The 228,631-nt window shown below is 43.8% G+C and overlaps 5 protein-coding genes across 22 annotated transcripts; 2 read left to right on the top strand and 3 right to left on the bottom strand.

The window, feature by feature from the left end:
* Positions 1–1,171: 1,171 nt before the first annotated feature.
* PRKAR1A (protein kinase cAMP-dependent type I regulatory subunit alpha) lies at positions 1,172–25,888 on the bottom strand. 2 transcript variants are annotated; one of them, XM_080994844.1, is made up of 12 exons: positions 25,736–25,888; positions 23,455–23,528; positions 22,477–22,659; positions 15,314–15,487; positions 14,011–14,102; positions 12,943–13,004; positions 11,041–11,087; positions 8,740–8,898; positions 6,561–6,621; positions 6,164–6,285; positions 5,505–5,586; positions 1,172–3,666 (listed from the first exon to the last, which is right to left on the bottom strand). In XM_080994844.1, exons 3-12 carry the CDS (start codon positions 22,648–22,650, stop codon positions 3,494–3,496), a joined length of 1,146 nt encoding a protein of 381 aa, XP_080850970.1. In that variant the 5' UTR covers positions 22,651–22,659; positions 23,455–23,528; positions 25,736–25,888; the 3' UTR covers positions 1,172–3,493. The 2 variants fall into 2 exon arrangements, with proteins under 2 accessions (XP_080850970.1, XP_080850971.1); XM_080994845.1 differs by lacking the exon at positions 25,736–25,888 and adding an exon at positions 25,566–25,604.
* Positions 25,889–43,482: 17,594 nt separating this feature from the next.
* On the top strand, positions 43,483–95,988 carry WIPI1 (WD repeat domain, phosphoinositide interacting 1). 2 transcript variants are annotated; one of them, XR_013982691.1, is made up of 13 exons: positions 43,483–43,764; positions 53,800–53,882; positions 58,109–58,278; positions 62,802–62,898; positions 80,461–80,558; positions 82,322–82,414; positions 83,582–83,652; positions 84,439–84,546; positions 86,219–86,383; positions 87,252–87,359; positions 89,907–90,028; positions 91,106–92,486; positions 95,448–95,988. XR_013982691.1 is itself a non-coding variant. In XM_080994818.1 (13 exons), exons 1-13 carry the CDS (start codon positions 43,697–43,699, stop codon positions 95,487–95,489), a joined length of 1,326 nt encoding a protein of 441 aa, XP_080850944.1. In that variant the 5' UTR covers positions 43,483–43,696; the 3' UTR covers positions 95,490–95,988. The 2 variants fall into 2 exon arrangements, 1 of the variants encoding a protein (XP_080850944.1); XM_080994818.1 differs by having other exon boundaries at positions 91,106–91,206.
* ARSG (arylsulfatase G) lies at positions 90,485–205,325 on the bottom strand. Of its 12 annotated transcripts, XM_080994671.1 has the most exons (17): positions 204,785–205,316; positions 174,807–174,959; positions 172,765–172,851; positions 169,946–170,345; positions 168,361–168,471; positions 166,690–167,054; positions 163,886–164,073; positions 162,270–162,317; positions 161,046–161,157; positions 159,374–159,511; positions 143,567–143,763; positions 142,628–142,708; positions 134,679–134,787; positions 122,154–122,274; positions 104,167–104,257; positions 98,232–98,564; positions 90,485–96,214 (listed from the first exon to the last, which is right to left on the bottom strand). In XM_080994671.1, the coding sequence occupies exons 6-16, from the start codon at positions 166,917–166,919 to the stop codon at positions 98,266–98,268; spliced, it is 1,614 nt and encodes a 537-aa protein (XP_080850797.1). In that variant the 5' UTR covers positions 166,920–167,054; positions 168,361–168,471; positions 169,946–170,345; positions 172,765–172,851; positions 174,807–174,959; positions 204,785–205,316; the 3' UTR covers positions 90,485–96,214; positions 98,232–98,265. The 12 variants fall into 12 exon arrangements, 11 of the variants coding, with proteins under 11 accessions (XP_080850797.1, XP_080850800.1, XP_080850796.1 ...); XR_013982679.1 differs by lacking the exons at positions 169,946–170,345; positions 172,765–172,851 and having other exon boundaries at positions 90,485–92,032; positions 95,954–96,214; XM_080994674.1 differs by lacking the exon at positions 168,361–168,471.
* Positions 184,947–199,210, top strand: SLC16A6 (solute carrier family 16 member 6). Its single transcript, XM_080994691.1, has 6 exons — positions 184,947–185,471; positions 188,773–189,014; positions 190,398–190,541; positions 191,323–191,451; positions 192,951–193,778; positions 195,553–199,210. Exons 2-6 carry the CDS (start codon positions 188,780–188,782, stop codon positions 195,789–195,791), a joined length of 1,575 nt encoding a protein of 524 aa, XP_080850817.1. The 5' UTR covers positions 184,947–185,471; positions 188,773–188,779; the 3' UTR covers positions 195,792–199,210.
* A 2,460-nt stretch (positions 205,326–207,785) lies between the features above and the next one.
* AMZ2 (archaelysin family metallopeptidase 2) lies at positions 207,786–224,407 on the bottom strand. 5 transcript variants are annotated; one of them, XM_080994904.1, is made up of 8 exons: positions 224,051–224,404; positions 219,250–219,532; positions 216,740–216,913; positions 213,738–213,866; positions 211,211–211,374; positions 209,774–209,950; positions 208,470–208,605; positions 207,786–207,883 (listed from the first exon to the last, which is right to left on the bottom strand). In XM_080994904.1, the coding sequence occupies exons 2-8, from the start codon at positions 219,530–219,532 to the stop codon at positions 207,873–207,875; spliced, it is 1,074 nt and encodes a 357-aa protein (XP_080851030.1). In that variant the 5' UTR covers positions 224,051–224,404; the 3' UTR covers positions 207,786–207,872. The 5 variants fall into 5 exon arrangements, with proteins under 5 accessions (XP_080851030.1, XP_080851031.1, XP_080851029.1 ...); XM_080994905.1 differs by lacking the exon at positions 207,786–207,883 and adding an exon at positions 221,104–221,239 and having other exon boundaries at positions 208,447–208,605; positions 224,051–224,405; XM_080994903.1 differs by lacking the exon at positions 207,786–207,883 and having other exon boundaries at positions 208,447–208,605.
* Positions 224,408–228,631: the final 4,224 nt, after the last annotated feature.

Here is a 228,631-nt window from a genome sequence, read left to right as displayed (position 1 = left end):
GCTGCTTTGGCCAAGTCGCAGGAAGACCTTTTATCAGCCACCCTGGAAAACAGCCCAACACAATTGTTAATCTTTCATTTGAATTTTGCCTGGTCAGTGTTTTCCATTAAACATGTGATCTTATTTTCCATTTCCATTTGACCTTTAGAATTGGAATGCCTTTTCTCTTACACGGACTATGAAGTGGTATTAAATGGGTTATATTTTGTTACTTACTTTGGAAATCTTGTTGTCGAGCTCCCTCTGCTGATAGCTTCCATGTATTAACAGTTTAAGGCAAAGATTTTCCCATTCCTGAGGATCCAAGGAAGAAGGGCACTAATGCAGTCACTTTGTGGCTGAGACAGTAGAAAAGACTAGTTTAATCAATGTCCGTGATGTAGTCTCTATATCTTAACTAGGCTGGCATTTGGTCAGCCGTCCTAACAAAGCCCAGATTTAATGACTGCTTACCAGTTGGTCAGCAAGATGTGTGTGTATTTTTCATACAATAAGAGTAACTGCAACACGCACTTACAATTAGAAATTCAACTAACATGGATTCTATGTTGACATGGCTGCCACTTACAACAGGAGGCGACACTATTATTATTTATCTTATAACCTGCCCTTACATTGGGCTCTTTTAACTCACGAGCCAGATAAGCGTGGGCTGAGCCTCAGTAACACTGTGACATCAAGCACTCCCAGATCAATTTCACCTGGGACTAAAGTCCACTGTTAGCTGAACAAGTTGGAAAGATGTCGAGTACATGGAAAATCTGGAATAAACTGCAGAACTATTCAGAGTAAATTGCTGCATTTCTCTTTTGTCATGTACACATTGAGATACCTGCCAACGCTGGCTAGTTAAATAGAAAAGTAGAAAACACGACCTAAGAGTTGATGCTGCTCACAGAGCCACAGCAAACAATTCTACATAAACACCCACAAGTCTGGCACTTCGGAAAATAGCTCACACCTGCAGCCACCCATTAAGAAGACTGCATCCCATATCACATCTATTTAACCCACAAGTCATTCACATGAAAGGAAGGCATCTCATGTAGGAAGCAGCCTATGAAACTCACTTTCTGCCAAAGAAAGGCCTAGTGCTATTATGCAGCCCGTCCTTGCCTAGTCCGCACCAGCTTAGAAACTGCAGACCAGTATAATAAAAACGCTGATTACATTTAAGAATTTAAATCATTTTATTGCTTTACCTGCCATTAGGACAATCTATAACAAAAGGAATATATTAGCACATACAGTAAGTCAGACTTATAGTCAGGTAACAATACAAAAATGGTCCTCTGGTTGACTATAGCACTCTAGGGCAGTAGATTTTTTAAATTTTTTTATTTGCTAAGGTGTCCTAGCAAAAAAGATTACCTCTAAAGCCCTGAATGTTAGCTAAGGCAAACTATACCAACTGTGGATTCAAACATGTTTAAATTGCACACAAAGGTAAAGCTTTAACTGTGATTAATATTTAACTCAGACGTAGCTGGTTCATCTTAAAATCTTGTTGGTAAAACTACAAAAGGGAGTAAACAGCAAGCTAAAAAGACGCAGTAGTGAAACTTGATTAGAAAGCCTTATATAAAAAAATGTGCATTTTTGTGGCGCTCTAACTAGCTTACATAAGATTTAAAATCTTTTTGGTGCTTTAACAAGGATCAAATCAAGCTTCAAAAGTAAGAAAGGTATTGGGGGGAGGAATCCCTGGATAGATTCAAACTGAATGAAGTTTTGGAGGAAAATAGCATTAATGGACTCCCAAAGAGAGCACAGGTGGAAATTCCCAAAGGCATATCCTCATCAAAGTCTTCAGCACGGACAGAAAGAATTCACAATGTAGACTTTACATTTTCTATGCATCTAGAAATGAGGACATGTCAATACCCCCCTCCCCCTTTTATATATATATATACTAAGGCTCCTATTCCCCAGACATTGCTAATCATATTCAATTAAGCATTCTTTCCAGCAGCCAACAAGTCAGAATGGTACATACCAGGTCCAGTTTCTGGGGGGAAAGTAAGGAGGGAATGGCAGGGAGGTGGACTGGTAAGAAATAGTTGCACAACTAATGCAAAAAACTTGCTGTCACTCCCAAATAAAACCCTAGACTAGTTTTAGATAATTTACATGTTATAAGGAAACCAAATTGCCTACATTATCCACCTGCAACATTCCATATAGTAGGCAGCACAGGGTGCACACAAAATATTGTAACACAAACCTGGTAAATACTGAAAAACATTTCAGACTTGACAACAGGGTCAACTTTCCCAAAAGCTATTCTGTCAGATCGGTATGAGAATCTGGGACAAACCAAAGAGAACAAGACTCGAGACTGAACATCTGCTCAGACTGAATATCTGAGAAAGGTTAGAAGTTACTAAAACTTCTGATTGGACAAAAGAGATTCAGTAACAAGAGTTTACAGGACACTGATTTTCTGTTTCCAGTCTTCCACATGAGCCAGATTCTTGTCATCTAACAAGGAGTGTGTAGTCCGGTCCTGCACTGAATGCCAACAGAACCATTCAATATCTGGTGCTGAAGTTAACAGGGAAGGCAAAGCTTGAAAGGGTTAGACAGAAGACTGAACGCACAGGATGCACCCTTCAGTTTCCTGGTCTACATACACTGCATGTGGGGTATACTATTTGGCACTAGCTAAGGAGCAGTGCAATTATTTTGCCAACACCACCACCAATATATAGGTGTCTAATCCATTGGATGGGTATTGAGAAATTGCACAGGGGGGAAAATAGAAGGGGCAAATATGAATATTCACAACTGAGAACAGGCAAAGGGGAAGGGTAACTGTGGCAAGAATATCAGCAACACTGGCAGCAGGTGCCAGAACAAAAGCTTGTACACAAAAACCTGACAAACGATAACCAAGCCCGTCGTGAACCAACTGAAATGGATACTGATGCATCAAACTATCAAACTTCTAACTGTGGTTTTACTAAGGAGCTGATCTCAGTAAACCAAACGAAAGATAACCATATCCAGAACATTTATGCCAAGAAGTTGAGCTTAGAGGGTAAGTTCCTCTGCTAAGAGAAGTACTTACAGCAGAAAGTGACCACGCCCTGAAATAAATGTAGGAACTCACCAGTTGAGAAATGTGTGCCTCTTAATAATTTTCCACTGTTACATCCTTAACTCTATGGCAATAACCTTGGTACTAGGAAATTTTCCCAGCGAAAGGAATGGCAGTCACTGCCCGAGTTGGACACTGTACATTTCACAGAGAAAAGCAGTAACAGCAAAAAGACTCCATATAATTTTCTATTTATTTTAAATTGTATTGGGAGCACCAAAATAAATGCTCTAAAAATTAAAATGGTGCCATGAAAAGCAACTGATTTCTTTTTTTTCCTTTTCCCCTCCCTCAGACAGACAGGAAGCTGCAATAGCCAGTGGCCATGTGGCTCTGCACAAGAGTAATGAAGCAGTCTGCATTTGTGAAGCATGTATTTGAAGAAGGGAGACTTCAGACAGACAGAGACACAAAGCTGTTGTACTGCTGGATGTTCCGCTTGAGAATATCTGAGCATGGACCCAAGACACGCTCAAATCGGGGCCGGTCGAGCTTTACACATTTCAATGGGCCACGAGCAACAACCGTGGCAGCACGAGGACGGTTCATCAACAGGGCTATTTCACCTAAAAAACAAAATATTCATTTCAAAGAGAATAGGGTAAGGGGGGGGGAGGTGATTTGAAACAGATCAACAGACTTTCCCAAAATAGAGGACTGCTCTAAAATTATCCCAAAATATTGCATAGTATAAGAGAGTTAAGAATTATAGACAGAGATGTGGAGGGCCAGAAAGATTGTGGGAGAAGTGTGCTTAGAGGGCTTATCCACACTTACACTTTGTCCTGCTCTTTCCAGGCACAGGTCTGCCCTTTAAAGCTCCGTATCTGAGTGTGGTTTTGTTTTTTTGCCCTGGGGCTTTCCCTGCGAAAACCTGCTCTTCAGTGCTCAATTGGAGCAAACATCAATTTGGGGTTTCTGTGGATTGTTGTTTGCTTCGAATGAGTGCTAAAGAGCGGTTCTCGTGGGGAAACGCTGGAATAAAAAAAAGGAGGGGTGCCTGGACACAGAGCTTTAAAGTGTGGAGTGTGCTTGGAAAGAGCAGAGGAAAGGGAAGTGTCAAAGTCATTTGCGCAGTGCTTCCCAAGCAATCAGTAGCCAGCTGGTTGTCAAGACACTTGGAAATTACTGCGCAAGGGGCTTTTGCCACCCTATGCTTGGAAAAGCTGTTTTCTGCAGGGATTGGCTGTGCAGTCGGATTCCAGTTCTAACACTAGGTATCCTTGCAATTATTGTTTAAATAATACTCAGGAATTTATACTTCTAATATTTAAAAAAAGTACAATTCTATATGCTGTTATCCCTCATGTACTACATGATCTTCAAGAAGGAAGTAACATTTCCATAAATGTTACACTTAAAAGTATCTCCATAATTTGATGTAAGATTCATGACAAGGTTCAAGGTTCCCATTTCAGGTCTTTGGTAGTCTTTTCTGTTCAGAGTAGTACTATACTTAATCTTACAGCAAGTAATAAAAATAAATCCCCAGCTTATTTAATTAATAATCTGCAATAATGTTTCTATCGTCCCAAACTCAAGTTTTCCATTGCAGAAGTTGAATCCAAAGTTTTAGAAGCGTGTTAAAGTACAACTAAACTACTAAATGGCCCAATTCATATGATCATATTCTGGACTGATGAGAAAAGTTTTGCATGAGCTTAATATACCCACATGCAGCATCTCTTCATGTAAATAGGGAAACAAACCAGGAAGCAGTCATAAACCACAGCTTCTGGTACATACGAACCAGGAGCTTTAGTTCAACATCGCCAAACAAGCTAGGATGCAGATGCCAACCGTGGTTTAAAAACAGCTTCTGATCTCTAACCCATTGGTCTGGAAGCAATTAACAGTTGTTCTCAGATTGCATGACATGGGAACCTAAGGGTATTTGCAACTTGTTTCTCTGGTCTCATGAAGGGAGGAACAAAGGATACAACTGTGGGTGTATGAAGTTCATGTATATCCTGGCTTATTAAGCCAGAATCTGATCGTGCAAGTACAGTCTATGTCCAAAAAGCAATTAAGCAACTGCAGAGGCCAGCATCCAACTTGAAAAATTTCCCTGAAGTTTGCTTTACTTGTTACTAAATTACAAACAATTTTTTCTTCTGTAGCTTCCCATGGGTTAAAATCATATCAAGCCGATTTCAATGTTTTCTTACTTTACAATATGATCTCGTGGCTTATTCTCCATTCCAGGAAGGGTAGTATTATAGGAGTCTACGTGTTTTTGTGAACCTCATGAGATGGAAAGGAGCAAAGGGGAGGAGAGAAGCCAAGTCTCAGGGGACCAGGAAGGGGGCTGCTTTAAAAATATATACCATTATGCCATTTGCATTGGTCTTATGCCTTAAGTATTTAAACAACATTGTCAACTTAAAACAGCAAGAAAACTCACCAAAATAATCAGATGGTGCAAGCCTGCCCACTTCAACAAATTCTTCATGCTCTGACCTGCGCTGTAACACAGCAGCTGTACCCTTTAAATGAATTAAAGAGTTAATGACCAGATTTGTTTTAGCAATCCTATGCAAAAAGCAGCAACTTCATGACTTAAAGCAGAAACATCCCCATTAAATTACTTGTCTTAACCTATCCCATTTAATCCTAATATCTTTAAAAGGGGAGAGTATGATAAAATACCATTCAGAAGCACATTTCACAATTGAACTAAGCATTCCTACATGTATAATTCTGCCACCACAGGATTTGCTAAAGGGATTTATTGTCATCTATGATCAAATCTGTTATCACAGAAAATAATTTGCAAATACGTTTTATGTCCAAAGAACCAGTATTGATGCAAGCAGTCTCCAAATGACTTTTTAAAAACACAGAACCACCTTTCATCATATCCAGAACCATTCCTCAAACAGGTGTCCTCCAGATGTTGAACCACAACCCTAGCCAGCATAGCGAACGGTCAGAGATGGTAAGAGCTGTCGCTCAAAACATCTGGAAAGCGCCCGGTTGGGGAAGGTTGATGTAACTGAAATGTATGCGACAAATACAGCTGCTAGTAGCTAATTCCAAAACAACATTGTTATAAATACTCACCTCCAAAATAATGAAGAACTCGTCTCCTGGTTCTCCCTGCACCACAATCTTTTGTCCATCCTCAAATTGTACTGGCTCTAAAGCATCAGCTACTGTGAGACGCTCCCATTTGTCAAGGGATTCTAAATAAAAATAAAAGTTGGTTTATTTTGCTGTATCCCAAAGATTTAGAATTAGATCCCCAGTTCATCTCACATAAGGATACGCTCCTCCAGTTTTCCTACAGCAAACCCTTCTACCACACTTCTTCCCACTGCCATAAACAAATTAATCACCCATTCACAATTTGTGATTTAGCAGCTGTAGCTTCAAGCATTATATGCTCCCTCTGTGATGTTCACAGTAGGGCAAGACTCAAATATTCTAACAGCGATGCTAAGAAATTCTTCGCACTCACCCAGTATTGACACTTTACTAAGAAATTCTTCATACATCTTTCTCTTTCTCAATGTGCTACCCTGGAGGAGAAAAACACACACAAATGGATCTGAAAATTACTCTTCTGTTTAACAATTTAGAATACCAGGAAAAATGGAACAGGTCATAGAAATGTTTACAATGCAATCCTATTCATTTCTACTTATAACTAAGTCCTCTTCAGTTAAATGAAACTTACTCCCAGATAAGTGCACATAAGAGAGGTTTTCAACCTTTTTGAGTCTATGGCTCCCGTGACCAACTACATTCTTTCTGAGGTGCTCAGAAGCCCAGTTATGTCACTCCTTTTTTGAAAACCATCCCTTGTGGAGTGTTCCCTCAGCCTCCTCTCCTTGAGAGTCCTCTGGGCAGCGGCTGCTGCTGCCCTTGATCTCTGAGCTGACCCCCACCCCACCCCAAACAGAGGTGCCTCCTCACTCTGCCCCACAGGGGTCTGGGAAACACCCCCTGGCCAGCCCCAGTGGCACCATTCGCCTGGGGAGCTTGTAGCCAGGGCTGCTGCAACAAACAGCAATGCAAGCCTCTGGGAGGCAGAGTTATTACAAGGCATCAGAGGAGGGAGAGAAGAAGGGAAAGAGGGACAACGGCCAGTGTTGCCTGTGGCATTCTTGACTATCATTCAAGGCACCCCAGGGTGCCACAGCACACTGGTTGAAAACCACTGCATATAGAACTGCAAACTTAAATGGTTCAAGTCTTGTGTACGCTATTCTAATATAAGCCAAAAACTGCCTGTAAGCCCAGTTTTCCACCATAATTAGCTAATGATCATGAACAGCATATCCCCTTAAAATTTACGCTAAGGCTGGGTGGCTGAAGCAACCCAGTCAGATGGGCGGGGTATAAATTATTTTTTATCATCATCATATTTATTATACACTCACTTATCTGAGAGTAAGCCTTATCTGAAATCACTGAACTTAGTTCAAAGAATGGACCTATAGGCTTGCACTGTAAATAGGCAAATGGTGGACTGTATCCAATACTGTCAATGCACAAAGGCAAACTCGGCCCTCCAGATGTTTTGGGACTACAATTCCCATCATCCCTGACCACTCGTCCTGTTAGCTAGGGATGATGGGAATTGCAGTCCCAAAACATCTGGAGGGCCGTGTTTGCATATGCTTGCACAAAGAGAATGAACTTGGGCTCAAGCAATGGGAATTCACATTCCTTTCATGGTAGCAGCTTCTATGCTGTCCCAGTATCTCAGACAGTCCATAAATGCCACTCAGGTCTCTTTTGGCCTTTACAACAGAGTAAGCAGGAATATTCACTCTTACTGAAGTGTCCGTTTGCTCAACTTAATAGGCAAGACCTTTTGTCCATTAAAAGTTATTTAGTAAAAAAGAAAAGAAAAGCTTGGCTGGGATATAGTAAACTAGAAACCCACAAGTCCCATTATCAGTGTGTGAAGAAAAGATGTGTCTCCCCTTCCCATATTTAATACTCAATACAAACTCTCTGGCAGTAGTCTTCAGGAATCTAAGCCTTGGATATAAATATAGTTCTCTTGCGCTAATTTTAAATTCCAACACCCTTTCTCTGTCCTGAGTGTGTAAAAACCTCTTAGTAATCCCAGCAGAAGACTGGCTTTGTCTGGAAAAACAGCAGGGGTGTGTGTGTGTGTGTGTGTGTGTGTGGGTTTAAAAAAGAAGAATGCAAATAAGCTCAACTGAAAGCCCAGATTTACTGCTATTGAAAGTCTCAAGCTTCAAATTGCAATTGCATCCTGAAAATTGCATGCACGTAATTGCAAAATGCGTAACTACTTTTTGCTTAATTGCAAACACAAGTCTGCCGAGACATCCTCTCCTCTGCATGAAGATCAAGGCAGAGGAAGGAAATACAACTGTACACTTTACATGAAAAGCCCCTCCCCCCCAGCAGAGGATCAGATGAGTGGGTGCACCTAGAATCACAGAATTGTAGAGTTGGGATCGAACCCCCGACCCTGAAATTACTAAAAGTCTCATGCTCTACCGACTGAGCTGTATTCAGGAGTTCTCCAACGCTGCTGTTCAACTTTCCTATATGCTCATATTGATTTATACAAACTCAAGTCACAATACCTCAACACCAAAAAAGCCACTCTCTCTTTCAAATTCATTTATTTAAAAACATAAAAAATTACTTACCATAAGGATTCTTCTATAGCTGTCTCTATCAATGCCCCACAGTTTCACATTAGTTTTTGCTTTGACAGTTGCTGCTCGGGGTGTTCCATAGATCAGTGCGAGTTCACCAAAGCTGCCCCCTTCTCCAACACTGGTGGCCCATTCATTGTTAACATATACCTAAGGATGCAACACACAAAGTTGAGGACAGGAATTTTGCTGGAAATGTATCCCCTGAAACAATATGGTTCAAAAAATATGATACGGAACATTTCAAAACTGGTTAAATGTTCCAATTTGGATAATATTCTAATTCCTTTTCACAGCAATATTCCACAAAACACGTGTGCCAAGAGGTTTTCTGTTTTTGTTTTGAGAAAAGCTTATCACTGGGCACCATTTGTTCGGCCCTTGCATAATATTCAAATAAGTGATTTCATTCTGGGAAGGAGTATTAGCTGAAATAAGTAATATTACAAATCACAATGTACTGTATAATCCAAGTTTGGGTTTATTAAGAATTTTTATGATAGATCAACGTGCTTTATTATATAAAGATCTTAGGAATTTCTTGTTAATGCTGTGATTACTTACTTATGGCACAGAATTGGAAAGGGCTTGAACATTTGCATATGATGGAGACAGAATGCATGGACTACTGCCCTATCTGAAAAACTAGCCCAAAGGGTTCATGTATTGATGCAGACTATTTTATTGAAGTTTGGTACCCATTCGCAAACTACTCGAATGAATACCCTGATGACTGGCATCCACCAACCTTGCACATGGACTTACGGCAAAATGTTATACATTAATCTTCTGTTCCAGAGTGGGAAAAATTTCTTGTACTGTTATTACATTGTTGAAACATAAATTGTAAATAAGTGATTTATTTAACAGGGTGTACTACCTAATGTGCCAGCAACTTACGGCTTGATTTGATATCATAAGGCATAAATTTTATACCCATTTACCTGGGAGTAAGCTTGACTGAAGGGACGCGGGTGGCGCTGTGATCTAAACCACAGAGCCTAGGGCTTGCCGATCAGGTCGGCGGTTCGAATCCCCGTGACGGGGTGAGCACCCATTGTTCGGTCCCAGCTCCTGCCCACCTAGCAGTTTGAAAGCACGTCAAAGTGCAAGTAGATAAATAGGTACCGCTCCAGCGGGAAGGTAAATGCTGTTTCCGTGTGCTGCTCTGGTTCGCCAGAAGCAGCTTAGTCATGCTGGCCAAATGACCTGGAAGCTGTCTGCGGACAAACACCAGCTCCCTCGGCCTATAGAGTGAGATGGGCACCGCAACCCGAGTCATCCGCAACTGGACCTAACGGTCAGGGGTACCTTTACCTTTTTAAGCTTGACTGAACTCTGAATAAACATGTATAGTATAGACTTACAATGTTTTTAATTGCTTCTCCACCACTTTGAGAATTAGAAAAGCAGGTTAAAAACTGTAAATAAAAATGCAACCTAAAAACAAGGGCTTTTCAGTTTAATAGTTCTAAGACAGGCATCCCCAACCTGTGGCCCTCCAGATATTTTCGCCTACAACTCCCATGATCCCTAGCTAACAGGACCAGTGGTCAGAGATGGGAATTGTAGTCCAAAACATCTGGAGGTCCGAAGGTTGGAGATGCCTGTTCTAAGACATTACATTTCAGAGTCTCAGTTTAGCCTGATCACTGGTACATTTTTGTTATTGAATGTTATCGTAATTGACTTATTTTAAAATGGCTGTTGCATTATGATTTATACTGTATGTTTTTTTCTGTTTTTTTTAAACAAAATTGTATACCTGTTTTTAATATAAGCCATCTTAGGAAGACTAAAGTTTTGAAAGGCAGAACAGAAATATATGACATATGATGGGCTGCCACTCCTGCTCACCAACCCCTCCTCCCGTTACACCTAACCAAGCTGCTCTCTGAAGTGCCTTCACCTGCTCCTTTAAATGCCCCTCTGGTGGTATTTAATTCGGGAGGCGCTTCAGAAAGCACCTCTCTGCCTCCTTTAAATAGCTTGCCTGGGCTGCCTGCCACCCATGCTGCTTGCTTGCTGGTCTGCCTGTGGTTCTGTCATCACACTGGAGTTGCCCTGGCCTCCTATAGCTGACTACACAAATGGCAGTAAGAAATAAGCTTCAGACAAGGCTAGAGGAAAGGGAAACTGTGGTGAGGGAAAGATGGGAGATCCCTGATATTTATTTGTCTGAAATGCAAAAGCACGGACATAGACCATGTTCCCATTATTGCCCATGTGAAGCATTGTATGTGCTTAAAATATTCTGGAGCACTGCAGTAATATAGTTTAGAAAAGACTTACATCCATTTCTCCTTGATCAACAACATAGAAGTTATCCCCTTCATCACCTACAGAAAAAAATTGAAATAGAAGTTTGAGAAACAATTATAGGTTTAGAAGAGGCAGTTATCAACCTCTTCCATTCTAGAACCATCCAGCAAAAATGACATCCATACAAAAGCTCACATATGCTTTTTTTGCATTTGGAACAGCCATGCTTTCCTTTAGGCTTCATAGTCAAATATATTCATTATATTTATAATTCCCACTTCACTCCTACATGTAATTAAAATGAAGGAAGCTATTTACCCAGCTATCAGTATGACAGGGTAGATAAGACTAGTAACTAGTCTAGGTAAAGTGCTCTTTGATCAAAGCCCTATTGCAAAAGCCACTGCTGGCAGAGGATTTTCACCTGACCACTAAACTCCAATAGAACACTGACATGGTTACAATGTGGGGAAAACAAGTCTATGCTCAGTGACAGGGAACCTCCTTCCCTGCTGACCCACCTCAGGCTATGCCCCCGCCTCACAGGTATTCCCTTATTAACCTGGGTGGGGAGATTTTAACCTCACCACCCAACACTGTGATGGGGATAAAAACTGGCCCCTCCTGCCTTCTCAACTGATTTGTTGGGAAGGTGCAGTTTTCATCCCCATTACAGTGGGCAGGGTTGTTCTTGCTTTGTTGGCATCCGTCTGTCTTGAGAGACAATGGAATGCATGCCTGGGGGCAAAGTCAAACTGCTCCGTTAGCAGCACTGAAGTGACCCTTCCTGGGATGCAAGCCTGGGCAGTGTGTATGGAGCTCCTGGGATATCCCAGACGATAAGACCCACCCCCCACTCCTCTCATGGCACTGCTGGTGTGGTCCAGCTTGGCTGTCAGCCAGAGTTGCCAGAAGGAGGTGTACAAGACGTCATCCAACTGCCATTCCGCATTTCTGCAGGGTTTACTCCTTAGCTTTTTCTTCTTCTGAAGATATCCCGCAAGGCAGCAGAGGTGTAGGATCAGTTTTCCTTCTCATAGATGGGCTACCTTCCCAGGTTGACAAGCCCCATCTGCCCCTCCATGTGCAGAAACCGCCTTCTAGACCATTTAACGCACTATTGGTCTCATCCGCTCAATCTGCCAGAGCCTCTCTTTGCATACAGAGGAAGTCCCTAACTCACTGAGGGTTTTGACCCATTGGTTGCCCTCACCTGGTTTAGTCGGCCAGTAAAAGTCGTTTCCTGGGGTGTGGCTGCTGTTGCATGCTGATGGCTTCTAGGAGCCACAGGTGAGAGTTGCGTGCAGGGTGGGGACCAAAGGTGGACAAACTACCCCAGAACGAGCATAACATGTTCCCCAGCAGAGGTACTACCCTTCTCCTAACATCCCATAGAGATGTTTAATCCTCCTCACAGTACATGCTACAGTGGGAATGAAAATGCCCCCTTCTCAGCTGATCTACATGGATCATATGAGATGGGGAGTTGAGAAAGTGAAGAACAGGTGCATGCCTGTGTTAAGAAGTGTGTGACTGTGTGCACATCTGGCCCAGCCCACCACTGGAATGCAACCCCAAACAGCTACCACTGGGGCCAGAACATAGGAAGCTCCCTGATAACGAGTTGGACCATTGCTGCATCTAGTTCAGTATTGTTGACACTGACTGGCACCAGCTCTCAACTGTTTCAGGGGACACTTCCAGCTCTACCTAGAATTGAAAACACATGCCCTACTGTTAAGCCCTGGTCCCTTCTAAAAGGTAAGTGACCAAAAAATGTTTGCCCACCCACCTCTGAAAAACTAGCTGGAATTCTATACTTGGGATCTTTTTAGCGAACCTTGTGAATGAGATGAATAGAAAGCAATTGCCTATCTTCAATGCTTCAAACGCTAAGTAATTTTTCCACCAACATCACAATCAATCACTTGCCTTGCTGTATCACAGTCTCGCCAGCAATATAGGTGACAGGGAACATGGCATCAAAAATATCACTGAAAAAGATTTCAGAATTACTCAACAAAAGATCTAACATATTGCATGTGTGAGCTAATACAGACAAGCTTAGCATGCAGTTATTAGGGAGGCTGCATCTCTCAAAAGTCTAGACTAGAGTTGCTCAATGTGTTCTGGAGAGGGGACAAAACAGCAGTGCTCGCACAAGTTTTAGTTAGTTAGTTAGTATACCACCCTATACCCACAGATCTCAGGGCGGTTCACAGCATAAACATTAGGTTTGGTGAATTAAATTTAAGGTTATTCTTATCTCTTCCCATATTGACAGACAGAGGGGCAACATAAATAGGCTGACATCAACATGAACATTCCCCTCTTCTCCTTGCCCCAAACTAATCCAAATAATTGTATGAATGTAGAGCCCATTATATGGCATTTTGGCAATCTAAGCCACAACAATGTCTGAAAGTGGGGGCCCAAAAACCATTCGGTACAACTTAACTGGCCTGGCTAGGAAACTTATACTGCATTATTTTTATTTGTTAGCTAGCTGGTTTTTTGCCACCGTTCAAAGCAATTTACAATATTTTAAGCAAGCACACACACACAAACACATTTTTTAAAAAAATCCAAAAGACAATCCTATTTTTTAAAAAAACAAGATTAAAACAACCATTCTCTGCAAAAAGGACATAGGCATTTAAAAGCCAAAGGTCTGACCGGAAACAAAAAAAGAATAGCTTTGCCTTGTGTCTAAAAATATGTAGTGATGACGCCAGGCAAACCTCCCTGGGGAGAGCATTGCAGGAGCAGGGAGCCAACACTGAAACGGACCTCCCATGGAGGGAGCACACAAAGAAGGGCTTCAGATGGCAAGTGGAGGATCTGGTGCAGTTCATATGGGGAGAGGTGGTCCTTGAGGTATTGTATTTATAGTTAGCATTATGCATGGTTCCAAAACTTGGACCACAGTCAGCCTATTTATTCTTTCTACATGTTGCTCAATTCTGTTTATTTAACTATCCGGGTTCACAGATTTCCTACCTTCTTTCATTGTCATCAAGATGAGCAAAAAGCACATTCTTCTCTATGGCTTTTGCCAAAGCAGCCATAGTCTTGTAATCTTTTGGAATAACCTATGGAATGGAAACACCCAAACAATACCAATTAAAGACCTAAGAGGCAAATGTTCTTTAAGCAAACCCATTACCAACAATATTTGAGGAGTTCCTTTCTTGGAAGGGAGCTCTGTGCAGGAGTTTTCTCCTATGTGAAGAAGTCATTCAAGTGGTAAGGAAAGCTTCTCAAGACTTCTTTAAGAAGCATGTTCATGAAATTATACCTACATTCTAGATGCCCAGAAAAGGGAAAGTGTCCAGAATGAGATGTATCTTTCCTGGCTAAGTGCCGATTCAATGGCCGATCTACAAGTATCTTTTCAGATAAGACACAACTATCAGGAGCCTCGATATGTAGAAAATTATTTGACCACAGCCTTTGATAAGTTTATAGACCAAATTGCTAGACACACCAGTACCTCAAATGGTCATTCAGAACTCAAAATAATCTTACAGTGGTACCTCGGGTTAAGTACTTAATTCGTTATGAAGGTCCATTCTTAACCTGAAACTGTTCTTAACCTGAAGCACCACTTTAGCTAATGGGGCCTCCTGCTGCTGCCATGCCGCCGGAGCACGATTTCTGTTCTCATCCTGAAGCAAAGTTCTTAACCCGAGATACTATTTCTGGGTTAGCGGAGTCTGTAACCTGAAGCATATGTAACCCGAGGTACTAACTGTACTTGAAACTGATGCAGGTTTTAGGAGTCACATAACCTAATGGTGCTTTTACACAATGATTGGGAATCTTGAATAACTACCATCCTAGGATACTTCCCTCTTACTAACATCACACCTCTGAGGAGCTGTAATTATGATTACAGGTCCCCCAAGGGTCAACTCTCTAGTATCAGGCTTCCTGGAAACTACACAGAAGTCACAAGGATCACAAGAATGTCCTAGGAGACCTGGTTGCTCCTCTGGGAAAGTTATAGTCGATATTAATTGAGCAGACATTGCAGAGTCAGGGAGAAATGGTTTGTTTCCTCCAGCCAAGATTTTTCTAATAATTATTTCCTCCATATCTGTCAACTCCTCAACTTATGTCAATCCAACCAAGCAGAAATCCAGGCTTATGTGAGAGCAATATAAAGGCAAGTTAGGAAGGCATTAGCACAACTTATCTAGGGAAAGGCCTGATACAACCTTATTTGGGATAGGCAAAGAAGGAAATTGTGCATACAAGACACAAAATATGCCTTGCAGGAAGTAAGAACTGGATGCAGCACCTTTCTGACATAAGAGGCAGCATCCTCTTCTGTGTAAACCTCTGCACTGATGGCACCACGCCTTCTGCGGCCCTTTACCACCGGATTCATGGGTGGAGGGGGAGAAATCTCATCTTCACGCGAGTCTGCACGGGAGCTGGCTTTCTGCTGGCACATGATCTGTTTTGTTTCTTCCTGCAGTGAAATAAAACAGTTATATGTTAATAATCCACAAGGGTAGAAAGTTCACATCCATGCATATGCTCCTGGGAGAACTTGTTTCCTCCCTTGCACTTATCCTCATTTAAACACTGGCCATCAAGTTGCACTGTGCAATTTCAGATTATAACTTCCATGCTAAAATGTTTGTGCCCTCCATAAGCTTGTGAAAGGTAACACAGGGGTAAGGAAAGGGGAGAAAGCCCCACTGTACAAGCAGAAGCCTGAAAGGTGTTTATTAGGTGACCTCTTTCGGGCTAAGGTTCCAATGGCTTTTGAGCAAATTTCAGAAATGGGAGGGGCCAGACCACCACACAAAGCTGTTTTCCACAGCAACAGATCAATATCTTTAATTCTTAGCAACTCCACTCAAGCTAAAGGTCTCAAACACCCTTTATCTGTCCTGACTGTGCAGAAAGCAAAGAGAACTCAGTAATCCCAGAAGAATGCAAATAATGTCAATACAGAACTGAATGGCAAGTCCTGCCTTAAAGCTTTGCATAGTTTTAAACTTTGAAATACAATGGGAATTCCATGTATACAATTGCAAAAATGCATGGATTTTGCAAGGAACACACGTCTCCCTCTTTGCTAAGAGATTTTCACCTCTGCTGTGGTGTTGCAGAGAAAAGAGCTGCAATTATACACTTTGCACAACAGAACCCCTTTTTCCCTCAGCTGCTCCTCATTGAACAGCTGATGGATGTGAGGGGACCCAGGGAGCTAGATGAAATCTGCATGTGGGCATCTGGCTCACAGACCAGAGATTCCCTATCCCTGTCCTAAGGAGTTATAAGCAAGGAGGCAGAAAATATAGGATTTATGCTTTAACATTTCACTAATTTTAATCCCATCTGGCTGGCCTTGTGTTGGGGAAGAGGAATTTGATGTATTTCAAACATTTGTAATTAACAGAATATATTTTTTAAATTGGCACACTTTTAACAGCTACTTATACCTAGTACAAAAATCTGGATGAAGTTTCTAAATGCTTTTGATGCTTTAGCTATCATGTATCATACTAGTGTTGAGTCCAATACATGAAATTGAGGCCATTTGCTGGATATTTTGAATGTTAAATTATTGCATTCAAAAAAATGCACCAGGCATGCAACATACACAATATATTTTTGGTGATTCAGATGTTGCTCTGGCATATTGCTCTGAGGAGGGGTCTGTTATCATGAAGACGTTTATAAAATTTGAGTCTTGAAACTCAAAAAAAGATCCTATACCTCTACTTTCTCTCTCTCTCTCTCTGTCACATGTATTGTTCTTTACCATGTCAACTTTTGAATTTAATAGTTCATCTTTGTAATACAGCTCAGATACTGTTTACATAATGACATTACAGCTGCTCTTCGAAGATCATACAGTTCCTTTATCACAGCAACAGAATCCACAGAAAGCTTCATTATCTAAATGAATTATTCCAAATGCATAATGTATTTAAAATTCTATTTTCTTGAATTTCCGAAGGATACCAACAGAAACCAACAGGTCTCTAAGTATTCCTGAAACAATGTTACACAAAATCTGACTTGAATTAAACTGTCATAATTGAGAGATTCTTGTTTAACAATCCTAATATGTCTGTCTCAGACATGGGTGAGATCTGTTGATAAATGAGCACACAATCCAATTATTCACAATTTTCAATAAAGTGATGTGAAGGGGGGGAGGGAAACGCATTGAACATTAACACAAAGTCCAACTTATTATTCATCTGACAGCCTGATTACCCACACACTTCCTCTTGGCTAAGATTAATATGAACTCCTCTAAAAACTACTTTTTAATTCCTGTATTTATCAGCTTAATGTTGCTTAACCAAAAGGGCTCCTTGCTCAGTGCCACACAGGACACTCCTTGCCGGAAAAATGGTTTTTCATGGCACATTTCTAAATTTCCAAGTAGGCATAAACATAGCATTGTACTTGCCAATTCTGCCTGCTCCAATGAACTCCCAAGCCCTTTTCCATAAACCAAATTAAAAAACAGCGAGTTCCTTTACTCATAATGCCCTTGTATTTCATTCATTAATAAAAGGCATGAACATCTTTAAATTATATTTTAATATTTTAAAATATACACACTTTTTGCCCGCATTTCTACAACACATCATTTTGTTAAGGTAACAAAATAAAATATAAAACACTTCTTTTCTTTTTTTTGAGAGCCAGGCAGCGCCAACGGGTTTCAAACTGCTGTGGGCGATTGCAGGATCTAAGCTATGTGTTGGTTGTTGGAACTGCTGGGCTGAGCTGGCTCTAAAAAACACATTTTGTCAAAAACCCGGTTTGTAAACAGTGGAGTCTTTTTTCATATCCCAGAATGCAGACACGAAACAGTTAATAAAACTATATCCAGGAGAAAAATGTGAACTATTTTCAGCAGTCTAAAAACAAAAGACAGTACGGATCCTGCTCCTTTCCTTCCTGCCCATGCCCTCTGCTATCCCAGATCTGTTCTAGATGGTTGGGGGAACTGCCAGAACAGATTTAGGGGGTATGGGGAGTGCATTCCAGTGAACAAGGAGAAACCCTTGCACTAACAGAACGTTCACCTTAGCACTACACTGCATACAGCCAACTATATTTTTTTCCAGATTAACACAGCAGAACATTGTTTTGTCTTTTTTTAAAAAATATTTATTGAAGGATTTTTTTTTTAAGTTACAAAAGAAAACAAAGTAGAAAAAGAGAAAAACAAGCCACTTCCAACCATACAAATACACAAAATAAGAGAGAGAGAAAACAAAAATACACCACAAAAATGTAAAAACAATTAAAAACAAATCCATTATTTTCAACTCCTCAACTGTCATTACCCTCTCTCCTTGACCTCCTCCTCCTCCCCTTCCTTGTGTCCTGGTTGTTAATTGTCACAGCAAAACCTTTCCATATTTCATAATATTCTGTCATTACATTACCTTAAACTATTTTAATCTTATCTTACTATAAAAAACCTTGGAACTTAAAACTTAAATCTTATTTTCACCAACTTCTCATAACCATAATATTCTTACATAATTCTTTAAACATTTTTACTAAAGCCAAATAATTTCATTCCAACATTTTTCTAACATTCATCAATTTTATAAAACAGTCCTAGTGATGAAAAAAAAGAAATAAAAAACAAATCCAATCTTCATCCAGCGTCCCTTCCTCCCGGTCCCGGGTTTGTCAGTCCTTATTATCCCATCGATCTGGCGCATTAACCTGGTGACCTTATATCCGAGGCCCTTAAGTCTCTTCCATGTCCCTTCCGCAGCTCTTCTTCATATTTGTAACTGTATTTTCCCTTGTCTCCTGCTCGTTTCACTCGTGGGAACTCCAGCTTAGCAATATTTTTGACCCTTCTCGACAGATCAGCCCCTTTTCCATAATCGACACTAAATTCCATGTGGTATTTAAAAACATGTTTCAAAAACCCTCCAAAATTGAGAGCTCCCACAATCCCAAACATCTCACGGCCCATTGCCAGACTTGAAAAGTCCAAAAATCCCTGCATAGGAGGGTCTATTCAACCCCCCATTTCCAAACCAAACCAAACTTTTTCTTTCCAAATCTGGCTTTTTCCAAGTTCATTTGTCAAATCCGAAAGCTCATATTCCTGTTGGGCCTGTTCTGTCAGGGCACACTCCTGATTTAATTCCTGGGTGGGCTCCACATATTTTCCCACTGCCTGTTCAAAATTTCTAATCGAATCAGCCATCAAATTCGTCTTCTCATGTAGCTGTTCCAGTAGGGCATTTGTTTTATAGAAAGCACACAACAGAGCTTCTGAATAGATTGTCCTGCAAGGTCAGATGTCTATTCCCACGATTGTAATCTGTAACAGCTGCCAGCTCCCAGGAGTTGGTTACAGTTTCACAGTCTCCGTCTAGGGGGAAAACTTCTATTTGATCTTTCTTTTAAAGACAAGTCTAGCAACAGAGTTTCCTTTTTTCAGATATTTTGTCAATATTTGTTCCTTTAAGGTGCGAAAGGAAACAATGGAATCACTATGTTCCTCTTCTTTTAGCTATCTGTCAAAAGCGTTTGTCTCTGGTCAATGAGCTTCAAACGTCAGTCCTGACACCCCGCTCCAGCATCAGGACGGTGGAAAGTTACTTTACTTTAAACTCACTTCTGCAGGTTTAAACAGTCCAAAAAAGATTCCCCTTCTTCTCCTGCTGCCGAAGGGGGGTTCAACAATTTTAAATGATGAAAGCCAATCCTTTAGAGGCGATTTTCTGAGCTCTAGTTTACGTTGTCTTTGCTTTATTCTGTCTACAAAGAAACGGAAGGCTGACTTCCTGTTTAGACCTTCCCGTTTCAGTACCAAATTGAAGTAAAATTTTTAAGTCCAATTCCTTTCTGCTCGCAAGTCCTTATTTAAAGTCCAATTGTTCAAAGTTTAAGTACTCACGGGTGCTTATTTTAGAAGCCAAATTGTCCCAGGAAAAAGGCAGCGCTCTCCGGCAACGGCTGTGCGGCTTCGCTCCACGGAAATAGCAGTTGACTCACAGCACCGCGCCGCTTCCCCCTCTTCGCTTCGGAGCCCGTTAGTGGGTTCCTTTGCGGGTTGGGTGGGCGCTAAGGGTGCCCGCCGAGTCCCATGGTCACAGGCTTCATCTGCCTGTGATTTTTAAAAGGGTCCCCGCTTCGCCGTAGCGGAAAAGACCCGTTTCGCGCGGAGCTAGTCCCTCCAGTTCAGAGGGAGTCCGCCATTGCCGATGGCACCACCCCGGAAGTCCATTGTTTTTGTCTTTTTTATTCCTTCATACAGTTTACCTTACCGTTCTGTGAGCTCCACAGAGCACTGAAGTTACAGTGAAAGTGTGCAATATAAATTATCTTAAATAAAGCTCTTAAGCTTTGTGAGCCGACTTTCAATTAAATAAAAGCTACCACTCATTATTCAAAGGAAACCATATTTAATATACATACTCAATAAAAGATGACCAAAATAGTCTTAAAAGTTACCATGCATGACCCTAACCTTTCTGCCTCTATTATTCAATAGACCTGCAATGGTCAATTATAACAAAACTAGACTAAAACTGTAGCATTCCATCTAGAAGTGCAGTGGCTTAGATCCAGCTTTCCTTGCTCCTCTTCCCACTGTAGTTCCCTACACTTTCCCTCCCCCAAAAAACCACCCCTAAGTGTCAAAGGACCCTCTAAATGGTGTGGGACTGGGGATGGGGAATTGCAGCAGAACAGTGGAATTGTCAGAATACGTGGAAGCTTCTTTTCTGCTGGTGAAACACACTTTTGGATCCAAGCCAATAACGTATAAACTCAGAAAAATCACTTGCCTAGTTTTAGGGATCTGCATAACTTGGCATTTAGATCAAGCCAAAATGCTAGTTGGACAGAACACTTGAATCTCTGTGCATTCTTATGAATTATAAGTACTAGTGCATAATATACAAAAACTGGGGAGTTGAAAAAAATGATTCTTCTAAACAAAACAAAGTATGTTATTATCCCGACATTGTGCCTTAGGGAAAATGTATGAATTAATTTGTAACAATTAGCAGTGACTGCAGGAATCACTAAATATTGGTCTTATGATTTGCCTTTAAGTCGTCAGCTGCTATGGGATGAATGCTGCTGACCTTCTCTCTTTCCACAGAATGTTGACACAGTGATGGGAGAAGCTGTTAGTGACACAGCAGTCAAAGAACAAGAGGGGGAAATTGTTGGGTAGCTTTGCTGCACAGCCATCTAAATTTACTGGGTAGTCACATAGCTTGTAAAAAGTGCAAGACAATTAGTGGGCTACTCAGCTAAGGACTGTTTTGTGATTAGATTAATAAGAGTTTTATACAAAGTGTACTGAAAGCAAAATCAGAGCTGGGATGATCCAACTAAGGGCACAATCCAAACCTTCTGCCATTGCAGCTCAAATCGGGGGAATCCTGCGCCCTGTGTCAGCTCCAGGCTGGCACAGCATTCAGATCCAGATCAGGCCTGATGGCAGCTGGCAGTAATTAGGAATCTGACTCGGGATCCAGTCCCATCACTTCCCTCAGAACACACAGTTTCGCCTCTTTCTGCTGGACTCCACCACTGGGGAGCCTACCAGCGGGCTATCTACCCACAAACAAGTGACATCTATGTTACTCCACTGGCAGCAGCCCAGCAAGCAAAGTGGAGGGACATAATTGCTCCATCAACCTCCACTCCCAGCCATGGTCTAGTGTAAAGGCAGGTTGCATTGCTCTGCCAGTCACCACAAAAGCAGAGAGAGTTCTGCTCAAACAACAGAGCCACCTTTCCCTGCCATCTCTTAACCCTCCTGAGTAAATCTGGGGTCGGTGTCGGGAGAGGAGATAGAGAAGACCCGTTCACTATGTGACTGGAAGTTCTTCTGTTTGTGCAATGACTTATATGGGATGCTATGGGTTGAATCCAGCTAAGAAGACTACCATATTTAAATGGTCAAGTTTCATAAGAATGCCCAAGAGTTTATTTCTTGCAAAATACGTTCTACTCTAAAACCCTTTTTTTTTTCTTCCTAAAAGTAGAATTACCAGGTGTCTCTGTCTAGCTTCTGGATTTGCTGCTGCTTCTACTTAGACCAGAGAATTGTTGATGCCCAATTTGCATACCAGTAGCATTGTTTATCAGAGGGTTGTCCCATTTTATTGATATGAAATTCTACTCTGATTATATGTAAAACCTCTCAAAGATGCACAAGGGCAAAATTTGGCCATGCATGAGTCAAGAGTCCAGTATCTCACAAAGCAACACAATCTGACCTTGTACCCCTCATGAGACCTATTTATTTTTCAATTAATTTTATGAAAACATTGCACAATGCTTTTCTAGAAATCACATGGCAATAAACTCAAAAACACTGCTGCACTTTCCCCTTGGAACATTTAAACTGTTGATGTACTCTCGGCCAATATTCTAGAGAAGTTGCAAATGGTTTCCCTACTTGCACCCATTCCTGAAGCTTATTCTTACCTTCTCCAGTCTTTCAAAATATTCCCGGAGGAATGCCATGGGTCTCTCAGGTCGCACTGTACATAGCTGGACGATGCAATCCTTCAGGAGTTGTTGGATATTGTGTTTTTGGACATAGTGTTCACATTCACGGAGGCTGCGCTCCTCTTCACTGTTAGTGCTGCCAGTGGCCATTGCTGCTATCTGAAATTAAAACGTATTTTAAAAACCCCAAGAGATAGATGCCCTGCTATCACCATATTACATTAATGATATTCAATGATCATAGCTGCCAGCCACTCTTAATTGCAGAGATAGCTAATTAACAGAAATCAAAACATTATATGCTTCTAAACTGAAATGGTGCTCAGTGTATTTGTCTGCATTCTGGATGAACAGAATGTTAACAACAGAAATACAGTGGTGCCCCGCAAGACGAATGCCTTGCAAGACGGAAAACCAGCTAGACGAAAGGGTTTTCTGTTTTTGAGTTGCTTCGCAGGACGAATTTCCCTATGGGCTTGCTTCGCAAGACGAAAATGTCTTGCGAGTCTTGAGATTTTTTCCCCGCTTTCCCCCCCCTTTATCTAAGCCGCTAAGCCTTTAATAGCCTTTTAGCAGCTAATCCGCTAAGCCTTTAAGCCTTTAATAGCCGCTAAACCGCTAATAGCGCTAATCCGTTAAGCCACTAATAGGGTTGCTTCGCAAGACGAAAAAACCGCTAGACGAAGACACTCGCGGAACAGATTAATTTCGTCTTGCGAGGCACCACCGTAAGCAGAGGTCTATGCTACTTTAGGAGTTATGTCAAGCTAAGTTGCTCCCAATAAAGTAAAAATAAAATACTGCAATTAATGCCAGCTCCCAAGCAAAATCTTACTGGATGCAAGATTTCCACAACTGGCAAACAAACATATCCAGAACTGCATCTGTAATAGCATGTAAAAATAAAGTTTTATGGAAATAAAACACATTATTTCCCAACTGCCCAACACTTACTTGAGATGCAGCTAGCTGCAACCACTACAGGTATGCACAGAATTTACAGGAAGGGGTGCTGATCCCAGTATAGCCTTTCAAAAAGGAAGGAAGAAGAAAGTGAATAACTCCCAAGTGTTACTGTTCTATTAATACATACTTTTCTAGGTGAGATATTTAGATACATGACACGGATGGCAATATACTTGAGATAAACATATATAACCCTTCCCAACAGGAAACAGGCATGACAACAAAATATAATGTTGTGAAGTGCCCACACTACAAACACATGGCATCCTTGTCATCTGCAATGCTTGTAAAGAATCTAAAGATTACAATACACCTGTTCCATTTCAAAAAACATACACATACATATCTGGCATTTACATTAAGCTGCCTTGAAGTTCTACAGTTACTTCTTTTGTTTTGACAACTTGCATAATGAAGGTCAGTAATAAATGCCTTAATTAACTGTCCAAGAGTTAATGCCATGGCTCTGTGACAGCCTGCAAATAAGTCTGTGGAAAAAGCATTCACACTGCTGATAGACAGCATCAGACACCAGTGCTCAAACACAACTGCAAAAGAAGTAGCAGACATGAAGTTTCTATTTCAAATAAATATTCTTAATTGTCTGAAGCATGTTAAAGTCTTCATCATACAGAGCTTCAAAGAGCATTCATTTTAATAGAAAGAAGGCCAAACTAATTCTGTAGCTAGATACTCTCACCAACTGGCAATTAACAGCTGATAAAGGACTTTTATTTGCTATAGGTATTTGCAAAGTAGATATGTAGTAGCTTCAAGTAGCTTCCAGGTAAAATGCTTGGAATTTTAAGATCACTGCAGTAATTTTCAGGGGCTCCTTTTCTGGCCGAGAAAACTCTGTGTTTAGAATTCCTCATATAACTATTTAAGTTATCTTTAAACACTGAATAATGGAAAACAGCAACCTGAAGATGGTAACACAGGACATCAAAACAGCTCGTCAAAATTCTAAGTGGGGGTAGGGGTCCTCACATTTTATTGAAATATCAGGTGCAATTGATAGCACACATTTTCTAATCACAAAGAAGAGCCTCTCTATCACAAAAGGGCATTTGTAATTTATAGCAGCCTTGAATAACTTACCCTGATCATCTTTCAAGTTATCTCCCTGTGGCTTCCATAAATAAAAGCAACAGGAAAGCCCTAAGATGCTTCCTTCCTGTGAGAAGGGAGCACAGTTCATTGGGAGCTCATTTCCCCAGGATAGGAATACCCAGAAATTCAAGTACTGTACACAGCAATTATGGGCTACTTCAAAGGCAGCACTTGCTTGTTTTGTTCCTTGACTATGGGGAAAATGACACTCTCCCTATCCTGCAAAAGGTTATTCACTACACTGTAATGACTACAAAGCCAAGAGAATGACATGGGTCCCTTTCCTCCCTCCCCTCCATACATAACGTGAAATATTCTGGAGGGCCCTAAGAAGCTGCTTGTAAGATAAGAAGACCCAGCTAAACTCTGGCTTAGGCACGTTTCAGCAGTAACCTTTCCACTTCTTTAAAATAGATGAAGATCGGGTACCCCCCGCAAACCTATTATTCCCCCTTTAATCCTAACCTCCCCCCAGGTCTAAAAGTTCTCCCCCAAGATCACAAATCTGGTTTCTTTGTAAAAGGATCCTCCCTCCAAAAACCTACAGGCCTCTCTCTTAAATCGTCTACTAGAAGTAATCCCACAAAAAACCACACTTTCCTCATGGGCTTCTCCTTAAATAATAATTAAAAAAACAAAGGCGGCTTTATTCTACGCTCCTTCTCTGTGTCTACATGGCGTCATCTTCCACGGTGCACTTTCCTCCTAATCTTAGCCCCTCTACTTGCGTCTGGCCCCCTGGACCCTCTTCTGCCCCCCCCCGATATACACCTTGTAGCGTAAGAGCCCCCTTCCTCCCCGACACAGAAAAAAATAAAATAAAGCCACCACGCATGTGCTCTTCCTCTCAAGCTGCGCCCGTGGGCCCCGTCCAAGGCCCCCTTCGGGCAACCCGTTTCTCCCGCCGGGCTAGGGCTCTTCTCAGCAGGGCCGCCCTCACAACTCGGCGGAGGTTTATCCTCCTCCTTTCCCATCCTCCGCCTCACCTGAGGAGAAGGAAGAGGCCTCTGCCGCCTCCTCCTCCCGCAGCGCGCCTCAGGTAAGCGCGCCGCCCCTCGCTCTCCCGCCTCGCCGCCCCCGCGTCACTCCGCCGCCGCAGCTCCCGCTCTCGCCCCACCCGCCGGCGAGCGCCTTAGGCCCACCGGCTCCGACTTACCTCAGGGTCCTCCTCCTCCCTGCCTGGGCCTCTCCTCGCGGGCGGGCCCCCCTCCTCCTCCTCCCGCTGTCCCGAGTGGCGGCGGCCTCCTCCACCTCCCTTCTCCTCCTCCTCCTCTTTCGCCTCAGCGATCGCTCCCACCGGAAACCCAACTCCCTCCGCCAATCGCCGCCCGGCGTGACGTCAATGGGCCTCGCTCTCACTCGCCGAGCCGTCGCCCGGGCAACCTTAAAGGGGACGACGCGCTTGCTTTCCCGTCGACGCCCTCGCCACCGAGGGGAGAGAACGCGCGCTCGCGGGTGAGGGAGAAGACAAGGAGGGAGGGGGAGAAGAGCAGGCGCGCGCCAATACGTAAGCCTTCCCTCTACTTAAAACGTCCGCTGACGTCAGGGCGCTCGTTGAGAGGGAGACGTACCCTCTTCCCTCTCTCCTCCTCCCCCCCCCCAACTTTTCTCTCTCTCCTATGCGCGAAGTCGGAGGGAGGGAGAGAGTGTAATAAATGAAACAGAAAGAGGAGGAGGAAGAGGTAGAGGTGCATACCCTCCAATGTTTCCCCGATGAAAATCGGGACATCCTATTCCATAATCATCATAGAATCTTATAGAGTTGGAAGGGACCATGAGGGTCATCTAGTCCAACCCCCTGCAATGCAGGAATCTCAACTAAAGCATACGTGACAGAGGGCCAGCCAACCTCTGCTTAAAAACCTCCAAGGAAAGGATAGCCCACTGCCTCTCGCGGGAGTCTGTTACTGTCAGAAAGTTCTTCCAGATGTTTTCCAGATGTAGGCCGCAGGCCGGGTCGTATTCTTACATACCTGCTGGGATTGACAAGGCATCTGACCTTCACCTGAATCTCATAGCTCTCCTGACGAGTGCTTTGGTCTGCCCACCAGATACCAGGCACTCTACTATTCAAATTAGGCCCCAGTGTTTTTGTAACTACCCCCCCCCTTTTTAATTAAGTAATCAATTTTAATCTAGCATTTGAATTCTCAAAACTTACTTAATGGTTAATTTGAGCAAGTAAACTACTGCCCTCACTTCATTACAAACAGTATTTCTACCTGCAACACACTTGAGCAAACCTGCTCCTTTTCCTTTCACAGATATTTTGTTGACATTTGCAACTGTGGCTGCCTCTGATTAGCTATCATTTAACTCTTTTTTGGCAAGTAAATTTTTATTCAGAATTTGTACAAAAAAAAAGAAAAAGAAAAAAGAACTAACAAATACAAAAATAAACATTTTAACATAAATTATTCATCCTATTTTCATACTCTACAAAAAGGAAACATACAATCATACAAAAAATAATAATATAACCATTAGGCTCTCCTTAGCCTTTGACTTCCCTTCACCCTTTTGGTAAGTATCAAATAAATCTCGGATTGCGTAATTAGTTTATTAAAGTTTATAGTTATTAGCTGATAAAGTTTTTCTAATACCGCCAGTTCCTCCTATATATCCGTTCCAATATAATTCCAAAATTTACTCCAATTTTTTTGAAATTTCTGGTCGTCTTGGTCTCGTATTCTGCCTGTTAATCTATCTAGCTCGGCATAGTTGATCATTTTGACCTGCCAGTCACTTATGTTAGGAATAGTTTCTATTTTCCAGTTTTGTGCCAGCATAATTCTTGCGGCTGTGGTGGCATAGAGAAATATTTTTTTATCTTCATTTTTTATTTCCTTACCCATTATTCCCAGCAAAAAGGCCTCAGGTCTCTTGGGAAAAGTATATTTAAAAACTTTTTTAAGTTCATTATAAATTGCTTCCCAAAAAACCTTCACCTTGTTGCATTGCCACCACATATGGTAGAGGTCTCCCTCCACTTCACCACATTTCCAGCATGTCTTATTTTCTGATCTATAGATTTTAGCCAATTTTGCCGGCGTAAGATACCATCTATAGAGCATTTTCCAAACATTTTCTCTCAAACTCGTACAGGCCGTAAATTTAATATCTCTATTCCACAATTTCAACCACTTTTCAAACTCGATGTTATAACCGAAGTCAATTGCCCATTTAATCATTGCCTCTTTGACTTCCTCGTCTTTTGTATGCCATTCCAGTAATATGTCGTATAATTTAGACAATGTTTTGTTTTTGCCTTCTATTATTTCTATATTGAATTTTGATTTCTTGTCCTCAAAGCCCATTTTTCTTTTATCTTGTTTTAACATATCATTCACCTGATGATATTGTAGCCAACCGGTGAATTGATCCTTTATTTCCTCATACGGTTTAAGTTTAAGCCCTTGTTCTGATTTTCTTACCAAATCTTCGTAGGTGGCTGTCTTCCCTTCCATGTTGTTTTTTTTTATTGTTAAGACCTCTACTGGTGAAATCCACCATGGTGTTTTTCTTTCGAGAAGGTTCTTATTTCTTTCCCAGACCTGATATATTGGTCCCCTGAAAATATGGTTTAAGAAAGCCCTATGGACTTTCACCTTCTCGTACCAGAGATATGCGTGCCACCCATACCGATTATTGAAACCTTCTAAATCTAGTAGGTCTCTGTTCTCCAATTTTATCCAATCTTTTAGCCAAAGTAGGCACGCTGCTTCATAATATAGGCTCAGATCTGGGAGAGCAAAACCTCCTCTTTCCTTTTTATCAGTTAGTATTTTCAGTTTAATCCTTGGTCTTTTCCCCTGCCAGATGAATTTCATCAGGGTTCTCTGCCATTCTTTACATTGTTTTAAACCTTTAATAACTGGAAGAGTTTGAAATAAAAACAACATCCTCGGCAAAACGTTCATTTTAACCACTGCTATCTTCCCTAAAAAGGAAAATTTCATCCTCCCCCATATTTCCAGATCTTTCTTTATTTTTTTCCATGTAACTTCGTAATTATCTTTATATAGGTTTATGTTTTTTGCCGTGATCCACACTCCCAAATATTTCACTTTTTTCACCACCATGATTTCCACTTTTTGTTCTAGATCTTTCGTTTCTTCCTTAGTTAGATTTTTAACCAGCATTTTAGTTTTATTCTTGTTTACCTTAAAACCTGCCACCTCTCCAAATTCCTCAATTTTTTGTAATGCTTCTTTTACACTATCTTGTGGATCTTCCAAAGTCAGAACAATATCGTCGGCAAAGGCTTTAATTTTGAATTCCTTCTTTCCTACTCTAATTCCTTTCACTTCTGTTGCTTCCCTCAGTCTCTTATTAAGTACTTCCAAAATTACAATAAATAATAAGGGGGACAGGGGGCAACCTTGTCTGGTCCCTTTATAAATGTTAAAATATTCTGTTGTATTATTATTTATCACCAGCTTTGCTTTCTGTTCTTTGTATATTGCTTCTATGCCTCTTCTAAATTTTTCGCCAATTCCCATCCTTTCCAAAACCTTCTTTAGGAAGTTCCAGGAAACATTGTCAAATGCCTTTTCGGCGTCTATGAAAACCAGTGCGGCTTTTCTGTCTATTTTCATGTCCAGGTATTCAATAAGGTCAATCAAATTCCTTACATTATCCCGTAATTGTCTCCCTGGGAGAAATCCTGTTTGATCACCATGAATTTTATTAATCAAGACCTTCTTTAATCTTTCCGCCATTATGTCTGCAAATAGCTTATAATCATTATTTAATAATGAGATTGGCCTATAGTTCTTTACTTCCATAGTGTCCACCTCTTTTTTAGGGATCAATGTAACATAGGCTTCCTTCCAGGTATTAGGTATCTTTCCTTCTCTCAATATATTGTTCATAACCTCTCCCAGCACTGGTGATATTTGGTTAATTAATATTTTATAATATTTGGCCGGAAGGCCGTCCGGTCCCGGCGCCTTCTCAGCTTTCATCTTTTTAATAGCCTTTTTTATCTCTTCCTGTGTTATTTTCTCCTCTAGTGCTGCTCTTTCATCTTCTACAATTTGTTCCAGATGGTGTTTTTGCAGAAATTGATCTATTTCTTGTTCTGTTTCCTCTCCTCTTTTGTACAAATCCTTATAATATCTTTGGAATATTCTTTTTATTTCTTTTGGTTCTTCCATAATCATATCTCCTTCTTTTATTTTACTGATCGTACTCAACTTCTTCCTTTCTCTCAACTGCCACGCTAGATATTTCCCTATCTTATTTGCGGACTCAAAGTTCTTTTGATTCATCCTCTTAATTTTCCACTCTATCTCTTGGTTAATTATTGTAGCAAATTTAGCTTGTAGTATTTTTAAGTTCTGTTTTAAACTTTCTTCACTAGGGTTAACAGTTAATTTTCTTTCATTTTCCATAATCTGTGTTAAAATCTGCTCTTTCTTTTTTTCTTTTTCTTTTCTTAATTGGGTATTTTTCTGAATCAAAAAACCCCTCATGACCGCTTTTCCTGCGTCCCACACCGTCTCTATGGAAGTTTCTCCATTTAAATTCCACCTAAAGTATTCTTCAATTGTTTCTATAGCCTTATTTACTATCCTTTGATCATTAAATAAATATTCATTCATTCTCCATCTGGCTGTTTTAACCTCTCTACCTTTTAACTCCATGGAAACCGCACTATGATCAGATAAAGTTCGGGGCCAAATTTCAGACTTAATTAAGTTCTGTACCAATTCCCTCGAGACCCAAATACTGTCTATCCTCCCCCAGCTCTGATTCGGATTTGAAAAAAAAGTGAATTGTTTTGCAGTAGGGTTTTTAAACCTCCAGACATCCGTCAATCCCAAATTATTTACCATGTCGAAGAAAGATCGTGGTAGTTTACCTTCTTTCCCATCTTGTCTTTTTGTTAATCTATCCATATTCGGCGTCACCACCCCATTAAAATCTCCCATCAATATCATTTTCTGGTCCATCCATTCCATTAGTATATTATCTAATTCCAAAAAGAAAGCTGATTTTTTCTCATTCGGGGCGTATATTCCAACCACAACTATTTTTTCTCCATGAAACACCATCTGTACCACCACTATTCTCCCATGTTCATCTTTGTACAGTAATTGCGGGTCATATTTTTCCTTTATATAAATTACTACCCCTCTTTTCTTAACCTTGTCGGAGGTCACAAAGTCCAGTCCCAATCTCTTATTACTTAATACTCTCTTGTGTTTTCCTATAACATGCGTTTCTTGAAGACAAATTAAATCCCAATTCTTTTTCAACAATACATGTGCAATCTGGTTCCTCTTATTTTTATTATTCAAACCGTTTACATTCCAGGTTATTGTTTTTAAAGCCATCTATTAAACTATTCTAGCTAATTTAACTAGATTAAATAGGGACTACTGTTCCTTGCTTTCCTCCTCTTGTTCTTCTCCTTCTCCTGTTAAGCTCTCCTCTTTTTCTTCTTCTTCACTCCCTTCACCCTCCTCGTCTCTCTGTCGTTCCTCCCTTTCCACCTCCCCTTCAACTTTTCCCAGGTCCTTCTCGTATCTCCTCGCAAATTTTTGGAGTTCAATACTGGTGCTTAATTTAAACCTTTTTTCCTTAAAGTAGAATGAAACGCCTTCGGGAAACTCCCATCTATACAATATCCCATTCTTCTTCAATTGGTTTGTTAATTTTTTGTATGGCTCTCTCCTTCGAAGAAATCTCGAAGGAATTTCTCTAAAGATAATAATTGGGCTTCCTCCAATATATAACCTTTTTATGTGGTTCTGTTGCAGTATTTCATTTCTTATTTCCAAAGTGTTGAACATGACAATTACATCACCTGGCAACTTTTTCTTTCTGGCTCTGTCTAATTTTGGTCTTATTCGAAAAACATTTACTAAATGACAGTTTATCTCCTCCTCGCTCTTATTTAACCAAGTTGCCAGCTCTTTTATCATTTTAGATCTAATATTCTCATTTGGGGTCTCTGGTACACCCCTCAGTTTTAGGTTGGTTTGATTTTGTCTCATTTGCGTCATAGCCATATTGTCCAACAACTCTTCCTGCACTCTTTCTATCTCTTTAACTTCTACTCTAATTCTATCCACCTCCTTCTTACTAGTTTTCGTATCTTTTTGCACCTTTTTCATTGAATCTTCCAAAACCTTAGTTCTTACTGATAAATCTTTAACTTTTCCTGTCAATTCCCCCACCACTCCCTCCAATTTCTTATCCAAAGTGTCCTGTACCTCAAGTAATTTTCTCTCAATATATTGTTCATTATTTTTGAATTCTTTCCTTATTTCGGCCATCAGACTGCTATAGTCTTTAATTTCTTTACTTTCCTTAGCATCCTCTTGCCTCGACGACCTCCTTTCCGCTGGTGTTGCCACGCCTTTTTTTGCACCGTTTGTCATTTTGTAGGCTTGAAAGGTCTTGGGGTCCACCACACTAATGTTGTTCAAAAAGGGATGAGGCACAGGATCACCGATAGTCTCTAATAGGTTAATAAGTTACCGGGTCTGGCGTTGGGGTATAATAGCAGATATTAGTCATCACACATCAGGCTATACACAAAGTTTTACAGTCTTTACCTTTTACAGTCTTTGTCCTCTTAGAGGGTGGTATAATAGAGGTCTGGCGTCACCAAAAATTTTCCTTTACTGGAGACTTGGAGGTTCTTCAGGAAGTGTTCTTTATGCTGGTTTAAATTCTCCTATTTGGCTTTTGGCACATGTCCCTTTAAATCTCAAATACATGCAGAGGCGTAGTAGATCAAGGACAAGATGAAATGGCAGGTAACAAAGCCAAGTTAAGTCTCGAAATGGCTTCCTCCTCCCTTTTTTATACCCATAGGGAAGTCACTAACATAAAACCAGCATTAAGGTCTGGGGAAGACCCAGGCTTTCTTCCACCCACTTCAAACAAAAAAAGTTGTTGTTAACAATAACGTCCTCAAAAAACCTGTCAGTTAAAGCATCAACCAAATGCCCCAGAAACCTCCTTTCCTCCTCTCAAACCCGGTAAAGAGTCTCTCAATCAAAAAAAAGAAAACTCAATATTATCTTGCTTCCAACTCTTTGTACTTTGTACTTTGTAAAATGTACTTTATTACCGAGGATATTCCTTCCCCTCGCTAGCGGTTACTTTCTTGCTCTTTCATTCACGTCTGCCAGCTTTTCGCTTTACTCCTTTATCATTCTTACCGCCAGTAGTGAATTCCTCCTTCTTTTGTCTTTAATTACTTCTCCGCTGGGTACTTCATTCAACATTCCTTTTGCTTTTACTTTGATTGATTGTTTGTTTTCCAGTGTTCTCCCTCCTCTGCTTTCATCAAAGCTTTAGAACTATTTCCCAGCTTTTCCTCTGTTGTCGGAGGTCCGCCGCTTTCACTCGGAGCCTGAGGCTTCACAGCATGGAGTCTGATATTTCCCCTTCTCGCTGCGGCTCCAGCCTTGTTAAACGCCGGCAACACAGGCGAGCACACGCAGCCTTGCTGGGTGTTATGGCCAACAGGATATTCCACCTGTGGTTTAGGGGTTCACGGAGCCTTCGTGACCCCTCTAAGACCCCCACGCTGTTCGAGGCTCCTCAGACGAGTTGCCTCGCGCTCCTTCCCGTGGCCGCGGCGTCCCGGAAGTCAGCTATCATTTAACTCTTGAGGAAAATAATTGGCATCACACGTCATGTACATGGAAGTGGCCGAACCAATTAATCAACTAGAAGGATTATAATATAATAGTATAATAGTAATTACTATTAACAGCACCAGTTTTCCTGTAACTTGATATTGCTGGATAGTTTTGATGAACTGCAAAAGCATTTTTAGTTTGCTTTCTGTTGCCACCCTGGAACTTTACTCTATTAGTGCCGCTTTGTTTTGTATGATTCCTTGCAAATGAAAGAAAACAAATTTTCTGCTTGTATATGTTGATAATTTAATTTTGGTTACTGAGGACAAACAAGATTGTACATAAACAATATTGGGCCGCAGTCTCCCCTCTCCCAAAATAGGAAACCCAAGACTTCATGCGAGGGCAGGGCAACTCGGGCCTCTAAATCTAGGGGGCCTCACCAGACTGCCCTCTCCCCAGAGCCGCAGTCTCCCCTCTCCCAAAACTGCAAACCCAAGACTTCATGCAAGCGCAGGGCAACTCAGGCCTAGCAACTATGAGACTCAGGCCTAGCCAGTGGGCCCAATTTGAAGCAATGGGGCACAACTTGATATGTGTGTGTGTGTGTGTGTGTGTGTGTGTGTGGCCCCAGTTCACAGCCACAGTCTGCAAAATCTTATAAATAAAATCCATCTAGATTGCACCTTCTGAGCTTTTTTAATACAAGTTTCTCAATCTACCAGATTTGCGCAAAACAGCAGGTATGTTTATATGTGTGTGAGTGTGTGTGTTTTGCTCCAAGTCCAGAAACTTGAGATCCATGGGTATTTGTGGATAAATCTGTCCCTTGTCAAAATAGTCTCATATTTGTCAGAAATAATAAGTGGAGGGTCAAGTGCATTATTGTCAACTGTTCCATAACCTTTATGCTGACTACCTGAATTGTGTTTGTGAGGCACTAATGGCCGTAGACCACCCTTTGGGAACCTATTGCCTAAGCCAGTAAGGAATGGCAATGTTTAAAATGCACTAATATAAGATCAAAGCTATATAGAGAGGGTGGGATTCAAAATATTCACTCAAATCATATGAGGCATACAAGGGAAATGATCCATACATAAGGTTACCACAGCCCTTTATAGTTGTTGTTGTTGTTTGTTTCAGTCATTTTATACTGGGCAAATTAAATGAGAAAGCCATTCCATGGGGTGCTGTGAAACTCTGCCCTATTACATCATCTGTTTAAGTAAGTCTGAGATATATTGTATATTTGAGATAAAACATTTGTTTGAAAGATATTTGCACTGCAATCCTAAACATGTATATTGAAGCGTGCTTAGAACTGATAGTTGCTTAAAGGCCTAAGAATGCAGTAAACATGCTTAGGATCAGTCTAGGCAGGGCCAGCCCAGCCATGTTGTTCGGTTAGGATCCCCAGAGGCAGCAGATCATGATGTTGATCTTTCTTTCCCCCTTGTTCCTGATGTAGATCTTCACTCACCCCTTCTTCCCTGGCAGGGAGAGGGGTCATAATTTGGGGATTGACCTCAGGTGCCAAAATGTATTGGGCCGATTCTGCATCTAGGTAAGAGCTTAAGGCTTCACAGAAAAGATGGGCTTTGTGGAGACAATCAACTGCTATGGTTCTAGATTCCGGTAGGTAGCCGTGTTGGTCTGACACAGTCGTAATATATATAAAAAAATTGTCCAGTAGCACCTTAGAGACCAACTAAGTTTGTTCTTGGTATAATCAACTGCTATGTTGGGTGTTTCAGCAGCAAAGATAGGCACGGTGGAAGTAAGAAGAATTTAAAGATCCTGAGTTCTTTAAATACCTCCTAGCTATCCCTCCTGGGAATCACTGTGGTATTTTCTCACAGTTCCCACGCTTTCTACTTAAAGCACGATCCAAAACAGTTTTAACATGCCACTTTTTATAGTTTATCTTTTTTCAGTATCATGAAGTAATGGAAACAACATAAAAAGAAACACAAAACAGAGAGGTACAAGTCATTGCTTAGAGGCTTACACAGCAATAGTCGTAAATTCTGTATTAATGCTTGCTTCTCTCCTCATCCCAAAGTTACCATGCAGCACTTCTGTGCAGTTCATGTCTGCAGCGCACAGTTACTCTTCAAAATTGATTACCAACACTATCCATAGTTTAGTCTTCCATCCACAAATAAAGGCTTTAGAAAGGTGTAGACAGCCCTTCTTTAATTGTCTAGTGTTGTAAATAAAAATATGCCCTTTTCCCTTATGGGGTATCCAAGAGCCCATATAGAGTCCTTACATAGGTTCCCTATTGGTAGGAGAAAATAACAGAGGCCAACCAGAGAATATTGAGAAGCAAAGCAGCTAGTAAGCTCGATCTTTATTGATCTGTTGCAACAGGGTGCTCCCCTCACTCGCAGGAAAGGAGGAGGACCCACAAAAATGCTGTGCAAGGGCTTATAAAGACTTTTGAAATTCCCATCCTGTAGATCAAGACCACCCCCCAGAAACATCATACATACATCACAGGAGGGGTGTAACCTAAGACCACCCCTCAGATACATCACAGAAAAGGTGGTCTTAAAACAGAAATTTCAATATTGTTTTTCTCTTGTCCTTGTTTATTTCCTGTCTGGCAGGTTACTTGATTGGATTGCCTGAGGAGCCTGGCCAGTCTTTTGTAATGATAAGGCTCACACCCTTATTCAAACACAGACATACCCTTAAGACAGGATTTGTGAAGCAAAAGACAATGGGGAGGCTTTTCCATTTTGACCTTGCAGAGAAAACATTTGGTCAGTTTAGGAATCAAAATGGTTCCAGGTTGGTCTTCCTGTGCTGATCTATGTATGTGCGGTTATGAACATTACCATATATCTAAGACCATAAAATTCCTATCACATTAGTCATACCATACAGCAGGTGAGGGGAACTTGTGCCCTGCCAGCAGTTGCTGAACTACAACTCCCATCAACCCTGGCCATTGATCATGCTTGCTGGGGCTGGTGGGAGTTGTAGTTCAGCAGCTTCTGGAGGACCACAGGTTCCCCACCCCTGCACTCCCTTACCTGAACAAATATTGCATGACTGCACTTACAAAAATCTATGTGGCCTGTTTCTGAAGGCATACCTGGTAGCAGCAATTCCTGGGGCCTGGAGCAAACACTCGTCCCATGTTGGGAGTCTGAGCACTTCACAAGCGGGAGCTGGGAACTGGTGGTTGATGGCTAGGGTGAGATCTTGGCTCCTCAGTCGTAAACACTAACCCTGTGTGAATACGAACGTGTGGGTGAGTGGAACAAGGTTTTTATTTTGCTTGCTGGAGTCGGTTATTGTACATTCGGTTATTGCTTTGTAGGATGCCAGTACTGTCTATATAACATTCCAGCCCAAGTTACTGAATGTAAGTAAGCATATGTGGGGCATTAGTCTGGCTTTTTTATTTTCTTTTTTATTGTGTTTACTGTGTAGCAGGAAACCCCCCCCCCCATCATTCAGTTTGTACAAACTTCACACACACTCACACTCACACACTACATACGCTACGCTTCTGTTATAAATTCATAGAAAATCAACCATACATCGGATTTGCACTGTTCCACTTTTATTTTACTCCATGAAGGAAAGACTACAAAATGGGGAAGGTTTGATACAGGCCACCATAATCCCTTCACCATCCCAGCACATCCACAGGAGCCCTGCCCAGTTGCTATGCCAACCCTGATGGTCCTAGACAGAAGACCATCAAGATCACAAAGAACTTCCATATGGGAGTGGATTCAGCATGGACTGGAACAAAGGACAATGATCAGATCTTCCCTCAGGGGGCAGGAAACTGCGACTACCTTTTGTCTTCAAAAAATGACTCATGGGGAGGGGGAGAAGGGAACCAGCCAGGTGACAGGACACTCAGGTTACCACCGCAACTCCTCCCTCAACCCCTCCTTTCTGTAATGTATGCATGATGTTTCTGGGGGTGGGCTTGACCTAGAGGAGGGGAATTTCAAAGTTTTTATAAGGTCTTGCACACCATTTTTTTGTGTCTTTCCTCTCTCCTGCAAGTGAGGGGAACACCCTGTTGCAACAGTTCAATAAAGGCCAAGCCTACAGGCTGCTGTTTTGCTCCAAGTTATCCTGGTTGGTGTCTTTGTTTTTGTCCAAGGGAGCCCTCGGATTTTTCCGGTAACAGCTGCTAACACACGAACTGAGAAATTTTTTTAAAAAACACACACGTACACAGGAAGTCTTCTGTGCCTGTTTCCACCACCTCTGGGTAAGGCTTCAAACATCTGACGAGACACACAAAACTCTTCTGTTGTCCTGTAGCAGCAGGCTACAAAAATGAACCCCCTCCCCTTTTTATGGGTGTGTCTATTCTGCAGTAATTAACCCAGAATAATTGTGATTCCAGTTTAAATGCTACACTCTGCAATTAAATAAATGGGGAGAGCCATACCTTCCACCTCTACCTCCAGACCCTCCTACTGTTCCTATTTTCCAGGGATGATCCTGGATCAATAGAAGCCATCCCATTTTCCGAGTTTATCCCAGAATGTCCTGCATTTCCTTAGGATGTCCCTATTTTCATCAGAGAAATGTTGGAGGGTATGGAGTTATGCGGCCCCTGAGCCAATGAGATAAGACATCTGAAGGCAGCCCTGTCTAGGAAAGTTTTTTTTTAATGTTTAATTATATTTTTTAATATGTTGGAAGGCTCCCAGAGTGGCTGGGGCAACCCAGACAGCTAGGCTGGGTATAAATAATACAATTGTGGTGGACCATAAGCTTAATGTGAGTCAATGGGGTGATGCAGCAGCAAAAAAAAAAGGGGGGGGGACAAGATTGGCCCTGAGGAGAGGGCAGGCTGGTGAGGCTCCCTAGACTTAGAGGTCCAAGTTGCCCTGCCCTCACATGAAGTCTTGGGTTTGCAATTTTGGGAGAGGGGAGACTGCCCACTGGGGAGCAGGTGGGCTGGCGAGGCCCCCTAGATTTAGAGGCCCTAGGCTTCAGCCTACTTAGCCTATACATAAATCCTGCACTGACTGGCTGTTGCTGTGGTTGCTACAAAGGGCAGATCCACACCATATATTTAAAGGACATACAGTGCACATTTACAGGCACGCATCTTCCCCAAACAATCATGAGAGCTGAAGTTTCTGTGACAGAGCTATACAGTAATTCTCAGCACCCTTAATAAACTGCAGTTCCCAAGATTCTTTGGGAGAAGCCACGTGGTTTGAATGTGTGTGATCTTCATTTTGAGAGACGGCGGTTGTGAGGCCACATTGTCGCTAGATGGCAGCATTAATTACTTGTTATTTTTTAATGCAGCGACAGCTCTGTTTGATGGATCCACTGACAATTTATGATGCAAACTCAGATGAAGCTTTCCACATTACACGTCTTTAGGTTTACCCCTAAGAGTTTTAAGTATACAATGAAAAATATGAAGTGAAAATGTTACAAATGTGTAGAGCAGAGATTTTCAACCTTTTTGGGCCCACGGCTCCCTTGACCAACTACATTCTTTCTGCGGCACCCCTGTGGGGCTCAGGAGCCCAGTTACTTCACCCCTTGCCTGCAGAGCTGGCAGCCTCTCACCCTTTTTCGAACACCCTCCCTTGTGGAGTGTTCCTCAGTCTCCTCTCCCCTCTCCTCTCCTTGGAAGTCCACAGGCAGCCACTGCTGCCACCCGGGTCTCTGAGTTGCCCACCCTGCCCCACAGAGAGGTGCCTCTTCACACTGCCCCACAAGGGCCTGGGAAGCACCCACTGGCCAGCCCCAGAGGCACCATTTGCCTGGGAAGCTTGTAGCCAGGGTTGCTGCAACAAACAACTGTGCAAGCCTTTGGGAGGCAGAGATGGGAGAGGACATCAGATGAAGGGAGGAAAGGAAAGAAGGAAAGAGGCCAGTGTTGCACTCCGGACTATCATTCAAGGCACCCCAGGGTGCCATGGAACACTAGTTGAAAACCACTGGTGTATTTGCTAGTGTTGGGATTGGTTGTAGCTCTCGAAGAAGTGTATGATTGGTGGAAAATCTGGATTTCCTGGCGTTTTGGGTGGTATTCAACCAAAGTTTACTCATCGTAGACCCATTTCAATCCATGAACACGAGTAAGTTAAGTCCATTCACTTTGGTAGGTCTATCTATTCCAAGTCAAACTTAGTTGAATACCACCTATAATGTACCAGAAGTTCATATCACAGAATGGACGTTGTGCTGGATCTTCGGTCAGAGGTTCCATAATTTAAACACAAAGATACTTTGGGAATCCAGAATCTTGCTTCAACAGTGGGTAGTTGTGTGAATCTGGGGTCACTCCGTAGTAGCCCCTCAAACCTGGTTGCAACAAGAATGAGGCTTGACATTTGTTATGTCTGTTCAGGACTATACTACACCCCCATGTGGCAGCTGAGCGAATAAAATAAAAAACAACAACTCCTGTTTATTTTACAAATTCATGCTGCAGGAAGCTAAAATCAGGAGCAGGAAAGCAGGGGTGGTGGTCCTGGGGAAACTCAGCCAGATGGATGGGCGGGGTATAAATAATAAATTATTATTATTATTATTATTATTATTATTATTATTATTATCTGCTCCTGATTTCATCCCTACCTGCTGCTTTCAGTTAAATTTAAAATATATGGAGGAGTGATGGAATACAGTATAACGAATTGGCAGTCTTAACCATGAAAATTAGAGGTCAAGCAGAGGCGGTTTTTAAGCAGGATTGGAAATCTTTTGTAGAATATATCTAAAGAGTTATTGTAAAACATGTAAAAATGCAAGTAGGATTTGAATGAATAACAGCAGCAAAGCATGTATCTGGGAACAAGCGGAATAGATAGGGTATACTTATAATATGCAGCAATACTAGAAAATATGGGGAAATTACGGGGGGGGGGTGGAAGTTGAATGATAAATGAATCATAATTGGAAAATATATTGTGTATTAAATTTGTAAATTTTTGAACTTTATTATATGTGTGTGTGTGTGTGTGTGTGTGTGTGTGTGTGTGTATAGTGGTACCTCTGGTTACGAACTTAATTCGTTCTGGAGGTCCATTCTTAACCTGAAACTGTTCTTAACCTGAGGTACCACTTTAGCTAATGGGGCCTTCCACTGCCACCCCCGCGCAATTTCTGTTCTCATCCTGAGGTAAAGTTCTTAACCCAAATACTACTTCCGGGTTAGCGGCGTCCATAACCCAAAGTGTTTGTACCCTGAAGTGTTTGTAACCTGAGGTACTACCACTGTATATGGGGAGGAAAGCCACAATTGCCCATGGGGTGAGCACAAGACGATCTCCTCTAGGTCACTGCTTGCCAGCTCAGAGATGGCAAATGAACAATTTTCAACCGCAAGGTGGAGGAAGAGCACAGCCCAGAGCCCGGTGGGGGGTAAGCAGGTAGACCTCAGCAGGTGCCCAAGGATGCTATGCACTGGCACTGACCTTGAAACTGCACATCACATGTAGCATGGCCCCGGAGGTTGGCACAAAGGGCCTTATTTAGTTATTATGTAGAAGATGGAATTTCTGCAGGTGTAGTTTGCATGGCTCCTTTGCAACCCATTGCCTCCTGAATCTAACACCAAGTTCTCACAGGCAGCAGATGAAGTGATGAAACCTGTCGTTTGTGCCACTCTAGTCTACAAATGAGGACACAGGAAGTTGCCTTATATGGAGCCAGGTGACCGGTCCATTGAGTTATAGGATATGAAAAAACATTCCCACATTTTGAAAATTAGCACATCAGGAATAAGGCTGGGCAACACCCCTTCTCCTTGATACTAGTTTTCTGTGTGCAGGGATATATTTTTTATGGAATAAAATACGAATACCTGCTTGCCACCTGAGATGGTAAAGCCCAGGCACAAATTTACCATCTCATCAGCTGCTTTTCAGAACTTGGCCCCAGTCTACCCTTGGTCTTTGCCAAGTTTATGGCCAAAGAACAATTAGGAAATGGATTTCAAATTTTCCTTCCTCTTCTGCTTCCCCACACATTCACTCTGCAAATTTTTGTAGTTAAGGCATAGTAAACACATTAAACATTATGCCAGTTTGCAGACTTTATTCAGAATTATTTAAACAGCAGAGTTTGGTAGTTCACATTTCTTCGTCTTTACATGCTTCTACCTCTGATGTGGTCCAATTATGATAGCTAGATAGATGGATCTGTGGTCCTCTAGTTGTTGTTGAAGTCCATCTCCCTAAGCCCCAGACGGGATTCACTGTGAATCACTTAACTTCACTCATAAACATAACTCATGGGGGGCGGGGAAATCCCTGTTGCCAAAGCCAGGCTTTCAACCTCTGCTTTAATTCTCATTTACTATGTTTAGGTAGTGTGTAGTCTAAATTGATGCATGCTGGCTTAGAAGTAAGTTCTGCCAAGTTCAGTTGCTCCTAGATAAACACGCACAAAATTGCAGCTGCAACCCTGTTCACATTACCTGGAAGTAATCCCATCCTATGCACATTTGCCCTATGACTGCTCACTGGATGAACACAGACTCACTTTTTGTGAAGGTTAACAATGCAGTTCCATGTGTGTGTGTACTTGGAATCCATGTTCATTCCATGAGTGGGCCAGTCCACTTGAATCTCTGGCCACTGTTACTAAATAGCTGCTCTGAGCCTGGCTTTGGATGGGGAGGGCGGGATATAAATAGAATTTTATTATTATTATTAAATTCATCTATGTGTGCTGTGAAGCAGTGTTCCCACCTATTTTGGCACCTGCTGAACAATGACTGTTGTTTCTGTAGACAGTAAAATGAATGCCCTTTTTCGTAATACTACATAGTACATAACTTTACCCCCAGATCAAGGCTGCAGTCTTAACAATAGCTGTGCCAGTGCAGTGCAATCACTCCAGCTGGAGTAGCAAATGTGCAGGAAGGCTTGGAGGAGTCACTATATGTAAACCTGACATGGGTGGCCCTGTGGTCTAAACCACTGAGCCTCTTGGGCTTGCCGATCAGAAGGCCAGCAGTTCGAATCCGGAGTCGAGATGCAGGAAGATTACAATTTGTGCATCTTCATATCAATGAAAGCTTATGCCACTGTTGATGTATCTAAGGAGCCACAGGACTCTTTGCTTTACCATAACAGACCATTAATGCTAGCACCATTCTGTAATTTATCTATAGTGGTTTTATTTATGCCCACAGCAGTAGTATAAGTAAGTAAAGGTAAAAGGTAAATGACCCCTGGACAGTTAAGTCCAGTCAAAGGCGACTATGAGGTGTGTCACTCATCTTGCTTTTCAGGCCAAGAGAGCCTGCATTTGTCCACAGACAGCCTTCCGGGTCATGTGGCCAGCATGACTAAACCGCTTCTGGAGCAACGGAACACCGTGACGAGTGCCAGAGCATATGGAAACACAATTTACCTTTCAGTTGCAGTGGTACAGCTTGCACTGGTATGCTTTCGAACTGCTAGGTTGGCAGAAGCTGGGACAAAGCAACGGGAGCTCACCCCGTCACGCAGATTCGAACTGCCAACCTTCGGATCAGCAAAAGCCCAAGAGGCTCAGGGGCTTAGACCACAGCACCACCACTGTAAGGAACACTGAGTTGAACTGGATGCACTCCTAGGTAACGATGTACTGGATTATAGCCTTTGGTTGCAATTAATTGTTTTTAATTGTTTTAAAACAACAAAAGTTTTTAAAGTTCGTTGTCTCACTGTGTTTTGACTTGTTGGAAGCTTCCCAGAGCATCCGGATTATCCCAGTTAGAGGGTTGGCATATAAATAATAAATTATTTTTATTAATCATAAAAGTGCAAACGAAACGATGAGGGAGGAGAAAAATAGAAAACATAACGGAGAGAGAGAAAAAGGTAGAGAAACTAAAGCATAAAGCGTCGTTAGGTTGTAATGGTTAAATGATTTATTCTACAGTAGTCATTCCGCCCAAATCAATGAGGTAACGGGCTGCCCGTTTACAAAAACCCAGAGCCGTAATTAGAAATAATCCGTTTAAAGCAGAAACAAAAGAACGCAGCGTGGAAAGCTCAAGCAGGCCCCGGGAAAAGGGCGGCGATCCGCGGAGCCTGCAGCTGCAGCTGCCGCCAGCTCATCGCTCGGCGGCTCACCTGCCGCCCACTTCCGACACCCTTCCAGGCTGATGCAACCACCACAACACAACCACGTGGCCACCGTCAGCTGTTTCCACCTCGCCGGCCAATCGCTGCCGGCCCTGTTGGCGTCATGGGCGGGGCCTGAGAGCTCCGGAGCCCAGGCTTGCAACCGAGGGCTTCCCAACCCGTCCGAAGCGGGGGGCGGAGCTAAAGGCGGCCCTTCTGAACCTTCGCCGCCCAATAGGAAAGCTGGGCCGGGAAGATGGCGCCGCCCTCAGGCCGGCGGTCACTGCGAGGCTTGTTGTTGCTGCTGTCGCTTCTGCCGTGGAGCTGTGACTGCGGAGTGGGGGGCGGGAAGACTTAAGTCCGGCAGGGGAGATAGACGCCGAACCCCGGCGAGGGGCAGAAATCGAGGCCGGGGCTTCGGCGCGACCTCCGTCCATGGAGGCCGCCGGCGGAGAAGGGGAGCCGGAGGCGCTCAGCTGCTTCTCCTACAACCAGGACTGCACGTACGTGAGTGGGGAGAGGGCAGAGCGGGTCAGGCTCCCCTTCCCTGCCCGTCCCCTCGCTTCCACCCCGGGGAAAGAGGGAGCCCAGCCCAGGGAGCGAAGCCATCCTCTCCTCCAGGCTGCCCAAGGCGGGGAAGGGACGGCGGCCTTTGGGGAATGCGGGGACGCGGATAATAATAATAATAGTAACAACAGAAGAAAGGAAGGGAAGAAGGGGCGGGGTCGTGGAAACGGTGCCTACAGAATTAATGGATACCCGGTTTAGTTTGGAGATCTTGTTAACAGCATCTTTGGATTATTCCCGCTCTCTGAGGTGCGCTAAAATTAGGATAACGTGGGCAAAAAGTTAAGTCTGGTGTGTGATGGATAAGCTTTTCCCTATCGCCACACTTCCCCACGAGCTGTGTGGATCCCGATTTTTTTAAAAAGTCCCAACAAGTCGAAATTTACTGCGCATAGTGACCAGTTGATTTATTACTGCGTAAATTTTGGACTCTAGGTCTTCAGCACCCATCATTTTCATACATGTTTAACTGCATGTTTGCCTGTGTTATAACCATGACTTGAGGCATCAAGCAAATACATATATATGTGTGTGTGTGTGTGTGTGTCTATACATACATATATATATATATATATGTGTGTGTGTGTGTGTAAATGTGCGTATATATATATATACACACACACACACACACACCACATTTTCTATTATTTACAAAGTTATTAAGGGTTGTTGTTTTTAATGGAGATGTAAGAACACCAATCATCTGATTGCAGGGTATTGCTTCATAAGCTATTGCAAATTATTCTAAGAACATAGGGTTACACAAGCAGTGTTTAGATATAATCAACTGTGAATTGCTTGAATCGTTTTGTTCATGTTATAGTGTATCAGTATAGAGTATCAGTGGGATGGCTGAGCTTGTAGGTCATTGTGGAGTTTGATGGCTGTCAAATATAGTCTCAGGTCACTATTGATCTGATATTGCTGTATTTCATCTTCATAGGCATAATTGCTGAAAAGCCTGTCTCGCAAAATTATGTACCATCAAATGGCATCAGCACTTGTATTGCTTCACCAGCAAGCTCAGGATACTTGGTAATAACAGAGTAATTTTGGTAGCATGAATCCAAAATTCAGATAATCTCACTTCCAAATATTTTTCCTTTGAGGTTCCTATCGCATGATAATTCAGTGACGACTTTGTGATATCAGCTGCAAATGGGTTCCACACCCACTCAAACTTTTGTGTTTCTTCAGCAGAAAAGTAGTGGGAAAAGTTTAACTAAGCAAACTTGGTTATCCTTGGCTAAAAGATTAAGTCTCATGACAGATTCAGTGACAGCTCACCACAAGTGCCTGTGCATCAGAACTGAGCTGTAACACTCAGAATAACTCCCTATATAAGCATCTCTTGGCAAACTGTCACTGAATTTGCCACCAGAGAGTAGTTACCAAGTGCTAAAATGTAAGGATTGAGCCTTTCTGACATTCGGATACAAATGTAAACATCATTATAATATGCCAACAAAAGAAAAAGTTGTAATAGGTATCATCATACCAGTTTACAGGATTAAAAGCAATAATTATATTGGGTTTAGGTTTAAATCCACTTGCACAAGCTTTGTGACCCGCTTGCAGGTCACAGTCTACAGGTTAGGAAACACTGCTCTGGGGTATGAAGTTGAATATGGTTAGACTTTGGGTTGCTCAGCCTTATGATTCTATATAAGCTAGCTTTCCACCAGCTCAAGAATAGGTTAGAAATCCCAAAAGAACTGAAGCCAAGCCCCAAAGCCTGGCTTTCCCCTTTTATCACTCTCCAGCTCTTTGTGCAGTGGCTGTGATGATGCCTTTTCATTTTCTCCTCTTCTGTCCTGTACTTGCCTTTTGTAGCTTATCCCGTGAACCAAATGAAAAGGAAAGGCAATCTTGTTTAGCAGGAAGGGCAACAGGAAATGCCACAATGGTGTGTTCACAGTTTAAATCCCAAGTATGGTTTCAGTTGTCCCACTTCTTAAAAATCTAACTGAAACGATGTGCACTGATGACAGACAGTAACGGACTCCTCCTTGATGAAGGATGCTTTAAACTGGAGATGGGGAAGCTGTGGCCCTCCTATAACTTCCTGAACTGCAGCTACTATTGTACTTGACCATTGATGATACCGGCTGGGGCTGTTCGGCCCAATCGCCGTCTAAATTCGGCCCACCTTAGGTCCGGGAATCAGCGTGTTTTTACATGAGTAGGATGTGCCCTTTTATTAAAACACATCTCTGGGTTATTTATGGGGCATAGGAATTCGTTCATCCCCCCCCCCAAAAAAAAATATAGTCTGGCCCCCCACAAGGTCTGAGGGACAGTGGACTGGCCCCCAGCTGAAAAAGTTTGCTGACCCCTGATATAGAGAGCCGCAGGTCCCCTCCCCCCGGTTTTAAAGGAAAACTATTACAGTGGTACCTCGGGTTAAGTACTTAATTCGTTCCGGAGATCCGTACTTTACCTGAAACTGTTCTTAACCTGAAGCAACACTTTAGCTAATGGGGCCTCCTGCTGCTGCCGCGCCGCCGGAGCACGATTTCTGTTCTCATCCTGAAGCAAAGTTCTTAACCTGAAGCACTATTTCTGGGTTAGTGGAGTCTGTAACCTGAAGCGTATGTAACCTGAGGTACCACTGTATCCCTTTGGCAGGGCTTAAACTCTTGTGCCTGTTTCTATTGGGGTATATAATCCTGTAGGACCACATATTGCAATGCATTAAACGTTTAGCATATCTTTCTTTTTACTCTAGAATGTGTGAGGCACTTGTCCATCTTTTTACTGCTTGTATGCTTTGGAAACAAGATGTAGGGTTGGCCCAGATTTCTGAAGTGTGAATGCAGTGTAAAAGAAATGTAGCTACATTTGTACGTTTTCAGGATAGAAAGTGATACACACCGAAGTACTAAGGTATGCCTGCATCTACTGTAATATATGAAGCAGTTCTTGGTGTTGTTGAAACGGGAATTGGCACAGATTGGTGTTTGTTTTTATACATTCCTCTGATGCAGGGTGGCATGGTACTCGCAGCAGCGTAGCTAGCCACTCGGGCACCCAGGGCTATGTGCCTGGGACAGCTGCCCATGGGGGTGGGGCAAGCCACCCATTGGGCGAGGCGAGCTGGGGCAGGTGCCAGCCACCTCCCCTCAGCTGGAGGGTGGCTGCGGCCGGGAGAGAGGTGGCAACTGGGGCGCCCCTGCAAGCCGCGCACCACACATATCTCATTCCGCTGGAGGGCGCCCCGCAGCCCTAGCGCTGCCCATGGACTTCCTTCGCTACTGGGTATTCCCCTTGTGGCCCCCACAACCCCTGTGGTTCTATGAAAACAAGTTTCTTGTTTTCCTCATGGTTGCAGAGAGAAGGTTGATTCTTGGATGTCAAATAGTGCTCAAGAATGCAAACGAATGAGAACAAAACATCCTCTTTCTCATTCCCCCACCCAATCCCATCCATCCATCTATCTTATCTTTATATTAAAAAAATTTCTCTCTCTCCAGGGTCTTTCAAGGGTTGTAGCAGTTTCCAACTATGGAAGTTGTTGAACAGGCTCCAGCAACTGCCGTATTGCATTAAACAAGTTACAATGTGATTTTTCTGGTCACATTAATCACGTGCAATTAAGGTGCAGGATGAGTCTCCTGTCTTCACTGTGCTTCCATTGTGGTTGTTAGTGCTGTGCAATAAATCCTGAGGAACTGGTCATTGCCTTAAACAGGATGTGGAGAAAGGTGAACTTGAGGTCTGACATCTTATCACTTTATAATTTTGGGGGGGGGGGGGGGAGGGAAGCAACCTCTGAGCCAGAAATATATTACTGTGAACAGGAAATATCTTTGCTCTGAGCCAAAATGCGAGAAACAAAGGACATTGAAGGAAGTCATCAGGGAGCATGTTTCAAACAAACAAAAGGCAGAAGGCTTTTCATACTGGTTGCTGCCTAATTGGTCTATGAAACACTTTGCCATAGGGCACAGTGAATGAAAGTCAAATTAGTTTAACACATGATGTGACACATTCTAGGTTCAGATGTTAGGTGGATTGGGGGTGTTTCCTGATGTTTAGGGGATCTGGAAGTGAACACCAGTGGAGGGATCATTCCATACAATGCTGGAGATGGATTGACTATTAGTGTGAGCTCCTGTTGCAGTTATTTTGTTTTGATAATAAAACCATACTGATAAGAATATAAACTGTGGGCAAATTAAAGGGAGCACAGATGGATTAGATTCTTAAACTGAGGAAGGGAACTCCAAGAAAAGGCATTGCCTTGTTGGATCAGATTAAAGGTCCATTAATTCAGCAGTCTGTCTCCAATACTGCCCAGATCAGTGTCTCTGGAAGTTCAAACTATGTCATAGCTAACCCCTGTTTGTCTCCAGGCATTTGGTAATTAGAAGTTTATTTCCTGTGGTCACAGACGGTCAGAAAAGCCAGTCATGTGACATGGTATGTAAACCCTTTCTACAAACAAATCATAGGTTAAATAATTTTCGGGCAAAATGTGTAAAATCTTAGTGGAAGCACTGTCTTCTGAATGGGAAAGACTCCTTCTCTTTGGCATAGGGGCACCACAAATTAAAAGTCTCTTGTGTCTGCCCATCTGGCTTCCAGATGCGCCTGCTTCAGGACAAATTAAGGTTTCCAGGGTGAATTAGAGCTCAATAAACTAGGCTGGGCTTCTGCATGAGTACGCTCATCGTTAGATGGAACATCCCTGTGCAACATCTGCCATATTCGGACATCATTCTAAGCTTTCAGTCCTTCATGAGTCGGAATATGTGCAAGTGGCTTTCACCTGCATGCAGCCCCTTTTTGCCACTTTACTCTTCCCCTTTGTGCCAGTAGCAAAAAACCCCCACCAGGATTCTGAACATTAATAATAGATTATTGTTCAGTCTAAACCTGGAATTTAAGATTAAGAGCTTCCAAATGAGCCAACTTCAAAGCCCTAGTTTAAATCTTGCTTTTAATCCTGGCTTGTATGGAAGCGCTTAACCATAGTTCCCAGTCTGGACAAATCAACAAACTATGGTTAAGAGTCGAATTCTGACATGTTTTGCAAAGCAGCAGGAGAGGGGCTGCATTCAGGTTTACACTGTGCATATCCTGAGCTATGATTGAAAGCTTAGTGTGATATCCAGGCATGACCAAACTTTATCTTCCTTTTGATTCAGTTTTCTGGGCTCACTATTAGAAGAGACAGCCTTAGTCCTTCATCATAGATGTGGGAATTTGTGTGCATGTGTGTAGTATAAATCCCATCTTGATTTCCATAGTGCTTGCTGTCTCAGCAGTAATATAACCTGGCTCACTTTCATTCCCATTTAAAGATGGAGAACTGACTCTGACTTGACCAAAACCACCCAGTAAAGCCATAGCAAATGGGAGACTTAGAACCTAGACATAACACACTCCAAAGCTATGCCACAGCATCAATGTTACTACTGCTATTTGACTCTTACTTTGCATCTGCTGAGTGCTAGGTGCTGTATAGTAGTAGTCGTCGTCGTCTTCTTTGGCGATCACTCCTAGCCGAGTAAGATTATCTTCCATAAACACGGTTTTAACAGTGAGTCCGTAAGTGATTGTGGAGACCAATTCTGGATCCACACGCCCTTCCACAAAGGGGACATAGGTTTCCGGGCTGGAGTTGATTATAGTGAGGGTTTGCCAAATGTGCCTTCCTCTTAGCACGTTTCTCCCTTTCATCCTGGGTTCGAGTGTCTTCAAAGCCCATGGCACTTTTGGTAAAGTCTGTTCTCCAATTGGAGCGCTCGCAGGCCAGTGTTTCCCAGTTGTCGGTGTTTATACTACATTTTTTAAGATTTGCCTTGAGAGAGTCTTTAAACCGCTTTTGTTGACCACCAGCATAACGCTTTTCATTTTTAAGTTCGGAATAGAATACAGTGGTACCCCAGGCTACATACACTTCAGGTTACAGACACTTCAGGTTAAAGACTCCGCTAGCCCAGAAATAGTGCTTCAGGTTAAGAACTTTGCTTCAGGATGAGAACAGAAATCGGGCTCCGGCGGTGCGGCAGCAGCAGGAGGCCCCATTAGCTAAAGTGGTGCTTCAGGTTAAGAACAGTTTCAGGTTAAGTACGGACCTCCAGAACAAATTAAGTACTTAACCTGAGGTACCACTGTAGTTGCTTTGGAAGACGATAATCAGGCATCCGTATAGTATTGGGGCAGGGGAGCAACACAACCCCTAACCAAAAGCTTTAGAGTCTACATTGGATAGAGAAGATAAATGTATAGGAAGAAGAGGTCAGGACAGTTTACATTTTAGATGTGGGTGAGAAAGGAGAATCCGGTAACCGAAAAAGTGCATGTGAGGTAAGCCTAGAAGAGAGTCAAAAAAAGGCTTTGCTGAAGAAGTGGATTGTGAGGAGGAAATTAAAAGAAAAGAAGCAAGTGCTTCAAAAAATGTGAAAAAATTGTTCCAGGCATGAAATACCAGGGCAGAAGGTAAGAAGTTGGAAAATGAGACAGGGAGTGTCATCAGTAGCAGATGAATTTTGATCTTGTCTAAACGTTGATGGTCCTGCTCCCATATTTGGAGCGTCAGTAAATGAACGTGAGACATAGCTAGTCCCTATCTCCCACATAACGTTTTAAAGCTACGGATCCTTCTGTTACTGATTGCATTCTGTGCAATACCTAAGATCTACAGCTTCTAATAATAGAAGTAAAGCTACCTCTGCAGCCCTTCATGTGAGCCGACGTTTCAGAGGAAATTTGCATAAGATAGGAATAAGCATCCTGGGCTGTGCCATTTTAGACTGCAAGACAAAGGCTGTATGTTTGAATGGTCCCTAACATAAAATTTCCTGCACTTAAGGGCAGTAGTATTTTGAGGGGGTAGTTTTGGGGTCAGAAGGTTTTCCCCTGGCAGCTGGGTTTCCATGTGTAGCTTTTCTTGGATATTGGGGAAACATTCAGAAAAACAGCCCTCTCTACCTGCATGGTGGAATGGTTGTATGAAATTAGGTTTTTAATAGGTTGTGTCTAATCTTAGTACTCTTTGCCCTAACAAATGCTAAATAACAGAATGGGGCTGATAAAGACCTGAACTCAGAATATGCTCTGCCTTTCTGGGAAACAGAATGGTGGAGCAACATCCCTTCCCTTCCTGCTCAGATAATTCTGAGTGACAGCTTTCACAATATACCCAATGTCATCAGTATCTGGCAGCCTCCCTTCTTATGCCATTCTGTGTTTCTCTAGAACTACTTGAAAGGCCATTGCAGTGTTTTAATTCTCTCTTGTGTCACATTTCCTGCTTTACAGGTTTGCTTCTCTTATTTATATCTGATTCATGCCTGCCAGGTTGCAAATTGCTATATAATGGTGCCATTCAGATCCCAATGGAATTGTTTGTCCGAGGTTTGGGTTGCTGATGTGCTAAAGATCCAGTGCACATTTATTCTGAGAAGCGAAGTTGCATTTATTTTTGTGTCTACCTTTCACCCTATTGTGAGTGTAAAAAGGCTGAGGACTAGCATAGGTCAGTGGCAAGTCTCTATGGCCAAGTGGGGAAATGAGGATTATGGAAAAGATCAGCAGTACCTGCGTGTCACTTTATATGCACACACACAAAATCTCTATGTTTAGAAATGTAAAGCCTGGTAGATGAAGAAGTATCAGATAAATTATATTGGAAGTTAAATGTGGATTATTTGGAAAGAGACAGGAAGATGTCTCTTAACTAATATATAAATGTAATGCCTGTGTCTTATAGTTTGGGGTAGGGGAAGTAACAAGGAAGCGAGCTGCCAAACATTAGAGGATAACATTTTGCCTATTTTGCTTTCATTACTTACCTGGTTGGGTTGACTCTGAAGCCCAAATCTCGCCTTATTCCAGTAAGTATCTCTATCAGTTAAGGGAACAATCTGACTCACACTGGCTAGCCAGCTGAAGGGCCTCAGGAAGCTAAGTCCTGCTCTGCCAGCAGAGATGGAAGTAGGCTAGCAGGTCAACATCCCACTAGATGTCCTCTGGCCCACATGTGGAAAGCTCTGCTGGAATAAGAGTTCCCATTGGTGGAGTAGGGAGAAACAGTATGCATCTGTGGTGGGAAAAGAGATGTCACATCCTAAGCCTCTTTGTTCCCTTGATATACCTCTGGAACTAAGGTCCTAGGGTAGTTAATTCCCTGCCCACAGTGAGGTGGCTGGGAGAGGATGTGGCTGTTACTCTGCCAGCAGATCTTCTCCTTTCAGCTTAGTCGATGTAAGGTAGGATTTCTCTGTTCATTGGATCCCATTGCTATCACTACTGTGTATGAAATCTTCAGCCCAGGGATGGGGAAAATCTTGGTGGGATTGTAACCATGTCTACTTTAAAGTAGGTCCTACTGAGTTCAGTGGGGCTTACTCCTAGTTAGGCATGCTTAGGATTGCAGTCATAAACTCTCTGTTGACAGATTAACAGTGTAATCCTATGCATGTTTAGTTGGAAGTAAATCCCACTGTATTCATTTGGGTTTAGGATTGCACCTTCTTATGCATTTTATTATACCTTTCTTCTTCAGTCTCCTAATTGCCTACTCATTCACAACTTCAACCACTAGTCAGGAAAGGTAGGAAGATTAGCTTGCATATGTCAATATATCTGACAGGTGTGGGAGGCAAAGTAGAAAGCGTGTTAGTTAGCAAGTGTGTGTATATGTGTGAAAATTTGCTTGTTGAGCATTTGAACAAAGAGCGTTGGAAGAAAACTGATAGGGACGCTTGTATGTTATACACAAATGTGTCGTCTTCATTTTAGGATATTTTAAGGTAATCACAAATGAAAATTGACATGTACAACTGCTTAGATCAAGCAAGTCAGCATGACAGCAGTTAAATGTAATGCTTTGTACCTGCTGTGTGTACATTTGGCAGGGCAAGCCAACTGTTGCAGAACTGTCATCTGATAGTTTCATTGGTCACGTAACTACATAATGTGCAGGCACAGGGTTATTATGGTCTGATAGCACACGATTCTGCAAACTTTCTGAGGTTGAGCAAGCCACTGCCTTTTCAATTTCTGGATGGGATGCTGCCTATGAACTTAATACTTGAGAGCTCTGTGTACACTACCTTGAGCTCTGTGGAAGAAAGGTAGGATATAAATGTAATAAATACGTATAGGTTGAGCAAACTAGCCTTCTTCTCCCGGTGGAGAACAGGCACAGGGGCTCACCACCTGTGGTTCTCTAGTTGATGCTGCACTACATTACTGATGATTGGCCATGCTGTCTGGAACTTACGGGACCTAGAACCCTACAGGTGCCACAGCTGTGCTTCAGGTTTTTAATCCACAGCTAAAGCAAAGTCTTAAGTACCATTTGCTGCATCTGGTTCCATTCAGTGTCATTATCATTGTCTCTTCCAGCTACCCACCTGCAGTTTTAATTTAGATTGTATGCTCCTTGGATCAGAGACTTGTCGCTCCACTCTTTTACTGCTCCTTAAATTATGTATAGATGACTTACAAATCTATACAAATAATAATGGCTGTGATGTGTGTAATATTTGCACATCTGCTTGCTACCCTGTATCATCTTAAGTACAGATGTGCTTCTGCTTCCTCTCCCTAATACAAGCCCTTATTATCCCAGGTAAACTTCTAAAGTTTCTTAATTTTCACCCTTCCAGTTGGTTCTGCATGCTCATGGGTTAGTCTCTCGTCATAGTATCCCCGCTCCCTGTTCTGAGTACTTCCACATCTGGGTCCCTGTTGGCTTCTTAGGGCTTGGGCAGTGCTGTTCCTTTCTCTAAATCTTCCTTGGTTTTTGTAAGTAGCTTGTAACCTTTTAGCTGAGAGGTAAGATTTTTAGTCTTGTAACTGTAGGCACCTTTCTGAATGAGTTCCTTAACCCATAGGTCTCTTCCCTAATCTTGCCGTCAAACCCATCAGATCCAATTTTCCTATTGCCAAACAATCCTTCTGGTTCAGAATGTGCCAAGCTTTCACGTAATCAGTGCTTATATTATCTTTTGCAGTTCCCTGGCTATTGGAACCAGAACTGGGTACAGGCTTTTTTCCTTGAGTTCTGTGGAGCAGCTGGATCAGGTCCATGAAAGCAGTAAGTCCATTCTGTTTTGATACAACAAAATATTGGCTGATGACAGGCATTATCCTGCATTACAGCACTTTAATCTGCCTCAATGGAGCAATTCCATTTTATCATTCCTGCTAGAAAACAGATGGCATATCTTGGCTGCGGCCTTGCTTGTGTTCAAACTGCACTAGACGCAGCTGCGTTAAAGGGACAGTTGCCCACAAAGACAGCATAAAACAGTGGTGGAGATTCTTCCTTGTTTTGGACACCAGTATGAATCTAAAGCAGTCTTGAGCCTATTTGCATTAGTAGTTCAGTCCCAATCATTCTGCTGTGAGTTGGAGCAAATTAAATGCACAGCTGTGCAATCTTCACTGACTTGTGGGGATCGAGCCAACGTTTTCAAATATCCAGAGCTGTATCTCCAGAGTAAAAAGGCGTGATCACTACTGGGAAAACGCAGTTGTGCGTTGCAGTAAAGAGTCTGAGAATTTGGGGGGGGGAGGAGCTTCAATGTGAAACAATGACCTTTCTATTCCTAAAGGCAGCCCAGCTGGCCCGCAGTAACTTATGTGAAGTCCAGATAGCTCAGTTGGTTAGACCATGGTGCTGATAATGCCAAGGTTGCAAGTTTGCTCCCCATATGGGACAGCTGCATATTCTTGCTATTGCAGGGGGTTAGAATAGATGATCCTCAGGGCCCCTTCCAACTCTACAATTCTCTGATTCTATGTTACATGCAGATCCAGAATGTGATCTTTGTGGGTCTCTTGAAATGCTTCCCTAGCTCTTCCATAAGTGATGCTGTTGAGCTGCTTTTTTTAAAAAAATGATCAGTGTGATTTGAACTAATATTTCAGTGACCCAACCAAAAGTGCAGGGATCAATCACAGGGATATCCCGCATGGAATCTCCCCCGCTGCCACCCTGCAAATAGATTGCCATGCTCAGGGTATTCAGGGTTGACTTGCCCCTTCGCCCCGTTTGGTTCATCATAGGTGACAGCAGGGAACTGGCTACAAAACATGCCATTGAAGCTCAAGACCAGCCTTTTGTCAAGCATCCTCTCCTTGAAAGCCTTCAAATAAGAGACTCTTGTTGTCACCTCAACTCTGCCTCCGCCAACCCAATGTTGAGTGATATAGATGGGACAGTTTCCTTCTTTTTAACCCAAGCCTATCATTCTGTAGTTCAAACCCGTTGCCTTTTCTGCTGTCCTTTGGTGTATGGCTGGTTCCCCTCTTGCTGATGGTAGGCATGATCAAGTGGCTTTATCACTTTAATATCAATGGAAATTATATAAGTGCTGAAATGAATGACTTAAAAATGTTTACCCTTGGCTGGATCAGGTGTTTTCCTCCATATATTTCAAAATTGCCCACACGTTTTTGCTTAATCTCGCTGCCACACACCCCTGCCCCCCGCAACCTTCAAGCCTCCTTTGCTCACAGTTCAATATTTCCATGAGGTCATCGTAGAGAGGAGTAAAGCTGTGTTTTTAGGCACTTGGAATATTATGTTCCCATAAACAGCCTAAAGTGGCCTTTGCTTTGTATGCCACAGAACCACATTCTTTTTGAAGAGCTCGTAGTCTCGGGCATGGTTCGGGTTGCAAACGGGGAGGGGAAATGATTTTATAAAGCACACTTAGAAGTGCTTAAACAAGATTAGAAATTCAAAACAAAGCGGCAAAGATCAGCTTTCCATTTAAATGAAATACACATCCTGCGTTGTGGTTGCTGTCATTAGCGTTTCACTTTAAATATCTCTTTTTAAAAAGGCTTCCATTTGGCTGCATGCTCTCGTGCAACTTAGCAACACAAAGATACACATTTGTCAGCCAAGGTCTGCCCAGTTATTGCAGGTCAGTTTAAAACTATGCTGAACTGTGTCCTTGGGTAGCACTCTGTGGCCAGATTGTGACAATGTACTTCAGGGCAACCTGACCTGCCAGTTTTTTTGTGTGTTTTTTTGAGCCACAAGTAAATCGTTCAGCTGCACCTTCCACAACACTGCTGAAATCCCACCTCTCCTGTCCTTTCCTGCAGTCACAAATACGGTTGATGATAATTTTTCTCTTCAGCTGTTTTTTTTAAAAACTTTGCATATAGGAAGATCCGTATTTCTACCACTTTGTTATAGCCTGACCCTTTGCATACTTAAAGGTAAAGGTAAAGGGACCCCTGACCATTAGGTCCAGTCGCGGACGTCTCTGGGGTTGCAGCGCTCATCTCGCTCTATAGGCCAAGGGAGCTGGTGTTTGTCTGCAGACAGCTTCCGGGTCATGTGGCCAGCATGACTAAACCGCTTCTGGCGAATCAGAGCAGTGCACGGAAACGCCGTTTATCTTCCTGCCGGAAGATATTTATCTACTTGCACTTTGATGTGCTTTCGAACTGCTAGGTGGGCAGGAGATGGGACCGAGCAATGGGAGCTCACCCTGTCATGGGGATTTGAACCACTGACCTTCTGATCGGCAAGTCCTAGGCCCTTATGCATACTTACACAGATGTAAATCTCACTGTGTTCAGTGGATCCTACTCTCAATTACATTATTTAGATAATTAAATGGGTATAGATTGCATACATGTATTGTATGTCTCCATAATGGCTGCCTTTGGATGCCAAAGTAAATCATGGTTTAATGTTTTGAGAAAAAGCCTGTGTGACTCTTGGGTTCATGTACAAACGCCTTCCCCTTCTCTGGTGTGACTGTAAAGTAAATTTTAGATTTACTTCAATTAAATGTGTTGTCTGTGATTAGACTGGGTAAACTTAATTACTGCTAGCAGAATCAAGCCAGCTTCATAAACTATGGTTTGACGTTGACTTGTTTCCATTAACAATAGTTAAGGTTAATCTGTTCATGTGTAGGTTTGGACCATATAGCAAGCTGCAGTTAATCTAAAATGGAAGCAAAAGGGTTGTGGCCTTGGTGGAGAAGGAGAAGGAAGCGCATGAGCCTGAGGCTCACTGCACTTCATTTTTGTAATGCTAAACCATGGTTTAGCACTATGTCCAAAGCAGCCTATTGTTATTCCAGTGGAAGTGTAGGCAGGGAGATCTACAGAAATATCTAAATTTCCTTTTAAGGCCATCCAGGCCTTAATACAATACAAAAAAAAAGTAAACAGAATATTGTAAAAGGACAACATAAATTTCACACAAATAGAGCAGCAGCAATAAAAATCCAATTCAAAGTACCTCCGCCTTCCCCCAAAGCCTGAGCAAGGAGGCTACAAGTTGTGTGAAGATGTACTTTCTTTTATCTGTCCTGAATCTTCCATCATTCAGCTTCATTGGATTACCCCAAGTTCTATTATTATAAGGGATGGTGAAACCCCTCTATCTACTTCCTCCTTTCTGTCTAGTCTATCTCTGTATGGTGGGAAACTCCTGCTGCAAATACCACAGACAACCCAAGTAGATTACATTAGGGTCCGTGGCTGGGATCCCATTGTTTAAAACCGGAGATCTTTTTGCATTCTGAAATTCTTTTATGGTGTCCTGCAACATTTCTGTTGCATTAGCTGGCAAGCAGACATTTGAACTCACACAGTCTAAGATTGTAAAAAAACAAACAAACAAAAAACCCTGCTTGTTTGGCTCATGCGACTAAACAGCTGTTAGCAAAGATAGCTTGGGTGCAGGTTGACTTTGGGACTGGGGCCAGGAAGAGAACTTTATAATCTAATACTGTGTCCACTGGCCTAGAAACTTTCCCCTTTTCAGCCTTCCTTCAGGAAGGACGGGTCATCCCTTCCAACTGTGGCTGTCAAACAGGGAAGGGATGAGATTATGTACATCTTGTCCCTTCCGTCTGGAAACCCATTTTGTTTCCTCCCACTCGACAGAGCCTTGTATCTCCAGGGAGGTTGTCTTATTTTGTCAGCTTGCCTTGGGCAATTCACATTTCCCCTTTTTGTTGGGGTGCATGTCCCCTAAGCTAGGAGGGAGGAAAAAAAGTATTATTAGAGCTTATTATACCACACACCCCTCTCATAGTAGGAGAACTGGCTTCTCAAGTTAGCATCATACAGATACTGTAAAAGAAGCTGATTGTAAATTCCTTCTGGAGATGAGCCATTTGCCTCTGACTTCCCTATCCCTGAATGTGACCTATGCAAAGTTCCGACAGTGGAGGCGAATCTTTAGAAAACAGTTGATGACTCAGCATTTTGCCCTTTTGCGTGTATGATTCTCCTCCTCTTAGCAAGAGCTTTTCCATCTCTTTTCATTTCACCCCACAGATGAAATCCCGGATGTTTACATCGTAGAGCGCCTCTTCTCCAGCAGCCTGGTGGTGGTGGTGAGTCGCACAAAGCCTCGGCAGATGAATGTCTACCATTTCAAGAAAGGGACCGAAATCTGTAACTACAGTTACTCTAGCAATATCCTCTCTGTCCGGCTCAATCGGCAGGTAAGAGATTAGGGACTTTGCTCACTCTCAAGTCATAAAGATGCGTGATTTGAATTTTCTTGCTCGTACTGTTTGTGTCTTAGTCTTGCTACATCCCTTTCAGAAGAACTATTCCTCTTGGATTGCAAGTAGTTATCCATCCCCCCCCCCCCCAATAAAGTACTCCTTTTAACTCAGGGTCGGGGAACATTGCCGGACTCCAAGCCTCACCATCCCTTGCCATTTGCAGTCTACCCATCTTCTTTACATTGCAGCATCATTGCATGATTTAGGAAGCAGGAACTGCCTTAGCCCAGCCTGGCTCTGGTTCTTACTTTACAAAACCTTCATAAGAGCAAAGTTTGTTTCTCTGTGCGTGTGCTGTTATTTTTCTTGATTGGACTCCTTAGTGGAAAACCTTAGTTTTGAAAATGGAAGAATCGTTTTCAATGGAGCTGCTGGGTTCCAGCACAGTTATTAGTTGCACATGTTGGCAAAACTATGTTTTGGTTTCCAAGTGGTGAGAGGTTTTGACTGGTGGGAAGAACTAACCACCCCCCACCCCTGAAATGTGAATATAGCAGATTCCTTTGGAGCAGAGGTTCTGCTACTAATCCTTGTTGGGTTGCATCTTGGCCATTGGTTGTCAGCAGTGTAGCTCCTGGCTTTTGACAAAGTGTCTCAGGATTCATGAGTGAGGGATTGAGGCTTCTCTATTGCCCTGGCTAGAAGTGCAGAGTGATTCAGCTTACACCTGTATGTGCTGACATTGCATTCAGTGGTGGTTGTGCTGTAGAACATCAAGGAACTGTCTTGCTGTAAGGGACTGAAGGCTTACTTAAAACCAGTGTTTCAAACAGTGGCTAACCAGAAGCCTCTAGGAAGTTCGCAAGCAGGGCATAAAGATGGTGGTCTTTCACTGTTTGTCCTGAACATCTGGTAACCTCAGGTATACTTTGAACATGGAGGTTCCATTTATCAATCATGCTATTGATGGATCCAGCTTCAATGAGCTTTATCCTTTCTAAATCTAGCTTGTAGCCATCACCAAATTGGTTAATAATATGTTACATGTACTTCCTTCTGTCTGAATCTCCTGCCAAAGATGCTCACTCTGTGACTGTAAGAGGAAAATGTCTCTATTCACTCCCTCCATGCTACATTGAATTTTATGAATATTATGCCTTGCTCTCTCGGTTGTCTTCTCACCCACCCTGTCAGCCCTAAATTGAAAAGCCTCAAATTTATTAGCATTTCCTAACGGGAAAGGTACTCCACTACGTTGATTCCTATTGTCCAAAACAAACATCCTTACTTAAACATGCATATGTATGTGCAGGTCACAGTTCTGAAGTAATGGCTGGTTTCTTGTGAATTTGAATCAGAGCCTTACTTGAACCTGTTAATTAGCTTGCAGGTGTAAGAGCACCAGGGATCAGGGCCTCCTTCCACATCAGTGGTGTTGTGTCACCAGTAAAATAGATCCTGGGCTGGGTGTCAACACAGGAGATTTGTTTTGAACTCTTTGTGCTGTTCACAGCCCTCAGTGGTCACTGCACACTCTGTGCTATGTACACTTGTGTGTACATATTTGCTCAGCCCCCGCCCCCTTTAAAGAAAGGTACACTGCAATTGCAACAGGTGTGTGAAGGGTTCATGGCAGAGACAAAAAGAAAGGTTAAAGTGCTCATCCTGAAGAGGAAATGAATGTAAGATAAAGATTTGTTTTTAGGAGTTAACAGCAGGCTTTAAAAGACAAAACAGGTAGTTGAGGACTTTGCTTTTATAGGCAGTTGCAAAAGCTATGTAATTATAATTCTAAGTTAGAAAATTCAAAGCTGGCAGCTATCATTAAAGATGTCACGTTGGACTGCAGAAGAGGAAACTTTCCAAAAATGAAGGAGTTGGTGCAGAGGAAGCTGAAAGGGAAAGTCAAGAGTCAAATTTCTTCAAAACACTTAGGAGTGCTTTAAAAACTCAATGCTAGAAGCTCAGCTACCATGTATGCCACAGTTCATGAAAGTCGCCACCAGGTTTTCAGCTTCCATGGTCAGTAACAGTATGCACCTCTAAATAGCAGTTGTGCTCAGCTTCCGTTTGCAAGCTTTCCATGAGTATTTGGTTGGTCACTGTGAGAACAGAGTGCTGGACCAGATGGGCTTGATCCTACAGGGCTTATCTTACGATTGCCAGGGAATATCTTCAACTATAGGCATGATGCAAACTCTTCGGTTTTCCTAGTATTAAGTATGAGGTGCATGGAAATGCCAGGGATTTTCTGTCTGGAAGGCATTACCGAAATGACGCAGTGTGACCACTTGGCAATGCTATGCTTGGGATTCTGTAGCTAGAAAGGGCATAGCAGATTCTATATTCTCAAAAATCAGAGAAGCCTTGGCTTCAAGTAGCAAAGGCTATTCCTCAAGTTAAAAAAAGAAAGAAATCAAGGTAAGTTTTTAATTCTAAAATCCTGGTTTCAAATAAATGATCAACACCTGTGATGAAGTTCTTATTAGAAATATCACCTTTTTCAGTTTCTGGGGCCTCAGAGCTTCTGGTCATACACTGGCATTATTTTGGGTGCTCAATTTCCCCGTTTTTAAAATACCTGCGACATAAATAACCCCTTCAGAGCACAGGCACAGTTTTCATTGGCAAAAGCTGATTGGCCAACAACAGTCTAGACTCCATCTTTAATCTTGGTTGATGCCAGATACAGGAGCAGCTTGTCATTGATGAGGTCTTGCTGCTGTTTCCAAGGTCCAAGGCTGTTTCCTCAAAGAAACAAGACCTTTTTGTTTGCACTCTGGGAATACGTTATCATTGTCTTCTTCCCTCCTGTTCAGTGGCTGTGCGCTGCAACCTTATGCGTGGCCCATCAGATGTAGCTGCCGTTGAATCCCCAAGTAAGTGTAGGATTTCAAACTTAGTGTTGGTGGTTGCCGCTGCAAGAGGTGTGGATGGGAGCATAACTTTCCAGCCAGTCTGATAATGGTTAATGCTGTGCACATTATCTTGACACCTGGAAGAATATGACAGCTAAAGCACTTTGTGTCTCTACAAACGTAAGCCCAATTGACTTACTCTCCGGTAAGTGAGCATAGGATTGCAGCCTGAACCATCATCATCATTGATAAATGCTAGGTGCTGTATCCGGGTTATCTCAAGCTCATGTTTTGAAATACGAAATGCTTGTTTGGAGGTTCTAGCAGGGGAGCGCAGCTATCGTATACCCTTGACCGAAGAACGGTACACACCTTCTATCTGGGATGGTCGTCCTCTTCCACCGAGCGCGCAGCTTCGGGAGGGACGCACATGGAGCGGTGAGGGAGGAAGGGGACACCCGCCTAGCCAGCCAGATCAGCCGAATCAACCCTGGCGATCAGTGGGGTGACAGATGTCGCAGCCAGATCGCCCTCACATCCTCACAGATCTACCCACCCGGGAAGAATGGCAGATGAAGGTGATGGACTACATGGAACTGGCGGAAATGACTGGCAGAATCCGAGACCATGGAGAAGAGTCGGTGGAAGAAGATCGGAAGAAATTTAAAGTTTATTTACAGAAACATTGTAAAATTAAGGAATGGTAGAAGGATGTTGGAATGAAGTAATGTGGTTTTAGCAGAAATGCTATAAAGGATTAAGAAAAAACAGATTGTTAAATGGTGAAAGGAGGGAAAGTAAAGTTACATTATATTAAGATAAAATATAGGACAAAAACTGGAAAAGATGGAAAGGACTTGCTGAAATAGCTAACTGAACTAGAATACAAAAAAGGGAGGTGTGAGGAGGTCAAGGAAACAAGCAAATGAAAGATAAGTTATGGGAAGGTTCATTGTATTTTTTTTTCATTTTTTTATTTAACTGTTTTTATCTTTTTAGTCCTTTTTTTTCTTCTTCTTTTCCTTATTGTGATGTGATGTTCTGTTTTTGCTTAATATGCTGTTTTCTATTTTTTCTTTTTGTAACCTTTTAAATCTTAATAAATACTATTTTTTTAAAAAATGAAATACGAAATGCTATCTTTCAGCTTGTAGGACACACACTAAAAATGTAACGTTTAAATAAGCTCTGGTACCCTTACTGAAGTTTCTTCTAATTCCACCTTTTTGAGTGGATGTGATTTTAGGGGAATGCTATTTATTCCAGGTAGAGGGCCATTCAGGCAGATGTAATAGAGAGTTGTACCTTAGCTTTTGGAATACGCTACTGTTTTATTGCTGGAAGATTTGAAAAAAAAAGAGGTGAAATGTAATCTGTTTTAAGCTGACAGATCTCCCTCTGCCACTTCGCTTCTATATCTTCCTATAGTGCAAACAGTAGTTTATCTTAGTGATTAAGATAATTTTTCTTGACCAAACCAAGTTCAGCATAGATCATATCTCTTTCTGTTTGTTGTGAACACCTGATGCCTTTTCTCCCAAGTAGATAGTCCGAGCCGGTCTGTGAACCTTCCCAGTGCAACTGGCATGTACTGATGGAATGTTTTGAGGCCTATCTTATTCCTAAGCAACAACTTGTGCTTTTTTTTTGTATTTGCAGAGACTAATTGTTTGCTTGGAGGAATCTATTTATATCCATAACATTAAGGACATGAAGCTTCTGAAAACGATCTTGGACACCCCTCCAAACACAACAGGTAAGAGAATAAGCCTAGCTTTCTGTGGGTGGTGGACTTAGCACAGCTAGTCTGTAAACTCATTGCAGGTATCCCTATGTCACTGGTATGCTGTGTCAAAAAGCCCCATGGGGTGCATTCATTCAATGGAAAGACTTTCTCTCACCTTTCTAACACCCTAAGGAAAGTCCTTTTGTAGCTCTCTGCTTCTTGGGGGTAGCTTTGTTGCTTCATTCAGCAGTAGTAACTGATAACCAGTTTAAATTGGGGCAAAAGGACCTGTGGTTTTCCTTGTGCTGTGATGGTTGCAGGGTTAATAAAAAAAACAAGTACACGTTTCTGGGCGATTGTGAAATTATCCTTTCAAGTGAATATGCCCTTCTTTAAGCAGCCAAATGGAGAGTGACACTTCCTTCACTCCTCAGGGATTATGTAGGAAGGTTGTAAGTGAATGCTCAATTGGACTAAAAGAGCCCTGGGGCCAGACCGGTGCCTGCCAGGTGATTTAGACTGCAGCTGCCTTCGGTGCTGGAGTTGTAGTCCAGACCTGGGCTGTGATTTTGTTGCAGCATCTGAAGGAGATTCTTGTTTACAGCATCTGGAGTTGCTGTGCATCAGGCTGCTTGGTTGACCTTGGGAAAGGAATATCTTGACAGTGTTCAGTTCTCAGTTGGAGGCATTAGTTAGATTTGCACTGATCTAACAACATCAGGAGAGGGAGCTGGAATGGGTTTAAGCGAACAAAATGTTTAGTTTGGTTTAGTCCATGAATGGTAAGAAGAGTGAAGTACCTCTGGCGGATGCGGTTAATGGGATTTTTCCTACTCATCTACTTGGGTGTCTTGGTTATAGAGGCATGTGACTGTTAAAAAGAAGTGGCAGGGGTTGTACATACACTGTGCCCAAAAATAAAAATAAAATCCAATCCCCCCCCCCAACACATTAATTTCCTGTGAAGAAAATCCAGCTACTGCAATTGGAATAAATGAAAAACAATTTGCATGGCATACCTTTGCTTACCTTGGAGTATCTTGTTCTACTTTCAATATGAAACTTTTCAAAGAACTTGAATTGTGTGTTTAGCAAGGGAGGGCGCTATGGAGAAGACTTGGGAAAAGAGAGGACTGTTGGAGCAAGGGAAAAGTAACCAGTGATAGAGAAGAAACTTCCTGATACCAGGTCAGGCTAATTGTCCCACAAGACCAGTATTGTCTACTGTCTTTCCCATCATCTGATAAGTGTGGAGCAAAGAGCTCTTGGGGACACTGAAACTAACTTTCAGCCAGTGGAAGTTTTGCTGTTGGTTCCTCTTAATGCCACCAATTCGTGTCTAGATGCTGAGATTTCATTATGCATTCCTCACTCGGCGTGTTTCCCATACTCTTTCCTCACTCTCCTTGCACTGGGTAACAGAGCAAGAAACTTTGAATACTTAATTTGGGGGACATAATGCTGGTTCACACACTTGCCTAGCTGTAAACTACGTGAGACTCCATACAGAAAAGCCCCCTCCCCTGAGGCAATGCGTAATTCCTGCACAGTGCATATACAGCCATATGGTACATTCCTAATTTGTGCTGTTTCACTTCACCTTTTGTGAAGTCCAGTATGAATGGACACTGTGTGTAGTGCCACACTGCGTATTGTCTCACACCTATGGTGGTTGGGTGGGTGATGTGTACCTGCTTTTCCAGCACGTACACTGTATTTTCAGCTACCTGGCTGTGTGTGTGAACCAGACCGCGGGAAGCTGAGTTTTGCAGGAGATCGCGGCAGTATAACTGACGGCTGTCAAAGTCACTGCTGGCCATTCTGTATTCTGTTGCGATGGTTGTAGTCATCAACAAGCTCCTGGGCCTTCCAAGGCTTTGCAGCCCTCAAATTGCTGCAAAGCCTTAGAGTTAGGAAACCTGCCCTTTTGCTTCATCGCTTTCAGCAGCAGCCTTAGCCGGAACATTTCTGGAGAGGACTGACCACAATTTGAGCTGCAGCTGACTTTGACAAAAAGCCGCAAGGGAGAGGAAATGGCAACAGCACCGTCTCCTCCCCTCGACCTGCCACCGTGCCTTTTTGTTCCTGCTCATCTGCTTTGCTTTCGGCAGGAAGCAAGTTTGGCACTTGATCCCAGCGAATGACAATCTGTTTGACACCTTCCATGTACACAGCACACTTAAAGAACAAAAGAAGACTCCCATGGGAACTAGAATAGAAGATGGGTTATGCCCCTGCATCAATTGCCAGCAAACTAGATTTTTTTTCATTACTGTATCTTCCCCCACCCAAGGAATTCCATGGAGAATAGGTGGTTCTCTTCTGCCCCCCTCAGAATGAAGTCAGAATGTAAGAAGAGCCCTGCTAGATCAAACCAAAGCCAGAGACCCCTTTCCTAGGCTGTCCCTGCCAACTCTTATCCCATCAGCGTGCAGGTGAGGTTGGGGTTTTGTGCCCCAGAATAGGTCAATTTACATTTGCTTCCTATGAACCCCATCTTCCATTTTAATGTCCATTTCCCCAGCTTGGAGGAATCCTTTTTGAGCTCTGTGCTGTTCTTTTTTTTTTTTTTTGCTCCCCTAAATGTGTCATCAGCAAAGTTGACCAACTCACTGCTCACCCCTAAACTCCACATCATTTATGAACAAGTTATAAAGCACTGAAGTTGGTTAGGCTGAGGTATAGAGACGGGTCCAAGGTCACCAAGGGGAACATCATGGCTGAGAGGGGATTTGAAGTCCTATTGAAGAAACACGTGAGGAGGGAGTGTGCTTCCCGTTGGGCAGCATTGGTAGAGGAAGATCACGTTCTGGGTAACCCAGAATGAAGATGGTGTATTTTGGGGGCCCCTGCAAGGACAGCCAGACAGGTCATTTTGTTGGGCATCTGAGACGAGCTAGATAAAGTAGTGCCTTCCCCAATGCTTCCAGCCTTGACTCAGTGGATTTCCCCACTATTTTAGGGTGGGATTCAGTTGCAAACTGGCAAATTCAGGTTGCATAATTAATTTTGATTTGGTGCTCTTGCACAGCAAGCCTGTGTCTCCAGACAGGTTGGACTTCTGGAGATGATGGGGAATTGTGGGATAACAGTTTCTTGATGGAGTGTCGTATAACTTCCCTGCAATCAAAGGGGAATGAATGTTCAGTGAATAACTGGTGTTGCTGAGAAACAGGTCCTTAGGAAGCAACCAGTGATGCAGTTCACATGTAGCCAATAAATGCCTGGTTGGTTCCCTGGGAAGTCACTCTTGGACTCCAGATTGACCTCATTCTGGCTCTTAACAGATGGCCTCTCATGGAGATTAAACCCATTGAAAGCTTTGGATGTGATTATATTTTTAAAATCCTCCGCTACAGCTCCCAAAGGCATAAACATCCACTGGCCTGGGGCTTTGAAACAAGACAGCAGTTCATTTAAGGTTCAAAATTATTGAAAGAAGTTAATTATGCTTTGCCAAAGAGGCTCCAGCATGATCATGTTTGTTTTCATTGCTTTTTTTCTTTTACTGAAGTCTCTAAGTAAAATCTATAGGCCTTACTCCCAAATGCCTCTGTTCTGTTTGGCTTGTTCATGCCAGTCCTTGGTTTGACTTTGTGTTTCTTGCAAACCAGACCTCTATATGAGTTTTAGAAACACAATGAGGAAATTTGTTTACAGGACCTCTAACCTGTTTTTTTGAGAGCCAGGCCGGAGGTTTTGAGATATGTGGAGGTTCACATTTGTTGTCTTCGTTCTGGAGCAAAAAAATGATAAATTCTAAGTTTCCCATCTCTTCCTGTGAGTAACTTTAATGGTGGTAAGGCTGAGGGTTTGATTCTGTTCTGCTTGTGCTCTGTTGACACACTAGCAAGCCAACTCTGCTCTTGCAAAGGCGACTCTTCCAGTGGGTCTGTTTTTGGAGTAAATTCCGGTCGCTTCCGGATGACCTGCTTAATGAGCATTCAGCCTGATTTGTTTGCAGAGAGATTAGCCAAAGTTGCGTCAAGCAAGTGTTACCCCAGTCTTATCAGTGCATTTTCTCATCCCTTTTTAGAAAAAGTCCAATATTTTGGGGAAGCGTGTTTAATTTTGCCAGAGCTCTAAATCAGCTTACATGGCGCAGCCTGAATCTACGGAGATGTGATTGAATTCCACCCCTAAATAGTGACCACCTGGAAGAATCTCCATGTCTTGTTGTTAGGACTTCTTTAGTTTCCTCTAACTGGACACCTTATAAGAGCACCCTCTGGCGGTGTAGCTACTCTTTCTTATTCTGTAAAAGGCTCCATATGACAAATAATTTGCTTTCAAGCCTCCCACTAATGCCCTTTTCCAGTTTGCTGCTCCTAGGCCAACTGGGTTGGGTCCTGAAGCCTGTATCTCCCAGACTTTGGGGGCAGATTTGCAATCAGAATCTTCTGCTGTTACATGTTTGGCTGCTCCCTCTAGGGGAGAACATTCTGTATTTGTCCCAAGTACATCCTTACCACTCATACATGGGGACAGGACCACTGTGACATTTATAAACATCGGCGAGGGTATGCTTGCCAATAGACCTGAAGCTCTGTTCCAGGAAGGTAAAGAATTGTGTTCTCTCTTTTTTTTAGTGGAGAAATTGTGCGGTGCTGGACTAAACAGATCCCTTTGGAAAGCCCCCAGAGTAGTTTTAAGACAGTGTCTTTAGTGAGGAAGGACCATGGTTCAGTGGTAGTATATCTGCTTTGCATGCAGGAAGTTCCGGGTTCAATCCTCAGCATCTCCAGATAGGATGGGAAAAGTTCCTCTCTGAAACCCCGGAAAGCTTCTGCCAGTCCGTATAGACAATACTGTGTGACATGATACAAGGCAGTTTCCTATGTTCCTGTGTTCTATTAATCCCCCCCCCTTTTATCTACACAAAGTACAGCCCCTCCTCTGAGATCTCATGTACAGCAGGTCCTTTGTCTTAAACTGGGCTTGTTTTGCCTGGTGCAAAATCCCGCCACCCCCCATTAGCGGCTAGTGTGCAGAGATGACACCAAAATAGGCAGAGGGAGGCAACTGACTATGACCCTCAAACTTTCAAGTTAATTTAGGTTAGGGATGCACAAATACAGAATTCATGTTTGGGGTTTGCTGGCCTTTCAACAGCTCATGGCCCAGCCAGGTGGAGGAGATGGGCAGGGGGGGGGGCATTCTTTCTCTAGCGTTTGGGGTTCAAGCCCATGGCCTCTTTAGGGCGGCACATGCAGTTGATGCTCCCTCTCTAGAACAGAACATCTGGCTTAGCCCTGGTTTGGGAGAAGGATGCTCATATGAACTAGTCTCTCTTGTACTTATTCTGCACCTTTGAAATATTTTGCAAGGAAAGTCTGGAGGATTTTGTTTGTGCCGCTTGTGGAAACTAGTTCCTAGGACATCCTAGGAATAATAAAGAAGGCAGCCATTCATCTTTCTTTTTTGCAGCCTTGCACTTAGTCCCTTCATGAAGTCAACTCTGTAGACCTGAGCTCTTTCCCAGGCCCTTCACAGCTTGTTTTCCTGCTCGGCTGTCCTGGACAAAACCTCTAGCTGGGCCTGCTGACTCACAGCGCTGCTGAGTTTGTTTAGCTTCGGAATTCTCTCGATCCTCAGTCATCTCCAAAGGGCTTCAGGAAATAGGCTCTGCTGAATGTTCTTTCTACAGACCACAAGCCCAGAGACTTCCTTTTCAAGATTTTCCCTGGCAGTTGTCTGGCTTGCATGCTACAAAAGCCAGTTTCTTTGTGATGTGGCGCATCCAGCTCTCTTAAAATGCATGCCTTGCAAATGTGGCACTTATCTCAGATGTTCCTTGTTTGGTGTTGGAATTGTTCTTCATGATCTTAGTCATATATACCGACAGATGCATTCACCTTAAGCTGCTGCAGTGCTGCAGTAGTATAGCTGGAGAGGGATAGCCTACCTAGTGTTATCTACTCCTTGGAAACCTCTAGATTGGATTCCTGCAGTGTGTTGTACGTGGGGCTGCCCTTGAAAACCTGTTTGGAAAATGCAGAATTCTCACACTACTCTGTTGCATATAGCACCAATTTTGGCACAGCTGCACTGGCTACCAGTTAGTTTCTGGGATACAGTCATACCTCATGTTATGTTTGCTTCATGTTACGTTTTTTCAGGTTGCTTCCAGCGGCGACCTGGAAGTACCGGAAAGGGTTACCTCCGGGTTTCGCTTCTTGCATGTGCGCAGTAGCGCTAAATTGCGCTTCGAGCAGTAGCACCAAATCACGTGGCACACCTGCGCAGATATGGCACTTCAGGTTGCGGGCTTTTCATGTTGCGAACGGGCCTCCAGAATGGATCCCGTTCGCAACCAGAGGTACCACTGTAAATTTAAAGTGCTGGTTTGGAACCTAGGAAGCCTAACGTGGCTCAGGACCCCAATACCTGTCTCTTTCTACATGAACTAACCCAGACCCTGCATTTGTCTTCGGAGGCTCTTCTCCATGTGCCCCTGCAAGGGAGGAGTAGAGGGTGGAGGTTTGAGACCAGGCCTTTTGCATGGTGGCTCCCCACTTGCAAAACACTGTCTCCCAGGAGACACACCTGGCATTGTCTGCTTTTAAGTGCCAGACAGAAGCTTTTTTGGAGAGTAATTAGGTGAGTTTTGAGCTTTTTTTGTGTGCTCCCCGTTTTAGTGTGTGGGGGGGGGGAGTGGATTTGTATTTTTGCATCCATATTTATGGACAAGTGTTATCAGGTGGTTCTTTTACAGTGGTACCTTGGGTTACATACGCTTCAGGTTACATACGCTTCAGGTTACAGACTCCGCTAACCCAGAAATAGTACTTCGGGTTAAGAACTTTACTTCAGGATAAGAACAGAAATCGTGCTCCGGTTGTGTGGCAGCAGCAGGAGGCCCCATTAGCTAAAGTGCTGCTTCAGGTTAAGAACAGTTTCAGGTTAAGAACAGACCTCCGGAACGAATTAAGTACTTAACCCGAGGTACCACTGTACTCTTGTTCCTCTGTTTGGTTTTAATGTTTCTCATTTCTCTTCTTTCATTAAATGCTGAGATAACTTGGTGTAAAACGCTGCAGGTAAACATAGGGTGAAATTCAGCGTTGTGTTCTTCCAGTTGTTTAATCTGCACAAGTATTCTAGCTTACCAGACATAACGAGAATGCCTCTCCTTCTCTGTGCGCTGTTCTGGGGCTTCGTCCGAGCCAGTTTCAGTGGGAAGGGATGGGGGAGGGGGTAGAGAAAGCTCCATTATACAAGTGGAAGTCCTTGTCCAGGCCTCCCTCTGACAGGGCTGGTTAGATGAATCCCACCCATAATAAATCATAAATATATGTCTGATGCAACTGTTACGCTTTTGCTTGCTATTTCTCTGTCTGGGGAAAACATGGCAACTCTGAGTCATTCTGAACGTCAGGTAACAGCTCGGCTGCTCAGCGATGCCTCCATTCCCCACTCTGACGAAACTCAAAACCAGGGCGGGTTCACCTTTGGCCCTCCAGATGTTTTCGGACCACAGCTTCCATCATTCCTGATCATTGGCCATGCAGCCTGGGGCATGATGGGAGTTGGAGTCTGAAAGGTCCCGGGTTCCCAGTCCCCCTTCAAGATTTCCTCCGCCATTTCTTTTCTGCCTTGCGTTCTTTTTCTTTCTTTTTTTGCAGCAGAAGAGAATCAGGTGGCTGGTGGATGACAAGGGCCAGATAAATATCGCTGTTAGGAGATGCTGCCAGAGCTCTCGGTGGTCATGATGTCAGATAATAGCTGTGCCGAGCAGAGGCTTTGCTGCTCTTGGGGTCTTGCCAAGGCAGCATAGCCTGGCACCAGTGTTTGTCTGAAAAACACACATGGTCCTATTTCCTGTCCAAGAGTTGTACACACCATCTCTTTGGGATGCCTACAGGCTTTTTAATAACTCTGAAAAGGCCATCAAAGGAGGTTCCTGGCGTTTCTTGTATGTACCTGCTTACAGATCGTCTCTTCTTGTTGCTGTGATATGTCAACAGTGGCTGCAGCAGGCTTAATAAGGGGCTTCTTGGACCCAGTGATTCTCAGTGCTTTCGTTACCACATAGAATCCTATTTTGGCATTGAGCTGTTTTGAATTAATAGATAATATTAGACTTCACATAAAATTCATTTTAAAAAAGGAGTATTGTTCTTTGAAATGAAGAGCTGGTGGTAAGCCTACTCATGTCTCCTGATCTTTCCTTTGTTATTCCCAAAGTTTTTAGAGCACTTCGAAATCTCTGTGATGGAACAAGCAGTACATAATGTCATTTGGGCCTTGTTCTCACTGAGGTGTTAAATTGCACGTGGCCTGTACCATTGACTTCAAGATGAACTGTTTAATAACAATAATAATGACAACAACCATTTTATTTATAGGCCACCCATCTGACTGGGTTGCCCCAGCCACTCTGGGAGGCTCTCAGCAAAATATTAAAAACACAAGAAAGCATCAACCTTTAGAAACTTCCCTGAACAGGGCTGCTTTCAGATGTCTTCTGAAAGTCAAATGGTTGTTTATCTGCTCTCTGTGGGGAGGAAAAGAGACTCCTAAGAATAGCCAGCCTGAAGCACTACTCCCAGACACCCTAGTTAGTTAGATCTGTCTGCTGGGAAATTATTTTCCGCAATAGATCTTTCTATCCTGTGACACACACACACGTAATACAGTTTGAAGTGGGACATTCATTCCAGATGTGGGCTTATTCACTTGAATGAGAGCCCGGCCTTTTGCCACTTGCCCTTTCCGAATATCGTGACGTGGTGCCTGCCAAGGAGAGGAAGCGGGCTGTGCCACAAGAAAGAGGGCCAGTATTCCAAGGGGTCGCTTTCCTGACTTCCAGCTTTACATGCAGAGTTCACTTGAGGACTCTGGGAAGCAGTGTCTGTGGGCTTTTTCTCTCATCATTGTAGAAGAAATGTTTTATGCTGCGTATGCGTCTTTCTGCCCTTCTCTGAACCCATGCTTTCCCAAAGTGGAATCCCTGGCACCGCCATGGTGTGTGTGTGTGTTTGTGTCTCTGGTTTGGGATCCCTTCCCATTCCTTACAGGCATTTAAGACTGCAACTCTGTGCTGTTGGCTTTCCTCCACCAGCATAAAGTGGTTTGGATGAAAGAAAATCAGGGTCACCAGTGCCCACGCATGTGCCTGCGGAGGATGCATTTCCTGGTACCCTCAAAGTCACCCCCCTACTAAAAGAAGCATTCTGTTGCAGACTGTTGAATAGGGGTGTGTGTATGATGGCCGCAACAGTTTATCAACCAATTTATGAAGGCACATTTGTCAGCCACTGAAGTATAATGTCTCCAGCTGGCCATTAGTGGTCAGTTTGTCTCCCCCTCTGGTTTTTCAGGGAGGGAAACCCCTGGGGGAACTTTTGAAAAGGGACTTGCATTGTATCATCCCTAATCTGAACCCAATTTGGGCAGAAGAGAGCCAGTTTGTTTGTTTGCAACCTTTTCCAAAAATAAAAAATGACTAGGCAGATTAAAAAATGTAGTGAAGATGCAATGATGATAAGGAAAGACATTTTCTCTTCTTCTTTACAAGAAAATGGCAGCCCCTTGGAAAAGCTTGCTGGGGGATGGCCAGGGCTGTACAGTGGTACCTCGGGTTAAGAACTTAATTCGTTCTGGAGGTCCGTGCTTAACCTGAAACTGTTCTTAACCTGAAGCACCACTTTAGCTAATGGGGCCTCCTCCTGCTGCCGCCATGCTGCCGGCGCACGATTTCTGTTCTCATCCTGAAGCAAAGTTCTTAACCTGAGGTACTATTTCTGGGTTAAGAACTCTGGAGTCTGGGTTAATGAAGGGGCTTGAGATGAAGAAGGAAAGCCTGTGAATTCACCAGTGTTTACCAGAAGGGGTGAGCTGAAGCCTACCAAGAACTCAAGAGAAGACATGCTGGGATTTGGGTAGAAAATTCTGAACTGGACCTCCGGTGCAGCGCGATCTCGTTACAAGCGGGGGTTTTACCGAGAGGGAAACCCCGGGCTATTTTGGAGGATTAGGGGGGCTTTAGGGCGCGGAAGCCCCCCGAAAACATCTCTGGAGGGTGTCCAGAGAACCTGGTTCCCGTAGCGACTGGAAGCGACCAGCTCTGCTGTCAGGTAGCTTCAAACGAAGCGAAGAGAACGGCGGTGTTGCTCAGCGGGTCGAGGGAAGCCATTGCCGACCTCCATATAGCGAAGCCCCGGGCTTGTTGTGAAAGCGCTGCGCTCTCATACCTAAGAACTCCGACTTCAAAAACGCCTAATTTTGTGGTAATACCAACAAGGAAGTCGGGGAGTGAAATAAAGGTGTAAACGGAGTTCAGCTTGAAAACGGAATCTGCAAGACGCAATACGACTCCAGTGCTGGGAAAGTGAAAGTGAGTTGCCTTGGCGGATACTTTGTTTTCTTCTTATTTATCTCCCTCTTAAAAGTAACTTTTGTGCAGAGACTCAATATTAAAAGGCTTGTGGGAGAAAAGGGGAGACCAGGGACAAATTGTTGCAGCTGAGAGTCCTTGAGGAAACGGAGGCTTGAAATAGACGAAAGGGGTACTTCTCCCTATTTTGAATTTAAAAGCGCAAAGAGAAGGGAAACCGGAAGAGAAGGCTCCGTCGCCATTAAAAATCTCTGAGCGTGGTGGATTGAGGGAAAGCACAAGGAGAAAGGAAGAAAAAGAAAAAGACTATAACTACATCTATTTCTGTGGCGGGGAAAATAGAGACGCCTCGGATTTACTGCAAACACATCTCGGACTTATTGTAGATATACTATCCCCCTGCTCTTCGGGATTTTTGATATGTAGGAGAGATTGAATGTTTGTGAATCAAGATATTGTGATATTTCAAGAAACAGCGTTACTTTGAAGAGACTTGGTGACCTCTAGTGGCGAGACTAAGATTAACTGATTTACAACTTTTTGCTTCCACCCGCTTTTCTCTTTCCTCCTTTCTTTCATCTTACCTCACTCCTCTCCCTACCAACTTTACTTCTCTCTCTATTAACTCCAGCCTGTGTGTCTATTTGACTGGAGGAGTATTCTGAGTGGTTAAAAAGCTCCGCTGGGAGAGAACCATATATTGAATGAACGGTAAATATTTGGGTGGGAGATAGCAATTTCATGCAGTTTAAACAGTAAAAAAAAAAGAGAGGGGGGAATTGGAGGAGGGAAATATAAGTGAAGGTGTTATATGAAACAGGGGGAACAAGGAAAATATAAGAATACAAGATGTCATATACGGTGAAGAAAGGTACGAATGGGGGGACTCCCGGAGAAAGGAGGGGGTCTAAGCAAGAAACAGATTCTAAGGCGGATATTGTGAAGATGCTAGTGGAGATTAAACAGAGTCAAAATAATTTAGAGCATAAGTTAGAACAAGTGGATAACAAAATTGGAAATATGGATAAAAAGATTGATGAAACTGTTAGTGAACTCAAAGGCCAGATAAAAGAAGTATTTAGGAGAACGCAAAATGTAGAGGAAGGGATAAAGAAGACAAGATTGGAATTAAAGGATATCAAACGGGACAAGGAAAGGATTAAAGCCGAAATGTTGGATTTAAATAAAGCACAAGAGGAGATAAAAGATGTTATAGCAATGAATGAACTCCGGCAGAGAGAGGCGAATCTCAGGTTGAGAGCAGTTCCGGAGATACAAGGTGAAAATATTAAAGAAAGATTGATAAAAGAATTAGCAGATTGGATGGACATACCAGTAGAAGAAATGGCTAATAATGTGCAGAATGCATTTAGAATGCGTGCTAAAACAATAAGAGCGAAAAAATTTATAGGTGATTGTTTGATTACATTTAGGGATAAGGAAGTGAGAAATAGGATTCTACAAAAAAACAGGGAAAAGAGGCTGAACATAGGGGGAAACTACATAATCATCTTTAAAGATATCCCAATTAGATTACTTAAACGAAGAGACTTTTATAAACCACTAGCACAGACATTGAAGAAGAATAGAATTGAATTTAGGTGGGAGTTCCCCGAAGGAGTATCATTTGAGTACAGAGGCAAAAGACATAGGCTGGTAAACTCAGAAGAAACTGGGAAATTTTTGAGGAAGTATAAGGAGCTGAAATCTGAGGAGGGTGGAGCAAAAGAAGCAGAGGGTGGATCACCAAGAGATATAAGAACAGAGGACGAACAGGAAGCGAGCGGAAGTAGATCGAACGAAGAAGAAGAAGGGGAGGAAGAAAACACAGAAAACTTATAAGGGAAAAAAGAGAGGAAAAGAAGGGAGAAAAAAAAGAAAAGTCAGGTGAATGCCAGGCATTATGGGGTTAAAAATTTTGAGTTGGAATATTAATGGAATGAATGAGAAAAAAAAAAGGAATAAAATTGAACAATTCTTGAAAAAGAAAAACCTGGATATCATGTGTCTTCAAGAGACGCATGTGGCTAAAAGACATAAAAAACTGTTAATTAATAAAAGATTAGGAATTGAATTCGAATCTTCTGATAGAGAAAAGAAGAGAGGGGTGGTGCTGTACATTAAAAATAAGATTGAAGCCAAACAAATATTCAAAGATGAGGAGGGGAGAATGGTAGCGGTTCGAATTAATTGGCAAGGAGAGAATTTGGTTGTGATTGGAATATATGCGCCAAACGGCAATAAGACTGATTTCTTTAAAAATCTCGAAGGGAAAATCTCGGAATATATGGATCAGAAAATTATTTTAATGGGGGACATGAACGGTGTGGTTTCCCTAGATGCGGATAAACTTAGGGAAGGAGTAAGCAAAGAAGGGAAACTACCAAAATCCTTTTTCTCAATGGTGAAAAATTGTAATTTGATAGATATTTGGCGTCTTAGACATCCATTAGGCAAACAGTATACCTTTCACTCTGAGCCACACCAGTCGATGTCACGGATAGATCAGGTTTGGGTATCGAGTGAATTGTGCCCTAGGATCAAACAAGTAGAAATAAAACCGAGAGTAATTTCTGATCACAGTCCGATAGAATATGAATTGGAGAATTTCGAGAGAAGAACCTTCAGATGGAGATTAAAGGAATACCTCCTAGATGACCAGGAAATTGTAGAGAATGCGCAAAAAAAGCTAACAGATTACTTTGCGGATAATTGTGACAAAGGTACAAGCATTAATACAGTTTGGGATGCAAGTAAAGCTGTAATAAGAGGATATTTTATTCAACAGAATGTGATTAAAAATAAGAATAGAGAGAAAGGAAAAGAGATAATCTTAAAGCAGATTATGGACAGTGAACAAAAATTAATTCGGAAACCTAACTGTCAGGAAACAAAAGAAAATATCAAAATTTTGCAAGCCCAATTTGCCACAATAATAAACAGAGAAGTAGAGTGGAATATAAAAAGACTAAGACAAAAGAATTTCGAATTTTCAAATAAATCTGGTAAGTGGCTTGCATGGCAAATTAAGAAAAGGAAAGAACAAGGTACAATAAATAGAATTATAAGAGAGGGAGAAGAAGTAACTGACCCAAAAGGAATTAGGAATGAGTTCCTGAATTACTATAGAAGCCTTTACAAAAATAAAGAGAGAAATAATTTAAGGAGGATAGAGAGATTTTTGAAAAATAAAATGGTGCAGAAAATCCCAACGGATAAGAAACAACGACTAAACGAGCCAATCGAAATAGAAGAGATAGAGGAGGTAATCAAAGATCTAAAGAGAGGGAAGGCTCCGGGACCTGATGGATTTACAGCGGGCTATTATAAAGAGATGAAATCTGTTTTGATGAATCCCTTGAAGGAGACTATGAATAACATCTTAAGAAAAGGGGAGATTCCGGAGACCTGGAAAGAGGCATATATTACCTTTATCCCAAAACAGGACGCAGATCTAACCCAGGTTAAAAACTATAGGCCGATTTCGCTGCTAAATACGGACTATAAAATCTTTGCAGGAATTCTGGCAAGAAGACTGAAGTCTCTACTGGTAGAAACTATCCACAAAGATCAAGCTGGTTTCCTTCCCGGCAGGTATATGAGAGACAATATAAGAAATATAATTAATATGTTAGAATTCTTATCTGTCAGGATTGATAAACAAGCAATAATGATGTTCGTGGATGCAGAAAAAGCGTTTGATAATGTAGTGTGGGACTTCATGCTGAAGAATTTGGAACATATGGAAGTGGGCAAAGATTTTTTCAATGGTGTAAAAGCGATATACACAGAGCAAAAAGCTAAATTGATCATAAATAACATCGTGACAGAAGAAATAAAGATACAGAAAGGTACAAGACAGGGATGTCCACTCTCCCCGCTGCTATTCATAATGGTATTAGAAGTACTTCTGAATTCAATTAGGCAAAACGGGAAAATTAAAGGAGTAACAATTGGACAAAATGCCTATAAGATCAAAGCATTTGCAGACGATCTAGTAATAATGACGGAAGACCCAATAACTACAATAGAAGAAATTTTAAAGGAGATAGACCAATTTGGGGAAATGGCAGGCTTCAAATTAAACAAGAGGAAAACGAAGATGATGGCTAAGAACGTCGATCAAAGTGTAATAGAGACAATCCAACACCAATCACAGATAGAAGTGGTTAGGAAAGTGAAATATCTTGGGATTTGGCTTACGCCCAAAAATATAGATCTATTTAAAAATAATTATGAGTCGGTGTGGAGAGAAATAAGAAAAGATTTGGAAGTTTGGGGAGGACTGAGACTGTCCTTTTGGGGAAGGATTAATACTATTAAGATGAATATATTACCGAGGGTACTATTCCTATTTCAGACTATCCCCATAATTAAAGGGAGCCGAACATTTAAAGAATGGCAAAGAGTGCTTTCAAGATATATCTGGCAGGGCAAAAAACCTCGGATAAAATTTAAATTGTTGACAGATAGAAGGGAAAGGGGAGGATTTGCCCTGCCAGATTTGAGACTGTATTACGAGGCATCATGCCTCTGTTGGATAAAAGACTGGGTCAAACTAGTGAATAAGGAGCTACTCGATTTAGAGGGCTTCGACAATAGGTTCGGCTGGCATGCCTACCTATGGTGTGGCAAGAGGAAAGTGCATAAGGGGTTTGAGAATCATATTTTTAGAGGTCCACTTATTGAAACATGGGAAAGGTATAAAAACATACTAGAACCTAAAATACCGCACTGGCTCTCACCCCTTGAAATGATGAGTGTCAAGAAAATCAATATGAGAAGTGATTGGGCAACATATGGTCAACTGTTAATGAAAGATGATGGGAAATGGAAACTAAAGCCATATGAGCAGGTTAAGGAGTATGTGTATGATTGGCTCCATCACTTCCAAGTTAATGAGATGTTTAGAAAAGAGATCAAAGATAGAGGGTATGCAGATAAAGAATCAAAATTTCAGATGGAAATCATAAACAACGATGTGAAAATAATATCTAAAATGTATAAGATATTGCTGGATTGGAACTTGGGAGATGAGGAAGTTAAAACAGTGATGATTGGATGGGCTAGAGATGTGGGTCACAACATACAATTTGAGGATTGGGAGAATCTATGGAAGGAAGGTTTGGACTTTACGGCGTGTATAACGGTGAAAGAGAACGTTATGAAGGTGTTTTACAGGTGGTATATAACACCTGCGAAACTATCGAAAATGTATAAAGTAGATAGCAAATGCTGGAAATGTGAAGAGAAGGAGGGCTCCTTTTACCACATGTGGTGGGAGTGTGGGAGAGTGAGAGAATTTTGGGAAAAAGTATACAATGAACTAAAGAAGGTGTTAAAGTATACGTTTATAAAAAAACCTGAAATTTTCCTGTTGGGGATATTAGGGAACGAAATAAAAAAGAAAGATCATAAATTTGTATATTATGCAGTTACAGCAGCAAGGATAACCCTCGCCAAGAAGTGGAAAAAACAGGAAATACCAACAATAGAGGAGTGGAGATTAAAGTTACTAGACTACGCGGACTTAGATAGATTGACGGGAAAGATTAGATATCTAAGAGACCAAAAGTTTATCAAGGAATGGGGAAAATATGTAGATTACCTGGAACATATTAGCAAAGGACAAATAACGTTAAGGGGATTCAGAGAAGTACTGTGAAAGACTAAGAGTTATTGTTTAATGAAAATAGAGGAAGAGAAATGTATAACGACAATACAAACCAGGTAATGCGTAATTTTGATTTCTACTACGGAAGATTTACGGACGAGCTGAAGGAAGCCCAGAAAGAAATGACAATGTAAAATTGTAGGTGAAAACTTCTTTATTGTGTATATTGTTTATTGGTTTTGTGTTTTGTTGTTGTTTTTCTTTTTGTCTGTTGTATGTGGTTTTCCTTTTCTGTTTTTTTTTCTCTTTGAAAAATCAATAAATATTTATCTGCAAAAAGAAAAAAAAAAGAACTCTGGAGTCTGTAAGCTGAAGTGTCTGTAACCCGAGGTACCACTGTATAGAGAAGTGTCTGCCTGTCATCTCTAATGATGGGGGAGGTTTAGCATTGCTAGCCTCCATTCAGAAATCTGTGGAGGCAGGGGCAATAATGGCAAGGCTGTTCTCACTGTGTGTTAGTGGCAAGTTCTCCATGTCATTCCAGGTGCATGCAAGATGCTTAGAAGCGGCTGCCTTAGGGGTCTTGGTTATCTGTTTCCACCTGCAAGAGTCAAAGGAAAACCACTTGCGTCTTCCCTGCACAGCAACAAATGCTCTCCCTGTCCTCCACATCCAAAGGAACTCATTGTTTTCCCATTTTGCACACCACACCATGAAAATCGCCCTTACCAACAGCTTTCTGAAGGATTCCGGGGCTATCTCTCTGGTGATCTCCAAAACAGAAAGGCTGCGCCGTTTTTAAGGGCATAATATGAAGCAAGGGGCTGGTTTGTGTAAAAAAAAAAAAAGGAGACGGGGAGCGATTGAGAATGGGGTGTTTTATTGACAAAATAGTCTTTTTGTATTGTGCATGGAGCTGTGCCCTCACTTGCCTGCAGGTGTCGCCAGAGTCAGAGAGATTTCCTGTTGCAGGTGAGGAGTCACCTCAGCCTGCATCTACAACAGGGGGTCAGCAAACTTTTTCAGCAGGGGGCCAGTCCGCTGTCCCTCAGACCTTGTGGGGGGCCAGACTATATTTTGAAAAAAAATATATGAACGAATTCCTATGCCCACAAGTAACCCAGAGATGCATTTTAAATAAAAGCACACATTTTACTCATCTAAAAACACGCTGATTCCCAGACCGTCTGCGGGCCAGATCCGGCCCTTGGGCCTTAGTTTACCTACCCATGTTCTAGGCCGTGGGTAGGCAAACTAAGGCCCGGGGGCCGGATCTGGCCCAATCGCCTTCTAAATCCGGCCCACGGACGGTCCGCTAATCAGCATGTTTTTACATGAGTAGAATGTGTCCTTTTATTTAAAATGCATCTCTGGGTTATTTGTGGGGCATAGGAATTCGTTCATTTTTTTCTTCTTCAAAATATAATCCGCCCCCCCCGACAAGGTCTGAGGGACAGTAGACAGGCCCCCTGCTGAAAAAGTTTGCTGACCCCTGATCTAGAAGTGCCAGCAATGGGACCAGTTGCATTTTTCCAAGCAGGAAGCTCACTCCTTCTGCCGCTGTCCATAAAACACCCTGCTCATACCAGGAGCTCAGCATCTCTGCCTGACAATGCAATTTGTTTCCCTCCACCTCTAGGTTTGTGTGCACTTTCTATCAACCATTCCAATTCCTACTTGGCATACCCCGGCAGCACGACCGTCGGCGAGATTGTGCTGTACGACGGAAATAATTTGGTAGGTAGAAAGGAATCTCTCAATCTGAGCTCTGGGGGCCCATGTTCTCTGGAACTGTTTCACTTCAACAGGCCCTAAATATTCTTTTAAATCAGGCTCCTGGAGCATGGGAAACCTACCTTATACCAAGTCAGACCAAGGGTTTGTGTAGCTCAGGCTTGTCTGCAATAGCTGGCAGTGTCTTCCCTTTTTTGCCATTTTTTTTCCTTTTCAGTTTAAATTAAATCAAATTAATTCAGATTTAAAAGTTGACTTCCTGTCCCACCCATATTTGCCGCTCAATGTTACAAGTATTTCCAAATTGCATTTTAAAAAAACGTATGTTTTTATTTTGAAATTCATTTGTAATTTTCACTTTTACAAATTTTTCAAATTCACCAAAAAAACTGCATTAATCATTGACTTCCCCTCCCCCTTTTCATGGTTTGTTCTAGTTATCCTCTGCTGCTGCGTATTCTAGTTACTCCGTATTATTTCTTTCCCATTTTATCTCAGCTTAATTTATACTGCTAGATTTACTCTAATCCTGCTAACGTTTTAATTTGTTTACAGTGATTCTTCAAATATTCTACAAACAATTTCCAGTCTTCCTTAAATTCTCTTTCTTCCTGATCTCTTCTTCTGCTGGTTAGGCTTGCCGTTTCTACATATTCCATCAATTTTGTATGCCATTCCTTCTTCTTTGGTATCCTTCCCTCCCTCTATTTAAAAAATCTAACATATTGTAGCATTTACCCCCTCCTCTTCATTTCCCCATGGTTGCTCTTTTTCACTTCCTGCTAGACCTTTACTTAACTACAGCATACTCCCAAATACCAATGAGAGTTACTCTTCACTTTGTCAGCCCTCATAAATCCTTAGTTATCAAGAATTGCCCACTGTTTTTCATGTACAAACGTCTGACTGGTTCCAAGGCAGTGCCTTCGTAGCATTTCAGATGGGGCCCTTGGCCAGCTTTTCTTGGTGATTCTAGTGGTCGAACAATGCCCATGGTTGAACCTGCAACCTTCTGCATGCAGAGTAGATGTTCTGGTACTGAGCTCATCAGAGCTGCATGTATGTGCATAATTGAAGTAAAAATAAAACAAGGGAGACTGACGTCTTGGAGGGCGCTGCCAGACTGATGCTATTCTCAGGTGGGGTTGAGTCTCATCCCAGCAAATCCAGGTCACACAGCTGTAGTCGACTGGGCGTTCTTGCGCAACGAACCCACTTCCGCCAAAGTCTGGACTTTTTGCAGTAAGGAAAGTGATGGGGAGATAGGTGTGACGCTTGCTTTGATGCAACGCCATCTGACCTCCATGCAAACACATACGGATGAAAGCTCAACAAGCAGCTTGTCAGGGAGCACCCTGATTCTCTGTGCCTTGACTATTCAAGTGCTATCATTGGGGGCATTCTGCGCCCTTAGCCGATGAAGCCTTAATTTTGCCATAGCTAAGGAAGGAGCATGGAGCTGATGCTCATTGGGTAACCTTCCATCAATCACCAGCTCTTAGGCTAGCCTACCTCACAGGGCTGTTGTAGGGATGAATTTAGGAGGGGGAGAACCAAATATGCAACATTGAGCTCCTTGGGAGGGAAAATGGGGATATAAATGCAATAAATTATGCAATTAATGCAATTAATAAAATACTTTTGCTTACAACACTACTAATCTGTTTACACATTTTTGAAGAAAAACTGGAAATCCTACCCTTCTCCCAGGCCTTTTTTTTTTTTTTTTTGGCTCACACTTAAACTGTTTACCTTCCCATTAACAGAGAGACGTCTGTTCAATTTCTGCCCACGATGGGCCCCTCGCTGCCCTGGCCTTCAACTCCACAGGGTCAAAACTAGCAAGTGCTTCTGAAAAGGTAAGTGAGCAAAATGTCTACCACTGGAGAGAATTACAATTGGCACTTGTGTTTTCCCTGAGGAGCAAAAACGAGTGTTGTGTTTAACATTTGAATCATTTGGCAAATTAGTTACTCACCCAAGGCAAAAGTTTCTGGTATTTCGCTTAGGGTTTTTTTTCCTCTTCCATTTTAAGCTTATGCCCGCTTGCCTTGTCGTTAGCACAGAGAAATGTATTCAAAAGTTTGCATGTTTTCTAAGTCCGTTTTGAGGAGGAGCCATTGGCGTTAAAATACTAATTTAAAGAGAAAGCTGGCAAAGGAGTAACCATCTTGCATGTGGCTACATGTACCAGAAGAACTGGCATTGAGTACTGTTCCTAGAAACTGCTGCAGACTAAGCCTGCTTGCTTTCAAGTAAGTTCCACTGAAATCAGTGGGGCTTGCTTCTAGGTCATAATTGAGGTGTAAGCCCCCAAATTTAAGCAAACTTGTAAATTAATCCAAAGTATGTTTACTCGGATGTAAATCCTGCTGAGGTCAGTGGTGCTTGCTGCCAAGTCATTTGTGCTTAGAACTTCAGCCTTAGTTGTAAGTTCCAATGAAAGCAGTGGCTTCTATGTAGTCTTTCTTAGGATCACAGTACCTATCCTAACACTGTTTGTGAGTGCTAGGTAAAGGTAAAGGGATCCCTGACCATTAGGTCCAGTCGTGACCGACTCTGGGGTTGTGCCGCTCATCTCGCTTTATTGGCAGAGGGAGCCGGCGTACAGCTTCCGGGTCACATGGCCAGCATGACTAAGCCACTTCTGGCGAACCAGAGCAGTGCACGAAAACGCCATTTACCTTCCCGCTGGAGCAGTACCTATTTATCTACTTGCACTTTGACGTGCTTTCGAACTGCTAGGTTGGCAGGAGCAGGGACCGAGCAACGGGAGCTCACCCCGTCGCGGGGATTCAAACCACCGACCTTCTGATCGGCAAGTGGTTTAACCCACAGTGCCACCTGCGTCCCTCGTTTGTGAGTGCTAGGAAATACTTAATTTATTCGTGTGTGTGTGTGTGTGTGTGTGTGTACATGTACTGAATGTCCATGCCGGAATAATTGTAGCATCTCTTCTGTGAAGGCAGCTGGTCCTTGCAACCTGATGGCTATGTGACTTTCATGCCTTACCTGTTTTCCTTCAGGGGACCGTCATTCGGGTGTTTTCCATCCCTGAGGGGCAAAAGGTCTATGAATTCAGAAGAGGAATGAAGAGGTCAGTGCTACACTCATCAGTGGCTCTTTTTCTTCTTCTTTTTTGACCCCATATGAAATGCACGCCCTGCTACCTAGGAGGGTCCTTACCTAGGAAATGTTTCGGGAACACTCTCCAAAACACATGGGAGGGCCTGTTGCCTTTCCTTGCTTTCACAGCCATTGAACGCAACACATTTGAGAAACAGTATGATTGGTGTGGGAGTTTCTGGTATCACGCCTGGCTGGTCCAATACCATTGAGGTTTTCACTGGTACACAGCGAGTGCCTTCATTGGGCGTAACTGGGAAAATCGCTGCTTAGGTACGCAAGTACAGGAGAGGTATAATATAGGGTGAAGTACTTTAGGGATCTTTTTCCCCCACTGTGCTTTTTAAAACACCGGTCCATTCTTGCAAGGTGTGCCAATGGTCAGAGGCTATTTGAAAACCTAGTACGGGAGCCAGAATAATATGCAGTATTATCCCCATGTAACAGGTTTGCAGGGGCTGAGGCATTGTGGCTTACAGTAAATGAATTAATGGCTGAGCTGAGATTTTGAAATGAGGGCTACAGCCCATTCTCTTTTCCAGTGCTACACCACATTCACTCATTGTTGGATCCCTAGCTGTAGGACACACAGACCAGCAGCAGGATATGATTTGATCATATCACGTTCATTTCCACCACTCCCTCCACCCTGCAGATCTCTCAGATCTGCTTATTTTGGCCACGGCCTAGCACGGCCTGACCTCCTTTTTGTTTTTGTGTCAGCTGCAGCAATCCTCTTTCCTTCCCTTGGGCTTAGGTACGTGAACATCAGCTCCCTGGTGTTCAGTATGGACTCGCAATTCTTGTGTGCGTCAAGCAACACCGAGACCGTTCACATCTTTAAGCTGGAACATCTCACAGACAGGTGGGTATCCAAACAGTGCCGCGTGGGCTGCGGGGAATCTTTGCTACAGTGAGATTCAGCACTGGCCCAGCAAAGCTATGGGAAGAATGGGAAAACGTGGCTCATACATATCTAAGCCATCACTGTCAGTTGGCCCCAGGATATGGGATCTGGGTATGTGCTTGTCGTTTCCAGCAAGTTACTGGCTGTTATCGTCCTTTTTTTAAAATGGGCCCATGTTGTTTAGACAAAGTTGTGATGCCACACAGTGGGATGAACCTGTGGCTGAGAATTGGGATTGTTAGGACAGGAGACAGGAATCAAGAGCATGCCTGATGGTTGTGGCAGCACTCCAGGAGCCAGGAAGAGCAGAACTGAAGGAGCCTGGGACCGGAATTGATGGTGAAGGTGGATCTGGGGTGTGCTAGACCCAGGAAACTGCTCCAGCATCCAGCCCAAGGTCCAGCTTCCAGGCCACAGTATTTATTCCAGACGTTTGTTGGAGAGAGGCAATGTCGTTGCAGCTCTGTGACCAGCACAAGTCTGCAAAGCGCTTGCGTCTGTTTCTGCCTTCAGTTGTTTCTGGGCCAAGTGTCTGTTTGCAAAACCAGTAACTTCAGTTCAAGAATTGCTGTTTGTAGCAGGGGCAGCTATCTTTGGCTGTATATGGACATTGTGCATCACCCAATGGTAGCCTGGGTGCAGCTTTGGTATCTGTGAAAAAGATAGCTGCCATCTTTGTCTCTGGATAACTTCAAGTCTGTTTTGAAGCAATGACTATTAGAGTAGCCATCCACAGTGCTGGTGTCCTCCACACATTTTGAACTACAGCTCCCATAATTCCTGACCATTGGCCATGCTGACTGAGGCTGATGGGAATGGAGTGCAAGGTCATCAGAGGGCGCTAGGTTGGGGGAGGCTAGGCCAAAGATTACTAGGGAGGAAAACTGGAATTGGCTTGGGTGGAACTGAGCCTCTTTAACATAATGCACATTATCCAGGATAAATGTTGAAAATAGATAACGTATGCAGAAGCCCTGAGAAATGATTGGCTATCACTGATAACTGCTTCCCGTGGTAGATTTAAAGTTAGAACACAACCCTTTGCTTAGTACAGACTTGTTTTTAGCTATTCATTAGTGTTTGGGTAAGAAGGTACATTCATAATGGCTTTCTGTGAAATGGGGTTTTAATTGTACAGGCTGTATCTTAACAGATCACTGCATTCACTTCCCAGCATAGGAGTGTTTTGCCCAGTTATCATTGGGACACACAGTGACTTATAGCATTGTTGCCTAAATATACTCGTTCTTGTTGGAGCAGACAAGTTAGCTCAAGCAAGCACAGCTGTGCCGGCATTATAGATGACGAAACTTCACACACAGTTGGACAGCTGATACAATTTTAACTTGCATGTAGATTTATGGTTTGACTTTATTGGCAATTATATCATGCCACGTTGCACTTTAATAAGTTGTAGATTCGTGTATGCCCCGAGGTTCTTATACTCTTAAAATGCTGACACTGAGGGAAACTCCCAAGGGGGAAAGAAGAATTAGCAAAGGATGAATAGGAGCCAGGGAAGTTGCATGTATGTAGCCTTGAGGGGTTTAGGACCACACTATTGCATTGATGCTGCCTGGTCTAGATACTAGACTAAGAATCTCAGTGCCTGCTGCTTTGTTTTTCTTAGCCGGCCGGAAGAACCCCCGTCCTGGAGCGGCTACATGGGCAAGATGTTCATGGCCGCCACCAACTACCTCCCTTCTCAAGTGTCAGGCATGATGAGCCAGGACCGGGCCTTTGCCACCGTGCGCTTGAACTTCTCTGGACAAAGGAACATCTGTGTGCTCTCCACGTACGTAAGCTGTGGCTATAGCAACCGAGCAGCAGCTCCTTCTGTGTATATATACATAGGCATCTCTCAGAGCAGCATATATATATGCGCGCACACACACACACACACACACCCTGAGTTGAGGCAAGCTGGAAGTTGGTTAGAAATGTCTTGACTGCGTGGCAAGATGCAACGTGTGGAAATGTTCTGTATCTTGCTTCTTCTGCACTGGACCACTGCCATCTGCATCTGCTCCAGGGAAGCTGCTGGGTGCACAATACAGGCAGTTCAGAATTTTAATCTGTTTTGTGCCCCAGGTCTGAAAGAGAGTAGATTGCAGTGGTCTCTTTAGGGGCTTTCTGCCTACAAGAAGATAGGCTGAGGATGTCTTTGGCCCAGGAGTAGTAAATGTGATGTTCTGTGGACTACAACTCCCATTAGTCCTGTCTGTTGGCCGTGCTGGCTGGGGCTGATGGGGCTTGTAGTCCAACATTACCTGGAGAGCATCATGTTGACTACCTCTGCTTGGCAGAAATCAGATTGATGGATTTTTTTTGCCCTATTCCAAGTTGTGGCGAAGGCTCACGGTAGTGGTGGTGGTGCTCATAGTGACTGCATTCGGGAAGGTCTCATGTAGGAGAAGATCTCCACTGATGTGTTAAGCAGAGCAAGGCCAATATCTGTACATTTGTACCATCAGGATGTGGTGTGTGCATCCACTTTTCGTCTGCTTAATGAGAAAATAGCATAGTAATTGCACCAGAGGAGAACTTACTCATCCAGTAACAGGTAAAATTCACTGCTAAATACCACCTGACAGGGCAAGCAAATGGATGGAGAGACCTTTTGTGAGTTCCTTTCAACTCTCCTCTTGCACATTTCTTGTTAGAATCCAGAAGTTGCCTCGGCTCTTGGTTACGACGTCTGATGGACACCTTTACCTCTACAACCTGGACCCTCAAGATGGAGGAGAGTGTGTTCTAATCAAGAAACACAGGTAAATGATACAGCTGAGCTGTTTGAGCACTGCAAGGGGAAATGTCTAGCGGTGGGTTTTTAGCATATGCAAAGGGAAGCCACAGGCTATAATAAAATCATGCCCTGTAGTGCTATAATTTGTTGATGGTTAAATTTATATGCATGACTTCCTGAACTATGCGAGGTATTCCAAAGCTGCCCCACCTTCTAGCAGAAACTCCAAATGTCTCCTGATGGATGATTCAGGGCAGGCACCCACACTCTGGCTGTATATACTAGTTTTCTGTAGGTAGGCATCTTCTCCCCCCACCCCTGCCACCAAGGGGAGCATCTCACAAAATTACACCAGATGGACAAGGACCTCTTGGGTGAAAACCATCAGACGGTTTGGCCTGAAGCACAAAATCTGAAGGCCATTTTATCTCAGAAAGACAGAATTGTCTGCACACAAAAGCCCCAACCAGATTGTGCAGACCTGGGGAGTAGGATGGATCCAGGGAGCACAACAAGGATGCATGTCACGTGTGGAATTGATGTAGCAAAACGGATATGTGAGAAAAATTAAGCTCCCTTGTTGGAAGGGAAAAGTCATAAAGCAACACTTCAAAGGTTGGAGGCAAGCAGACACATAACTGGAGGAAGGTTTGCTCTGTGGCAAAGATATGGAAGTCCTTATGGCAGTGGTAGCCAACCTGGTGCCCTCCGGATGCTGTTGGACTTCAACTCCCATCAGCCCCACCAGCCTGCTTGAATAATGGGAGTTGTAGTCCAACAGCATTTGAGGATGAACGCATTGGCTGCCTCTGCCATACAGTTTTCCCAAAAGGATGAGGTGATGCATGAGCAGCCTCTGATTGCTTTTTAGAGAACTGTTTCAGCTGTTGTGGGTTGTTTTTGTACATTACCGTGGTACTTGATGTTTTGCAGTTTATAGATATTCCGGAAAGATAAGATTTGGAGGGCAAGTAACACAGCCCAAGTAACTGAGCCACAAGGGAAACATGTAGGTTTTATTCCTAGTTTGAGGTGCTTATATTTGCACTGGAAATAGCGGAAGATGACAGTGAAGGTGTTTCGCTCGTCAGGGTGTAGATAATGCCAGGCCTTTGTAGTTGGATCTAAACACCCACCTAGGTATTAATTTGGCTGTCAGCTTTTGAAGTGCTATTCAGCTCACACACCAGCATGCTTCAGATGCAGAGGCTGTGACTAAAAGGCCCGCTACCCTGGGCCGCCCATCTCATTCAGACATCGCCAGCACTCTTGTGTCTTGGCCTGGAGCCTATGTGTGTTCTGGTCACCCATAAAACTTAGGTCACCTCAAGTGAGGGTTTTTTTCTTGGGTGTTGCCTGTGGCTCAGAATCATGGCTGTGTCCTCCTCCTCATCTGGACAGCTGCAGTGGAATTTCTCTACAAGCCCGTCCTTGCTGTCTAGCGTAACAAACAGAATGACTGCCCGTCTCTTTGCAAAGAGAGAAGTGAGCACTTGTATGTAGCCTGGTGGAGTGTAACGTCTGTGCGTGCTACTGCCCAGCCCTTTGGGCTGGCAAGGGCAAGAGGACTGGGTGGCACCAGGGACTTGCAGGAGGCGCCCACAAGCAGCTGGTGGTGGGGTGGGGGGCTTGCTTGCAACTGGTCTATTCTGTGAATGAAAATCTGCAATGAGTGGGTGAACCCAGTAGCAGAGGGCCGCCATGAACTTCTGTGGTGGAGTATGCTTACTGCCATAAGGGATACGCTTTAATATGATAGTTGTTGTTGTTTAAATAGGGGTATCGCTTAATGTCTAAAGAACTGTCAGAGATACTATACTTCTGAATGCCAGTTGCTGGAAATTGCGCTCAGATCCTGCTTGTTGGCCACTGTGAGAGCAGGCTACTGGACTAGGTCGGCTGCTTATGTTAAATGAGAGCCCTGCCGTCTTCTCTGTAAGGGAGAAGTGTGGGACGACACTGTGGTTGCTCGGTGGTGATGGAAAGGCAATTGGGCTTGCTTTGAGGTCCTGCATAACATTATGTTGCATGCATATGGGTATGCATATGTATGTCTACAAATTTGGATAAGTAGCTTGAGCAAAGATGGGGAAAAGGAGACAGATAGTTGAAAGGACGGTGGTGCAAGATTAGGATAACAGTGCACGGGAGACTATTTCCCTTACCTGCTGCACTACTGAAGAAAAGGGGTCTGAAGGATCTGGTGTGGTCCGAGGTCCCTTTCCCCACCTCCACAGCAACATTACACCTGCGTCCCAGCACTCTCCTCCCTTTCTTCCAAATGCCAACATAGTCCTTTTTGGAGAGGTTGTGCTGTCTACATCTGCATAGAGAGGTTTTGCCGTTGTGCATTTGTGTTGGGAAACCAATGCAACATATGGGTCAGAGATGGATGAGACCACGGCACAAGACCCACATGCACCAGCCGTCCAGCTTATACTTTGCTACCCATCACAGTGAAATATGGACATGCATTGTTGATGTTACTGGGTTGATACATTGTTGATGTTACTAGCTTGGGAGGTAGTAACTAATTTTATTCTCTTTTTTCCCTGCCTCAACATACAATCAGCTTGCTTGACCTGGGAAAGGCAGAAGAGAACAAAGAAAACGATCTCCGCCCCCCAGTACCTCAGACTTATGCTGCAACGGTAGCCCGGCAGAGTTCGGTGCCTTCACCTTCGATGGTGCCAGGTGAGTGTCAAGTTGTCATTCAAGATCTTCAGGCTCTTGGTTTAGCCAGACCAGAACTGTTCATGGCTAAGTATCTATACATCCCCCTTGATGTTCTTAGGGAAACAAGGTTCTTTTTCTTATCTGTCACATCTTCAGATGCCCTGTACCTGGGAGAAGGGGTCTGGCCATAGGCAGAAGGCCAGGTGTTTCCTCACGCTATTAATTTCACATTGCCTCAGAACCAAACAAAAGAAACTGAAGCAGCTCAGCACCCTTTGCTCTTTGTCACAACATAAATCTACGTGGCCAGCGTTGCCAGGCCAAGCCACACGTGTTGTATGATATAAAACCATCAAGGCTGGGTGCATTATGTAGAAGTTTAGAAGAAGAACAAAGTCTGATAATGCGCACAGAATTCAACTTCCCAAGAATCTCAGCAACCATAAAGCAAAAAATAATAATAGATCACCCTGATGCAAATCTTTACCTCTCCTTTATTTTTGTAATGCAGAGAAACAGCAACAAATGTCTTCTGGACATCTTGTTTTGCTCTGTGTTGCTTATAACTGCAAAGTAAATGTAATTATAGGAAACATACCCATTGTGCTGTCTTAACAGACAACGCAGACTCCCTTGCTTGCATGTTGGTGATGCGCTTTGCTCATGTCATCCCAAGCAAAGCCACTAGAAATCTGAACCGACTCGCATGACTACTCTCCTCTCCCCTAAGTAAGACTCTTTCCTCTATCCTGTCTGTGCAAACAAGTTAGAATGTGTTTCTGTCCGTCCTTTATGAAAAGCCTTGGGCGCCACTAATGCTTATTGAAGATCCCACATGAATCAAAACTCTGCATGTCTGATTCACAGTGGAAAGCCTGAGGCTTTCATTAGAATGGAAACTTCTCCCCGCCACAGTCTGGCAATTGCAGTATTGGTGCAGCTCTCACAAGTCCCTTCACTTCTCTCTGTTTTGCCAAACCTTGCAGAAGGAGGGGGGAAAGCACTCAGTAAAATCACCAAATGCCGCCCCTGTTTGCCCAGCCTTTGGGCTTTTCAGCTGTACTGATCTCCAGTATTTTGTTCCTTCTTAAATAGGTTACTCAGAAGATGGAGGAGCCCTTCGAGGAGAGGTTATACCGGAGCACGAATTCGCCACTGGGCCAGTGTGTCTGGATGATGAAAATGAGTTTCCACCTGTGAGCATTAGGAGTACTTAAGAGAGCACTATGGGCCTCATGCTGCGAAGAAAGCGTTTAACCTCTTCTTCCAGAAGGGCTGTCCCTTCCTCTCCTTTCTGTAGCCCGCGGCAACTAAATCAGTTATGCTCTTACAAATGGGTAGATAAACTCCCACTGTGCTGGGAGAGGGGCTTGGGAACAAAAATCTTATTTATAATCCTGATATCCTACTGTTGCATTGGTGTCCCAGGCCCAGGGAACTGACTGAGCAGGTCCATTCTTGCGGAGGTTCAGCAGTGCTACAGCTGCAGATGCTTCCAGACCATTTAATTGATTCCCACCCAAACCCTCGTCTTCCCAAGAGGAGGGCACGCTCAGAGTTCAAGTCTGGATTTCTGCAGAAAGCATCTGAGATGGAAATGGTGGGAGGAATCCTTCAAATGTCAGAAAGAGGCATGTTTAAGGGCACCCGTTTGGTCCTTTGAATGTGTGTTTGGATTAAGTGACCAAAACAATGATAAAACTGACTGGTGGCTCGTTGGCTTTGGCTTTTTGTGGGTTCTGGGCAACTGCAGCCCATGCCCCCATTCCTTCCCAACCCAATCCTATTGCTGGTAGCTTTACCATACCAGCAAGATGCTCAGCCCACCAGCTTTGCTATTTGCATGTGGGGCTGGGGGGAGGAAAAGACCTGCAGGGCAGGCAGCAGTATAAAATGGTAGTGCAGGTAGAAGCATTACTTAAGGGGAAATGGGCAGGTGCAGTGAGCAAGTGCTGGCTGGGCAGCAGTCGTGCTAGTGATGGAGCTGCTCTTCCATCGCTGGGCTCTCGAGGTAGGACCAGCCTGTGGTGGGAGAGAAAAAAGAGAGAGCGATCAGCAGCCCAAGCCTACTTACTGCTGCATACACAGACCAAACCTGTCTTTAGCAAGGAAGGTTGGAAACTGGAAAACTTAAGGACATTTATTTGTGTTCCCGCTATCTTTCTCCCCTCTCTGTAATAGAAGTCTGCTACCTCCCAGTGTCTCTTTAATCAATGCTATTTATTTTCTAAGAAGTAACAAGCGATGTATTATGTTCCTTCTAAAGGGTCCCATCCCTCTTGCATGGTCTTGTATTGAGTCATGGGGAAGTGACTTCCATGCTGTGTCGTAACAGCATCAAGTGATCCAAGCATTATTGCAGAGCTAAGCATCTACCTGCCCAACCGCTTGTCTGCCTTGCTCCTGTTGCCGCTTCTCACGCCTGCTGCTTCCCCTTTCCTGCCGCTGCCAAAACTCTTGCCCCGGGCTGTTAAAGGTGAGAGGAACCGTCCCAGATAGCCTTACGCTGTTGTTTAGAGGCTGGAAGAGGACTGGCTTGATCTAGGGCTAGGGAAGCCTTCCAGATGGTGTGGAACTACAACTCCCACAATCCCCGTCTTCTGACCATGTTGCCTGGGGCTGATGGGAGTCCAGCAACACTGGAAGACTCACACGTCAGCCACCTGTTATGTATGGCACCTGCAAGCTCGCTCTCCCCTAACCTTCAAGGCTGCCTCTCATCTTCTCTTTGTGTCTGAGGGGGGAGGAATGCCATGGTGGGTGTGAGAGACAGGATGGAGCTGGGGGTGTTACTTGCCATAGACAGCCAGGCAAGCGGCACATTGCACCTCTGACTGAGGATATAATGGGTTTAGTTTTGGCATTTGTTACTAGTTGTGTGGGCTGGTGAAAAAGCCAAGGCTGAGCAATCACAATGTTCCCTGCTTGCTAGGCCCCCGTAGGAGCTTTTGGGTTTGTTTGTTTTTGCGATAATTAAACTGTTCCCTCCGCATATGGCCATGAACACTTAGGCAGTATCCAACCCACAAAGACTAGTGTTCTATTTTAAAAGTGTAAAGTGTTGGCAATTTGGATTAATGGTTGTGTTAGTCGTGCATGCATATGTACGATTACTGACCTTCTGGGGTTTGGTCACAACTCGGCTGCGCGCTGCGCTCAGCATCCTGTTTGAGAAGCTACTGCACTTAAGAGTTGTTTCTTTTTACCTTTGGCTGCCTTAATAGAGGAGGGTGGATGGCGATCTCTTAGTATTTCGTCATCTCTCTAGGATCAGAAACTTGGGATTATTTTTCTCTCCTTTGTACCAACCTCCCAGGTTGTTATGGGGATTTCCACTTGCCATATTACTTTAGGAATCCTCCTCAGTGCTCTGTGAAACTCTTGGTGTGATGATGTGCCTTATTCATAGGGAAATTGCCTCTCCATGGATATTGTAGCAAGCATTTGGTTTCTTAACAGTGCAGGCGGGGATGGGGGCAGTTCGACTGCTGGGCTCAAGCTGGCAGGGCAGAATGTCATTTTTCCAGGGGGTCTGTGTGTAATGGACACACATATCCATCTGTTTTATCATCCCATTAGAAACAATGGGAGGGGAGGTGGAGATTTAGTGATCTCTGTTTCAGGAGCTTGACTGAATAATTCTCTAGTATGGGGGATGTCCAAGCCACTTCCCAGCATACCCTCTTTTTTCTGGCCCTTCTGACAGTACTTTTAAGGTCAGTTGGACTGGCCCTTTTTGGAGCTAGCAGAGGTGGGAAGGGAAGCTCCGACACGGGACCTCCCTTTCTGATTTTGAAGCTCTATGTCTGACATAGAGGGTAGGTCCATTCTAGTCCATGGCTTGTAAGGGTGGCCCTCCTTGGCAAGGACGGTACCTTGAAATGCTAATATACTGGCATAAAAAGAGGTTTTTCAAAGGGTATGTCTACACTGTCTTCTGCACAGGAGGAAGTATCTACACACATCAGAAACTGCTAAATTAGCCCCATTCCAATTTGGACAAAGTGAACTAGCCACACCAGACCCAAGTGCTAGAAGTTTTTTCCGATGTCTGGGTCGTATTGCAACCTTCACATCACTAAATTGGGCATTCCACTACCATTCCTCCATATTACTTACAGGAGGTAGAGGGGAGAGTTAGGAGGGGAAAGCTAGGAGATCTAATTTACAGCACCAAGAGTACAAGCTCTCTTGTCCAGGCAAGCATAAAAATGTAACTGCCACAATGTGAAATGAGCGTTCTGCATGCGGTGCAGGTGACGATGGTGTGCATACTTTCTCCTCCTTTAAGATGTTCTTCCTGTGGAAAGCATCATTGTATGTGAAGCTGTGGATGGGTATGCCTGTGGAATCCAAGCAACTTGGGATCAAGTGCCACTAAAAACATGATTGCCGTGCGCCAGCTGCATCACTTATGCTCTTGGAAGAGCAATTTCCATACAGGAGCCCAAGGAACTCCAGCTGTTGTTAGGGTTGGGCGATACATCGCAGTGTTGAAAACCAGGTATCAGCAGCTAAATATCAGCATATGCTGATATATCACAATGGCTGAAATGTGTATCAGCTGCTGCTTTCTCCCCTAAGTGGGGAGGAAGAAGCAGTAGAGATACATCGCCCAACCCCATACTGCTGTGGCTTCTGCAAGCAAGAGCAGTAGGAGGGTTTGATCAGCTATGGGGTGGGCAGCTTCCCACCCACCCTGCAGCTGATCAAACCCTTCCCTTCCAGCTCACATGAGCAAGCTCAAAGGCGCCGGCCTGCTTTGCCCGAGTGGGCAAGCTGCGTCTTTCCTCGTGGGGTGGTTGGTCGCTCTGGGATGAAAGACACAGCCCACCTTCCTGGGCAAAGGCAGGCAGGCAGCAACCAAGCACACAGAGCCTGAGAAGCATGTTCAGGCTCTGTGAATCTGTCTGCCTTTGCCTTCATCCAGTCGGGCAGCCTGACTCTTTCCTCCCAGAGCGACCAAGGACCCCATGAGGAAAGACGCAGCCCGCCCAGACGCCTTTGCCTTTTGCAGACAATTTCAGCTGCTGATTCACTGTGGCTCTCTGGTTGCTGCTAGCACAGCACAGGGGAGACAGGAGGTGCGCTGTGCTGGTGGTGGCTGGGGAACCACGATGTATCAGGTGACCCAGCACATGCTGTGTTTACAACCAAGACAAGGGGTCATTGTTTAAAACAGAAAACACAATTCTCAGTCTTCAGTTCCCCCTAAGATGGGCATTGGGGTCCGTTCCCAGCCTAGATAATTCCTTTGAATTAAGGACACGCAAAAAAACTAAGTGACCCACAGATTTTGCGGAAAGCAAAACAGTTGCATGGCAAGCTGCCTCCCTGCTGCTTCCTCTGCATGTTCGCAAAGTCCGGCTACAGCACACTCCCTGCTCAACGGCACGCTGCTGGGAAAAGTAAGGCCCTTCTGTTTTGATTTTGGTAGATAAACTTGTGCCGTGGAAGCCAGACGAACAAGAGGTCATGAGGAGTGGCAAACAGCAGAGCACGGAGCGACGGATGGGAGGTAGTTTGGAGAAACAAAAAATGGGAAAGTGGAAGATCCCACAAGTGAGGGGGGAAGCCAGAGGTGCTCCAGTGCTTTTAACACAGTATGTTTCTTCTTAGCCCAACCCTTTCTGGCCCTTTGTGTGTATTCTCTTAAAAGTGCTGCGTGGGTTTGGTATCAATGTACTGTATATGCACATTGCTCTATACTCGAGTGTAAATGTAACCACCACCCCCAAGAACCTGAATTTTATACACATGCCTGCCCTTTTCTAATTTATGTCGTGTATAAATGTACTTAACAGAAGTCTATTGATCTATGTCCTTTGTACAGTATATATACATAATATTTTACCCAGGCAGAATATTTTTGCAGTGACCTATTAGGGAGACAGGAAAAAAAAGAGAACTCCAACTTACTGTGTTGGCACTCTGTTTAAATACCTGTTAATAAAGTCACCATCGTGTCAGCAGCAGCAGCAGCTGTCGCCTTGCGTTCTGTCTTGTTGTTTTGAACGGAGCCCTAAAGATGTCAGCCTTGATTAAGTTTTACCAGTGGAACTGCTGCATCTGCTTGCAAATAGAATCCCTTTTTCTTTCTACTGTACACCATGCCTCAGTTACTATTTTCAGAGAATCGTGTCAGGAGATCCACAATGAGAATTGCCTCCCTTATTTTCCTTCGTATGTTGTGGACCATCCTGCCTGCAAAGAAAGAGAGATACTGTATTTTTCTGTGTATAAGACAATATTTTCCCCCAAATTTTTAAAGTTTAAAATTGGGGGTAGTCTTATACACAGAATGTTGGAATTATTTAATTTTGGGCTCAAAAAATACAGGTTGTCTTATACATGGGGGCGTCTTACACACACAAAAATACGGTAATTATGTCTATAGCATAGTAAGGACCCGAGTCACTATTATCATTTAAATAATAATTCTTTAGATTTTCAGATCCTTGTAATTGGCTCTACCCGATCTTGCAGTGACTCCATATGCCTAAGACCTACTTTAAAGACCCCCTCAAATGTCTTGGGCCATGGCTCCTACTTAAAATAAAAATGACAACCGTCTGTCTGGTTCTCGTGTCCCTGTTTGTAACACCTTACGCAACTAACTCGTCTCATCCTGATGTCAAGATGCAGCAAGCCCTGCCAGTCCGTGATGCAGAGATGGAGACAGGGAAATGCATAATCAGGTCACAGGTAAGTGATGCCAGACATGATGGAGGGGGGCAAACCAGACATGTTGCCATTTTGGGTGGCCGTCACTCAAGTGTGACTGCTTCCAGCACTGGATTGAGGTGACTTTTGCAGAGAGCAGTAATTGCTTAAGGAGTTAAATGCCACCGATGCTGAGATGAAATGTCCCCATTTACAAAAAAAAAAAAAAGCGGTAAGTCTACAGTCTTATAGGTGGGCGGGTCCCCTAGAAAGTTGCATATACACTGCTCTTCTAACAGGATAGCATGTGCATCCTCAGAGGAGCTCCAAGTACACCTGCAGAAAGCTTTTTTTTTGCAGGGAGAGACGTATGTTGGGGTGGGCCTTGGATCCAAAAGCCCCTTTTTTCTCCAAAGCACTAAGAACTACACCAGTCTTTAGGGTGGCATATAGTTCATTTTCCCTCAAGTAGTAAAGGTAAAGGGACCCCTGACCATTAGGTCCAGTCGTGGCCGACTCTGGGGTTGCGGGGCTCATCTCGCTTTATTGGCCGAGGGAGCCGGCGTACATGTGGTCATGTGGCCAGCATGACTAAGCCGCTTCTGGCAAGCCAGAGCAGTGCATTGAAATGCCATTTACCTTCCTGCCGGAGCGCTACCTATTTTATCTACTTGCACTTCGACGTGCTTTCAAACTGCTAGATTGGCAGGAGCAGGGACCGAGCAACAGGCGCTCACCCCGTTGCGGGGATTTGAACCGCCGACCTTCTGATCAGCAAGCCCTAGTCTCTGTGGTTCAACCCACAGCGCCACCCGCGTCCCTCAAGTATTATGCATTAAATCAGCAGGACTGAGGATGTGGCAATAGTTCTCTACCATGAATGCTTCTGTGTCCCACCTACTCCACCAACAATAGGATTGCTCTGGTTTAAACAAAATACAGTTATTTACTTGATTGTTTCCTTACAATAATAAGAACAAATTCTCTGGGCGCTTTACAGACAAAGTCGAAAGTAAAAAAACAAGAACAACATACATACATACAAACGTGCAACAGAACAAAGCAAAAGTATAAACAAGGGCTAACAATATAGTGGGTGCTCGGGTTGCGAACATGATCCGTGTGGCACGTTCCCAACCCGCAGCATTCGCAACCCACAGCGCTGCATCTGAGCATACGCAGGTTGCAATTTGGCGCTTCTGCGCAAAGCATGATTTAGTGCTTCTGCACATGTGCGAGCACCAAAACCTGGAAGTAACCCATTCGGGTAATTCCAAGTTTCGGCGCGTCCATAACCCGAAAACGCGCAACCCAAAGCGTCTGTAACCCGAGGTATGACTGTAGTGCCAAAGTTGTAAAAAGCAGATCCAAAATTAGGGAGCCTGGCTTGTGTGCATAAAGACTTAGAGCCATGTTAGAAATCTAGTCTGATTATAAAAGAAACAGCAGATGGAAGCTGCCCCAAATGGCACTGATTCAAAATATTTACATACCACCTTTCAACCCAAAATTATCAGAATGGTTTAGGATGTAACAAAGTTTCCCCTGCTATTCTAACCTTGAGTCTTGTAGGCTTCACTTTCCGTATCAGCTCAGCATCTCTGGGATGAGTTGGAATAAGCCAACTGGCACCGGCAGACCAAATGCCATGGGTTGCAGCAGGGTGTCACAGCTGGGTCATGAGAGTAGTCCGCTGTAGAGACATTGTCTGTTGCAATATTCCACAGAATGTCCAGGAGAGCCTTGTTCACCACTGGCAGGACAGCACGGTACTCTGCAGTCTCAATGTCCAGCGGTGCCGCCTCCTGGATGTCATGCTGTAAGTTAAAAATGAGAGGTGGCTGATGGCGCCGTTCCTTCCCAATGCTCCCATCACAGGCCTTGGCACCACCTGGAAACAGATGAGGCATGCAAGATGTTAGGGCTGCCATCTTTTAACAGGTATTCCTGTTGCAGAAGTCATGCAGTTAAAAGGAAAAACACCCAGAGCTCATTAGTGTAGCTTAAGCATGATACAATCTAGCCAACGGTAAACACTTTTACCCATTGATTTTGTGGAGGGGAACTAAGCACAGGCCCATTACAAGAATGGACCGGTTGCAGGAGCAATGGGTGGTCCAATGTCTGAAATAGGTATCTGTAACATGTTTGCAGTTGGTTGCTTCTCTGTTTATTGTTTAAATACAAAACTTGGAAGTATGGAAGACATTCCTTGGAAATAATGCAAGATAGGTTCAGGAGGACCTGATACCAGCATCGCATGACGGCAACATTGGTTTCCCACTTTAAAAGTTTGTGAAATGCCATGAGAAAAATGGAATTCTGCTGTTACACAAAATACTACAGCCATCAATGAAAAACAGGAGCATCAAACAGAGGAATAGCCAAGGCGGGCAAGAGTGGGCTCCTATGTTTAACCCTTTGACAAGGACTTGTTTACTTCACTGGCTGTCTCACAACCAACAGATCACACAAGGAAAGCCTTGCTGGACCAAAGAAAATGCCCATCTATTCCGCATCATCTATCTCACAGTGGCCAGTTGGACGCGTACAGGAATTCCACAAGCAGAACCTGAGAGCCACTGCAGACTCCTTGCAACTGGTATTTTAAAGGGATAAAGGTCTCTTAACAATGGAGGTAGAACACCATCATTGTGGTAATCCTACATCTGGGCTGTACCACTTGTTCTCCAGCTCCCTGTTCTGGCTAGCACTGGAGGCAATGCCTGTTACTTATATATTTGGGTGTCACCAGTGCCAGACCCTCGAGCCCCCAAAATAAAAAGACAATTTAAAAATACCTAGGTACAAGGACACCTCATCTGAAACATCCTCATTAACCACAGCTATACAGACCAAAACTTCCCCTTACAAAAATGCAGATGGCAACACCAATGAACCATATTAAAGCCATTGAGGAGAAGGAGATGGTTGGTGCAACCCTTAAGAAGGTGCCCCTGTTGAAAACAATTAACTCCTTGGCTGCTTTTGCTTCACCGTGTGAGGGGTTGGGCTCCTGCCCACACCACAGAGGAAGCAAACCTTCAGGTACACGGACTGTCCTTATTAACAGGAGGCAAACCTGACCTTGCTACCCAGGAGGAGCAGGAGCACAAAATGTTCTGCCCACACAAGCATGCACTTCTATTTGCCTGGTAATAATTAGCCCTGGCGACAGAGCAAAAGCATCCTCCTAATGATCCAGCAAACTAATTTAACAGTTGTTTACATCCCTTAAGGACAGGTTCCCTGCACCACGATTCTGCACTCTTGTTCTGCACTTGGCACTCAAGGCCAAGTATAGCCTGGACTTGGGAGGCCTCTTCAGACCAGATCACAACCCTTTTCCTTTGCTCCCTCAAACTGCCCTGTCCATCCTATGGCGGGAACCTTGTAGCATCATATACCTCCGATGGTTCAGCATGCCCGCCTATTGCTCCAGGAACCCCTTCCTCCTCCAAAGGGACGCGGGTGGCGCTGTGGTCTAAACCACTGAGCCTTGGGCTTGCCGGTCGGAAAGTCGGCGGTTCAAATCCCCACAACAGGGTGAGCTCCCATTGCTCGGTCCCAGCTCCTGCCCACCTAGCAGTTTGAAAGCACGTCAAAGTGCAAGTAGATAAATAGGTACCGATCTGGTGGGAAGGTAAACAATGTTTCTGTGCACTGCTCTGGTTTCGCGGCTTAGTCATGCTGGCCACATGACCCGGAAAAAACTGTCTGCGGACAAACGTCGGCTCCCTCGGCCAGTAAAGCAAGATGAGCGCCGCAACCCCAGAGTTGTTTGCGACTGAACTTAACTGCCAGGGATCCTTTACTTTTACCCTTCCTCCTCTAGCCTCAGCCTCAACGTCCCTCACCTTTTGTTCTTAGGTAACCTCTTCCCTCAGGAAACCCGATTTTGGGAGTGTGTTCAAGATCTGTTACTTGGAAAGGACATTGTGAGTGCAACCTAGTAGTGACTAGCTCAGTGAGGCAGCATGTGCCTTGAGGATGGCTCTAGCTCAGGGGAAGAGCACACACTTTGCATGCACACTTCCAGGCGACTTGAGGTAGGGCAAGATGTGAGGTGGAGAGATCAGCAGTACTGAGCTAGGTGGACACGTTGGTCTGACCAAGTATAAAAGCAGCTTCCTAAGTGATTCAAACCATGCATTATAGACCTTGATTACATTGTTTTAATGGAGGATAGGGCTGGGCGATAATCTGGTTTTCAACATCACAATAAATCAACAGCTAAACTTCATGATACAGTGGTGCCCCGCAAGACGAATGCCTCGCAAGACGGAAAACCCGCTAGACGAAAGGGTTTTCCGTTTTGGAGGTGCTTCGCAAAACGAATTTCCTATGTGCTTGCTTCGCAAGACGAAAATGTCTTGCGAGTTCCTGCGGGTTTTTTTTCCTTTCCCCCCCCTTTTTCCCAAGCCGCTAAAACGCTTATCAGCTGATGGCTAAGCCGCTTAACAGCTGATCGCTAAGCCGCTTATCAGCTGATCGTTAAGCCGCTTATCAGCTGATCTTTAAACCGCTTAACAGCTGATCGCTAAGCCGCTTATCAGCTGATCCGCTAAGCCGCTAATACTGTAGCGCTAATCCGCTAATGGGCTTGCTTCGCAAGACGAAAAAACCCGCAAGACGAAGAGACTCGCGGAACGGATTCTTTTCGTCTTGCGAGGCACCACTGTATACCGATATATCACGATGTCTGAAATAAGGATGGCGCTATGTAGAGGCATTGGCTGGCTTCAGTTTTCCCCGCCTCATGATTTTTGCATAGCGCACCCCCAATATCATGACATGCAATATATTGCTAGGTCACAAAATTATGAAATCGGTATCACGACATGAACTTCAAATGTGTTTTGGAGAATATATCACCCAGCCCTAACGCACATCACAATTTGCGATATAATTGCCAGGTCAAAAAGAATGAAATGGATAGCATGATATGGACTTCAAAACCTGTTTTGAATGATGTATCAATATGTTGCTCAGCCCTATTTGTGGGATGAGGATAAAATGTACCCAGATTTTAACTGGAAGGCAGGGTGGAGAAAGAAGGGAATAACTAACTACTGATCTGATAAAAGGGCTCTTCCAATCCTTCACAGCTGCAAGTGCTGTATATGAGCAATTGCATCAGTGGAAGCTAAGATTGTGTGTGTGTATAAAAACTTGCAGGAGGACTAAATCAGGCAAGGAGTCTCTGGGGAGAACGACAACGGAGGAAGGGAAGAGAGGGACACACATTACGTGCAGTGACAGCCCATGCTGCTTAGCAGAGATGATAAGAAAGCAGCCCTTTGGTAATTATAGCTCAAGAAGCCTGAGTCGCAGCTGCCTCTGCAGGTTTCTGTAGGTCTGGCCCATGTTGACCCCATTCCAGAATGCCGGCTTAAAGGCCCAGGATGGGTGAGTAAGCCATCACCAGTGTCTATTTTCATTTTGCTAGAAAAAGAAGAACGCGCAGATATAAAAATAGCTGCGAGGTCGCACGGTGTGGCATGAAAGCTGAAAAGGTAGATCTTGAAAAGGAATGCTAACAAGTGCAAGCATTTTGAGGGCAGTGCTCCCCTCTTGCTGCTGACAGGCGCACTTTTCTAATTAGGAAAGGGAGAAAGAAGTGCCTTAACACTGGGCCTTTCTCTCCGCTATTTGTGGGGAGAAAGAATGGAAGTGAGAAGGCTTTTGAAAGCAGCAAGACTGGTCTGTAAACTACTAAAGTCAAGGCTGGGGAGAGGAGGGAAGAAGTGTGGGGAATAGGTACCCCACAAAACTGCCCAGTGTCTTCATCCACACTGCAGACAGAAGTGCATTCTGGTACAGTGGTACCTCAGGTTAAGAACTTAATTCGTTCTGGAGGTCTGTTCTTAACCTGAAACTGTTCTTAACCTGAGGTACCACTTTAGCCAATGGGGCCTCCCACTGCCCTGCCGCGCGATTTCTGTTCTTATCCTGAAGCAAAGTTCTTAACCCGAGGTACTATTTCTGGGTTAGCGGAGTCTGTGACCTGAAGCGTCTGTAAGCCGAGGTACCATTGTATAGCTGAATGCAGGTGGGCTAAGAGTTGGTCTCTAGCTGAGTTTCCTCTCCTTTTATTCTTTTTTAAAGTGCGCCCTCTTAGCCATACCTGCGCAAATGCACAATGTGTTTTGGCAAAGTGGGAAACTGAGGAAACTGCCTCAGGTGGTGGATGCAAGATGGTGGCCTCCCCTGTGCCTACTGCTTCCTTCCACTGGTCCTGCTGCTACTACCACATTCTGCTCTCTGCCTCCTCCTTTTCCTTCCTCCCTAATTCCACATCCTCGGAAGGGCCGAGAAATGATGGGCAGGGTGTGTAGATGCTGCCGCTAAATAATTTTAAAGTTTAGGCAGCATTTTTAGCCGCTGCCGCAAACTACAGGCATGTACCCAGCACACCCAAAAAGCTTTGCTCTGCTAGTCAGATGCAGATGCAGAGAAGCACCAGCCTGGAAAGATACACAGAGAGTCTGGGGACTCAGCCAACTGCAGGGACTCTTAACCCCCTTCAAAATCTGCTTGGATCTCCTGGTGTTCCTCTAAACAAACCTAGGGGATACAACAGCCACTCTAGAAGATCTGAGTGGATTTTGGGTGGGTGGCTGTTCTGCTCTCCCAGCCAGATTCTACTCAAGTGTCACGTAGTACCACAGCAGACCACGAAACGCACACCCGCCAAGACATCTCTGCTCACTTGGCAGAGGACTGTTCCACCTTTGGGCCTAAATTCTCATTCTCTGTATGGGTGTCCATCTTTACAAAACTAGGGCTGCCATATGTCTGGATTTTCCCAGACATGCCTGGGAATCGGGCAGCATTTTGGCATCCAGGTGGATTTCCCCAAAATCAGCAAAATGTCCAGGAAAACCTAGACGTATGGCAAGGGGAGTAATTTTATTTTTTTAAAATCCCCCCAAAATGAAGAAAAAGCCCCATAACTTATTTTTAATGTGGGGGGGGGGAGATGTCCCCCCAAAAGCTGAACAGATTTTCAGTTTTGGGAACCCTAACAAAAAAAAATGATTAAAAATTAAAAACAATCTATTCAGCTTGGGGTGGGTTTTGTTTTTGGTAGAGTGAAGGGGGATGGATAACTGCCTTAGAGATACAGCTAAATAACATAAGAAATATTGTAAAAAAGGAAAATAGAAGTGGGGGGTAGGCATAAAGGCAATAGCAAAAATTGGAAATGTGTAATTAAAGAAAATATAATTCGGATGATTGGCAGAGAGGTTGAAGGAAGTAAAAAAATGGAAAAATAGAAGTTGTAATGCAGTGTGATTTGTATTTTCTTTCGATGGAAAATTAATAAAATATAATTGTAAAAAAAAAATAGAGATACAGCTAAATATTGGATTTGGTTCTGGGGGAAGATTACTGGTTTTATTCAGAAATGCTTCAGAAGGGGAGAGGGAACATCCCACAGGGTTTTTTTTTTTAAAAAAGCACCTCACAAATCCAAGTAAGCAACATACCTGTGAGATAAAATGCCTTGTACTGGTCCACCCGAAGAGCTTGTATCTCTCCATATTTTCCAGCGGCCCCACTGTTGGGATGGAACAACGTCTAGGGGAAAGAAAGCGCCAGAAGCTTAGAAAGTCATCCCTTTTTAATGGAATACTGAATGGTTTGGTTTATATAAAATATGCAGGGATTTATGCTATGCAAAATGAACCATGGAAAGAGAAGAAGGGAAGTCACTGATATTTTAAGGTTGTATAAATGAGTATTCTAAATTGTAAAACGGAAAATTTAATAAAAATTATAAAAAGGGAGAAAAGAAAATGAGAATCACTCTGTTTCACTTGGTAAAGCTTAGGGAGGAAATGCATGAATTTAACAGCATGAAAAATAGACACGTTTGCTGCTCAAAATAGCAGCTATGCATATAGCACACTTCTGTATCTCCTGATAACGAAACTGGACGTGCTGTTTAAATGCGTATTTGCATTTAACTTTTTTAAAAGTGTGAATAGCATCTGCTGAGCAGGTGGGCATAACTTAAAAGGTGCTTTGAAAGAGGGATAGTTGCTTTTCACCTACACTCTGGTAATCAGGTTTCGTAGGTATTGTGTTTAAATAAAACCTGCAAAACCTTGTTTCGCCAGAGCAGTAGTGAGACGATGGGAAGCCATGCGTCTGTCAAATATATCCAGCTCTCTTAAGTTGTTTTCCTGTACTCGTCTATCAGAGAAGGCGCATGCACCACACAGGAATTAGTTCTGGGTGGCTGTGTCTGAGGATCATGCTGTTAAGTATTACTGTTGGTCTCAGTGTCAGCAAACCTTGAAGTGCCACTTACAGAAATCAGGCAGATTTACTCCTCCGGTTCTTAGCGTCTATCTTATTTGAGCGACAGCTTTGTAATGCTCACATGCATGAGTCAATACAAGACGGCCACGAATCTGTCTCTGCAGAATACAAATCCTTGATTCTCAATGACCTAATGAACAACAACAACAAAAAGGGTCTCCTTTTCCCTTTCACAGAGGTGTGACCCAAGTCATTCATACATTCCTCCTCCCATGCAAAAACCGGTTTGGTGACTGCGCTTAACAAGTTTCTCTTTTGATCCCTCCTGGGCACTTAATCCCTCTGGGTCTCAATTTCCCACATATACAATGACCGTAACAGCATTCCTAGTGCTCCACAAGACTTTAGTATGGAAAATAAATACATTCACATGGCCGTTTCATACACTAATGAATGGGAGCCATGTGCTACATTCAAAGCAGGGGGGGAGGGGGGAATCTTGGGCAATAAGTAAGAACTGCAGGAACAAATTTATCCATATGTCTAAGTCCATGGTTCTCCTTACCCAACACAGGTTGGGAATAAGTTTGCAATTATGTATTTATTTTTTGTCATGTTGTAAGCCACCTTTAGCATGGTTTGAACAATGGAAAGGTAGCATACAATAAAAGGAAGTATGTACGTATTGTTACACGACACCCCTGTCTCCAGGAGGCGTGAGATTCCCAAGGCATGCTTTGTAACCTTGTGTTTCACTTTGGACAATTCGGCATGGCAGAGACTGTGGTGTCTTTATGATCTATGGTTTCCACATCCTGAAGCCTCCTATGGAGGAAGTTCAGCACATCAATATTCCAAGAGGTTTCTATCCCTCTCCTAAGCACAGCACTGCTTGCAAGAAGAGACATCAACATCTCTCTCTAGTACAGTTGTTTCCGCACCTTTGCAAATGAGAGTTGCCCTTTTCATCCCTTTGTTGTTGCCTAAATGGCTCATCCTAATGCCTCTCAAGGAAATTATTTGAGTTCATCAGCTTTTACACTTGTCTTAATTAGAGGATAAACAAAGTCTGGCAGAGGCTTAAATAAACACTGACACTGGCTCGAATACACATGTGAGTCTAACTCAGGGCGTTTCAACACACAGCCTGGGGGTCACAGGTGCTTGAAGCCCCCCACAACAGCCCTTGAGAGCTAGGCAAGTGAGGTGCTGGGCTTTGGGAAAGGGGCGTGAGGGCTGGGAGCCATCAAATTGTAGCCTCAAGCTCTCTGCCCCCCCATGCAACAAGGCAGTGCGTGGCCCATGGGTTCCGTGTCACAGTACCCTTGTGGAACAGTTATGAAAAGTTGGACCATCCTGATTTCCCAGTTCCAACACCCAAGCCTTAATTAAATTCTGGCACTAACTTGATCCGGAATTTAGGGTTTCTTGCACCCCCAGATTCATAACACTATATACATACATATACAATATGTATATTGTCTCAGAAAACACAGAGGTTGGAGGAGGGGTTGTTGGGGGAAGGTGCCTTCAAAAGAAGAAAAAAAATACCCTGTTGTTTCTTTCTCCTGGATTTTGTTTGTCTTCTCATTTCATAAGGCTGAGAGATGCATACAGTATATTTATATAGAGACTAAACCCGAACACGACAGATGAAAACTGCAAACCAGGAAGACAGGTGTAATACCCCTGATATTCCTATACAGTGAGTCTTATACACTCAGCCTCACACCATTGATACATCACTAGGGATGCAATCCTGTGTCTCCTGAGTGTTATCACAGCAAACACAGGACAGAGCAGTGCTCCAAATCAGAAAGGAAGATCTGATGTCAGATGCCCCATTCCTCACCCCACCACAGCAATTTCTGCAGCCCTGGCCCAACCAGTGTCAAAATCCTCAAGTCCAGAAAGGGGGTGCAGGAGTCAGGGTGGACTGGGAAACAACTTAGATCTGGTGCCCCAACATGCCTCTAAATCAGGGATAGATTTATACTGGCATCCTGGATAGCTCAGTTGGTTGGAGTGTGGTGCTGACAAGGCCAAGGTCGCAGGTTTGATCCCTGTATGGGACAGCTGCATTGCAAGGGGTTGGACTAGATGATCCTCAGGGTCCCTTTCAACTCTACAATTCCATGATTCTATGATCTTGCATCTTTCCCTCCCAATGTTTCAGACGGGAGGGAAACAAGGGCAAGAGAAGGGCAAGAGTGGTGCTCCCTTAGGATTGCACCCTAAATGATGTGTGACTATAATCCAACAGCATGAATGCACAGGGCTTTTTTTTCAGTTGAAACTCACCAGAACTCATTTCCGGCACGTCTCAGGTGGTCGCCATGGCCATTATGAAAGAACAAGAGAGGCACTTCTCCCCCCAGAAAAGCAGCACTGCTGATGCATATGATGTAGAAGCTCTGCTCACATCTGTGAACAGGGGGAAGAGTGCCATTTTAAATGAGGGATGTGGTTAACGCTTTACACCGCACTCCCTAATTTGTCCCGTCTGTGTCCTGCGGTACCACGAGGATGACAACAAGACAAGCTGTCCCCTCCTGCCGCAACGCCGCTCTGTCTAGCAGCGCCAACATCAGAGAGCCTAGGCTGGGTCAGCTGCCGAAGCAAAGGGGCTTGCACAATGGCTGTGCCTGTGAAGCATAAACTGGCTTTCTGCTCTCGTTTCCCGGAACAGCAGCGCAGCTCTCCTCTGCTGACTCAGTGTGGCACATTCAGCTTACTCTCTGGAGCTGGGAGTCCCAGATTCCCAAATTACAGCAACAAGGGATAGGAGCAGAGAGTTGGCAGCTCATGTAAGAAGTCCAAGCTTCTCAGTTTCCTGGCTACACACAAGAGATGCTCCTCTCCAGGTAAAAAGAAAATATAAAGGCTCATTGTCAAATATCTATTTCAAACAGCAATCTCGCCACAGGGGGAAGGTAAAAAGGAAATTTACCGCGAGTTCCTGTTCTCCAGGCTTCTCAGAGGGTACCCCCTGACCATTAGGTCCAGTCGTGACCGACTCTGAGGTTGTGGTGCTCATCTCGCTTTACTGGCCGAGGGAGCCAGCGTACAGCTTCTGGGTCATATGGCCAACATGACTAAGCCACTGCTGGCGAACCAGAGCAGCCGAAGCGGTACCTATTTATCAACTTGCACTTTGACGTGCTTTTGAACTGCTAGGTTGGCAGGAGCTGGGACCGAGGAAGGGACTCTGCTTCCTGATGGAACAGGCCGCTCTCCCCTGTGCTGTTCCAGGTGTTTTGCTGACCTACCCCTCAGAGTCAATTGCGGGGGGAGGCATGCCCCATTGCAATGGCAGAAGTCCTTGTGCAGGCTTCCGCAGGCGGCGCTCTATTAGGTGAGTCCCACCCAATTTCTCTACTTTTTGTGAAATATAATAATAATAATAATAATAATAATAATAATAATTTATTTGTACCCCGCCCATCTGGCTGGGTTTCCCCAGCCACTCTGGGCGGCTTCCATAGAAACAAAAAATACAGTAAAATATCACAGATTAAAAGCTTCCCTGAACAGGGCTGCCTTAAGATGTCTTCTAAATGTCAGGTAGTTATTTATCGCTTTGACATCTGATGGGAGGGCGTTCCACAGGGCGGGCGCCACTACCGAGAAGGCCCTCTGCTTGGTTCCCTGTAGCTTTGCTTCTCGCAATGAGGGAACTGCCAGAAGGCCCTCAGAGCTGGACCTCAGTGTCCGTCCGGGCTGAATGATGGGTTGGAGGCGCTCCTTCATGTATACTGGGCTGAGGCCATTTAGGGCTTTAAAGGTCAGTATGAACACTTTGAATTGTGCCCGGAAACGTACTGGGAGCCAATAAGCATAATGAAGGTGTTCAAAACACACAACACACACTCCTGCTTAAATCTGCATCCAGTAGGCTCTCAGCACTGGTCTGGGAAGCGGTGTGTACACGTTGGCCACAATCCTTACTTTTCCTATCCTGATGTTTCTTACAAAATACCATGTTTTCTCCCAAACCAGCTATTCTCCAAATAGAGAAAAGGGATGACCTAGCTGTGTTTCAAGTCGGCAATGTGTACACAGCTTTACTGGAACTGCTGTGTGTTGTGATGTATTTCCTTTGTTTCATCATGCCTGCTACCCGCTCAGAGCAGCTTTTCACAATGTAAATGAGTTTGTTGCCCAACAGCTGTCACTATTCATTCCTTACCCAGCTTTAATTGGCCACGGAACTGGAGGCAGAAAATTGTTACCAAGGTATGTTGGTTTAGGGTTTAGAGAAATGAGCTGGGACCTCTGGCTTTCCCTTTTTGTGCTCATCCAGCTTCAGACATGCTTAGGGCTAAAGACACAGTGGCTTGGCTGGTGTTGCAGCACCAAGTCAGAAGCAGCCTAGAAGTTTGGGGATAGGCTCCACCTTGGATTCTTTGAAATGGCCTCTGATCCAAACAGGTAAGTAAGTCTCGCACGCTGCTTGGGGCCGTCAACCAAGCTGAGCGATAAAGAAAGACAGGCGCCTACATCGCGCCACATTTTGCTATTCTAAAATGTTATTTATCATAAGAAGTAAGTATACTTAACAAGAGTTCTTTCTAAGAACATTGTTTTGCATGCATGCTTTTAAGAAGCCTGCCTTGGCTGCTGGCAACTGACTTTCCCCGAAAGGGTTCTGTGCCTGGATAAACAAATAGACAGGCTGAACTTAAGAACACTCCTTCCCCCAAGCTGGTTTTTGTTTGGGGCATCCAGAGTTCTGCAATTCTCTGTGGGTAGCAGTTTTGAAGGAAGCACCCTTCCAACATGACAGGAGGCTCTTAGGCTATATTTAACATCTGAAACATGTCAAGGAAAAGGGCAACAAGAAACAAAGCTAGATTTGGTTTTGTGAAATACTGGTCTGCATCTAATACAGTGGTACCTCGGGTTACAGATGCTTCAGGTTACAGACTCCACTAACCCAGAAATAGTACCTTGGGTTAAGAACTTTGCTTCGGGATGAGAACAGAAATCGTGTGGCGGTGGCACAGCAGCCCCATTAGCTAAAGTGGTACCTCAGGTTAAGAACAGTTTCAGGTTAAGAACGGACCTCCAGAACAAATTAAGTTCTTAACCAGAGGTTCCATTGTACTGTACGGAAGGGGGGGAAATCACAATTATTTTCCTCCCGCCCAGCCATGTAGAGGTACAGCTAAACTCAAATCATCCATCAGTGGGAGACTCCCTTGCGAGAAACTGTCAGCTCTTCTAAAGTGTTCCGGAATTAACCGATATTTTATTGGTCTTCGGTTTTGAAGGTTTGGGGTTTCTATTATAGCAGTCCTCAACAGCTTCAGAGAACTGCTTGTTTTCAGGTCTGCTGTGAAACTGCTGCTCCAAATCCCCAGTTGGCACATGTAGCCAAAAAACAAATGCCTCCTTGTAACTGTGGGAAGTTAGGGAAAGTGCCCTGGAATTTGGAGACACCAAAGCTAACAAGCAGGTTTTTCTGCCCAGCACAGAATCTAAGTGGAAAGCTTCCTTTGTTTCATCAGGTCATCCATTGGCTTCTCTCTTCTTAGCCAGAGACCTGATGGGTACAAGATGCTGAATATTTCTTACTGGGTGTGGGGACTGCACATCTGTTACTCTCAATGAGCATCAAGGGATATCGAACATCATGACCATCTTCAACAACAATGCAAACAGCTGTCTTTCTGTAGTCTCCTCGCATAGCAACAAAAAGCTACTGAAGCACTAGATAGGAAGAGGAACGGATATTCGACCCCTGCCTGAGCAGCCCCAGGGCAACAGCATAAAAGGAAGATGAAGAATACCATCTTCCACCAGTTGCTCAAAAGGCTTCATATTCATGTTGTTAAGGAGGATACATACTGTACTTTTCCGTGTATAAGACTAGGTTTCTTATTAGAAAATAATGTTTAAAATTGGGGGTCATCTTATACACAGTTATAGCCTCCCCCCATTTTCTTAACTTGGAGTCCCCCAAAATAGGGGGCGTCTTATACACAGGGGCATCTTATACACGAAAAAATACAGTACGTGCAACAACAAAAGAGAAGTCATTGTTTTTCCCATAGAGGTTCAGATGTAGCAGGAAACCATTGAGTTTGATATACCACTATAATAATGGATGGTTGTATCATTTTTGCCATTGAAATGTTCACTCTTGAACCTCTGTCATCTCATTCTATCCCTGGGTAGCTACTGGAGGCAGGAATATCTGAATTGTTGGGTTAAAACAAAAACAGACCAATGCTTACAGGTTCTGGTCTCTCAAGTGGTCACTGACTGCCCAAATGTGAAACCATTGTAATGAATAATGTCCCAAAACTGGACATATTGTACTTGGGATAATTATCCAGAATTTATGCCTAGCTGAAAATATCCTTGGGGGGCAAACACTGATATTATAATCCAAGTGAAAGTAAATCTGAAAAGCTCCAATGAACAGCTGAGTATGATCATGACAATGCAGTGAAGGGATGTTCTGCCATTTTGATGTAAGGCAATAACAATAATAATCTGAAAATAAAAGCAAGCATTCTCTCTCAGATATTCATATTGTCCAAACAGCCTCAAGATCCAGTGTTTACATGGCCTATTTACTTCCCTCTCCTGCTCTGGCTGATGCAATTGTGGTCTCCAGCCTGGGAAGGAACCCTCCTGAAATCTTTTCAAGTAGAAATACTTGGAACAAATTCTGACAGATGCTTACATTCATAGGGGCCTGGAACTGGGCTCCCTCCACTTGTGCTAATCACCCCCTGGGAATGTTGTTGCCAAGAGCATTTTAGGATTCAGATCTTGGAATGCAAATTTGTCCCGGGCCTTTTAACAGGCCACAACTTGTCTGGAAAATAGAGTTCTGGGGAAGGGAAGGGATAGGAGGGCAAAGGTAGAATTTAAAATAAAATCAATGCAGCTTTTAACAGTGTCTGGTTTTTTAAATATATATGTGTGTATATTTTATTCTGCAATGAAAAAGTAATAAATAATCTAATTTCCAACAAAGGCTCCAAGTCAGATGTTGTTCCTCAAGGAAAGGAGGTTCACTGAAATAAACATCTTGTTTTCCATCTAAGTTGCCTTGTTTTCCTAAAAACCTGTAATCCTCTTCTGTACTCCAACCACCTCTGCTGCTGCGGGGAGGTACGGCAGGACCCTCTGCCACCGCAGGGAGGCCTGATAAGGCCCTCCGCCACTGTAGATATATATCGTGATATATCAAGGTATTGTGATATTTAGGTGGTGATATATCTGTCAGGAGTTCAGCCTACACTCAAGTAGGACTCTGGCAGAGACACCTGCCCGACTGACATGTTCGCTCCCTCCTGGTCGATCGTTCAGGAACTTCATAAGCTTTCTTCAGCCCAAACATCACAGCGACCGATGCCAACCGACACCGGCACACTTAGGTATCCGCAGAGTTTGTGCAACTTGCGTGACAGACAGCAACTCAGCATTTTGGCTAATCTACGTTAAGCATCAAGAGAAAATGAAATTTCAACAGTGGAGACTGTCGACTTAGTGAAAATGGCACCCTTCAGATGTTCTTGGACTCTTGCCCCAGCCAATATGGCCAATGCTGAGGGATAATGGGTGTTTTAGTTAGGCAGTATGTGGAGTATACACCTTTAGTTACCCCTGGAGTAGGGGGACACAAAAGTTCACATTAAACTGTAATCAGCAAGTGAATTACAGCACAATCCTATGCATGTCTTCTCAGAAGTAAATCCCATTGAATTGAAGGGGAGTTACTCTAATTGCCACTATCATTTGCACCAAGATACACAGTGTGGCCATTGGAGGTGTGGCTGGCATTGGCACTGCAATGCTTTGGGCATCAGGTTATGCTGATAAAAGGTTAAAATTGCTAAATATGTTTTAAAAAATGCTTTTTAAAAAATTACTCAAGCATAATGTTATAATGGTTATGCTGTTAGTCTGCTCTGGTTTTATTAAACTGGTACAAACCTGATTATTTTTTTACAATGTGATTGCATTTCCTATTGATACGATTGGTTTAGTCGTGCCCACTGGTATCCATAGGGATGGGGGTGGTTTAAAATTATTTCAATTAATAAATGCAAATAATGGTCCCAAATGCCTTAAAAATTCCTGCTGTAATGCCGACTCCAAACTAAGCCTACTTTCAAAAAGGAAAAGAAAGGAAAGAAACACAGTGATAGTTCATTAGGTGGTGTTGCCTTTGTTCAATTTGTGCCATATTTACAGAACACAAATAGGGGGAAGATTACAATAATGCACCTGTTTTCAAGTTGGCTCGCCTTGGCAAAATCTGTGCAGCTCACTGCGTCAGGGTCACAATGAGCAAATCAAACTCTATGCATCTCAAAGGGAAACTAGCTGTGGCCATTCCTCACCTCAAGGCCTAATCTCAAGGACAGCATGTGCTCCCAATGTTCAAAAACAACACTGCGCAAGTCTTCAAGAAAGATTGTTAACAGAACTTTGGCACTGAAGCACTTCATCTTGTTGACGCTGCTACAATAATGAGTCATGACATGCTGCTTATGAAGAATTATATTTCTAAGTGAATTAAACTACAACCCGCCCTATGAACCGAAGCTTGTTCCATATTCCCCTTTCAGCCACTGGACGTACAATTTTGCAAAAAAACCACCATGTGCCATAAGAACATGATGTCCCTTGCCATTCAACACGGAGCTTTTCATAACTTATTTTATGCAACAGCTTGAATAACAGAAAAAAGGACAGAGACACATAGCAACCAAAGGATGTTCATCATAGCAGAGGTGGAAAGACACTAGTGGCAATAAAGCTAACCCTAAAAACAAACTTCACAAGTAGAATTATGAATTGATTGACTCAATGTATCATTTTGGTCCCTTGTACTATGTTATGACCACGTGCTAATCCATCACCACGTTGGCAGATCTCACTAAAACGCCTCTTCTTTACATTACCAACACACAAGGTGAAGTTCTTCACAAAAAGGGATTTTGACAACCACAGCAGAGGTCATTTAACTTATTTATTTCTACCCAAAATGTTGACTAAAAATTAGACCCAGGGTGACATTACAATGGCTTTAACCCAAGTTAAGCAGAAGAACAGATAAACAAACCACTGATGAAAAACTTCAGTGGCAGCTAGAATGGTGACTGGGAGTGGCTGCCAAGACCATATAACACCGGTCCTGAAAGACCCACATTGGCTCCCAGTACGTTTCCGGGCACAATTCAAAGTGTTCATACTGACCTTTAAAGCCCTAAATGGCCTCAGCCCAGTATACATGAAGGAGCGCCTCCAACCCATCATTCAGCCCGGACGGACACTGAGGTCCAGCTCTGAGGGTATTCTGGCGGTTCCCTCCCTGTGGGAAGTTAGGTTGCAGGGAAACAGGCAGAGGGCCTTCTCGGTAGTGGCGCCCGCCCTGTGGAACGCCCTCCCATCAGATGTCAAGGAAATAAACACCTGACTTTTAGAAGACATCTGAAGGCAGCCCTGTTGACTTCCGGGTCAGCGCCATTGGTGAATGGCGGAGTTCCTCCAACCGGAGGAACGGGCTCCGTGGAAACTGGGTCTTCCCGCCGCGGCGAAGGTGGGGACCCGCTAGAAATCCCAGGCAGAGGAAGCCTGGGAATGTGGGGTTTGGCAGGGCACCAGAAGCACCCCCCTACTCGTGGGGAATCCCATTTAGGGGCTCCGGAGCGAAGTGGGGTGAGAAGCGCGGTGCTGCGAACTGACTGCTACTTTCACGGAGTGAAGCCGCACAGCCATTGCCAGAGAGCGCTGACTTTTTCCTGTGGACAATTGGACTTAAAACAAGTCCGCTGCTTGCCCACCAGGTTTCTCTTACGCACAGCAACCCAGGTCATGTGGGCGGGGAGGGGGGGTTGCAGTGATTTTTAGGAAGTCACTAGCTTGCACCAGGCGTCCTACTGGGAAGATCCAGTTCTCTGAGTGCATGTTCTGGAAGTTGGGCAATAGGGGCAGTACAGGATTCCTTTTGGTGTACCGACCTCCCCGCTGCACCAAGGATTCCCTGTCCGAGCTGCTTCAGGTCGTGGCGGATTTTCTCCTGGAGACACCTAGTTTGGTTGTCCTAGGGGATTTTAACATCCATGCCGACACGACCTTACAAGGGGCCGCTCGGGACTTCGTGGAAAGCATGGCCTCCATGGGGCTGTCCCTGAATAAGTTTGGCCCAACTCATAGTCATGGACATGCCTTAGACCTGGTGTTCACCTCTAGTGACGTGGGTGATCTGACACTAAGTAAAAGTGAAACAAAAGAAGTGCCATGGTCAGATCACTTCCTGGTGCAACTGGACTTCTCCGCGACCCTTCCCCTCTGCAGGGAGGTGGGACCAATTCGGATGGTCCGCCCCCGCCACTTAATGGATCCAAATGGTTTCCAGACAGTGGTAGGGGATGCTTTAGCCCATGTTGATGGCCTTTCAGCTGATTCCCTGGTGGTCCGCTGGAATGCGGAGTTAACCAGGGCTATCAACTGTCTGGCTCCGAAGCGCCCTCTCCGATTGCATGGAGCCCGGACAGCCCCGTGGTTTTCTTCGGAGCTGAGGGCGATGAAACAATCGCTGAGACGGCTAGAGCGTCGGTGGCAGAAAACTCACTCCGAATCTGACCGGACACAGGTTAGAGCTCAACGTCGAGCCTACCAAGTGGCGATAGCGACGGCGAAGAAGACTTTCTTCACCGCCTCTATTGCATCTGCAGAAAATAGTAGCAGGAGACTCTTTCAGGTGGTTCGCAATTTAACGGAACCACCTTTACCACCGGGGCATTGTAAAGACCCCAAGATCTCCTGCAACGATTTTGCAAAGTTTTTTGCAGATAAAATCACTCATATTCGGAAGGAGCTAGACACCACCGTGGGAGCAGGGCCAGGGCGGGAGAGTGCTAGAGCTCTGTCTGGTCAAGTTGCATGGAATCAATTTCAATCCGTTACCCCCAAGGATGTGGACAGGCTGCTTGGACGCGTGAAAGCAACCACCTGTCTCCTTGATCCTTGCCCATCCTGGCTAATAAAAGCAAGCCGGGAAGGGCTGGGCGATGGGCTCTGCGGGGTGGTGAATGCTTCCCTCTGTGAGGGAACATTCCCAGATCCCCTGAAAGAGGCGGTCATTAAACCGCTTCTTAAAAAACCATCTTTAGACGCGGCCAGTATGGCCAACTATCGCCCAGTCTCAAATCTTCCATTCTTGGGCAAGTTGATTGAGCGTGTGGTTGCTGAACAACTCCAGGCACGCCTGGAGGATGCGGACCATTTGGATCCCTTCCAATTGGGATTCAGGCCTCACCATGGGACTGAAACTGCCTTGGTCGCGCTAGTTGATGATCTCCGGCGAGCTAGGGACAAAGGTGACAGTTGTTTCCTGGTTCTGCTGGATCTCTCAGCGGCCTTTGATACAATCGACCATAACATCCTTCTGGACCGTCTAGAGGGGCTGGGAGCTGGGGGCACTGTTATACAATGGTTTCGCTCCTTCCTCCTGGGCCGTGTTCAGAAAGTGGTGGTGGGGGATGAGTGTTCAGACCCCTGGGCCCTCACTTGTGGGGTGCCTCAGGGTTCCGTCCTCTCCCCCATGCTTTTTAACATCTATATGAAGCCGCTGGGAGAGATCATCAGGGGATTTGGACTGGGTGTCCATCAATATGCAGATGATACCCAGCTCTACCTCTCTTTCAAATCAGAACCAGTGAAGGCGGTGAAGGTCCTGTGTGAGTGCCTGGAGGCGGTTGGAGGATGGATGGCGGCTAATGGATTGAAGTTGAATCCTGACAAGACAGAAGTATTGTTTTTGGGGGACAGGGGGAGGGCTGGTGTGGAGGACTCCCTGGTCCTGAATAGGGTAACTGTGCCCCTGAAGGACCAGGTGTGCAGCCTGGGAGTCATTTTGGACTCACAGCTGTCCATGGAGGCGCAGGTCAATTCTGTATCCAGGGCAGCTGTCTACCAACTCCACCTGGTACGCAGGCTGAGACCCTACCTGCCCGCGGACTGTCTCGCCAGAGTGGTGCATGCTCTGGTTATCTCCCGCTTGGACTACTGCAATGCGCTCTACGTGGGGCTACCTTTGAAGGTGACCCAGAAACTACAATTAATCCAGAATGCGGCAGCTAGACTGGTGACTGGGGGCAGCCGCCGAGACCACATAACACCGGTCTTGAAAGACCTACATTGGCTCCCAGTACATTTCCGAGCACAATTCAAAGTGTTGGTGTTGACCTTTAAAGCCCTAAACGGCCTCGGCCCAGTATACCTGAAGGAGCGTCTCCACCCCCATCGTTCTGCCCGGACGCTGAGGTCCAGCGCCGAGGGCCTTCTGGCGGTTCCCTCATTGCGAGAAGCAAAGCTACAGGGAACCAGGCAGAGGGCCTTCTCGGTAGTGGCGCCCGCCCTGTGGAACGCCCTCCCATCAGATGTCAAAGCAATAAATAACTACCTGACATTTAGAAGGCATCTTAAGGCAGCCCTGTTCAGGGAAGCTTTTAATCTGTGATATTTTACTGTATTTTTTGTTTCTATGGAAGCCGCCCAGAGTGGCTGGGGAAACCCAGCCAGATGGGCGGGGTACAAATAATAAATTATTATTATTATTATTATTATTATTATTATTATTATTATTATTATAAGTACCCGTGAGTAGAAACGGAAAATTGGATCAAGAAATTGCTTAATTTGGTATCGAAGTGGGAAGGTGCAAACAGGAAGTCCGCCTTCTGCTTTTTGTATATAGTCTAAAGCAAAAATTTTGTAAGCTAAAGCTGTCAAAAAAGCCTAAATTTCCTTCATTCAGAATCACTGAAACCCCCCTTGGAAGCAGGAGAAAAGGGGGGGGGGACTCTGTTTAACCCTAGCAGGAGAGGGAGTGAAGAAGGATAAGTTTCCACCGTCTCTAACCTGGGAACGGGGTGTCAGAGACAGAAACTGTTGGAGTGGCTCATTGACTGTGAATGGAATACTTTGACAGATAGCTAATGAAGAGAGACAAGTTGATTCTAATGTTGCCTTTTGCATTTTAAAGAAACAAAATATCTGAAAAACATCGGAAATATCTGGAAAATGAAAGTAACTTTCCTTTGCCTTTTAAAAAAAAATGGATACAAAGAGAAATTGTCTCCTCTAGAGGGAGCCTGTTAAATTGTTGCTGCAGTATACTTGAGGATCCAACATCTGTGAGATTAAGATCGTGGGAACAGTCTTTTCTGACCTTGACCAAAGATGAGCTGGGAGGAAGACTGGGTGCTTGCTTTATGCAAAACAAATGCCTTGCTGGAACAGATGCACAAGAAGATGGACTTGATGAATGAGAAAATGGATTTGACTGTTGTGGTTAATAACTGTGGACAAACAGGGAACATTGATACAGAAATCATCCAGGGACCAACCTATGATTCTCTACTGACTGGGCAAGTGCAGATGACGATGAAGGAAGATGCGGTTGCACCTCAAATAATTCAAATGGAGAGACCCGAGGCCCTACAGGAGCTGTCATTGAAGACTGAAGTTGAAGTGGGCCAGGGGGAGTTTGGAGATGAGGAGGTTCCTAACTTTGGAGAGACCTTGAAATATGATATTAAATACTTTTTGGATTATATCGAGGACTGTGGGGAGTGGGACTGTGGGGAATGGGCGGGCTGGATGAAGGGAAATGGAGACAATTTTGGGTTGGAATCCCCCAGAGACCTACTCCTCAATGAGAAAGGAAAGAAATTAAGAAAGAGACCAACAAAAGACAAGGAAAAGGGCAAATATAAACAAGAAGAAGAAGAACTGCAGAAGGGACATGGAAGAGACTTAAGGGCCTCGGACATAAGGCTTCCAGGTTGATGGACTAGATGGAATGGATAGTAAGGACTGACACGATCCGAGACCAGGAAGAAGAGACGCTGGATGACGATTGGAAGAAAACTTATAAAGGAAACTTTTTATTTAGAATTAGCTTAATGAATATTAGGGAAAATGTTGGAATGAAACTATATGACTCTAGCAGAAATGATATCAGGAGCTATGTATATTTGAAAACTAAGATTTAAGCTTTAAGGTATTTTGGGGTAAGATAAGGTTAAATAAATTAAGGTAATTTGAATAACAGAATATGGGGAAAGATGGAAAGGACTTGTTGAGTTAATTATTAGGTTAAATTGTTAAGACATATTTTTTAACAAAAATTGAGAAAGATGGAAAGAATTTGCTGAAATAATTAATTAAACTAGAATACAAAAAGGGAGGTGTGAGGAGGTCAATGAAACAAGCAAATGGAAATTATAGATATGCAATTTGGGATTTGTGTCTTTTTTTTTTTCTTCTTTTTTTTATTTTGCTGTATTGTTGTATTGGTTTTTATGTTCTGTGTTTTTCTCTTTTTTATATATTGTAGTGTTGTTCTTTATTTTGTCTTTTTTTGGGGGTAATTTTGAAATTATTAATAAATATTATTTTTTAAAAAATGAAGGCAGCCCTGTTTAGGGAAATTTTTTAATGTTTGATGTTTTGTTCTGTTTTTGATATTCTGTTGGGGGGAAATCCAGCCAGACCAATGGGGTATAAATAAATAAATATTATTACTACTACTACTATTCAGCAGCAAGCATATGACAGTGGACACAGCAGTATCAACAGGGAAAACCTGCTGTATACTGCTGAATTGGAGGACCCTATCATTTGCAGGACTTTGCAAGCAAGTGAACTAAAGACTTGGCTGCGGACTTAAACACAGCAAGCACTTTGAAGGAAAGGACCCTCTCAGGGCTCAAAGAGAGAGAAGACTAATGTAACATCTGTAAATAGTGTGTGCATGCATAGTGGTGTTTGTTGTTGCTGGTCTAGTAAAGACAACTCTCCTAAATGGCTGTTTTCTGTGGTGAGCTTAACCGCTTGGTTGAGCTTTGGAGACGCTACACCCAACAAAACTCCAACAGTGATTAGGAGACAAAATCAGAAAATGTGGATGCATCTGGGCCAATTACTGCCAAAGACACCCCAGCTTTCCATCAGGGCTCAGCACTCCTGTTGGGAGAACCAAGATCTTGCACACGCCCTCATCAAGGCAATTTTTTAAATTTTTTACCTTCTCTTTGAACTTGTCTCAAAACATTCATTTGATGCCATGAAGATGTCTCTTAAAATGGTTCATCTGAGTCTTGCTGCCTAGATACGGCACAACCTTTGCCAATCCAATCATTTCACCATGAACCCTTCATGTCATGCCCTGTCTTTACCGTCATAATTGGACCATTGCAAAAGAGAACATTCTGTCTTATGGGGATGCTTCTTTTCCTTCTTAACTGCTTGCCCCCAGGGTTAAGCTACAGCACCCACAATTTTTTCACTAAACTGAATACACAAAAAACCACAGTGAAATCTGAAATGCCCAGTGGGAGCTAGTGTGCAGGAGCTTGCAGTAGGGGCAGGCTTTCAAAACAACATACAGGATTTCATCTTTAGTTTGTGGCTGGGAGAGGCAAGAGGGTAGTGTTTAGAAAATGTGCCCTCTGATAACTGCCCTGCAAACTGCTGTTCTCATGCTTACGCTTGCAGCTCTCGCATTATCATATGAACAGAAAATGACAGAGTGTAGACGAGTTGGGGGTGGGGGTTTGCCCTACTTACAAATTGATAATGGACACAGTTGCCAGAGCCAGGACTCCAGGCTGAATGAGAACTTAATGATGTCCCTGTTTGTTCAGGCAAAGACTAGCACCAAGCACCCTGGGACCCATTTTTGTTGTTTCTCTTACTTGGTTTCAGAATCCAAAGCAATTAAGAAAAGAAATCTGTTGTGATGTAGGGAACAAAAACCGGTTTTGCCTTGAAAAGCAAAGGAAATGGGAGTCACCTGGCCATCAACGAGAGAGAAAGAAAATGACAGGAGGCAGGCAAAGCTAAATTGGGGGAAGGAGATTTCATCAGCCTACCAGTTCCAGCAAGACTTGAGGCAAAGACCTCCTATGCACACCAATTTTAGTACAGTCATACCTTGGAAGCCGAATGCCTTGGGAGTCAAACGTTTTGGCTCCTGAACCCTGCAAACCCGGAAGTGAGTGTTCCAGTTTGCAAACATTCTTTGGAACCCGAACGTCCGACACGGCTTCCGATTGGCTGCAGGAGCTTCCTGCAGCCGATCGGAAGCCATGCCTTGGTTTCTGAATGTTTGGGAAGTTGAATGGACTTCCGGAACAGATTCCACTCGACTTTCGAGGTACCACTGTAATAATACTATTGGTCCATTACATATTTTGGATGCACATATACTCCACACTCTGTGGGTGTGTTATTTCACTAGTAGTGAAAGAACAGCACCATAAACAGCTCCAAATATTTCTGGAATTATACAACCTTTTCTACTAAATATTTGAGGAAGAATATATTATGCCAGTGCTGCAACCTTTAATAATAATAATAATAATAATATCATGAATTAGATGGCATTCTAATTTCTCTAATTTACAGCTCTGGCTGTATACAGTAAAGAATTCCCTACATGCATAGGACAGCCTGAATTCCCTGAATGCTCTCCCACTCCTCACTAGATCTTATGCAGTTGTCGTCGCAAGCGGCTAATATTATATAGGGCTTTTCAAAATTTAACATGCATGTAGAGCAAGTTCTACATCTTGGAAATACTAAGAACATAAATTGTAGAATTCACTTGGTGCATGTGATAAGTTCTGAGAAGCCACACATGATGTCAAACTGATGCCTTGCTCAGGTTTTGGAGGTTTCCCTCAGCAGACTAGCATCTTGTTCATGAAAAAAAAGTATTTTTCAATACTCCTTTGAGTTTGAGGCTAGTTTCAAACTCCAAGGGCCAAATTAGAAAAACTTCAGAGTGCGCGAGAGTTCAGAACTCCTCACTTCTTCCTCAACACAGTCTTGTGAAATTATATAACCAAGGACTGTGCCCCTCCTGCTCAGGAAACCCAAGGTAAGCAAGCAAAAAATTATGTGCCCCACCCACCACACCCTCAATTAAAGGAACGCTTTAAATAAGAACACCATGGAGAGTGCTGCTTAGATTTTTCACTTCAAGCAACGAAATATCTCAGGCCGTTCCATCTGGAATGTTGATAAATTAGGATGCAAAAAGCTGATTTGGACTATGGACTGCATCCCGTTGTTGCCACCAAGGGCAAAAAGAAACACACCGTACCACTGTAATAAAGGCCACACTATTTCCACAGAAAAATTCAGCTAAATATTAAGGTTAATTCCATACCTGGTGTCCTTTATTTGACCGCCCGAAGAGGACCTCAGACACATCCATACCATCAAACTGTCTGTTGGGAGGGAGGCTTGCGTTTGCCAGAGACACCAAGGTAGGGAATATATCTAAAGTGCTGCAGGAGAGAAGAGACTGTGATCAGAAGAACACAGGACAGGAACAGTGTTCAAGAAGCATGAGCTACTTCACCATGAAGGAGAGCTTTGGAGCGAATAAAATTAACACTTCCCCCCCTCGGTCGTAACACATTCTATACCAAAAGTACAGAATTCAGATGAGTACCTCACTTACGCAAAAAAGCAACAACCCTATATCGACCAGACTGGGCCTCCTCTTTTTCAGGTTGGTACATGTGTGTTTTAAGAAACAAAGAAATTCAATTCCCAAACACAAATCCAATTACAAAATATAGCATTTGCACATACTGACTATTTTGCCTTAAGGGTTGGATTCATAGACAGGACATTTCCTCAAGGATTAGATTTGGGGAAGGATGTGGGGGTGGGGGAAGGTCACAAAAATAGTGGGGAGAAGAAAGATATATTGATTTGAGATTGAGGGCAGCAATTGTACAGAAAAAGGAGCTTTGTGCAGGACACTCAAACCCAACTTCTCAAATGCTAATCTGCCAAGTAATATGCTCCCAAAGCATATTACTAAAGCCTCGCATTAAACTGAAATTATTTACATCCATATTTGCTGGGAAGTTTTTGCCTCTGCGCATGGGTCTGGGAATGTTCTGATCAGTTCACACTGAGTTCAGTACCCTGACCTGTTCTTAACGCATTGTTGACCACATCTACGGAACACGATTGTTATGTTCTTTCATGTCATGCAATATCAATCATTGGTAATAGTTTAAGTCTTGATACTCAATCACTAGTTAATAGTTTAATAAGGAGGTTTCACGCCTGTCCAATTCTGTGTTCCCTTTCCCAACCTTTAATCTCTTGATGATTAATACCTATATTCAACCTTTGCATTGTATTCATGTTAACCAATCAGCAACAAGCACATATGTGGTAATGCTGTAATATTGCTGTAATATTCAATAAAAGGGACTCTCCGAGACATGCTCGAGAGATGCCTCCCGTATGACACCTTGCCATTCGTCTGTCGCTTATTTCAACCCAACACATATTAATTAGCACATTTTAATGAGCGAACACCCCCTTTTACAAATGTTAATTTGCTAGGAGGAAGCTGGCTATATCGCTGAGTCACTCAAGAGAAGGGTGGTCCAGTGCCTGCAGTTCTTGATGGAAAATTAATGAATGCCTAGTGGACACAAATACCATGTGGAAAATTTCTAATGCCTCAAGTGCAGAATGGGTTCCCAAATTACGGAGCAGCATTATGTTGTCATTTCCACTTATCGTCTCCAGCTCTCGATCATGAAGACAGTGGCCTCACTGAGGTTTGTTCCGCGGTAAACACAATGGGAGGGATGCTAGCATATAATGAACGAGGTTTCCTTATGCTGCGTCAGGCAGACGCCCAACGGTGTTGTATCTGGGGAAGAACTGGGCCCAGGTGTTTGATGATGAGTGACATCCTTGTTCTGCTGGCTCCTCTCCTCTCTGTCCAAGGCCAGATGCCCAGAATAAGGAGACACACCCCTTATATTTGCACCTGCTTCCCCCTTACCACTGGGCCTTCCTTTCCTGCTGTCCCTATGCCTTTGGAGTGCCATAGGGCAGCTCAGCAAGGCCAGAGGGAGCTAGCAACTCCTTCAGAAAACACAGAAAGGTGGGCTCAGTTGTGATGGCGCATAGTCTCTGAACCACTTGATGCACATGAGTTCCAGAAGAGACCCAAGCAAGAACCCAGACATGTATGGAACCATACAAAGCACCCAAAGAAATACCAAAATTTGAGCTCCAAGTTCCATAAAACCTCAAGGCCACATAGCTTCCTGTCATACTGGTGGGGAGCCAGGGTGGGTCACTATAAACTTCTATTGTGCGCTGCCAGGTCCAGCTGCACAGAAACACTACAATGATGCAGTCCTTGGCGATAAAACCACAGTGGCAGGGTTAAATAAGCAGGGTAAATACATCCAAATGATGCCATGCTAAGCACATCAATTCACTTTCTAGGAAAATATGGTTTCACTTATGTACAGCACAGCAGCTTCCATAGGAAGCCAGGATGGAAAATGAGAGTGGCATTGGGTTCTGCAGTTGCCACCAATAACCCTGTCAACATTTCCACTGCAGTCTTCTTATTTCAGGAACTTAACCCTGAGCCACAAAACACATTATTCCATAATCATATACTTGATAACACAGCACATGGAGTGTGGTACTGAAATAATACACACACAGTCAGGTGGGTGATCTGACATCCAGCAACCAGCACAATATGGGAAATGGATTACTGAAGCAACTCAATAGAAGATGGTCAAGCTTTTAATTGGTCCTAATCACCTGGAGATTGAACCAATTCAGCTGGTTTCTTCAAATTAGTATGCAAGTAGGCTAAATGTCTGATGCTTCTTGTATATCACAGACACAAGGGATGTCTTCAAGCAAGGGATTTCCCGTGGATTCCTGGGAGAGGAAGAGCTAACACACCTCACATCTTCTACATCAGTCGTGGTTTTATTAATATCATTTTATTTTCTTATGGTTGTCTCTTTAAATAAGCCAGGCAGTATTAGGGATGCTCGAGGAATTCATTCTTTGACCATTTTAATAAAAAGAGACCAGATTAATGTTAGATCATAATGCAGTCATCCTTCAGATTTCACATCTCTTGAATGCTATGGTGTTGTTCTTGGCTCAAACAAACAAACAAGCAGAAATACCCCCCAAAAAAGCTGTGGTTTTTTTTATATAAAACAAGTTTTGAAGTGCTTACTCTGAGACAAAACACATTGAGAAATTCTTATTTTGTGCAAAAATATGTATTTAAATGTATTACTTATTTATATCTTAAGATTAATATCCTTCAGAGCAGTTTGTGTTGTTGTGCTGCAATGTAATGCATTTTTAAAATCTCTGAATGTTAGTTAACATTGTTTTGGTGGAACACAATTTGGGAGAGTTCCCCTAAAAGGCAGATAATGTCCATTATGAGGAATCATAGCCAAGATTGCAGAGTGAATATGGAATCTTGAGGTTCCAGGGACTTCCGCTTTGCTGGCTGTACTGAGCAAACTAGTAAACCCATTTTTAAAAGCAATTTTCAGGCTTGGAAAACTTGGCACAACACACCTAACTTCTCGGATATTGCCACTCCATTCCCTTCCTGGAACACCCAGATTTTGCTGTGGGAAGCATGAATACGCAGGTTATAAGAGGCCTTTTTGAGAATGGCAAGCCAATTAGCAGAGAAAACATTGTCACAATGATGCAGCGGTACAGAAGAAATTGGTTGCATGCGGTCCAAGTACAAAGCTTTTCTAGCACACTGGAGAAAATACCGTGAATTCACAAAAGTTTGAAAGTGTTTGTAAGTATGTGCCTCCAGCAAGCTTACCAGGAAAAAAGAGAACAGTTTCACTAATTAATAACCTATTTGTTGAGGGGTTTTTGTTTGTTTTGTTTTTTTCAATCTAGGGGATTAGAAATGGTGTGGGAGACAGACCAGGGTCTGTTATTTGAGATTCAGCTTGGGAGGTTGTATAGAGAGGAACAGCACCCTTCAAAACAGCTTCAACGTTAACAAGGAAGTTCTTAATTAAACTGATGCATCGGTGCATAGCTGTCAACCGTCCCTTATTTGGCAGGAAAGTCCCTTATCTCAGCGCATGTCCCGCTGCTGTCCCTTAAATTTCCCGGGTTTCAAAGGAAGCAGCTCCTCTCCCTTCCTGCCTGCCGGCCAGGGAGGAGGGAGGCTCCAACTGTGTTGCTTGGCTGCGTTGCTCACCCAAAAAGGAGTCTAAGAACGACTGGGGTGGGGGAGATTGCATGCCTTGTGCCGATCAAATCGGCTGCGTTGCCTGGGGACTCGCCTTTGCTCAGCGCTTCCCAGCGGAGAGGTGACGGTGGTTTTCCTTGCTGCATCCCCTTTGCCGGGTTGCTGCGCTGTGGGAACCACCGCTTGAGGCTTCATTTGGCTGCTGGCTGGGCTTTCTGTCTTTGGTACGGAGGGGCTCAGAAGTTGAACATGCCTGTGCTTGCAAAATCCCTTATTTTGGCTGCTGATCCCTTATTTTCGAGGCTGTTGGTCCCTTATTTTCAAATCTGTAAGTTGACAGCTATGCATCGGTGACACCTTACCGTAGTTAAATTAATGCATTTTTCGCACAATCAACCAAGTGAAAGGGCAAGTGAAAGCAAGTATCTTGGATGACGCCATGATAGTTAAAGCCTGCTTTCTGCTTCTCTTCTAGCTACATAATCTGATGATGCACCTTCCCAAAAAGTCACATGCAGCGAACCAGAACTCTTAGATAAGGCACCTACGCACACAACAAACAGCCACTGCTCAATCTATAGAGCTCTGCCAAAGCCCTTCGCCGCAAAACGATGGCACAATTTCTTCCTTATTCATTTGGGCGACCTACTTTACTGACCTACTTTTTAATGAGCAGGAAAATCATAAAGTCATTGCGGGCACCCGTCATCAAATGCCGTTAAGCGAAGCAGTTTGGCACGGCAGATTTTGGTGGAAAGGCACTAGCTCCACCCCTTGAGGCATGGGAAATTGATAAGCATTTTCCGCTCAATGGAAGAGAAAATGAGCGCCTGCTCCCTAGCTAGAGGTCTAGGAAAAAGAGTTGGCTCTGCACAGGTTGAGAACCCAGGTGTGTAAATGCAGAGGAACTACAGACAGAAAAAGAAGGACGAGTTTTAAGATTTGCAGTGACACAGAGAAGGAAAAGCATAGCAGTGAATGCTGGGAACATCAGCTGCTTTCTCTATGACTCTGCACTTGCCATATATATATATGAGACAAGTAGAGACAAACAGAAATGAAACACCAATTAGGAAATCAAAAGTGCCTTAGAAAATAAAAGAGACAACGAATGGACAGCTAAAAGCACCAGGTGAGCCTCCCTGGGTAGGGAAGGAATTCCAAAGGAACAGTCCTCTGCAACTTAACCCTCCATAAGTAATCCTGAAAGCGGCTTTGAACCCTCAGTTGTGGGGGCAACCTTTGTTCACAGAGCAGCTTCTCAGCTAAGTCCATATATCCTGATTTCCGCCTGCTCATTACTCACCACTTCTAGTGGGCCCCATATTCTCAAAGGCCATGCATGCAAAACCTCTGACATCAACTATTCATGCACGGCAGTTCGTCATTTATCAATATGCTTCCTTCCTTCCTTTCTCAGACATCCAGGTGCACTGAAGGAGGCTCCCGCCCACAAGCGTTTGTGCCACAATGATTTTGCTAGCCGCTGGGGAGCCAAAGGATTCACCTCTCCTTCCTGTCCACCCTACCCAACCCTGCAGTTCTTGCTGGTCTTTAAAAGCACCAATTGCCCACGATTCCAAAGAAATAATTGGTATCGTAGTGTTAAATATGCACAGTTGAGATAAAGTCTTTCCCAACAGATGCTTAGCGACTGTTCTATGAAAATGCTGGAGCCCAGCCAGCAATGCCACCCTTTTCACAATACAGCCAGCTGGGTTCTCCTCCTTTCCCCAGGGCAATTAGCTTCATGTGGGAGGTACATGCTGTCAGCCGAGATGATGGGAGCAAAAGATAGAAAGAATCTCTCCCACCCACCACCCCCGTAAATCCTCCTATATCTTCGCACTGGGATAATCATATATGTAACCAAGAGCTGCTACACACAGTACTGAAATTTAGCATCACCTCAGTGCAGTGAAGAAATATTCATCTTGCATGGAATATGGATCAGGAAAACCATTGGGTTTAGTGCCAGGGAGGCAGTTGCTGCTAATCTAAGTTTAATGTAAATAATAATAATAATAATAATAATAATAATAATAATATACCCTGTCCATCTGGCTGGGTTTCCCCAACCACTCTGGGTGGCTCACAACAGAGGACTTGGAGGTGAGTCTCTGCCTGTTTGTTTAAGTTTTAATTAATAAACATAACAGGAAAAAGGGGAGATAAATTTAAAAAAATTAATAAAAATAGCAATAAAGCAAAATTAATTCAAAAACAAACAAAACCCATTACCTGCAATAAGATTATTCAATCAATCCTACTTAAACATATACATTAATATAGGCAGCCCAAACAGGTATCTAAATGAAACTGATGATTCTATGCTGTGTGTTCAAATGCAGAATTGGCAAAGAGAACTTCAAACTACTAAAGTTTGAAGTAGAGGTTTGGCCATCCAACCAAGGGTCACCTTGTACAACCCTCTGCAATGCAAGAATCTCAAACGTTAGCAGTTTTATTACTGTGCCACTTGTTTTAAGACTCTTCGCCACCGTAAACACTCACAGAAAACCTACTTTTGTTGTCCATCCATTAGTCCCTCAAACTACAGGAGTGCTCCAAAATCCACAAATAACAAGTATTTCTCAGAAACAAAGTAGATATAAATAAACATTTCTGAGCATAAAGAAAATACCACAGGACTTGCCCCCACATTAGAGACAAACGTCACATGTAACTTGGCCCCAAGTTTCCAACACACTGTGTGTACTAGGATTTCAGCAACCCCAATTTGACACGGACAATCTCTGAGTTTCACAGTAAGACTTAAAACGCATCCTAGAATTGCACCAAACGCTTAGAGAGGAAGGCATTTCATTTCTGGGGAAAGGCACCCGATTCCACTGGATAGTTCACCAGAACAATCCATTATCAGAGCACCACGCTCTTGTCTGCATACTTGTTGATGCAAAAAATACTCAAGAATGCTTTGTTCCAGTGAAACACTAGGCATGAGCTTTTGACACACAAATACCTTGGTTACCATTCTACATTTTTGCTCTATCTCTCAATAGCTATCTTCCTTGCTATCAAAGACCTGTTACAATCACTAGATCATAACATGTCACTCATTATCATCTGTTTTATTGAGGCTCGGATTCTGCAATTATGGCTGACTGATTGTAATAGATGTACTACTGCTGCTAAGTAAGCAACAACAGCTGCCAATCTTTCTGTTGAATAACAACTCCAAAATATATAGCTTATGAAAACCATACAGTATCCGTGACACACCAGCACTGATGCACCTTTTCTAAACTTTAGCATAAGGAGGCAGCGGAGAAAGAAAGCGTTTAGCCTCAAGGCTTCGCATAAGTGGTCAGATTGTGACAGCATTATGGCCTAACTCCTTGCAAACAGCCTGCAGAAGACTGAAATGTCACAGCAATTAATGGCATTAGTAATAACTTTTGTGGTGCACGGAAAGACATTTCCGTGGCCAAAGGAGCTTACATAATGCCAATTAATAAGGAAATCACACCCAAGGAACTCATTTACAACTACTAATAAAAGCCCAATTATCACTGCTATTATTCCAGTGGATTTACCCTTGCAATCCCAAAGAGATTTATGTCCACTGTTGAAAGCAACAACAAGAAGGATCTAGTGGTCCTTATTTACTCTAAGTATTGTTATTATTTGGGGACTTGGGGTCCAAAAAGCTGGGATCAGGGATGTTATCGTTTAGTCGTGTCTGACTCTTCGTGACCCCATGGACCAGAGCACACCAGGCACTCCTGTCTTCCACTGCCTCCCGCAGTTTGGTCAAACTCATGTTCGTAGCTTCGAGAACACTGTCCAACCATCTCGTCCTCTGTCGTCCCCTTCTCCTTGCGCCCTCAATCTTTCCCAACATCAGGGTCTTTTCCAGGGAGTCTTCTCTTCTCATAAGGTGGCCAAAGTATTGGAGCCTCAGCTTCAGGATCTGTTCTTCCAGTGAGAACTCAAGGCTGATTTCCTTCAGAATGGATAGGTTTGATCTTCTTGCAGTCCATGGGACTCTCAAGAGTCTCCTCCAGCATCATAATTCAAAAGCATCAATTCTTTGGCGATCAGCCTTCCTTATGGTCCAACTCTCACTTCCATACATCACTACTGGGGAAACCATAGCTTTAACTATAAGGACCTTTGTCAGCAGGGATCAGGGATAGCAGATCCTAAAATCAGAAAAGCCCACTCCCAATGGCAATGGCCAGAGGCACCGTCAAGAGCATCATCACCGCAAGTCTAAGCCAGGTACACAGTGGATGGTAAGCAAAGGTGATGTGCAGACAGGAGTTGAGAGCAGGGAAGTAGATAAGATGCATGCAGCATAAAGAGGTCAGCAGCAGCTTGGTCCTGCCCGGATGACTTAATATCCAGAGCAGAAGGTGGTGAAATTGTATTGGTTCCCTAGGCTCCTGCGTTCAAATCCCTACACAGCCAGGAAATACACATCAGTTGGCCATGGACAAATAATGGTCTCAGTTCACAGAGTTGTTTTGAGGATTCTGTCCTGAGCCCGCGAGATAAGCCAGGGAAAGGGCATAAATAACAAGAATTGATGTGAGCATGTTTCTACCAGCAGGTCGAGGCCAGATTACAATCCCAAAGTAAAGATCCTGGGGTTATATAATAATAATAATAATACAATTTATTTATACCCCACCCTCCCCAGCCAAGACAGGGCTCAGGGCAGCTAACACCAGGTATAAAACAATTGATTAAAATACAGCTTAAAAACAAGATTAAAATGCAGTCTCATTTCAGTAGAAACTCAAATCAAAAACTTTTGGGGGATGAAAACGTCAAATCTTCACCAAGGCCAACTATCCAGACTGGTCCTACGTGGGCCAGAAAAAAAGACAAGGAAGTCCCCAAATAGGAGTTCCATCACAGGAGGAGAAAGGAAAAAGGAAAGAAGGGGAGGGGATCAAGTTGATTCCAAGCCAAAGGCCAGGCAGAACAACTCTGTCTTACAGGCCCTGCGGCAAGAAATCAGATCCTGCAGGGCCCTGGTCTCATGAGACAGAGCGTTCCACCAGGCCGGAGCCAGTATTGAAAAGGCCCTGACACAATACACCTCTTTTTGCCCTTGCATGCCTGATTTTTTTCAAAAGAAATCACTGGTGCTGTCGGAGAAGGCAACGTTGGGGCAAGGCAACCCCTGACTGTCACCTGCTGGAACCTGTGACACAAGCAGAACGGTTTTTAAACACTCACACCTACTTCAGGCTGTGCTTTATCTTTTGGTTTTCAAGCAAGTGTTAGCTGTGCCGTAGCTTCCTGAGATCTTGTCTCCCAGGAGTGGTGCCAAGGAGATGACGCCCCAGGGAGAATCTCACACTGTTGCTATCTGGCCTTGGAAGCACCTGGTTCCCAAGCATAGACAGTGACAGCCTTGATTGCTCCCTGGGTTGCTTTCCCCTCCTCATGGGAGATGCAGAACTATGTGCTCCTGGCTGCTGGTGACTTGGAGGAGAGCAACCACCAGGGGATGTTTAGGGGAAGGGATAGTGGCCATGATCCCTTTTGAACACCTCACACGATGCACCTGCGCTAGGGTTGCCCCCGTCCCTTTGAAACTGGCCCTTTGAGAGCCAGTGTGGTGTAGTGGTTAAGAGCAGTGCACTCGTAATCTGGGGAACCGGGTTTGCTTCCCCGCTCCTCCACGTGCAGCTGCTGGGTGACCTTGGGCCAGTCACGCTTCTTTGAAGTCTCTCAGCCCCACTCACCTCACAGAGTGTTTGTTGTGGGGGAGGAAGGGAAAGGAGAATGTTAGCCACTTTGAGACTCCTTAAAGGGAGTGAAAGGCGGGATATCAAATAATAATAATAATAAAAACCCCACAGGATCGCCCTGTTTTGAATAGCAGCATCCCCTGTGCCGTTTGGGATGCCTTTTGCCCCATTTTCAAAGTCATGGAAAGTATAAAATGGGCATTAAAAGTTTCCTCCTTTGTGCACTCACCCCAACATGCTTGTCTTGTGCAGCCTAGCTTGCTAGGCACCTCAGAAGTTAAGCCAGATGATTGATGCTCCAGGTTAGCCAATAGAGCTCAGCAGCCTGCAGCAGGCTCTTCTGCATTGGGCCGAGCTCTTGCCGATGGCTCTAAGAGGGAAGAGCAAAACGTTCCCCGGAGCAGCAGCCTCAGCCCCTTCAAAGCTAAGAATTTGTCGTTATCTCTCCCCCTCGTTCCTCTTTTGGCTGGGTTTCTACATTTCTCATCTTTCTGGCAGGCAGAAATCCAGCAGGTGGGAAAGATTTCCTTTCCCTATTGTTCTTGGATGGCTTGCAGTGACTGACAGATTCATTTGGTCATTGCAGTGGATTGCTTTGAACTCATTTCTGCACCAGGTAAAAGTAAAATTTACACCCACAAATTCCCCTCTATTTTGCCTGACCTGTCCCATATTTTGCCCAAACAAAAGTGGCGACCTTGCACCTGCACCCTCCCCTCTTTGCCCCATCTCCTACTCCTCTCTCTTGAAGGCACTTTGCAAAGCGTCGCCACCAACAGCAGGAAGCAAAATAGATCCCACAGCTCCTGTCGCCATTTGTGACTGCTTAGATGTTTGCCTATGAAAGCAAAGCTCTGTACCACTTTAGGAAAACAAGAGGGCATGCCTGCACTCTCCACATCTACACTTAAGACCCAGTAACCACAGTTTTCAGTGCTGAGGACCACATGCCAGGCTGTGGGTCAGAGGCAAAAGGAGGAGGAGCAATAGATAGCATTTCTACCTCTGTATAGTGAAATAGTTTTACACTCACACACAGCCTTCTGAGGCATTATCAGACTATTCCAGCCAGGCAAACACACTCAGTAATGGTGTAAATAATAATAATAATAATAATAATAATAATAATAATAATAATAGTGTATTTTGTGTTTTTATATTGTGATTTTATCTTGTGAGACCTGCAGGTATAGGGTGGTATATAAATTTCAACAACAACAACAATATTAATTAACAACAACAACAACAACAGCAACAATAATAATGTTGTTGAAATTTATATACTACCGTATACCCGCAGGTCTCCAGACAAAATCACAATATAAAAACACAAAATACAAAATAAAAACAAAAGCAAAAGCAACCCAATCACCCCATCCCAACACATTTTAAAGACATTGGATTATTTCATGTATTTTTAATTTTTTGTTGGAAGCCGCCCAGAGTGGCTGGGGAAACCCAGCCAGATGGGCAGGGTATAAATTAATAAAGTGTTGTTGTTGTTGTTAGATGTCTATCAGTCAAAGGCCTAGATAAAGAGGAACGTTTTTGCCTGGCGCCTAAAGATGTATAATGAAGGCGCCAGGCAAAACTCCCTGGGGAGAGCATTCCACAGAAGGGGAGCCACTGCAGAGAAGGCCCGTTCTCGTGTTGCCACCCTCCGCACCTCTCGTGGAGGAAGTGGGGCACACGAAGAAGGGATGATCTCAGGGTCTGGGTACTATCTTCCAGGACCATCTCAGCAGTCCTAACAACAGTACTGTAAGACAGACTCCACATTAAGAATCCTATCTTATGTATGGGGGAAACTGAGGATGAGAGGCAGAAGTTTGCCAAAAGCAAAGTTAATGACAGAGGTGAGATCTGAACAGTCAGCTTCCCACTCACAGCTTGTTAACACGTTTTGGCCAAGCTCATCCACGGAAATACCATGCAGGGTAACAATACAGAAGCAAGCATCCTTGACTCCTTCAAAGCAGTGTCCCCAGCAAGCCATCTGGATTAATGTGGGCGCTCTCTATAGGTTTTTGTCTGTGTGCGGTAAGCTGTTTTTGATTCATGATACCAATGCAGTTACCGATTACAACAAAAAGCATTGCACCGCCTTACAGCAACTGTTCTCTGTCTTGAGTCCCTAGATGTTGTTGGACTACAATTCCCATCATTCCTAGCCAGCATGGCCAGTGGACAAGGATGATAGGAGTTGTAGTTCAGTAGCATCCGAGGACCCAAGTTTGAGAAAGGCTGCCTTAGGGACAAACACATTTATTATGGCACAAGCTTTCAGGAACCAGTTGAGTTGATCAGAAGCATGAAGTACTAGAGAGTTGGAAGCAATGAGGTCAGAAGGAAGTGAAGTTACGTAAGGTTATTAGTGGGGAATAATTTTTACTCCTGTTCTCATGAGACAGGGATTTTGAAATCTTTATCTGAGTAAACATCTCAAAAGTTAACTTTTGGCCACTTTCAAACCCAGCGTTCTCCAGGAGGAAAACAACCCCCTTGGAAGAACTCAGTTGTTGACTCAGTGGCCAGCATCTCTGAACCCCTTCACCCTAAACAGCCACATGTTTTTTTTGTCCCCTCCCCCCCCCCAAAGCCTTCTTCTTAATCCTTATTAAGGTCTGAGAAAGGGGCTAAAGGGTGCAGAGGGTTGCATAAATCTGTGGGCGCTTAACAGAGTTTATTACTGGTTAACTCAGGACAACACCTCCATTTTTGTTGTTCTGTTTATCCCTCTGGAAATGGCAGGTTCCTCCACTTCCCAGGAATGTATGTTCTCAGCAGTTCCGGTTCATGCCAGAGCAGTTCAGCTGTTCCCCACATGAAGCCTGCGCCAGTTTTGGGTTTGGCCATCAACGCCCCTCTCCAGGCGGATCTTGAAAATGATCCCAGAAGAACAGCAGGCACTGTTACGTTCTCTTACCTCAACATCACAGGACTCGTGGCATTTGCCGGGATCTTCCCTGCCCAGTAGGCAAGCGTGGGAACCCGGTGACCCCCTTCCCAGGTCGTTTGCTTTGCTGAGCTCCCGCCTGCAAAATTTAAACAGAGAAAATGTATTTGCGGAGGCCTGCCTGCCAGGAGAGTTCCCAAAGAGCCAAGATCGCAAAACAAAAGCTAAATAGTTAAGAGACAGGGGGACAAGTTCTCTCCTTTTAAAAAATGAGACAAACAATCCAATAACGGGGATGTGAAATTGTGCTAGCCCAAAACAGGGCATAACATAAATGATACAGCAATCCTAATGATCTCATCAATTCCTTCCTCTACGATGCTTCAGTTTATTCAGCACTGGCAACAGCAGAATGCAAGGCCTATTCAAGGTTGAATCTGGGATATTTTTAGCTTTTTCAACATGCACAGGGTGGGGACAGGGGAGACACTCCTGAAGATTATAAATGTTTACAAAGTACTGGCGCAGCACATAGCATGCTAAGCTTGAGCTCCATCCCAGCTAGATTGGCCGAATTTGGGTTAAGTCATCATGGTCTCGCAGCCACATTAACCTTCCCTCAGGACTAGCTGTGAATGCGCACAAGGCAAAGACTTGGCATGGACAAAAAGTGCGATGTCAAATCATCTACATAAAAGCCCAGTACAGTTGTACCTTGGAAGTCGAACGGAATCTGTTCCGGAAGTCCATTCTGACTTCTAAAATGTTCAGAACCCAAAGCGCAGCTTCTGATTGGCTGCAGGAAGCTCCTGCAGCCAATCAGAAGCTGTGGAAGCCCTGTCGGATGTTCGGCTTCCAAAAATAGTTCGCAAACTGGAACACTCACTTCCGAGTTTGTGGCGTTCAGGAACCAAAACGTTTGAGAACTAAGCTGTTCAAAAACCAAGGAACGACTGATAGATGGGGCGTAGGGAATCAAGTGCAAATCCTGCTGTGGAGTCTGGAGTCACTGCCAGGACGAGGGGCAGAGCAGGGAGGGAATGACAGCTGTGGCTGAGAGGAGGAAGCGAGGACAGGCTTGTCGGGGAGTGGGCTTGGACCGCTCTGCCTTAACACAAAGGAACACAGGAAGCTGCCTTAGACCAAGTCAAAAGTTCATCTGGTTTTGCATTGTCCACCTTGGCATTTCAGTGGCTTCCCCAAGATTTCAGAGAGAGGTTTCTCCCAGTCCTACTTGGAGACGACGGGGGCTGCAACTGGGACTTTCTGCATGCAAGGAAGATGTTCTAACACTTAGCTATGGCCTCTAACGCGTACACTTGCAGCAGCAGCAAAAACATGGCTTGAGAGACAGTGCACCTGACAAAGGGTCAGGATGAAGAGAGGTGGGTGGGAAGGCTGACCTCTGATCCAAGAGATGCAAAGGTTCTCCGCTGACAACAAAAAGAACTCATGAGAACAGGTGCCCCGCTTTAAAAACTTTTTATTCCACTTTCAAGATTTAGGAAGAACACCTTCGCCTTCCATTGTACTTTTTATAAATAGTTTCAAAAGTCGCACAGCTGTTTTCAACCACTGGAACATCCACATTTTTTCTCATTGCCTAAGTCAGATAGGAGGCATACAGGAAACACTTTAATTGATTCCGATTCAGTTCTGCTTGTACATCTAGTCCTCAGGGGCTAGACAGAGATGGGCTTGTCTGTGCTTTGTTTGCCCAACAAGATTTTGAAATGTTTGGTACGTGGAGCTGTTACATCCAGACTGCATAAACATTTATATAACCATGTCAGACCGTGCTGCTTTGTTTAAAAATGATCTCTCCTTCTGCTGCTGGCAAATTGTTTTTATTTAACAAAATATATAAGTTGCTTGATTGCAGCAAAAATCTCTGAAACGGTTTACAAGAAGTTTCAAAATTACCTGTACAGTTTTAAATATTGAAAAACAATTATTTTAGGACACATTAGCCCCTACACATTTGCACAAAAATGTTCTAAGCAGGCCATGAAAACAGTACAGGGAAGGTGTCTGTCTCATGTCAACAGGCAGGTGCTGCCCTACTAAAAGACTGATTTCTTAAAATTGTAAGCAACATCTGAAAGCAGCCCTGTTTAGGGAAGTTTTCAATGTTTGATCTTTTACTGTATTTTAAATATTCTGCTGGGAGCCACCCAGAGTGGATGGGGAAACCCAGCCAGATGGGCGGAGTAGAATTAAATTTATTATGATGATTAATTGCGGAAGAGGAATTATGCGGTCCCTGTAACGGTGCCAGTTCCGCAGATCAGAATAGTGGAATGGGCACAAAAGGGCTTCAGGTACCAACTGTGACACCTTGAATTTGGCCTGGTAACAAGCGGGTAACCGGTGCCATTCTCGAAGCAGAGGTATTACATGCAGACAATCACTCACTCCTGTCAGCAACCGTGCTGCAGCATTCTGAATTAACTGCGGCTTCTGCATCGCAAACCTCTGACTTTGTTTGGGTTATGTAGGCTGCTTGACCAATGAAGGCTCTCCCTATCCCGATGTGGAACCCTGATTGTCACATGATAGGCTCCACTCTACAGATGTGCCACTCAATGCATGAATGGTGGGAGTATAGTATGGGAACCAGTCATATTAGAAAAACTAACCAATAAACTGAAACTGACGGGGGACAAATGGAAGATGACGCCTCCACCCCGTTATGGCTCCCCTTTATCACATACACAGCCCAACAGGAGAATGACAAGTATCCACCAACAGCATATGAATCAATATGGCTAACCTGATTCAAAAACACCCACCCACCCCACTCACACATGAAAATGAAGTTCACCACAGCCAACCACAAACAAACAACTACACCCTAGGCCAGGCTTCCTCAACCCTGGCCCTCCAGATGTTTTGAGACTACAGTTCCCATCACCCCTGACCACTGGTCCTGCCAGCTAGGGGTCATGGGAATTGTAGGCCAAAAACATCGGGAGGGCCGAGGTTGAGGAAGCCTGTCCTAGGCCAACCCCAATCTCTCTCACCACCAAAGGAACACAAGCGAATAGTAAAAGAGAACCTGCACAAGCGACGCTGACACAAAACCCCACACATACATTAAGTAAAATAGAAACATGGCCACCCAACTCCACCCCCACTCACCATGGCCCCCTCCACCTCTTTCCCCCTTTTCTTTCTGATGTAACACTAATGTCTCAACAAATGAAATGGATGTGTAGAAAATGTAACTTGAAAAAAGAGACATTGCACATACTTCTGTAAACCAAGAAATCTTAATAAAAAATACGGGGGGGGGGGGGAATGAATGGTGGAAGTAGGTAGAGCTGCCCCAAATGCAATCATGGTTGAGGCCCTGATCTCCACCTCACAAAACTGATAAGCTCTGGGGAAGGGAGAGAGGAGGTCAAATAGGATTAGAACACTTTCAACTCAATTTTTCCTCTGGACCCACTGTCTAACACAGTGTTTTCCAAACTTGGGTCTCCGGCAGTTGATGGACTACAACTCCCATCATCCCTGGCTAGCAGGACCAGTGGTGAGGGATCATGGGAATTGTAGTCCAAAAACAGCAGGAGACTCGATTTTGGGAAACTCTGGCAACACCCAGCCTCTATGTACAAGCTGGAAAACTACACCTTCCCGGCCTAGGTTTGGATATGGCTGCCTAAAACCCCAGCAACGCTCCTCACATTCAAGCTGAAGAAAGAAAAAAGAGATCTTTGCTGCTTTCTGTTGTGGCTGCATTGGCTAATTGTTGTTGTTTTTTTAATGGAAAGGCTCTGCTTTACAAATAGGCTAAATGAAACAAACTCAATTCAAGTGACTTCCTCCCCCTCCCCTTCCAAAATCAAAAACGACGAGTGCTTGTTGACAAGCGCATTCACCTCCCTTCCCCAAAGCACAGTGTCTGTAAACACAAAGGGTACAAATTGCACCGCCCTAATAAGGGGCTTTTTCTGGACCAACTCTGTGCTGAAGTGCCCATCCACGCAAAATAACACAGGCCTGTGGCATTTATTTCAATAATCAAATGTTATGCAAGCATCCTGTTGCATTAAATTACAAAGGCCAAGGCTTCTGGGGGAAATCTGACGGAGGAGAGAAAACAGAATGTTTCCTTGTAAGGAAGAGGGGATGGGGATGGACAAACCCAAATACACCCCCTGGAAAGGCCCAAAATGGAAAATTACCAGGGCATGGGATGTCACTTGATTTATTGCACGCATAACTTTTTGCCAGGGAACATATTGAGATGCTTTCTGGAGGACTTTGGGGCTTGTCTATAGCTCATGCAAACATTGTAAGACTCGCCCCCAAAGCTCAAGTTCAGTCCTGCTGTTGGCAAGTTTGCCGTTTTAGAGGGGTGGTTTTCAACCAATTCCGAACAGGGCTGCACTACTTCTGAAGAATGAGGTTCACAGGCTAGGCAAGGGGCCCTGGTGGTTTGGAGCAGAGCTTAGTGCACCTGCTGTGGCCACTTACGGATAGAGATCACCTGGCTATGTCTCTTATATTCTGGTAGCCTTCAGATTAGACCACTGCCACATGCAGTACATGCTGCTTCCTTTGAAGTCTGTGGTTAGTTCAAAATGCAGGTGGTGACACAGGCGCAGAAGACCAGGCGTTGGGATTATATTTATACTGCTGGTGTTGAAAACACTGTCTCCCAATCTGTTTCCAAGATCAAGTCAAAGTGGCTGGTTCACCACTTCGGCACCAGAGTACTAGCTGACCATCTTCACCCTTAGCTAATCACCATGGCTGTCCTCAGATATTTTCTCCTCTGCTTCCGAAGGAAAGGCAGGCGATTATAACTCCCACCATCCCTGGCCATTTGCCACACTGGCTGGGGCTAATGGGATTTGCAGCCCAAAACACCTTTCCTCCACTCTCCAGAATTTCAGCTTTTCCCAATTTTACCTGGAGGTGTTAGGGATTGAACCTTGAGCATGCCAAGAAAGTGTTCTACCACTCAGCTATAGTCCTTCCCATGGTTCTGGGAAGCAGGACAGGAAGACTACAGACATCTCGTTGTTGGTTCCAGACTTCCAACATCAGGCTTTCAGTAGTATGCTTCCTTTGAATCTGGAGCTTCCATCTAGCCATTATGACTAACAACCATTAAAAGCATAATCCGCTGTAAATTCAATCTACTTCAAAGGCCTCTGAGCTCTTGGCCGTCACATCTTGTGGCAGCACATGCCTAATTTGAAGATGTGATTTGTTTTATACTGTGTAAACAAGGAATAACTAATGTTGCCGGACTACAACTCCCATCATTCCTTGGCCACTGTACAGCATGGGGTGGGGCTGATGGGAACTGGGATCCAATAACATGCAGAGGACCACAGGTTCTTTACCCTTGTGATATAGTGAGATGCTGGGTTGAAATATGGCACTTAGAGATGTGAACTGGTTAACTAATTTCCAGAAATAAATGAGAAGTTAAGTCGTATGGCCAGAGAGGAAGTTTTAGAAGCGGGGAAGGGATTTTAACTGAAGACAGCAAAGCCCTGGGACTGTAAGTTCTGCGGCAGCTTTTTATTATAAATGTCAGACCATTCCTTTCTATATTTGGAAACGGACAGGAAACATATGTGGAAATAGCTGCTGCTTCTGCTCTCAAAGAGCAACTGGGGAAATATGACTTTACACAAACACACACACACACACAGAGAGAGAGAGAGAGAGAGAGAGAGAGAGAGAGAGAGTACTAGAAGCAGGAATCAAATACTTCACAGTGTGGCCTCTTGCCTACCTCAACATAAATAATCCCACCAATGCAAAAGAGACACACAGATGCAGATCTGATCAGAGTTATCTTTACAATGAGAGAGATGTTTTCAAAGGCATGAAAAACAAAGGGAGCCTCTTGGGTAACTTGGCACCTCTTAGAAAAAAACTAACGTTTCAGTGAAACCAAATACCGATAAATGGAACTAACAGGCAGAATTATGCCAAAGTGAACACCTTGGAGTCTCTGTATTCTGTCAGAGAGCATAAATTCCACCACTCGGACTCGGTCAGCACTGCAGCTGCTAGTTTGTTTTGGGGCATTTTTGATGAGCTTACAGCACAGTTGCAATGATCCCAGTAAAAATCCCGATTTCCCAAAGCTGCTGTCGGAGGGAAATCACTACTGTTACTAATTAGAGATTAGCAACTTCTTAAGAGAGATTTTTGGCCTATTAAGCAACACATAAAAAAGCTTTTAAACCAATAAAGAAGGGCCAGATTCAACCAAGTTGTTGCACTTGGAGAGCCAGCACAATAAGACCTGCTAGGACAGCAAGGCTTTCATCCTCCTCTCACCCCCCATGGCTGTGCACTCTGCATCCCTCTCTAATCCTTTTGGGAAGGGCAGGAGAAACACCAGAACAGTATATGGGGAAAGGAGAGGGGACATCACTCCAGTAAAGGTAAAGGGACCCCTGACCATTAGGTCCAGTTGTGACCGACTCTGGGGTTGCGGCGCTCATCTCGCTCTATAGGCCGAGGGAGCCGGCGTACAGTTTCCGGGTCATGTGGCCAGCATGACTAAGCCGCTTCTGGCGAACCAGAGCAGCGCACGGAAACACTGTTTACCTTCCCACCGGAGCGGTGCCTATTTATCTACTTGCACTTTGACATGCTTTCGAACTGCTAGGTTGGCAGGAGCAGGGACCGAGCAACGGGAGCTCACCCCGTCGTGGGGATTCGAACTGCCGACTTTCTGATTGGCAAGCCCTAGGCTCTGTGGTTTAACCCACAGCGTCACCCACGTCCCATCACTCCAGTAGACAAGCAGAAATGCTTATGCTGACGGAGTGATCTACTCAGCACGACACTGAATTCCAATTTGTAGGAATCCAATTTGTGTGTGCTCTCCTCTTCCAACCGGTCTCATAATTTCCAGAATAGGAACAAGATGCCTACACTGATTCCCAGATGTTTCCAATATGGGTGACACAGTACAGAGGTATCTTGTATGTGCCTCATTCAGCACTGACTCATTGAAATCTCCTCCCCGGCAGAAAAGGCCATGGCACTGCATCGCTGTCATTTCAGGGCAAAGCAAGACTTGGATCCTATTCTCCTGATGAAATCAAAATGATGGCAGGAGATCGCTTTTCATCAGCATTTCTTACATATAACAAGGAGGTCCCAATATCTGCTCACTACACAGCATCAAAGGGGTAAGGAAAGAAGGAAGGAAACCAAGCTCCACAATGAATTAACAAACTTTGAGCCCATGAGAAAAATCAGGCCACTTCAAAATAATCCAGATCACAACTCCAGCGCTTTGCGGGGAATGAGAGACAGTCTGTCAGTATCTCTCCTAGTGAATTACAAACTGATAATAAACATCTTTGGGTATTATCTCTCTGTAAACATGTGGTGCTATTTTTAAGATAATCCCCGCTAAGAGGGCACTGCCCATCAAAATTTGAACTTTGGCTAGTACATCAAAGTTAAAACTGGGAACACTGAAATTATTATCGAGTCCAAGGACTCCCTCTCAAGTGGAAACTATCCCCAGTAACCACAGCGACAGTGAGAATACAAGAAAATTTCCTCTTCTATGAATCCAAATCTGAAAGTCCAAGACAGCTAAAACACGCATATAAGTATAAGACATTTTCTGATGTTCCAGTTGGTTGTTTAGGGTGGAGGAGCTCTTCGTTTTGTTTGGCTTTGGGTGTGTACATTTTGATATTTGAGCATCATCAGCAGACTTTATTTTTCCAACCCAAAAATGCCCCAACCCCAAAATGTTGGGCCTCCCTGATCTAAGTCTTCCATGGCAAGGGTGCTACAACCAGTGAAGGAGGAAGAGGTCAGTGCTATTGGACTGAAACAGAGGATACATCCTAACTTCCCTTCCAGCTTTTTGCCTGAATTTTGATAAGGGAGCTTATAGAAAACAAGATCCTGATTTCTGCACACGTGCTGCGAAAGAGCCGAACAAGCCTTAGAAACGAATGAGTGCCAGCAGTTACCGCTTCTTGTTTGCCATCTCCCCGTGTAGGGACCGACACTGCCCGCATAGTCACACTTCTCAGCCCAAGGCCCGTTATCTCCTAGGAGGGAAAGAAAACTCCTTGTTGAAAACAGAACGGGAAAGTCCTTTTAATCCAAAACAAGGAGAACTAGCAAGAAAGTTAATAGAGAATGCTTCTGTTCCCCATCAAACCCCTTCAAATGAACCTTAATACGTTAAGAAAGCTACAGTGGTACCTCAGGTTACATACGCTTCAGGTTACATACACTTCATGTTACATACGCTTCAGGTTACAGACTCCGCTAACCCAGATATAGTGCTTCAGGTTAAGAACTTTGCTTCAGGATGAGAACAGAAATCGTGCTCCGGCGGTGCGGCGGCAGCGGGAGGCCCCATTAGCTAAAGTGGTGCTTCAGGTTAAGAACAGTTTCAGGTTAAGTACAGACCTCCGGAACGAATTAAGTACTTAACCTGAGGTACTACTGTATTTAAAAGTTCGCCCCTCTTTTTACAAGACCCTGAAGTTCTTTTCCTGGGTTCCGAGAACTGCCGTGGCACCCTCACTGAAATCTGCCCTATCCAAATGTTGCTTTTCTTCTTTTTTAATGATTATTTTTTTGTCAGATTCTTTCCCCTCCCCCTGTTTTTCTGTAAGACTACTGTGTGAGGTAAATAAGGCTCAGGGATAATAACTAGCTCAAGGTCCCCTTTGAGCTTAACGGCTGAGGGAGGATTTGAATCCAAGGCCAACACGCCACAACTAAGCCATTTAACATTCTGCTGGAACAAGGCACTGTGTTGTACATTCGTATTTATTAAGTTATTCAGGCTGCTTTGTGTTAGCGCAGCTGAAGCCAAAGAAAGCCTTATAACAAACCCCATAAAACCAGCCGCCTAAGCAACCTTTGTTACAGTGACTGGGTTTGTATCGCTTCACCTGTGAACCAGAGGAGTGTGTTTTCCTTCGCTGTGCTGTCAACTTCGTCTTTTATCCGTCCCACCAGGGCATCCATCTCCCTCAGGTTTGCTCCGTATGGATCTTGTCCAGGCAGGTCCCATGTTGGCTCAGCCAACGTCAAAGGCACATGCATATGAGCCAAGGCGATATATAGGAAGAATGGGTGTCCACTCCGGCTAGAGAGAAAACACAGAAATGCACACTGGTTAATTAAATGGAGGAAGGCATGGCTTGGTCAGAATGGAGGCCGCATGGCTGCCCAACAGTCTATTACTACGGCCATGATAATATAACATCTTTCCACTCAGCTGGCCTGAAATTGTAAGAGATTCTTTCTCCAAAATTGCAGTGGTTCTGCTTATTTAAGTCTGTGTTTTTCAAACCAAACAGGGGACCTCATCATGTCCACCATAGATGTCCCCAGACTGCTTGTTGCAGAGGAAGCTAAGCCACGTTCTAAGAACCACTGTCAGTTCATGCAGAACATTAGCTGGGCCTGTTGCGCCTCACCATTGTCCCCAAGTAAACTAAGAGTGCTGTTCAGAATGTAACCAATCCTTTTCTGTAACTGTGCATTGCAAGGGAAGTGCTGGTCAGGAAAACATGTCAGCCACTACTGATATTCTCACTGAGGCATACTTCTGAGGAACCCAAACCACGAGTTTGAAAATCACCAATTTAGGCAACGCCTGCACTGTTGTTGGGCAAAAGAAGCTGAGGAGTGGGCAGTGTATCCCTTGATTCAGGAATCACAAAACACCAGAGATTAATGCAACAACGCGGCTTCAGTAACAACACAAACAGCGATTGAGGTGGTGTCAGTACAGTGATACCTTGGTTTACGAACTTAATCCGTTCCAGAAATCCTTTCTTAAACTGAAGTGTTCTTAAACCAAGGCGTGCTTTCCCATAGCAGCGGGGGACTCAATTTACAAAGGGAACACACTCAACAGGAAGCAGTACATGTTCTGCTTCCAAGGCAAAGTTCACAAACCAAAACACCTACTTCCAGGTTTGCAGCATTCTTAATCCACGCTGTTCATAAACTAAGCTGTTCTTAAACCAAGGTACTACTGTATAATGAAGACGACTGCAACCTACATGGTGCAAATTCTTGGATGTACATTCAGTATACAGCTGCAAATCTGGAAACGAAAAGTATTCCTTCCTTCCTATTTCCCATATGGAGATTTTTTTATTTATTTTTGCTAAATCAGATTTAACAGGAAGATGCTCCAAGGACAGGTCTGACATCAACACATGGCGCTCTCAGGCAAATCATGCAGGCATCCTTTTCATTCAAAGAAGAAGAATTACAGGCCTGGCACCATGTGGACACAAGCACTGGGTTGGAGAAATACTCTCAGTGGTAGGATGCAGTGAAAGAAGCATTGGGTGGATTGAACCTCCAGTGCCTGCAAAGTCCCTGGGAAGCGGCTCTTCCAGAGACCAGGGCTCCCTTAAACTGGCATAGGTTGGTGTTGCCAAAAAGCCTGGCCACTGAAGCCAGTGAAGCACACCACCCCCTCCCCTTTAAATTAAAACAGGACGCACAATTCACTCTCTAATAACAACAACAACAACAATAATAATACCTTTATTGTCATTATACAACCTGTGTACAATGAAATTAAAGCTCTTGAAGTAGGCACACTCAGAGCAGGGACTCAGGCAGAGATGCAATGGGTGACCTCCTTTAAGGACAGGTCATTTTGGCATCACGTACGACGCCGTCAATCACTCCCAGTGCCAAGGAACAGAAGAACTGCTTAGCAGCAGAGGTTAAATGAAAGGAGGCACTCCCAGAGCCTCTTGGGATCCTTTGTTCTATTAGGTAATTCTGCATGACACGCTGGTGATTCTCTCTCTCTCTCCCCCACCCACCCACACCCTGGCAAGTGTACTCAGTTTGGGAATGACAGTTGCAGATGGCTCCATGGTTGAGAATACCAATGTCTGTTTTCACCCACAGAAACAGTTGCCGAGTGCCCCTTTATCAAGCATAGCATATATCCTTAGCAAGGGAAAAGGGGATAGTAGTTATTCCTGGCAAGAAGTACAGGAGGAAGGAGATTAAGGTGAAAGGAGGAGAAATTACATCAGGAACTGGAGTCTGCTGTCTTCCACCACCGGAAATAAACTGATGGACCTGGGAGTGGGGGAGATGAAGAGAAGACACACCCCGCAACCAGGAAATCAGCCTGGAAGCATCATTGTGCAAGAGGTAAACCTGGAGCAGAAGAATAGCAATTCCATAAGAGGACAAATCATGTCGTATTAAGACTTGACTTTGTGCGACTTTGGTTTAAATGCTTACTTTTCTGGGTGAAAGGACAACATGGGAAAGTGATTCTTTGCAGACCAACCCAAGTCCAACCCTCATGCTGCAAAGAAACCAAACTGCACTGAACTGCCATAGATACTACAGGCAAAAGAGGTTCCCCTGTGTTTCACAGATGCAACCAAGGCTCATGCCTAGGGCTAGGCGATATATCAACATATCGTTCAAAACCAGTTTGAAGTTCATATCATGATACAGTATCGGTTTCATAGCTTCTGACCTGGCAATATATTGCAAATCATGATGTGTGTGTGCTATGCAAAAATCACAATGTGGGAACAAAAGCGAAGCCAGCCAATGACTCTACATAGCCTATTTAATAAATAATAATAAATAATAAATTTTATTTATACCCCGCCCTCTCCAACCAAGACCAGGCTCAGGGCGGCTAACAACCGATATAAAAACAAATTGATTGAAATACAACTTAAAAAAACAAGATTAAAATACAACATTAAAACATTAAAATGCAGCCTCATTTCAATGCAAATTCAAATTAAAAACTTTTTGGGGGATGAAAACGTCAAGTCTTCACAAAGGCTAACTATCCAGACTGGTCCTACATGGGCCAGAAAAAAGCCAGGGAAGTCTCCCATCACAGGAGGAGAATGGAAAAAAGAAAGAGGGGGAGGGAATCAAATTGATTCCAAGCCAAAGGCCAGGCGGAACAACTCTTGTTTTACAGGCCCTGAGGAAAGAAATCAGATCCTGCAGGGCCCTGGTCTCATGAGACAGAGCATTCCACCAGGCCGGAGCCAGTATTGAAAAGGGACTGGCTCTGGTTGAGGCTAATCTAACTTCCTTAGGGCCCAGGACCTCTAGGGTGTTGCTATTTATGGACCTTAAGGTCCTCCGTGGGGCATACCGGGAGAGGCGGTCCTGTAGGTACGAAGGTCCTAGGCCGTGAATTTCAGACATTGTGATATATCGGTATATCGTGATGTTTAGCTGGTGATATATCACAATGTTGAAAACCAGATAGCGCTCAGCCCTACTCATGCGAGGTAGCAACTTCTTTCTGTAGCTACCTTGAGTATACTTCTGTGTAGAAAGGTGAGAGGTGTATCACAGGTTAAACAAGCAAACAAAAAGTTGAGTTGAATGACACACAAGCCCTCTCCAGGTGTTCTGCAAGCATGCTAAAAAATACATCACACTTATCGCCCTCGGCAAGTTGGAGGGTGACCGTCAGAAGTAGGGAACCTCCAAACTCATGTGGCTCCCTGCACATTTTAGAATCTTGGCATAAGTTCTAGAACCCTGATAAGGTTCTAGCTCCACAGCCTTTATCGTTCTCCAGGAGCTCAGAAGGCTCCCCATTTCAGAAAGTCGCCCTCCAACTTAACAGAGGGTGATGAGAACAAAGACCAGATCATGGATGTTTAGTTAACACACTTACGGAACACCTGAAGAGGGTTACATATCCTTGGCTTCTCCCTTTCCCTCTGGTCCAGGAGCCATTCTTTAAGGCACGTTTTATAAATCACAGGAGTTGTTTGATCCCTTTAGTTTAACAGCCTCATAAACATGCCCAGGGCAGCTAATCAGAGCAAGTTTAAACATCAATAAAGATGCAAGTCAGTTGAAATTATGTGATAAGGATAAGGTGGAATGGGTTCAAAGAGAGGGTTCAAAGAGTCCAAATCAAGACTCCGTGAGCAGTAGATGCGTCCAAAGGAGCAAAAATCAAAGTACACCAGCTCTCAGCCCCTAAGAAAAGGTACTTAACGGCAATGTAATCTCTGGAAGAATCGCTGTACCTGCCTCAAGTACTGACCTTTGGAGCTATCTGTAGGAGCAAAGCTGTCTTTCGCTTTCGTACCTTAAGAATGGTTCTGTGGCGTATTAGTGCAGTCCACAAGGCAGGTGCACCCTGGATGTGAACCAGGAAAACAACTGGCCTACATATTCTGTGCTGCAAACCATTTTTGCAAAGCATCAATTTAGGATAGAAAAATATAAAATGATCATTAGCCCTTCTTCCTGCTGGAACCAAAAGGCAGTCAGTGTAGCAGTCCTTTCAGAACCCTGCTCTTATTAGTGCAGGCGACACCCCTGCGAGGAAGTCTTAATGGTTTAAAATGGCCTGTATCTGGGTAATGGAGATGGCGGAGAGAGGGAGGTATAATGCCTCCATCTAAGCCAGTCAAATGAGCAAAAAAAAATTGAGCTCAGCGATTCCCAAGCACCACATCAATGTGATCAAACTCCCACCCCAATCTCTCACCTAATTGTCCATTCTCAAAACCTCCAGTTTCTTTAAACAGCAGCCTCATCCACCATTTCAGTACGAATTTCTGAAGAGCGCAACGAATGTATGGTTGGCTTCTGCATTTGCAGACTAAGATATGGGATGCAAAGCAGTCAGTGAATTTACTCAAAAGGTGGCTCTGACCAGCCCAACCACTGCACTTCGATTCTAGAATCTGCAGAAAATTGGGGTAGGGGGAAGAACCCCAGGCTTTGGCAGTGGCGTTGCTCTTTCCTGTTATGAGCAGATAATCAAATTTTCTGTTGACACATCCTAGGTTTCTTCTGTTTACTTTCTTCTCCCCTGTTGCTAAGTGCCTCTTTGGAGATTTGAGGCCTATGTGCACAGCACAAGGCTCCGCCCTGAGTGACTGGCTTCAAAAAAGCTGACAGCAGTCATTTCCTCTCCCACAACCTAGTTCCTAATTGCATTAGCTTTTTATTTCCCTGAAGTGATATGCAGACAACGACTTCTCTCGACACCGCCAACTGTTTTGTTGCAACAGGATGAAGCAGAGCTTGGGCGCTATCCGCCTTCCGTTGCAATTTCCTTCTCAAAACGGCCTTGACCCCAACGCTGCATTGCTAATGAACTTCTTCGCACATCAGTTCTCAACAAACCTGTTCATACCATTTAAAGTATAGTCGATATTTTTAAACCCATACATGCATCTTTGCAGGTGCAAATCTCTCTCTTTTTCCAATGTGTTTAAGTTGGCTCTTCCACATAATTGAAGTGTGTGGGGGTTTTTTGGGGGGGTAATTATTGTGTAGGTGTAAACAATAGATGAGTTCAAACTTATGTCATGTGGTATGGCTCCCCCCCCCCCCAAGTAAGATGTATGGAGTCAATCTTGTCTGGAAACAGGGTGGATAAAAATCAATTTATTTATTTTTAAATTAAAAATCAGATTTATTTTTTTTTAAATAAGATTTTTAAAATAAAATGTTTTTGGAGGAAAATTCTTTCTAAAGATAGTTTTCTATTTAAGTTACATTATAGTCCAAAGGCTATTCATTAGGAAATAAGGATTTGTTTTAAGTTTTTCATGTGTGCTAAAACTCAGTCTAAGGTGTTTTTGGTTTTTTTAAGTTTAACCACATCAGTTAACAAACATGGGTACATATGCTATAATGTTACTGCTTTAGTTAAAAAAATTGTTTAAATTGTTATTAAGGAAATGATTATTTTTCTCCTTCCAATAAAGAACAGCAGAAAAGTTGTCCAAATATAAACAGTTAACCTCACAATCATTTCATAATTATCTATGTATTTCAGACTCAAAACGAGGTACCACTGTATAAGAACACAACGAGAAAAGTAACATTTAAAAGGAAAAGTCACATACGGGTGGAGGGAAGTCGTTTTTACTCTCTTTATGTCATCTTAATTTGTATTGATTATTCAATCTGATATGTTGATATTTGAAACTTGTTTTTGCAAAAAACCCCTCAAAAACCCGCTTTGGTGAGCTGGGGGGACACACTGGAGCCGATTCTGGGTATGCACGGATGCTGGATCCACGGCGTTCCATGCCGCGCACTTCCAGGCAAGTGTGTACAGGATTGCAGCTTTAACTACATAAAAGGAAATCGCTTTGCAAATTCCAGGTGGCTTCAACATTCCCACGCAGAATTTGGGGGAAGCCTGGGCAATTATAACCTAGGCTAGGTTATTTTTAAATTGCCAGAGAACATGTCCTGTTTTCTTGTTTACAGCTATATTTGTCTCCTCTAACAAGGCCTGCTCTTCCTCAGGGCCCTCCGAAGGGAAAAGGGCGGGATGACAAATGGTGAAGAGGAACAAGATTACGGCAAGTGCGTGTACATTTGCGTATTTGTGCGTGTATAAACTCTTGGATGTTGGGAACAAACAAACTCACAGTTCCCAAACGGGCACGCGGTGCCCTACATGAAATGTATCTTTACCATCATTTCCATCTTGCATTGTATCAAGTCTTTCACCGCATATATGACAAATACTGTATGTTCCGGCGTATAAAACGAGTTTTTAACCCCAAAAAATCACCCCAAAAGTCGGGGGTCGTCTTATACGCCAGGTATATGGGGAGCCACCTGTTGGGAAGGAGGAGAGGGAGCTGGTGAGCAGAGGCGCCCCTTCTGCCATCGCTCCTCCTCCCTCCCCACGGAAGGGGACACAGCCTCCTGTGACACAGCGCAAGGCCCCGCCTCTTCCGTACCAGCACAGCATGGAAAGTCCTTCCGAGCGCGGTGCTCACCCACCCGCCCACCTGCTGCTGCCATTGTAGGAGCCGGATCTGGCCTCCGCCGTGGCCGCACGGGGCTTCGCTTGGCTCATGAGCGCCATGAAGAGTCTGCTGCAGCGAGGTGGTGAGCAGCTTCGGCCGGGGCTCCAAGGAGGAGGGCAACCCCACAGGTGAGGGCAGCGGAGGCCGAGGCGGCCGCTCGCGGCCTTTTCCTGGACAGAGGGAGGGAGCCAGGCCGGGCCGGGCCGGGCCTCCCTCCCTCCAGGTGGTGGGTTTCAGTTTCGTTCCAACCACCAAACGCCTCACCTCGGGCTGCTGCTGCAATGGCAGAGACAGCGGAGGGGTGCGCACTCTGTCCATGGCGGCACTTGGTGGGCGGCCAAATTTAACAGCAAAAGTTGGGGGGGGGGGTCGTCTTATATGCCCAGTTGCCTAATACGCCGGAACATACGGTACATGCCATGAATATTTACAAGTCACAGCACATATTAAAATTTAAAAAATAAAATAAAATTGCCCATTTCTAAGCAGTCGTTTATACCCTGTAGCCTGAATTTCCTTCCATTTCCTATACCCAAATTCAAAACTTAGTTGTTCCTAGCACTTCCTACAATATTTCCCTGATTTCATGAACAAGGGAGACAGGCTGCCAGCCAGTTAGCCATGAGAGATCCACAGACTTCACTTTGTTGCCATATTCCCCCAATGCGTAACTTAAAAAAAAACCCCTAATATTACCCCTGAACAGTCAACATTCATAAACAGTCTATCACCCTTTCCTTAAAAAATAATTCATTTTTCATTCAAAGGCATCCCACTTTAAAAAGAACAATAAACAAACAAACTGCAAGTTCCTCTCTTCAATCACAATGACCTGAAAAATGAAAGGGAAAGACTATTTATGTATGCGAGCATGGCTGCGCGGATGTTACTGGCCCAGAGATGGAAAGAAGATAAAGTCCCTACAAGAGAAGAATGGCAGATTAAGTTGATGGATTATGCCGAAACGGCTACAATGACCGGAAGAATCAGAAATCAAGAAGACCAGAATTTTAATAAGGAATGGGGGAAATTTATAATTTACCTTAAAAACAATTGTTAACAGTTAAAACTGTTAGTAGGACTGGAATAAAACAAATTTTTAAAAAGAAAAGAAAGAAAAAGGAAGGGGAAAAGAAAGCTGGAGTATTTTACTATATGAGTTCCCAACCTTTGGGGCGATACAGACACATTTTCAAACTACGGAAACTGTTGTGGTTACCACACACTAACTCTAACTCATTCTACTGCTACAACAGAATGCTTCTTTCCTGCCTAATTACAATGGAGAGGGAGAAGGGGATCCTCTGCAATACTGCAAACAAAATAGGTAAAGGTAAAGGTACCCCGACCGTTAGGTCCAGTTGCGGATGACTCTGGGGTTGAGCCGCTCATCTCGCTCTATAGGCCGAGGGAGCTGGCGTTCGTCCGCAGACAGCTTCCGGGTCATGTGGCCAGCATGACTAAACCACTTCTGGTGAACCAGAGCAGCACACAGAAACGTCGTTTACCTTCCCACCGGAGCGGTATCTATTTATCTACTTGCACTTTGATGTGCTTTCGAACTGCTATGTGGGCAGGAGCTGGGACCGAACTACGGGAGCTCACCCCGTCGTGGGGATCTGAACCGCCAACCTTCTGATCGGCAAGCCCTAGGCTCTGTGGTTTAGACCACAGCGCCAATGATCGCAAAAACCAAGATTGGCTCTCCTATACAAACAGACTAAGCAGCTGCCTGGTGTGGCATACAAATCAACAGACTCACCTGGAACTGCAGAAACTGGTCCCTGCCAGTATTGCTGGACCATTTATAGCCTGGATTTTTTTAACAATCAATCCCTCTTCAAGGGGAATTCTGGGAATTTAGAGCTCTGTGAGGCCTCCTAATAGCTCTCAGCACCTTTTAACAAACTACAGCTCCCAGAATTCCTTGGGGGAAGCCATGACAGTTTGAAGTGGCATCATAGCACTTTAAATGTACTTCAGCTGCTCACGGAACAATGTCTCTGACACAGCCAAGGTCACTTTCCCTAAGCAGTTGTGCTCCTGATGTTATTGGACTCCACCTCCCATCAGCCCAAGCAAGACCGGTGGTCAAGGCCAATGGGAGCTGTATTCCAAAAACATCTGGAAGGTCAACAGGTTGGGAGGAGACTTTGCTGGGACAACAATTACAGAGCCTTGCACAATGAGGCCTGTGATCATATTGGCTCACCGCAAGAAGAGAAACTGAACCATAGAGTAGCTATGGGCAGGTCTTCAGCATTTAGACATCAGGAGACTTGTGTCTTCTCTTTTCACTGGGCTGGGCTCAGAATCTACTCAAGGGAATAAGCTAACTTGGACCAGAAAACCAGTTACTATAATCGTCAAGTTCATGCACAAACATGGGCAAGATTAGCAGCCCGGTGACTGCCAAATATCCCGAGGGCTGTATCCAACGCTAGTCCTACTCAAAGTAAACCCACTGAAATTAAAGACCAGGATCAACTAAAGACTATTAATTTAAATGGATCTATTCTGAGCAGGGCTAGCACCCTGAGGTTCCAGAGACATATTCAAGAACCAGCAAGCAGTTTCAGACATATCTATTCGGTTTAAATTTTCTTCAGAGTGTAAGAACTTAAGAAGAGCTTGCTGAATCAGGCCAGTGGTCCATCTACTGTAGCGGTTTTTTTCTCACAGTGGCCAACCAGATGCCTGTTCGAAACCCTCAAGCAGAACATGAGAGCAAGGGAACAAACAGCAGCTTTGTTTGGAATATTTGTGAAAGGACAGTCATTAGGGTTTGGCCCATTTATTTACCATGCAGTAAGGACAAAGTTTCTCCTAGGTGGAGTGAAACCCTGACAGGATTTGTTTCAGTTCCGTCCAGCCTTGAGCCCTCCTGGTTCCTTGAAGGAACAGCACACAGGGAAAAAGGAGGCAGACAATTCCATTAATTTTGAAGATTTAGTAAACAATTCCAGCGCGGGGCACTCATGATAGCTGGCTTCACCTTCTTGCTGTCTCTGCCCCAGAACTGTCCGTTCTCCTGAGGATTAGGCTCACTATCTATCATGAGGTAGTCATCAACTTATTTAATTATAAAGCACACGGGGACAATTAACCCAGGTTTTTACTTGGGAGTCTTAAGAACAAAACCAGATCAGGCAAGTTGAAAATTAATATTTAATAATATTAATTATTATTAACTGCTCAAGACAGCAAAAGGCCCAAGAGAACTGTTTCCTGGATCAGCTTCACTGACTTATGTAAGAGATTAACCGGATCTATCCGGTTCTTGATACCCAATTAAAGAGAATCCCTGCAATTAGTTAAAAAGCTTCTTCATTAACCCAACACCCAGTAGCCTGTACCTTGATCTAACTTGGGTACAAGTAGTTCTGAAATAGTAACAGTAAAATCAGCTATATCACTTCAGGTCACAAACATTTGTCCTGGTGCTCAAAACCATGTAACAATGTTTTGATTAAAAAAAAAAACAAAACACTAGTTAGATCCAGTTCAAGCATAGGTTTGTATGTGTGGCTTGACTTTTGCTTCTTGTGACAATTCAGATGCAGAACTTTGTCAATCACATCAACAACCCCCCAGGCAGGTAAGAGTTTTAAAAGGCTACTTTGAAATCTCTGTGTGCCTACTCAGAAGTAAACCAAAATGAACTCAGTGGGTCTTGTTCCCAGGTAACTGAGTCTTAAGTATATTCACAGCCCAGAATTTCACATTTCAAAAATCAAAATATCTGATTCCATACAATGAGGGGAGGAACATTTAAAGAAGACAACAGAGTGCGCTAGGTACACATTTTTTTTTAATCTAATTAAACATTTATCAAGCTTAGGACAAAATCAAAGCAATCACTGCCGCTTCAGAAGTCACTGAATATTTTACAGCTTGCAATATAAAACTTGCAACTGATTCAGTTACATAAGGTTACAGGTAAACCTTATAATTTGCCTGCGCCAGTATCACACACCTTCATTTCTACAAAGTAACAGTGCAAAGTCGGTGGCAAAATCTGCTGATTTGATCTTGATGGCATGGATATAGGAAGGATCAATGCCACCAACATTGGTTCAGCCTTCATTGGTTCTGTTTACATAGCACACCCAGGGAACTGGAAGAGATCTCACTTTGTTCATGCTACTCTTTTGACAAAGGCAAAATCATAAAGGATTACATCAGAATGAGGGTGAGCTATGCTTGCATCTGAAGGTGATATACAGTGGTACCTCGGGTAACATACGCTTCAGGTTACAGACTCCGCTAACCCAGAAATAGTACCTCGGGTTAAGAACTTTGCTTCAGGATGAGAACAGAAATCGCACGGCGGTGGCACGGCAGCAGTGGGAGGCCCCATTAGCTAAAGTGGTGCTTCAGGTTAAGAACAGTTTCAGGTTAAGAACGGACCTCCAGAACGAATTAAGTACGTAACCAGCGGTACCACGGTACAAGACACTATTGAGAGATAAGGACTGGGCTATTTGCCCAAAGTGATAATTAACGGAAGTCAATCAGAGGTGCTTAATTCTACAGAATTAAAGGAATAGTGAAAAAATAAGCAGAAGCCAGCATTTAACATGCACAGTAAGGCAATTATATCAGTCCTCCTTTACTGTCCCAGCTGATTGTTCAACTGGTGAATTATGGGTTAGTGCTTACAGAGGGACGCAGGTGGTGATGGGAAGGTCGGCAGTTCGAATCCCCATGATGGGGTAAGCTCCCGTTGCTCTGTCCCAGCTCCTGCCAACCTAGCAGTTCGAAAGCATGCCAGTGCGAGTAGATAAATAGGTACCGCTGTGGTGGGAAGGTAAACAGTGTTTCTGTGCGCTCTGGCTTCTGTCAAAGTGTTCCATTGCGCCAGAAGTGGTTTAGTCATGCTGGCCACATGACCCGGAAAACTGTCTGTGGACAAATGTCGACTCCCTTGGCCTGAAAGTGAGATGAGCCCCGCAACCCCATAGTCGCCTTTGACTTGACTTAACGTCCAGGGGTCCTTTCCCTTTCCCTAATACTTATAGATCATTGTGTAATACTTGGCCATACTTAGTGGATACAAGGGCTTTGTTTTATTCTTCTTGTCAACAATGAACTTTAAAAAGCCCATCTATTAGTGTTTTATATACCCTATATTGTTCTTGACTTATCTCACATTATCATACTGTAATTAATTGTGGAACATATCCTGTAATGTTGGATGCTAATCTGTACTTCTTGCATGGTTTATTTCTATGGATGACGGCATCACTGCGGCTGCCGTAAGGTTAATATAAAATATTATGAATTATCTGTGACCCTGATATAAGCTCCTATCTCAGATGTGATCTGGTAGGAATAATTAACATCCTGATCCTAATTGTTGCAGAAAAAAATAAGCAAACCCTTGTGCTTCTCAGTAAAACTTAATTATCACCCTCCTGTAAGCAGGAACCAGACTCCACAGACTGCTGAATCTCTTTTAAGGTGAATTTATTATTCAGGAACTAAAGATAGAAAGATACAGTGTTCCCAAAATTAAGATCCTGTCCACTTCAAAACACAACAGTAAACGAGGAGGAACAAACACTTCTAGACTTTTGCTGCTTTGCGGGCAGGATTCAATTATCTACTGGCAAATTCAGGTTTGACAATTAAAGCAGATTTGGCACTCATGTGCAACCAACCTGCTGGTGGTAGAGTGGGGCAGGACCAGTCTTTTCGTAGTAAGGAAAGTATCCAGAAAAAGCACTAGAAACTGTGGGACAGTAACACAACATTACATAACCTCCTTGCAAACAAATAATAATGCATGATCAATTTCACAAACTTTGTGAAATCATGATGAATGCCCAATAGAGAGATCTGGAAGAGCCCACAGATAATCCCAAAGCTCACCCAAGAAATTTTTGAGTGTCCAGGGCTCAAAGCAATTTAGAAGACGTCTAAAGACTTTTAGGCTCTTCTTATATCCCAGCATTCTAACTTTCTCTTCCCATGAGGATTTGCGATTTACTAAGCTACTTTGATTAATAAAATTATCCAGGTCCATTTTGTTGTTCCCCATTGTATCCTGCACACTACTACATAGATACAGCTTCCTGTGTGTTTCTCGGCACCTTAAGTATTAGGTATTGTTCTTTAAAATGTTGTGTGTTTTTTTTTAAAAAAGTCAGTGAACTGCCCACAGGACTTGGGTGAGAGGAAGAATAGAAATGTCATAAATAAAACAGCTGTGCTGGTTTCCTTAAAAACCAACAAAAAAACCCCAACAAAACGCTGAAGCTCTCTTTTCTTGAGAAACGCAGCTACTGTATTTTTCGCCCCATAGGACGCACCAAGTTTTTTGGGGGGGAAATAAAGAAAAAAAAATTTATTTCCCTCCCAGGCGCTTGTGGGGCCGGCAGCGGGGAGAAGCGCTCTTCTCCCCGCCGCCCACCTGCAGACCAGGTCCGGGGACAGCGGGAAGACACCTCCCAGCTGTCCCCGGAGCTTGCGGGGCTGGCGGCGGGGAGAAGCACGCGTCTCCCCGCCGTCAGCCTCCAAACCACATCGGGAGACAGCGGGATGGCGGCGTTCCGCCTCCCCACTGTCCCCAGACCTTGTGGGGCTGGCGCTGCGGCTCTCCTGAAGCCTGGAGAGCGAGAGGGTCGGTGCGCACCGACCCCTCTCGCTTTCCAGGCTTCAGCGAAAGCCTGCATTCGCCCCATAGGACGCACACACATTTCCCCTTCATTTTTGGAGGGGAAAAAGTGCGTCCTATAGGGCGAAAAATACGCTAAATAACTTTATTGAAATAATACCACAAAATCACAGAACCACAACAGAACCATTGGCTTCTCCCTGCCCCCCACCCACCCACCCACACAATTTTCAGACTCTGATTAATTCAGAGACTCATTTCATTTCAATTATCATCCTTTCCCTTTGGTGCAGGAAGGCTTTTCTTTCCTGCTACGCCTTTTGTTTCCTGTTACGCTACGGTGCACCTGCACTCAAAATGCTATGAACCGTTGGAGCCACCTTGCCGCAAAAAGGATACTGTAGAGATGAAGAACCATCAGAAAAGTAGAACTCTCTTTACACAACACTTGGGGCTTTTTGGTTTAGAAATAAACAAGAGAGGAAGAAGGAAATGATTTTACATATATATATAAAATATATATATAATATTATATATATATATATATATATATATATATATATATATATATATATATAATGCAAGGGGTGGAGAAAGTCAATAATAATAATAATAATAATAATAATAGTATTTTTTAATTTATATCCCGCCCTCCCCAGCCGAAGCGGGGCTCAGAGCGGCTAACAACAGTAAAATGATAAAACATTCTAAAATCAGAGAAGGAAGCTGTATCTAATGAAGGTGAATGTTCAAGACAGACAAAAAGGATGTCCTCTTTCACAAAATGCAGAATTAAACTAAAGAATTTGCTCCCATAGGACGTAGTGAGGGTCACCAGTTTGGATGGCTTAAAAACGGGATTTTTAAGGAGGAGAAGGCTGTCAATAACTATTATCCATAATGGCCATTTTATATGGTTTCAGTGGTAGTATGCTTCTGAACACTAGTTGCTGAGGAATCACAAATAAGGAGAAACCTGTTATATTCAGGTTCCGCTTACATGCTTTCCAGAGGCATCTGGTCAGCCATGGGAAGAACAGGATAATGTTTTTATGTCCTCTAGCTGCCTCGTTTTAATACACCTCACCTGAAAAGTCTCCAGCTGCTCAGTCAGCTTGTGAACAAAGAAAGTCATCTATTTATTGAATTTCTATACCGCCCTATACTCGCAGGTCTCAGTTCAGAGAGATTTTTATAGCACAGTGGTACCTCAGGTTAAGAACTTAATTCATTCTGGAGGTCCGTTCTTAACCTGAAAGTGTTCTTAATCTGAGGTACCACTTTAGCTAATGGGGCCTCCCGCTGCCACCACACGATTTCTGTTCTCCTCCTGAGGTAAAGTTCTTAACCCAAGGTACTATTTCTGGGTTAGCAGAGTCTGTAAGCTGAAGCGTCTGTAACCTAAAGTGTCTGTCACCCGAGGTACCACTGCACAAGATGACAACGCTGACCTGTTGAGATGTTCAACTCTGAGCAACGTTACTTAGAACAAACCTGGCTGTACTACCAAAGCAGTGGAGAACCATGGCACCTCAAATTTCAGTAGCGCCCTGTGTTGGTGTATTGCCAACTTGGAAACAAGTCTTGAAGCACATCCTTGAGGCACGCCTAAAACATCTGCTTAGCAATGAGAATTTCCCCCAGCAACAGGTGTCTTTTTCAGGGCATGGCTGGAGAGAGGCAACTTCTTCAGGTCGGCTGATTAGCCTTTTCAAAAAAAAGAGCAATGTGTCATTCTAAGGTTGGAGCTGATTTATTTAGTGGAGCATTGAATTGCTGTTGTATAGTTCCTTTTCAGGCAGACCAGAAGAAGATTCACAAAACAGAGACTGAAATCCGGGTACCTTGTTGTCAGAGCTCTGTTGGGATTGCACCAGCACAAGTACACAAATAGAAAGTTGTTCTCATGGATATATTTCAGGAATATTTGGGCTGTTTGGCTTTGAGTTGCACATGTCATTATTATTTTAGCATTGTATATATTAATTAAGATTTCATGAATTAGAAATTGTTGAAATGTCATACATTACTGTTAATGATTTTTTTTGGTAAACTACAGAGTTGTTAAGTTAGTGAAATTAGACAGCATTAACCGTGGCTGGAAGGCTTGTTTCAGTCAGTCATAATGAGGCATAATGCAAAACTGCAGTTAGCAAAAGCTCCCAATCTTCTCCTCACTGCTGTACTGCACGAGGAGAAGAAAGTGTGCAAGCCTTAGGGTTAGGCAGGCCCATTCATGTAATGCAGCTAAATCATAATTTAGTGTTACATCCAAATAAGATAATTGACTACTGAGATGTCCTCACCTTGCATACTGAATGAACTGAATCGCCTTCTCTGTGTATTTTGCAGCCAGGCTGGTTAGGTCCACGGGCTGTTGGACAATTGTGAGGTTTTCAAAAAGAGGTAGTGCTATTTCAGGATAACAGTCTTTCTGATGTTTCCTGGGTGGGGAAAGATTTATTATTATTATTATTATTATTATTATTATTATTGGAAAGGTGTGGTTAAGCAATGATAGGGTACAAGAGAATCTATTTTTAAAATCTAGTTAGTTTTTCTTTCATTGATATCTATTATGAAACAGAGGTTTATAAAATTATGAACAGAGGGGGAAGAGTAAATAAAGAGAATTCTCTCTCTCACCCACCCACCCACCCATCCACAGATACTACTAGAACTCAGGGTCATTCAACAAAGCTTAATGGCAGAAAATTCAGGGCAGGAAAAAGGAAGTACTTGTTCACTCAGCAAATAATTAATATATGAAAATCACTGTCACATGATGTGGTGAAGGTTGCTGCCTTAGATGGTGCTCTGCAAACCTCGTAGGACTACAACTCCCATCAGCCCCACCCATCATGGTCAATGGTCAGGGATGATGGGAGTTGTAGACTATCAAAACATGTGACGGTCACCAGCTTGGGGAAAGCTGCTTACATATCCGACAGCAAACTCATTCTTCCAATGTGGGTTCTTACATGTCAGTTTGCATTTCTTAGTACTTAGATCTGATGTGTAGAGCTATTTCCTATTCTAATTAATTCAAGAAGGTTCTGCAAGCTTCTCTGTTTGAAAGAAACAAGCAGAAGGTTCCTGATGTTTGGGTTATTCCTTCAGAGAAGCTGAGTACAGCTGGTTTTAAACAGGTTCTGTTACCTCTTTCTGACAAGGTTATGCTATCTATAGTAATAGTTACAACATGACATTCCGGGGACCTTTCCTTAATCATTCAAGGACTGTATAACACAAGAATGTATTAAGAAGGAAGAAATATATCTGCGTTGGATTTAATTAAATAGGTTATATACCTTAAGGATCGTATATGGTGTACATCCTAGACTTGATTCACATGTTAGGATGTAACCAGTAAAGAAATTTGTTTCAAACATTATCATTCAGCCTGTTGTGCTCTATATGTTGCAACTATTGCATCTGCGTAACAAGGTATTGTATTTGTTTTGAGTCTATAATAATAGTCCAGAAGAAGCCTGGTTTTCACTTTCTTTTTCTACCTCTTTGTTCTGGCGCAGTGTTCTGTGTGCTTAGTGTTAAAGTTTAGTATTATAAGTTATTGTACGTTTAAGTTAAGTCTGCTGCAACTGGATTTCTTATGGACAGGGCCAATCCTGAATGCATTGGATTTGAGACCATTATGCTCATTTGCCTTCAGCAGCAGTAAAGCTCTGCCTCTGAGAATCCTGCAATATAAGTTTTTACTCTGCTAACTATACGTTGGAGTTCTGCTCCAGATCAATACTGAGTAGAATTTCATGACATGATTTGGCCAAAATGACCCTGTCCATACACAAAAGGCAGATTTACAAGAGCCTTTGGCAGGCACCTCTGATTACCTAACATGGGGGACAAACAAGAGGGGATGGCTCTCTCTGTCATGCCCCAGTTGTGAATTTCCCAGCAGAATCTGGCTCCTACTGAGTTCCGGAAGCCTGTCTGCAAGGACACCAGGAATCATACCTCATCGCTGCAGAGTGCCGGGGGCAAGCTGGGCAAGGAGGGAGGTTATAGCCCGGTGTGTCAGTGCAGCCCATATCATGGCTATAGGGTATCCCCAGGTAGTAATCAAAACCTGGAATTAAAGCCACAGTATTAGAATATGCAAGGCCACTTGTTGTGACCAGAAAACAATTTTGGGTTGTTTCTAAGGAAACAGGTTTATACTGTTGGTTGTATAAAGTCCATCTGCAACCACTGCAGTCACAAGAAGTGTTGCCACCAGGCAAAACAGCTGTCCCAAGTTCCACTGCTGACAATTCAACCCATGCAGGCAAATATCTGAACTTCCCCCGCAAAAATCCGCTCTTTAAAGCTGAATCGGAACAAACATCAATTCGTGTTTTCCGTGGATTGGCGTTTGCTCCGAATGAGCTTTAAAGAGCAGGTTTTCACAGGGAAAGCTCTGGAGCGAAAAGAAAAAGGAATTTAAAAAGAAGGAAGGGGCCTATTAAGCCTTAACTGCAGATAGCATCAGTACAGAGAAGGGAGTTTGCTCCAGGAAGGGATCATGCAACCTAGTCTTGATGTCTTCACTGTGATTGGGAGATTAGACTCCAAGGGTTTGTTCTTACTGAGGCAGTAAATCTGAGTCATGATTTAAGGGCAGGGGCTCACCTAATCAAATCCTTCTCTATACAAAACCTCACCCTAGCCATAGAAAACTAGCATTTCAAGAAGAGAGTTTTCATCTTGACACGTTACAATAGTTTATTATTTATACCCTGCCTGTCTGGCTGGGTTTCCCCAGCCACTCTGGGTGGCTTCCAACTGAATATTAAAAACAATACAGCGTCAGACATTAAAAACTTCCCTAAATAGGGCTGCCTTCAGTTGTCTTTTAAAAGTAAAATAGTTGTTTATTGCCTTGACATCTGCTGGGAGGCCGTTCCACAGGGCAGGCGCCACTACCGAGAAGGCCCTCTGCCTGGTTCCCTGTAACCTCACTTCTCACAGTGAGGAAACCACCAGAAGGCCCTCGGCGCTGGACCTCAGTGTCTGGGCTGGATGAGATTTAATAATAATTTAGGAGGGCTTGATACTGAGGGCATGCACTGGTACAAAGAAACACCCAAGCATGTGAGCTCACATCTAAAGTTTCAGGTCTTGAGTAAGAACCAGGCCTAAATCTGCAGTGGACGTTCGGATTTCAAGATGGGGGGGGGGGATATAGCATGGTATCCTTACCACGAAAGTTGGGATGATAAGGGCCGTTGTGTCCCAAGTGCCATTTCCCTGCAAGGAAGCAATTGCCGGAAGAACAATATTAGCAACTCATATGTACCAGTGACTGGAGAGAGTACTTAATGCTTTTTATCTGAGGTGTGGTGAACAGGGCTGTGCCAAGAGATGACCAGTGGGATTAGGCCATCAAACTCGAGGAGCCTTCAGGTAGCAGCTTCTATGAACACCAATATCTTAAAAGATGCAAAACAACCCATCCTTAGCGGACACAGTGATCTCTTAAAAGTTAAGTTATTTCTTTCTGGCCAAGTGATAGCATCCCTCAAGGAAGAGGACAGAAGGATCTAGTCAGGAAATTTCCGGCCATCATTCTTGCATGCCAAAGAGGTAGAGGGGAATTTCCTGCACATTCAGTTGCCAGTGTATGACCCAGATCTGTGATTATTATGCCTCCCTTTCAAGGTAGAGTGGAAAGCAAAATGTATGTTTCTCTTCCACCAGTGATGCATGATTAATATGATAGCAGCAGCATCCCAGATGCTCCCCCACAGTCTCACGCAAGGGGTGCCTGAAATTCACATGCCATTATTTGTTCGTGGAGTTTATATTTCACCTTCTCTTGCAAAGGGCCTCACCGCAGCTTACCATAATCATCAAAACAAATGCAACGTAATAAAAGTAAAAAAACCAACAACCCTCAAACCAGCAATAAAACACAAAGATTAAAAGCAGAACAAAACATCATTGTGTGGTATTCAACTAAATAAATGTGTGAGCCAAATGTCTTGCACATGGGCAACAGGACTTTCCCATGTCTTTCCCCCCATGTGTGCCGACCCCCAAAATCTGCTCTGAAGGATTGGGGGGGGGCGACCCAGATTCAGGGCGTGGGGAGTCCCATTGTGCAAGTCAAAGTTGTTCCACCCACACAATAAACTACTTTGCGCTACTTTAAATAAAACCCATTATGTGGCTTTTAAAATACCCATTGAAACAGAGAACAGATGGGGTTTGGCTGACACGCTCAAAAGGCAATAGAGATTTACCAGGCAAACATTTTTAACAAGCAGACATTTTTAGATAGTTCCATAGGTTGGATGTCCCCGCAGAAAAGGCCCTCTTTCTGGCAAAAGGTGGGGGAACCCAAAGAACAGCCTCTGAAGATCACAATTTCGCCCATGGTGAACCCTAACAATATAACCAGAAATGCTGCTTTTATTGACAATGCAAGATACTACACCAATGGTGTTTAGTATCAGCCTAATGTGGAATTGATGCGGCCAACAGACTGTGAGCAAGGAAACCCCTGGTTCACATCTCACCGCTGCCATGAACTTCAGAGGTAGCTTTGGACAACTCTATCCCTCTCTCTCTCTGCCTGAGTCTCACATCTACATTATTGATGCACTTCTGCTAATCTCTTTACAGGATTTTTGTACAGAGATGATTTGTGGGAAGGACTTTGAACACTCAAAAAGCATGGGGAAATATGCAGAGTTGTGCTACTGATAATATAATTTAGCAGAAATATAGATATAGATACACAGATATGTAGGTACATATAAAAATAACAACCAGCAAAACCCAGTTAATTTTCTATTGGAGGTCGGTTAAATTACCTATCACAGCAGTGAGGTAGCCAGCTTCCTTCAGAACATCTCCCAAGGTTGTCTCATTCAACGGGAGGCCAGCCACCGAGGTGACAGCAAAATTGTGGGTCACTCCATTGCGAAGGCCAAGGCGGCCTGTAAGCAGAGAGGCTCGTGATGGGGAACAGGTGGATGCCGCTGAATGGAAATCGAGAAATCTAGAGGAGGTAAAAAAAAGAAGTGAGGTTCCAACTATTATTTAGCATTTATTGTGCTTCCTTTTTCTTGAAAGAATTCACTCTGATCGAGTCAAGTTTAATGCAGGTTTTCTTAATGGTAGCCTCAATGACATTGCAATCCTAATCTCTGTGTGTCCCCCACCCCCTTCTTGGTCCTCTTTCCTCTTTATAAAACACTTTGAACTCTCAGATCCATTTGTGACACAGCAAATGGTGACACAGCAAATTCTAGTTAAAGTGTTCTTTCTGGTGGAAAGCAATGCCTCTCTCCCTGGCTACTCTGGTTACATGCTCAGGTCTCTGCCCCTCCAAGTCCATTGCTAAGAGGTCTGGTCTTTATCCCCACATCCTTTGCCACGGTTATGTTATGGGGAAAATAAAGCCCTTTCTGACTGCCTAGAAGCAACAAGCTCAGCTCCCAACCCCATCTTGGGTGTCCTCTATAGGTGGGTAAGGAAAAGGTCCAGCAGTTGTTACAAACACATGAAAGCATTTGTGCCCACAGAATTAGCAAAACTACTAACTTGGCAGGAAGGACACTAGAGAGCAAACAGAATTTGTTGATGATACGAATGCTGATGCTATCACAAAAGGAGAGATCTATAAAATTGTCCCAATGCTCTGACATCTCCAGTCAGGCTGGAGTTATCTAACCTCTCCCAGGAACATCATTCCCTAAGCAGGCTGGATCAAAATGTAGTTGCTTTTCTTTCGGAGCATCATGCTCTTAACTATGGACTGAGATGCGCACTGTCCAAAAACCAGCATACATGTCATGGGGGTTTAGGATTGGAGATGTGGCTTTTAATCCAGCTAAGGCAGGGGTCAGCAACCTTTTTCAGCCGTGGGCCGGTCCACCATCCCTCAGACCATGTGGTGGGCCGGACTATATTTGGGGGGGGGGGAAATGAATGAATTCCTATACCCCACAAATAACCCAGAGATGCATTTTAAATAAAAACACACATTCTACTCATGTAAAAACACCAGGCAGGCCCCACAAATAACCCAGAGATGAATTTTAAATAAAAGGACACATTCTGCTTATGTAAAAACACGCTGATTCCCGGACCGTCCGAGGGCCGGATTGAGAAGGCGATTGGGCCACATCCGGCCCACAGCCTTAGGTTGCCTACCCCTGAGCTAAGGGGTAATTGATACCAATGAGAGCTTTTGAAGAATTTGACAGTGTTAGAGGCCTGAGGAGTCTAAAAGGACCAAAACATAGGCCTGATGTTCCTGGAGGCTAGAATCAAGTCATGGGCGGGCAAGTCATTGGCAACACCTGAAGATTTTATGTTATGTTCACGTTCAGCTCTGAGGCAAGAATTTATCAGCCGGTGTGGCGTTTTAAAAACCCAAACAGAACAAGAGTGGTATGAATCAATCACCTCCAAGATGGATGCCGTGGTATAAAAACGGAACAGCAAACAGAGGTTCTAATCACTTTTGTTATCTTAGCTCCCTGGACTGACAATTTGCCTGGGCAGGTTTTATAAGTCAGTGCTGACGTCTGTTGAGGAAGTTTTTATGAACTTTGCCCATCCCGAAGAAGACGCAACCTTTCATTATCAGGGAGAATCTTTGTACTAATCTTTGTTTTACAGGCCCTGAGATTACAGAGGCACATTTTGAAAACATGACAGGGAAAGGTAGAAATGAAAAGTGGGTTCTCTAGGTTTTAGAAAGCTTTTTGCGATTAGCGTTAATATTACAAGGACATTCCTCCAAGGAGCTCAAGGTGGTATACGTGGTTCTTCCCCCTTGTCATTTAATCCCCGCAACAACCCTGTGAGGTAGGTTAGGCTGAGAGGCAGTGACTGGGCCCAAGGTCACTCGCTGAGCTTCATGGCTGAGTGGGGATTTGAACTCTGGTCTCCCAAATCCTAGTCTGACACTCAAACCACGATGCCATATAGACTGCGAGTTTACATAGACAACAGCATGGATAACCGAGGGTTCTGGGGTGCTGGGGGAGCTAATACATTGTTGAAAGTCATCCTTCGTACAGAAGGACTGGAAAATGATGGTGATTATGTTGGCTGGCCTCACGGAAATAAGCAGAAATGTTAATAGTGAATAGCACAACCTGTCCCACCAAAACTGGTTGCTCCGTTCTGCTTTATGTACCGTATATTTCCACAATGTTTTTTGCAAAAAAAAAAGAAGTCAAAAATTGGGGGTTGTCTTATACACAGATGGTGAATGCACAGGGGTTGGGGCTCTGGTGTGGGCGGCGCGGGCTTGGGTTCTGGTGTGAGTAGCCTGGGCTTGGGTTCAAGCTCTGGCGTCGGCAGCCCAGGCTTGGGTTTGGGTTCTGGCCAGATTTCTTAATTTTGGGTTAAAAAAAATAGGGGTTGTCTTATACATGGTGGCATCATCTACACAAAAAATATGGTAATTTGATTGTGTTGATATCTGAATTGGCTTGTTGTCCTCTTCCCTCACCATCCCTTTTTCATCACATTTTTAAAAGTGCAGGTCTGAGGATAGGGTCCGCATGACTTTTTAATCTTTGTGCAGTGCCTAGGGTAGCTTCCACCCTTTTTACGAACAGCAACAATAGTGGATGCTAAGCGTTGGTTTGAACCTTACCTCATGCCTTCCGTTGCTACCTTATCCAAGTGAGGCGTGTCTTTTCTCAGGTTCCAGTTGGACCCAAGATCTCCCCATCCAATATCATCTGCTAAAATTATTATGAAATTGGGTTTTTTGTAGCCTGATCTTTTCCCACTCGCAGAGACAAGTGGGTGTTGATAGTAGAAGAGCCCCAGGAAGCAGCTGGCCAGCACCAAGAATAGTCCCTTCAGAAGCAGAATCTCCATTGTATCAGAAATGTTCCACTAGGAAATGTCTCATGGATGCTAGCAAGTTAGCTAAAAATATGCTCTTATAACTCCGTTCGTGCTTTCTTCACAGGCGATGTAAGAATTTCACATCATCAGAAACATATGCACCATCTGCAAAAAAAAGAGGAAATTATAAATAAAGATGAGAGGGAGGAAAACCCAGAGGCAATAGCAGCACACATAATATTTATATGGAGTGGGCCTCGGCCTATACCAAGCCTCTAGATGATGGCCTGACTTGATGACGGTGGAAAACTCTGACAACATGGAGGGGAAGTTGCTGGAACCCACCAGAATTTTGCTAAAGCTTCCAGGAAAATCCAGCCCCACATCTATGGGAAGCAGAATCCCAAATTCATTAACAGACTCCAGTTTTCAGACAATTCTACAGCAAGCCTGCTTCAACCGTCTTTGCAAGGTAGAGATAAGTATGAGGACTCTTTGGACACTGAAGTCCAACGCCAGAAAAAAATTAGGACATGCTATATTTTTCCGAGTACAAGACTATACTTTCCCCCAAGGGGAAAAGTATAAGGGGGTAGTCTTATACACAGAATGTTTAAAATATTTATTTCTTAATTTTGGGCTCAAAAATAGGGGTTGTCTTATATATGGGGGCATCTTATACACAGAAAAATACAGTACTTAAGCCATATTGAAATCAACGGGTAGGTTGGTCACACAACTAACAAGTTTGCTCCTTCTATGAATGCTTCCTTGAAGAAAACTCTCTGTGTTCAAGGGGCATGTTCAGAAGCAAGTGTTCAGGATAGCACTCTGAAGGTCCCTAGATTCCACACAACTGAAGTACAACTGTCTCTAGAGCAGACCCAGCTGCCAGAACATTATTCACCTACTTATTTCGCCCCCGGTAGTCTCAGTAGATGAGGGTTCAGGTTTGGGTGAGGCGAGGGGCATCATTGGCACTCTTGACAGCTTCATGCAGAACAGAGTTCAGGCCTCCACCACAAGAGCAGATCTCAAATTTTGCTTCAGGCATAATCATCCTCACACTGAGCCTTAACCAGAAGTTGCACCTCCATCTGAGTAGCTAGCTCGGCTTTCCTTGAGCTAAGCCTCCTTGTTTAAAAGGAGCCCAGCTTGCTATATCAGTCATCAATTCTGAAGGAGGTGGTGGTGGTGGTGGTGAGACGCTGGCACGATGGGGTCCTTCAGCCCAGGTACTTCTGGTTTAGTATAAATACCCTGATAGTTATTCTTTCTGTCACTCCAAACCTCCAGTGATATCCCTTTAAATCAGGCATAGGCAAACTCGGCCCTCCAGATGTTTTGAGACTACAATTCCCATCATCCCTGACCACTGGTCCTGTTAGCTAGGGATGATGGGAGTTGTAGTCCCAAAACATCTGGAGGGCCGAGTTTGCCTATGCCTGCTTTAAATCCACAAAATTCTCACCTTGGCATCTTAAATTGATGTCTGTTTTTCTTCTTCTGTGTATCTCAACCCGCATTAGATGACTTCTGAATTTGATCTGAGAAGGGAGAACTTCTGACATACCTAGTTTGCCTGTACCAGAAGACAAAATTAAATAAAAACAAATTTTCCATTGGAGCGGGGGTGGGGTGTGGAAGACACATTTTTGCTTTGGCAGAAATCAGAATTGTCATTTTCAAATGCACAGCTGAATTAATTTTATGAGTGTTTTCACACATATGTAAGGCAAGGTTAAAAGAAGACAACAGTATGCTTGCACACAGACACAAAAACACAAGAAGAGCAGCATCTGTTCTTCCTAACCACCACCATGCATAGATCTTTTAAAAATAAAAATATAGTTTTATTAATTTCCAATATACAGACACCCCCCATTTATGCATTCAGTATGTACGCAACTGTGTATATATGCATTGTGCCGAACCTGGAAGTGAATTAAGAATCGCTAAAACAGCCCCAGAAGAGGCGTGAAGCTGTCAGAAAAGTTGCAAAAACAGAACCTTGCAATCCCACAGGCCTTCACAATTGTAATCCCAAGAGCCCTCGCACCAACCATTGAGGCTTGTGGAGAGTTGGAGTTTGAAAGAGGAGGTTGAGAGAGAGGAATTGTGCTGGAGTTTGGAGGTTCTGGAGGTGTTTTTTGAGTTGTTCTTTGAGATGGCACCTAAAAGCACAGCCTCATCACCTTCCTCAGGTGATGGCAAACCCAAGAGGCAGTGAGTGGTACCCACGCTGGAGGAGGAATTGGAAGCGCTAGATTGCTGACAGGATGGCTTGAGTGTGTGTGTTGTGGCACACAAGTTTGGCAGGAATTGTTAGTATATCAGTCCTCCATTGCTGGGTGTGTGATGGTTACATCACACGCCCATGTTTACTTTCTAGGCTTGGAAAAGCCTGAGAACGGAAGGTAGCCTTATCTCTTCCGCTCTGTTGTGTTTTTGTACTTTTTACTTTCTGTTCTCTCTCGGAGCTGAAGGGAGAGGACGCCATGATCGTTTTCCTGTAAATATTGCTGAATAAAAGATTAGAATGAGCACAGAATTCTCCAATTCGTTTCTGCTGATCTCTGCTGAGTGTGCGTGCACATAGGCATCTGCTATGTGATGCTGGAGCATCCCGGGACTGTTGATTTATGGACGTCCCGGAGCTGTGCAACACCAGGAAGACACCCAGAGAGGTTTCGTCTCATCTTGGGGGCTGCAAGGCCCCCCCTCCCGGTGTATCCTGACAGGAATGAGTCCAGCATATGTGCCGTTAAAGTACAAGAGAAGAAAATCCGGGCATTGGAGGCAGCGAGTGCCTGTACACCCACAACTGCCAAGGTCCCCAACCACGTGCAGGATGAGGCCCTGTTGAAGTCACGCGAGGCACTGAACCAATGGCTAGAAGACATGAACTGCCAGCATATCCCCACTGATGGCAGCACCTTGCGCAAGAAGAATCTCAGGCTGTATGTGCACTTCAGGCAGCCTGAGAAGGAGTTCTGAGCCAGTTCTGGCTGGCTGACCCGCTTCAAACAATGCTTTGATTTGAAGAACATTGGCGCCTGTGTTGAAGCTGCATCCATGGACCATGAGGCTGCCCAAAAATGTCCCAGCCAAATGAAGAGACAGAAGCGCCAGCTGCCCATCATCATGTTCCTCCTCAAGACACCATCAGCTCCACCAAGTGAGTCTCACCCACAGCCAAGCACTTTGGGGGTACCAGTCTACCTTGTTTGTCATTGTTTGCAAATCATCCTTCAGCAATGAGGAAGACTGAGTGCCTCCATTGCCACCATTCCTACCCGTCCGGTAGGGCTGCTGGTTTGTAAAAGGGTCTTTTTTTCTGGGGTTCCCAGAGGTTTTAGTCTGCAGGGTTTTTCAACGGGTGCTTCAATTAAACACAATTTCACCTATGCGCACAGTGCCTTGGAAGGTAACCCCCACCTATATGGGTGGGTGATGCTGTAGAAGAGAAAAAGATACAAAAACAAAATCCTAATTTGCCACCCACACGTAGAAATCCTTACTGTAAAAACACATTCATGCCTGAACTCTCAATTATACTTACTAGGTTTTGAAGGTTACCAGAATAGCAATTTTGTCTAGATCTGCAATATGATCAAGATAGGACATGCAAAGGACAGGTCATAAAGGAGTCAGGCTTCTCTGTGCAGACAAGCGCAGAAGGCAGGCAAGCGCAAGGATTTAAGAGGATTAAATGTACAAGGACATATTAAGGGGTCTTCGCTGCAAATAGTAGCTTGCTCCTGCTTGCTTGTGGGATCCCAACTTAACCATCGCTCGATTTGGGCAGGCTCTGAAGTGAGCTGCAATATATTACTGGTGCCATAAGGTATGGCAGCTGGCCTTTGCAGAGAAGGTCAACTACAAAATGAAAGGCACACAAGCGCATTCGAAAAAGATTACTTTATTGGGGAGCATTATGATTTTACTATATGTGTTAATAAACAAAAACCTAACCTATCCTCTCCTTCCCATCATGTAAGACTTTGTAACATGATAATTCTATGCTGGTGTGCATTGTTCGGGCTACTTTCTTCTAATTTTGCTAACTTGAACAAAAATTATGAATGACCTCAAAGGAAATTTTTTATTTGTTATGATCTTCTTTTCTCTTGTCCTGTCATAGCTCAGCAAATGATGTTCAGCTTTCGTTTGTCACATAAATGTATTGTGAAACTCAGGGAATGTTGTTTGGATAGGGACAGTCTTTCTTTTTCTCCTCTGTGCCTTTTTTGTTGTAATGTCTGTTTCACATGTATATGTATATGTGTTTGTGTGTGTGTACTGCAGTGAAAAAAAGAGTGTTAGAAATCGGGACAGAAGTGCTTGGATTGTAACCTGTAAAACTCGTTCAATAAACCAAGCATCTGAATGCCGCTTCTGTGCAGTATGGGCTGAAAAAGAACTTGCAGATTGTTTTAAGAATTTTAAGGTCTCAAGTGTAGAATAAATATTCATAAATGCACAAATATCTAAATATATGAACCATGCGTCTGAAATAGTATGTGAGAGCAATCCTGAAGCCATTTTGACTCTCCCAATGAACTCAAATATTCCTCTGCACTAAGGGAGGCAAACAGGGAAAGCCTTCCCATTGCCTTTTTGCTTGCAAATCCTGTCTTAAGGGCGTATTTGTGTATGAATAGGGTGAGCCCCTGACCTGGATTCAGGAACTAAAGTATTAACCATCACAAAAGAATGGCCAGACTGCCCAGGTAATGCAATCAGTGACCATTGCCAGGTATCCGGGCAGGCAGGATTTCTGCTGTAGACTGCCTTCTTTTGTGATGTATGTATGTATGTTTTGAGATGGTGGTCTTGGGCTACAGGGTGGGCAATTTCAAAAGTCTATAAAAGGGCTTGCACACCATCGTTTAGGGTTCTCCCTCCTGAGTGTGGTGAGTGGGGACCTTGTTGCAACAGTTCCTTTAATAAAGATCAGGCTTACTAGCCGTTTTGCTTCTCAATATTCAGTCATACCTCGGGTTAAACGTGCTTCAGGTTGAGTGTTTTCAGATTACGCTCTGTGGCGACCTGGAAGTAATGAAGCGCGTTACTTCCGGGTTTCGCCGCTCGCGCAGATGCTCAAAATGACGTCACACACATGCGCGGAAGCGGCAAATTGCGAGCCACGCAGACGCGGGTTGTGTTTGCTTCAGGATGCGAACAGGGCTCCGGAATGGATCCCGTTCGCATCCAGAGGTACCACTGTACTCTGGTTGGCCTCTGTTATTTTCTCCTACTGCTAGGAATCTATACGGGCTCTGGAATACCCCATAAGGGAAAGGGAGCAGTTTCTCTTATAACACAGATCAAAAACAGTACCCACAGTTAGAACTGTCAAGAAGTATAAACAAAACAAAATAAAAATTCATTCCAGTAGCACCTTAGAGACCAACTAAGTTTGTTATTGGTATGAGCTTTCGTGTACATGAAGTGTGCATGCACACAAAAGCTCATACCAATAACAAACTTAGTTGGTCTCTAAGGTGCTACTGGAAGGAATTTTTTTGTTTGTTTGTTTCAGCTATGGCAGACCAACACAGCTACCTACCTGCGCCAAGAAGTATGCTACTTGTACCCCTGGCCATTTTGGCTTTTGTCACAAAGGGTTCTGCCATCCTATCAAAACCATGGAACAGTAAATTGTATCCCCGGGATGCAATCATAGAATCAAAGAATCATAGAATTGTAGGGCTGGAAGGGTCCCCAAAGGTCATCCAGCCCAACCCCCTGCATTGTGGGAAATTATACTGGGACCAGCAGATCAGCCAGTTTTATAACTAAATGAGCATACACAGGGCATGAAAAAGCTGACGACTACAAAGTCAGAGCTGAATTTTTACAAGATGCCAACCTTCTGATTTTCTGAGAAACTGGACAAAACTGACTCAGTTTCCAGGTCTGAAAGCTAGTTGTTCGCAGTCATCAGCACCAGCCTAATCTGAAATGGCAGAATGAATGTTATCAGGGGAGGGCACTTGAAAAGTAGAAAGAACCAGCTTGAATAGCAAGGAGTACGAGACATTGTCAGTATAAGCAGTCACTAGAGGTGGGTGGAATGGGCTGGTTGAGTCCTGCTAAGACCAGTATTATGACAGATGTTTCCAGTTGTGTATCAATGACCTTGGGGAAAGAATGTGCAGCTGAAGATACAAAATTGGTAGGTCATTCCATGCGACCAAGGGGTGGGGGGGGGGCAGAAAAAGAGTGACCTAGTTAAATGAGGGGCATGAGTAAATACTTGAATAAACAAAACAAAACAAAGCCCTGTGATAGCAAGAGGGGGGTAAGGAAGAAAACCCAAGAAGCACCCGCTGCAAGCCAAGAATTCAGAGGCGGACTGTTCTCAAACCTCCCAGACTCAAGTTCACTGTCAAAGGCCAAACTTAATGAATGAATGTGTGTGTGTAACGATTGGAGATAACAACTGTGGTTAAATGAAAGACAGAAAGGGCATCTGTACATGAGATTCCCCCTGTCATTCAATATTTTAGTAAAACACAATAACTGGTTATTCAATTTGATAATGGTTAATATATTAAACTTATCTCCAAGCAGTGTACGGAAAACTGAACCAACAACAGACAACTTAAACAAAATATTACAAAAATACACAGTTGCATATAAAAACGCTACATTAATACCAAGTTACACACACATATATAGATATATCAAGCAATGTCAGTTCATTTTCCTTCTGACACATCCTCAGCGTTATCAAAAGGCCCCCAAAACAGATTGCTTGGCAGGCTCTCTTCTCTTTGACTGATGAGCCTAAGTCAGTCTGAACTTCTGGCAAAGGGCTCTGTTTACTCATAGAAAGCAAGCATTTCTCACGTGGCTTGCAAAACAGCAAACACTTCTCTCTCTTTTTGAAGGGGACACTGTGCTCTACCTATTTTAAAGGGCAAGCAAGACGCCTGGCCTGAACTTCTCGTTTAATGTTTGAGAAAGCTAAAACAAAGGTTGTGACGTCTTTGGAAGTACCTTGGAACAGGTAGCCTGAGAGCCCTATCTGCGTCAGAAATGATTACTTTAAAGCAGGGGTCAGCAAACTTTTTCAGCAGGGGGCTGGTCCACTGTCCCTCAGACTTTGTGGGGGGCTGGACTATATTTTGAAAAAAAGAAGAACAAATTCCTAGGCCCCACAAATAACCCAGAGATGCATTTTAAATAAAAGGACACATTCTACTCATGTAAAAACACGCTGATTCCCGGACTGGATTTAAAGGCGATTGGGCCGGATCCGGCCCCCGGGCCTTAGTTTGCCTACCCATGCTTTAAAAGTCTTCCTCTTCTTCCATCCTGTCCAGGAATCATTGAATTGTAGAGTTGGAAGGGACCGATCTAGTCCAACTCCCTGCAATGCAGGAATCTCGGCTAAAGCATCCATGACAGATGGCCAGCCAAGCTTTGCTTAAATACTTCTAATGAAGGAGAGACCACTACCTTTCAAGGGAGTACATTCTGCTGTCAACTGAACAGCTTGACCCCCTTTTCACCAATCCTTTCTCTTCTTCTTCTTCTTCTTCTTCTTCTTCTTCTTCTTCTTCTCTTCCTTCACATCTTTGGCTTAAAAAACAAAACACGCTGCGTCTTACCAATTTACAAATTCTAGTTGGAAAAAAATCCAGTGTCCGGCCTACAATTGTATCCCAATCATTGCTGTCCTAGACAGCATCTTAAAAAGAAGCAGAGACATCACCTTGCCAACAAAGGTCCGTATAGTTAAAACTGTGGTGTTCCCAGTAGTGGTGTATGGAAGTGAGAGCTGGATTAGACTTGGTATACTTATTTGTACAACATTATTCTTGCTTATAAAACCCAATTTAAAAAATAAAAAATAACCAGGATTAGAATACTGCTGTGTTAAGAGAAGTATGCTTACGGCATTACCTTCAAAGGAAGACCGGCTGATGGAAATCTTGGAAGACGCAGAGATGGCAAAACTGACGGCACTGATAAGAGACAGAAGTTTAGAATCTTTCAAGGACTGGAAAACCCTTCTGGTAACTTTCCATAGGCTAAGTTCACAGCAGGGCTTGAAGTCTAAGAAGAAGAAAAATAGCAGAACATAGTAAGAAATCTGTTAAAAAGAATGAAACCGGGTAAGATGGAATTCTTAAAATACAACTGCGATTATAAACGTTGAGTGTGGGTGAGTCATTAGTATTGTAGAATAGGATTATAACCGCTGAGTGGCATGGTGTAACTTTGAATATTGAAATAAAATAAAGTAATAAAAGGGAATGGAACGCGGGTGGCGCTGTGGGTTAAACCAGAGCCTAGGACTTGCCGATCAGAAGGTCGGCGGTTCAAATCCCCGAGACAGGGTGAGCTCCTGTTGTTCGGTCCCAGCTCCTGCCAACCTAGCAGTTTGAAAGCACGTCAAAGTGCAAGTAGATAAATAGGTACCGCTCCGGCGGGAAGGTAAACGGCGTTTCTGTGCACTGCTCTGGTTCACCAGAAGCAGCGTAGTCATGCTGGCCACATGACCCGGAAGCTGTACACCGGCTCCCTCGGCCTATAGAGCGAGATGAGCGCCGCAACCCCAGAGTCGGTCACAACTGGACCTAATGGTCAGGGGTCCCTTTACCTTTAATAAAAGGGAAAGAAAGACAGCAAAGACTTAAAGAGGATGTGGGAAATGCTTGGTAAAATATCAAATGCTCAGTAGTTGGGGGGAAACAAGGAGCATGAGCAGTTTCCTGTAATCAGGGAAAGGGCTTCAGTGGAAGCAGAGAACAGTAGCAGAGTGTTTACAGATCACAGAATTCCACTATTCAGGGCGATTTGTGTTTCTTTTGTGTAGGAGTTTGCTTTCCAGCCTTGACGCAGTATATATGGTCCTGTCTGCAGCACTGGCAAGTGTCTCTCTTAAGACTGTATGAATGGGTGGGTTGATTCATTAAGAAGTTGTGAATCAGTTGCCCAAGGAAAATAAACAGTAAAGAATGGAAATTAGCTCAGCACTGTAGAGGTGGTGATAAGTTTATCATCTTCTTTTCCATGAGCTTCCGTGGGTGAAAGCTACTTTCATGACTCACGAAGGGGGCAGATACTCTCTCTTTTCCAAACTAGTTCCCAGGCATGGATGCAAACCTTAACTTGCCGAGTAAGCGTTGAGTCATCATGTAATCCAATTTGCTTGGTATAGCTACGTGTATGAGTCACCGACCAGCCAAAACTGGGATTTCTTGGAATCGCAACACTAAAACACACATGTAACACTGCTACCTTATCTTCTGATACACTTGATTGGTGCCTCTTACAGACACACAAACGCTCCCTCTAAAGGAACAATGTGCCTCAGGTCATCTTTGGAGGAAGGTCTAGAGACAGACCTGCCAACTGCCAGACCTGTTCTCTGCAATTCATGGAGAACTCATGAGGACTTGCACATAAACTTTAATTCCTAGCCAACTGTATCAATGGCCAGTCTTACACGGTGCCACTTCTTAGGAAATTCTAGCACAGCAGACTGGAAATGTCTACTGTAAATCAACTACGTACAGTCATACCTCGGGTTACAGACACTTCAGGTTGCATTTTTTCGGGTTATGGACCCGCCGAAACCCGGAAGTACTGGAACGGGTTACTTCTGGGTTCCGGGGGTTGTGCATGCGCAGACTCGCCGCTGCGGGTTGCGAACGTGCATCCCGCACGGATCACGTTCGCAACCCAAGTGTCCACTGTAGAGTGGTACCTCGGGTTAAGAACTTAATTCGTTCCAGAGGTCCGTTCTTAACCTGAAACTGTTCTTAACCTGAAGCACCACTTTAGCTTAATGGGGCCTCCCGCTGCTGCCACGCTGCGATTTCTGTTCTCATCCTGAAGCAAAGTTTTTAACCCGAGGTACTATTTCTGGGTTAGCAAAATCTGTAACCTGACGCGTCTGTAACCCGAAGTACCACTGTATTGGAAATGTTGCAACATCACTCACACTGTTGCTTTCTGCAGAACCGAACTGCAAGGAGATAATGTTGGAACTGCCCTGTTGTCTGGAAGAAAGTGGTGATATATGGACTTGCTGAACATTAACCAGCAGGGAACATCTTTAGTTAAACAAAACAAAGGAATAACATTCAATTTCCTAACCTTTAATCCATTACAAGGGCAAACTGCACACTAGAAAACAGACACGAAGGGTAATAAAATGGCTTTTTATAGAATTGTGCTTTTTTAACATTATTATTTATAGGGGAGGATAACAGCCTTGTGAAAGTTGACAGCCAGCTGCAGAGATACCATATTTCTCTGTGTATAACACGACCCCATGTATAAGATGACCCCTACTTTTGGGAGCCCAAAATTTAGAAATTGTTATTGTTGTGGAGGTTTATGGGGGCGATCCCCTGCTCGGTCCCCCACGTCTCAGCACAGCCTTGCCTTGCCAGCCATTTCCCGGCCCTGAGTGCCTTGCCAACTCACCCAATACTTACCATATAAATCTGTGTATAAGACAACCTCCAATCTTTGCCTTAAAAATTGGGGGGAATTCATTGTCTTGTATACGGAAAGAATACGGTATTTAAAATCTTTGGTGCTCTTGTAAATATCAAAGACAGCACTAGCACCGACTTCAATAGAACATAAAATTGGGAGAAGTCTGGATTACAGTGACTTGGCTGAGGACTTTACTTCCAAGAAGGAAGTTCATTTCATTGAATAGGATGGACTCTTGTCTATACTGCTACAGTGGTACCTCGCAAGACGAAAAACTCACAAGACGAAAGAGTTTTTCGTTTTTTGAGTTGCTTCGCAAGACGAATTTCCCTATGGGCTTGCTTCGCAAGACGAAAACGTCTTGCAAGTTTGTTTCCTTTTGGATTTTCAATGCATTCCTATGGGAAACCGTGCTTCGCAAGACGAAAAATTTGCAAGACGAAAAAACTCGCAGAACGAATTAATTTCGTCTTGCGAGGCACCACTGTATTTATCAGTAAACTGACTGTCACCAATTTACCATATGTCATACAATATGCTTTTTAAGGAGGGTTTCTTCTTTTCTGTTTCTGTTTCCATAAGAGCATCACATATGAAGACAATGCCTTTTTTCCCTTCTGCTGTGATCTGTATTCATGTATTTACAGTGTGGTGTTGATAATGTGTATTAAGTAATATTCTCCGCTCCAATTGTAATAAACACTGACCGCAATGATGCATTTATTCACACATTCATTGCAGCTTTACGTACAGAATTAAGTGAAATTACGGTATATGTGCTTCCATACATTTAAGGGACCCCAAATGACTATTTTGCCCAAGAGCCCCCAAACCCAAATCCCCCCCCCCCCCAAAAAAACTCTGCCTGCGCTATAAGGCAGGTCTCTGTCTGGATCCTCCTTTTCTGGAAGCAGATATAAAGATAATAGCCAAGAGAAAATTTATCATTATATGGATAAGACAATTAAAAAAAAATACATTCAAATATAAATATAAATAAATATAAATAGTTAAAGGCCTGATTACAAGAACAGCAAAAGAAATGTGCCTGTTTCTAAAATCCTAACAGCTTCTCTTGTTTTACAATTACTTCCTAATTATTTGCCCCCGTGTATCATCAGAAAGAAGGCACGTTATGCTTAAGCAGTACTTTTCATCTCGTAGAATTATTGTATTTTAAATTACATTTTTATTCCAGGGGATCAAGGTTGAGAAAGATTTGCCGCCCCAGGAAAACCGAAATTTTCTGCTGCACTCCGCCCCCAGTTTCTCACCCTGCCCTGAACTATGCAACAAATGCACATTAAACGTTCGCAATTGCCTGGAATACTTCCTTCCGCCTGTTGGTTCTGATATTATTTTCATCCTGCACTTTGCAACTATGCCTATGCCCTGGGTGGGCAGCCAATGGGAGACCAAGTGCCCCACATTATATCTCCAGGAATGCAAGGGGTATCACCCAATGAACCGCCAAGCTGCTTCTGGGCTTCCCCTCCAAGAATTTGGGCAGCAGCTGTTTCACCAAGACATTTTTACATAGCTTGAAGGAAGCTGCCCGGATCTTTTTGGAAACCAGAGCGTTTCCCTACTTAGCCTCAATGGCCGGTGAAATCTAAGGTTATATACTGCAGCTTGGTAAAGTTAGTTATTAGCTTATGCTGGAAAAATATAAGACAGCACCTTAGCAGGGGGGATGAGCAACTTCTCCAAAGTTATTCCTCTGGGGGAGGAGTTTAAGCCCTTATAAATATCCAAGCTTATTTGCCTAAAAAGAGTTGGGTATAGAGGCATCTTCCTTGTTCTCCCCTCATCACCCTCCTTGAAACTGTGGAGCCGAAGAGCCATCCACTGTCATTTTCTCTGTAGAGGCATTTAACTGGTCCTCCAGCCCTAAGGACAGCGGTTTCTACAACACTGGCAACGGGGTAAGCCTACTATCATTTTGCTTTTCATTTAAAAGCCAAGGGAGAAATCTGGTTTGTACAGAGTATTTCAAGGAGGACGTGTCTCCCAGAGTGAAGCTCTGCATGATGCTCCTTGGATTCTGGTCTGATCTGTTTTAAAACAAGAGACCCAAGAAACTCAGCTTCCATTAGAAGAACAACAGTAGGTACCTATCTGTGCGCAGATAAATATATGTGGAGATAAGGTGGCAATTTTAGGATTCGTATCTACAAAAGGGAGTTATAGAACTGGGAGAATTCAACTGCTGTTCCAGTTCCTCTTTGGGGACATTTCAGCGGCAAACAATGCACTTTTGGTCTCGCCAGAGTGGTGCATGTTCTAGTTATCTCCCGCTTGGACTACTGCAATGCGCTATACTTGGGCCTATCTTTGAAGGTGACTCAGAAACGACAACTAATCCAGAATGCAGCAGCTAGATTGGTGACTGGGAGTGGCCTCCAATACCATATAACACCAGTCCTAAAGGATCTTCACTGGCTCCCAGTACATTTCCAAACACATTTCAAAGTGTTGGTACTGACCTTTAAAGCCCTCCAGATATGGTTCAACTTCAACTCTGACCGCTGGCCATGTTGGCTGGGGGCTGATGGGAGTTGGGATTGTGATAATGTTTGGTGCGTCAAGATTCTGAGATAACTGAGCAAGTAAGAGAGGGGTGGCTGCATTCTACCTCCCCGTTCCTCTCTCAACTTTGGTGCTGGGAACCCCTTTGAGCAGCTGGATCAAATAACAGAATTTAGCTGAGTTGGAAGGGATTGAGGACTGAGGAACACTCCAAGCTCCCTACACCAGCCTTCCTGTTGAGAGTTGAAATAAGTAGTGAAGTGCTATCCTTCCCAACAGACTGCTGTGCCAATATTTGAGAGGTAGAGGCCAAAGACAAATGAAGTAAGACTGAAATACAGCTTCAAAATGAACCAGGAAGTCTCACCTACATTGTGACGAGAAGGGATTACTTGGGCTATTTTGAAGCCATTTTTGGGTCCTCCCTGATGCCCATGTAACTCTTAAAAGTTCTCTATAGCTGGGGTGGGGAACCTCAGACCCTTGGGTCAGGCTACCAACCAAAGTCAAATGGAGTTTCTTGCAAGGTGAAATTAGTAGTAGGCTTATCTCATGTCCTGTGAAATCATAATTCCTACACCTCAGTAGGGCTTCAGGGACAGATCTTAAAGTACAGACAGATTAGTAAGGATGCAGGCAGTTCTTCAAGTAACATAGCAGAAACAGAAGGGACCAAGAGGATCATCTAGTCCACAATATTACTTGTGTGATATTTGCACAATTTATTCTGCTCTTAGCAAATTTGGTGAGAATGAAATTTTCTGGGCTGCAGAAGTTTTCTCGTCAAAGGCATCCTTACAAAAAAAAATTTTTTAAGTTCTCCCTTGATTAAGCAAAGCAAAAGTTTGCTTTGCAATGTGTTTGATCAGCATGGCAGCATGGCAAGTTTCCACCAATAGGGTTTAATTTTACCATTCAAGGATGAATGAAGTTATTATCCCTTACTACAGGAGGGCACAAAGTCAAGAGTTCAAATACGAAAAAAGCAGCAATGATTAAAACTACAGGGCTTGGGAATCCAGTGCTTTAAATGGCAATGGGATTATGTTCACGCATATGAACATGTACATTTGTGTGTGTTTGTGTAAGGGGAGAGCAGAAACTGGTAAAATAAAAACAAGCCTGACCAGAGCTTGCTCTTCAAGCAGCCCAGCTGCACATGCTTCAGAGAAGGACGTTAAGAAATTCAGTGAACGCAGGAACAAAAAAACATATACAGCGTCATCCTTTTTGTTTGAAATGTAAATAACTTATCAGGCCAAAAGGTGTTCTCTTCCAGAGGCTGAATAAACATCAGAAATCAGCCTTTATTTTTTTATTATTTTTTTATGTAGCCCTGGGAGAGCCAGGAGTTGAGGAAATGAAATCAATTTTCTGTACAGCCAGAGTCTCCATTGTGACAGGTCATAGCCTTTCAAAAGCTGGCATCTTGCAGACGCAGATTACTCACAACACTATTTCTCAGTGAGGCTGCAGGCAAGGTAGGAAAGCACCAATATCAGCATCTCTTAGGAGCCAGGTCAAAACATTTTGCCCCCACTAGGATTTTTAATTAGGAGTGCAATTTAACTGATTAATTGTGCACTAGTGGGACTTGTGTTGGCTCCCGCTAGTGCAACGATTTAGTTGACTCAAGGTCTAAGTTTATCGTCTTCAGAGGTCCCTTCTCTATATTGTCCTCTACATCTGAGTAGTAGACAGGCAAGCAGTGACCAAACAAAGCCTTTTTAGTAATTGTGGCACACCCACTAAAAACAACAACAAAAAACACCTCCCACACCCATGGAGGCTTGCCTGAAGCCAAGTTTGTGGGCATTTTATAACTTTTAATCACTTTGTTTTTATGGTAACTGCTGCTGCCCTGCTGTGTTTTAACTGTATATTATACTGATAGTTGTATTCTTTTAGCATATTTATAAGCAACTCTGGAAGGGCAATGCCTATTTATTGTTAAGTTTGTTTTGTTTTGTTTTGGTATTGGTAAGGTTTTCAGCTGTGCGAGAACAGAGCATAGATATTCTGGTTGACCACCTTGCTTTTTTAAGCTAAGGATGGTCCAGAATGGTATTAGTTCCTTTCAATTACTTAATAGTTAAAAGGCATTTGTAACAATTGGAAATACAGTTTTAACACCGAAAACAAGCTAATCCTCCAGAGCTGCGACCCCCTACTCACATCCTATTGCAAGCCCCACTGAGTTACTCCAGTCTGTGGAAATATAACTGCAGCCTTATGTTTTGCTACAGAAATTGCAATGAAAATACTGGTTTGCTGTTTAACATCCCAATAGGTACAGTGTAACTATTGATTTCAATTGAATATTTCACAGACCTTTAGCCTTATGTGTTTCACTGCAAGTAAGCCCCTTTGCTATAAGAAGGATTTGCTTCCAAAGGCCCCTTGAACAAACATATCAGAGCTCATTTCATAGAACTATGCTACCTTTGTTTTTTAATGTGCAGCTAACAGAACGTCATTATGAATATTGCTTTGTTTTCTGCATGGGATTTTACATACTGGTGTAAAAAAAATAATTCAGTATAAACCAAATTATGGGGGGTGGGGTGGGGGAAAAACCTTAACAAAAATCACTCCAGCAATCACCTTTTTAAAATCCACTGAAAAAATGTCACTTTTTAAAAATAGAGCTGAGATCTATGGGCCATTGAAAAAAACCACACTAATCATTTGAATGTTTCTTGCTCTAAAGAAACCCCTGAAATTATTTTAAACAAAGGCAGATTTACCTGCACACTGCTTTTTAAAAAGGGGCTAGTTTTCAACTGGATTTAACATAACGCTAAATAAAAGTTAACCCTCTCCTGCTGCAGTTCTACATCCATTACAAAAATAAGAAAAATCAATACTGTGATTAATCTGGGCCATTAGTCTAGTTTTGACTTACATCTTAACCCTTTCCACAGTAAAGACAAGTAAGTTAGGAGCTGGTATTAGGAATTTAACTTCATTGTAAAAAAAACCCACAAAAACCTCACAGGGGTCATTCATGAGCAGAGATGGCAAATATTTCTGAAAATCCTGCTAAAGCTTTATTTGTTCCAAAGCCATAAAAGAAAATGAATTAAAAACAAAACAAAAACATTCCTACATTCAAAAGACTTTGCTGGCAGAACCGAAGGTTCAAAGTGAAGACTGCAAAACTGCTGACTCCAAGGGTGTAGGCGCACACACGCAAAGGACACCGTGCCAGGAAGGATGCCCCCCGGCTTTGCCCAGAGCTTTGCAAAGCACCGCCAGCCACCCCAACTGAGTCACCAGCATTCCCCAATGCAACAAGGAGAGCTCAGCTTCCGGGAGATTACGAGTCTCTAGTGTGTGCACACACAGCAACAGCCAGACACACACCCAAACTGGCAGAAACCTGTTCTGCCCGGATCGGCTCGAGCAGCAGCAGCTGCAGCGGCACGAGCTCGAACCTGGGAAAGTGGAACGCGCTCGCGCCGCCGCCGCCAAGCTCGTGCCCGACAGAGCGCCGCCGGGCAATGCAGCCGCTAGGAGGCGCTCGCCGGGTCCCGCGCGTAATACAGTTGTCATTGATGGGGGCAGATTTTTTTTAAAAAAAAAAACAAAAAATTGCTGGGAGAAAGGGGGGCGCGCGCACACACAAAAAGTTCATTATGCACTACATAAGTCCTGTAGCCCCTTGGGGTAGCAATCTAGCAATTGGTTTCCTTTGAAGCCCCACCCCAAGGAAGCTGTGGGTTTGCAATTCCTTTATACAGGACTTGCTCGGCACTGGAGTCGGAAACGTCTTGCGGAGCTGCAAGAAAACCCATTATGAAATTCTCCCCATAGATTTGAAACTGCGGGGGATCAGAACTGCGTTTTGTTGTCACTTAAGCAGCGAGCGACTCCGCATTAATTCCTTAGGGAAGCGCTCACGTCGGGGCTCCGGCACGGGCAGCATCCGTCGGGGATGCTTGGCGGATCTAACTCTCATCCAGGGCTTGCTCTCAATAGGGAAGCATAGGGATGAACGTGAAGCACATCCTTGCTCTCCCTAGTGCCAATAAGGAGCGCACGGAGCGGCTCCCAAGTCCCGACCCTCCAGATACAAGATGTACACGCGCGCACATTCTTAGGGAAATGCAGAACACGCGGTGTGTGGGGGGGGGGGGAGAGAGAACAAGAAATCCGTGCAGATAACGGGGAAGAAGACGATTCCAGGCGGCTTGCAGCGAGCAGAAAGCTGCTCGCCTTGCGTGCCTGCGGCGCAGTTCACCTTAAGGGACCTTACAGCGCAGACTTGGCCAACCGGGCGCGCTCCTCTTGGCTGAAGGAGTGGCTCTCCTTCCTGCCAACGATCCCTGCAATACTCGAACTGGACACCTCACTCCAGAGACCCAGCAGGGCGAAGTTAGGGAGCCGATTCCCCTCTTTCCCCCCAAAGGCTCCAATAAAGGAGGACGTTAACAGGAAAGCAGCCTTTACAGGGCACAGCAAAGAGGGCAAATGTTAGTTCGTATTATGGGCGAGAGAGGAGGCGACACATGATGGTGTCCATTCCCCAGAGGGTGGCAGGGATGCCCAGTCTCACTTCGAGAAAAGACATAAAGGTGGCTCTAGTGAGGGACTCTGGCCAGGCGAGCTCTCCAGCCGTTGCCCCCAACCTTCTCCAGGATACTCGGCTGAAGACGCGGCCGACTATCATGTCTCCGCTTTTGGGGGGAAGAGGGAATAGAGGCAGTGGCAGGAAAAGCCTTCATTCAGGCAGCGGCACTGCCTCGTGGAGAGGGGCTACTTGGACGAGGAGCCTCAAACGCCCGCGGCGCAAATTAAAAATAAGATTATTCCGCCAGCTCTGAGGGAAAGCGGCGCGACATAAAAGCGGACGTGGCAGAGGCCCGCGCGCTATCTGAAGCGTCTCTCGCCCTCACCCCCATGCCGCCGCCCGGCGCGCGCCCCTGCCTCTGCGCCGCCCCGCCTTCCCCTCGGAGCACGCGGGAGCAGCAGCCCGCCCCTCCTCCGCTGCAATTGCAAAGCCGGGTCCGGCGCGCACATGGCGCTGCTGAGCTGTTGCTGCCGCGCGCGCCGGGTCCGCCGGCGGAGACCGGCTCGAGCCGGTATAAAAAGCTTGAGCTCGAGCACAGCGGCAGCACTGCCGCAGTTACAAGAGGGACCGGGCGGAGGAGAGTCAGGTGGGGGGTGCGAAGAGGGAGCCCGCCTGGCTAGCTAGCTGGCAGGAAGGGGAGGAGCGGCGCCCCACAGGGACCCCTCTTCTCGAAAAGCTAGGCGCGGACGGTGCACCCCGCTGGGCATGGGGCAGCCTTGGCACCGGCGGAGAGAGCCTTGCGTCGGGTAACGGGGGGTGGGGGAGCAGCGACCTGCTCCTCTCTTCCCCGCCGAAGCGAAGAGGGTCTGCCCGAGGCGCAGGCTCCACCCTCTCCAAAAGGGGTCTCGAAGCTGAGGCGGCAGAAAGGGTTGCGTGTTCCTCCCAGGCCACCTCAGCATGTTACTGACCGGGTCATAGGCCAAAGCTGCACTGCTCTGCAGCTCGGGGAGGAATCTTTTTTTCCTTCCTCCGTTTCCTCTGCCCAAGTTGCAGCTGCAGCATCTACCGACTCGGTAAGTGGCTTTTCTTCTGGACACTGAAGTTTGGTTGTCTTGCTGCTGTAGCTTTTTTTGTTTTCTTTTTAAACGTTATTTGCTGCCACATACTTTTTTTTTTAAGGGGGGGAGAGACTATGTGGCCCCTTCTGAAGGAGCCAGCTAAATTGTGATGTGCAAAGTGATGCAGACATATGGAGGGCTTAGCTTTCCTGCATCACAAGGAAAGTAGATGGGCTCTTTTCTCATCCATATCCCTTCAGGCTGGAGGGGGCTGGGGTTTTTCCCCCCCTTCAGAAGAAGGCATTTTCCCCACTCCCAGAGGAACCTCTTTGCACACAATAGTATGGTCTCTTGTCATTGGGCACCCCTCCTTTAAGAAACTTAGCTTGGGGTCATTTATGCGACGCTATAGACCTGGACAACTCTGCATTCCAACAATGTATCAAGGCGCTTTAAACCGGATTAAGGATAACCGCATGGCGCAACGTGGGCGCCAAAAGTGTCTCCCTCGCTTCTCTGACTGCAAATTCTGCAGGCATCATCCTATCCTGATTCAGCCTAGCATGCTGCTTAAGTTCTGTTACCCAGGCTGTAGTCTGGTCTTTGCTTGAGCAGCAGCAGGAGGCTGGAATGCCCTCAATGGGACTCCTCAGAAGCGGATCAAACTGGTATCTAAGCCTGTCCTGCACAGCAGAGATGAGAGAGTGTATTTTCTCAAAACCAGACCTGCCTTGCAGATGCAATGGAGTGTATTGCCTTTAACTTCTGTATAGCCAAGCAAGTTACACAGTCACAGCGAAAATGCAGTCCATGAATGTAGTTTTCCTTCTGCCCCACATGATGAAAAATTCATCTGCAAGTCAGTATTTCAGAGGATTTGTTGCAATGCTAACATTACTTGATATGGTTTATCGGACTGATATTTTTAGCCAGTTTGCATCAAGACTGCAATTTGAAAAGAGTTCTTGCTCTTATTTTACACAGAGTGGTTGAAAAAATAGGCTTCAGATTCCTTCAAACATGAGATCATTGGGGCATAGACTGTCCTGTCCTGTGATTTCATAAGCACCTGCGCACTGCAGGCTTTACTAGAGATAGCAACTGCTGTTCCTAGCTAGTTAATTCTTTGCATATTACTAAGCATTCTATACCTTTATTGGCTTGCATCTAATGATGTACTACAGGGTGGCATTGAAATATATTTAGATTTGATGAATGGATAAAAGATAATCTTCCTTTAATTTGGTTCTTGCAAACTCAAGTTCAAAAACTGCCTCCAATCTACAGCCCAGTTATAGTCTCCAGGTGAAAGAAGTACAATGTCAGTGGGATTCATTTAAAGGCTAATATTATTCATTCTTAAGTTACTAGAAAATAACCTTTCAGATAGTTGCTGACCATGTTTTAATGCATTTAAAATTCTCTCCATAAGCAATTCTGAAAATAACCTACTAGATATTTCAGTACTACCACTAAAAGAATCAACAGAGCCCAATCCTAGGCAAATGAAGGTATGTCTAACTAAACCCACTGAAGATACTCTCAATGGTTTAGACACACCGTACTCTGCATACATTACAATTAGACTAACTAGAAGATAAAATATATATAAACAATTACATATTATATGCAGTTAAACTTGAAACAGTTATAATTGTATAGCAGAACTTGCCGTACAATGGGGGCATTTGGATATTGTTTTCAAAACTCATGTACAGACTTTTCTAAGTAATTAAAATGAGTAAAACTGATAAGAACAAAAGCTAGCTGTTCAGGTGAGGCAAGATGAAGGTTTGCTGAAGGACATCTTCCACCCCCCTCCCCAATATTTCATAACGCAAACCAGACCTTGCCTCTAGGAAACTACAGCTTAAGGGCACTCAGAGGAAAGGTAAATTACTGAAGAATCCCAAATCAGTGAACCAGCCCCCCCCTTCAATTATGACTACCTGACCAGACGCAGAAAGTTAATTGTAGGGTTGTTTATTCTATGGCGAGTGTCTCTGCAGATCATTCTGAAAATATATTTACTACCCTGAAAACAGTTTTGGTTGCATGGTATCCTGGGAGCAAGATGATCACATAATGGGTTACATTTGTCCACAAAACTGGCCCAGAATCACCCACTGAGCTTCATGACTGAGTGGGGATTTGAAAACTGATCTCCCAGGTCCTAATCGGATGCTGTAACCACTATAGCACACTGGCTTCCTAGAGTACTTCTGCTATGGGGCAGCTATATAAATTAAGAAGGTAAATAAATATGGGGGAAAGCAAAGTGCTACTTAAGATTCTTCTCTTAACTGCTTTGAGATTATTTCTTTAAAATATAAAGTCATATAGAAATGAAATTATTAATAATAAAGAAGCCCATTGGAGGAAAATGGCGCCTAGACATTCTGTTGTGGCGACCGCAACCTAGGTTTAAGGTGCCCTTTGGAGATTTACTCATATATCTGAGTTTCTAACACGAACGAAGGAGATTTGCCAAGTGTGTCTGAATTCCCTAGCTTGTGGATGCATGTGATGCAGAATAGTGGCATAGTTATTTTTGTTTTTTAAAAAATAGTTACCTCAAAAGTTTTAGCAATATGTAGAAAACCTAGATGGCAATGAGGAAGTCCCTAGCTGGATCCAAATAAACCTGAGTTATATAAAGCAGCAGCACAAGAAACAAGTTGGCTTGATTTTGTTGTCTTGGGAGTCAACACCAAGCAGCACAATGTAGGTCCTTTATCAACATCATCCAGAAACCTTAGCATGTGCAACTGCTGACTAGAATCATAGATAGGCTTGGGCTGCGACAGAACTCAAGTCTGGAAGGAAGGATGGAATGCAGAGTCCCTTCTAGGGGTTGCCATCTGTCTGCTTATGCAATGCAAAACTGCAAGTTTGGGAGAACCCTTTCACAGCATTTGTGAAATTTCACAGGGCCTTTGGGTCTGTCATGGGTTTTTCACTAAATTACCTCCTTTCCACTGTATTTAAGTCAGATGACTGCTTCTTAATTGCTTGTTCTTAAATGGAACCAGCTGGTCCTTACGATGAAACATATTTTTCTGATTCTTGATTCAACTAGTTCGATCTTATCCTAAACGGGAAATGTTTCCATTAGGATACGGTCCCAAAGCAGCAGAAAATCTCTGTGTGATGGAAAAGACAAGTTACCTTTTGTAACAAGGTCTGTGATCCCAAGCATGCTTAGGAGGAAGTAAGCCCCACTGAATTGAGTAAGCCTACTTCCAAGCAGACATATGAGATGTTCTTAGAAAACGTGCTGATCTCGCTTTGTTTCTGTCTCTCCCTGTCATTCCAGGTTAAAAATGACTGTCAAAGCAACAAGAATGTCATGCCTTGCTCCCAATGTTTATACTAAAGTGCCTGATGGAGGATGGGGCTGGATTGTGGCTTTTGCTTTCTTCTTTGTGGAAGCCCTGACATACGGCATTATCAAGTCTTTTGGAGTCTTCTTTATAGACCTAATGGAAAGTTTTGATGAAAGCAACAGCAGGATATCATGGATTATCTCAATATGCGTTTTTGTACTAACATTTACAGGTGAGCATGCAGCACATCTTGTGTTTAAACTGAGAGCCTGGTCCCTATGCAAAGAGAAGCATGCCTACCTATTATTTCATAGAAGCACAGAATTGTAGAGCTAGAAGGGACCATGAGGGTCATCTAGTCCAACCCCCTGCAATGCAGGAATCTTTCACCCAACCTGGGGCTCACAACCCTGAGATTAAGAATCTCATGCTCTACTGACTGAGCTATCCCTTTTCACACTGTAGAAGTCTGGGCTCTTAGGATCGTGTGGTTGTACGGCTGTAATTTTGCACATATATCGCAGTCCTACATAAGTACCAAGAAACTGTATGTATGGTATCCACGTACTATGTTAATTGTTGGCAAACACTGACAAGCAAATGCACACAGAGGTTCACTGGACACCCTGTTTACATACACAGACTGAGAGTACTTTTAAAAGCCTCCGTTTCTCCCCTCATTTATAGGGCTGGCTTAACAACTAGAGCTGATGCATAAGAACACAATTTTGCTTAAGTTTCAAGGTCAGTTGTGACACTTCCAAGGATTTAGAAGTGCTTCTGTAAGAGCAGAAAAGGAAAGAAATGTTAAAGAGAGTGAAGGAACCAAGAGGGCAAGATAATCAGAGAGAAGATGTAGAAAGTAGTGTTAAGAGTTGGGCACAATATACTTTTGCTCCACCTCCACCACTGTAATGCATGGAGAGTTAAAGCGAAGGACAAAGCTGGTTTCAGTGTGGCTAGAATAGAGGAATCTCCTCCCAGCAGACACTGCTCCTTAGTGTTTATCCCAAGAAGGCAACTCAATCAAACCAGTTCTTTGGTTAGGGGAAGATAAGTCTGAAAAAAGGGACCAGAACAATGAAGGCTTGTTTCTGACATTAACAGTTGTTTTTTCGAGTTAATTAAATCACATTAGTTAACCTTCTGGGAAACAGTCTCCCTTCAATTTATGTGTGTTAGCATCTGCTCTGTATGGTAGTTTAATTCAAGTTTACTGACAGAAGGCAAATTTCACTTGAGCCCTTGTCTACTGGTCCTCTGGAAAAGCAAAGAAAAGCAAATATGGAACTGAAACTGAATCACTGGAACATTGACCTACATGGTGTCAGCTATTTCATACTTAATACAAAGGTCTGCCGGGGGGTTAATTGGGGCTCTGCCAACCTGGAATTTGCCTAAAACTAAAGCACTTTTTTTTTTTTACAAAGGAAATAGCAGCTAGGCCCTTTGTTTTTAAATTAACACCAACCCATGGTTTATGCAAGAGAAATACTACAGTGCCACTTGTAATATAATAAAAAGCCAGCAAAGCTTATTATTGCATATGATGAGAGTCGCTATTGTAATTTGAAAGAGGTACATGTTGGAAAAAAATCGTTTCCCTCTTTTGCAGCTCCTCTTTCTACAGTACTGACTAATCGTTTTGGTCATCGCCTGGTGGTGGTGATTGGAGGTTTACTGATCAGTACTGGGATGGTCGCAGGCTCCTTTGCACGCACAGTTGTTGAAATGTACATCTCCATTGGCATAGTCTCAGGTAAGTTAACATGGTCCATCGTCTAGTGAAATTGCCAGTTATCTCTCCCCCCCCCCCCCAAGATAAATGTTTTATATTCAGGGCTGGAAGTCCTCCAGGTTCATAATGGCCAAGAAATCTTGCAAAAACCACCTCCTAATACTAATTCTTGGTGGGTGTTGGGTTTGTGGAGTTATTGGGCTTTATGGAAACTTCCCTGGGTTGTTATTAACAGTATCATAGATGGGTAGAACTAAACAGATAACCTCACTCAGAAGCCTGGTATGATGCATTCAAATAGCTTGAAAAATTACGCTTGCTGTTAGTAAGAAATGGCCAACTTTGCAAATATTTAGCAAGCAACATCACTAATTGTGGGTGGTATGTCTAGAGCAGGGGTTGGCAAGGTTTACCTCGCCTGGGCCAGTTCACTCCAGCGGAAATACCTCCATGGGCCAGATCGCGTGTGTGCAGATGCGATTTCCGGGGTCTGCGTCTGCACAGACGCGATTTTTGGTGTCTGCACATTCACAGACACTATTTCTGGCGCTGCGGAAGCGAGTCCCTGCACGGTTTAGCACAGCGCAGGGACTCGCTGACCAGGCAGCTTGGTTCAGGGTGGCTCGTGGGCCGGTTAAACGACCCCTGTGGGCTGCTTGTGGCCCATAGGCCTTAGGTTGCTGACCCCTGGTCTAGAGTGAGTGGTTTTAAAAAACCACACACTAATGAAATGGTTTCATCCAATGCCTGCAATTCCGCTATTGTCATGCACTAATCGCATTTGTTTGGCTTTTATTTATAGGCTTAGGATACTGCCTTGCTTTTCTGCCTACAGTCACCATTCTGTCACAGTACTTTGACAAGAAGCGTTCATTAGTCACAGCGGTAGCTTCCACAGGAGAATGCTTTGCTGTCTTCTCTTTTGCACCAGGTACTGAAACACCCTTCTGAGATTTTCCCATGATCACAATGTTAACTTGAATCTTAAATACATGTTAAAACAGCTCAGTTGGCTTAATGGTGTGACCTTACTCCCACCAAATGTTTGATTAAGGGCCATCTAATCCAGGGATTGGGCATGGTGGTGTAGAGGAAATTGGACCCCTTCAGCTAGTTCCAGCACACAAATTCTGAGCTGGTTGTGGAGGCTCCCCAAAGTTCAGATTATAATGGTTCAGTGGGTCATTTTGCTCCTTGCCAGGAATCCAGAGAACTTTTATCTAAAGCCAAAATGCCTTCTGCAGTTAGTCTCAGAATATCAAGTCACCAAAGCACAGATCATTAATATCCTTGTACCTCCATTAAAGAACTGTTACATCTTTGGGAGGAAATCGGTCAAGAGAAGATATATGTCAGGCCTTCAGAATGCATGGTCCTTTGCTAGAGCGAAATCATCTTTCCACTCTTATGTGGACTCCCAGGAACAGTCAGTTGGAAAGTCACAGGTGTGGAGGTGCAAAAATACATTGTTGGGAACAGAGAATGGGGGATAAATATAACCACAGCACCTTTATATCTTGAAAGCATGTAGAAGAGAAAATGCAAAGTTCCCATCTTTGTAATTATGTTCTATCCTGCTGGTTGTTAGATTTGAATTCAGACTATTCCCGCCCCCCACCACTGGCAAACCTACGCCCCCATTCTCAGCCTAGCACTATTTTTACAAACTTTAAAGGGCATAGCAACCCGATGACATACAATCTGGTGGGTTCCCAGTACAATTTTTTTCCAAGCTAAAATTAGCGCTAAGCGCTAACCCCAGCTACCTTGGAATAATGCAGAGCCTATATGAAATGTTATTTGATATGGAAACCAGAGGGTTTCTCACTTGAGAAATCCCAAACCTGAGATCTCAAAAAGCTGGATTACATCAAGCCTTCTCAAACGTGCTAAGATAAATTGTGCTTTCTCCTAGTCCTTTTGCCATTTTAAAAACTCCCTTTTGCTTTTAAACTGTGTCATCTCCAGCTGTGTTGCAGAATAAGGGAGAGCCTGCCTTCTATCTTGATGCAGTTGAGAAAGATACCTTCCCTATCTCTTTCTCCAGAAGGTGTAGGTTAACATACCTGAGAAAGTAAGACCTCTGCACTAGATTACCCCCTAACAAGCAGACAGTGTCTGTGCCTAGTTTGAGCTGATATGTACTGTCATCATCCCTGCTTTCCTGCATAGCATATGTGAGAAATGGCTTGTTCTATGGAGGCCAGGCGGTGCATGAATCCTCGTCCCTCGTTAACTTCTTATATCTTAGATCCTGCTTCATATACTGCCAAAGCTGGTCCCAAATATTTGAGCCAAGTGCGTAGGAGACACCATGAACAAGTTTGGGCATAACTTGACCCTAAAAACTTGAGCCTCAGTGTTACCTTTGTAAATCAGAGCTTCCTGTTCAATCAGTGAAAGATGTGTTTTACTTTTTCTTATCTGTAGCTATCACTGCTTTGAAAGAGCACATTGGCTGGAGGCATAGCCTCCTGTTTGTTGGTCTACTGCAGCTTGGAATTGTGGCCTGTGGATTCTTGCTGCGGCCCATCATAATCAAAGTGCAGGAAGAAGTGAGAGTGTCGGCAGCAGAAGAGCAGAGAGAGACAAAATACATGCTTGAAAATGAACAGACACGCACCTCCATAGATTCCATTGACTCAGGAGTAGAAGTAACTACCTCACCTCGCAACACGCCTGCAGATGCCAAATCAGAACTGAAAAGCGAGGGACCACCAAAGGAAATCACAGAGGTGCTCATAGAAGCTAGTAGCATCCCTGCCAAGGAACCAAAACCTCAACTCCTAGACTTCTCTGTGATGAAAGACCATGGCTTTATTTGTTATGCACTTTTTGGTTTATTTGCTACTCTGGGATTCTTTGCTCCTTCCCTATACATCATTCCACTTAGCAGGAGCCTTGGAATAAACAAGGACCACTCCGCATACATACTCTCAGCGATGGCAATTGCCGAGGTCTTTGGCAGAATCAGCGCCGGCTGGGTCCTCAACAAAAAGCCTATCCGAAAAATTTACATTGAACTCATCTGTGTCGTTCTGCTGGATATTGCCCTCTTTGCCTTCCCTTTTGCATACAATTTTTGGGGACTAATGATATGTAGCATTTACTTCGGGTTCATGCTTGGGACAGTGGCAGGCACACACATCCCTATGTTGGCTGAAGATGACGTCGTCGGCATAGAGAAGATGTCCTCTGCTGCAGGAGTTTACGTATTTATTCAAAGTTTATCGGGGTTGGCTGGACCACCCCTTGCAGGTAAAAATGAGATGCACCCAACTGTTCTTAACTTCTGTTCTAGCTAGGTAACAACTGGGAAAGGGAACAAATGCTTTCAAACAACTAGAGTGAGCTAAGGGCGAGAGCAATAGAGAGATGTGGGAGCACTCATGGAAAACAGTGACTAGCAGGTGAGCAATTGGAAAGGAAACAGCTGCATCTTGGAAGACACTATACAACAGCACATGCACATTTCCCAGAAAACCAAGTTGCCATCAGCACCCTTAAATAAATTAGCCTCATTACTGCCATCCAGGTTACCTTTCGCTGGAGACTAAGTAGCTCACACCTAAGCGAAAGAAAACCCTTCCCCGCAACACATTTCAGCCATCTCCAAGGATAGACAAAAGACAACTTGACTGCTGGCACTGTTGTTGTTAGTACAGTGGTACCTCTGGTTGCGAACGGGATCCGTTCCCGAGGCCCGTTCGCAACATGAAAGGAACACAACCTGCGCACGTGCGGGTCACAATTCGCCGCGTCTGCGCTTGTGGCAAAACCCGGAAGTAACCCTTTCTGGTACTTCCGGGTCGCCACGGGACGCAACATGAAAACACGTAACCTGAAGCAAATGTAACAAGAGGTATGACTGTATAGTACTTTTAATTTACAACGTGCTTCAGAATCTCTATTGTGTGTTACTCCTCAGAAGAAATATGGTGGGAATTGACAATCAGGTGATAAGGTGACTGCCCAAGGCCATTCTTGTTTTCAATTCAAGTGCAAGTAAGCAAAGAACAAAGAGGGGATAGGTCATGGGGGGCCCTTCATTCTCCTTGAAGGGGAAAGGTCTAAATGATGCAAAAGGCTTATGAGAAGGGCATCAGCTAACACATTTGATTGAAAGACACAGATGCTATCAACAACACAAGGACAGGAAGGGGTCGTTTCACTTATTCCAAGTAGACATTAAATAAGGGGGGGGGGTCCTCTTCCTTTAGTAGTTTCTTCTTCCTTAAGAAAACCTGTTTATCCTAGACAGCCGTGATTCTATGTGGTTGTTAATAGCTACCACAACATGCATGGAAAGCCTTGCACTGGTGGGGTAATACTCTTTTTAAGAATGACTTTTAATTACCTTTGCTTGCAAAAGGCTCGCTTGACAACTGCAGTTCAGGAACTGCAACAACATTCCGAAAACTGTTTACAAGCATGAGGTCATAGGAAATCATGGGCAAAAATCCAGAGTACACTTACTGGGAAGTACTTTAGTCAAAAGGGTCATTCTTTCCAGTGATTTTTGCAAGCCCATCTTCTAAGTAATTTGGGGGAGGTATGGCTGCAGTATACATTTTTTTTTGCTTTAGAAATTACCCACAGAACTCTAACCCTGCAAATGAAGGGATATGGCATGAGAGAAGTGCAAAGTTTTAAGATGCTTTTGGATATGTTGGATGCTGCCAGAGTCAGATGGGCGGGGTACAATTATTTATCATCATCATCATTACTGTTAATGATATGTGCAGGGGGAGGAGAGATGTTGTTTATGCACAAGTGGCACTTCTCCCTCAGCGTTTTCCTCTAGTATCTTCCTTTAAATCATCTAGTATAGTAAATAATAATATCTAGTATCTTCCTTTAAATTACTCTTGCATAAAATCCTCAAACTTCATTTAGGCATTCCATAGCTGCAGCTCTGGACTACTTTGCAAAATGTTTAAATGAACTTGTACAAAGAGATTTTTATAGGCTTGTACAAAACGCAGCTTTTGACATGTTTCAATATATATTTTCCCCCCTCTCACCCTTACAGGTATGTTAGTGGATACCACAAAGAACTATAGCTCTGCATTCTATTCTTGTGCTGCTGGGATGCTGCTGGCTGCCGTGTTCCTTTCTTTGGTGAGGCCTTGCAAGAAGGTACGTCAAAGGAAGAAGGACCCAGTAGAAGAGAATGTGTCAAAGCCTTTGCAGGATGTACCAGAAGACTTTATAGAGCCTGATCTTGGAAAAAACGAGGATTCTTCAAGAAGCAGTGATAGCGTGGCCTGAATATTTTTTTACACACACACACACACACACAAACACACACACACACAGAGTTTAGATTGGGGGGGGCAAAGCACGTCAGCCCTGATCCACCTTCTCAAATCTACACTTTAAAGGGAATGCAAAATCATAAATGTGAACAGATGCTATCAACCCTTTCAGAAAGATTTCTTGTTAGATAGTTTTTTTGTATAAACACCTCAAATTCTGATGCCCCCCCATTGACCTCCATTAAGCGCGCTCCTATCTAGCACGAAGTTGTGGTTCAAGCTATCGTATTCCCAATTCCAAAATCACGGGGAAGAAACCAACTATTGCATTAGACAAAGAGCAAGGATGTGTCTTGTAACAAAACAAGTTATTTTGAACTTTTTAGTTGTTTTAAAATCAGGTTAAAGAGTAGATACTAATTTCAGAGAATGGGGGGAGTAAAGGGGGTTGAGCTAAATGATATATTGAAGAGAATTAACAGGGTTTTGTTTTTAAAACTTGTTTGAACTTCATATAGGTTGGGAAGTTGGAGGTTACTATTCTATTTTTATGGCCAGTTATTGTGGATATTTCATGGGACCATTATCTTTCCAGATTTAACGCTTATACAGTCCACCCCTGTGTATGTTTATTCAGAACTTTTCAGTGCTTTCAATAGGGCATATTTAAAAGTGGGCATACAAACTGCAACCTTAGGGCTGGAATCCTGTGCTCACTTATAGTTTGGACAGGGTCCCTTTGGGGTAGAACTGGGCCAGACATGGATCTACTGGATTCTAAATTGGCCTGTTTTGCAGAGAGGGACTTGAGCTGGACCCCTCTGGAGTTTGCATACCCAAAATGGTCCTCTTCTTCTACCCCCAAACTGGCAGGGCAAAAGACTACTGCTCCAGCCCTTCCTGGTCCCTCATTAAGATTTCCCATCTCATTGAAATTTAGTGGGGATTCCCTCTGAGCACTGCTGAAGTCATGTTCTCTTTTGGTAGTTAGATAAACCAACTTGATTGCATTTTTTAAAATATAAAATAAAATTACCTATTTATTTTAAGACTATTAGACAATGTCTGTATGGGCAAGTGGGGGGGGTAGGGAGTTAACACTTTTCACAGGTATTTTAAATGCATTGATATTTTGTAAAACTTTATTGATATGGGTTTTTTAAGGTGTAGGTAGCAGTGTTATTTGTTCTTTTCGAGACAAACTATTTTAAAACACAAAAACACAAGGCACGCAAACATGCTGTTCTTGAATTCAGTCCTGAACAGGAATCATAGTTCCAGCTGTTGAGTAAAACTGAACCCAGTGGTTAAACGATTTGCTGAATCTAGTGAGAGAATTTTCAAGACAATACCTTCTTTTTACTGTATGTTGGTTGTTTTTCCTTTCCTTTTCTTTTTTTGTATGTTGTGAAGCAGACCTTCAGCTTTCACAGTGAGTCTCCCTACACCTGTAGGCTTGAGCCAGGCTTGCACCAAAGTATATAGGTTTCACATTCTCAGGTGGTGCAAGACATGCTCAAGCCTACAGACACTGCCTTGTATGGGGCCTTGAGCTGCATGGAAGCACTGACTGTGTGTGTGTGTGTCATATAGCCCAAAGTTCTGCCATTTGCAAGACTGAAAGCGGTCCCTGTATTGAGCAGTCATGACTACACACATGGCAATCATCAACTCCATGCAACTCATACTGGGCTATGAGCCCCTAAGCAGGCACACCGGGGATCACGTGGAGCCAAACGTTATGAACTGGGCCTTGGCGTCTCATGTGTTTGTGAATGTTCACAACAGCTAAATTCTGCACACGGATCACTAGAGAGAACCTAAAGCAAAAAGAAACTTGCAGTGTAATTCTTATTTTAAATTTAACAAGTGTACTTAACAGCTGCCACAGGCATCAAATAACTGGTCCTAAAGATGATTATGCCACCACCCTGGATGCTCAATTGGCCGCAGAGTTGGGTTTGCTTCCCATTAACAGTCAGTTATGTGTAAAGAAAGGGAATGATTAAACAAGGCAACATGTCAGCTATTCACTTACACTCAATAGATAACTATCAGTGGTAACACAAGCTTGCTTGTCCCACTTTTACGCAATTTTTTTTTTGTCAATGAGACAACTCAGGGGGACAAAATGAGAAAATAAAAATGTTTCTTTTGGTCCTGGATACACACAGTACAGATTCAAATGCGTTTCAGTATTTCAGTAGAAGTGGCATTGTATGCTGACTGCTCCACTAAGATGCTTATGCATTGTCAGCCATAGAAATGAGGGACAATCCGATTTTAAAAGAGAGCAACCACTGGCACCCGAATACATTTTTTGAGGTCCTTGCACTTTCAATGTGTTTAAGGTTCAAACCCATTTACAAAGATGCTGGTTGATCTTTAGAGTGGAACATACTTGCAAGCTAATTGTCCTTAACATTGAAATACAGTTGTACCTCCCTTTACGTAACTGTCTGGTTACGTAAACTTCGGGATGCACATGCGGCAAACCCGGAAGTATTTTACCAGGTTTCGCCACATGCGCAGAAGGGGTCCTCAGGTTGTGGAAACCTTGGGATCCGACCGGACCTCCAGAACAGATCCCATCTGCAACCGGAGGTACCACTGTACCAGTCTGAAACCTAAGCATACTTATTTGGAAGTATGTTCCACTCGAGTCATTTCAATTCAGGGTGTTAAGCTGCCCCCCCAAAAAAAACACGGGGAAGGGTGCTCTATCATTAGGAGTGGCTTTTGCAATCCACCCTCCTCCCTCACTGCATGAAAACTGCATGAAAACAACTGCAGTTTAGTGTGCTTTGAATAACTTCAGCACTTTATAATGTACAGCAGAACCTTGATAAATTGCAGCCGTAAGTGGGAGACATGCACCATCCCCAATGGGGAGGTGGGTCACTTTTCTGGAACTAGCAAGTAAATGAACAAAACATGAAACTTATGTTTGCAAAATGTGTTATTTATTTATTTATTTAGGAAGCTTACCTTATGAATTATTTGTCACTATACCTCTAGAAAAGTTAACATACTAAATTAATTGGCTAAATTAATGACATATCCGTAATAAAAGACCTCAGTACAGTACTTTTTGCTGTTACAACTTTGCTGAAGATAAAACGGTTAAGGAGCACATTCTGTGTTTGTGCGGAAAACCTAGCTGGTCCTGCAGTTTAACAAGGTTCTACTGTATCTTCTTCTTTATACAAGGATTTCCATTACTAAATAATATGTGTATAACAGACCACATCGTAAGTTATTGTTCCAAGTACATACTATATTAGCATGACTAAGAGCATATTTGTGTGCACAAAAGATCCAAAATCAAGCTACAACATGGATTGCTGGTTTGTTCTGTACTGTAATTAGTGAACTCTGGAAGTGCTACCAAACACTGAATTTTGCAATAAACCTTTTTTTTAAAGAAATCAACCTTCATGTTTCAGTTTAATAATTCCTCTTTATTCCTCCGTCTTCCCATGTGCCTTTCAGCCAAGCAAGTTTTATTCATTAAAAACCTACAGCAATCTCACAAACACTAAAACACACAAATGGCCCGAGCTCTGGTATCTCTGGAAATCTGATCTGCCGTGAACACAACATAGTATCTAAACTGAGGGAGACCAAGATGATAAATGGTGGAAACCAAGATTTACAAGGCATGGCTGAGGAAGTTGGGTATGTTTAGCCTGGATAAGAGGGGACTGAGGAGATATGATAGCCATCTTCAAATATCACAAGGGCTGTCACATGGAGGATGGAGCAATCTTGCTTTCTCCCCCAGAGGCTGGGACCCAAACCAATGGATTCAAGTTACCAGAAAGGAGATTGCATCTAAACACCAGGAAGAACTTTCTGACAGTAAGTGCTGTTCAACAGTGGAACAGACTCCCATGAGAGGTGGTGGACTCTTCTTCCTTGGAGGTTTTAAAGCAGAGGTTAGATGGCCATCTGTCATGCATCATCCGGTCAAAAAGTATTGTACTGGAAGAAATAGATACATATGCAGAGCATCTCTACATGAGGCAGGTTACGGATTGGTTCGGGATCCTTCCTCACATGGAAAATGATCCATGTACACTGTAACGCATGCTTCTGACACACTCTGAACATGTAGGCAGTGGGGGTGTGGTTCTTAGACTTGACTTCAGCAGGGTGTGCAGGTGGAGAAACCCCCCACAAACACATTCTTTCAACATGTGTATGTTGGCAGGGGAAGTTGCCTAAAACCGCCTCATCTAACAAAGTTAAGCTGAAGTTTCTACCACAATGAGACGACTTCTATTCTCACCATCCCACACCTTGGTCTCCGCCACGCATCAGCCAGCCATCAGGCGCAGCCGTCACAACCACCTGTCACAGGAGGGGTCACTCCAAGCCCGGGGAACAGCTCGGCTACCTTTTCTGGCCAAAAGTGAATCCAATGGCCCCACCAGCGTACAGAACTTCTAGCAGACGCACACCCCTTTCCCACCCACAAAGACACTCGCATTCACTTCACTTAAGTGGACAACTCTGCACAGGCAGAGTTTAAGTGAATGGGGAAATCCACTTGCGCATGAGTTCTGTATGCCTGTTAACAACATGAAACTCTAGATTGGTTGTACAAGCGTCAAACTTCTTTCCCCATACTATAAAGCTGTAACGTTAATAACGGCATTACAAAGTAGAAACAGCTTCTGATTGGAGTAAAATAGGTGTACAGCATATGCATGGGACTGCCAAATGTTTGGCCATTAAACAAAATGCTTCTCCCCCAACCCCCAAAATCCTTTGGGGGAAGATTTGTTTTCCAAGCATCCTTTTGTTGATCATCTATTGCTAGCCACTTGATTGAAGCACCCGCTTTTGATGGCCTCACTAGCTCATCTTCAGCAAGTCACAAGCTGCCACCCTCAGTTTCTTATCTTTATATTAAGGATGATTGCTATCTTCATTATTGGTAATATTTCTATCCTTCCCTTCCTTCCAAAGGACCTGCTTCACTGAATTGAGATGATAAAGAGGATTACTGCCCCATGGCTTCTATGTTAGAAACGCTACATAATCAAGTGTGATGGTCTTTATTAATACAGTGGTGCCTCGCAAGACGAAATTAATTCATTCCACGAGTTTTGTTGTCTTGCGATTTTTTTCGTCTTGCGAAGCACGGTGTCAGGAAAGTTTTGGAAAAGCTTCAAAAATCACCAAAGTCTTTAAAAACCTCAAAAAAGGCTACCACACCACATTCTATGAGTTGCTCCTCGAAGTCAAGTCGCAACTGTATTAACGGTGTTAAGAAAAAGGAAACAAACTTACAAGACGTTTCCGTCTTGCGAAGCAAGCCCATAGGGAAAATCGTCTTGCGAAGCAGCTCAAAAAACAAAAAACCCTTTCGTCTAGCGAGTTTTTTGTCTTGCGAGGCATTCGTCTTGCGAGGTACCACTGTACAGAGAAGTCCTTATTAAACTGTCTGCATTCTTATTAGTTACAGCAGACCAATTCACAGTCCCCATATGCTCAATGGTATCCTGGAGATCTGAAAATAAGGAGAAGCATTTTTCCAGGCTTTGAGGAGCTTTCACACACACATGGATTGGAGGATGTTCTCATTCGTTCAAAAAGGAGGGAACAAATCTATATTAAGGGGGAGGGGGAACAGATGTGCAAACTTGGTTGATGGGTAGCTTTATCTGTCTAGTGGCGCTCCCATCCCAAGACCAAATTGCTGTATTTATACATAACTGTAAGGAACGTTCAATGCTTATTCACATCTCTAAAAAAAAAGAAGAAAAATGTATCCTGTCCAATTTTTTGATTCCTTAAAATGTTGTTCCTTTAAAGCCATAACAAAATATTCATTTCTCTTGAAGCATTCTTTTTAAAACTTTAAATGTGCGGCAGATTTTAGTATTCAGGTGTGAATTTTAGGAAGGAAGGGGAAAAGAACACATTTCATTTTAATTACAAAAATATCTTCAAACGTATTTGCTTTGCAGAAATTCTCATTAAATACACATAGGGTGTAAGGCTAGAGAGAGCAGACTTTGCTTTAAAGAGGCTAGAGAGTTCCCTCTAGTGTGCTGTTCTAGAAAAGATTTACCGTACTTATATTAAGACATGTTGTGAGCATCACAAATACAAACAATATTCTTTAGGCTGTAAGAAGTTACACACACACCCTTGGTGGAATTTAACTTTTACTCAGAGTTTGGTCCATTAATTTAAACAGGTCTACTCTGAGTAAAACTTGGTTGACTATCACATCTAAGTTCATCTGTCCCATCAAGCTTTCAGTTTTCCTTGGGGGACTGGCTGCCAATTCACTCCAAACTAAGCAGGATTTTACTGACTTCACTGGTCCCTCCAGAGACCCCACATCTAGCAGATCAAGACCAGTAGGCCCATAAGCTATGGCTGGCCTCCAAAAGCCAGACTCCGTAATGAGAGGGTTCAATAACACATCTTCACATTTCATGCTGCCTTGTAGCAGACCAGGCTATTTGCCCCATTAGCCCAGCAGTGGCAAACTTTCGGCTCTCAAATTTCAGCAGCGACACTAAAATTTGGTACCCCCACTTGCACCGTTCTACTGCATTGTTGTGGCACCCTTGCAGTGAGGCACTCAAGCTGTACCAGTCACGTTACCCTAAAACCACCTCTGAGCCCAGACCGCCAGGGGCTCTGGCAAGGGTATTTTTGTATCATCTGCTACCTGGTCCTTTTAAACTAGAGATGTCACTGATCTGCATGCAATGTACGTGCTCTGCTACTGAGATACATAATCTCCCCCCAATGCCAAGCAAGCCCACCAAGACAGAATTGAAGCTGGATTACTTTAAAACCTGCTTTTTTTGTTTGTTTCGTGGGGCTTCCCAGGATCTGGCCATATTAGCAGGTCTCAATAAAATCCAGTGTTGCATTTGCTTTTCCTTTGTGGCAAGCAATACCTCGTTTTAACATTTTCCTCTTGAATTCACCTTTTCTTCAGGAACAAGCCCGGCAAGCATTTGCAGCTGAATAAAAACAGAGCTAGGTTTTTTGGGGGAACACTTCATCCAATTCAGCAACAAGTTAGTCCATACTGTAAGCTATAATGACAATACAATACATTGTGGAGGGCCATAACAAGCAGTGCATACTAGCTCATGCCAGGAATTAGGCAGGAAAAGCCTAAATTTCACGGGTCCCTCAAACGAAACAGCCCTGGGCTGAGTTAAATATACAGATGAATGCTTTCTTTGTACAAACCAATTAAACTGGCCCTGTCAGCTGTCACTTTTCACTTCCTGGTTGCAATGTAGAAAAAAAGTTACCAAATATTGATCTCAAACAGAGATCAGTTACACCATAGTTCTTTACCATTTTAGTATGTTCATATGTATATATATCCTAGCCCAGAACCTGAATATTAGGGAGTGAGGTTTCAGGTGGGAGGACACCAGCAGCATCTCCTGTTCTCCAAGAGGTCATTGTAGCGGCATTTGGAGGGGGGTTGTTGAGGAGGAAGCAGCGACAGATCTGTCTCCCAAGGTGTGCCCCACAGCTGCAGAAGCAGGTGATGCGTTCCTTGGAGGCTGGGTCTGCTGCCCTTGTGGATCTCGCCATCTGAGGTAGTCCTTTCATTTTGCACTGTTGGTGGGCTGGCCCTGTTCCTAGGAGCAGATTTAGGGGAACGCAACCGGTTTGGTCACATGGGGTGTGTAGCCTTGTGGGGCGCTGCAGGGTGTGCCACAGCTACAATGCAGAATGGAAGGCACTAGATTGTGGCTGAAACTTTGACTTGCTGCTCGCAAAGCAGTTGCTCCGTAACTGACCCACGGCCCTACCATATCTATCTACAGTGGTACTTCAGGTTACAGACACTTCAGGTTGCAGGCGCTTCAGGTTACAGACTCCGCTAACCCAGAAATAGTACCTCAGGTTAAGAACTTTGCTTCAGGATGCGAGCAGAAATCGTGCGGCAGGCCCCATTAGCTAAAGTGGTACCTCAGGTTAAGAACAGTTTCAGGTTAAGAACGGACCTCCAGAACGAATTAAGTTCTTAAACCGAGGTACCACTGTATCCAGATCTATGTATGTGAAAAGAAAGAAAACCAGCTTAATGCATCAGTTGGCAGAGAGTGTATTTGGGGCTGACTCTGCTCCAACCTGAGCACGACAACAGGAGAGGGGCTTCAACGCGACGTTTTCTGTTTTTCCTTGTCGGAGGCGGACGGGAGAGGAAACACCCCCTAAAACCACGCGGGGAAAGTAGGGGGCGGTAAGGGAACCCTTCTACTGCGCCAGCGCGCTACGTACCGCGAGCTGCGCCCCGCCCTCCACGCGCCGGGCATCGGGGCCAGCTGGGCGGGCAGAGAGAAGCATGGCTTCCCAGGCAGGCTGCGTAGCGGCGGAAATTTCCAGTGCACCGCCCTGCACCGGAAGCGCCGCACTCCGCCTTCCATTGGCTCCCATCCCCAGCGACGATTTTAAAGCGATTGCGGACACGAAACCTCCACGCCCCCCAGTTGAAGCTGGCGAAGCTTGCTTAAGAGTAAGCAGGAAATCTGGCTGCACATTGCCACCCCAATCCTACTGAACATCATGATCCCCTGGATTGCCACAAAAACCTACAAGAGCTTTGTTTGGGGGGTAGATATCTCGATGCATCCCTTCCTCAGGCTGGCCCCAAACTAAAGAGGCCAGGGCCCCGACTCCTTCAACAGCTGCGTGCAGAAGAGGAAATAGGAGCAGGTGTAGCCTGCAGTACACGGCAACGCTAGCTGAAATTCCCTTCCTCTGGATCCAAGCAAAGGTGTGGAAGCCCCCGGCCTCTTTTGCATCCGATGACCGGACCCTTCCTTCTGCATCCCTCCCCGCTTCCAAAACCGCCCTCTCCCTCGTAAAGGGCTGGCGGCTGCTAACTTGCTCGTGCCACCCAGGATCGGTCCCAGCCATCACCGGGCTTGCCCCCGTGCAAAATCTGCAAGTCCCCGCTCGCACCCCCGGCAAAGACAGCCTGCCCCAAAGGGGCAATTTACTCACAGGTCTACGCCGCTGAGTTACCCCACCGCTGCTGCTGCAGGCGCCGCTCGCTCCCACGTTGCACGGTTCGCGGCCCGTGTGAGCGCGGGCTTTGCACCGCCCCTTTCCCCGATCCTGGACCAATGGGGACCTTCCCTCTAAACTCCCGAGCTCGGCGAATCCGCATTGCTCCGCGTACTGTAATGCAACGCCTTTGGGCAAGGCGAAGTTGCAAGTGGTCGTTGTCTCCCTGCGCAGGCGAGATTTTGCGAGGCCGGCGATGCAGCGAGCAGCAGGGACGCCCGTGGGCGCTTTGCAGGAGAGATCTCCGAAAGCCGTGGCCTGCGCAATGCCGCTGCCCTCATGCTCCAGGAGCTTGCTTCCGGCACGAAAGCTGAGCCGGGGGCACTCCGACCGGCTATCCGCGAACCTATTTGTCGCACCAGGCTGCAGCCGGGGCGAGATCCGAGTGCCTCAGCGCACGTGCAGCCTGCACTTCCTGGATCAGCCGCTTGCGGCGCAGTGCACAGAAAGCAGCCACGCCCACCCGCACTTTAATACGCACCACCTGCTTCCAGCGCGCCTCATGTTTGTTTTACAAACTGTGGCAGGATCCTGTGCACGTTTACCCAGGAGTAAGTCATCGACAGGAGGTTACATCCGTACAAGCATGCATACGATTGGGCTGTACACTGTTACTAAATAACCAGTGCCTCCTAGGATAGCGTAAGTGCAACATCCTCTATTGATCATTGATCAAAGTAGTGCAGCCTGAGACACTTTGATCTGTTATAAAGGTAAAGGGACCCCTGACCATTAGGTCCAGTCGTGACCGACTCTGGGGTTGCGGCGCTCATCTCGCTTTATTGGCCGAGGGAGCCGACGTACAGGCTCTGGGTCATGTGGCCAGCATGACTAAGCCGCTTCTAGCAAACCAGAGCAGCGCACGGAAACGCCATTTACCTTCCCGCCGGAGCGGTACCTATTTATCTACTTGCACTTTGACGTGCTTTCGAACTGCTAGGTTGGCAGGAGCAGGGACCGAGCAACGGGAGCTCACCCCATCACGGGGATTCGAACCGCCGACCTTCTGATCGGCAAGCCCTACGCTCTGTGGTTTAACCCACAGCGTCACCCACGTCCCTTTTTTGATCTGTTATAGCTGAGCCCTATCTGATGAGGGACTGCCTTGCCCATACAGTGGTACCCCAGGTTACATACGCTTCAGGTTACGGACTCTGCTAACCCAGAAATAGTACCTTGGGTTAAGAACTTTGCTTCAGGATGAGAACAGAAATAGCACGGCGGCAGCAGGAGACCCCATTAGCTAAAGTGGTACCCCAGGTTAAGAACAGTTTCAGGTTAAGAACAGACCTCCGGAACAAATTAAGTTCTTAACCCAAGGTACCACTGTATATCCCTGTTGGGTGCTGCCACTGCAGAGAGCACCACATGCCCCAGAAGTGTGCTACTTTGTACTAGAAATAGGGCTTTTAATGTTGCCTTTGGAATTGGTTACCAGCTGAGATCAGACAGATGCAGTGTCTTGATACTTATGCAGCTGTTGAGGATCTTTTTGTTCAAGAAGGCTTTCCCTGAATTGTGACCCAATCTAATTATGGAATACTATTTGTAAAATTAATAGAAATGGTTTAATGCTTTTTAAAAAAGAATTTTTATAGAGTTTGTATTATAGAGCACAAATCAAACAGGGAACCAGGCAGAGGGCCTTCTCTGTAGTGGCACCCGCCCTGTGGAACGCCCTCTGATCAGATGTCAAAGAAATAGACAACTCTCTGACGTTTAGAAGACATCTGAAGGCAGCCCTGTTTAGGGAAGTTCTTAATGACTGATGTTTTAATGTTGGGATACTGCCAGGGAGATAAAGTCCATCAAGGGCCCCAAGCCGTCTGCCGGACAATCCATCGACCTCCCGTAGGCACGCAGCGACATGAGTTTCTAGAAAATATCTTGCCACATTCCAGAGCTCATGCACACTCTATTAGCAGATAATGCACAGCCAAAAGTTGCACTCAGGAGAGCATTATTTACAAGTTTATTCAGCGTTGATCAGAACACAGAAAAACATGACTGCCTGCTTTAGTGTCTACGACACAGAGAGAAAACGAAAGCAACAGAAAACATAAACATCCTGTGAACAGGAAATACGCAGACTCTGTGACTCACAGCCTGCTCCCTTTTAAGGTGGAACGGAAATATCCTAACATCTTTAATATTTGTTGGAAGCCACCCAGAGTAGCTGTGGAAACCCAGCCAGATGGGCGGGGTAAAACAAACAAACAAACAAACAAATAATATTAACAATGAAGGGTGGACTATGAATCTTTCATATAAGTAAAAATAATCCTTAACTCTCTGAACAACTCCAACTATTAGAGAATTTAAATTGATTGCATAGCTAAAAACTATTGTACCTGTATGTTTTAGTTTAACGGATTCAAGACAGGCAGTGTTGTCTGTTCAGTCTACTCATCTTAAGGAAAATTCCCACTACCTTCAGATAATGGACACATCAATCCTCATAAACATTCATTTGAAACTAAATGCTGATTTCAATGGATTTTGCTGCTGAAACCTCACTGTTCCTGACTTTTAGCTTTATAATAGGTAACTCAAAGAATTGAGGCAATGAAAAGCTTAGGTTTACTTGATCCATCTACATGAATGTTCTCTGATTAAAAAAAATTGTGTACATCACTCTGTGCCAAAGAGCCATTGCTTGTTTTAGAATTCCAGGTTTTCAAGGTATGTAAATGTTACACAACTGTCCTGCAGGTAGATAATGGTAAGACTGCCAATCGAAAGGGGGACAAGTATGAATCTCTGGTGTTAGTTCTTTGGATTCCAACGTAGCTGAAGTATTTTGAAATGTTTTATATGATAGCTCAGAACAAAAAATTAAAGTAAGTAGCAAGGGGAAACCTTGCTCACAAAATAAACTCACTAAACTTTTAAGGACAAGTTGTTTAGTTTCTAACGAAAGAACTAAACAAATCATTCATTCATTCATCATCATCTCATATTTTAGCAGCTGCCCACCACTGAAATAAGAGTGTTCACTTTAACGTTACCTACACCCCAAAGGATTTTACTTCTGTATTGGAAGACACAAGATTTACCCACTCGGGAAGAATGGCAGATGAAGTTGATGGACTATATGGAATTGGCGGAAATGACTGGCAGAATCCAAGACCAGGGAGAAGAGTCGGTGGAAGAAGACTGGAAAAAGTTTAAAGACTATTTACAGAAATATTGTAAAATTAATGAATGTTAGAAAAATGTTGGAATGAAGTTATATGGCTTTAGTAGAAATGTTATAAGGAATTAAGTATAAATAGATCAACTGAGTATTAAAGGGAAAAATAAGGTTAGAATCTGTTAAGATAATTAAAGGATAGAAAGCAGAGGAAGATGGAAAGGAATTGCTGAAACAATCAACAGAAGTGGAAAACAAAAAGGGAGGTGTGAGGAGGTCACTGAAATAAGTGAATGAAAGACAAGATACTGAAACTGTTTGATGTCTTTTAAATTGTTTTTGTTTTGTTTGTTAGTTTAATGTGTTATGTAGTGTTATTGTATTGCATTGTATTGTTTTTTTTTTCTTTTCGTTTTTTGTGTGTGTTTAAATTGTTGGAAAAGTAATAAATATATATATATATATATTTTAAAGGATTTTACTTCTGTAGAACTTCTAGGCATTTGGAAATCCAGTCATAGCTTTCTTTAAATGCTTCCAATGGTTTCTGCAAACTTGGCCTTGCTTCACTGCTAAGCCCTTCTTCTGTTCCAGTAGCTTCTTCCTCCATCCATTTCTGCAGTGCCTAGGAGAAATCCAAACACTAACTAAAAGTCTTATATAAAAAGGTCGTGTCAAATAAAATAAACAGTTAAGATAAACCAATTGGTTTGGCATGGAACCATGATTATGCACCAACAATGACTTCTTTTGTGCATTTTTTTTGACCACAGCTTTCTCCAGGGCCTTTCAGTTTATTTGTGCTTTTATTTGTTGAAGATAAGAAGACAAAGAGAAGCAAAGAAACAAACCGTAGCAGAAGAAACACAAAGAAATATTTCTTCAGGCTGTGTGTGGCAGATCTGTGGATTTATCTCCTCAGAAAGAAAATACTGTGTTAAAATATAACCAGTTCTTAAGCAGTTCAGTGGCTTATTGACATTCACCTCTCAAAATCTAGGGTGGATCTGGGTTGAGGACTGAGAATCCTCAACAATCTAATCTCACAATCTGTACAGGGTTGCTTGTACAAGGAGGCAGTGTGGGATGGGGGTCACAGAGGAGAAAGTGATAACTCGTCTCTTAAGTTACCGTATTTTTTGCTCTATAGGATGCACCGGACCATAGGACGCACCTTGTTTTAGAGGGGGAGAACAAGAAAAAAAAATTCTCCCCCTCTCTGCGCAGTGCCCCTTCAGCGAAGTGGCAGGAGAAACAGAGCCGCTTCCATTTCTCCTCCCGCTTCGCAGAAGGGGCACTGCACAGCTCTCCCTCTCTGCTGAAGCCCGACCCCTCTCGCTCTCCAGGCTTCAGTACAAGCAACGCGAAGCCTCCGGAGTGCGGAGGGAGCGCTCCCTCTGCGCTTCGGAGGCTTCGCGTTGCTATCGCTGAAGCCAAGGAGCCTGCATTCGCTCCACAGGATGCACACACATTTCCTCTTAATTTTTGGAGGCAAAAAAGTGCGTCCTATAGAGCGAAAAATACGGTATTTCATTTTCAACATTGTTATGCTGTCCCATAACAAAGTTCTCTGTGTGGTGTACAATAAATAAGCAAAAAATACTCTATCTGTTAAATACAAAATGAGACGTAAAATCGAAAGCTACATTAATGCACCCCCCTAAAAAACCCGTAAGTTGAAAGCAGCCTGCAGTAGTTCCTACACTGCTGGGGTAACACTTGCCCATGTTTAGTTTTAGAGTAAGAGGCAAAAAAGATGGATGTCTCCAACCTGAATGGCAATCTTTTTGTACCTTGTATCTTTCCAGAATGTTGAAGCCAAGGGCGGACTGTAGCTTGCGCAGACAAATGGGGCAAAGATCCAATGGGCGTCGGTCCGATTCCTCCAAATGGTTGGAGCCCTGCATGACGCATTCTAACCACTGGCAGTGATGCAGTCCAAAGATGTGCCCAATCTCGTGAGTCAGGGTCTGAAACACAGGATCAAATGAAACAAGGAACAATTGGAGCGTGTGTTCTAAGGACCTGACATTCCCCACGGCACTACATATGAGTAACTATACAACCTTTAGACATCTGAAGGCAGCCCTGTATAGGGAAGCTTTTTAATATATGATGTTTCTGTATATATTGGAAGCTGCCCAGAGTGGCTGGGGCGACCCAGTCCGATGGGAGAGGCACAATCAATCAATCAATCAATCAAAAGTACTGTATTGTTAGCTCTTTTCCAAGACAAGGTATACACTTAACGGTGATAAAATTCTTGCTCTTTCAGGGAACTTGAACTTGCTGTTACGCAGAGCATTACGCAATAAACCCTCCCAAAACAAAACTTGATATTTTCACTTCCCCAACAAAAACTAACTGTTTATGTATTCTGCGCACAGCGGCTTCCACAGGAAAGGCTTGCTTATGCAAAGCTCCAGACACATCTGCTTCCCAGTTAAACCAAAACGGTTAACTGTGAGCTGACTATAGGTTAATCCGTGCTTCTGCTTATCCCACAATTTCTAGGCATGGGTCCGAGCAGTTCTTCATTTGCCCCACCGCTTCCCCCAAGAAAACCCACAGTTTACTGCTGAATTGGAACAAACACCAATCTGCAGGGGGGAAAGCCCAACCCAATTCAGTGGTAAACAACAGGTTTTCCTGAGGGAAAGCAAGGTGGATGAGCCTCATTGCCTTAAGAGGGAGGTGAATTGAGCGGCCTATTCTGAGAGGTTTCATGTAGCCAAAGTAAAGCCGCACATCCAAGCAACATGAGCCTCCCAAACGCCACACACAAGACAAAAATGTCGAACTCCTAATAAGACTAAATAAATAAATCATGTATTTTTCTGGAGGTCTGATAAACATCCAGTTTGTTATTCTAGATCCAAATACTCCCTTGCTAGGGCTAGGCCATCAAGCCACAGTGACGTGACAAAACTGGGATTACTGTATATCATCATTTTGGTTTACTGCCAGCAACAAAGTATTATGTTTTTTTGTGGTTGTATGCCTTTTAGATAGATAGATAGATATATATATAGATAGATAGATAGATAGATAGATATAAAAGTATAGAAATGGCCTTAAAGAAGTAAAATAAATAAACAGTGTTAAGTCCACTTACTTTAACGGAATTAAAGTATTAAAGGAAATTAATTAAAGAATTAAAGGAAATGTGACTAAAACACAATTTCATTTAGATGTGGAAATGTAGTGCTAGGAATCTAAAGCACACCCACTTTGCAGGACCTCAGAAGCAGCTTGCTTGTGATCTCAGGGGTATAGTAGCCATCAAACACAGAATAGTCAGATGGAGGAAGCTTCTTTGTAGCCTTCAGTGTGCCTTTGTAGTTTGCACTGTAAAAATCGCTGTCATACCTGGCAAAGCTGAAGATCCCCATTCCTTAACAATGCAAAGAGGAAATCAAATTAAGGCTCCCACAAAGGGCAGACGGATGTGGTGACAGGATAATAGCACCAAAATGCTGAATATACTACTGGAAAAGCAAGTACAATACTTCTAGAATATCAGAAATGAGGCTTCCTCCCCTCTTCCACCTAGAAGTGACATGGGAACTTACCCATAAGCTACAAAAATGTTCTTGCTCAGACATGTGAGCTTCATAAGGTCCCAATGTCTCCATAAAACTCCTGGGGCCAGCTGTGGCTTCACAGCAGTCATCTCTAAAAAGAATTCCAAGTTTGCTGTGGGAACGGAATATGTACGACTAAGGTCAGGCTGAGAAAGCATGGGTGGGGCTGGGAGTAACCACAAAACTGCAGCCCCAACTGCAGCACCCACCTTTAGCTGCAACTTGCTTCAAGCAAGTTGATGGATAGCATTTTTATTTTATTTTTACATTTGAATCCTATCCTTCCTCACTACTGTCCTGTAAGAGTTAAGGGAGTCAGGTGAAGAGAGGACAGGGTTCCTGCACTTTTAATAGTTTGTGCAGAGACGGGAGTTTTAGCAAGTGTACTTGCATTACTGAATTTCCTACTGAAATTGTCTCTTGTGTGTGACTAATAAAGGTGCAGGAGTCCAGCCCTCTTCTGAATCTGGCCACTCTCCTCTTACCTTAGGGAAATGACTTGCTCAAAACTCGAGCCACTTCATCGCACTCAAAGGAAATTTCTATTTTGCATAGATCTGTATGGCCCTCCTCTGAACTTGGTAAGTGCTGTTGTTCGTTAGCACACCTCAAGGTGGTGTGTTGCAAAGGTCAGTGTTTCAGGAAGGGGGTGGTAGGTTTTATCATGAAAATGATACAGGAGGAAATGGATATCCCTGACATCTATATCTATATCTGAGTGTCGTCGTCCCCGAGTTGATATTTGCAAAAATGAGAAGAGACCCAATCTCACACAGTTTTATCCCCATGGTCCAGAATGCCCTACTGTCCTAGACAGCACAGGAGACTTCATTGTAAAACTCTTTTGTATGTGCTATTGCCACCCCTCTGTGGTCAAGAGATGTACTGCAACCCTCTTGCAAATCCTCCCTCCCTCTGCACTGTTTATTGGACCTTTATTGAATCGAAAGAACCCAGCAGAACCTTTTCAAAAGAATATCCATTTTCACAACACCAAGCTGGAAATTCTGCAGAAACATCTATCATCTCCAGTTTGAAATCCACTGTCCTGATGGGGTAGGAAGGAAAAGCCCAGTTGCTCTAGTGCAGGAATAAACCATGTTCTATCTCAGCAGAAATTTCACAACAATCTGCACAGCCATATTCACTGCAGGTTCATACTAGCATGGGGCCTTAAAAGTTTCTGTTCAGCCTACTTATAGTTACTGCCAATGCCTTATATGTGAAGAGGCTGGCTCCGCCATTCAAAGGCTGGGAAGGTAGGGAACGATGTTCACCAGGAGTGGAGAAACTCAACCCCCAACAGCCCCAGCCAACACAGCCAATGGTCAGGGATGATGGATGGTGACCCACAGGTTCCTGACCCCTCATCTACATAGTCAGAACCATGCTGGATCTGCACAAAGGATTCTAGGATCCTGTGTGAGTAAATAATGCCATTAATCTAAGCCAGAAGGCTCTGTGCTGTGTGGAGGACATCCTTCATTCTCACAAGCTGAGCTCTGCTATCGTGGCCATGCAGTCATGCATCACACCCTGTCCTCAAGTGGGATGCCTGCAGCTTCAGAGTTGGACTTCAGCTTGCCAGAAGGAAAGATGCCAATCTGAATTCCATCTGTGGCAAAGTTTAACACTGACTACACAGGGTAGGCAGTGGAACAAGATGTGCAGCACAGCTCCCTCAGAAGCAGCCTCAATTTTCAAAGCTTTCTTTCTTCCTCATCATGTGCACTGATAAATAAGAAATGCTTTCTCCTCAACGTGTGTTGTATTTTAATATATAAATACATATACCAAAAGAAAAAGTGCACTTCTGGAGCAGCCCCACTGCTCAAAAAATAGTTGGCTTGTATTCAGTCTTACAGTGGTACCTCTGGTTACGAACTTAATTCGTTCCAGAGGTCTGTTCTTAACCTGAAACCGTTCTTAATCTGAGGTACCACTTTAGCTAATGGGGCCTCCTGCTGCCGCGGCACAATTTCTGTTCTCATCCTGAGGTAAAGTTTTTAACCCAAGGTACTACTTCTGGGTTAGCGGAGTCTGTAACCCGAGGTGTTTGTAACCTGAGGTACCACTGTACTGATGTTTTGTGCAAAGATAGAAGAAGCTCATTATCAAATTAAAGTCATATATAGTCTTGATGACTTAATGTAACAATAAACAATGTATATACCTTCTGTCAAGGAGGCTTGGCCAAAGACGAAATTCCAGGAGTCCTTTGGGTAAAGATCTATCATGGTTACTCCCACAATACAAAAAGCATCCTTTGGCTTTTTTTTCTTTAGGTAACTCAAGAGGTGACCTGTATGAACAACAGATGTAGGTCTCTCTCAGCAGAAGCAAAAGGACAGGAGATTGTAAATGCCCTAACACAGTGATAGCATAACCCAGACGGTTTTTGGAGCTATCAATTTCTATTAAAATTAATGTGACATTTGGAATGATAATAAGTAGGGACGACATCACCTTGCCAACAAAGGTCCATATAGTTAAAGCTATGGTTTTCCCAGTAGTGATGTATGGAAGTGAGAGCTGGACCATAAAGAAGGCTGATCGCCAAAGAATTGATGCTTTTGAATTATGGTGCTGGAGGAGACTCTTGAGAGGCCCATGGACTGAAAGAAGATCAAACCTCTCCATTCTTAAGGAAATCAGCCCTGAGTGCTCACTGGAAGGACAGTTCCTGAAGCTGAGGCGCCAATACTTTGGCCAGCTCATGAGAAGAGAAGACTCCCTGGAAAAGACCCTGATGTTGGAAAAGATGGAGGGCACAAGGAGAAGGGGATGAAAGAGGACAAGATGGTTGGACAGTGTTCTCGAAGCTACCAGCATGAGTTTGACCAAACTGCGGGAGGCAGTGGAAGACAGGAGTGCCTGGCATGCTCTGGTCCATGGAGTCATGAAGAGTCGGACACGACTAAATGACTAAACAACAACAACAACAACAACATACAGGGGGGAAACTATGGGAGAGAGCAGGGCAAAGAGATTTCCTTTATTGTGCCCTCTAGTATGTCTCCTCGCTTTTGGAAGTTTTTTTTTGGCTTGATGGAAGAGGGCCCAGGATCTGAAAGCTCCCGTGTCCCTGTGATGGCTTACAATCATAGGGCTGTAGAGTTGGAAGGGACCCAGAGGATCATCTAGTCCAACCCCCTGCAATGCAGGAATAGGCAGCTGTCCCATTTGGGGATGGAGCCTGCAACCCTGGTGTTATCAACACCACGCTCTAACCACTGAGCCTATCGCATTTAGAATGCTTCTGACCCAGGGGAGGCAAATTCTGCTCATCCCTTTGGAAGTGCTGAAGTCATCGTGCAAATTTGTCTTGGGTTCCAGCCCAGGCTCCATGAAACGTTCAGGACTGAAGGGCAACAGGATGAGCCTGCCTCCTCCTTGGGCTTGGGCTGGGCTGGAGGGAAGCAAGAAGTGAGTGTCATGGTTTCCTTTCAGCCGCCCACTTCGAGCACCAGCCAGCTGAGAGTTTATGCCTACACACTTGTTTTCCACACTTGCTTGTAGCCTGTGCCTACACATTGCCCTGTACACACATTGCCCAGAGACTGCTTTTGGTGGAGGGGAGGGATGTTCCCAAACCCACTATTTTCCAGCAGCTTTAGAGGGTCTTAATGCTAAGCCATGCTATACAAAAGGAATACCAGATACCTATGTCCTTTACCTACCACCAAGTTAAGCATTCTCCACAGAGAAAAGCAGCAAAACCAACGAATCTACCACTCGGTTTACCACTAAGCAAATGAAACTGCAGTTTTGTACTCTCCCATTTTGCTTCCACACAGGCTTATATCTATAGCGCCGGGGGAAGGACACAGCCAGAATTTCCCTCCAGATATAAATAATTTTCAGTTGAAAAGGAATCTAGCCGTCATAACTCTTGCCTACTATCAAGAGTCTACACAACAGATTTTAAGACAGTTATAGTTAATGTGAATAAGATCCATCCAAATACAATAAGTAATGGTTTGTTGTTATGTGAATAAGCCAGGGAGAGTCACAGAACTGTGCACCCTTCTTCACTTCATCTCCTTATGTGGCATGGAGAACATTGGGAAGTTTTTGCTTCTGCTTGTAACGAAGTAGATTTTACTACTATGTCAGAACTGAGACAAACTGTGGTTTGCCTTAGCTATGGTTAACTGAAACAAGCATTCTGTGGACCAAGCTGGATGAGGTGCTGAGGGACCTGTCATCTTATCTTCCACGCTTTATTTTTCAAGTTGAAAGCAGCTACAGCAAGATGGAGTGGCTCTTGGGGAGAGGGTATTTAACCCTCTCAACCTCCAGTGTTGTTTTCCTGCTTTAAGGCAGCAAACCTGTACAGCCAGTTAACTCAGTATGGCTTATTCTTGAGTATGCATGTACTGAATAGGACTGTAAATCACAAACACAACCTCCCAAAGCTGTTGTTTGTCCCACAGGTGACAAAACCATACAAAAACTGAACAGGAGCACTAGTACTGGGAGGAGCCATAACTCAACGGAAAAGCATATGCAGAAGCTCCCTGGTTCAATCCCAGGCAACCTCAGTTAAAAGGATCACATAGCAAGACCTTGAAGAGCAGCTGCCAGTCTGAATAGGCTATAATGGGCTGGACAGAGAAATACTCTCAAATCTGAAGAAGCTTCCTAGGTTTTATATTTCTAAGTGTTGCTCTTTGCAACTGGTGTGAACCGCCGGTCACCCTTCTTGCCTTCATGGTTAAGAACTGCACAGAAGAAGGACAGGCTCACACAGAAGAATCCAAAAAGCTCAATGCATGAAGCTGACATAAAATCCACGAGAGTTTGAAGACTTTTGGAGTACCTTCTCATTTGCTTTCTGATTACAGCCAGTCATTCAGGAGTAAGAATTCTCAGTGTTCTTACTTGCTAAAAAGAGTGCCATAATGCTATTTTAACACAGCTGAGATTTATAAGCTAGCCCACAGAACTGGCAAAATTGATTTAACGCCATGAGAAAGTCCCAATCCAAAAGTGTTCCATCTGTTCCTCATACCCATTCCTTTTTACCTGGGGGGCGGGGACGCAGGGGTACACATACCCCTAAACATTTTGTGAATCTAAGTTTGGCCTCATTGAGGGGCAGTATTTCAATATGAGTAGGAAAATGAGAGTACCCCTAAACAGTTTTTTAAAGAAAAAAAGGACTGCTCATACCTGCATGAATCTGCAGATTGTATGTGTTTTCATTGATCCGAAAAGGGCAACCTGTGTGTGAAACTGGCACTGGTCCTAAGATTCTTACAACCAAGCCATAGTAAAAGGCTTCACAGTAATCCTTCAGCCATTTCATGTAGACATCTGTGCTAACTCTGGAATCTCCAAAAGAACCTACAAAAAAACAGTGAAGAAAAGCAGCATGTTATAGCTTCAGCTGTATAGTTCTGCCCCCCTCCCACCTCAAACTACATGAAGAGCTATTGTATACATGGTACTATTTTAAAATATGAGATATGGGTTTGCATTCAATAGAAATCATCCCATCACTGCAAACATTTCGGCTTGCAAAATAACAATCTTCCCTCTCCTCCCTCCCCGATGTGCTGTCTTGGAAGTTCTCGCAAAGCTTTTGAGCAGATTTGGGGAGGGCATGGGGGGGGGGGAGTGATGTTGTGCTAGCGAGAATCATTGTGCTGGCTTCAGTTACTACATTAATTTAGTTGAATACATCTCATGATTTGTAGTATTTATCTTGTCTGGCTTTAGAATAAGACTCTGAGATGTGCACCATTAGTCTTGTTTTAAAAATGAGGAACAAAGGCAGAGAGATAATGGTTTGCCAAACTAATGCAGGAGTGGCCAACATGGTGCCCTCTAGATTTTGTTGGACTACAACTCCCATAAGCCCAAGTAAGCATGGCAAAAGGCCAGAGATAATGGAAGTTGTAGTCTAACATTTGGATGGCACCACGTTGGCTATCTCTCATTTAATAAGTCATAGGGCAGAAGGTTCACAATGCAGAGAAATGTAGACTTACTTATTGGGCAGCAAGCCCCGCTGAATTTAATTAAACTTACTTCTGAGTAAACATGTACACGGTTTATCTGTCTGTTTATATCCCACTGGGCACGATATTTATCTCCTGCATATTTTGGTAGGGAGAGCCACATTGTCTTGGCTGCCATTCCAAATAGTAAGCCGGGGTGGGGGGCTGAGATAAAAGTGAAAAGGGGTGTGTTGGCAAAACTATCCAGCACAGTCACAAGTGGCTATCAAAGCCAGGAAACATTATCTGAGGGTCAAATTTAGATTTTCCATTAACGGCATACAAAAAGCAAAAACTCTACAAAGGAAGGACTCAAAAAGTAGCAAAGGTTAAAATTATGGCTGTATATATGATGCAAGAACACAGCAGACATGCTTAAATTCAATTTATTGCAATGGGATATACCTGTAAACTTAAGTCTGTTGATATCAGTGGGACTTTTAAACAAAGTAAACAAAAGTTTGAACTACACTTATATAACTAGGACACCCTTTTTAAAGTTCTTTTGCTCAGCAGCAGAGTGCTGGATCTTGGAGAACTGCTACCACTCAGTGCAAACTAGAGATGGGAAGACTTTAGGCTTGTGGCCCACCTTGTTTTTTACTAGAACATCAAGAACCAAAGCCATGTGCAAAATACATATATTAGTTTGAATAAATGAGGGTGACTATAAGCAAACTCTGAGCTTAGGAATTTGTTTTCAATTCTAGAACTCAATTTTGCTCACAGTCCTTTCACACAAATGGCCTCTCCTGTTTAAAAAGGTAAAGGTAAAGGACCCCTGACAGTTAAGTCCAGTTGCAAACGACTCTGCGGTTGCGGTGCTCATCTCGCTTTACTGGCCAAGGGAGCTGACATTTCTCCACAGAAAGTTTTTCTGGGTCATGTGGCCAGCATGATTAAGCCACTTCTGGCGAAATCAGAGCAGCGCACGGAAACGCCATTTACCTTCCCGCTGGAGCAGTAACTATTTATCTACTTTCACTTGGATGTGCTTTCAAACTGCTAGGTTGGCAGGAGCTGGGACCGAGCAACGGGAGTTCACCCCATCATGGGGATTTGAACCGCCAACCTTCCGACTGGCAAGCCCCAGGCTCAGTGGTTTAGACCATAGCGCCACCTGCATCACAAATACCCACTCCTCTTTAGCTTTCTTTATTTCAGCAGTCTAATTTAGGTATAATAAACCGCTTTGTTGTTGCTACTGCTAGACAACTGAAAGTCAGACTCCCTGGCTAGGCATAACTTGCAAACCACCCAGAGATCTACCAGCAGATTCTGATCTACTTTCTGCCCACTTCTGAGCAAGACGTTACCCAGGACTCTATATAAAGCAGGTTTCTATGCTTCTCATGTACCTCATTCTGATCTACCAATTCCTATGTGTCATGAAACACTTTCTAGACTTCAAAGGACTGGATATACAATAAGGCACATGGTGATGCTTCACAGGTGTCCTGTGTCAACCAAGTGCACCCAAAAATATGAGTGATATCTGCTGCAATATCCAGGGACTCTGTGGTAGACAGGCACAAACTGTTCAAAGTGAAAAGGCTTCCCTGAAGGTGGAAAGCTTGAAAAACACCAGCTTAATTAGTTCCTATTTAATGACTCATTAAAGAACCTGCCTAGCTTGGTTAGCATGCTTTATTGGCCATAAGGTTCTGTAGGCAGCATTACCAATGGGCTGAACATAAATCCGATTTTTCTGGGGAGTTGGTGTCTTTCTGCAAGGGTCATGATAAAACTGTGCAAAATCCTGGGTGGGTTCTGGGTGTGAGGAGATCCAATCCGACTCAGAATGCAGCGTGATGGGCTTGAAAAGAACACTGCCTGGCCGAAATGCTTCATTTAGCAAACCCTTCTCCTTAGGGTTAAACTTCTCATAAAGTTTTGCAAGCTGTGTGTCCTTAGAAACCAGGGCTGCCTTCAGCACCGCCTCAGAATGTTTAATAACCTTCATCTAATGAAAGAGAAAGACGAAAAGTGTTACAACATCTGCATTTCACATGCACACATTTTTTTTATTTTAAACTGTTCCCTTTCTTCCATCACCCCTCACAAGCTCCTATTATTCCTTTCACGATTAGTAACTAGCCACCCACCAGCCATATTTTGCAGCTTGCTGCTTACTCAGCAACCATCAAGTCCTACATGTGCAACATTCAGCTTCCTCATTCCTGTCCTATTTCCATACCCAACCATCATTTCACAATCAGCTTCTGCTTTTGGACAAGACGAGCATGTGAAAGGCTTGCTACAAACTCAGTCGTCAGCCTAGTTCCATACAATGTTCACTGGGTCACTACATCCCAACTTTCACCAAAAAAAAAAAAAAATCCAGCCACATTTACATCAGTCTGAAACCCACATTGTAACAAGATCTAGGTGGTTCTTAAATCCAGTTACAATTCATGACGTCTGTCCTAATGAAATTGAAGCAGTGGTTTATTAGACTCGTCACTCTGTCTTCAACTACAGCCCATTCTGAACATCTGAGAAACATTAAACAGCACAGGAAACCCATTCTATCATGAATGGCCTTTTAAAATCACATATTAATGATCAGCAGTGCCATCAGTACAGGATGTTGTGGTATGTTCTTATCTTCCTCTTCTGACATGCGTGTGTTTGGGGCAGGAGGAGGGGAGAGGTGGAGTTAGAGAAGAAGTCCCAGACCCTGAATCTTCCCTAATGAGAACAGCAAGACACACATGGCTTTGAAAACTATCTGTATGATTTACCAATTTGCTCATTTAGGTAGGCATTTCTGGGTCTGCGTTTTCAGACTATGCCCTCAGAATATTTAGAGGGACGCTATAGGAAAATCCCAGTAGAAAAGCGACTTTGTATATGTGGCAGTTGAAGATCTATACCATTATGTACTATATTGTCCTTTGTATTCTGAACTGAGAGCTAAGTATATTCTTGAATTGTTATGTAAGATGACTGAAGCAGACTACTGAGTGAAGATCACGTATTTGTTGTCTGACTTGATAAGTTTGTGATAAACAACATGGCAAGATTTGCAGTTGCTGCCCAAAAACTAAGAAGAATGTTTATCAAGGATAATATGGTGGACTGCAAAGATCTGATCATCAATGAAATATAGAAACTCGTGCTTTGGTTTGCATTTTAAGATATATATGTATATGTATCAATGGGCTAATACTGACTTTTAATGGTGTACAGTGGTGCCTCGCAAGACGAAATTAATTCGTTCCGCGAGTCTCTTCGTCTTGCGGTTTTTTCGTCTTGCGGCTATTAGCGGCTTAGCGGCTATTAACAGCTTAGCGGCTATTAGCGGCTTTAAGAAAAAGAAAACAAACTCGCAAGAACTCGCAAGACGTTTCGTCTTGCGAAGCAAGCCCATAGGGAAATTCGTCTTGCGGAACGACTCAAAAAATGGAAAACTCTTTCGTCTTGCGCGTTTTTCGTCTTGCGAGGCATTCGTCTTGCGAGGCACCACTGTATCTAGGCACATACCGTATAGCATGGATAGGATGTATACAGTGGTAAAAAATGTAGAGGTACCCCTGACTGCTGGTCCAGTCGTGGATGATTCTGGGCTTGCGGTGCTCATCTCGCTCTATAGGCCAAGGGAGCCGGCGTTTGTTCGCAGACAGCTTCCGGGTCATGTGGCCAGCATGACTAAGCTGCTTCTGGCGAACTAGAGCAGCGCACGGAAACACCATTTACCTTCTCGCCAGAGCAGTACCTATTTATCTACTTGCACTCTGACCTGCTTTCAAACTGCTAGGTTGGCAGGAGCAGGGACCGAGCAACGGGAGCTCACCCCGTCACCATGATTCAAACCGCCGACCTTCTGATCAGCAAGCCCTAGGCTCTGTGGTTTAGACCACAGCGCCATCCGCATCCCATGTATACAGTGGTACCTTGGTTTAAGAACAGCTTAGTTTATGAACAACTTGGATTAAGAATGCTGCAAACCCGGAAGTAGGTTGTGAACTTTGCCTTGGAAGCAGAACATGTTTCGCTTCCTGTTGAGTGTGTTCCATTTGTAAATTGAGTCCCCCGCTGCTATGGGAAAGCACGTCTTGGTTTAAGAATGCTTTGGTTTCACAACAGACTTCCAGAACGGATTAAGTTCGTAAACCAAGGTACCACTGTATTTATTTGTAGTAATGGTTTGACCATGATGATCGCAAATGACCAGGATGGCCACAACAACAAATAAATTCTATTCTGATTTGTATTTTACATGAATGTGTCTGTTGTAGGTGCCATTAAAAACTCCAGGAAACACCAAAAGATTACTTTAGGTCTGTTCAAGAGCTTGGGCCTGCCCAGTGGAAGTTTAAAGGAAAAAAAGAAGGGAAAAAACTATTGACATCCTAACATATCCCAAACTTCTTTCAAAAGTTCCCTCAGTTTCAAAAACAAATTGCTACTTGACTTGGGTGGGGAAGAAAAGCTGCTCTTTTATACACATATGCCAAAAGCTACCTTGCATGCATGAAGCTAAGGGTCCCAGACTGGCTGTCATGGGAGCACTTCTTAAGGCACACTAGCTTCAACAATTTTGTCAGAGCTTGTTTCCCAAAACAATTTTCTTGAATTTATTGTTTGTTTGCTTATTTAATACATGTTTCCCTTGCCCTTCCTGCTATCAGAGCTCAGGACACCTTGGCAATTAAAAGCCATAGAAGTCATCATATGAACATAACCTTAAAAACAGCAACTACTCATCATGCTCAATACAGTAGAAAGAAATAATAGGCTGTCATTCCCAATCACCCTTCCCCAAAGGCTTAGCCAAATATTTATTTATTGTTACTGTTAGCAAAAAGAAGACAATTATATAGATCAGCCACAGTTCTGTGAAGAAGGTTCTGACAGAACAATGAAGCTGCTTAGCAAACCTCTTCATCATCTAGGCTATAAAATATATTTTTGTGCCTATAAGCATTGGACAGTGTGCAGTTACCCAAACCCCTTGCTATTTTATTCTGAGCAAATCAGCTGCCATTGCCATACACTTACAAACACATGGCAGGACCAGCTTCAGGGGCTCCTTGGGCAAGATGCACCAAATGGGCCCCTTTTCAGAATGGATTTAATGGATTTACCTCCTCCTTCCTTCACCCCTCTGCTGACCTCAGTCTTGTTCCCTCAGAGCAGCCTTTCTCAACCTGTGGGTCCCCAGATGTTGTTGGACTACAACTCCCATCACCCCTAGCTAGCAAGGCCAGAGCTCAGGGATGAGGGGAGTTGTAGTCCAACAACATCTGGGGACCCACAGGTTGAGAAAGGCTGCCCCAGAGGGAAGGCACAAGGCAAGTGAAGGAAGCTGCTCTGTCTTCTCTCTTGTATGCTCAAAGGGGACAGGTGAGCAGGATGTGACAGTGAGGAGGAACAGGGCCAGGAGGCGGGGGCAGATGTGTTAGCAGTGGACCGACCGACCGCAGAGATGGGGCCCTCAACAATGCTGCTTTTTGTTGAGATTCCTGCATTGCACAAGAGGACTAGAGGAAATTTAAGGACTATTTGAATAAATATTGTAATATAAAAAATTAGAAATTACTTGAAAGAAACAAATAGGCCTAGGATTAAACTAAGTTATAATTAAATAAATGGGATTTAGAATGTTAACCAAGTCAACCAAGATGTTTAAAAGGTTAGATTTGTGAAGAATTAAGTTTGTTGTTATTGTTTATCTGTTTATTGTTCCTTCCCCCTCCCCCCCCCCGTTTTTGTGTATCATTTTGCTTTGTGGTTTGTGTTATCATTGTGGAAAAATCTAACAAAAATTTATTTAAAAAAAGAAAAAAAGTTTCCTGCATTGCAGGGGGTTGGACTAGATGACCCTCGGGGTCCCTTCCAACTCAACAATTCTGTGATTCTCTAACTTTTCAAGAGACTGCATTTAATATTTCAGTTTCCGGCTAAGTGCGTGTGCTTTATATTTGACTTGGTTTTGTAATGTTTGGGTTGTTTTATTTGATGTTTTAATATAGGTTATAAACTGCTTTGAGATTTCCCCCCCCCCCAAAAAATATAGAGAGAATCTCTCTCTCTCTCTCTCTCTCTCTGTGTGTGTGTGTGTGTGTGTGTGTCTGTCTGTCTGTCTGTCTGTCCGTCCCTGGGAAATGGGGACTCTTGGGAGGGCCTGAGCAGTTTGCACCCCTGACCCAGTACAATACACACACCCCCCTGCCCTGACTGTGACACTTCCATCCTTACCGGAACTCATGGGTGTAGCCAAGGGGGGCAGCTGCCCCCCAAATCAATCAAAATCAACACATGAGGTTCTGCCCCCCCGCCCCCCGTAACAAAAGCCTGTCCCCTCCTTAACAGAAATCCTGGCTATGCCCATGCTAAAAGGCCCCCTCCCTCCCTCAAGCGTCGTCCTCGGGGCCCTCTGCTTTGACACCCACACCCAAGCACCTCTCCCCTCACACCCGAACCCCCAAAAGCAACGCGCCGCTTCCGCGGGCCGCCACGCCCAGGCGAGGCCTACCTCCTCAGGCACGCCCCTCTCTCATAGCCGCGGCCCACACGGCCCGGCTCGGCCTGCTCCGCCCTTCCGCGTCGGCCGCGAAGCCCGGCTCGGTTCCAGCCGTTGCCAGGCGGACTGAGAGGGCGGAGGCCGGGCGGGGAGGAGGGCTGGCTCGGGTCTTCTCCAGACGCGAGGGCTCTGCTCCCGGATTCGTAGCCCGGCCGGCCGTGAGGGAAGCAGCAGGCCGGCTGGTCTGCCTTCCTGCCTCAGAATATGCAGGGCCTGGTCGACGGGAGAGATGCTGCCATCCCCGCTTTGGAATATATATATATTTACGCCTACGCTAAGGCACAGGCATAGGAGCTAACTCCTAGGGGGTCGAGGTCCCTTCGCCCTCCCCCCCCGCTACAAAAAAATAAAATATTTGAGGGGGTCTGCCCCCTCCCCTAAAAAAGTTTGATGGGCATTGCGGCCCAAAGTGGCTGGGGAAACTCAGCCGGATGGGCGGGGTATAAATAATATATTATTATTATTATTATTTAAATGTTGTGGGTGCGCCCCATCATGTGATCGATTATGCAGGCTTAACTGGGCCTCCCCCCCAGAATATATTATTCAAGTTGGCACCCCATGGCACAATGCAGTCGCACGCAGGTAGTGAGTGTCTACCTGCATGTCTAAGCATGTGCCGAGTGCATTTCTCTCAACGCTGTTTTAAGGGGGCTGCCGCCATGGGCGTATCCAGGGATTTATGTTGGGACACCCACCTGTCATCCTCCTCTGTCTGGCTCCGTCTAGCAAGATTTGGAATGAAATGTCTCCACAACAGCTCTTTTCAGTTACTTTCTTTTGACCCCAAGCGCTCAGGAAAATCTGTCCAAATCTTCAGTCGTTTGCAAACTAGGAAGTTAAATTTTAAAAACTGCATCAGGGAGAAGCTTTCATGAGGTTAACGAGTGTATTTTGCAAAATTACAAAGAACATGCCTTTTTCCATTTTATTTTTAAATCTGTAAACTAAAACAAGCTTTCTTGGATTTGCTGAAAACCTTTTCAGCACTTCTCAAATTCCTCCTTTCCCCGCCATAGTTTTTCTGTGCACGCTCAGTAAGCATAGCCGATTAAGATGCTCCCGTCGTCTTCAACCTTAGCCAGGTCTTTATTCTCTGCAAAAATGACTGCTCTGTGGTACAAGTGACCACAATGAGCATTTTCATTTCAAATATTATTTCAACTTTTAATTATTTTTATTTATTTGATTTAGGGGCAGCTTTACCCTCCAGCTACTCCCATGGCTCTTGCTGCCAACCTGGTCATAGGGCAACCAGGCAGGTTACAGTGCAGGATCTCTTGAAAATAAGCACTGGAATATACAGTAGGGCAAAGTAATATATATATTATGCGATGAGTCCAGCCCAGAACATCACGTGAGGAGACGTGATGCCTTTAGTGTAAAACTAAGGTTTCGGACTGGTTTTCATTTTGAACAGGAGCCTTTTCTAACTTGATGTGAGTTTTAGGAGATTAGTATATCAAGCATAGATTTTCCCTCTGCACATGCAGAAATTTAGTTTTTAGATTTCTCTATTATGTTACTTTTATTGCAGAACCAAACAATGACAAGTATCCTGATTTCATTAGTGCAGAATATGAACAATAGGGCAATGCTGGGGAAGGGTGTGTACTAAATGAAAAATAGCTATTTCCTGTTGTCCCAGCTGCAAGATTGTACAGAAGTTAATAAGTGTGTGAATGAATTGATGCTCTGGGATGGGTTTTACCTTATTCAGGAAGAAAGAAGCTACACTTTATCATCGGTAAACCTTTCAATGTCATTTCCACTTTATTATATATATTCTTGTTGCATGCCAGCTTTGTTCTCCACTGTATAGATACACATTGCAGCATGTGCAGTTCCCACATATATGAACCAATCCATCAAATTTGGGCTTTAGCTTTTCTTCTATTAAAAAAATAGAATTTCAGCAACATATCCTAAATATTTATGATGGTACACTGAAAAACTACAGATGGGATATTGAGCAACAATTGTCAAATAGGTAGATTCTGAGATAGCAAAGCCAAGTTTAGCTTCTACAAAAGAAATTAGTTTGGTGTTAGCATAATGTTCTGAATTAAGCAATTTTTTAAAAAAGGTTTGTGTAATGAATGAAAGAGAAACAACTGCAGAGACACACTTCTGTCCAGTCCAATTGTGCAAAGGGTTTTACTGAGGAGGTACAAGCTTTTGTACAAATGAACGCCACTTCCTTATCTGATTTCCTGTAGCAGAATATACAAAATCCTCTTGCTTAGACACACCCCAACAGCAATACTGTTTCTCAGTTTCACCATAAGAGTGTGCAGCTTACACTATAGTCTAAATAGCATATTGTATTTCTAGGTGTGCCAATGTCAGTTTATTGGGCTAAGTAATTGGATTACATTGGATCTATAGGATATTTTGTGTCAACCCCATTTTCAAACATTGCAAGACAAAAGAGTACGCAAGAGTACTCCATTTTTCTTTTTTACAGAATTCTCTAAAACTTTATAGTAAACTCAAATTTAATGTAAATTAAGTAGCCATATTTTTTTGAGAATATTTTTAAATTTTAAGTTCTGCTATTAGGAAATCAGGACAACAATGTTTATTTCTAACAGCAGTACCGCATGCAAAAAAATTTTTTAATGCAATACTGTGATGATACAATTGAATCAAATATTTGATGTGCTCAGAAACATGTTCTGTGTGTATTATAGAGAAGCCTTTCTTTAAAAAAAAAAAATCTTTCCTGTGACACATACTCAGAGAGGGGAAGATTTTATCACAGTAACATTTCACTTTAAAGTAAATACATAAAATGAAGAAATGTGCTTTTGCCTTTTGCACATTTTAGATACATTTACTTTCTGGAATTCCTGGAGATAAAAGAATGAACTGTACCAACAAAGTCTTGAATGCATACATCAGAGGAAATAGTGAAGTAGAATGTGTTCAGGGAACAAGGAAACAGAAAATAGGGGTAATAATGTTCTTTTTTTAGTAGAGGGGAGAATCAAAATTAAATATCAAACCTTATTTTTAAAGTTTAAAAAGTGAGCAGACGTGCTTGATACTGGCATATAGATAGAAAAGCAAGCAACACCATCTGAAAATCACCACCTAAGACCCTTACTAGTTTTATAAAGTTTATATTTACTGGTGTTCCTTCTGCCTCTTAACTAGGTTGGAGCTGCGTTTGGACGAATAGCTAAAAGGCTTCCAAATCTGTCCCTGTGCTCCAGTTACCTATTCCACTGACAAGGCGCTGCTGCATCAAAGAGCCTTAATATCAGTGGAGGCACACTCATTGGATGCAGCCAAAATGTCTCAATTGCTTTAGCCTAGGGTAGCTGGAAAACTAAAGTGCTCTTCTGCAATTCCTAATGAGGTTATGTCTGGGTAAAAAGGACTCCTGTGGTTGGAGGCTGTATTCTTCTAAATACCAGTTGCTGGAAACTACAGGCAGGGAGAGTGCTCTTGCACTCAGTTCCTGCTTGCAGGTTTCCCATAGACATCTGGTTGGCCATTGTGAGAACAAGATGCTGGACCAGATGGGCCACTGGCCTGATCCAGCGGGCTTTTCTTGCGACTGCACACAAGGAAAAATGGACACTTCTTTCCTTCCTTTTGCCTCTGCCATCCATATTTGAATTCAGAATGATTTGGCTGGTTGTGTTAATTCCACACTATTGCATGTCCAAAACAGTACACGGATCATTTATTTTCTAGATTTACGAATGTTTAAATGTCATCTACCCCTTCATGGATCACTGCCTTGCTGTGGCGAAGGGGCTTGAATAACTCAGAGAAGCTGTGAACTATGCCGTGCAGGGCACCCAAGATGGACAGGTCATAGTGGAGAGTTTTGACCAAACGTGATCCACCTGGAGCAGGAACCGGCAAGCCACTCCAGCATCCCTGCCAAGAAAACTCCACGGACAAAGACAACAGGCCTGAAGCTGAGACTCCAATACTTTGGCCACCTCATGAGAAGAGAAGACTCCCTGGAAAAGACCCTGATGTTGGGAAAGATGGAGGGCACAAGGAGAAGGGGACGATGGAGGACAAGATGGTTGGATAGTGTTCTCGAAGCTACCAGCATGATTTTGACCAAACTGCGGGAGGCAGTGGGAGACAGGAGTGCCTGGCGTGCTCTGGTCCATGGGGTCACGAAGAGTCGGACACGACTAAACGACTAAACAACAACAAATGCCATCTTGGACTGTGTATAGAAGAGGTATGAATTAAAACAAGCACACACACACGTTGAAACTTCATTTCAGCTCTGATAATCCTGACTGGAATTAGGAATGCACTACCACAATGAGGCCACTCAGTGAGTGTTTAGCAAAACGTCACAAAAGGAGTGCTCTTCCACTTTTTTCTGCTCATTGTGCAACCTTAAAACTACTTTCAGAGGAAGGAAGGCTTGAGAAATTTCACTCAACACGTAGAGGGCTTCTTGGGGAAAAGAACGAACTTCAAATCAAGTCACATGGATGTATCCCGTAAATAGAGACCATAAAGCTCTTTCCTAACACTGACCTATCGGTTTCT

This window comes from Podarcis pityusensis (assembly GCF_964106645.2).
Source record: "Podarcis pityusensis genome assembly, chromosome: 2".
In the NCBI taxonomy this organism is placed as follows: domain Eukaryota; kingdom Metazoa; phylum Chordata; class Lepidosauria; order Squamata; family Lacertidae; genus Podarcis; species Podarcis pityusensis.
The sequence above is the reverse complement of the archived record's forward strand: the minus strand, read 5'-3'. Positions and strand labels throughout refer to the sequence as shown.

Bases quoted from the DNA above. Each gene is read 5' to 3' on its own strand.
- SLC16A6 (XM_080994691.1), top strand. From the start codon at position 188,780: ATGACTGTCAAAGCAACAAGAATGTCATGCCTTGCTCCCAATGTTTAT. The intron at 189,015-190,397 runs GTGAGCATGCAG...CCTCTTTTGCAG, and splicing joins TTTTGTACTAACATTTACAG to CTCCTCTTTCTACAGTACTG. The intron at 193,779-195,552 runs GTAAAAATGAGA...TCACCCTTACAG, and splicing joins GGCTGGACCACCCCTTGCAG to GTATGTTAGTGGATACCACA.
- AMZ2 (XM_080994905.1), bottom strand. From the start codon at position 219,532: ATGAAGGTTATTAAACATTCTGAGGCGGTGCTGAAGGCAGCCCTGGTT. The intron at 213,867-216,739 runs GTATGAGCAGTC...TTGTTCATACAG, and splicing joins CAATCTGCAGATTCATGCAG to GTCACCTCTTGAGTTACCTA. The intron at 211,375-213,737 runs GTATATACATTG...TGCATTGTTAAG, and splicing joins CCAAGCCTCCTTGACAGAAG to GAATGGGGATCTTCAGCTTT.
- ARSG (XM_080994666.1), bottom strand. From the start codon at position 166,919: ATGGAGATTCTGCTTCTGAAGGGACTATTCTTGGTGCTGGCCAGCTGC. The intron at 159,512-161,045 runs GTATGATTCCTG...TTCCCCACCCAG, and splicing joins CGGCACTCTGCAGCGATGAG to GAAACATCAGAAAGACTGTT. The intron at 134,788-142,627 runs GTAACTGCTGGC...TAAATTTTGCAG, and splicing joins GAGATGGCAAACAAGAAGCG to GCGGGAGCTCAGCAAAGCAA.
- PRKAR1A (XM_080994844.1), bottom strand. From the start codon at position 22,650: ATGGCCACTGGCAGCACTAACAGTGAAGAGGAGCGCAGCCTCCGTGAA. The intron at 15,488-22,476 runs GTAAGAATAAGC...ATTTCACTGCAG, and splicing joins ATTTTGAAAGACTGGAGAAG to GAAGAAACAAAACAGATCAT. The intron at 11,088-12,942 runs GCAAGTGATTGA...TTTTTTCTGTAG, and splicing joins CGAGACTGTGATACAGCAAG to GTGATGAAGGGGATAACTTC.
- WIPI1 (XM_080994818.1), top strand. From the start codon at position 43,697: ATGGAGGCCGCCGGCGGAGAAGGGGAGCCGGAGGCGCTCAGCTGCTTC. The intron at 62,899-80,460 runs GTAAGAGAATAA...CTCCACCTCTAG, and splicing joins CACCCCTCCAAACACAACAG to GTTTGTGTGCACTTTCTATC. The intron at 87,360-89,906 runs GTAAATGATACA...ACATACAATCAG, and splicing joins GTTCTAATCAAGAAACACAG to CTTGCTTGACCTGGGAAAGG.